The 288,358-nt window shown below is 42.9% G+C and overlaps 1 long non-coding RNA gene across 1 annotated transcript; it reads left to right on the top strand.

The window, feature by feature from the left end:
* The first annotated feature begins 52,342 nt into the window (after positions 1 to 52,342).
* Positions 52,343 to 200,382, top strand: LOC140710593 (uncharacterized). The gene is made up of 5 exons (XR_012091664.1): positions 52,343 to 52,421; positions 83,212 to 83,390; positions 142,802 to 142,939; positions 194,102 to 194,228; positions 199,899 to 200,382. It is a non-coding gene; the product is annotated as an uncharacterized lncRNA (long non-coding RNA).
* The last annotated feature ends 87,976 nt before the right edge of the window (positions 200,383 to 288,358 follow it).

Below are 288,358 nucleotides of genomic sequence, written 5' to 3' on the forward strand. Positions count from 1 at the left end.
GCCTCCTGAAATGCTGGGATTATAGGCATGAGCCACCACACCCAGACTTCTTTTTCACTCTTCTTAGGAGGAATAATTTAGCAATTCAAATCTGATGTGCCCATGCCACTATCTTCTGATGCTCTGTGTTATGGATCGAATGTTTGTGTGCCCTCAACATTCATATGTTGAAGTTCCAACCCTCAGTATGGCTGTAATTGAAGGTGGGGCCTCTAAGGAAGTAGTTGAGGTTGAGTGAAATCACAAGGGTAGGGCCCTGATTCTATAGAATTAGTGATCTTATAAGAAGACACACCATCTTTGCTTCCCGATCTTCAAAGAAAGAAGGGGAAAAAAAGGAAAGAAGGAAGGAAGGAAGGAGGGAAGGAAGGAAGGAAAAGAAAGAAGATGGAAGGAGAGAAAGAAGAGAGAGAGAAGGAGACAGAGAGAGAGGGAGGGTGGAAGGAAGTAAGGAAGAAAGAAAAAGAAGGAAAAGAAAGAAAGGGAGAAAGAAAGAGAAAGAAAGAAGGAAGAAAAGAAAGAAAGAAAGAAAGAAAGAAAGAAAGAAAGAAAGAAAGAAAGAAAGAAAGAAAGAAAGAAAGAAAGAAAGAAAAAGAAAGAAAGAAAGAAAGAAAGAGAAAGAAAGAAAGAAAGAAAGAAAGAGAAAGAAAGAAAGAAGAAAGAGAAAGAAGAGAGAGAAAGAAGGAGACAGAGAGAGGGAGGGTGGAAGGAAGTAAGGAAGAAAGAAAAAGGAAAAGAAAGAAAGACAGAGAGGAAAGAAAGAAAGAGGAAGGAAGGAGAGAGAGAAGGAGACAGAGAGAGAGGGAAGGTGGAAGGAAGTAAGGAAGAAAAAAAGAAGGAAAAGAAAGAAAGAGAAAGAGAGAAAGAAGGAAGGAAGAAGGAAGGAAAAGGAAGAAAGAAAGGAAGAAAGACCAGAGAGATGTCTTTATCCCAGAAACTATGTGAGTAGGCGGTGAGATGTGGTTACCCGGGAACCAAGACAAGAGGTCCTAGAATAAAACCTACATTTTTGGCACCGTGATCATGGACCTCCCAGCCTCCAGAACTGTGAGAAATAAATTTGTTTCTTATACATTACCCAGTCTGTGGTATTTTGTTATGGCACTCCAAGGAGATGAATACACTACAGTACCTTAAATCCATTCCATACTGGACAATATCAAGCTATATGTTAGAATATGAGGATTTTATTTTTAGTTAAATTATTGTCTTACTATTTAACCTTAAATTCACTTTTCCACCTCATTCACCTCAGTGATTTGCAAGATATCTGAATTTGAAAATTACCTTAATGGGCTTTATTTCTTCCTAGAATATAAATTATTCAGGGTTGGAAGAGAACTTAATGATTATCCAGTAAACCATCTTGCTTTATAAATGAGAAAAAAATGCAAATAAAATGAGTTAGTTGCTCATAGAACCAAGATCAGACCCCAGATCGCTGAAAGAATCCTGGATTTTTTTCTCATTCCCAACATGTGGTACCAGTTCCAAGTTGTTGATTTTCTACAAGTCAACTGGTTAGAATGTAAACTAGCACCACCACTGTGGAAAACAGTGTGGAGATTCCTTAAAGAACTAAAAGTACAACTACTATTTGATCCAGCAATCCTACTACTGGTTATCTACCCAGAAGAAAATGAGTCATTATATGAAAAAGATACTTGCATACGCATGTGTATAGCAGCACAATTCGCAATGGCAAAAATGTGGAACCAGCCCAAATGCCCATCAATCAACGAGTGGATAGAGAAACTGTGGCATGCATATATATATCAGAATACTATTCAGCCGTAAAAAAGAATGAATTAATGACATTCACCGCAACCTGGATGGGATCGGAGACTACTATTCCAAATGAAGTAACTCAGGAATGGAAAACCAAATATTGTATATTCTCATTCATAAGTGGGAGCTAAGCTATGAGGATGCAGATGCGAAGGCATAAGAATGATAAAATGGACTTTGGGGATGCGGGGGGAAAGGGTGGGAAGGGGATGAGGGATAAGACGACAAATTGGTATATACTGCTCGGGTGATGGGTGCACCAAAATGTCACAAATCACCCCTAAAGAACGTATCCATGTAACAAAACAGAACCTGTTCCCCAAAAACCTATGGAAACAAAAAATTTAAATAAAAATACAGCAATATTCTACTCCATTTTGTTATTCAATGTCAGTTACCTTATGTTAAAGGCTAGCCACAAAGGAATTGCTCTGTGGGTTTATGTTTTTAAAAGACACAGGAAGTTAGACAAGACTTCAAATTTGGACCTAGAGGCTGGGCGTGGTGGTTCTCTCCTGTAATCCCAGCACTTTGAGGGGCTGAGGCAGGAGGACTGCGTGAGTCCAGGAACTCCAGATGAGCCTGGGCAACTTAGTGAGACCCTGTCTTTTTAAAAGGAAAAACTGGATCTAGCAAATTTAGCAGTTCCATAACAGCAGCGTGACCAGAGTAGGCGCCTAATTTTTATAAAGTTTGATTTCTTGTCTATAATAGGAAGGAAGTAATACCTGCACCACCAGCTACATTTCTTAGCTGTTTCTCTTTCTTTGCCATCAGTGAGGTTTTGAAGGCTGCTACCTGACTGGCCTTGGCAGAAATTAAAGAAAGAGAATCAGAGATGGTCTTGCCGATGACTGCAGCAGGCACGGGTGGGCAGTGGGGAATAATTGCAGGAAGCAGGGAGGGAAGGGAATTAAAATCAGACGGGAAGCCTCTGTATGAGATGAACTTATATGATATCTGAAGGTCAGGATCTTACATGGGAAAGGAACAGGAGCAGAAAAATGAATTTCTCTTACGTGATGGGGCTTTGGGTGTGATTTATGAGGGAAGCCAGATGGAAGGTTATTTGATAAGCTGACTGCATGGTGCTTTGGACCAGGGATGAGAAGATTCTGCAAAAGCGTGTGACCGATGCAGTGAGACCGAGGTCAAAAGTAAAGTGCGAGAGTCACTGGTGCCTTTTTATTAATTTACGAAAATCCAAGTCGTGTGCAAAATTTAAGATTCTCAAATTTGGTCTAAAGCAGATGAATCTGTTATCTTGAGCTAAGTCACAGTTTCCCAGGAGAGAATGTAATGCTCACGTTGTTATTTTCTTTTCTATTTTGTTGCTAGAATGATCTTTTATTGTTTGAAATCTAAATTTTAATGAAAGAAAATCAAAAGTACCTCTAGAAACATCAGAGAGTTCAAAAGGTCTTTAACAGCAAAGAAACAGGCTTCTCCTTGGATAGAAATGACAACTTTTTAACTCCTGTTTTTGTTTCTCTTGCAAATAATATACTCATGCCAATATTTTATGATTTATCCATCGTAAAGATTATATACAGACTCTCTGATATAGAAGAGGAAAATGTTGGTTCCTTAACTCCAGGGTCCCTGCCTTTGCTTTCTATAGAATACAACAGCAAAATAACATTCCCTGGAGTAGATCCATGCAGTGCCCCCGAAACTCTTTCAGTCCTACTTTTTTTTTTTAAGCTGAAGTTTCATTCTGTTGCCCAGGCTGGAGTGCAGTGGCACGATCTCGGTTCAATGCAACCTCCACCTCCTGGGTTCAAGCGATTCTCCTGCCTCAGCCTCCCGAGTAGCTGGGACTACAGGTGCCCACCACCATGCCTGGCTAATTTCTGTATTTCTAGTAGAGACAGGGTTTCACCATGTTGACCAGGCTGGTCTTGAACTGCTGACCTCAGGTGATCTGCCTGCCTCAGCCTCCCAAAGTGCTGGGATTACAGGCGTGAGCCACCACGCTCGGCCCTACTTTTTGATATTTATATTTTGTACTTATTTTCAAGACTACCTCTTACAATTTTAAATAACATATTTGAACTTTCGTTTCTTCTTGTCTCAATTTTAATGGAGTGCTGACTCCAGACCATCAAAGTTGAGGCTTTTAGCAATCACATCCCTTTCTCTCCTTTATTCCATCCTTCTCTCTGTTCTCCAACTTCTTTTAAGAAATAAAATCATCTTTTTTTACACTACCAAGATGGAAAGCACAAATGTAATGTGCCTGATAGCCAAAAGGAGAACTTCTTTACTTTTCACATAGGTTAATTCTAAATCTTGAAAACCAAACCTATCCAAAACAAAACAATAACAACAAAAAACAACAACAAAAGGAAAAACAAAAAACAAAAACATTCACTTATCATGACTATGTCAATTTCTCAGATTGCAGAGCCATATAGTAAGCTAGGATTACATTTCCTTTTGAAGGGGTAGTGCCTCTCAAGAATAAATGTTCTTAGCATGCATATCAAATTGATTTCTCTCTTTTTTTAAAACACTATTCATGGCTCAGAAACAGTCCTGTTTTATTTTGCTTTGTATTTAGTCCTGAGTTTCGTATTCTGATTTTCCCCCCAACTTGAAATTCCTTCCTGCCTTCCTTTTCTCCTTCCTTTACTTCTTCCCTTTTCTTGTTAGTAACATTCTATGATATCTTTGCCATATCTCCAAAATTATCCAGTCTGTCTATAATTCCAGCTGTTGGGGAGCATCCAGTTTCTTTCTTTCGGTTTTTTTCTTTTTTTTTTTTTTAAGATAAGAGTCTCGCTCTGTAGCCCAGGCTAGAGTGCAATGGCGCAATCTCGGCTTACTGCAACCTCTGCCTCCCGGGTTCAAGCGATTCTCCTGCCTCAGCCTCCCAAGTGCCCGCCACCACACTTGGCTAATTTTTCTATTTTTAGTAGAGACGGGGTTTCACCATATTGGCCAAGCTTGTGATCCACCCACCTCAGCCTCCCAAAGTGCTGGGATTACAGGTGTGAGCCACCACACCTGGCCCCAATTTCTTTACTGGAAAAATACCTTCCTGGAACCTCCCAAGATTTTTTCTCCATCTCAGTCCACCTGCTTCCTGGCTTCCATCCTGGAACCTCACTAGTTTCTGCTCTACAAGAATCAAGCATAGAGTGAAGCCCTAAGTGGCGTATCTGTTTGGAGAACAGATACAGGCTCAATTCAGTTCTTTGCTCAAGCTCCCCCTGTCACTCTCAACCTCTATTCTCCCAGACCTCTAGTCCAGGGTATGTCCTGAGCTCTTCCCAGGAGACAAGTTCCCACACCATGACATCCCTTCTTTAGCATATTCTGGGCTGGGGATTTTTCTGTTGTATCCATCCATGTACTTTCATCTGATGTTTGTCTTCTTGCAATGCATTGAGACTCCCTCAACCACTAACAACAGCCCCCCACATCCATGCCCCTTCTTTCTCTTTTGTGTGTACATTCTTTTCTTTCTTTCTTTTTCTTTTTCCTCCTTTTTGTGCAAAACAGGATTTTGCTATGTTACCCAGGCAGCTCTCAGACTCCTGGGCTCATGTGATCTTACCACTTCCGCTTCCCTAAGAGCTGGGTGTGTACATTCTTTTAGTTTTATTTTGATTCCTCGGGGATCTCGGTAGCAGTGTTGGTGACGATCAGTTCACTTCTACAATAGGAAGAAAGTAGAAGCTGTGACAGGTGTTGCATGACTTTATGAAGACTTCATCACATAAGTTTGATAGTTATTGGTAACTTACTCTCCTGCTCCTCTCCCCTCCCTGGAGGGTAGGAATGGAGCTGAAAATTCCAAGCTTCTAACCATGGCTTAGTCTTTCTAGTGACCAGTCCTGATCCTAAAGCTCTCCATAAGTTGACCAAGAGTTGCCTCATTAGAACCAAAGATGCTCTTAGCATCCAAAAAATTTGAAGAGATTTAGGAACTCTGGGTAAGATGTTTCTATCACCCTCATCACTCAGGATATTACAAACATTTCTGGAGTTCTGTTTCAGGAACCAGGGACAGAGATCATGTCTATGTTTCTCATTGTGCCACGGTGCTCACCATAGAATACTAGGCATAGGAGAAGCAGGGGGTTAGTGAGCTTGACTGACAGGTGAGGAGCTGGTTGGGTCCCACTGGTTTCACTGAGTGGGACTTCTCTTGTTATTGGCGTCTTATCCCCAGCTCTCTGGCCAATTTCTTAGTCACTTTGGTAGTGGAGCAGATGGAATATGAAGTGAGCAAAGATTAGGGAATTCTTCCTGTCATGATTGTTATTATTTGCTCCGTCTTCAAAGTTACCACTCCATGGACAATGGGAAACGGGTGAATAATAAAAATCATGCCTGCTTCTTGGAAATACAGTTAAATATTTGTATTAATTAAGCGTCACTCAGATACACTTGAAGAAGTGGGCGGCTTGGTGACTTTGCAAAACAATGATTAGAGCGTGAGTTTACAAATTTTTTCTCAACGATCACAAATGTAAATGTGGATGAAAAGTGTCCTTTTTGTAGGGTGGGTGTATTAGTTTGTTTTCACACTGCTATACCGAACTACCTAAGGCTGGGTAATTTATAAAGATAAAAGGCTTAATTGACTCACGGTTTTGCATGGCTGGGGAGGCCTCAGGAAACTTACAATCATAGTGGAAGGTGAAGGAGAAGCAAGTACCTTCTTTGTAAGGTGGCAGGAGATGGGTGGGAGGGAATTGCCAAACACTTTAAACCATCAGATCTTGTGAGAACTCACTCAGGATCACAAGAAGAGCATGGGGGAAACCGCCCCCATCATCCAATCACCTCCCATCAAGTCCCTCCCTGGACACATAGGGATTACAATTGGAGATGAGATTTGGGTGGTGACACAGAGCCAAACCATATCAGTGGGGAAGGAAGAGAGTAGGTGGGCTTGCCAGGGCTACTTTGAGTTCAGAATTCTAAAAATAAGAGTGGAGATTTATCTGTGGTGAAGGGACCAACAGAACCATGAAGATGTCCATGGTGAGAAATGCAGGCATGTCAAGTGGTGATTTGTATAGTTCTCATACATGGCCATGTTAGGAGCATATAAACATGTTAACAGAGAGTAGTAAGTTCAAATTCCTTGAGTCATTAATTGGGTCTTCTTCTTTTTACTTCCCTGCTTCTCCTGTACCTAGTATTCTATGGTGAACATGATAGCACAATAAGAAACATAGACATGGTCTCTGTCCCTGGTTCCTAACACAGAACTCCTAAAACTCTTGTAGTTACCTGAGTGATGGGAAATCCCTTCAAATTTCCTGGGTGATAACAGCATCTTTGATTCTAATGAGGCAACTCTTGGTGGGCCCTTGGTGAGCTTCAAGATGGTGGCTGGCCACTAGGGAAAGACTAGCCCATGATTAGAAGCCTGGAACATTCATTTCTCTTTTCTAGGGAAGGGAGGGAAGCTAGAAATTAAGTTAATAATAATTGATCAAACCTATTTTACGAAGCCCCCATAAAGTCCCTTAACTATGAGATCCAGAGAACTTCTGAGTTGATGAAGGGTTCTATGTGCTTGGAGAGTAGTGCATCCCAACCACATGGGGATAGAAGCTCCTGTTTCCAGAACCCTTCGGGACTTTGCCCTAGGTACCTCTTCATCTGCGTCTTCATTTTTATCTTTTACACTGCTGGTGGGAATGTAAACTAGTACAACCACTATGGAAAACAGTATGGAGATTCCTTGAAGAATTAAAAGCATAACTACCATTTGTTCCAGCAGTCTCACTACTGAGTGTCTATCCAAAGGAAAAGAAGTCATTATATGAAAAAGACACTTGCACACATATGTTTATAGCAGCACAATTCACAATTGCAAGAATATGGAACCAACCTAAATGCCCATCAATCAATGAATGGATAAAGGAAATGTGGTATATATACTTGATGGAATACTACTCAGTCATGAAAAGGAATGAAATAATGACATTCACAGCAACCTGGATGGAGTTGGAGATCATTATTCACTAAGTGAAGTAATTTAAGAGGGCAAAACCAAATAACCAAATATGTTCTGACTTGTAAGTGAGAGATAAGCTATGATGACACAAAGGCATGAGAATGATATAATGGACTTTGGGAATTCAGGGGGAAGAGTGGGAGAAAGGTGAGGGCTAAAAGACTACATATCGGGTACAGTGTACACATTGGCTCACTACTCAGGTGATGGGTGCACCAAAATCTCAGAAATCACCACTAAAGAATTTATCCATTGCAGCCTAAAAAAGAATGAGTTCATGTTCATGACCTTTGCAGGGACATTGATGAAGCTGGAAGCCATCATTCTCAGCAAACTAACACAGGACCAGAAAACCAAACACTGCATATTCTCACTCATAAGTGGGAGTTGAACAATGAGAGCACATGGACACAGGGAGGGGAACATCACACACTGGGACCTGTTGTGGGGTGGGGGGCTAGGAGAGAGAGAGCATTAGGACAAATACCTAATGCATGCAGGGCTGAAAACCTAGATGATGGGTTAATAGGTGCAGCAAACCACCGTGGCACATGTATACCTATGTAACAAACCTACGGGTTCTGCACATGTATCCCAGAACCTCAAGTAAAAGAAAAAGAATTTATCCATGTAACCAAAAGCCACCTGCTCTCCAATAAGTACTGAAATAGAATAATACAATAATTCTCTTATAATAAATCAACAAATACAGTAAATCCATGTGAGCAACCCAAATGGTATCCACAGAGAACTGGAGAATTGTTGGGTGTGGAAAACCCACACATGTTTGGTGTCAGAAGTGTGGAATGCAGGTTCAGCATGGATTCACTGTGACAACTTGCAGCAAGGTACTTAACTCTTCTGTGCCTCAGTTGCCTCATATGTAAGGTGAGGACATGAGTATCTGCATCTCAAAGGGCTGTGATGAGGTTTACACAAATTAATACATGTGAAGCTCTTAGATATCAATAGTGCTATAAACCAACAGGGAGGGGCTCCAAAGACTTCACTCAACTTGAGCAATCAGCCTGTTTCACAGCCTCCTGCCCTGTAGCCTGTTTCTTTCTAAACTAGGAATGCAGTGACCTAGTTGGTTAAAACCAGCTCCTGGGCCCAGCCCGGTGGCTCACACCTGTAATCTCAGCACTTTGGGAGGCTGAGGTGGGTGGATCACTCAAGGTCAGGAGTTCAAGACCAGCCTGGCCAACATGGTGAAACCCTGTTTCTACTAAAAATACAAAAAAATTAGCCGGGTGTGGTGGTGCATACCTGTAATCCCAGCTATGTGGGAGGCTGAGGCAGGAGAATCACTTGAACTCAGGAGGTGGAGGTTGCAGGGGGCCGAGATCACACCACTGCAAGACACTGTCTCAAAAAAAAAAAAAAAAAAAAAAAAAAAAAATCCGCTTTTGCAGATTTCTACTATCCAAGATGAATGTCCTGTCTCCCCATAGGACTCTGGCAAGGCTTCCAGCCTGAGTGAAAATCAGATGTTTGTGTGCACAACTCTGTGTGTGTGTGTGTGTGTGTGTGTGAGTGAGAGAGAGAGAGAGAGAGAGAGAGAGAGAGAGGTGAAATATTAAAGAAGTGGTTCAGCTAAATAAAGGATCTCATTATGTATGCTATTTTTAATTCCTCAAATGTCTGCCTTCTTCTCCCCCCCTTGAGGTTCTTACTGAAATCTGACAATCAGGGTTGAACTTCACTGTCAGCTTCCATTAAGCAAATCAAGCAGGAAAAAAAAGAGTGTGAGTCTCATCTTGGCAGGAAGCTGATTCAGCAGTGCTAATCTGCTTGTGCTGGAGGGGGCCAGATACCAAAGGGTTTAATTAGTCAGCCTAGGTGCTGTCTCTGGCCACAGTGCTCCCCTCCCCTTCCCTCCATCCTCTAGCCTCCCGGATTAGTGTTTTTCTCTCCATCCCTAGCCTCTGAGATCAGTTTCTTTCCCTGTGTCCCCTGCTTCTGATTCATGGGAATGCCTTGGGAATGACAAGTAGCCAAGGCCATGCCTGCCAGGCACCAGGTTGACCCTGTCAAGGGCATTTCCTCTGATGTGGACTGATCTACAAGCACTGGCTCTCTCCCTCCCTCCATCTCTTGGCTCTCCCAATAGGAGCGAAACTTGACGCCCTCCTGGGAAAATAAGGCTGCAGTGAAGTCAAAGCTACAGTGATTTCTTCCCTGGAGAACAACGAGAACACTCCATTCTCTTCCCTAATCTGGTCCCTATCTGACTTCCTTCATTAGGCATTCATTCATTCATTCAAAAACAGTATTATGGCTTGTCATGGTAGTTCACACCTGGAATCTCAGTATTTGGAAGGCTGAAGTGAGAAGATCACTTGAGGTCAGGAGTTCAACACCAGTCTGGGCAGCATAGTGAGACCCCATCTCTACAAAAAATAGAATAAGATAAATCAGCTGGGCATAGCGTTGTGTGCCTGTAGTCCCAGCTACTTGAGAGGCTGAGGTGGGAGGATCACTTGAGCCCAGGAGGTCAAGGCTACTGTGAGCTATGATCACATCACTGTAGTCCCAGCTACTTGAGAGGCTGAGGTGGGAGGATCGCTTGAGCCCAGGAGGTCAAGGCTACTGTGAGCTATGATCACATCACTGCACTCCAGCCTGGGGATCAAAGCAAGACTCTGTCTCTTAAAAATAAAAATAAAAAAAAAAAAAGAGGAAGAGAAAGAGAAACAAGAGGAAGAAGGGGAAGAAGAAGGAGAAGAAAAAGAAGGAGGAGGAGGAGGAGGAGGAAGGGGGAGGGGAAGGGGGAGGAGGGAGAGGGGGAGAGGGAGGGGGAAGAGGAGAAGAAAAGAATTACCATGTCATTAAGATGTGAAGCATTCTGGCCGGGTTGTGACCAAGATTATGAAACGGAGTCTCTTCTCTTAAGAAGTGTAGGATTTAGGAGATACTGAATGTAAAAAGGAGAAAGGAACCTAACACAGGGATTTATGGTCTAGAAAAATTAACTGGGGAAATAAGACCAAAGACAACTAAAGTACAAGATGGAAGATAATATTGCAATAAGGTTAAGAGCTCTGGGAGCTTGGGGAGTTCGAAAGAAGATGACCTAGTTCTGAAAAAAAAAAAAAAAAGAAAGAAATAATAACACTTTGAGAAGTGTCCTTGGAACTGGATTTCAAAGGTTGAGTAAGATATAATCAGGTAGGGAGAGGAAACTTCTAATCTCTCAGTCCCTCCTCTGACTTGCACCTTCAGGTATCTCAGAGCAGCTTACGCTCCTGAATTTCAGGAGGTCACTGAAATTCTCCAGCTGTCACTGATCCTACCCAGCTCTTCCCTACCTCCTAGCTTGAGCCGCTCCTGCCTCTTCAACTGCTCCAAGGTCACAGCTGGACACTCCCGCTGTGCCTTTTCCTCTCTTCCTGTCCTTGCCAACGCATGGTCTCATGGGACCTGTCACCACAGTAGGCTGAGGTGATGTTACTTCCATGTGCTTTTTGCAGCTTCTCCATGCAACTGTTCACACTGGGGTGGGCAATGGCCCTCTGTCTAGCTGTGGTGCGTATCTCCTTGGAGGCCACTGCAATGGAAAGCTCTCCTCACCCAGTTGTTTCTTGTGCACCCTTCCTAAGTTTCCTAGGGTCTTACAATCACTCTCTTTAGGATCTTGAATCAATTCTCTTAAGAAGAGATTCTAAGAAGACAAATACCTGAAAATGTGTCTCCTCCTTGCTAACAACCAACGATCATCTCAGGTCTGAGTCCCATGACTAGCATTTTTATTATATTGTCCAGGGGAGCAATGTAGGGGAGGCGCTCTGCTCTCCAACTGGTTTGAGAATCTTAGTCTTGGATGACCATTGTCCCGAGAGCTCTCTACCCACAAAACTTGTGCAATCTTCAGGGGAATAGTACCTCTGATAAATGGTTGCTTTGTCAAGTCCTCCCAGTTCTTGCAATACACTTGCACGCAAAAAATAAAATCTTAAGTGTTCCAACCAATGGGATGGACCCCCTACTTGGCCAAGGAGGGACCCCAGAGAAACCTGAAGAACAGAATTCCAGGCCATGATGGGAAGGGGGGTTGGGCAAACCGCCTTGTACTTCCTCTCTTTTTGGATGTAGGCACAACTGACCAGCAGTAACATTAAAATAGAGATCCTAGGACTGACCCAAAAGACACTTTACTGCAATAAGATACCAAATTCTCACCTGACTCTGGTATAGCATTACATGACAGATAGCAGACCCTGAAGAAAATCCAAATATTTTGTCCCCAAATTTATGTCTTTGTCATATTTCCAGATGGCCCCATAAAGCCCTCTTTCATGGGGGATATTTGTATCTGCAGAGAATCTCCATTAATGCAGCCAGGCCTTTCCTGAATGTAGAGGTGATTAACTCAAAGTCTGACATCTTTTATGGTCCAAAAAGGAACACGTACCGTCTATTCTGTCTGAAGGCTACAACCCTGGCTTCCAGGTTCTTCCTTATCCTAACTCTAGCATTTCTTTCCACTAACTTCAAGTCTTTAGACAAAACTTAACTCTTTTCAGCCAATTGCCAATCAGAAAATCTTAGAATCTACATATGATTGGCATGTGCCTGCCTTAAGATGTCCCGTCTTTCTGGGCCAAACCAATGTATACCTTACATATATTGACTTATGTCTTTGCCTATAACGTCTATCTCCACAAAATGTATAAAACCAAACTGTATAGGGCCAGGTGCAGTGGCTCGTGCCTGTAATCACAGCACTTTGGGAGGCCGAGGCAGGTGGACTGCCCGTGAGGAGATTCAGACTAGCCTGCCCAACATGGTGAAACCCCATCTCTACTAAAAATACAAGCATTAGCTGGGTGTGGTGATGCACACCTGTAATCCCAGCTACTTGGGAGGCTGAGTCAGGAGAATCACTTGAACCTGGGAGGTGGATGTTGCAGTGAGCTGAGATCACGCCACTGCACTCCAACCTGCATGACAGAGTGAGACTCTGTCTCCAAAAAAAAAAAAAAGACAAAAAAAAAACCCAAACACCGTAATTCGACAGCCTTGGGCGCGCGTTCTTAAGACCCCTTGAGACTGTTCTCTGGGTCATGGTCACTCATATTGGCTCAGAATAAATCTCTAAAAATTTTACTTTTAAAAAAATTTTTTTGTCAGCTGGGTGCAGTGGCTCATACCTGTAATCCTAGCACTTCGGGAGGCTGAGGCGGGTAGATTACCTGAGCTCAGGAGTCTGAGACCAGCCTGGGCAACATGGTGAAATCCCGTCTCTACTAAAAATACAAGAGAAATTAGCTGAGCATGGCATGGTGCGCCTGTAGTCCTAGTTACTAGGGAGGCTGAGGCAGGAGAATTGCTTGAACCCAGGAGGCGGAGGTTGCAGTAAGCCGAGATCATGCCATTGCACTCCAGCCTGGGCAACAGAGTAAGACTCCATCTCTTCAAAAAAAAAAAAAAAAAAAAGAAAGAAAGAAAATTGTCAACACACTCCACTCAGGGCTTTTATGTCTGAATTTAATCAACTCTATTTGAGCTGGGAGGTGACTGGCATTCATTGGGAACCTAGTCAGTGGCTGAACTCTCTTACTTGTCATATGCCTTCTAGAACACACACACACGTGCACACACACATGTACACACACAATTGTTTCTTCCTTAGGGCAATTTTCAGCTTTTCAAAGTCATCAATTATATTTTTCCAGTTCAATTTCTGGTTAATTCTAGGTTACACATTTCAATTTCTAGCGAGTGAGGTCATGTGTGAACGCACACAGGTAGGGAGGTGAGGTGCCTGATGCCTCCTGAGTCCTTCAGCCAACCTCTTCTCTTCACATCACATCTTCTAATGCTTCTAATGCCCTCCTGGATTCTCAATCCCTTTCTCCAAACAACTAGGAATACTAACCGAGCTCTGTAGGCCTTATGATACAATCTTGATTATCAAATGAGACAAGATGTGATACATGATTCAAAAAGTGCAAAGTCGCCAGGCTTGGTGACTCACGCCTGTAATCCCAGCGCTTTGGGAGGCTGAGGCAGATCATGAGGTCAAGAAATCAAGACCATCATGGCCAACATGGTGAAACCTCATCTCTACTAAAAATACAAAAATTGACCGGGCGTGGTGGCACGTGCCTGTAGCCTGTAGTCCCAGCTACTGGAGACAGGAGAGAATCGCTTGAACCCAGGAGGTGGAGGTTGCAGTGAACTGAGATCACGCCACTGCACTCCAGCCTGGCGACACAGAGGAAAGGAAAAAAAATGCAAAGCTCTGACAAACATGAGGTATCAGTGTTATTATAAGAAACTTGACACCCTTTTGGATTGTATGAGTCAAGGACCATATGTAGAGATACATCACATGTACAAGCTGGAGATCCAGGAAAGCTGTTGGTGTCATTTGAAGGCCTGAGAGCCAGAGAGTCAAAGGTATAGATTGCAGTCTGAGTCTAAAAGCCTGAGAACCAGGAGCACATGGGGCAGGAGAAGATCAATGTCCTACTCAAAGTCACACAGAGTTAATTCAACCTTCCTCTTCCTTTTTCTTCTATTCAGGGCCTCCATGGCTTGGATGATGTCCACTCACATCGAAGAGGGCCATCTGCTTTACTTAGTCCACCAATTCCAATGCTAATTTCTTCTGGAAACGCCCCCCACAAACACACCCAGAAATAATGTTTAACCGGCTCTCTGGGCATCTCGTATTTCAGTCAAGTTGACACATAAAATTAACATCACAGGGTGAAGATTGGTAGTCGGGAGAATATTATTTTAGGAAACCTGGATGGTGTCTGCTAAAGGATTTTGACTATAAATTAACATAGTAACTAATCATACAGAGAAAAGAGCAAAGTCTAGATAGAATTCGACTAGGCTACTAGTTAGTTGCCAGCCTTGATTTCCCTGTCTGTAAAACAGGAACAAGAAAACCATCTTACAATGTGTGTATGAGGACAAGAGAAGCTCACGAGAAGTTTGTTTGTTTGTTTGTTTTTTGAGACAGAGTCTCACTCTATCACCCAGGCTACAATGCAGTGGTGTAATCTCGGCTCACTGCAACCTCCTCCTCCCAGGTTCAAGCAATTCTCCTACCTCAGCCTCCCGAGAAGCTGGGATTACAGGCACACACCACCATGCCCGGCTAATTTTTGTATTTTTAGTAAAGACGGGGTTTCACCATGTTGGCCAGGCTGGTCTCGAACTCCTGACCTCAAGTGATCTGCCTACCTCAGCCTCCCAAGGTGCTGAGATTACAGGCGTGAGCCACTGTGCCTAGTCATCATGAGAAGTTTTAAGGAAAAAAAAAATATGTGAACGTGCCTGATACAGAGCAGAGGACTGACTGCCAGACACCAGGCTTCACTGGAGGATGAGCTTAGCTCTCAGTAACCCAATCATGTAGGGGAGGGAAAGAACAAAATCCCCCAATAAATCCCTGCCTGTATTCTGTGAATAATCGCAGAACTTCAGGCACTAATCAGACAAACCAGGCTCTGTTTGGTCTTTCATCTCAAATAAAAGTCTTCGACACAGGGATATCATTATCATGTGTCACTCCTCAGAAGTAAATTCAGCATTTGTGGGTAAATAGAATAGATCACAATGAGTGTCGCTCGGAGCAGGAGGAACCAGCAGCACAGACAATACAGATTAGGTGGTGGAAGTGGGTCACTTGTCTGCACCAGCTGCCTGAGCAGCCTGAGCATGTGCAAAACAGGCCATTTCCATTTTCTTTCCCTGCACGAACCCAGATTTTTGGCTGCCCTGGGCGTGTAGGCAGAGGGAGACAGAGGGGTGGGGCCGGCCTCAACACAGCAGTGTGCAAGCAAGAACTGGGAACATTTTTACCCTGCCATCCCATCATCCGCTCTGGCTACACAAAATGAGTGTGAATTATGGGGGCCCGCTGAGCCTTTGATTTCCCTCAGCTGCCATCCCAGCAGCCACTTTCCTGGAAATTAAGTGCATGTTTCATCTGCTTGCAGCGGGAATAAGAGTTACAAGTTTGCCTGTCACTCTGCCACCAGCCATTTCATTTCGGCTTCCCCTCCCTCCCAGTTCCAGGGTAGCCCTTTCAAAGGGCAACCACACAGCCCTCTCCTGGAAGCTGGCTAACATCCAGAAGTCTTTCCTCTTCCTCTTCCCCTTCCCCTTCCCCTTCCCCTTCCCCTTCCCCTTCCCCTTCCCCTTCCCCTTCCCCTTCCCCTTCTTCTTCTTCTTCTTCTTCTTCTTCTTCTTCTTCTTCTTCTTCTTCTTCTTCTTCTTCTTCTTCTTCTTCTTCTTCTTCTTCTTCGTCGTCGTCTTCGTCATCGTCGTCGTCGTCTTCTTCTTCTTCTTCTTCTTCCTCTTTTTTGAGACGGAGTTTCACTCTTGTTGCCCAGGCTGGAGTACAGTGGCAGGATCTCACCTCACTGCAACCTCTGCCTCCCGGGTTCAAGCGATTCTCCTACCTCAGCCTGCCAAGTAGCTGGGATTACAGGCTCCCGCCATCACGCCTGACTAATTTTTTGTATTTTTAGTGGAGATGGGGTTTCATCATGTTGGCCAGGCTGATCTCGAACTCCTGACCTCAGGTGATCCACCAATCTCAGCCTCCCAAAGTGTTGGGATTAGAGGCGTGAGTCACCACGACAGGCCAGAAGTCTTCTAATTAGAGACACTGCTGCTGCTTCCAGGAGACAAGTGAAAGAAAAGCAGTTAGAGCACTGTTGTTTGTCCATGCTGTTTATGTAAGTTACTATTTTTTTTTTTCTTTCTCCTTTCTTGGTCTCCCTTCTCTTTCCCCACTCTTTTTTCTCTCTCTCTTCGTCCCATTATTTCTTTTCTTTTTTTTTTTTTTTTTTTTGGCACTTTTTTTTTTAATTTAAAAAAAGCTACTTTTTAAAAAAATCTACCAACAAAATGATATTTCTAAAACTCACCCTCCTGGAACTTGCCCATGCATACGAATGACCTGGGAATCTTGATAAAGTGTAGATTCTAATGCAGTTAACTCTTGGGTCTAACCTGGAGTTCTCTGTTTCCTATAAGCACTCCCGTGATGCTGCTGCTGTTGCTATGACTGAACCATAAACCACACCTTCAGTAGCTGGAGACTAACCATCAGTACGTCATGTTATTCCCCACCTTGAAAACCTCAGACGGTTCCCTGTTGACTGTAGAATAAAGTCTAGACTCCTTGCAAATCACACAGGGCTTTTCAGCTTCTAGTTATTTATTTATTCAGTCAATCAGTCAAGCAGCAAATATTCATTAAATTCCTCCTAGAAGCTGGAGTCCTAATGCTGTTTTCTAGTTTCAACTTCTACCACTCCCAACCATAAGCACTATGTTCTTCTCCAATGCTATCTCTCAAACATGACTCTTTGTTCCTATATCTGTCTCCAGCCTTGTTCTCACATCTGTTCTCCTCTTGTTCCACTTTTCTTTCTTTCTTTTTTTTTTTTTTGAGATGGAGTCTCACTCTGTCGCCCAGGCTGGAGTGCAGTGGCGCCATCTTGGCTCACTGCAACCTCCACCTCCCGGTTCAAGCGATTCTCCTGCCTCAGCCTCCTCAGTAGCTGGGACTATAGGCATGCGTCACCACACCTGGCTAATTTTTGTATTATTAGTAGAGACGGGGTTTCACCATGTTGGCCAGGCTGGTCTCAAACTCCTGACCTCCTGATACTCCTGCCTCAGCCTCCGAAGTGCTGGGATTACAGGTTTGAGCCACCGTGCCTGGCCCCCACTTTTTAAATTATTCCTTACCCTTCAAGGTGCTCTTTGAATGTTGGCTCTGAAGAGAAGCTTTCCTGGAGTCCTCCTGACATTTCTTTGAATATCTTATGGCATCACGTGCAAAATCCTGGCACAGCGCTTGTCACCTTGCAAGGCAGTTTGGGGATCTGGGGGTAAATCTCCTCCATTAAACTGGAATTTTGTTTTTACACTTCTTTTTCTTTTTCTTTTTTTTTAAGATGGAGTTTCACTCTGTCGCCTAGGCTGGAGTGCAGTGGCACAATATCGGCTCACTGCAAGCTCTGTCTCACAGGTTCAAGTGATCCTCCTGCCTCAGCCTCCCAAGTAGCTAGGATTACAGGTGCCCACCACCACACCTGGCTGATTTTTGCATTTTTAGTAGAGACAGGGTTTCACCATGTTGCTCAGGCTGGTCTCGAACTCCTGACCTCAGGTGATCCACGAACTCTGCCTCCCAAAGTGCTGGAATTATAGGTGTGAGCTACCCACTGCGCCTGGCCAGGAATTTTCTTAATAGCAAACCTAGGATTTTTGTTTCATTTTATACCCCCCTACCTGGCACAGGTCAGATGCTCAATCAGCATGTAATACATGACATGAATAAATATTAGAAAGAAGTAGTATCTGTTCCCTTCTTTTTGTTCTTCCCATGAAGGCACGCAGATCTAATGTAAATACAGCTTAAAGGAGATAACTAAAATGTATAGATTGTTCTCAAAGTTAATTTTGAAAAAGAAGCTTTAGTTTTTTAACAGTTTTAGATTTACAGAAAAGTTGCAAAGATAATGCAGAGTCCCATATACTCCACACCCAGTTTCCCCTACTCTTTGGTTTGTTTGTTTTGAGACAGAATCTCACTTTGTCACCCAGACTGGAGTGCAATGGTGTGATCTCAGCTCACTGCAACCTCCATCTCCTGGGTTCAAGCAATTCTCCTGCCTCAGCCTCCTGAGAAGCTGGGATTACAGGCATCTGCCACCACGTCTGGCTAATATTTGTATTGTTAGTAGAGACAGGGTTTCACCATGTTGACCAGGCTAGTCTCGAGCTCCTGACCTCAAATGATCCACCCGCCTCAGCCTCCCAAAGTGCTGGGATTACAGGTGTGAGCCACTGCGCTGGCCCCAGTGTTCCCTACTCTTAACACGTAGTCATGTGCCAATTAAGGACAGAGATATGATCTGAGAAATGTATTAGTAGGGGATTTCATCAATATGTGGACATCATAGAGTGAACTTACAGAAACCTAGACGGTAGAGCCCACTACTCCCAGGCTACAAACCTGTACAGCATGCAACTGTACTGAATATTGAAGAACTGCATCACAATGACAAACTTATTTGTGTACCTAAACTTATCTAATCGTAGAAAAGAAATAGCAAAAATACTGCATACATGATTTTTTTTTTGAGACAGAGTCTCACTGTGTAGCCCAGGCTGGAGTGCAGTAGCGCGAGCTCGGCTCACTGCAAACTCTGCCCTCCGAGTTCATGCCATTCTCCTGCCTCAGCCTCCCCAGTAGCTGGGACTATAGGAGCCCACCACAACACCCGGCTAATTTTTTTGTATTTTTAGTAGAGACAGAATTTCGCCGTGTTAGCCAGGATGGTCTCGATCTCCTGACCTCGTGATCCGCCCACCTTGGCCTCCCAAAGTGCTGGGATTATAGGCATGAGCCACTACGACCAGCCACATGATTTTTTTTTAAATGGTATACCTGGCCTGGCACAGTGGCTCACACCTGTCACCCTCTCACTTTGGGAGGCTGAGGTGGGTGGATCACTTGAGGTCAGGAGTTCAAGAGCAGCCTGGGCAACAGAGTGAGACCCCCATCTCTACTAAAAATACAAAAATTAGCTGGGCATGGTGTCAGGCACCTGTAATCCCAGCTACTCAGGAGGCCGGGGTAGAAGAATCGCTTGAACCTAGGAGACAGAGGTTGCAGTGAGCCGAGATCGCGCCACTGCACTGCAGCCTGGAGACAGAGCAAGACTGTCTAAAAATAAATAAATAACAAGAAAGTATACCTGTATAAGACACTTACCATGAATGGAGTATGCAGGACTGAAGGTCGTTCTGGGTGAGGCAGTGAGTGAGTATCGGTTGAATGTGAAGTCTAGGACATTACCGTACTCTACTGTAGATGTTATAAACACTGTAGGCTGAGGTTACATTAAGTTTATAAAAGAATAAAGTAATGGCACTACTACAACAGCTACAATTTCACTAAGAAATAGGAATTTTTCAGCTTCATTATACCTTTTTTTTTTTTTTTTTTTTTTTTAAGATGGAGTCTCACTCTGTTGCCCAGGCTGGAGTGCAGTGGCATGATCTTGGCTCACTGTAACTTCCCACTCCTGGGTTCAAGTGATTCTCGTGCCTCAGCCTCCTGAGAAGCTGGGATTACAGGTGCATGTCACCACACCCGGCTGATTTTTGTATTTTTAGTAGAGATGGAGTTTCACCATGTTGGCCAGGCTGGTCTCAAACTCCTGACCTCAGGTGATCTACTTGCCTCAGCCTCCCAAAGTGCTGGGATTACAGGCGTGACCTATGGCACCCGGCCTCATTATACTCTTTCAATCTTATGGATGGACCACTATTGTATATGCAGTCCACCATTGACCTAAACATCATAATGCAGTATGTGACTGTATTACATTAATATGGTGTATTGTTATAATTGATGAATCAGTATTGACACATTATCATTAACTGAATTTCATTCTTTATCTACCTCTTCCTAGTTTTTACCTAATGTTTTTCTGTTTCAGAATCATGTAATAATTATTTTTCATATCCTATAGTTGATTATTTGGCATCTTGAGGCCATAGACCAAACTAACAGTCAAAGTTGTTCACATTTCCACCATCTCTGTGTATTGCAGATGCACAGAAATCGTATAGCAAATCCTTCATCCACGAACCCCCAACATCTGTGTTTTGCTTTCTGCGCCATAGAGGATGGACGTGCTGACCTAATGACTTTCCGTCATTAGAGAAATAAAGGTTCTCACCCAAGCTTTTCCCTAATTTCTCCAGCCTCTTGACTGCCCCTGCCGCTCCTCATGTGGCCCTGGTGTGCCGTACCCCCTCCTCTCTGGACTGTGAGTAACAAAATTCTTTCAAGGCAAGTGTCTCCATATTTGTTATCTCACTCTACTTGATTAAAACAAATCTCAAATACAGTTCAAAACAATTGGCGCAGAGAACAGGGTGGTTGAGTTGACAGCCTGTGAGAACAGGTCTCTATGCCGCCCTCGGCTTACTAATTAAATGCATAAAATGACATGCTGTCTAGAAAGGGCACCGCAGTCTAGTGACCTACCTGTACTTTGGCCGCCACTGCCTGAGGGTGCGTCTGCTGAATTTGACCTTGGTTTCCCGCCCTAAACTAGTGCAGGACCCAAAGGGAGCTATTCCAGGATCTTGGCACAGCTTCCAGTAGCTGTAGTCTGGGCAAACATTCTGAACTGGTACGTACGATGTGGCCAGCGTGCAGGCAAAGGATCTTGGAGGCACCTGGGGGAACTGGCTAACTTACAAGGCAAAGGCTCCTCTTGAGGGTGTGGGGAGAGGCTTTTCTCAGGGTGCCGGGGGTGGGTCTGATCACCTGATCCAGCAGCCCTGGGAAGGTAAGAGCTGTAGGCGAGGCATTGTGTCTGCTTCCTTCCAGAATTTTAGAGTCAGCAGTTTTTTCCTTTCAACCTTCTTTACTGAGGTTGTTTAACACATTTGCAATTCACTTAGATTTTTTTTTTCATGATATTCTGTATTCCATCCTGGGATCCCCTGACCTTCTAAATGATTGTTTCTGTTTGCATACATTAAGGTTCACTCTTTGTGTTGTAAAATTCTATGGGTTTTAATAAATGTGTCGTGTCAAGGATGTACCATTACAGTATCAAACAGAATAGTTTCTGCCCCAAAGTACATCGCATGCGTTTTACTCATTCAGCTCTCCTTCCTCCCCGTAAGTCTCTGGCAACCAGTGATCTGTGTACAATCTCCATAGTTTTGCCTTTTCCAGAACATCATATAAATGGAAAAAATATAGTATCTCTAAGTCTTTTCAGTGCTGGCTTCTTTCACTTAGCAACGTGCATTTCAGAATCATCCATATCTTCTCATGGCTTGATAACATATTTCTTTTTATTGCTTAATAGTTTTGTTTATCTTGTTTTGCTTTGTTTTATTGAGACAGAGTTTCCCTCTTGTTGTCCACGCTGGAGTGCAGTGGTGCGATCTCGGCTCACTACAACCTCCACCTCCTAGGTTCAAGCGATTCTCCTGCCTCAGCCTCCCGAGTACCTGGGATTACAGGTGCCCGCCACCATGCCTGGCAAATTTTTGTATTTTTAGTAGAGACAGGGTTTTGCTCTATTGGCCAGGTTGATCTCAAACTCCTGACCTCAGGTGATCCACCCGCCTCAGCCTCCCACAGTGCTGGGATTACAGGTATGAGCCGCCATGCCTGGCCTGAATAATGTTTTTATTGACTAGTATTCCACAATTTGTTATCCATTCCCTTAGGGAAGGACGTCTTAGTTGCATCTAGTTTTTGGCAACTATGAATTAAGCCTCCATAAACACATGCACATTTTTACATCAGTGTGTTTTCAAATTAGTTGGATATCAAATTTATTTTTAACCAATAGTTAAACATTTAGTGGGGGTAAATACTCAAGCATGTCACTAGAAGCCTGAATGACCTAGGATTCTGAATATGTGAAGAGAATTCCAAATCACCTTTATACTGTATTCTCCCAAGGGTAGAAAAATGGATCTTATAGTTGTGCCAGAAGGGGAAATAAGTTATTTGGGGGAGCTTGGTCTTGAATGTCCAAGAGAGCACAATAGAATACCTGGTTATTTATTTACTTTCATTAATTTTTTTAAAGGAATGGAGGCCTGGTGCAGTGGCTCACGCCTGTAATCCCAGCACTTTAGGAGGCTGAGGCAGATGAATCATCTGAGATCAGGGGTTCAAGACCAGCCTGGGCAACATGGCAAAATCCATCTCTACTGAAAATACAAAAATTAACCGGGCATGATGGTGGGCACCTGTAATCCCAGCTATTCAGGAGACTGAGGCAGAAGAATTGCTGAAACCTGGGAGGAGGAGGTTGCAGTGAGCCGAGATCACACCATTGCACTCCAGCCTGGGTGACAAGAGCAAAACTCTATCAAAGAAAAGAAGGGAAGAGAAGGGAAGGGAAGGGAAGGGAAGGGAAGGGAAGGAGGGAGGGAGGGAGGGAGGGAAGGAAGGGAGGAAGGAAGGAGAGAAGGAAGGAGAGAAGGAAGGAAGGAGAGAGAGAGAGAAAGAGAAAGAAAGAAAGAAAGAAAGAAAGAAAGAAAGAAAGAAAGAAAGAAAGAAAGAAAGAAAGAAAGAAAGAAAGAAAACAAGAAAGAAAGAAGAAGAAAGGAAGAAAGAAAGAAAGAAAGAAAAGAAAGAAAGAAAGAAAGAAAGAAAGAAAGAAAGAAAGAAAGAAAGAAAGAAAGAAAGAAAGAAAGAAAAGAAAGAAAGGAAAGAAGCAAGAAAGAAGGAAAGAAAGGAAAGAAGAAAGAAAGAAGGAAAGAAAGCGAGAGAAAGAAAGAGAGAGAGAGGAAGGAAGGAAGGAAGGAAGGAAGGAAGGAAGGAAGGAAGGAAGGAAGGAAGGAAGGAAGGAAGGATTGGGGTCTTTCTATCTTGCCCAGACTGGTCTTGACTCCTGGGCTCAGACAATCCTCCTGCCTCAGCCTCCCAAGTAGCTGGGATTACAGGTATGAGCCAACCCCTGGCTCATAATAAGCAGCTTTAAATAAGCATTTTTTAGATAAGATTTTTAAATAAGATTTGTTTTATAAACTGAAATCTAGCATTAAAAAAATTAAATAGTTTCTATGTGTACAAATTGGTTTGGAAATTGGCAGCTGACATGATTCATTGTTGAGTAATCTGTCTCTTCTCTCCCTGCCTCACTTCCTCTATAGCCAGGCTGGTCTCTTCTCTGTTTTCTGGATGTTCTGAGCTCATTCCACCCTTCCAGCCATTTGTCAACATGCTTCAGGGCCTTCTCTCCTTCTGCTGATCCGAATGTAACTAAATTCTTCAAGATTTGGTTCTATTCCACCTTCATTCATGAAATCATCTTTGACTGTTTTTTGTTTTGTCTTGTATTTTGTTTTTGTGTGGTTTTTTTTTTGTTCGTGTTTTTTTTTTTTTTTTTTTTTTTTTTTTGAGATAGGGTTTTGCTTTTACTGCCCAGGCCAGAGTGCAATGGCGTCATCTTGGCTCACTGCAACCTCCGCCTCCTGGGTTCAAGCAATTCTCCTGTCTCAGCCTCCTAAGTAGCTAGGATTACAGGCATGCACCACCACGCCCAGCTAATTTTGTATTTTTAGTAGAGATGGGATTTCTCCTTGTTAGTCAGGCTGGTCTCGAACTCCTGACCTCAGGTGATCCACCTGCCTCGGCCTCCCAAAGTGCTGGGATTACAGGCGTGAGCCAATGCGCCTGGCCGACCGTCTTATTTTCAAAATGTCCTTTACTTTAATTAAATACAACACAGTTTAGCCCTTATACTAAATAATTGATGGATTAATTTAAAATGTATTAAGAATTTACCATATTCTGGACTTTCTGCTTGGTTTTGGGAAGGCCATAAAATGTTTTCATAAGTGGCCCATAATCACGTTCTCTTCTCACTTCTGTATTTTGCATTTCAGGGGTTTTGTTTTGCTTTGTTTTGTTTTGTTTTTTTTGCAATGAAGTTCTAAGATATCCATGAGGATAGATATCTTTATTCCTGCATCTCCAAAAATAGCCATCTGGGGATCTCTGCATTACAATAATGGCTACCGTTTATTTGGTCGCCACGAAATGTTGATTATGTCCTAAATGCCTTACATATATTCATGTGCTCCTAACACGCTTCTCATTTCCTTGTTCCCGTTTTTACAGGCTAAGAGTCCAATGCAGAGAAAGTTAAGCAGCTTGTCTAAAATCGCATAGCAATTATGTTTTAGAACCAAGATTTGAGCCCAGGCAGCTTGATACAGAGCTGACAGTGGCTCCCATTTCCATCCCAGCTACATATGACCACTATGCACTACAGTCTTTATAGCGAAAACAAAACAAAACAAAACACACACACACAAAGAGGACTTCATGATTTTCTTAATTTGTCATTCTTCAGAGGAATTAACCGTGCACAAATGCCACTGTGACTGGTAGTCATGAATTCATAAAACATAGCCTGCTAAGGCCGGGCACGGTGGCTCACGTCTGTAATCTCAGCACTTTGGGAGGCCGAGGTGGACGGATCACCTGAGATTGGGAGTTCGAGACCAGCCTGGCCAACATGGAGAAACCCCATCTCTACTAAAAATAGAAAATTAGCTGGGCGTGCTGGTGTGTGCCTGTCATCCCAGCTACTCAGGAGGCTGAGGCAGGAGAATCGCTTGAACCCGGGAGGTGGAGGTTGCGGTGAGCAGAGATCGTGCCATTGCACTCCAGCCGGGGCAACAAGAGCAAAACTCTGTCTCAAAAAAAGAAAAAAAATTAACCTGTTCATTGTATTCCAATGTCATCCCAGCACGACATCCTGTCCTGTATCTGTTTGCTTGTTTTGTTTTGAGACAGGGTCTCACTCTATTGCCCAGGCTAGAGTGCAATGGTGCAATTTTGGCTCACTGCAACCTCTGTCTCCCAGGTTCAAGGAATTCTTCTGCCTCAGCCTCCCGAGTAGCTGGGATTATAGACGTACACCACCATGCCCAGCTACTTTTTGTTTTTAGTAGAGACAGGGTTTTACTGTGTTAGCCAGGCTGGCCTTGAACTCCTGGCCTCAAGCGATCCACCCACCTTGCCCTCCCAAAGTGCTGGGATTACAGGTATGAGCCACCATCCACGCCTGACTCTGTCCAGTATCTTTGATATAAGCTTGACTCATCATCTCACAGTAGCTCCTGTGTACCACTTTACATTTTCTCTAGAAGTATATTTTCTGCTGCTTGGTGGTAATTCTGAAGCCTTTCTTACGACTTTTCCCAGGGTATATTCCACGCACATGATGCTTGAGTGGGTGGAGACACATGCATTTATTTATCGATTCAAACATACCCAATTTATTTAAGTTGTACTGATTGCGCCGTGGCCTTTGGGAATGTGTATGAATCTCAGCGGCAATGTTTAAACTAAATCAAACTGAAAAATTTATCTTTAAGTAACAACTTACAGATCTAGTAACGAAGGAAGCCTGCACTGAACAGAGATGTTGTAAATCCATTATCCTAAGTATCCTCTGTCCTGACACAATTTTCCCTAAAGCTTCTGAAATGTTAAATTTCTTGCCAGACAAGCACACATGAATTCCAACAACTGGTTTGATGAATTTCTCACAGATTTTCCATGAGTTGTATCGCAGGCTAGAAGTATCCTGTAAGGAGGAGGCTAAGAATGGAGTGAGGCTATTAAACCGGACAGTGGGAGTGCAAAATCTTGGGGATATAATGAGATTTAGCCTGATGTAGGATGGCCAAATTTGGGGAGTGGGGTGGACAAATCTAATTTGAGTGTATAAATAAGATATTAGGTGGAATTATCCACGTCTTCTGCTCTAGAAGTGCCTACCTGTGGTGCAGAAATATCTTTCAGTGTTTATTTAGAAAACAATCAATAATAGCTAGATATGGCCAGGTGCAGTGGCTCACGTCTGCAATCCCAGCACTTTGGGAGGCCCAGGCGGGTGGATCACCTGAGGTCAGGAAATCAAGACCAGCCTAGCCAACGTGGTGAAACCCCATCTCTATCAAAAATACTAAAATTAGCCAGGCATGGTGGCGGGTGCCTGTAATCCCAGCTACTCGGGAGGTTGAGGCAGGAGAATCACTTAAACCCAGGAGGCAGAGGTTGTAGTGAACCGAGACCACGTCACTCTACTCCAGCCTGGGCAACAAGAGTGAAACTTCACCTAAAAATAAAATAATAATAATAATAATAATAGGTAGATATAACAGAAACAGTGTCCAATTCTGGGGCTATGAAATGTGCTAGAAGAAACTAAGCAAGATTGTTAGGAATTTTGCTCAGCATGCCAGAATTTAGAGGTGAGCTTCTATTTTAGCAGGTGAAAAGAAAAAAACAGGAATCAGGGCCAAAGACCTCACGGTGGGTATTAAGTATGGAAGTCATTACCTTACTTATCCTCATCTAGGACTGATACGAGGTAGGAAGGGCTGTTCCAATTTCAGAAGGTAGCCTAGTAAAGAGAGCCTGACAGTTTCCTCATTCATTTTTCCAGAACTGAGCCTACAGGTAGAATGGAGGAAAAGGACCCTGGCATTTAAAAGCAACTAGAACTGGCTACAATAAGCCACTGTTTCAATGTCAAGTAAATTCAGCCTCATGCTCTCAAGGAAAGTAGGGTGAGGTAGGCAGATTGCTTGAGGCCTGGGGCAACATAGTGAGATCCTGTCCCTACAAAAAATTAAAAATAAAAAAAGTTGCCAGGTATAGTGGCTCACACCTATAATCCTAGTGCTTTTGGAGGCCAAGGCAGTAAGACTGATTGAGGCCAGGAGTTTGAGATGAACCTCGACAACATAACAAGACCCTCATCTCTACAAACCCAAAATAAATTAGCCAGTTGTGATGGCTCACACCTATAATCCCAGTGCTTTCAGAGGGCAAAGCAGGAGGATTGCTTGAGGCCAGGAATTTGAGACCAGCTTGGGCAACATAGCAAGACCCCTTCTCTACCAAGAAAAAAATATAACCAGTTGTGGTGGCTCACACCTGCAATCCCAGCTCTTTGGGAGGCCGAGAGAGGAGGATCACTTGAGTCCAGGAGTTCAAGGCTGCAGTGAACTATTATCATTCCACTACACTTACAGAGATCTCTTGAAAAACCCTGTGTGATGTAATCCCAGCACTTTGCGAGGTCAAGGCGAGTGGATCACCTGAAGTCAGGAGTTTGAGGCCAGCCAGGTCAACATGGTGAAACCCCATTTATACTAAAAATACAAAAACTAGCTGGGCGTAGTGGTGTGTGCCAATAATCCTATCTACTCAGGAGGCTGAGGCAGGAGAATGGCTTGAACCTGGGAGGCGGAGGTTGCAGTGAGCTGAGATCATGCTTGTTGCACTCCAGCCTGGGCAACAGAGCAAGATTCCATCTCAAAAAAAAAAAAAAAAGCAGAAGAAAGAAAAAAGAAAAATGTTATTCCCAGGAAATCAGGTGTTTCTTAGGAAGATTAATTACTGGGATTTATCAAACCCCAAGTTGAGCAGGGGAGAAAGATTGAGTGGGCTGTTTTTCCTTCTCCCAGTACTTGGTATATGAGGGGGTAGTCTCTTGGCTCTTAATACTGAGTAGCAGGACCAGATCGAGTCTCCTTGCCATCTCCACTGTCACTCCTTGCCCTCCCTCTTCCTCATACCTAGTGGGACATTTTCCAATGTGGTTGTATCAAACAATGCTCTCCTCGGCAGACTGAGAATTCCAGTTGCTCCACATTCTCACCCATGCGTAGCATTGCCAGTTTTTACCCCTTAATTTTAACCATGTGAGTAGGTATCTCATAGTTCTAATACACATTTCTCTGTTAACCAGTGATGTTGAGCAATTTTCACTTAATTACTGGACATTGGAATACCATCTTTTGTGATATGATATCGCAAGAATTTTGCTGCAGCACATTCATCCCAGATCAGGTGGCCAGTATGCCTGGGTTTGTTTTGTTGTATTCCATTGGTCTATTTTTGGCCTAGCCTTGTAATCATATCAATGGCCCTAATAAGCACAGTTTTATAATAATACAATTTTTTTTTTTTTTTTTGAGACAGAGTCTTGCTCTATTACCCAGGCTGGAGCGCAGTGGCACGAGCGGCAACCTCCACCTCCTGGGTTCAAGTGATTCTCCTGCCTCAACCTCCCGAATAGCTGGGATTACAGGTCTCCATCATCATGCCTGGCTAATTTTTGTGTATTTTAGGAGAGATGAGATTTCGCCATGTTGTCCAGGTTGGTCTCTAACTCCTGGCCTCAAGTGATTCATCCGCCTCATCCTCCGGAAGTGCTGGAATTACAAGCACAAGCCACCATATCCAGCCTAGAAATATGTTTTAAAAAGCACATTTCCTTGTGTTTTTGATCCATAATTTCTACTGAAAGAACAGCTCTTAGGTTTTTTTTTTTTTTTTGGTACCTTTAACGGTAACATGTCTTTTTTCTCTGACTACTTTTGAGTTTTTCTTTAGCTTTCAGGAGTTTTATTATGATATGCCTACATGTGGCATCCTTTGTTTTGTCCTGATAGGAACCCAGACAGCTTTTTGAATGTGTGTGTGGCTTGATGTCTTTTACTAGTTTGAGAAATTTTTCAGCCATTATTTCTTCCAACACTACTTGTCCCACTCTCTTTTCTCTCCTTCCGGGAATCTAAGCATAAGTATGTTCAACCACTTACCAAGTTTCATATGCCCCACAGCCTCATTTCTGTAATTTGCAGCATTTTTTCTTTGTGTTTAAGTCTGTATGTTTTTCTACTAAGCTCTCTTCCAATATGTGGCTCCTTTCCTCTGCTATGTTAATATACTGTTAAACCATCTATTGAGTTTTAATTTTGACCATTCCTATTATTTTTGTCCTAGAATTTCTCTTTGGTTTTTTTAATAGATTCCAAAATTCTGTTGAAATTCTCTATCTTGTCATTTATTTTCTTAAACACGTAATCACAGTTATTTAAAAGTTTTTGCCTTCATAGCTGCGTCACCTTTAGGTCTGTTTCTGTCTTCGGTTTTAGTTTTCCTCCCGGGATTTTGACCATTTACTTTCTCAGGTCTCCTGGAGTGCATGATAATTTTTCCATTGTCAGACATTTCACATAAAAATGTGTAAGGTGCTGCATTATGCTCTATTCTTCTATAGAGGATTTAAACTTACTCTGGTTAATAGATATAAATGCCTTTATTCAATCAGGAAGTGAAATGATTTCAGGCTAGGTTTAAGCTTCTACATGAGCTTGTTTGTTTTGGGTCTATACTTACTCCTGCTTGGGTCTGAATTGGTATGCGGCTATGAGTGCTTCATCAACTTCTTGGTTCTTTCTGAAATATAATTTTGTTTTTCTAGCATCATGAGCCTGCTAAAAATGCTGCATATATGTATGTTTTTTCCCTTAGTCACAATTTTATGCTGTGTTTGTCAGTTTTTTGTCCATGAGGGGGAGAGTGGAATAGAATGTCTCTTTAGTTCCTTTTCTCCAGGATCTCACCCCTCAGTCGTGAAAATCTCAGAAACCCCAAACTCTCATTTTCATCAGTTCCCATGATAGTTCTGAAAGTTCTAGGCTGTCACTTCCTGTTAGTCCTGTAGACTTCAGGTTGGGATTCAGAAAATGCCCTAAGGAAGAGAAAATACTGCTCACTTGGCTTTTCAATACTTGGTTGCATTAGTTGTCTGATGCTACCAAAGTTGTTTTGTTTTGTTTTGAGACGGAGTCTCACTCGATCCCCCAGGCTGAAGTGCAGTGGTGCGATCTCAGCTCACTACAACCTCCGCCTCCCAGGTTCAAGCGATTCTCCTGCCTCAGCCTCCCGAGTAGCTGAGATTACAGGTGCCCACCAACACACCTGGCTAATTTTTGTATTATTAGTAGAGATGGGATTTCACCATATTGGCCAGGCTGGTCTGGAACTGCTGACCTCAGGTGATCCGCCCGCCTCAGCGTTCCAAAGTGCAGGGATTACAGGCATGAGCCACCATGCCCAACCCAAAGTTTTTAAAAAAATTTGTTTGGTTTTGGATTTAGTCAAGAATTTATAGTAGTTCTTGTTAGTTGATACCTCTCGTGGAAGACAGCTATTATAACTGAAAGCAGATACCCTCAATAATTTAGACTGCAGTCACCAAAATTGTTCAATTAGGCTAAGGATTAGGAATGATGCTGCAACGTATATAGAAGCTGAAACTATAAGCAGTGATGTGCTGGTAAATGTTTAACAACCAGTTCTCTGGCAGAGTTGGGGCGGAGTCGGGAGTCTCACTTGTATTTTCCAATTTCTAGGGTGCAAGTACTTTACCATAGCAACCTCTAAGCGCTTAACATTATGTCAGTGAACACAAAGTTGTGAAGAGATGTGCACAAGGAACTACTGGGAGCTGGTGCAAGCTGGCTCTAGTATACTTCTACCTATATGGTGCTATGCTTCAATGAGATCAACTGACTGTTGTTATTAAGTCAACTATGTTGGATCCCTTCCATCCTCAAAAGGTCAAGAGTATTCTCACTGTAATATACATCTAGTCAAGTATTGTTTGCTTTCTTTTGCCCAGAAAGCCCCAGTCAGTCACCTATCTGGAGGCTTATAAACGCCAGATCCACAGGTTTGGAAACCCACACCACATAGCATCCGGCCAGGGCCCCAAATCATAGTGAAGATGTAGGCACGGGTGGATCGCCCACTATTATAATATGATGTGCTACATCATCCAGAAGGAAACAGCCTCATAGAGTGCGGGAACACACTTCTAAAGGCACAAGGGAAGTACCTTTTTGGAACCAATACTCTTCAAGGATATGGGGACATTTTTCAGGATACAGTATACACATCAAATTAGAGTGCTTTATATGGCACCGTGCCCCAAACAGGAAGAAAACATGGGCCTGGAAACAAAGGGGTAGAGATAGACTTATCCCCGCTTCTCTTCACTCCCACTGACCCACTGGGGACTTTGTATTTTCTTTTCCTGGAATCCTGGGCTCTGGCGGCTGGTCCCTAAAGGGAACATATGTAACAGAGAACAAGTAAGAGTCTGGCTGAACTGCAGTCTACAAGTGTGACCAAAGTACTTGGGACTCCTCGTGTCCAGCAATCAGCAGATGCGAAGAAGAATCACCAACTTGGCAAGTGTGATTGTCATCAGCAGGAGGTTGTAGGACCACTTTATCCGATGAGGACAAGGACAAATGCAAGGGGATCCAGGTGATATTTCTGGGTGTTTCCTGGGACTCCCTGCACCATTGTAACTGTGAATGAACACATGCAGCAATGCCAGCCTCGGAAAGGTATGATTGCCAAGTGTCTCATTCCCTGAGAAACCAAGTTTGAATCAAACCACCAGAGAAGCCACCATGACTTGCCAATGAAGCCACCATCATCCGCCAGTCAAGCCACTATGACCTGCCAAACTGAAAGCTGAGGGTGGGGTGGGGGTATAGAGAATGAATGATGGAGGAAGGAGAGATGCATACCAGCTATAACCGCAAGACCCACTGTAGCAATGGGGCAGTGCCTTGTCCCACAAACCAAATTTCTTTTAGAAAGAGAGGCCATGGTATAGCTGTTCCCTATACATATGTGGACAGGTAGACTGTGGTCACCACGAAAATTCCCTGGTTAGATCCCTGCTGCCAGAAGCATAGTTGACTGATAGTACCGGCTTCTGGGTCCATCATCATGTTCATTCTGAGGTCACTTTTCACCCAGGCTGCTCCCATCCAGTTAATGGGGATAGTAAGGGAAGCAGAACAGGCTCCTTCCTATACAACGTAGGACACTTTTTAGTTTTTGTCTGTTTGTTTGTTTGTTTTTGTTTTTTGAGAGGAGTCTCATTCTGTGGCCAGACTGGAGTGCAGAGGCGCGATCTCAGCTCACTACAACCTCTGACTCCCTGGTTCAAGTGATTCTCCTGCCTCAGCCTCTCTAGTAGCTGACATTACAGGCACGTGCCACCATGCCCAGCTAATTTTTGTATTTTTAGTAGAGATGAGGTTTCACCATGTTGGCCAGGATGGTCTCGATCTCCTGACCTTGTGACCCGCCTGCTTCTGCCTCCCAAAGTGCTGGGATAGGCGTGAGTAACTGCATCTGGCCAATGTGGGACTCTTTTAATGAGCGAGTTTGGCTCTTCATTGACCTGGCCAAAACTTTCTTGCCATCTGAGCCCCTTTCTATCCAATCCCTCTTCCTTCCCCCTACTTCAGCACAGATGTCAGACCAGCAGCATGACCTGAAAGTTTTTTCTGACAATGCCTGCTTTCCCCGCTTTGTCCTTCACAGCTGTTACCCCAATTCATCTCTTGCATGGCTAATCCCATCTTGGTTTCTCCTTGTTTGACAAAATTAAGCACAGCCTGGATCCTGGGGTCCTCAGTGGTCTGAGGAAGTATGTCAGTAGGAAAATATTCAAAGCAAATTCTCAAAAATGTAGAAAGAGAAAGAAGTAGTAATAGCTTAGAAAACACTGTTTGAAGGAGCTTCAAGATTGTGTGGTTGACGACTACAAATACTGCAGAGAGCAAAATAGGGTGAAAGCTAAAATGAATGCAGTGGGTCAAAAAATTGAGTTACAGTGGCAGATAAATCATACAGTCTGGTTTGCCCTGAAGAGTCCTAAGCAACGTCTGTTGTCCTCCTATAGTCACAACTTCTCTTTCAAAGTGTCTTGGCTTCAACAATACATTATATGATGTTGGTTCCAGTTAGCTACTGCTGCCTAGTAAATGACTCTATAACTTAGTGAAATAAAGCAACCATCATTTTATTATGCTTAAAGTTTCTGTGGATCAGGTGTTTAGACAGGGCCCAGAATGAATGGCTTGTCTCTGTTCCATAATATAGAGAGCACCAGATGGGAAAATTCAAATGGCTGGGGCTTGAACTACTGGAGATTGAGGTTAGCTGAGACTATTAACCAGAACACATGTGCATGGCCTCTGGGTGTCTTGGCCTTCCTCACAACATGGCCACCTCAAGGTGGTCAGGATTCTTACCTAGTGGCCCATGGCTGCAAGAGTAAATATTCCACTGAAAACAGAGAAAGCTACCTAGTGTTGGAAGTCCTATAGCATCATCACCATCACTCCTGGTATAACCCATTCCAGGGTTGGCAAACTTTTTCTTAAAAGGCCAGGTGGTAAAAATATTAAGTTTTGTGAGACAAGAGGCAAAAAGAAGGGTATTAGGCAGGTTCTTACATGACTGATTAAAACAGAACCGTTTTAAAATATAAAAACCATTTTCAGGTCACATCATAAAATACCAGGGAGCTGACCAGATTTCACCCCCAAGCCATAGTTTGAGGACCCTTGATCTATTGGTCAAAGATTCAGGGCGAGGGAGCTTAGAGCCCACCTCTTGACTAGATGGATACCTAAGAATTTTCAGCCATGTTTTAAAACTGACCAACCATCCTCTTCAGTAGTAACTTTTCTTGGTGCACTTTTAGTAGAAGGATGGCTTTGTTGTTGTTGTTCTTGTTATTGTCTTGTTTTGTTTGAGACAGGGTCTTACTTTGTCATCCAGGCTGGATGGTGCATTCATGGCTCACTACAGCCTTGACCTCCCTTGCTCAAGAGATTCTCCTGCCTCAGTCTCCCAAGTAGCTAGGACTACAGACACATTCCACCACGCCTGGCTAACTTTTTTCTTTCTTTCTTTTTTTTTTTTTTTTTAATCAGAAAGGGAGTCTCACTATGTTGCCCAGGCTTGTCTCAAATTCCTGGATCAAGTGATCCTCCCACTTCAACCTCCCAAAGTGCTGGGATTGCAGACATGAGCCACAATGCCTGACCAGAATAATGTTGATAAAGGACAATTGCAGTGATTGAAGACTTTGGGAGAGGGAGTGAGAAAGTGGGAACTTCTGAAGATTCTAGAAAAGATGAAGAATATATTTAAAAGGTGATAAAGATCACAAGAACATATTTCTTCTTCTTGTTCTCCTCTTTCTCTTTCCCTACTCTGCCTTTATTTCTCCTTCCTCTTACTACTGGGGCAGGTACATAGATATGTAACATGAAGAAAATGTGCTGAAGGTCTACTGACTTAAGGCGCCAGAAGAGATGTTGAAACTCAACTCCCCAAAGGATCTGCACAGGTAATGTCAATGTATGAAGTCCGCTGCTATTATGGAATGAAGTATCTTTTACTTCTGCAGATAAATATCTTCTCCTGTGTTTTTCTAAAAACACACCACACACCACTCCATCCTCCCTCAACCTCACTTTTATAAATAAAAGTAAATAAATAAATAATTTGATATAAATTAAATAAATAAATAATTTATTATAAATAAAATAAATACATAATTTATTATAAATAAAATAAATACATAATTTATTATAAATAAAATAAATAAATTTATTTTAGATTCAGGGACTTGTGCTTGTTTGTTACATGGGTATTGCATGTGTAATGGTGGGGACTGGGTTTTTAGTGTATCCATCATCCAAATCTTAAACATTGTACCCAATAGGTAATTTTTCAACCATTAACCCTCTTCTTCTTCCCCCCTTTTGGAATCCACAGAGTCTATCATTTCCACCTTTATGTTCATGTGCACCCATTATTTAGTCCTCACTTATAAGCGAGAACATACAGTATTTAATTTTCTGTTTCTGAGTGAGTTTACTTAGGATAATAGCCTCCAGATACAGCTATATTGTTGCAAAGGGTATGATTTCATTCTTTTTTATGGTGGCACAGTATCCCATGGTAAGTGTGAGTGTGTGTGTGTGTGTGTAATAACACATTTTCTTCATGCAATCAACCTCAACCTCACTTTTAATAAAGATAAAAAATGTTTTATTTTCCTCTGAGTTTACCAAAATAAAACATATTCTTCAAATACAATGAAAAGTAGCTGTCAGCACTGACCTTTGCATTGGGGAGCTTTGCACTACACCGTCTCTAGGATAGAGAGGACTGTGGTAAGTTTAGAAGGAGGGATCCATCCTGTCTCAGGCAATAGAAGATACTCAGTCTCAGCTGATTGTTGGGTTTGTCTCAGTTTGGGGAAATCTTTCAGTTTTCCCAAAGAATCTGCAAAATCTGTAGTGTGGATTTGTGTAATATTTTAAATTAATATATTATTGATTATATAAATAATATATTATCTTTTAAATCTGTAGTTTGGATTTAATCCATACATCTGTAGGTTGATTATGCTATCTCCTGTTTTTCAAAGGTTTAGTACTGAACTCAGGTCTGGGGTCCACACTGTATGGCTGAATGAAAGGCATTTAAACTTCCTTTCCTAGAGGAAACACTTTCTGTTATGGTGCTGGTGGGGCTCCCTGGGAAGAAAACACTGAGATGGAGATAAACATGTAAGAAGTTGACTAGGAAATGCTCTTGTTGATATAGGAGCTAAGAAGAAATTATTTAGGCAGATAGTGAGGGTAAGGAAGTTCTTGGTAAGATTTCCCTTTTCATGAAAAGCACCCTCAAAATCATTTTCTTTTTTAAAAAGAGCAGCCTGTAAAATTGAGCTGCAGACATAGAAAGGCAAGCTAGAAGCTAGCAAGGGTGAATCCCAGCAGTTATGCCAATAGGAAAGGGGCTACCCGGGAACTAGGTATATTCAAAATGGCGGCACTGTCTTCCCTTTTCTTTGCCAACTGTGTGTACAACAAGGAGCAGGCAACATGGCCAGCCAGGTAGAGAAGTCATTTGCATAATATAAGATTAGGGTGGGGTGGCCAGCTTCTTTGCTCACTATGTAAACGTCACACCTGGTCCAACCAATCTTTGGGCCCTATGTGAATCAGACACCACCTCCTCAAGTCTATCTGTAAAATCCTACAAACTTCGCCATAAAACCGGAAGTCCAACCCAGGTGCTCCTCTCTCTCACAGGAGAGAGAGCTATTCTTTTTTCTTTTTCTTTTGCCTATTAAACCTCTGCTTTTAAACTCACTTCTTGTGTGTCTGCATCCCCAATTTCCTTGGTGTGAGGCGACGAACCTCAGGTATTTACCCCACACAACACCACCACTTCAGTGTGACCAAGACCAGTGGAAAGGAGGAGAAAGAAGCAATGTTGAGCAGAGGAAGAAGTTGAGCCATGTTGAAGTCTCAACAGAAGCTTCGGCCAACCCTTTGGGGAATTCTTGAGATGGAATTACCCTCTACTGCTAGCCCAAATTAGCGTGAGAGGACCTAGCCTTTACATTCTGACATCCATCAGTCATGGGATATAGGCTGTTCCAGGAATTGGGTGAGGCCTGGGGTGAGGTGTCTCTCCGCTGCTAAGGTAGTTCCCAAAGAGAGTGTCTGTTGGTAGCATCCCAGCAACTGGGATAACACATCTTTTATTCCTGGACCACCACATTCACCATATATCAAGAGCTCAGAGAAGACCTGTTAAGGAGTAGTGTCCTCTTCTTTTCTGGGGTCCAGTGTTACATTTGGTTAGAAACACTGATTGCTTAGGAAGATTTCAAGGTGATATATATGAGATTCTTATGATCTTTCTAGTCTCGTTGAAATAGAATGTACAGTACATCCTTTATTGAGAGTGGAACTTGGAATTGTACATAGAAACTTAAATAGAAGTTTGATATTATCTCCCTGAGGAGTACAGGCAGAGCTATCACACACACCTAGAAACTTGATGGTCCCTAAACCAACTCACTCATTTAATAAATGAGGACTCCCAGGCTCAGAGAAGTTGGATGAGTTGCCTACATTCAGATTTGGTGAATCCCTTATGGGCTGAAAACTGGAACCAGAATTCCTCACTCCATCTCGGGCTCTCCCTCTGCCATCCTGTGTTGCCTCAACCCTGCCCCATCCACCATGTTCGCCTTGCAATCTGGATTTTTAACACAAATCGCAACTGTGACTTCCACAGATACTAACGAGTTATACATTGTACATTCCCTAATGAGTATGAAGCAATTAAAGGATTATGCTGACATAATGTATGGGCTGTGTCAAGACAAAAATGAGAAATTCGATTTGCATAGAGCACTATTGATTAGCATACTGTATCATCGCTCTGAAAACCATTCAAGAAGGCATTCAAGGAACTCTGAGATGAGAAGGAGACAGTGAGCCGTACAGTACGCAGAACATCTCTATTTGTGAGCCAACAAAAGCGTATCAGCAGCCCCAGCTGCCTCCGCCACCCCTCCCTGTTCCCTGAGCACTACACTGACAGATCTAAATATGAAGAAGAAAAATGTCTCCGACAGGCTGTTATTTTGCTGCCTGAATTGTGTCAGGGAAGTGTAAATATAATCACATTTTATCCGCCAATCTGAAATGGATTTCAGAGGAAGGGATCACAATGTTAGGAGAAATCTTTTTCGTTGTAGCTTGCCTTGATTGAAAATAACTCCCTTGTTACCATCAGTAATGTGTTCAAGGGAGAAAAAAAACAGTGCAGTTCACGACAGAATTACTAGGCAATTCAATCAAAACCCCGTGCTTCGCTCTTCAGGTTATAAGGGAGACAGGTAAGTCCAAGATTTGCCTCTAGAGTGTGCGGATGGTTCTGAAAAATCTTCATTTGCACATCTGCATCTCCAGTGGTTACACTGATAACCATGGCAGAAACAAGAGTTTCGGCTAGGCACGGTGGCTCACATCTGTAATCCCAGTACTTTGGGAGGCTGAGGCAGGAGAATCACTTGAAACCAGGAGTTCCAACCCAGCCAGGGCAATATAATGTGACCTTGTCTCTACAAAAACTAAACAAAATTAGCTGACCATGGTGGTGTGTGCCTATGGTCCCAGCTACTCAGGAGGCTGAGGTGGGAGGATCACTTGAGCCTGGGAGGTTGAGGCTACAGTGAGCCATGACCACACCACTGCACTCCAGCCTGGGCAACAGAGTGAGATCCTGTCTCAAAAAGAAAGAAAGAAGGAAAGAAACACTAACCTCTCCTAAAGCAGCCATTTAATTCCTTGGCTTGGCCATTTCTTTGCCGTTTTAGGAGAGCTTTTAATTCCAGAGCAGGATAAACAGACTCTTTCATCTTCCCCCTGAGTCCTAAACACACTGAATTTATAGCCTAATCATTACTTTTGTCTTACTTTTCTGTTAATGAATATATATAGAATTGCCAGTTGGACTTTTCTTTCTTTCTTCCTTCCTTCCTTCCTTTCCTTCTTTCTCTCTCTCTCCCCCTCCTTCCCTCCCTCCCTCCCTCCTTCCCTCCCTCTATCCTTCTCCTTCTCCCTCTCTCTCACTTGCTTTCTTCTTTATTTTTATGTATTTATTTATTTATTTTGAGACAGGGTCTCACTCTGTCACCCAGGCTGGAGTGCAGTGGCACAATCCTAGCTCACCACAACCTGAAACTCCTGGATTCAAGTGATCCTCCCACCTCAGCCTCCCAGGTAGATAAGACTATAGGCTTGCACCACCATGCCAGGACTAACTCTTTTTTTCACTTTTGGGGAGATGGAGGTCTTACTAAGTTGCCCAGGCTAGCCTCAAACTCCTGGCTCAAGTGATCCTCCCACCTTGGCCTCCCAAAATGCTGGGATGACAGACATGTGCCATTGCCCTCAGCCAAGAACTTCTTTTCCATATCAGATAGTCAGGATGAGTTGAGAAAATTTGATTACAAAGCAGAGACACCAGATATTTAATTGGACATGCATCCTTAGTGTGTGTATGTGCCCATGAAATATTCATATATTAATTCAATTTAAAATCAGTCATAAGCAGATTCTCAACCTTGCACCCTATCTCCACTGCCATAGCCTTTAGAGTATATAAACTGACCCCCAAAGAACAAGCTCCCCTTTAAGGAGGAGAAAACACAGGAAGAAGCATTGAGGCTGTCCCCAGAGCAGCCAGCTCCCGGAGATCACACAGTCTGTTCCAGACTGTTCTCTGTTGTCATAGCACATGTAATGTTGCTTGAATTAAGAGCAGAGGAAAGTCACAAAGATCACCTTAGGTGTCTGCCAATAATGTGACTTGACATTTTAAGCTGGTCTCCTATTACTTTTGCTCTTTTCACTGAGAAATATCCACGTGACACCTCCTCAAAATTGTCAAGACATCAATGTAGACCTTATCCTCCCTGCTCGGGCATTCAAACAGGAGGAAAAGCAGAAATAGTCACTACACGGTTACATTCTTGGGTAAAATTACTTATCTAAATTTAGAACTAGGCCAGGCTTTGAGGCTTGCCCTTCATTCGAGGTCTAACGCATGAAAGACCTTGTGTTGGGCAATTTCGCAGGCTTGCTTAGAAGGGGGCATTTAATCCAATTTGATCTCCAGTGAATGCATCAGGGGCTGAATCTCTGCCGCTGGGGGAACCACGCTGCCCGCCCTCTGGTTTCCAGGCACTTTGAGAAAGATTCTTTTTGATGTCAGTGGGAGCTCTGTTTCCAAAAAGAAGCGATGACACAAGAAACTGCATAAAGAAATGGAGAGCCGGGGTCTGTTTTTGAGAACATTTCTCCCCTGGTTTGTCAGCCAATCATCCCCACTGCGCTGAGGGCAGGAGCGAACACATTCCATGGGAAGCACTGGGTCGGGATGAGTGGGGGGCATTTTCTTATGGTGAGAGAATTGGGATATTTAGCCTGTATATTTTAAGGCCAAATCCCTTCCAGCGGGAAACAATTAGTAAAGTCATCACTTGAGGCCATGCTGATTTTTGAATCATCTCAGCTACTGCTCTAATGAAAAAAAAAAAAAAAAAAGGAGCAAGTTATAGAAGTCACAAAGTCATTAGTGTCCATCAGTAAAAGAAAGTGAATCTGAGGCCGAGCGCAGCGGCTCACGCCTGTAATCCCAGCACTTTGGGAGGCTGAGGCAGGCGGATCACCTGAGGTCAGGAGTTCAAGACCAGACTGGCCAACATGGTGAAACCCCGTATCTACCAAAAATACAAAAATTAGCAGGAAGTGGTGGCGCAAGTCTGTAATCCCAGCTACTCGGGAGGCTGAGGCAGGAGAATCCCTTGAACCTGGGAGGCAGAAGTTGTGTGAGCGGAGATCGTGTCGCTGCCCTCCAGCCTGGGCAATAAGAGTGAAACTCCATCTCAAAAAAAAAAAAAAAAAAAATGCTAATTTGAATTTCAAAGCCTCTTCTTTTTTATCCTGAGCCACACTCTTTTTCCCCCTGCTACAGACATTCATAATCAAGTCTCTAGGTAAGACTTCAATCAATAAATGATTATTCTTCACAACGTCATCGTAAGTGGAACCTCAGTGTTTTCAAGATTCTCTCTTTCATCATTTGCTCAAGGTGTATCAGTTAGCTTTTGCTGCCTAATAACTAGCCCCATTTTGTAGATTAAAAACTCTGCCATTCATCGCTTATATAGGTGGGCAGTTGGGGTTGGGATGAGCTGGATGCTTCCTCTGTTGTTGTGGTCTCATTCAAATGGTTATGGTCAGCAGATGATCACGGCTTTGCTGAAATAACTAGGCATTGGCTAAGAGAACAGAATAACTGGGCCATACATCCTCACCATCCAGAAGGCTAGCCCAGGCTGGTTCACAAGTTGGTGATTGCAGGGTTTGTAAGCTGCAAGTGCTCTTCAGGCCTAGGAATGAAACATAAACAGGGGTTGCCAGGCACTATGGCTCATGCCTGTAATCCCAGCACTTTGGGAGGCTGAGACAGGAGAATTGGTTAAAGCCAGGAGTTCAAGGCAGGCCTGGGCAACATAGTGATATAGTGATACCCATCTCTTCAAAAAAAAGAAATTTAAGTAGCTAGGCATGGTGGTGCACACCTGTAGTCCTAGCTACTTAGGAGGCTGAAGTGGGAAGGTTGCTTGAGCCCAAGAGGTGGAGGCTGCAGTGAGCTGTGATTGCACTACTGCACTGCAACCTAGCTGACAGAGCAAGACCCTGTCTCCATTAAAAAACAAACAAACAAAAAACAGCGTCATTTCCACCACATTCTAAGTAAATCAAAGGCCAGGCGTGGTGGCTCATGTCTGTAATCCCAGCACATTGGGAGGCCAAGGAGGGTGGATCACCTGAGGTCAGAAATTCAAGACCAGCTTGGCCGACATGGTGAAACGCCGTCTCTACTAAAAATACAAAAAAGTTAGCCAGATGTGATGGCTCACATCTGTAATCCCAGCTACTTAGGAGGCTGAGGCTGGAGAATCACTTGAAACTGAGAGGTGGAGGTTGCAGTGAGCCAAGATGGCATCACTGCACTCCAGCCTGGGAGACAGTGAGACTGTCTCAAAAACAAAGAAACAACAAACAAAAACAAGCAAACAAACAAAAAAACTAAGTAAATCAAAAGGCTAACCTGGATTCAAAGACTGGAGAAGTAGACCCAGTTCCTTGATGGCAGAAGCTGTACTATATTGTAGTAAATTTTGTTATCTACCATACAAGGTTTGCTGGGGCTAACGTTTTAATACTGTGTAGGTGTAGCCAAGAGTTGCTAATGAGCAGGAACCAGATCCAACCTGAGCTTCTGTTTCTGATACTTACCTAGACCAGGAGAGAAAGGGATTAGGCAACTCAGTGTTGTTGAATAAAAGCAAGTGGAGAGTTTAAAAGTATACATATTTTAATAGACATTTGGTGCTAGAAATATGAACACAGAAAATGTCACGAATCTGAGTAATTTTGCACACTCATGTTAAAGTAGAGAGGGCCACTAAATCTCCTATCAGGGTGCTCTGCTGCGTCCCTTTCTGCCTCCACATGGTGGGGACCCTTTTAGGACTTCACCATCTATAATCACAGTGCTTTGGGAAGCAGAGGCAGGAGAATTACATGAGGCCAGCAGCTTGAGACCAGCCTGAGCAAGATAGTAAGACCCCATCTCTACAAAAATAAACATACAAAAACTAACCATGTGTGGTGTTGGTCACTTGTAGTCTCAGCTACTTGGGAGGCTGAGGTGGGAGGATCGCTTGAGCCCGGAGTTCAAGGCGGCAGTGAGTTATGATAGTGCCATTGCATGCCAGCCTGGGGGACAGAGCAAGATCCTGTCTCTTAAAAAAAAAAAAAAAAAAAGTAAAGAAAACCTTTTTTTTGGAACCTCCCCTTAGACTATGGGTCTGAAGCGGTGTTTCCTCTTTGATGTCTAAAAGGAAAATGTTCTTCCTACTTGAGACCACACACACTTACCCTCCCTGCAGGCTTTTATGGGATAACCATGTAGGAAACCAAAGCATTAACACCTAGAAAAGAATGACTCACATATAACAAAAGGGATTATTTACTCCTTGCAAACATTTTCCAGAGAAGTGCTTCCCCGATTTCCCCTCTGGAGAAGTGTTTATGACCTGGTTGAAGAAATCCAACAGGGAAGTCAGTAAATTTTGCCTTTAATACCCCCAGTTTTCTCTTTCTGCATCCTATTTTTTGTTTATTCTCCTCAGGTCAACACTACCTGATTTTGAGAAACCCTGTGTGTCTGCTTTTGCCTGAGTTTTCAGCCCTTGGCAAGAACAACATACCAGGTATTTATGCCTTCATGGGCTTACCTAACTGTGCTACCTTTTCAGAAGTATTTGCAGTACTTGTATGTTAAACCTGATCTCTAATATAAAGTATAAGCATTTTTTGTTTTTATTTTTTGCTTTTTGTTTTGAGACAGTGTTGATCTGTCACGCAGGCTGGAGGGCAGTGGTGTGATCATAGCTCACTGCAGCCTTTTCCCCTTGAGCTAAAACAATCCTCCCACCTCAGTTTCCTGAGTAGCTTGGACTACAGGTGCATCCCACCACACTAGGCTATTTTTTAAATTGTTATTAATTTAGAAATGGGATCTTGCTATGTTGTCCAGGCTGGTCTCAAACTCCTGGGCTCAAGCAATCCTCCCACCTCAGCCTCCCAAAGTGCTGGGATTACAGGCATGAGCCACTGTGCTAGACCAAAATATAAGGTTTTATTATCTGTGAAACAAAAGTACAGAATCACTTTAAATATTGTAAAGTACCTATGAAAGATATAAATTAGTTTTGGATTGAAAATATATTGCACTTAAGCAGAAAAATGTGTAACCGCAGAGACTATTTCTCAATAATTCATTAAATTGAACCTTCTTATAATTTGGTTATTTGCCTCTGAGTGAGGTCACACCAAAGTCTCATAACCTTCCAAGCTGCCTTCTCTTCAACCCTAATTTCCTCCCTTCCTTAGATTCCTCTATCCAGAACCTGTGCAGGTGTCTTACAATATGATTCCATTGTGTATTTGTCAGTGGTTCTGAGGTTGTTACAGGACTGCCAGATGGGTATGCCTACTGCACAGCAACATGCCAACACACCAAGACAGCAGGGTTTGCAGCAGAGAAAGAGTTTAATAATTACAAGCCTGCCAAACGAGGAAACGTGAGGAATTCTTGAGCCTCAGATCCATTTCATTGGGCTTCGGTGTTTAAGGAAATCATGGAAGGTAAGGAGCTGGGAAATTGGGATTGTTGATTGGTTGAGATAAGGGGGATGAAATGATCAGGATGTGGAAAACGAATTCTTCCATGAGTCAGTTTCTTGTGGGGCCTGCAGACAAGCTGGTATCAGTAGTATAGGGTAGATTTGTTAGTATGCAGAACCTAAAGGAGAAACTCAAACAGAGAGTTTATCATCTTTGATTTTATCTATAGAAAAAATAAAGAGTCTTGGGATAAATAGCATTCAGCTAAAGGAAGTGTAACAAAGGGCAAGTTGTCTTAACAAGGACTACTGATTGTACTGCACGCCTAGCTGAATTTTATTTTTCTCTTCTTAATCAGCTTTATAAAATTTTAGTTCAAGGGAAGAACCTCAGACTCTTTTCTGAACAAGTGCATCCTCAAGGGTTCTCATGGTTCTTCTGGCTGTAGTTGGAGCATTTTCTGAAGACAAAACTGCTGGTCAAGGTGGAGGAGGAGACAGCCTTGACAGCCTGGCCCATGGCAGCATGACATGATCATCTTTGTTCTTGAAAAATGTCCCTGAAACGTCACTGCTGAGGAGCACAGAAAGGGAAACAGACCGTGAATATGGCTGACAACCAAAATAAGTGAGTGAGGCATAAGTCGCCATCATCAAGGTTTTTTTGGGGGGTGTTTTTTGTTTGTTTGTTTTATTTATTTAATTGTTTATTTAAGACAGAGTCCCATTCTGTCGTCCAGGCTGGAGGGCAGTGGTGCAGTCTTGGCTCACTACAACCTCCTCCTCCTAGGTTCAAGTGATGCTCATGCCTTAGCTTCCTGAGTGACTGGAATTACAGGTGCACACCTGTAATTTACCTGGCTAATTTTTGTATTTTTAGTATAGACAAGGTTTCACCATGTTGACCAGGCTGGTCTCAAACTCCTGAACTCAAGTGATCCATCTGCCTAGGCTTCCCAAAGTGCTGGGATTATAGGCATGAGCCACCACACCCTACCTTGATCATTAAGGTTTATCAAGCCACTTCAGGGCACGTCCGGGAAAAACATGAGCCACAGATCCATCTGTGGCTGTTCTTCAGAAAAGGTTTTCAGTAGGGAGCTTAGTAATTTTTTTTTTCTTCTCAAGACTGAGTCTCACTCTATTGCCCAAGCTGGAGTGTGGTGGCGATCTCAGCTCACTGCAACCTCCTTCTCCCGGGTTCAAGCAAGTCTTGTGCCTCAGCCTCCTGAGTAGCTGGGATTATGGGTGCCTGCCACCATGCCCAGCTAATTTTTATATTTTTAGTATAGACAGGGTTTTACCATGTTGGCCAGGCTGGTCTTGAACTCCTGACCTCAAGTGATCCACCCGCCTCAGCCTCCCAAAGTGCTGGGATAACGAGTATGAACCAGCGTGCCCAGACAGGAGGTTGGTATTTATAGATTTCCTTAAAGAACAGGGAATAGAAGAGAGGCAGGCAGGCAGCGGATAGCTACATTCCTGAGAGAATTTAGTTACTGTCTAGTAAATCTACATTTTACATAAGATAATGTGAATGTCCAGAGAGAAAAAGGGGAATAAAGGAAGAGTCAGTTATGCAGACTTCTCTGGGTAGATGGAAGGAAGGAATCGACTTTGTTCTGCACCTGGGAAGATGAGCTTGTAATCAACATTATCAGTGTGGAGTTTTAGGAGCTCGAATTAGGTTGCAGATCTAAAGTTACAGTTGGTATGTCCTTGTTTATGGGAGGCCAGCAAAGAATTTGCTTACGGGCTGGGCACGGTCGCTCACGCCTGTAATCCCAGCACTTTGGGAGGCCTAGGCGTGTAGATCATGAGGTCAGGAGATCGAGACCGTCCTGGCTAACATGGTGAAACTGTCTCTACTAAAAATACAAAAAATTAGCCAGGCGTGGTGGCACATGCCTGTAATCCCAGCTACTTGGGAGGCTGAGGCAGGAGAGTCAGTTGAACCTGGGAGGTGGAGCTTGCAGTGAGCTGAGATGGTGCCACTGCACTCCAGCCTGGGTGACAGAGCAAGACTCCAAAAAGAAAGAAAGAAAGAAGGAAAGACGGAAGGAAGGAAGGAAGGAAGGAAGGAAGGAAGGAAGGAAGGAAGGAAGGAAGGAAGGAAGGAAGGGAGGGAGGGAGGGAGGGAGGGAGGGAGGGAGGGAGGGAGGAAGGAAGGAAGGGAAAGAAAGAAAGAAAGAAAGAAAGAAAGAAAGAAAGAAAGAAAGAAAGAAAGAAAGAAAGAAAGAAAGAAAGAAAGAAAGAAAGAAAGAAAGAAAGAAAGAAAGAAAGAAAGAATTTGCTTATGAATGACATGGAGGCTGTCCTTCCCAGATGCCTTAGGTCTTTTACCTCTCCATGGGCAACCTGGCTGATGCATAATGTTAGTGGCAGGTATTCATCTGGAAGAGGGTGTTGCAATGACCTTCCCTTTTGCTTAAGTAGTTTGCGGGACCCTGAGATTTTTATTTCCCTTTACTTGACTAAGATAGAACAGTAAACAAACAAAATCGACAAACACACCCAGCATTGTTGCTTTAGTTAATGTTAGGCTGGTCTCTTCACTGTTCACTGTATTCCATACTTTCCCTGCTGCCAACCTTCCCCTATATTAATTAAAGAAAGGAAGACAGAAAGATGGAAGAATACACACAGCATATTGAACTATGATTGACTCATCATTGCTCACTGGAGCCTTGTGGGAAGAGGATGGATGATCTGCCAGTGAGCAAGCAGGCTCAGATGGAGTTGAGGGTCCCCAGGTCATCCAAGGTCAGCTCGACTCCACCATCCCGTCATTACCCCATTTGCTTCCTAGAGAGTTTAGAAAACTAAAGATTTTTTCTAAAGACAGGAAATTAGAACTGAAACAATCGTTGGAGCTATCCAGCTCAACTCCCTTGGTTTTAAAGATTTTTTTAAAAAAATAATCCTGACTGGTACATCGGTGTATTAGTTTTCCATTGCTGCTGTAACAAATTAAAGCCATAAGAAAATCTTAATGGCTTAAAGCAATGCAGAATTGTCTTACAGTTCTGGAGGTCAAAAGTCCAAGAGACTAAAACTGAGGTGTCAGCAGGGGTTGTCATCTCCGAGGGTTCTCAGGGAAAGTACGTTTTCTTGCCTTTTGCAATTTCTGGAGGTCTCCATATTCCTTGGCTGATGCTCCCCATGGAGGCCACAGGCTCTCATCTCCCTAAATGTTTGCTGAAATTTCACTGGCGTGAAACAGGCTAGTTAATAGGAGAAAGGAATACAAGTTTATTCAATGTGTATATACAGAGCCTTCAAAATGAACACCCAATCCAACCGTAAGACACAGAAGCTTATATTTGAAAGAATGCAGAACCAGTGAAGCCAGAAGCAGGTTATGTTGATAAATCAGGTTTAGTGGCAAGACAGGTATGAGAAAGAGAAAAAGGAAGAGGCCTGGCTAGCAAAGGTGGTTTTGTTACATAGATGAAGTCTCCCTCAGAGAGAATAGATAGTTAAGGTTTCTTTCCAGATATTTTTTTCCACTTTTATTTTAGATTCAAGGGTACATGTGCAGCTTTATTACAAGAGTATATTGCATGATGCTGAAGTTTGGAGTACAGTTAAACCCATCACCCAGGTAGTGAGCATAGCACCCAATAGGTACTTTTTATTTATTTTATTTTATTTCATTTTTGAGACACAGTTTCACTCTGTTGCCCAGGCTGGAGTACGGTGGCACCGTCTCGGCTCACTGTAACCTCCGGCTCCTGGGTTCAAGCGATTCTCGTGCCTGAGCCTCTTGAGTAGATGGGATTACAGGTGCGCACCACCACACCCAGCTGATTTTTGTATTACTGGCAGAGATGGGGTTTTGCCATGTTGGCCAGGCTGGTCTCCAACTCCTGACCTCAAGTGATCTACCTGCCTCAGCTTCCCAAAGTGCTGAGATTACAGGCATGAGCCACCATGCCTGGCCCCAATAGGTACTTTTTATTTTATTTTTTTGAGATGGGGTGTCACTCTGTCACCCAGGCTGGAGTACAATGGCGTGATCTCAGCTCACTGCAACCTCCACCTCCCAGATTCATGCCATTCTCCTGCCTCAGCCTCCCAAGTAGCTGGGACTGCAGGCACCCACCACCACTCCTGGCTAATTTTTTGTATTTTTAGTAGAGATGGAGTTTCACCGTGCTAGCCAGGATGGTCTCAATCTCCTGACCTCGTGACCCGCCCGCCTTGGCCTCCCAAAGTGCTGGGATTACAGGTGTGAGTCACATGCACAGCCCCAATAGATACTTTTTAAAACTTTACCCCCCTCCCTCCCTCTCCCTTCTTGTAGTCCCCAGTGTCTATCATTCCCATTTTTATGTCTGTGTGTACCCAATGCTTATTTTCCATTTATAAGTGAGAACCTGCAGTATTTGGTTTTCTGTTTCTGAGTTAATTTGCTTAAGATAATGGTTCCCTGGGTCAGGTGCGGTAGCTCATACCTATAATCCCAGCACTTTGGGAGGCTGAGGTGAGCAGATCACAAGGTCAGGAGTTTGAGACCAGTTTGGCCAAGATGGTGAAACCCCATCTCTACTAAAAATACAAAAATTAGCCGGGTGTGGTGGCGCACACCTGCAGTCTCAGCTACTCGGGAGGCTGAGGCAGGATAATCGCTTGAACCAGGGAGGTGGAGGTTGCAGTGAGCCAAGACCACACCACTGCACTCTAGCCTGGGTGACAGAGCAAGACTTTGTCTCAAAAAAAAAAAAGAAAAAAAAAAAAAGATAATGGTCTCCAGCTGCATCTGTGTTGCTGCCAAGGATATCATTCTTTTTACGCCTGCGATAGTATTCCAAGGGTATATGTACCACATTTTTTAAAATCTAATCCACTGCTGATGGACGCCGAGGTTTATTTTGTGTCTTTTATTCTGACAATGGTTCTTCTGCCTCCCTCTGCCCCATGGGGGGAAAAAAAAACACCCTTATCTTTTTTTTTTTTTTTTTTTTTTTTGAGACAGAGTTGCTCTGTAACCAGGCTGGAGTGCAATGGCATGGTCTCGGCTCACTGCAACCTCCACCTTCTGGGTTCAAGCAATTCTCCGTTGGGACAGGCACATGCCACCACGCCTGGCTAATTTTTTGTATTTTTAGTACAGACGAGGTTTCACCATGTTAGCCTTGATCTCCTGACCTTGTGATCCACCCACCTCAGCCTCCCAAAGTGCTGGGATTACAGGCGTGAGCCACCACACCTGGTCAAAAACCTTTACCTTTTTAACAGTTGAGTCCATCCAGATAATCCAGTAGGACCTCCTTATCTCAAGGTCAACACATTAGAAGCTTTAATTCCGTTTTTGCCATGCAATCCAACATATTCACAGGTTCTGAGGTCTAGGGTGTGGACATCATTGGGGAACCATTATTCTGTTGATCACAGCTAGTCAGTTTAAGTTGATAAGCAAGAGGGTAATAGTAGCTTACAACAATAGCCAGGCAAGTTTCAGGACTTTAGAGTCATGAGATGTTCCCTATAGAAACTAAATATAACATCTTCACACACATCCCTGAATTGTTTTTCAGAAATCCAGCGCCCGACCAAATGAGTCCACTGGCACATAGACCTCAGATAAGGGGAAACTGAGGACTGAAATCTGGCCCCTGCTCTTGGTTCTACATTTCTTCCTGTGAGACCTGGAAGAAGTCACACCCATGAGCCAGAGCTAACATTCTTCTCTGCCCATCCCAAATCCATAGACAAAGCTTGGCCTCCAGAACCAATGGCAGATCAGAAAATCTTTGACTCCCGCTGTGATCTATGGGCCTCTGCTTTAAGACATCCTGCCCCTTTAACCCAAAACTGATGTGTAAACTCCATGGATTGAGTTATGATTTTGCCTGTAACTTCTGTTTTCCTGAAATTTACCCCTGCCTTTAAAATCCCTTATCTGCAAGCTCTCAGTGGAGAGGTCAGGATTTAAGCATTAGCCGCCTGGTCCTGTTTGCTGGGTACTCTGCAAATATCTACATTTTTTTCTATGGCTGCAAAGCCTCAGTGTGGATATGTGGTCTTACTGCGCCAGGTAAACAGTCCCCAGTATGGATCTATAATAGTCTTCTTGTTGAAACTGAAGGTGCTCTTATACACAGAGATGGAGATATGATAAGAAAGGGGTTCCTTTAAATGACCCGATACTTGTCCATTCAATGTGTGTGTCTGAACTCCTGAAATCTCTTAAATACCTCCGAGAAGCCAGTTTTAAGAATTCAACAGCAATGGGCAGCCCACTCAGTGGACCGAAGGCAACAAAGCGGTCTTCACAAAAGAGTGCAGAGATAGCTGAAGGTCATTCCAAAGGGAGATGTCAAACCATCTTCTGCGGCCTTGACTCCTCCCTGGAGAGGAAATGGTAATGAGTAGCCACAGCTGCTAGAAGGGAAAATAATCACCTGATTTCTCTGTTGCCCTCTAGATAGCCTTCTTCTCCAGGTGCTCTGCCACCCAGGCATGATGAATAGCCTTGCCGTTTTCATGATTCACTCCTCTCCTAGCCTCAACCTTCCGCACGTGATTTTTCAGTTCCCTCCCGCTCCAATTCGAATAGAGTATCTGTCCTGCCCCATTGATAGAGGGCATGACCATGTAAATTGCTTTGGTCTATGTGCTATTAGCAGACATATGCAAACAAGAGCTGGAAACATACATGTGTAGTTGAACTTTCCCTCTTGCATTTCCACCATGGCCATGGAAACATGTTCAGAATAGCTTGCAGCTGATCCAAGGAGGATGATAGCTAAGTAAGGCAACAGAAGCAAATCTACAACTTGGAGCCAAGATCAGCCAGGCTGAGTCCAGATCAGCTGACCCCAAGCCAAGTCCAGGCATGTGAAAAAGAATAAGTGATTGTTGCTGAAAGTCACTGAATTATGAGATATTTTCTTACACGGCATTATTGTTGCAATTTGCTGATTGATGCATAAGGGTAAACAGAACATCCCCTGGTACAAATCTTGAGAGCAGTAATACATATTCAAAAAAGAGCTTTGAAGTATCAGAGGAAGATTTTTTTCAGAACATAGGGGCAAGTCTGTCCTGTAACATCAGCACAGAAAACTGGGCTGAAAAAGTCTTATTAACTAGAAAACGTCAGTGCTGACTTAACTCGGTGACTTCAAAGACCTAGAGTCATGCTTTCTTTAAAGCCAGCAAGCTCTGCTCTGCATTTGACCCCTGCTGGACTGAGTTATTTTGGATCTGTTCTTGTGACTCTGGGGCTTAAAATAGTCACTGCTGAGCCATCTGTCTTGGGATCCATCTCACTTCTGAAAGGTATAGCAGCTGTGGCTGAATTGAAAGCAGCTCCTGTTAAGAAAGTGAACAATCTCTCAGCTTTTCTCCATCCTATGAGTGTGCCCAAGGGAGAAAATAAAATAGAGGGCATTTGGCTGTCAAAGAAGGATAAGAGCTTAAGAAATGAACCTGGGAGATGCTGGGCAGATAGCAAACGAGAACTGGGACAGCTGCCAGAGGGCCTGGAAAGGAGCCAGGTTAAATAAAGTTCAGACAAAGATGCTGCCAGCTGGAGGTGGTGAGGGAGAATGGTCCAGGGCATGGCTGTGTAATAGCAGAGCAGCAAGTTGTGGTAGGAAAGGGTGTGGGGGTCAGGAGACAGAGGTCTCCAGTCAACGACTCAACTTAAGCACCGACATGGTCACTGTGTGACCTTCTGCAACTCTGTGCAACTCTCAGCCTCAGCTTTTCCACCCTTAATGTGGAGTTAATAATATTGATCTCAGGTGGCAAGAGTCCATCAGAATAATTCAAACAGGAACCAGATAAACTGTAGAAACCTAAGTGAAAATGTCATCAATCACACACAGGTGAAGATGATCATTTCAACAAGGCTAATACCAGATCTCTCATTTTACTGTTTCATGGTATATTTCCAGTACTTAGTGCACTATATAATATAATATATATATTATATACAATATAGTATATATTATACATACAAGACTGTCTTCTATATACAGCATATACAGCTGTATATACAGTCTTGTATATAGTACAAGACTGTATATATTAGTCTTGTACTATATACAAGACTAATTTATAGTAATATATATTCGTGTATATAATATATTATAATAATATGTAATATATTATGTAATAGATAATAATCTATAATTATATTATGTATATTATATATAATAATTATATTACCTTATATAATATATAATATACTATAATTATATTATTTTATATAATATACAATAATGATTACATTATTTATATACTATATAATAATTAAATTATTTAATACATTATATAATAGCTATATTATGTTATATAATATATAATAATTATATCATTTTATATAATATATAATAATTATATTATTTCATATAATATAAATATTATATTATATAAGTATAATTACATAATATATAATATTATATTTATATATCATATGTAATATTATATAATTATATATTATATAATTATATAATATATATTTATTATATATAATATATATTATATTATTATAATTATATAGTATTATCATATATTATATAATTGTAATTATATAATATATAATAATGTGTTATACGTATTTGGCATATACACACATGCTGGAGAAACCCACACTCGCTCAATAATTTCATTATTCAATCAGTAATGCCATTAACACATGTACCAATCAATCTTATTTATGTTCCTGGAAAAGTAAGAGATAGCTGTTGTCTTTATCTGGAGAGCTCCTGAAGTTGCATTCTAGTACAGAATAGAGAACAATAGCCAACCTGCCTGCCTCACAATCACATCAGAGCACTACAAGCAACTGCTGCCATGAGCAGGATCCCAGCCCACAAGGGAAGGTGAGTTGCTGGTGCAGAACTCAAGGGGAAGTCTGTGGTCATAAGGAAGGGGCAGGCTGCTGGAGAAGGTGTCTGTCCTCCATCTCTCTGTTTCCTAAGGCTCATGTCTTTTTCGTTTGCAACCGCTAGGACATAATGTTTACATAGGACCTGGCGTTGCACGGACCCTGGGTTGCCGCTTACAACCTGTCCAATCTTTGCAAAGATGCTTAATCTCTTCTCAATGCTTCATTTACTCATCTGTGAAATGGGTATTAACAACCTGCTTACTTCCATGGGTGTTTACAGCAGGGATCAGCCAACTGTCACCTGTGTGCAAGCTCACCCCTACTGCCTGTTTTTCTGTGTAAAGTTTTATGGGAACACAGCCAACCTCATTTATTTACAAGTTGTCTATGGCTATTTTTATGCTTCAGTGGCAGAGCTGAGTGACTATGACAGGGGCCAGATGGCCTGCAAAGCCTCAAAGAGTTACTATCAGGCCCTTTGTGGAAAGCATTTGCTAATTCCTGGTTTGAGGATTCAACAAGGTAATAACATGTGAAACCTTTAACACAGTATCTGGAATGTGGTGGGCAGTCTTAAAATGGTATTGTTGTAATGGTGATACAAATAAATATCTGCTTTTAAGTGTTTCAGGAGAAGGGATGTTCACATAAATAAGTTGGGATGGGAACATGGGCCACAGTCTTAACAAGACTCATGCGGGTGCCATAGGAGCCTATGGGAACCATAGCCCCATTGACACAGCGTGGTGCTCCCATCAAAGGAAGAGAAAGAGGAACATGGAGAAGCTCAGCAGGCTACAGGAGAGAGGGACCAGGGTGGCAAGGACTCGAAATCATGACACTGAGTCTGGAGATGGTATTTGGCAGGCAGTTCAGTGAACATTTGCTCCTCCTGAGTGAGAATTCTTGGCAGAGAAGGGATTAACCCATTCCACGAAGAACATTTTGGGGACTTCCAGGGACAACATGCTGTAGCTATTGGAAGGCTTACGTGGCATGTGAAAAACTCGAGATCCCTTAAAGAGCTGCTGGCTCCATGCAATGCCTCACATACTTTTCATTGGCCACACTCTCTCTCTCTCTTTTTTTTTTTTTAATTTTATTTTAAGTTCCAGGGTACATGTGCAGGACTTGCATGTTTGTTACATAGGTAAATGTATGCCATGGTGATTGGTTGCACCTGTCAACCAATCCCCTAGGTATTAATCCCTGCATGCATTAGCTATTTGTCCTTGTCCTGGTGCTGTCCCTCCCCCCACCACTCCCTCTCCCTGACAGGCCCTGGTGTGTGTCATTCCCCTCCTGAGTCCATGTGTTCTGATTGTTCAGCTCCCACTTATGAGTGAGAACATGCAGTGTTTGGTTTTCTGTTTCTGTGTTAGTTTCCTGAGGATAACGGCTTCCAACTCCATCCATGTCCCTGCAAAGGATGTAATCTTGTTTCTTATGGTTGCATTTCCATGGTATATATGTACCACATTTTTTTTTTTTTTTTTTTTTTTGAGATGGAGTCACAATCTGTCACCCAGGCTGGAGTGCCATGGCACGATCTTGGCTCACTGCAACCTCCGCTTCCCAGGTTCGAGCAATTCTCCTGCCTCAGCCTCCCGAGCAGCTGGGATCACAGGCACCCACCTCCACACCTGGCTAATTTTTTTGTATTTTTAGTAGAGATGGGGTTTCACTATGTTGGCCAGGCTGGTCTTGAACTCCTGACCTTGTGATCCCCCTGCCTCAGCCTCCCGAAGTGCTGGGATTACAGGCGTGAGCCACTGCGCATGGCCACGTACCACATTTTTATCTCTTTCAATCCACAGTTTATCTCTTTAATATCCTCTGTTTGTAAAGCTGTGCTTTGCTTACTTAGGTATTTCCAACATGGCTTTAAAAATTTCAGTGGCTTACTCAACAAATTTTTTCACTGGAACAAACCAATGAGAAGTAGAAGAATGTTTAAGTAGGCTGGCAGCCAGGCAAAAGGGAGTGGAAAGGCAGAGACAGAATGTCCAAAGGTCTTTCCTCAGTTTTAGTGTTTAGAAACACATGACCATGTAAGCATTCTGGAATGCGGTGAATATTAAGTTTTCTTCTTGCAACGGCACTCAGCGCTACCTGGACTTCAAGTAAGCTGGGCACTGATTGTCCATTAGCTTGCAGCCATTGGTTGAGTCCCATTCAAGAATCATTTATTGAGTGTGAGACTGAGGCATGAGAATCACTTGAACCCGGGAGGTGAAGGTTGCAGTGAGCCAAGACTATGCCACTGCACTCCAGCCTGGGCAACAGAGCAAGACTCTGTCTCAAAATAACAATAATAATTATTATTATTATTTATTGACTTTATGAGCTAGAATATCTTAGTAGTGAACTCCCAGGGTTATTGTGTTATTATCAAAATAGACTCATAACACTCACCTATCATTTATCAAGGACTGGCTATGTGTCAAGCATTGTGCAAAAGATTTTTACATACAATTGGCTCTTTGTATTTGTGGGTTCTACACCCATGGATTCAACCAACCAAGGATTAAAAATATGTTGGAGACTTGTGCTTGTGATCTCAGCAACTCAGGAAGCTGAGGCAGGAAGTATCACTTGAGCCGAGGCGTTTGAGGTGGCAGTGAGCTATGGTGGCACCATTGCACTCCAGTGGGAGACAGACAGAGACTCAGTCTCTATCTAAAAAACAAAAAAAAAAAAAAAGAAAAAGAAAAAAATTGAACACAAGTCAATAAAAAATGCAAATTAAAAAACCTCTATAGTATAACAATCATTTACATAGCATTTATATCGTGTAAGGTATTAGAAGCAATCTAAAGATAAGATTGAAAGTGTACGGGAGGATATGCATAGGTTATACACAACTACTACACCATTCTGTAGCATAAGGGACTTGAGCATCCTTGGATTTTGGTATCTGAGGTGGGTGGGGACTAGAAGGTGGAAGACAGGGGTCCTGAAACCAATCCGCTATGTATATCAAGGGAGAACTCTACATGAGTTTATTGAATCCTCAGAACAACCCTTCATGGTTTTAGAGTTGATCATGCAGACACCTAGCACCATTAGGTGACATGCTCAGGTCATACAGCTAGCAACAGAGTCAAAATTTGAACCAAGTTTGCAGATTGCTATCTCAGCATCCTCTCAACTTCTCAATGCCACTTTATAAAAGAAGGCATCCAAAGAGTTGCCCAGAACATAGCTGGTGCAACTTGAAATACATGTCTCCCGTGATAAAGTGGAAATTTTCAAGAAGATGCACAAATCTGGGGGGCATTGGGCCTTGCCGGACTCACTTGCCCACCCGGAAGGCAGGGAATGAGATGGTAGGGCTGACTGCACCCTGCTGGCAAGCAAACCTGGGCATTGTCCCTACATCTTCAACCAATACTATGGACCTGTTTTCCAACTTAAGTCAAATCATCTTTTCAATGACACTGCCAGAGGTATTTGAACCACTGCAACTCCATCTTGAATAGAGGCTGGGTAGAATAAGGCTGGGACCTGCTGGGCTGCGTTCCCAGGAAGTTAGTCATTCTTAGTCACAGGAAGAGATAGGAGGTGGCACAAGATACAGGTCACAAAGACCTTGCTGATAAAACAGGTTGCGGTAAAGAAGCCGGCCAAGATCCACCAAAACCAAGAGGGCAACGAAAGTGACCGCTGGTCATCCTCACTGCTCATTATACATTAATTATAGTGCATCAGCATGCTAAAAGACACTCCCACCAGCAACAAGACAGTATACAAATGCCATGGCAATGTCCAGGAGTTACCCTATGTGGTCTAAAAAGGAGAGGAAGCCTCAGTTCCAGGAATTGCCCACCCCTTTCCCAGAACTCTCATAAGTAATTCACCCCTTATTTAGCATATAATCGAGAAATAACTATAAGGGTCCTTAGTCAAGCAGTCCATACCACTGCTCTGCGAATGGAGTAGGCATTTTGTATTCCTTTACTTTTTGAATAAACTTGCTTTCACTTTACTCTATGGACTCGTCCCAAATTCCTTCTTGCCTGAGATCCAAGAACCCCCATCTTGGGGTCTGGATCAGGACTCCTTTCTAGTAACAAGACTATATAGGTTGACACTAGTTTGTAGGGTAGCAATGAGGGAGAAGTAGACACGGTCCCCTTTTAAAGAAAACAAAACCCCCCAAATAAGCACATTTAAATTCTCGTTTATTTAGCAGAGACCCTTGAAGCCACTCTACTCTTGTTTTGTTCTTCTTGTTTGTTTCTTGTTTTTGTTTTTGAAACAGAGTTTTGCTCTTGTTGCCCAGGCTGTAGTGCGATGGCATCATCTCGGCTCACCACAACCTCTGCCTCCCTGGTTCAAGCGATTCTCCTGTCTCAGCCACCCGAGTACCTGGGATCACAGGCATGTGCCACCACGCCCGGCTAATTTTGTATTTTTAGTAGAGATAAGTTTTCTCCATGTTGGTCAGGCTGGTCTCGAACTCTCGACCTCAAGTGATCTGCCTGCCTCCGGCTCCCAAAGTGCTAGGATTACAAGCAGTGAGCCACCACACTCGGCCAGCTTTGTAACTTTACTTCATCCTCTTCATTTACATAGGGTGTACCCCAAGTAACCAATGGAAACCTCAAGAGGGTATTTAAACCCCAGAAAATTCTGGATAACGGGGCTCTTGAGCCCCTGTGGTTGGACCCGCTCCCACCTTGTGGAACATATTTTCATTTTTAATAAATCTCTGCTTTTACTGCTTCATTCTTTCCTTGTTTTGTTTGTGCATTTTGTCCAATTCTTTGTTCAAGAGGTCAAGAACCTGGACACCCTCCACCAGTAACACTATCATTGGTACAAAATGGAAACTGAGGCAGGAAGCACCTTGTCTATCTTCATGCTCCACTGTTCTTTCTTTTCTTGAGAAGTCTGTCATCCTGGCTAGCACAAAAGTTATCCAGACACTGGAAAGAGCCAAAAAGGAAGATTCTAATATAACTTCCCATCTCAATCCTTCCTCGCTCCTCATTCCCCATCAGCCTGCTTTCTGCTCTGAGCTGCAAATCTATGCCCTGTGGATCTGGAAGTTGACTCTATGGAAGTCTTTCTTCTACAATGGAGATCCTGCCTGACTGTCTCCAGTAAAGGCAAACCATATAATGGGAAGAAAATACAAAATGCAGATTTAAGGCCAGGCATGGTGGCTCATGCCTGTAGTCCCTGCATTTCAGGAGGCTGACATGGGAAGATCACTTGAGGCCAGGAGTTAGGATCCAGCCTGGGTAACATAGCGAGACGCCCGTATTTACAAAAATAAAAATGAAAAAATTAGCTGGGTATGGTAGTACACACCTATAGTCCCAGCTACTTGGGAGGCTATGGTGAGAGGATTACTCAAGCCCAGGAGTTTGAGCCTGCAGTGAGCTATGATCATACCACTGCACTTCAGCCTGGGTGAAAGAGAAGAGGAGGGGAGGTTCTAAACAATCTACATTACAGGTGGGAAGGCAACAGAAAGTTGGGGAAAGAAGGAAGATCCTGAGAGATAAAATGCCATGCACGAAGGAGTATGACATGATAGTTCAAAAACAAGGGGAATTAGGGCTCCGACAGCACCTACTCTGAATCATCCATAAGCCAAATAGCATCAGGATTATTTCTTGACGTCCACCCTGTTCCTGGCTCTTGGATGCGGGCATTCGAAGCACTTTGGGGGATGAAGGTGGGGTGGGAGAGCAATGACGACCTTATTGAATTATCCCAGAACTTTAGAGATTCACCTTCCCATCGTGGCCTTACACAGCCAGTCTCATTAAAACTGTGTCTCTGATGGTCAGAGTGACTCAGCTATGGGTGCCAAGTACCACCCCATTTTACCCCTGACACTAACATAAATAATAAGTAAGGGGGATCATTTTCCTGCATGCCAATGAGAAAGGTAAATGTCAGAGACCTGGAGACAGGTGGATGTGGGAGGACAGGCATGTTGTCAATGTCAGAAAATTCAGAGTTTAAGGGCAGGTTAGCGCCCTCTTGTAGATGACTCGCGTAAGCATAGTGTGAGCAGTCAGTAGAGATACAGGAGCTAAAAAAATATATTTAGGCAGTTAGTGAGGGTACGTAAGTCCTTGGTAAGGTTTCCATTTTAATAAAAATGCAGCCCTCATTCTTTCTTTCTTTCTTTCTTTTTTTTTTTTTTTTGAGAGGAATCTCGCTCTGTCATCCAGGCTGGACTGCAGTGGCGGGATCTCAGCTCATTGCAACCTCTGCCTCCGGGGTTCAAGCAATTGTCCTGCCTCAGCCTCCCGAGTAGCTGGGATTACAGGTGCCCGCCACCACGCCCAGCTAATTTTTGTATTTTTAGTAGAGACGGGGGTTTCACATGTTGGCCAGGATGCTCTCGATCTGCCTGCTTTGGCCTCTCAAAGTGCTGGGATTACAGGCGTGAGCCACTGCGCCCGGCCAAATCATTTCTTCTCTGACAAAAAAACAGCCTGTAAAATCGAGCTGCAGACATAGATAAGCAAGCTGGAAGTTTGCACGGGTGAAATGCTGGCAGCTGGCCGGTGGCGGTGGCTCACGCCTGTAATCCCACCACTTTGGGAGGCTGAGGCAGGTGGATCACCCGAGGCCAGAAGTTCAAGACCAGGTGAAACCCCATCTCTACTAAATATACAAAAATTAGCTGGGCGTGGTGGTGGTCACCTGTAATCCCAGCTACTTTGGGAGGCCGAGGCGGATGGGTCACTTGAGGTCAGGAGTTCGAGACCATCCTGGCCAAGATGGTGAAACCCAGTCTCCATTAAAATACAAAAAAAAAAAAAAAAAAAAATTGGAGGCCAGGCGCAGTGGCTCCTGCCTGTAATTCCAGCACTTTGGGAGGCCGAGGCAGGCCGAGCCAATCTCCTCACGAGGTCAGGAGATTGAGACCAGCCTGGCTAACACGGTGAAACCCCATCTCTAGTAAAGACACAAAAAAATTAGCCAGGCGTGGTAGCATGTGCCTGTAGTCCCAGTTGCTCAGGAGGCTGAGGCAGGAGAGTGGCGTGAACCCGGGAGGTGGAGGTTGCAGTGAGCCGAGATTGCGCCACTGCACTCCAGCCCGGGCGACAGAGCGAGATAAAAGAAAAAAAAAGAACAACAACAACAAAAAGAAATGCTGGCAGCTGTGCCAATCAGAAAAAGCTACCTGGGGGCCAGACATGTTCAACATGGCTGCACCATCTTCCCTTCAACCAGGTGTACAGTAAAGGAACAGGCAACATGGCGCCGGCCAGGTAGAGACCCCATATTCATAATGAAGGATGAGGTTGGGATGGCCAGCTTCTTCACGTGCTGTGTAAATGGCACTAGTCCAACCAATCTTTTGGGCCCTATGTAAATCAGACACCACCTCCTCAAGCTAGTCTATAAAAACCCTGTGCCTTTCACCGTGGAACTGGAAGACCCACTCGGGAACCCCTCCATGTCTGCAGGAGAGAGAGTTTTTCTCTTTCTCTCGCCTAATAAACTTCCAGTTTTGTTTTTTTTTTGTTTTGTTTTTTTGTTTTTGTTTTTTTGTTTTTTTTTTTTAATGCAACGGAGTTTCACTCTTGTTGCCCAGGCTGGAGTGCAATGGCGCAGTGTCGGCTCAGCACAACCTCCGTCTCCTGGGTTTAAGCGATTCTCCTGCCTCAGCTTCCCGAGTAGGTGGGATTACAGGCATGCGACATTACACCCGACTACTTTTGTATTTTTAGTAGAGACGGGGTTTCTCCATGTTGGTCAGGCTGGTCGCGAACTCCTGACCTCAGGTGATCCACCTGCCTCGGCCTCCCAAAGTGCTGGGATTACAGGTGTGAGTCACCGCGCCCGGCCTGATACTCTGATATATAAGCCATGGCTGGGCAACATAAAAGGCTAAAAATACCAGCCGATACTCATTCTTATAAGCGGTTTGAATAAGGTTTCAGTAGCTGAAGATGCTGAAACCAACAATTCATGACCTGTGAATTGTGAGTTTCCAGAGCCTGCTTAAAAAACACAACTGAGACTCACCCTGTAAGTGAAGGAGAGTGATTGAAGAAATGAAAAAAGATTTGACTTCAAGCCACCATGCTATTTCCAAATGTCAGCTGGTGAGTAATGAGTTACTAAGTGATTGTTTTAGAAAGAAAAGCTTTTTTTAGCAGAAAGCTGAGCCAGCCAGCCATTTTGGAAATGGAGGCTTGGGATAGGATTACGTGGTCTTGTGGTCATGCGAAAACTTTCGTTCTGTCACCACTGTCCCTTCAAACTTACTTTCAGTGGGTATTTTGGCCTGGTGTGAGTATTTTTATCTCTGGCAAGTTCCCTTCCTCTCTTAGATAATAGAGATTATCTCCCGGGATTACAAGGACAGCTTCTCCACAACGAATCCCGATATCATTTGGCACTTGTATTTCGACAGCTTGGATATCTGGGCCACATCCGAGTGACAAAGGCCAGCTTCTTGGTGTTAACTGGGGCCTTGCCAACTAGCAATTCCTGTGGTTCTGGAGACAGCCCTCTTGCCTAGGAGACAATTCCCTGGAATTTGATATTTATAGGAAATGGCAACTTGGTTTTGTTTACTCAGACTATTCAGGTCTAGGAAAAAGCAGATCTCCTACAAAGACCAGCCTTCTCAGGCACCATGAAGACATGAGAAGCAAGCTGGCCCAAAAGACAAATTGTACCCAGGTGCCTTGGAGCAGATCAGTAGTCAATTCCTGAACACCTGGCTGAGTGGCTTAACCGAGAGACTCAGTTTGCCTTGTGAGGAAACAAGGACTCTTCACAAAAATTCTGTTTCTTATTCCAGGAGCTTCATAGAATGGCACTCCCCTTATCCCATCCCCTTTGATATTAGGCATGACCACATGACATGCTAGGCCAATGAAATGGGGGCAAAACAGACCCATGTCACTTCTGGCTGTGAGCTGAGAGACAGCTTGTGATTCACCTGCTTGTTCTCTGGCTCTCTCTCTCTCTCTCTGCATCCCTGAAACTAGCAAGACTGGCTGCTCCATTTCCTGTGTCTTGGAGTCAGAAAACCTGGGAGCTGAGCTATTAGCTGATCACAATTAGAAATGTGGTGTAAGAATCTGTTGTTTTAAGTTGCTAAGACTGGAGGGTTATTGTTACCATAGCACATGTTAGCCTGTCCTGACTGATACAAGAATCAGTTAGTTTTCAAGGAGATAGAGGAAAATTGAAAGACATGAAGGAGTGAACGATATACTATCTCAAAACATACCAGATTGGGATCTTCATTATGGCAAGTCGAAAACACTGGAGAAATTGTAGTTTCAGAAAGGGCTGGCTGACTTGACTTTTCCTGCATGTAGCAAGTATGAAAGATTTCTCATACCAGGGTGAGAAAATAGCTCTATCACCAGAGACTTGGGATAGAAGGCTGCAAAGGATCTGAATAAACGTACTTAATTATGTAACCCATGTTGCTCTCATTTCTACTAAAAACACACAAAACAATTAGCTGGTTGTGGTGGCACGTGCCTGTACTCCCAGCTTCTCTAGAGGCTGAGGCATGAGAATCACTTGAACCTGGGAGGCAGAGGTTGCAGTGAGCCGAGATCATGCCACTGCACTCCAACCTGGACGACAGAGTGAGATTCAGTCTTTAAAACAAAAAAAAAAAAAAAAAAAAAAAAAGATGTATCCCTTATCTACAACCTCTTTCTCACTCCCTTATACATCTCCTAGTAACTCCTCTAGAAAATATACTGCCACGGCCGGGCGCGGTGGCTCACGCCTGTAATCCCAGCACTTTGGGAGGCTGAGGCGGGCGGATCCCAGGGTCAGGAGATTGAGGCAATCCTGGCTAACACGGTGAAACCCCGTCTCTACTAAAAATACAAAAATGAGCTGGGCATGGTAGCGTGAGCCCGTAGTCCCAGCTGCTGGGGAGGCTGAGGCAGGAGAATGGTGTTAACCCGGGAGGCGGAGCTTGCAGTGAGCCAAGATCGCGCCACTGCACTCCAGCCTGGGCGACAGAGCGAGACTCCATCTCAAAAAAAAAAAAAAAAAAAAAGAAAGAAAGAAAATATACTGCCCCCAGCCAGATTTTCTTTGTCTTGCCATTTCTTCTCAATTTTATCATCCTTTGTCTAAATAGTACAAAAGCATCTTGCTTTCACCTCTTTTTTGAGTTTGCCTTTCTTGTGAAGATCCCCATGTACACATAAAACTAAGAAAATTTATGTAGTTTGCTCTTGCTAATCTGCCTGGTGTCAGTTTGGTTTCTAGATCCAACTATAGAGTCCACCCGCTAAGAGCTAAAGATGTGTTGGAGGGGATCTCTGACTCCTCTACAGAAGCAGAACGGCAAAGCCTCTTGCATGGTGTTTGGCTTATAGAAGGTGATTTATTTATTCAGTCTTTAGGATGCTACTATGTACCGGATGCTTGGGACACAGAGGGACATAAAACAAAAAGTGATCTCTGCTCTCTGTCTTTTTTTTTTTACTGTCTAGAGTTGATTCCTACTTGATAGACATTGCTATTGTTGTATGTTGATAACAGATTCTACTTGCATACATGCTGAAGTAGGGAGTTCTGTGCAGTCTTGTAGAGGAAGACCTAAGAAGGCCTTGAAATGCATCGTGGCAGCCACATTCACTCTTAAACATGAAAACCACACTGGAATTGTGTACAAGGCAATGTCCTCATGAAAGAGCATCATATGGACCAGGCACGGTGACTCACGCCTGTAATCCCAGCACTTTGGGAGGCCAAAGCAGGAGGATCACAAGGTCAGGAGATCGAGACCATCCTGACTAACACGGTGAAACCCCATCTCTAATGAAAAATACAAAAAATTAGCCAGACGTGGTGGCGGGCGCCTGTAGTCCCAGCTACTCAGGAGGCTGAGGCAGGAGAATGGCATGAACCTGGGAGGTGGAGCTTGCAGTGAGCCGAGATCACTCCACTGCACTCCAGCCCGGACGACAGAGTAAGACTCTGTCTGGAAAAAAAAAAAAAAAAAAAAAAAAAAAAAAAGAAAAGAGCATCATATGTACACAATTGGAGTAAATTGTGTCAATCTTGTCTTTTGCAAAAGAATATTGATAATAGCTGCTATTTATTTTGCACTTGCAATGCTCCAAGATTTGTGCTAATGTTTTCTGTGCATTAACTCATTTAATAGGATCCTCACAAGAGTGTGATGAAATTGATATTGTTGTAACGATTTTATACATGAGGCAATTAAGGTTTGGAAACTAACTTACTTCCCCAAGGGAACAGAACTGAAAAGTGGCAGAGTCTGAGTTTGAATCCCTGTCTGATACAAAAATAAAAGTATATAGGTTATAGGCAAACAATACGATCTCAACTAGAAATAAAAATAGTACACTACTATTGTTTTCCATATAGATACGCTTAAAAAAATAGGCTTGAAGTTCAACAACTGACTCTTGGGCAATAAGTGTATCATACACAGGTTGCATTAGTTTGGCTGGATGTATTTTTGTTGTGGTGGTGGTTTTTGGAACCTTCATAATCAGTCTTGGCAAAATGATCTGTGTGCAAAAACAGAGAATTATTCCAGATGCTGTGTTTGTCAACCTTAAGGAAAAAACTCAGTCCTGGTAAAAATCCCATAAGGCTAGCTGTTTAGGGCCACAACAGGGAAGGTGAATCTCTAAGGTTCGGGGATAATTCAATAAGGCTGTCATTGCTCTCCCATTCCACTTCCATCCCCGAGGGTGCCGGGAATGCCCCCATCCAAGAGCTGGGAGCAGGGTGGATGCCAAGAAATGACTCTGATGCTATTTGGCTCATGGATGACTCAGAGGAGGTGCTGTCAGAGCCTCATTGCCAGTGTCATCCTCACTAGGTGATTTCATTCTGGGAGAAAGACAGCCACCAGCAGGGGTCTAGAAACATGATTTTCTTTCCTCATTTGACTGACAGGAATGAGGTGACAGAAACAGTGGGCTTTCACATGAAATGATGCCTCTCCCTTCGTGTTATTCCAGCAGCAGAGCTGCAAGCGTGACATTCACAGTAACTCATCCTGTCCAAAACAGAGCTCATTATCTCTCCCTCCTCAGTCTTCCCTCTCTTGGTTAATAGCATCACCATATACTGAGTCACCCCAGCTGGAGAGCTAATAAGTAGGCAAGAAGGAGTAGAAAGGCCTGAGGATGTGGAATTCGAAAAGCAGGATGTAATTGGCCTCTTTACAACGAAGAGAGAGTCTTGGGGAAATTAACCAAACCTCTCCGAGCTCCGGCTTCCTCTCACATGGGAATTATTGATGTTAGGATAATAATCCGGATGTATGAGACGTTCCCTGTCCAGCATCACGTCGGGATTTCTTTCTTCTTCTTTTTTTTTTTTTTTTTTTTTTTTTTTTTGCCTTAGTCCAGTGATCTCTTTAACTGCAATGGTTCATCTTGCATTACCAGGTCTGAGCTCTATGACTCCGATTTTCCCATCACCGGCTGTGAGGGCTGGGTGCTTCAGACGTACGGGCTCGTACCTCCGGCTTTCCCACTCACCCGAGTCTGTCCCTCATTCCACTGCAGCTGTGCAAACTTCCACTTTTGGAGGGGACAGGGGAGGATCATCAGCTTTATTTATGTTTATGTCTTTTTTGATTTTTTATTTTTGTGAGAACATAGTAGCTGTATATATGCATGGAGTACGTGAGCTATACTGATACAGGCATGCAATGTGAAATAAGAGCATCATGGAGAACGCGGTATCCATCCCTCAAGCATGTATCCTTTGAGTTGCAATCAAACTACCATCTTTAAGTTATTTTAAAATGTAAAATTAAGGGACTGTAAACTAGTTCAGCCATTGTGGAAGACAGTGTGGCAATTCCTCAAAGACCTAAAGACAGAAATACCGTTTGACCCAACAATTTCATCACTGGGTATATACCCAAAGGAATATAAATCATTATATTATAGAGGCACAGGCATGCATATGTTCATTGCAGCACTATGCACAATAGCAAAGACATGGAATCAATATAAATGTCCAATAATGATAGACTGGATGGAAAAAAAAATGTGGCACGTGCACACCATGGAATACTAGGCAGCCATAAAAAAGAACAAGCTCATGTCCTTTGTAGGGACATGGATGGAGCTGGAGGCTATTATTCTTAGCAAACTAACGCAGGAACAGAAAACTAAATACTGCATGTTCTCACTTAGAAGTGGGAGCTAGATGATAAGAATGCATGGACATATAGGGGGAAACTACACATCCTGGGGCCTTTCATAGGGTGGAGGGTGGGAGGAGGGAGAGGATCAGGAAAAATAAGTAACGGGTACTAGGCTTAATACCTGGGTGATGAAATGATCTGTATAACAGACCCCCATTACACAGGTTTGCCTATGTCACAAACCTGCACTTGTACCCCTGAACTTAAAAGTTGAAATGAATAAATAAATTAACTAATGAAAATAAAAATAAAATGTAAAATTAAGTTATTGTTGACTATACTCACCCTGTCGTGCTCTCAAATAACAATTCTTAGTCTTTTTATTTATTTATTTATTTTTTTTATTTTTTTGAGACAGAGTCTCGCTCTGTCGCCCAGGCTGTGGTGCAGTGGCACGATCTCGGCTCACTGCAAGCTCCGCCTCCCAGGTTCATGCCATTCTCCTGCCTCAACCTTCCGAATAGCTGGGACTACAGGCGCCCGCCACCTCGCCCAGCTAATTTGTTTGTATTTTTAGTGGAGATAGGGTTTCACCGTGTTAGCCAGGATGGTCTCGATCTCCTGACCTTGTGATCCGCCTGCCCAGGCCTCCCAAAGTGCTGGGATTACAGGCGTGAGCCACTGCGCCTGGCCTTGTCTTTCTATTTTTGTACCAATCAAACTTCCATTTTTAATAAAATGTATTGATTTTATGATTATAGAAGGAATATACATTTTTGTTAAAAATGAAAATATAGGCTGGGCGCAATGGCTATAATCCCTTTAATCCTTATATATAATATAATCTATATATATCACCTATAATCCCTTTGGGAGGCCGAGGTGGGCGGATCACAAGGTCAGGAGTTCAAGATCATCCTGGCCAACACGGTGAAAACCCGTCTCTACTGAAAATACAAAAATTAGCTGGGCATGGTGGTGCGTTCCTGCAATCCCAGCTACTCAGGAGGCTGAGGCAGGCGAATCGCTTGAACTCGGGAGTTGGAGGTTGTAGTGAGCTGAGATCGCACCACTGCACTCCAGCCTGGCTGACAGAGTGAGACTCTGTCTCAAAAAAAAAAAAAAGGAAAATATAGAAAAGTCCAACAAACCAACTAAAAAGAATAAAAGCATCATGTAACATGCTTCAGAGACAGCCACAGATGTCATATTGTTAGACTCATTTTCTGTGTATGCTTAAGAACACTAAAAAAATGAACATCCCTGTGACAAGTGCATCCTCATTACAGGAAGAAGTCCATCCCCGAGGCAGGGTGAGTCACAGGGACTGGAACGTGAGGGCTCCTGCTGCCTCGGAGGAGTCAGGGTCTGCTCACATGGGCATCAAGAGTCCTAAGTAGGAGGAATAACTTCTGCCCTGAATCACAGCCCCCGGCCCTCCCACCACAGGAGGATGCTTCCATAAATTGTACTCAGAAAAAACAAAGCTCATTTCAGTCGAAGACAAACTGTAATATAAAAGAGACCAAGATAGAAGCTATATAAGAAAATGGGAGGAAAGGGACAGAGGGAAATGGCAAATGAGAAATGCATGGAGGAAAATAGGGTCTTTGGCAAGAGGACCAGTGTCACCAGCCTTTCATTCAGTAAAGAAAAGCTTAATGAGGCATTTATGAAACTAGAGCTCAAGCAGAAATAGCAGCGTGCAGAGAAGACATGGCAAGACAACAGAGATGAAATGTTAGCTGGAAGAAATAAGTGAACAAGCAGGAAGAAGAAAGATAAAGCTACTGAGAAACACAAACTGTGGTAAAGGAAGGACAAAGAAGAATTAGCATAGCTGAGAGCACAGGAATTATTATGAAGAAAAGAGTTGAGAGAAGCAAGCAAAATAGCTGGGTGCAGCGGCTCACACCTGTAATCCTGGCACTTTAGGAGGCCAAGGTAGGCGGATCACTTCAAGGCCAGCCTGGGCAATATGGCAAGATCCTGTCTCTACAAAAAAATTAGCCAGGCATGGTGGTGCGTGCCTGTAGCCCCAGCTACTCAGGAGGCTGAGGTGGGAGGATCACCTAAGCCTGGGGAGGTTGAGAACCTGGGCAACAGAGAAAGACCCTGTCTCAAACAAACAAACACCTATACACCTATTTCATATATGTATATATAGAGTATCTATATAATCTGTATCTATTTATCATGTATCTATCTATGGGGAGAATAAAGTAAAAAAAAAAAAAAGTTCCAACATGTCGTAATTGTTGTCCCCAAGAAAAAGATTAAAATAACAAAACAAAAAATATATATTTTGAGATTTACTATGAGAAAATTTTCTATAAAAAAGTTTAAATCTATGTAATAAAAACAGCAAACCATGGCTCTCAGGAAAGCTGGCATGCAACTATCTGCACCAAAATATTTCCTAAGAAATAGTAAACATGGCCAGGCATGGTGGCTCATGCCTATAATCCTAGTACTTTGGGAGGCTGAGATGGGAGGATCGCCTGAGGCCAGGAGTTTGAGAGCAGCCTGGACAACATAGTGAGACCTTGTCTCTACAAAAGCAAAAATTAAAAAAAATATATTAGCCAGGTGTGGTGGTGCATATCTGTAGTCCCAGCTACTCAGGAGGCTGAGGCAGAAGGATCGCCTGAGCCCAGAAGCTCAAGGCTGCAGTGAGCTATGATTGTGTCACTGTACTCCAGCCTGGGTGACAGAGCAAGATCCTGTCTCAGAAACAAAAGAAAACAAACATACAAACAACAACAAAAAAATGGTTCTCAAAAGGGACTATCAAAGGATATAACTGTTCGCAATTCCAGGTTCTGATACCCACATCCCAATCACCCAATTAAAAAAAAAAAAAAAAAAAAAAACAGAAATAGTAAACATTGTGGATAAAAAAAATAATTCCTTGGTCATTGAATCAAAATATCAAGTAGGTCCTCTGCATAAAAATCACAGGATGGGCCTCAGGCTTGCTTCTCTGTGTTCACTGCTAGAGACAGTGAGGCTATACCAAATATCTTCAAGATAAGAAATAGTGACCCAATCATTTTAAACCCAGCACAACTTTCGCTAAAGCATAAAGGCAAAAGAAAACCATTTTAGCACTGTCATAAGAACAGACATTTAGATTAATGTAATAGAATTGAAAGTCCAGAAACAAACCTTCAAGTTTACAGTTAATTGATTTTTGACAAGTGTGCCAGAACTATTTTTTAAACAAATTTTCTGAAGAAATAGAATATCCGCACATTAAAAATGAAGTTGGACCCCTACCTCACAGCGTGTACAAAAAAATTGATTCAAAATGCATCAAAAGATTAAATGTTAAGAGCTAAAATTACAAAACTCCTAGAAGAAAACATAGGCATAAGTCTTCATAACTTGGATCAGGCAATAATTTTGTATATATGACACCAAAAACCCAAGAAACAAAAGGAAAAACAGGTAAATGGACTTCACCCAAATTAAATACGTTTGTGCTTCAAACGACACGATCAAGAAGGTTAAAAGACAACCCACAAATTGGAAAAAATATTTGCAGATCATATATCTAACACAAGAATTGTATCTAGAATATGTAAAGAACTCTTACAACAGAATAGTAAGAGGGAATAACCCAATTTAAAAATGGGCAAAAGAAATAGACCATTCTCCAGAGAAAATATACAAGGTTGACCATGGTGGCACATGCCTGTGGCCCCAGCTACTTGGGAGTCTGAGGTGGGAGGATTGCTTGAGCCCAGGAGATTGAGACTGCAGTGAGCCGTGTTCATGCCACTACACTCCAGCCTAGGTGACAGAGCAGGACTCAGTCTCAATAAATAAATAGAGAAAAAGAAAATATACAAATAGGCAGTAGAAAAATAAAAAGATACTTAACTTCAGTGGCCACCAGGCCACCCAATCAAAACCACAATGAAATGGCATTTTATATCCACTAGAATGCCTATAATAAAAAATAGAGAGAGAGGTAATACTAAATATTGGTAAGGATGGGGAGAGAATGGAATCTTGTGCATTGCTGGTAAGAATGTAAACTGGTGCAACCACTCTGGAAAACAGTTTGGTTGATACTCAAAATGTTAATCACAGAACTGCCATATGACCCAGCACTTCCACTTCAGGGTATGTATCCAGGACAAATGAAAGTGTGTGTCCACACAACAACAAATGTTTCTACCACCTTACTTACCATAGTCAAAAAGGTAGAAATAACCCAAATGTTTATACACATTTTGGACAAATAAACTGTGGTGTATCCGTCAAATGGAATATTATTTAACATACAAATAAATGAAGTACTGATACATGCTACCACATTTGTGAAACTTGAAAACGTGCTACGTGAAAGAAGTCAGTCAAAAAGACCACATATTGTATGATTCCATTTACATGAAATGTTCAGTATAGGCAAACCTATAGAAACAGAAAATACATATGGTACATTAGTTGTTACCATACATTAGTTGTTATCTAGATTTGGATGGGGGGAGATGAAGGCTGGGGCAAATGAGGAGTGACTGCTTATGGGTAAGGGGTTCTTTTTAGAAGTGATAAAAAAAAGTCCTAAAAATGTGTTGATAGTTGGACAACTCTGTGGATATACTAAAAAGCACTGAATTGTACAATTTAAATGGATGGGTTGCATGGTATGTGAATTATAACTCAATAAAGCTGTTACAGGAAATATAAGAAGACCATTTTAAGGTGGCTAAGAATTTAGAGAATGTAAATCCCATAGGGTCTTGTTAAAGAAATACTAGATGATAAACTTCAGCCAACCAAGAAATGAACACTAACATTATGGTAAACAGACTGGCTGCAAACATTCAATCAATTTAACTTTAGGACTAAACTAAAAAAGAAAAAAAAGTGATTTTAAAACAGGAAGTGTTCTAGATTATAATCCATTCAATAAAATAAGACTCTCTGGGTTCATTTTGACATGAATAAATAGAGACATGAAAGCTCTTCCTTATAGTAAAAGTTCAGCTAATAAATGTAACGGAACTCATGAAAATAGAAAATAGGCTGGGTGCAGTGGCTCCTGCATGTAATCCCAGCACTTTGGGAGGCTGAGGCAGGCAGATCACCTGAGGTCAGGAGTTCGAGACCAGGCTGGCTGAAATGGCGAAACCCCATCTCCACTAAAAATACAAAAATTAGTTGGGTGTGGTCGTGGGCGCCTGTAATCCCAGCTACTTGGGAGGCTGAGGCAGAAGAATCTCTTGAACCTGGGAGGCGGAGGTTGCAGTAAGCTTAGATCACACCACTGCACTCAAGCCTAGGTGATAGAGTGAGACTCCGTGTCTCAAAAAAAAAAAAAAAGAAAGAAAGAAAGAAAAGGGAAAATCACCTTGGTAACCATTGTAGTGGCCTTTGGCCATAGTGGACCTGTGGTCACGGATTCAGGCATGCTAAGGCAGGTGGATGGTAGGTTGATGTTGTACAGGATGCTGGCATGATCTCAGAATATGCCCCCACAAAACAGTAACCAATTACAAGAGAAAAACTAATGTCTTTCTGGTGAAGAAAACAAGGAGATTCCAGCATGTCCAGGTAACTGGACATTAGTGTCACCAGCGGTGGGTGGTACAGATTGACATCGTGCACCTTTTTTGTTGTTGTTGTTGTTGTTGTTGTTGTTGTTGTTGTGAGACAGATTCTTGCTCTGTCAGCCAGGCTGGAGTACAGTGGCATGATCTTGGCTCACTGCAACCTCCACCTCCCGGGCTCAAGCAATTCTCCTGCCTAAGCCTCCCTAGTAGCTGGAATTACAGGAGTGCGCCACCACGCCTGGCTAATTTTTGTATTTTTAGTAGAGATGGGGTTTCACCATGTTGGCCAGGCTGGTCTCGAACTCCTGACCTCAGGTGATCCACCCGCTTCGGCCTCCCAAAGTGCTGGGATTACAGGCATGAGCCACCACGCCCGGCTGATGTCGTGCACTCCTGATGCAGAGAAAAACACAGTATTATGTCAGTGACATCCTAGCAGGAATCCATGATCTGAGTCTAGTCACAGAGAGACATCAGATGGACCCGCACTCAGCGTCATCCCACAGCATAGGAGGCTTGTATTCTTTAAAATTGTTGGGGACATAAGTGACAAAAAAGATTAAGGAATTCGTCCAGGTTGGGGGACACTAGGAGACATGACAAATAGAATAGATGCAATACATTTTCCTGGATGGCATCTTGGACCCCAAGGGAAAAAGAGACATCACTGAGAGAGTTGGTAAAATTTGAATGGGCTCTAAATGGTTTGGATGGGAGCGTTGTGAAAATGTCGACTACTTGACTTGGAAGCTTGCATAATGAGAGATCTTTGTTTCAGGGAATGCACACGAGAGTATTTACAAGTGAAGGTATACTGTTCCCACAGCTAGCTCTCAAGTGGTGAAGGAAAAGATATGTGTGTGTGTGTGTGTGTGTGTGTGTGTGTGCGCGCGCGCGCGCGAAAAGAGAGAAAATAATAGCAAGGGAGGGAGAGTGGGGACAACAGAGGGAGGAAGATATGTAAAAATGCAATAAGATGGTAATGACTGGGAAATAGGGATGAAACAGATATGGAAATAACTTGAACTGTACTTATAACTCTTCTATACATTTGTAATAACTTCAAAATACAGCATATTTAAATAGCAGAATATAAATGTTAAAAATGTGAAAAATGGGCTGGGCGCAGTGGCTCACACCTGTAATCCCAGCATTTTGGGAGGCCAAGGCGGGTGGATTACCTGAGGTCAGGAGTTCGAGACCAGCCTGGCCAACATGGTGAAACCCTATCTCTACTAGAACTACAAAAATTAGCTGGGAGTGGTGGTGCATGCCTATAATCACAGCTACTCGGGAGGCTGAGGCAGGGGAATCACTTGAACCCAGGAAGTGGAGGTTGCAGTGAGCCAAGATCATGCCACTGCACTCCAGCCTAGGCAACAGAGTAAGACTATCTCACACACATTAAAAAAAAAAGTGGAAAATGTAAAGAAAAAGAAAATGGTATAATTATCAACAGAGAAGAAGTTGTTGGCTCAGAGTTTCTGAACACGCTATTCCACCTTCCTGAATTAACTCACCCCACATGTTTTTAATACAGAGTCTTGCTCTGTCACCCAATCTAAAGTGTACTGGGGCAATCATGACTCACTGCCGCCTCAACCTCCCTGGGTCCGGTGATCCTCACACCTCAGCCCCTCAAGTAGCTGGAACTATAGGCATTTACCACACATCTGGATAAATTTTTTATTTATTTATTTTTTTGTAGAGATGGGGTCTCCCTGTGTTACCCCAGGCTGGTCTCAAACCCCTGGCCTCAAGCGATCCTCCTGCCTTGGCCTCCCAAAGTGCTAGGATTACAAGTGTGAGCCGCCACACCCAACCTCTCACCCCACATTTTAAAAGGGCGTATTGTCTTGTGCCATTCATGTCTTAGCCTAAACATCCTTAGGAAAGGATACCACTGGCTATCTGTTTTCTTTGAGACACTCATAAGCAGCTGACATCATACTAGGTAATTACCTATCAGCAGCACAGGGGTAGGCACTTGATATGCTTGGTTTATTGCTCCATGATGCCTCTTTTCCTTGAGGATCCAAAATGCCATCCAGGAGCATGCATTGCATTTAGTTGTCAGGTTGCCTTCACCTTCTCCAATCCTTGGTACCCAAAAAAAAATGCCTGGCACATAGTAGGTGCTCATTAAACATCTCTTATTGTTGAAATGCTGAGATGGAGAAGAAGCACAGAAATTGGAAGGTGACGCATTCTGATTCCTCTTTGATAGCCCTCAGGGTCAACGGATATAATTTAAAAGGCAAACTGCTAAACAACATGTGTCCTTTGTAACCATTTGTGTGACAAAAAGGTTGAAAAGGCTAAGCACCTTTCATCTCAATTAAATGAAATTAATTAAAGGCTCACGCCTGTAATGCCAGCACTTTGAGAGGCCGAGATGGGAGAATCACTTGAGCCCAGGAGTTCGAGACCAGCCTGAGCCACACAACGAGACTCCATCTCTATTTTCAAAATATAAATAATATAAATTTTAAAAATAAAGAGATGGAAAAGTAGGAGAACGGGCTCCTCCTACATGTGGGCTGTAAAAATATAGCATATCTCAGTGCTTGCGGATGGGACACTCACATCTTCACACATATATTTTAGCCTCCAAGAAAATGCCTTGGCTAACTACATCCCATTTTAGGGCAGAACATCCCAGTTGTGAATAGGCACAATTGCCATATTCATAGATCCTAGGCAAGCAGACCGACTGCGTTCAAATCTTAGCTCTGCCATTTATTAGCTGTTTGATGTTGAGAAAGTTACCTATTTCTCTCTTTCTTGGTTTGCTCATCTGTAAAATGGGAACAATAGTAGTACCTATCTCACAGAACTGTTGGGACGTGAATAATATTTAAGTGCCTAGAAAACAGTGCAGGGGCTGGGCATGGTAGCTCATGCCTGTAATTCCAGCACTTTGGGAGGCCAAGGCGGGTGGATCACCTGAGGTCAGGAGTTCAAGACCAGCCTGGCCAACATGGTGAAACCCTATCTCTACTAAAACTACAAAAATTAGCCGGGGGGAGGGGGTGGTGCGTGCCTGTAATCACAGTTACTTGGGAGGCTGGGGCAGGAGAATCACTTGAACCCAGGAAGTGGAGGTTGCAGTGAGCCGAGAAGGCACCACTGCACCCCAGCCTGGGCAACAGAGCAAGACTCCTTCTTGAAAAACAAAACAAAAACAAGCACAAACAAGCAAAGAAAACGGTGCATGATACAGCATAAATAATGCTATGAATATCATCAAAAGACTTGAATCTTTTGGTTAATCTCTGCTAATAAACCCACTACAACTGTGAAGTAACTGACTTTCCAATATTAAGTGCACCTCATTCTTTCCTGTAGCCTAGTCCCTCTAACCACACAATAATCCCAGGATTTGCAAAAAAAAAAGAAAAGCGTATAAAGTATTGTTCAATGTAGCCTGTGAATTTGATTGTGGCAAAGACTGCTCCGTGTTCAATTTCTTTTCCTCCGGGGCACAGAGCAAGACAATCCTCCCAGCTTCCCTTGTAACGGAAGGTGCCTGTGGCTGAGCTCTGAACAATGGGATCTGAACAGTATGATGCACACTCCATACCTCTCTAACCCTCAGATCTCTAGCCAACTGCAGAATATCCAGGAGGGAACTCTGGGGTGCTAGGGGATAGAAGAGTGTGGGTCGTTGAATGACCCTGTAAATGAAAACACACACACACACACACACACACACACAAAATTCTAAGGTCTTCCCCGAACCACCTGAATGGACCCCTCCTCTCCAACAAGGGCATTCCAAAGTTAACCTGAAAAAACTAGTTCAGGGCATGATGGGAAGGGGGAGCCAGCTGTACCCCATTATACCCTCCTCCCTTTTAGAATTACTGATAAAACAGGCCCTTTCAGTCTGATAAACATTTGCAACCTATTCTCTCTGAAACCTGCTACCTGGAGGCTTCCTCTACATCTTAAAACTTCAGCCTCCACAACCCCTTACTGTAACCTTAACCCAGACATTTCTTTCTGTTGACAATAACTCTTTCAACCAACCGCCAATCCAAAAATCTTTGAATCCACTTGCAACTCAGAAGCCCCCACCTCCATTTGTTCAGCCTTTCTGGACTGAATCAATGTATGTCTTCTGTGTATTGATTGATGCCTTATCTCCCCAAAATACAAAAAAAAAAAACCTAGTTGTGGCCCAGTCACCTTGGGGACATGTTCTGAGAATCTCCTGAGGACTATGTCAAGAGGCCAATGGTCCGTCATAATTGGCTCAGAAGAGATCTCTTCAAATATTTCAGAGTTTGACTCTTTCCATCGACAACACCATGAACACTTATGGGCTGTGATCTGGATTTGAGCCACTGAGTCTTGGGGCTTGTGTGCTATATAGCACTTAGTCTGACCTGGCTGAGAAATGCACAGTATTGGCAAAGGAAGGAGTTAAGGGAAGAGAATTCAGAGGAGGGGTTGGAGAGCAGGGAGGGTCAGCCTTGGACAAAGGAAGTTCAGACTGATTGAAACAGCACAGAGATCCTGAAGACACAGAATAAAATCTTTGCAACAGCCAAGTTCAGATAACTGTGCTTGGAGAATTGAAGAGGAGCAGGGGAGGTGTGAAAGGGAAAATAAAAAGGCTCTAGGGTTGGAAAACGTGTGTGAGCATTTGAGCTGATGGAGACAGGCTGGAAGTCAGTTACACAAACCACTTCAGTTCAACAATAGGTATTGAGCAGACCTAGCTGGAGGGCAACATCTTCTTCTATCAGTGAATGCCTGGGCTGGGAAGATATAATAATGCAGGCAGCTCCAACAAGACTGAAACTGAAAGCCATGGAATCCTCTAATATAGGGGTCCCCAGTCCCTGGGCCGTAGACTGCAACCAGTCCTCCATGGCCTGTTAGGAACCAGGCTGTACAGCAGGAAGTGAATGGCAGGCAAGGGAAGCTTCATCTATATTTTCAGCTGCTCCACACCACTCTCATTACTGCCTGAGCCCTGCCTCCTGTCAGATTAGCGGTGACATCAGATTCTCACAGGAGCGTGAACCCTATTGTGAACTGTGCACAGGAGGGATCTAGGTTGCGAGCTCCTTATGAGAATCTAATGCCTGATGATCTGTCACTGTCTCCCATCACCCCCAGATGGGAGGAAAATGAACTTACGGCTCCCACTGATTCCACATGATGGCGAGTTGTATAATTATTTTGTTACAAATTACAATGTTTTAATACTAGAAATAAAGTGCACAGTAACCATAATGCACTTGAATTATTCCCAAACCATCCTTACCCCTCGTGGAAATATTGTCTTTGACAAAACCAGTCCATAGTGCCAAAACGATGGGGGACCACTGCTCTAGAATTTTGGGGTGACTGCTTAGAGGGGTTCCACTTAAGGCAGAGCAGAGATCCTCTCTTAGGGGGCCATTGGGCACCCCTCACTCCCAACCATAAAAATAAAGGAAAACCTTGAGTTCCCCAAGGGAAATTCCAGGCACCTAGCTAACCTTAAAAATTAAGTGAGCAACTTGATAAGCAAGAAGATAGTAGCTTAAAACAATAGCCAAGGAAGTTAGAGTTTAGTTGCCTATAGAAACTAAAGAAACATCTTAACATGTGTCCCTGAGTTGTTTTTCAAAAACCTACACCCCCATCAAATAGATGTCAGATAAGGAGAAACTGAGGACTGAACTTTAACCACCATCCTTTGCCCCTGAATTTCTTTTTGAGGGATCTGGAGGGGTCACACTGTGGACCAGAGCTAGCATTCTTTGCTGCAGACCACAGAATTTTAGACAAGACTTTACCTCCTTAACCAATCGCAAATCAGATAATCTTTGAATTATCCTTGCCTTTAAAATTTCTTACCTGCAAGCCAGGCAGGAGTTCAGGTCTTAAGTATGAGCTGCCCTAGTCTCCTTGCTCGGCACCCTGCGAATAAATGCTTCACTTTCTCTTGCTGCAATTCTGATGCCCAGTCCTGATGGCTTTGCTGCACTGGGTGGGTGGACCCAAGTAGAGTTTAGGATAACACTTTATCATAAAATTATGTGTGTCCCGTTCTTCTGTTTAGTGCCAAGCTCCAAAAAGATACAAAGATAATTAATGAATCTGAAAGTGAATATTGGCCAGGCCCGGTGACTCACGCCTGTAATCCCAGCACTTTGGGAGGCCAAGGCGGGTGGGTCACTTGAGGTCAGGAGTTGGAGACCAACCTGACCAACATGGCAAAATCCTGCCCTACTAAAAGTACAAAATTAGCTAGGCATGGTGGCGCACGCCTGTAATCCCAGCTACTAGGGAGGCTGAGGCAGGAGAATCACTTGAACTCAGGAGGCGGAGATTGCCGTGAGCTGAGATCATGCCACTGCACTCCAGCCTGGGTGGCACAGCAAGACTCTGCCATAAGATAAGATAAGATAAGATAAGATAAGATAAGATAAGATAAGATAAGATAAGGTAGAATATCTATTTCCAATGACAGATATTTATCAATCACTCCCCACGTAAGAGGCACTGCTCTAGGTTATTTGAAAATGCAGTATGTTAAGAAACATTTTCCGTCTTTGAGGATCTCATATTCCTGTCAGAAAGACAGCCCTCAGAGATGAGGGAGAACAAAGTACAAAAATGAAGGATCAATGCTTGTATGTGTCACACAACAAGGGCAATATTTCATATTTGATATTAGTGATGGATGGATCATGTCACCCTGTAACTATGGAAAGTTAGAGAAAGTTGTTTTGTTTTAAACAGGATCTATTAAACATTCTAAGTGCCAGTGAGGGCTTTGGAAATGGTGGCTGAAGCTGTACCAACCCAAGGGGAGGAGAAAATTGAAGTCTTGGCTCATGTCAATAGCAGAAAACAATAACTAGGGGTTCGTCATAGAATGGTTGTTCAGCCTAGTCTTGGAAACTTGTCTTAATTTCTTTAGTATAGGTAACTATTTATTCATAGAAAAAATGTGGGTGCCCTTATATCAGTTATTCATAGGCTGAGAATGTAGTTCATAGAATATCCCTTCTTGTTTTGGCCAAATTAAGGTGGTTACGGAGGAAGAAGAAAAATTACAAGACAGAAATCATACAATCAAGTCATAAAGCTGGTGACAGATGAATGGCACTATCACCAATACCAGAAACACTTTAATAGCTGCCACAGGGCCTACCCAACCATGCTGGACCCAGGCAGAGAAAGGAGAGAACTGGGAAGTTCGGATTCCCAGGGACTCCGTGAGTGCAGGTCAATGCGGGTAGGGTTGTGAATACTGCACACACATCAAGCTTCCTTCTCAGAGGATTCCTGGGTTTAAAAAGGCAGGAGTTTTACAGGCAGCACTCAAGAGTAAGCATGGTCGAATGGATAATTTCTCTCCTAAGTTCTTCATAGAGAATACAGCATCAAGCAAAGGAAATCAAGTCAACAAGCTGAAAGGATGCAAAGTCCAAAGAAGAGCTATGGTGAAAGTAAAAAAAAAAAAAAAAAAAAGGACAAAATTAAAATAAAGGTGGAGGAAACTAGATGAACTGTAATGGGAGAAAAAGACAGGAGGATCCTGAGCAACTGCAACTAGTAAAGCTGTAATGACCATCATTCTACGGCCACAGATATCAAGCATGTGTGTAGGTTACAATGGTTTAATAATGGATGGATGGTTTTCTTTTCTTTTCTTTTTTCCAAGACGGAGTTTTGCTCTGTCTCCCAGGCTGGAGTGCAGTGGCGCGATCTTGGCTCACTGCAAACTCCGCTTCCCGGGTTCACGCCATTCTCCTGCCTCAGCATCCCGAGTAGCTGGGACTACAGGCGCCCACCACCACGCCAGGCTAATTTTTTGCATTTTTAGTAGAGATGGGGTTTCACCATGTTAGCCAGGTTGGTCTCGATCTCCTGACCTCGTGATCCACCAGCCTCGGCCTCCCAAAGTGCTGGGATTACAAGTTTGAGTCACCACACCTGACCTTTTTTTTTTCTTTTTTTGAGATGGAGTCTTGCTCTGTCGCCCAGACTGGAGTGCAGTGGCACAATCTCAGCTCACTGCAACCTCCGCCTCCCGGGTCCAAGCGATTTTCCTGCCTCAGCCTCCTCAGTAGCTGGGACTACAGGCACACACCACCACACCCAGCTAATTTTTGTATCTTTAGTAGAGACAGAGTTTCACCATGTTGGCCAGGATGGTCATGATCTCTTGACCTCAGGTGATCTGCCCACCTCAGCCTCCCAAAGTGCTGGGATTACAGGCATGAGCCACTGCGCGTGGATGGTTTTCTAATCTCCCAAGGAGGAATATTGGAAAGGATTATGATTGCTCAAATACTACCCACCTCTTGACTTTCCTTTCTTACCTCTAAGGCTTATGAAAGTGAGGTGTATGGTTGTCTCCACTTTGCATACTTTTAATGGGAAATCTTTTTAAAAAAATTTTTTTTTGGTTCGGGAGTACATGTGAAAGTTTGCTACATGGGTAAACTCGTGTATTGAGGGTTTGTTGTGCAGATTATTACATCACTTGGATATTAAGCTCAGTACCCAATAGCTATCTTTTCTACTCTTCTCCCTCCTTTCACCTGCTACCCTCAGGGAGACCCCAGTGTCGGTTGTTTTCCTCTTTGTGTTCATGATTTCTCAACATTAAGCTCCTACCTACAAGTGAGAACATGCAGTGCTTGGTTTTCTGTTCCTGGATAATGGCCTCCAGCTTCATCCATGTTCCTGCAAATAACATGATATTATTCTTTTTTATGGCTGCATAGTATTCCCTGGTGTATATATACCACATTTTCTTTATCCAATTTGTCATTGATGGGCATTTAGGTTGATTCCATGTCTTTGCCATTGTGAATAGCACTGCAATGAACATTCACGTGCATGTGTCTTTATGGTAGAAAGATCTATATTCCTCTGGGTATATACCCAGTAATGGGATGGCTGAATTGAATGGTGGTTCTGCTTTAGCTCTTTGAGGAATCGCCACACTGCTTTCCACAATTGTTGAACTAATTTACACTTCCACCAACAGTGTATAAGTGTTCCCTTTTCTCCACAACCTTGCCAGCATCTGTTATTTTTTTTACATTTTAATAATCTGATTGGTGTCAGATAGTATCTCATTGTGGTTTTGATTTGCATTTCTCAAATGATCAGTGATATTGAGCTTTTTTTAAATGCTTGTTGGCTGCATGTATGTCTTCTTTTGAAAAATGTCTATTCATGTCCTTTGCCCACTTTTCAATGGGATGGTTTGTTTTTCTCTTGTAAGTTTGTTTAAATTCCTTATAGATGCTGGATATTAGATCTTTGTCAGATACGTAGTTTGCAAATATTGTCTCCTATTCTGTAGGTTGTCTGTTTACTATGTTAATAGTTTCTTTTGCTGTACAGAAGCTCTTTAGTTTAATTAGATCCCACTTGTCAATTTTTGTTTTCATTGTGATTGCTTTTGATGTCTTCGTCATGAAATATTTGCCCATTCCTAGGTCGAGGATGATATTGCCTAGGTTTTCTTCCAGGATTTTTATAGTTTAGGGTTTTACATTTAAGTTGGGAGATAGATAACAAACTGATTTGCAAATAAATAATATGCCAGGTGGTCATAATTACTAAGGAAATAATAAACTGGGATAAAAGGAATAACAATTCATACAAATAATAAAGGAAAATTTAAATAGTGATAAAAGAAGACATATAACAGGGTGGGCGTATGTGAGAGTTAATTTTATATGTCAACTTGACTAGGTTAAGGGATACCCAGACAACTAGCAAAATGTTATCTCTGGGGGTGTCTGTGAGGGTGTTTCTGGAGGAGATTAGCATTTGAATCAGTAGACTGAGTGAAGAAGAGCTGCTCTTAGTAATGTGGGTGAAGGCCGAGTGCGGTGGCTCACACCTATAATCCCAGCACTTTGAGAGGTCAAGACGGGTGGATCACCTGACATCAGGAGTTCAAGACCAGCCTGGCCAGCATGGTGAAACCCCGTCTCTACTAAAAATACAAAGATTTGCTGGGCGTGGTGGCATGCACCTGTAATCCCAGCTACTCAGGAGGTTGAGGCAGGGAAATTGCTTGAACCCGGGAAGTGGAGGTTGCAGTGAGCTGAGATCGTGCCATTGCACTCCAGCCTGGCCAACAAGAGCAAAACTCTATCTCAAAAAGAAGAGTAATGTGGGTGAATACCATCCAATCCACTGGGGGTCCAGATAGAACAAAAAGGCTAAGGGAGGGCTAATAATTTTTCTTTTCTGGAGCTGGGACATCCATCTTTTCCTGCCCTTGGATGTTGGAGCTACTGATTCTTGGGTCTTTGGACTCCAGGACTTACACCAGCCTGTCCCCTAACCCCTGCCCTGGTTCTCAGACCTTTGGCCTTGGACTGAAAGTTATACCATCAGCTTTCCTGGTGCTCCAGCTTATAGATAACAGATTATTGGATGTCCTGGCCTCCATAAACACATAAATCAATTTTCATAATTATATAATTATTTGCATAAAAATGCATAGTGCTCCAAATATACATGGAGAGTTTAGGTCTTAGAATAAATTCTTTGCAACAGCCAGGTTCAGATAACCGTGGTAACTCTTAAAATAAAACCTTTGCAACAGCGAAGTTCGGATAACTGTGGCAGAGATTATATACAACCTGTTTCTCTGAGGAACCCTAATACAGCATATAATTTTATGAGGAAATTGGGCAATGCAGCACTTCGCACTTGAGTAGGAAATTGGGCACTGAGCTTTCTGACAAGCAATGAGCAAAACATATTGAATTTGGTAATTTAACTTATGCGATTAAAAAAATAGACATAGGTATGTCATCGAAAAGAGTTAAGCTCTGTAAAATATTTGAAGAGATTTAATCTGAGCCAAATATGAGTGACTATGACTCACGACACAGCCCTCAGGAGGTCCTGAGAACCTGTGTCCAACGTGGTCAGAGTGCAGCTTGGTTTTATACATTTTTAGGAGGCATAAGACATCAATCAAATACGTTTAAGGAATACATTCAGGAAGCAGGGACAACTCAAAGCAGGGGCTTCCAGGCTTTAGGAAAATTTAAACATTTTCTGGTTGACAATTGGTTGAGTTTGTCTAAAGATCTGTTACCCATAGAAAAGAAACGTTCAGGTTAAGGTAAAAGATTGTGGAGACCAAGGTTCTTTTGAAGTCTTATAGTGGCTGCCCTTAGAGACAATTGATGACAGGTGTTTCCTATTCAGATCGTTAAAAGGTGCTAGACTCTTAGTTAATGTCTTTAGGATGGTGAGGGCCTGGAAGAAAACGATCTAGCTATGTTAGTAGATTCTTTACAGATGCAAGTTTTTGCCCACAAAGGACAGCTTTGCAGGGCCATTTCAAGATATGGCAAAGAAACATAGTTTGAGGTAAAATATTTTGACTTTCTTCTTTGTCACGTAATGTTATGCCAGGGTCAGATTGGAAAGTAAGTCGCAAAATATAGGGTTAAATAAAACCCATCTGATGAGAATTTATGGTTTGTAGGGCCTGACTCCCCAGACCCCTTAGATAGGAATTTGGGCAAGAAAAAAATCAGAGCTCCGTCCTCATGTATATATATATTTTTCAGATAAGACTTTTTCCAGCATCAAACTCCAAAGAGTATGTGTCTCAATAACCCTTTTAAATACTGTAACTTCAGAGAATGGAAAAAGCATTAACATTCAGAGTCATAGGCAGATAATTGATGGCTGAGGAGGGACAGAACGTGGATTGGGGAGTGGGATGTGGAGATTTCCCTGGACCAGAGGTGGGGACTCTCCGAGAGGTTCTACCGGTTTTGACCAGCTGCTCTTTATGCCTCGGCGGCCTCCTGAGTCTTCTGCATTAGAGCTTCCCTAACACAGGCTGTTAAGCTCTCTTGTGCTGATTTGACATCTGGAACAAATTCTTTTGTCATACACCATCAGACTTTAAACAAATAAAAGCTAATGAGTTATACAGATGCCATGATTTTGCCTCAACCAATAATTACTTTGTTCACTCAAGGGTAGTACGGAGGTCCAGAGACAGGAGGATCTCTCCTGTTTCACCTCACATTAGCATTTGTTTGCTTTGACAAATATCTGACTTGTCTGATGTTTACAATGTAACATATTTATTTTGCCAGGTCTGCCCTGTAGATCATCTTGTCCCAGAGATCTACAGCATAAGGGCCTGGAAACAGACTTTGTTTTGGAGCCAAGCCCAGCAAAGTCTTAATTCCTTCTCCCTCAATCACTATCTGGATGAACAAGGGCAAGTCCTTGAACCTCTCTGGGCCTCAGTTTCCTCACCCATAAACTGGAGGTAAAAACACACAGCCCATGGGATGGGATTACATAAGAGCCTAACACAATGTCTGGCACAGAGTGGGAAATCAGTAAATATTTGCTTCCATCCTTTGCTCAAATCACTTTTAACTCATGGTCCCTTTGAGAAAATGAGGAAGTCAGTCTTCATTTGACTGAGAAAAGAAGTAAATCTTTTTCTGTTGTTGTTAAGATAAGAATTATCTATGTAAGTTCACTTTAAGGATAGTGATTTGTTGTTTTTCATTTAAAGCCAATTAATCAATGTAGTATGGATGTCTTCCTTCTCCCTGGAGTCTCTTCGAAGTGGTTTGCTCCCAGGGCATCTAAAGAGAAGATGTCAAGAGGACTGGAATAAGAGAAAGTTGATAGAATGGAGAAAGGGCTATCTGGGATAGAAGGGTGTACACGCTACCTCTCCAGTTGGTTCCCAGTGGGGGATATTAGGGCAATGGATTGTAGCTCAGTGTCCAGCTTCTGGAACCTCTGGAGGAAGTCAGATCCTGCCTCCAGGGATGCCTATGGATATTTCCTTCTCTGCCCAGGCAAGCCCACCTCCAGGTGCAGCAGCCACAGCTGCTAGAAACAACCAACACCGGCCGGGCGCGGTGGCTCAAGCTGTAATCCCAGCACTTTGGGAGGCTGAGACAGGTGGATCACCAGGTCAGGAGATCGAGACCATCCTGGCTAACACGGTGAAACCCCATCTCTACTAAAAATACAAAAAACTAGCCGGGCGAGGTGGCAGGCCCCTGTAGTCCCAGCTACTCCGGAGGCTGAGGCAGGAGAATGGCGTGAACCCGGGAGGCGGAGCTTGCAGTGAGCCGAGATCCGGCCACTGCACTCCAGCCTGGGCCACAGAGCGAGACTCCGTCTCAAAAAAAAAAAAAAAAAAAAAGAAACAACCAACACCAGCAGGAGAGGAGATAATCCAGGCATAAGGCACCAGGAGAAATAAGTCAGGGATGGGGTCGGTGGTCAAATCATTCTCCTTTTTTGTAATAAGTTTTATTTTGTTTTTCATTGTCATATAATAATTATATATATTTATGAGATGTAATGTGATGCTTGGTGTGCATTATGTAATGATCAAATCAGAATGGTTAGCATATTGATCATCTCAAATGCCTGCCATTTCTTTGTAGTAAGAATACTTAACTGAGGCAGGGGTATCATGAGGTCAAGAGAACGAGACCATCCTGGCCAACATGGTGTAACTCCGTCTCTACTAAAAATACAAAAATTAGCTGGGTGTGGTGGTGCACGCATATAGTCCCAGCTACTCGGGAGGTTGAGGCAGGAGAATCCCTTGAACCCAGGAGGCAGAGGTTGCAGTGAGTCGAGATTGCAGCACTGCACTCCAGCCTGGAGACAAAGCAAGACTCCGTCTCAAAAAAAAAAAAAAAAAAAAAAGAATATTTAAAATCCTCTCTTCAAGTTACTTTGAAGTGTACCATACAATATTGTCCACTATCATCACTGTTGTGCAATAGCACACCAGAATTTATTTCTCCTGTCTAACTGTAACTTTGTACTCATTGACCAACTTCTCTTTCTTTCCCTCTCCTCACCTATACCTCACCAGTCTCGGGTAACAACTGTTCTTTTGTATGTTTCTATGAGATCAATATTTTTTTAGATTCTACACATGAGTGAGATCATATAAGATGTGTCCTTCTGTGCTTGGCTTATTATTTGGCTTAGTATTTATGTATTTATTTATTTATGGTTGAATAGTATTCCACTATGTACATATACAACATTTTCTTTATCCAGTCAGCCACTGATGGACACTTATGTTGATTCCATAGCTTGGTTAGTGTGAATAATGCTGCAATGAACATGGGACTGCAGATATCTCTTCAACATACAGATTTCATTTTCTTTGGATATATACACACTAGTAGGATTGTTGGATAATATGATAGTTCTATTTTTAATTTATTGGGAAACCTCCGTACTGTTGCCCGGAAGTGTACTCTTTTGTATTCCCATCAATAGTATATAAGAGTTCCCCTTTCTCTGCATCCTTGCCAGCACTTCTTATTTTGTTTATTTTTTTATGATAGACATTTTAACCAGGCTGAGGTGGTATCTCACTTTGGTTTTGATTTGCCTTTCCCTAATGGTTAGTGATGTTGAGCATGTTCTCATGCACTTATTGGCCATTTGTGTGTCTTCATTTGAGAAATCTCTATTTAGATCTTTTACTGATTTTTAAATCGGCTAGATTATTTGTGGGTTTTTGTTTTTTTGTTTTGTTTTTTGCTGTCGTGGTGTTTGAGTTCCTTATATATTCTGGATATTAATCCATGGTCAGATTCATAGTTTGCAAATATTTTTGCCCATTTTGTAGATTCACTTCGTTGATTGTTTCCTTAGTCATCGCCTTTTTCATAAAATTTGCCCAGAATAATGTCCTGAAGTGTCTCCCCTATGTTTTCTTCTAGTATTTTTATAGTTTTGAGTCTTACTTTCATTAATTATTATTATTATTATTTGTAGAGTTGAGTTCTCATTATTTGCCCAGGCTGGTATCAAACTCCTGGCTTCAAGTGATCTTCCTACCTTGGCCTCCCAAAGTGTTGAGATTACAGTCCTGAGACACTGTGTCCAGTGTCTCACTTTTAAGTCATTAATCTATCTTGAGTTGATTTTTGTATATGGTGAAAGACAGGAGTCCAGTTTCCTTCTTCTGCCTATGGATATCCAATTTTCCCAGCACCATTTATTGAAGACCATGTTCTTTCCCTAGTGTATGTTTTCACTGACTTTGTCAAAAATCAATTGGCTGTAAATACATAGGTTTATTTCTGGGTTCTTTATTCTGTTCCATTGATGTATACCATGCTGTTTTGGTTACTATAGTCTTGAAATATATTTCAAAGTCAGGTAGTGTGATGCCTTTATTCATTTGGCTCAGAAATACCTTGGCTACTTAGGCTCTTTTTTGATTCTACATGAATTTTAGAATTGCTTTTCTATTTCTGAGAAAAATGGCATTGATATTTTGATAGGGATTGTTTTGAATCTGTAGATTGCTTTGGGCAGTATAGTCATTTTAATGATATTAATTATTCCAATCTATAAACATGAGATGTCTTTCCATTTGTTTGCATCCTCTTCAATTTTTTTCATCTGCAGTTTGTATTACAGTTTTACTTGTAGAACTCTTTCATCTCATTGGTTAAATATATTACTAGGAAGGGTTATGTTTTTTTGGTAGGTTTGTAAATGGAATTGCCTTCTTGGTTTCTTTCTCAGCTATATGAACTTTCTCAGTTCATTATTGGTGTATAGAAATGCTACTCATTTTTGTATGTTGGTTTTATATCCTGCAACATTAGAGAATTTAATTATCAGATCTAAAAGTTTGTTGTTGGAGTTTTTAAGTTTTTCTAGATGTAACATCATGTCATCTGTGAAGGACAATTTAATTCCTTTGTTTCCAATTTGCATGCTTTTTATTGCTTTCTCTTGCCTGATTGCTATGTCCAGGAATTCCAGTAGTATGCTGGATAAGAGTAGTGAAAGTGTGTATCCTTGTCTAGTTTCTGTTTTTAGAGGAAAGATTTTTAACTTTTCCCCATTCAGTGTAATATGATCTATGGGTTTGTCATATACAGCTTTTATTAGGTTAGATATTTCCTTCTGTGCCTTGTTTATTAAGAGTTTTCATCATGAAGAAATGTTGAATTTCATCAAATTCTTTTTCTGCATCTGTGGAGATGATCAGGTGGTTTTTGTCCTTTGTTCTACTGATGTGACGTATTACATTTTGTGATTTGTGTATGTCAAAACATCTTTGCATCCCTGGGATAAATCCTGTTTGATCATGGTGTACTATCTTTTCGATATACTGTTGCATTCAGTTTGCTAGTATTTTGTTGAAGATTTTTGTGTCTGTGTCCAACAGAGATGTTGGCTTGTATTTTTCTTTTTTTCATTGCATCCTTGTCTGGTTTTGATACCAGGGTAATAGTAGTCTCATAGAATGAATAGGGAGAATTCTCTCCTCTCCAATTTTTTTTTTTTTTTTTTTGAATAGGGAGAATTGGTGTTAATTCTTTGTAAGATTGATAGAATTCTTCAGTGAACCTATCAGTCCTGGACTTTTCTTTGTTGGGAGTCTTTTTATTGCTGATTCAAATCTGATTACTCTGATTATTGGTTTGTTCAGGTTTCTGTATCTTCCCAATTCAATATTGATATGTTGGAGTGTATGCATTTCCTGTACATCTTCTAGTTTGTTAATGTATACTTGTTCATAAGTCTCTGATGATATTTTGTATTTCTATGGTACCAGTTGCAATGCGTCCTGATTTTGTTTTTCTGATTTTTAAAAATTTGAGTCTTTGCTCTTATTTTCTTTGTTAGTCTGCTAGCAGTTTATTGATTTTATCTTCTCAAAAACACAACTTTTTGTTTCACTGACCCTTTGTAACTTTTTTAGTCTCCATTTTATTTAATTCTGCTCTGATCTTCATCATTTTTTCTCTTCTACTAATTTTGAATTTGGTTTAATATTGCTTTCCTAGTTCGTCGAGGTACCTCATTAGATTGTCTATTTGAAATCTTTCTACTTTTTTGATGTAGATGCTAATTGGTATAAAATTCCCTCTTAGAATTGCATTTATTGTATCCCATAGATTTTGGTGTGTTGTGTTTTGATTTTCACGTTGTTTAATTTTCATGTATTTTTTTTTCAGTTTTCAAAGTTCATCGTGTTATTGATTTTGATTTATTCCACTGTCTGAACAGATACTTGATATGATTTCAACTTTTTGTTATTTTTTGAGATTGTTTCGAGTTTCAACATGTAATCTGTCCTAGAGAATGTTTCATGTACTGACGAGAAGATTGTGTATTCTGTACCTGTTGGATAAACTGTTCTGTAAATGTCTTTGAGGTCCATTTGTTCTAAAGCACAGTTTAAATCCGATATATCTTTGTTAATTTCCTGTCTAGGTGACCTGATTACTACTGAAAGTGGGATGTTAGAGTATCCAACCATTATAGTATTGGAGTCTATCCTTTTCAACTTAATAATATTTGCTTTAAATAGCTGGGTATTTTAGTGTTGGGTTGATATACGTTTAGAATTTTTATATCCTCTTACTGAATTAATCCTTTTATCATTATATAATGACTTTTTTGTCTCTTATTACTGTTTTTGACTTAAAGTATGTTTTAAAGTATACTTAATGTATAGCTACTTCTGCTCAATTTTGGTTTCCATTTCCATTTCCATAGAATATCGTTTTCCATTCCTTTACTTTCAGTCTATATGTACCTTTACAGATAAGATGAGTTTCCTGTAGCCAGTATATAGTTGGGTCATTTTAAAAAATCTTTTTTATATCTTTTAAGTGGAAAGTTCAATTTGTTTGTATTCAAGGTGATTATTGATATGTGAGGGCTTATTTCTGTCATTTTGTTAACTGAATTGTGGTTGTTTTGTATATCCTTTGTCCTTTTCTTTCTCTCTTATTATTTATCATTGTGGTTTGGTGGTTTTCTGTAGTGGTAACATTTGAGTTTTTTCTTTTCCCTATTTGTAGGTTTGCCTTATCAGTGGATTGCATATTTTCATGTGTTTTCATGAAGGTAGATATCATCCTTTCACTTGTATGTGTAGGATTCCCTTAACCATTTTTTGTTGAACAAGTCTAATGGTGATGAATTTTCTTAGGATTTTGCTTGCCTGAGAAAGATATTACTTCATTTTCATTTATGAAGGGTATCTTTGCTATATTCACAGAGTATAGTAAGTATCCTTGACTGGTAAAATTATTTTTTCTTTCAGCGCTTTCGATATATCATCCCAGTCTCTCCTGGTTTATAAGGTTTCTGCTAAGAAATTCACTGTTAGTCTGATGGGGGTTCCCTTATGAGTGGCTAGATACTTTTCTCTTGCTGTTTTTAGGATTATCTTGTTTTTCTTGACTTTTGACAGTGTCATTATAATGTGCCATAAAGAAGGTATTTTTGAGTTGTGTGTATTTGGGGATTCTTGAGCTTCTTATGTCTGGATGTCTCAATGTCTTGCTAGGCTTGGGAATTTTCAGTTATTATTTGGTTAATTAAGTTTTCTATCCATTTTGGTCACTCTTCAACTTCTGGGATACCAAAATTTCAAATATTTGGTCACTTTATGGTGTCCAATATGTCACAGAGACTTTATTCATTCTCTTTTATTCTTCTTTACTTTTGTCTGACTGTGCTATTTCAGAAAACCTGTGTTTGAGTTCTGAAATTCTTTCTTCTGCTTGGTATAGACTATTGCCAAAGTTTTCAAATATATGTTGCATTTCCTTCCATAAATTATTCAGTTTCAGTATTTCTCTTTGGTTCTTTTTTATTATAACTATATTTTTAGTAAATATTTCATTTATATTCTGAATTGTTTTTCTAGTTTTTTTGTGTTATCTACATCCTTTTGTATCTCATGAACTTCTTTAATATCATTATTTTAAATTATTTCTCCAGGATGTTATACATTTCTTTTTCACTGGAATCCATTACTGCAGAACTATTGTGTTCCTTTGAAGGTATCATATTTCCTTGCTTTTTCATGGTTTTTTTTTTTGTGCACTTATGTTGATATCTGTACATCTGGTGTAATAGTTGCTTCTTCCAATTTTTAAGTTTGCTTTCATAGGTAAAGCATTTTTCCTGAAGGTGTATCTATGATGTTGGTTGGTTAGTACACTTTGGCTTTAATTTTTTTCTTTCTTTCTTTCTTTCTTTTTTTTTTTTTTTTTGAGATAGTCTCATTCTGTCACCTAGGCTGAAGTACAGTGGCGCAATCTCAGCTCAGCTCACCTCCACCTCCTAGATGCAAGCGATTCTCCTGCCTCAGCCTCCCAAGTAGCTGGGATTACAGGTGTGCACCACCACACCCAGATACTTTTTGTATTTTTAGTAGAGATGGGGTTTCTCTAGGTTGGCCAGGCTGGTCTCAAACTCGCAACCTCAGGTGATCCACCCACTTTGGTCTCCCAAAGTGCTGGGATTGCAGGTGTGAGCCACCGCGCCTGGCCCACTTTGGCTTTAATTCTAAGTGTATGCAGTATGTAGTTGCTCTATGATTTCTTCAGCTGTGAACAGCATCAGTGGCATCTGTGGTTTTCTCAGTGCCTTCATGTATGTTTATCAGTGGAGGCTGTGGTAAAGTTTTTCTGGTGACAGGAATGCAAGTTGAGTCAGTCCTCAGGCTCCAGTGGTGGCAGCAGTACACTGAACGTGCCGGTTCTTGGGTCCTAATGTGACACACACTGGCACTGGTGTTAGTGAGTCCAGGGAGGCTCATTTCGGGACCTCCAGGAAGCTTTCTTGGGAGCTGGTACTGACAGCAGTGAGCCAAGCAGTCAGGCGGGTCCTCAGGCCCCTCGGGAGCAAGCATGGCATGAATGATGGCAGTAGCAATGGTAGAACAATCCTCTGTTCCCATTGGTCCACACTGGTGTTGGCAATGGCTGCTATGGATTGCATGAGCCAGCTCCCAGGCTTGCAGGTGGCACATATGGGTGGATGCCAGCAACAGTGGCAGTGCCACTGTTGGATGGGCCCAACTTTAGGTCACTGAAAGGAATGCTCAGGTGCCAGTAGTGAGGTGGACAAAGTTGGGTGATCCCTGGGCCCCCAGACAGCATGTTTGAGCACAGGAGGGTCTGGAGCTGGACTATACGGACCTGTCCTCAGGTCCTCAGTGGTGTGTGCAGGCTGTGATAGGCAAGGGCAGGGTAATCATCAGGCTCCTGGTAAAATGCTTGAGTGGAGGCACAGTGGCTGTGCTGTAGCCCTGCTACTAGGCATGACAGCATAGCTTTCAATGGTAGCAGCCATAGGCAGGCAGCTGGAACACGTGCTTTGGCCCTAGATAGCAGCTGTGGGTAGATTATCTTCTCCTTGGGGTGCTTATAAATGTGTGTCAGCTCCAACGCTGAGACAGTGGGGTCACTGCCTGTTGTTCACACTTTGGCCCTGCCCATGGCAGCAGCTCCGGGTGGGGGATTCTGTCCTTGAAACGTGTGAAAATGCATGGAGGCTGTGATGTTGGGAGCAGTAAGGTTGCTGCCAATGACTTGTGCTTTGGCCCTGGTGGCAGCAGCCAGCTGTGAAGGTGATGTCATGAGGCTCCATGGATGTGGGCATGCAGGGGCTGTTGGGCTCCAAGGCAGAATGCAGTCTGGTGGGGATTTGGCTCCCAAAATGGCAACGTGTTGTAGCTGCCTAGGGTTCGGGGATGCGTGGGGGACTCAGGGTGAGCTCCCTCTCCGGAGCAAAGCTGTCCTGCCATCTCCGGGCAGCTCTCTATGTTTTCTCAGGGCCTGCAAGGCTGGAGGGGCTCTCCTGTGGGGAGGACCCAGGAGCCTGCGGTAGGAACATGGAGCAATGGGGATTGGGAGGGTGGAGTGTCTCCCATTTATCCTTGCCAGGCTCCTGTCAATCTGAGACAAATATGCTGCCTCACTTCCCTCTCTTTCCTTGCTTTAGGTGTTTTTCTTTTTTTGACAGAGTTTCACTTTGTTGCCCAGGCTGGAGCGCAGTGGCACAGTCTCGGCTCACTGCAACCTCTGCCTCCTGGATTCAAGCAATTCTCGTGCCTCAACCTCCCACATAGCTGGGATTACAGGTGCCCACCAACACACCCAGCTACCTTTTTTCTTTTTTTTTTTTTTTTTTTTTTTTTTGTATTTTAGTGGAGACAGGGTTTCACCCTGTTGCCCAGGCTGGTCTCAAACTCCTGAATTCAGGCAATCCACCCATCTTGACCTCCCAGAGTGCTAGGGTTACAGGCGTGAGCCACCACACCCAGCCTAGGTGTTTTTTTTTTTTTTTTTTTTTTTTGAGATGGAGTCTCGCTCTGTCGCCCAGGCTGGAGTGCAGTGGCGCGATCTCCACTCACTGCAAGCTCCACCTCCCGGGTTCACGCCATTCTCCTGCCTCAGCCTCCCGTGTAGCTGGGACTACAGGCGCCCGCCACCGCGCCCAGCTAATTTTTGTATTTTTAGTAGAGACGGCGTTTCACCGTGTTAGTCACGATGGTCTCGATCTCCTGACCTCGTGATCCACCCGCCTCGGCTTCCCAAAGCGCTGGGATTACAGGCGTGAGCCACCACGCCCGGCCCAGCCTAGGTGTTTCTTATCACTTCTCTGTTGAATTTCACTGAACTCTCATCAATGATCTGTTCGAAGTGTGATTATTTACTCACTACGTTGGGTTCTTCTCTGTCGAAGAGGTGAGTGTCAGATACATGTAGTCAGATACCTTGAAACCTCTCCTCAAATTCTGTAAGATTTGAGGACAGCCGGGCGCAGTGGTTCACATCTGTAATCTCAGCACTTTGGGAGGCCAAGGCGGGCAGATCACCTGAGGTCAGGAGTTTGAGACCAGCCTGACCAACATGGAGAAACCCTGTCTCTACTGAAAATACAAAATTAGATGGGCATGGTGGTGCATGCCTGTAATCCCAGCTACTGTGGAGGTTGAGGCAGGAGAATCGCTTGAACCTGGGAGGCAGAGGTTGCAGTGGGCTGAGATCGCGCCACTGCATTCCATCCTGGGCAACAAGAGCAAAATTCTCTCTCTCAAAAAAAAAAAAAAAAAAAAGATTTGAGGATAAAAGTTGTGAGGACAAGAGGGAAATCTTTGCCACTAAATAGATTTATTTCATAAAGTGGAGAAAACTAGAAATAAATACTTTTTCTCTTAAATTGAGACCCAATGACAATAGATAAACTGATCTGATGTTAAAGCATTAAAATTAATTTTAAATAGGAAATAAAATGAAAATAACATCTTGGAAATATAGCAGCTGCCAATATTTAAGTTATGGACATCTTCTTAAGAGAAATGAGCATTTTAAAATAAATATAATATTTTATATTCTATTTCAGGAGATTCTGAAACTCTCATACATGGCAACTTAGAATGTAAAATAGTAGAACCACCTTGGAAAACAGTTTTGCAATTTCTTCAAAAACTAAAAGTATACATGCGCTATGATTCATAGATGTTTACCAAAAGAAATAGTCACATGTCCATACAATGATTTGCATGCAAATGTTCATAACAGCTTTATTCGTGATAGCCAACAGCTCAAACCAACCTGAATGTCTCACAAAAAGTGAATGGGTGAGTAAACTGTGACATATCTGTATAACAAAATATTACTCAGCGGTGAAACCCTGTCTCTATCTAAAAATACAAAAAAAATTAACGAGGCGTAGGTGGTGCATGCTTGTTGTTCCAGCTACTCGGGAGGCTGAGGCAGGAGAATGGCATAAAACCCGGGAGGTGGAGCTTGCAATGAGCCGAGATCGTGCCACTGCACTCCAGCCTGGGTGACAGAGCGAGGCTGCGTCTCAAATAAATAAATAAATAAATAAATAAATAAATAAATAAATGTTACTCAGCAATAAAAATAGATGATCTATTGAGATCTGAGACCTGTACAAAAATGTGAAAATTTCAAAACAAGTGTTCTGATTGAAGGATAATGTATGTCTTCATTTATTTAAAATTTGGCAAATGTCAGCTAATCGATAGTGACAGAAAGATCAGCGCTTGCCTGGAAAGGGGTCAGGGGCTTGGAGAAAGGGGAATGACAAAGGGGAATAGAAATCTTTGACAGGTGATAGGTATCATCTTCATCTTGATTGTGGTGATGGATTCATGTGTGTATAGACATGTCAAAATGTATCAAATCGTGCAGTTCATATATTTTCACTTATTGTATGTTAATTATTTCTCAACACAGCTGGGAAAGGTAATACTACACAATACTCAATACTGACCAGTGTGGAGTGAAATCTGTACAACCACACACTTTTTTTTCTATTTTTTCTTTTTTTTTTTTTTTTTTGAGATGGAGTCTCGCTCTGTCGCCCAGACTGGAGGGCAGTAGCGTGATCTTGACTCACTTGCAACCTCCCCCTCCTGGATTCAAGTGACTTCTCCTGCCTCAGCTTCCAGAGTAGCTGGGACTACAGGCACATGCCACCACGCCCGGCTAATTTTTGTATTTTCAGTAGAGACAAGGTTTTGCCATGTTGGCCAGGCTGGTCTCAAACTCCTGACCTCAGGTGATCCTCCCACCTCGGCCCCCCAAAGTGCTGGGATTACAGGTGTGAGCCACTGTGCCCGGCCAACGACACACTTTTAATAACAGTGCACATATTTGTCACCTGTAAGGAAAGCAATTTTGCGAGGTATATCATAAATTGTTACTACTATTGTTATTAAAATATGGGTCAAAATATAAAAGAACCAGCCAAAGTAGGCAATGATCAAAGCAGTTTATGTCAGGTGGTGTTAACCTCTGATATGTCCTTTTAGAGAAACGCATGCTTAGCTATGTTACAGACTCATCTATGGGGAAGCCTCAGGCTCTAGAAGTACAGCACCAGAGTCAACCGTTTGGCTTACATTCACCAGCAACCACCAAATTTACATGTCGTGTATGACTGACCCTTTGCTACTTCTGTTTGAAACAGAATAGCTGTGTTCTTTAATTGCTTCTTTAGGGACTCGTAATGCATTCTAAGTGTTTACTAAGCCTTGGAAAATGATTGATTGCCTCTGGTTAATACTTTTATATTCAAGGTTAATTATTGTTTTCTGATAACATTTTTTATTCATTAGCATCCTTTAATAAGGTTGGCAATCATTGGCTAGTTAAGTGGACAAACCATTAATATAAGAGCTAAAGTTTCAACTAAGGGTCAATCTACTAATTTCTTAGTCATAGACCAGATGGGAAGACCTTATTAAAAAAAAAAAAATGCTTATGTTCAGTATCTTCTCTTTAACTAAATGATACTATAAATATACTGTGAGCGGCCTGGAGCTTTCTATTTCGCTGGGCAGAATAATCACGAAGAAGTCAGGGCAAAGGAAGTCGCGTACAAAGCAGATGGAGAATGGATGGGGAAGGAGGATCGTATAACTGATTTCTCATTGAATGTAACGAATTAGGCACAGAAATCTATAGTAAAGGAAAGAAGACAGAGAACATGAAGGTTTATGGTGATTTATAAACCTTCTCTGAACCTTACATTTTAATGTTATCCTTAAAAGATACTGAGTCCCTTATTATGAAAGGAAGAGGAGAATATACAAACTTCATATCAGGCTCAGGCTGGCTTCCTGCTGATAGGTTCCTACAGAAATCAATAAAGAGATATGCATTGCACAGTTGGCAGCTATTTCAGTGAGTCCTTCCGAAGATGAGCAGAGACCTAGTGCATTCCTTGAAGAGGGTTAAAAGAGACCAAAGCAAAGCTACAGACATTTAACTAAATTCAAGTAAGAAATTCTGACACTGTAACTCAAAGTAATGGGTGTAATTAATAAAGAATGAAAATCATGTAACTGCTAAGCACAGCAGAATTATGAAGATACTGATGACACCATGCCAAATGGCTCCTTCCTGCCTTGCTTTAAATAGCTATTTACTAAACACTGACGGTGATCACAGCATGATGTCAGGGAGCAAATTGTGGGAAGAGAGAGAATAAAAAAGCATTTGGCAGTCATAGTTCATCTTGATACTCTTGTGCTTGAAAATGGCTATTGGTGGCCGGGCGCGGTGGCTCAAGCCTGTAATCCCAGCACTTCGGGAGGCCGAGGCCGGTGGATCACCAGAGGGCAGGAGTTCAAGACCAGCCTGGCCAACATGGTGAAACCTCGTCTCTACTAAAAATACAAAAATTAGCCAGGCGTGGTGTCACACTCCTGTAGTCCCAGCTACTAGGGAGGCTGAGACAGGAGAATCGCTTGAACCCAGGAGGCAGAGGTTGCAGTGAACCAAGATTACACCACTGCACTGAAGCCTGGGCAATACAGTGAGACTCTGTCTCAAAACAAACAAACAAACAAACAAAAAGGGCTATTTGCTCTTTGTTTTTAGAACACAATGAATAAATGCCTTAGCAGGCATCCAAGTTTGTTTTTACTCTGTCTTCAATTCACCCCATTTCTCATATATGTTCTTCTCCATCATCTAGCCCATGAGTTGATATCAAAATTATCATACTGTATATCAGTTTACTTAATTCCAAGTATTATGTGGCATACAAAGTATTAAGTACATCAACATTACTTCTTGTGACAAACAACTCCAGTATCTCAATGACTATATTAGTCAGAGTTCTCCAGGGAAACAATTAGAATAGAATAGAATAGAATAGAAGAGAATAGAATAGAATAGAATAGATAGAAGATAGATGATAGATAGATAAATAGATAGAAGTATAGATAGATAGATAGATTAGATTAGATAGGTAGATTATATAAATAGATACAAATATATAGAAATATATTTATTATAAGGGATTAGATGATGCAATTATGAAAGCTGGGGAGTTCCACAATCTACCATCTGAAATCTGAAGATCAAGAAAGTCAGTGGCATAATTCTAGTCTAAACACAAAGGCCAAAGAACCGGGAGGACAAATGTCTGAGGCCGGAGAAGATGGATGTCCCAGCTCAGGCAGCGGGAGCAAATTCACCCCTCATCTGCTTTTTTGGTTCTTGTCAGAGCCTCAGTGAAGTGTGTGATGGCCACCCACACTGGTGAGGATGACCTTTACTCAGTATACTGATTCAAATGCTCATCTCTTCCAAGAGCACCATCACAGGCACACCCAGAAATTTACCAGGTATCTGGGCATCCCTGAGCCCAGTCAAGTCGACACATAAAATTAACCATCAGAAGTCACCTCCTTGTCAATGGGCACCCAGGTGAATCTTGTTAAACCATAGTAGTCTCCAAATAAAGACATTAACAAGATCATGCTTCCACTTAACAAGATACGACTATCCTTCGTCCAATCAAAAATGCATGAATGTCTTCATCAGAAGAGAAAATAAAGTTGTGAGTGAGGCTTCCTTTTTTCCTGATATACCTTAACTTAAATACTAGGATGTAAAATTAGCAATACTTAAATACTAACAAAATATTAATACATCTGCTGTTACCTGATAAGGGACTAAGAGAGAAAAGAAAACAAGCTATTTGCTTAATATATACGTGTGTGTGTGTGTGTATGTGTGTGTGTATAATATATATAGATATGTGTATATATGTAGTATTTGTATTCATACAAAATAAAAAGGAAATACTCATAATTACAGCCCTCATTTCTGTAACTGGTCACGTGGTTATAGCTGATATTTATACTTACATACTTATTATACTTATATATTCCTACTACCTATTCCGTATTCCCTTTGCTTTCAGCTGCACCTCAGCTGGTTGTGGTTCATTATCTGATGGGGTGAACCAAACCTTCATTAATAGTTGTGCCTAAATTGGGTTGTTGTCGTTTTTTTTTTTAATTGCCTGAAATCAATCATAGGGTATGGTAACAATAAGAGTTGCCTTAAGGGGTCCTCTGTATTCCAGACATACTCTTCTTTACTGCCATCATGGACTAGCCGTCCAATTTCTCCCAACCAACATCATAACCCTTTTATTGACCTATTGACTCAGAGGCATAAAGTGCCACAAAGTGGCCAGGTGGCAGGCTTAATTTTCAATTCAATGGAATCTTGTCGTGTATCCTGGTGGAAGCATTTCTTCCTCTGGAATTAAGACCTCTAGGCCAGACTGGGCACGGTGGCTCACGCCTGTAATCCCAGCACTTTGGGAGGCTGAGGCGGGTGGATCACGAGGTCAGGAGTTCAAGACCAGCCTGGCTAAGATGGTGAAACCCCGTCTCTATTAAAAATACAAAAATTAGCTGGGCATGGTGGTGGGTGCCTGTAATTCCAACTACGGGGGAGGTTGAGGCAGGAGAATCACTTGAACCCAGGAGTTGGAGGTTGCAGTGAGCCGAGATCGTGCCATTGCACTTCAGCCTGGGTGACAAGAGTGACTCCATCTCAAAAATAAATAAATAAATAAATAAATAAATAAATAAATAGAAGTAGCCCAAATACCCATGGTTCTTTCTCCTCCTCCAATGCCTTCTCTTTCCCAGTCTGCAACTATGACCTTCTGGAGAGTTCTTTGTGGTCAGCTGACAAAGGAAGAGAAGACTCATGCCTGGTTTACAGATGGTTCTGCATAATTTGTAGGCACCACTTGAAAGTGGACGGCCCCTACACCACAGCCCCTCTCCGGAACATCACTGAAGGACAATGGTGAAGCGAAATCGTCCAACGGGTAGAACTTCACACAATGCACCAGGTTGAGCATTTTGCTTGTAAGGGGCAATGTTCAAATATGTGATTATGCACCAATTCATGGGCTATAGCTAATGGTTTGGCTGGATTGTCAGGGTCTTAGAAGAAGCATGATTGTAAAATTGGTGACAGAGGAATATGGGGAAGAGGTGAATAGATAGATGTCTCTGAACAGGCAAAAAATCAACAAAAAAGATATTTGTGTCCCATGTTGTTGCTCACCAAAGGGTGACCTCAACAAAGGAGCATTTTAATAATTAAGTGGATAGAACAACCCATTCTGTGGATACTGGTGTGCCTCTTTCTCCAGACAACCCTGTTATCATCACACCGTGGTCTCATGAACAAAGTGGCCATGATGGCAGGGATAGAGGTTCTCAGTGGGCTCAGAAACATGGACTTCCACTCACAGAGGCTGACTTGCATACAGTCACTGCTGAGTGTCCAATCTGCCGGCAGCACAAACCTTTACTGAGCTGCTGTTATGACGTCATTCCCTAGAAGGATCAGCCAGCTACCTGGTGGCAGGTTGATTACATTGCGCTCTTCCGTCATGAAAGGGGCAGCTATTTGTCCGTACTGGAATAGACACTTACTCTGGATATGGATTTTTCCTTCCCTGCGTAGAAAACTTCTGCCAGAACTATCATCTGTGAACTTACAAAATGCCTCATTCCCCATCATGGTATTCTACACAGCATTGCTTCTCATCAAGGAATTCCTGTCATAGCAAAAGCAGTGCAGCAATGCTCATGGGATTCAATGGTCTTATCAGGTTCCCTAGTACTCATAAGAAGCTGGTTTGGTAAAACAGTGGAATAGCACTTTGAAGACTCAGTTACACAACCAACTAGGTGAGAAAACCTTACAAGACTGGTACAAGGTTCTCCAGAAATCTGCATGTGCTCTCAATCAGCATCCAATATCTGGTAGTGCTTCTCCCATAGCCAAGATTCACAGCTCCAGGAATTAAGGGGGTAGGAACGGGAGTGGCACCACTCACTATTACTCCTAGTGAGGCACTAGCAAAATTTTTTGCTTCCTGTGTCTTCAAGTTTATACTCCACTGGCCTAGAGGTTTTTTTTTTTTTTTTTTTTAAAGACAAAGTCTCACTCTGTTGCCCGGGCTGAAGTGCAGTGGCGCAGTCTCGACTCACTGCAACCTCCCACCTCTCAGGTTTAGCCAGTTCTCTGCCTCAGCCTCCCGAGTAGCTGAGATTACAGGCACCTGACACCATGCACAGGCCAGGGCAACTTCTTTATGTAACTTACTTATGCCTACACGGCCCACTTGGGATCAATCGCTTATACACCACTTCCATTTGATGATGGAGTATTGCTGTGCACACCAACTTTATGGCTCAGTGGTCTTTCACCAAGTAATAGCATTTACGGAATTCTATCTTAAGAGACTAGTTCTAAATAAGGGGCAACGTGTAATTTATAATGGCAAAAGCTGAAGACCACATGGATGCTCCATTATGATGCCAAAGTTACAAAGCCCAGAGTGTAGTCACTTGAGGCAACATTATACAGTTATTAAAATTGAGACAATATTGTAAAATTGATGGAATACATTAATGTCATAACATCAGAATATCCATGATTTAATAGAAAAGTAAAAAGCATGATAGTATATAACCACAACAGTATGTTTTTGTTTTTGTTTTTTGAGACAGAGTATTGCCCTGTCGTCCAGGCTGGAGTGCAGTGATGCAATCCCAGTTCACTACAACCTCCACCTCCTGAGCTCAAGCAATTCTCCTGCTTCAGCCTCCCGAGTAGCTGGGATTACAGGCATGCACCACCACGCCAGGCTAATTTTTGTATTTTTAATAGAGGCGGGGTTTTGCCATGTTGCCCAGGCTGGTCTCAAACTCCTGACCTCAGGTGACCTCCTGCCTCAGCCTCCCAAAGTGCTGGGATTACAGGCGTGAACCACCATGCCTGGCCCTACAGATGTTTTTAAAAGTCCAATAATATAGAATTTCATTAAAAAGCTTAGCACCTAACAAAAACAAATATTAATAGTGCCTACGTGTGGTGGGTGCAGCAATAGTCACTTATTTTTAATTTCATTTTTACTTTTCCTATTTTCTAAATTTTATTTAATGAGCAGACATTGTTTTATCAAGAAAAATAAACATCAACAAAGTAAAGGCACTACATGTAGTGGCTTTTTTCTTGTTTTGTTTTTTTTTGTGATGGAGTCTCACTCTGTTGCCCAGGCTGGAGTGCAGTGGCATGATCTCCGTTCACTGCAACCTCTACCTCCTGGGTTCAAGAGATTATCCTGCCTCAGCCTCCCGAACAGCTGGAATTATAGGCACCCACCACCATGTGTGGCTAAATTTTGTATTTTTATTTATTTATTTTAGTAGAGGCGGGATTTCGCCATGTTGGCCAGGCTGAACTCAAACTGCTGACCTCAAGTCATCTGCCCACCTCGGCCTCCCAAAGTGCTGGGACTATTGGTGTGATCCACCATGCCCGGCCAATGTAGTGTTTGTTACAGCAAGAATGGTGACCAGGGAGCTGAGGGTTTGGGGTGGGGTAGAAGGAGGATGGACTTGGTCCTCACCCCTGCCTGACTGAGGAGCTGTGTGTGTGGCCACTGCTGTCCCTCTTGCTTCCTGTGTAATGATGCTCTCTCTGCTGGCCACACCTTCCATGCTTAGAGATGGTGTCCATCTGAAATGAGGCCACCAGGCTGAGTAAGACGCCACGTGCATCTTTGTGCTAATTAGAAAAAGGAACCCTTGGGGGAAGACCCAGCCTAGAGCCAGGGGGTGAATGTGGTGAGCAGAAATCAGGCTGGATGTCAGCACCTTCTCCTCCTGCTGGCTACTTCCTTCCCACATGCTTGCAGGGTGTAACCCCTCTCTAGCACCCATTGTTTTTTTGGAGTTGGGGTCTTGCTCTGTGACTCAGGCTGGAGTGCAGTGGCATAATCAGAGCTCACTGCAGCTTCAAACTCCTTGGCTCAAGGAATCCTTCTGCCTCAGCCTCCCGAGTAACCAGGACTCTAGGTGTGAACCGCTACACCCAGTTGGCTACCTCCCTTTCCTTTGGGTGAAAGCTACTTACGTTTGAGACCAATGAGCTCAGTTGGGATTTAACAAGGTAACATGTTCATTTTCACACTATCAGTCTAATTTATCTGATGATTAAAAAGACTGAAGATTTCAGGAGAATAATAATAATACTAACATTAAAAAGATGATAAATAATAATAGCAACAGTAACCCAATAATAAAACAAAAGAGACTAAAAGATGAAAGGAGACTAAATAGACTTGACAACCAAATGGAATGTGCAGTCTTGGATTGGATCTTGGATCAGAAAAAGAATATCTGTGAAACAACTGGAAAATAATTTGCATAAGGTCTATAGGTTAGATAATAGTGTGGTACCGATGTTCACATCCTGAATTTTGGTAATTATTCTGTGGTTATGAAAGCCGAAGCAACTGGAGCATCTAAACCAAGGGGATACAGGAATTCTTTTTCCCATATTTGCAACTTTATTGATATGGTTTGGCTGTGTCCCCACCTCAATCTCATCTTGAATTGTAGTTTCCATAGTTCCCACGTGTTGTGGGAGAGACCTGGTGGCAGGTAACTGAATTATGGGGTGGGTCCTTCCCATGCTGTTCTCATGATAGTGAATAAGTCTCATGAGATCTGATGGTTATATAAGAGGGAGTTCCCGTGCACACGCCTCCTTGCCTGTCTCGATGTAAGACGTGGCTTTGCTTCTCCCTGCCTTCCGCCATGATTGTGAGGCCTCCCCAGACATGTGGAACTGTGAGTCAATTAAACTTCTTTCCTTTATAGTTACCCAGTCTTGGGTATGTCTTTATTAGCAGCATGAGAAGAAACTAATACACTTATTTTTTAAGCCAGGAAAAAGCCCCTAGCAACACACACACACACACACACACACACACAAGCCTAGTCCCTCCACCTCATTTCATACATGAGAACACTGGGTAAACATTTAAGTCACGAGCTCAGAGTCAGACAGCAAGTGGGCAGTGGTGGAGGGAGAATTTGCTTCTGTGAGTTCCTGGCCAGGGTCCACAATCTGCCTCAAATGCATGAGTCAGACCAACACAGACTCATGGATGAGAGGAGGCTCTTGGAAAATAACCCCGAGCTGCTCTTTTGCAGCAACCTCGGTCTGCTTAGTATGGTCAGACTTGGTTTAAAGACTTTATTTGCTTAGGGTGAGGGGTGAGCCAATACCATGCCTTAGCCAGGACTAGGTGAAAGGAAGTGTTACATTCATCCCTGAGGGAAGTGATTCCCTCCTGGGTTTGGTGTTTTAGAAAGTCTTTTGGGAAGCCAAGATGAGAGGATCACTTGAGGTCAGGAATTTGAGACCAGCCTGGACAACATAGCAAGACCCCATCTCTACAAAACATAAAAATTTAGCCAAGCATGGTGGCATGTGCCTGTAGTTTCATCTATTCAGGAGACCAAGGCAGGAAGATCTGTTGAGTGCAGAAGTTTGAGGATTCAATGAGTCATGATTGCAGCACTGCACACCAGCCTGAGCAACAGAATGAGATCCTATTTCTCAAAAGAGAAAGAAAGAAAGAGAGAAAGAAGGAAGGAAGGAAGGAAGGAAGGAAGGAAGGAAGGAAGGAAGGAAGGAAGGAAGGGAGAGAAAGAAAGGCAGAAAGAAAGAAAAAGAAAGAAAGAAAGAAAGAAAGAAAGAAAGAAAGAAAGAAAGAAAGAAAGAAAGAAAGAAAGAAAGAGAAAGGAAGGAAGGAAGGAAAAGAAAGAGAGAGAAAGAAAGGAAGGAAGGAAGGAGGGAGGGAGGGAGGTGAGGGAGAGAGAGAAAGAAAGAGAAAGAAAGAAAGAAAAAAGAGAGAGAAAGAAAGAGAAAGAAAGAAAGAAAGAAAGAAAGAAAGAAAGAAAGAAAGAAAGAAAGAAAGAGAGAGAAAGGAAGGAAGGAGAGAGAGAGGGAGATAGAAAGAAAGAAAAAGAAAAAGAAAGGAAAGAAAAGGAAAGAAAAGAAAGTCTATAGTCTACCGGCATTCTTGCTGCCTGAGAGAAGACCTCAGAGGGGCTGTCGGGAAAAGGTCACTGCAAGGTCACCTCACAGTGATCATGATAGTGCTGACCAGAATGTCTAGGGGTTCCCGGAGCTGGAGGCAGAACTGACTGGGTTCTGCCAGGCTCTTTTTTGTACTTTGCTCCCAGATAGAAAGAATTCAATTCAGTGTACCTAAGATAGCTCTTTCTCTCTATCTAGAAATGAAAGCTATGCCAGATAAACAGCAAATGAAAGGTCCTGAGTTGGGTGATGAGATTTCACCATCTTTCTGATCAATAAATGAGCTGAGGCATGAAGGATGGAGCAGGCTTCACCCGGAAAACAGAGACCTCACCCCGAGGGCTGTCTGTCGGTGCATGAGGCTGCAGAGGGCTTAGTGGTGCTTTGTCTAGCTCAGACCCTGAGGCTCATATCCTCATGTAGTCTTTGGTTGGGAGAGGGACAGTCACGTGCAACGCAATGGTTGGGTCATGTACTCACAATCACCTGTACTCCTGAACCTAGAGGCAACAAGGTGAGACCTATTCTCAAGCTAGTTTGTTCATAAGTGTTTACAGGCCAAATGCGAGGGCTCACGCCTGTAATTTCAGTACTTTGGGAGGCCGAGGCAGGTGGGTCACCTTGGTCCAGGAGTTTGAGACCAGCCTGGCCAACATGGTGAAACCCTGTCTCTACTAAAAATACAAAAATTAGCCAGGCATGGTGGTGGGCATCTGTAATCCCAGTTACTCAGGAGACTGAGGCAGGAGAATTGCTTGAACCATAGAGGCAGAGGTTGCAGTAAGCAGAAATGGTGCCACAGCACTCCAGCCTGAGTGACAGAGCAAAACCCTGTCTCAAAAAAAAAAAAAAAAAAATAGTGACCTTGGATACTTTATTGCAACATCATTGGATTCAGTCTCTTTATCTATTAAATAGGAGTGGAGCTGTGGATAATACTCCACTTACTTCTGCTCCTAAAATGTCCTTGTGATTCTGTGAGTTCCCTACCCCGTCCTCCACCTACTCACCCAACCCTGACTGTATTCCACCAGCTGCCTGGAGCTTTCAGCAAGAGGATCTCCCTTGAGAATCAGGAACAGTGATTCTGGGCATTCAGCATCTGTAATGGAGTTTTCACTACTCAGGGGAAAATGAAAAAAAATATGGATATTACAATGTACCCAGTGGTGAAACATTGCCAAATATTTTTTCTTTATGATTACTGTTCTTTATTTTGAGATAAGGGGTTTTTCTCTCTTTTATTGATGTGGCACTGTTCTTCATTTCTTTTAAAAAATAATAAGAAGAAGAATGAAATGAGAAAGCATCAGCTTTAGTTTGCTATTGGAGGGGAGTTGCCCAGGAACATTATTGAGCATTTCTGCAAGGTGCTATCAGTAGAGGGAGGTAATGAAAATGCCAGGGCCACAGATGTGGGTGGGAGTTGATGACTGTGGTCAGGAATGACCCCCTGATGCCTGCAAAGACCATCCAGACATCAGACTGCTCCTCCCAGGCCCGGAGCTGATGAAATGCTAGCCAAGGAGAAGACTAGATTTCAACCCAAAACAAAATGGGACTTATCAGTGTCTAATAGTCCAAAGAAGACAAAAGGATTCAGAGACTTAGGCACAGTGTCAGCAATGGGTGGCTGTTTTCCTAAGACACTCCCTGCCCCGTGCACAGGGAAGGAGCCAACTCTTTGTCCAGATTGTTCAGTACAGGTGAACACAGTCTCGCTTGTGATGAAGGCAATGATCAGATGTGGCAGAAACATCAGATGAAGAGTCACCAAAACCAAATGAATTCAGCTAAAGCAGATGCCTAAAGGCCAGCAAAGCTTGATGCTACACTAATTCCTACCCTAATTACCATCACCCACTGAGGTAACCACCAGAATGCCTCAATGGAAATTCATATTTCTTATTTTATACACTAGTAGGGTCCCTTCCTCTACTTGTTGCACTTGTTTATACTCAAAATACCTCAGGTTCACTAAATGTGCTAGTAATAATACTTACCACTCAAGAGCTATTAGCCTCCTGATCCAATAATCTTGTATGACTATCATGTATTATGGCTTTTAGAGTAAAAATACCCCTATACAGACTTCACCTATGACTCAGGTTCACTAAATGTGCTAGTAATAATGCTTACCATCCAAGAGCTATTAGCCTCCTGATCCAGTAACCTTATATGATTAGCATGTATTATGACGTTGAGTAAAAATACTCCTATACGGACTTTACCTATGACTCCCCAAAGCCCACATAGAAGCCCCTATCGATGGATCAATAGTACTTGCAGTGGTACTCCTAAAGTTAGGTGACTACGGTATAATACGGCTTACCCTTATCCTCAACTCCCTAACAGAACATATCATGACTTCATTAGAAATGCTTGTTCCTTGGTGCCACAAAGAAATAGCACTCAAATGTAAATTTAATTTTCTCAGCAAGGCAATTTTTACTTTCTGCAGAAAGGGTGCTCCTCACAGATGGAACAATGGTGAGAGCACACCTGAACAGGGGAGGGGAAGGAGTTCTTATTCCTGATGCAGATCTACTGCTGTGTCATTCCCCTATTGGCTAGGGTTGGACAACACAGTCTAAGCTAATTCCAACTGGCTATTTTAAAGAGAGGAGGAGTATGAGCCAGAGTGGTAGGGTAAGTAGTTTGGCAGGGAGGACAGTTAGGAACAGCTGACTTAGGTCAGAGCAGGTGACCACAGGTGACTCAGGTCAAAGAAGGTGACCAAGATGAGTCAGGATGGAGCAGGTGACCCTGGAACAGATGTGAACTACTGATTATAACTGGTGGAAAAGGTTGTTCAATGAAACTAGAAGTAAGGGGGCAAAGACAACCGGGAAGTTACACTTTAAAATGGAGAATCAAAGAATAAGAGAGATGAACATACTGACATACTGATTCTTTGAAGAGAAACTTGAGGTTCACTATATTTAATAGTTTCAAGGTCCAGTGCTGTTTGGGGTAAATGCAGAAATGCAAACATTGCCATGGGCCCCTTCAGTGATCCCATGGTGTGGATTGGTTTCTTTTCTGAAGGCCAAGAGGAGGTGAGAGTGAAGATAGCATGGAGCTATTATGAGAGACCTCCTGGTAACATAAAAGGGTGATACTGGTGGACATTTCCTGAGGATAGGTACTCAGGGGATGACCCCAAATCCATTCCCTTAAGGCTTCAAACGTGGATGTTATTCAATGAGTAGAAACTGACAAATTTAGTGCAGGGAATTGGGATCAATAATAGTTTACAGGGCATGTTGTCAGGTCCATAATTATTGACTATCTTTCCTGGAACCTGGAGTAATGCCCAGATCCTAGTCCACCAGCCTACCCCTCATTCGTCAATCTCAAAGCCCCTGAGTCCAGGAACGTCTCCTGAGCTTCTTTACTGCCTTGGAAAGATCTCCCTGGATAGTCTGCCACTCTGATAACAATTACAGCCATAGCTTGTATCTGATAACAATTATGGCCATGGCATGTATTTATTGAGTGTTTGCTTAGCATCTGACCATTAACTCTCATACTACTACCCTAGGAGAAGGATATCATCTCCACTCTATTCCTCTAATCCCATCAATTTAATTAAAGATAATCATTGAGTGTATATTCTGTGTCAGGTTTTGCTGATTTTTTTCCCTCCAAAATATCTATTTAACCTGTTTGCCTGTTTTCCATATATTTTCCACTGCCTTGGTCCAGCCATCACCTCCTTTCTATCACCTGGGCAACAGCAAAAAACCTTGGGCAGAATCTCTCTGACTCCATTCTGTCTTTTTCAAATCACCCTCCAGCCCCAAGCCCCAAGGGATGTTCCAAAGTAGCAGCACTTGGCAAGGTATCCCCTTGTCAAAAACTCTCTGATGACTCCCATCACCAATAGGACACAGTTCTGCTCATTATCTGGACTCACAAATAGCCCATGACGGGAGCCCTACTTGGCTTCCAGCCTCTCACAGCACCACCCAGCACTCTGAACTTATGCCAAGCATCACATAGCAGCATGCATCATCCAGTTTCTCTTTCAGTTGAAACTATCTTTCTCTTTTTCCTCCTGGCTAACTCCTTCCCACCTTACTCCAACATTTTTAGCTTCTGAGTGGCCAAATGTTACCCCATGCACACACCTTTCTTCTTGAACTTACTGCTGTGGATTGTAAAGATCGGTTGGTGTGTCTTTACTAGGCTATAAACTGCAAAAGGAAGGTCGCTATCTTAATTATCCTTGGATTACAATTTTTCAGAAGTAGCTAAACACACATTACATGCTTTATAAAAACCTCTGATAACCCTTGTTATGTGCCTGACACTGTTAAACTCCTTACAAACATTTCTATAATCTCCACCAACAATACACACCTGACATATGGCTTGAGCTGTTTTATATGCCTCACTTTACTACCTAAAGGCATCTTCTTTTTTTTTTTTTTGAGATGGAGTTTCACTCTTGTTGCCCAGGCTGGAGTGCAAGGGCACGATCTTGGCTCACTGCAACCTCTGCCTCCTGGGTTCAAGTGATTCTCCTGCCTCAGCCTCCTAAGTAGTTGGGGTTACAAGTGTGCACAACCACGCCTGGCTAATTTTTGCATTTTTAGTAGACAGGGTTTCACCATGTTGGTCAGGCTGGTCTGGAACTCCTAACCTCAGGTGATCCGCCCACCTTGGCCTCCCAAAGTACTGGGATTACAAGAGTAAGCCACCACGCCTGGCCCTAAAGACATCTTTTAAAGACATAAACCAGATCATGCTCACCCTCCCGGGGATCCTCTAGTGACTCTTGTCATCTGGCCTGCTCTCCTGCTCACCCCATTCACATCTTCTCTTCCTTCCATCCCTGAGTCTGGAGTTACTACACACCAGCTCTTTTTATTTTCATCATAGCATGTATCTTAACCTAAAGTTATCTTGTTCTGTTGAGTGTTTAAGTGCTGCCTTTCACTGCAACGTACATTCCACAAGAGCAGAGACTTATTCGTCTTACTCTCTATCCCCTGAGCTCAGAATACTTCCTGGCATGGAGTCTCAGTGAATTTTTTTTTTTTTTTTTTTTTTTTGGAGACAGGGTCTCACTCTCGTCACCCAGGTTGGAGTGCAGTGGTACAATCATGGCTCACTGCATCCTCCAACTGCTGGGCTCAAGCAATCATCCTGCCTCAGCCTCTCCAGTAGCTGTGACTACAGATGTGTGCCACTCTATATGGCTTATTTTTTATTATTTTCTCTAGAGATGGTGTCGCACTATGTTGTCCAGGCTGGTCTTGAACTCCCAACCTCAAGCAATCCTCCTGTTTTGACCTCCCAAAGTGCTGGGATTATAGACCTGAGCCACCATGCTCAGCCCTCAGTAAAAATGTTAAGTATCTAATTTATTCCTCTCTATAATCCCAGCAGCTGCAGACTATCATTATGCCCATTTTATGGAAGAGGTAATCCCTGTAATCCCAGCACTTTGGGAGGCCAAGGCCAGCAAATTTCTTGAGCCCAGGAGTTTGATACTCCATCTCTACGGCAACAACAACAAATATATATATACAAAATATATATTTAAAACATATATTTATATATTTATAAATATATATATTTATGTATTATATATAAAATATATAAATATATATTATACACATGTGTATAGATATATATTTTTTATATGTGATATATAATATGTATTTTATATGATATATAATGTATCATATAATAAATATATTATATATGATATATATAATTTTATATATTATATATAAATTAATATATTATGTATTAATATTATATATTACTATGTTAATATATAATAATATATTATAAAATATATTATTTTATACATTATATCATATATTATATTTTATATATAATATATAATATAATATGTATTTTATATGATATATAAATATATAATATATAATGTATAATGTATATAAAATATATATTTATATGAAAACTAACCAGGCATGGTGGCACAGGCCTGTAATCCCAGCTACTTGGGAGGCTGAGGTGGGAGGATCCCTTAAGCCCGAGAGGCAGAGGTTGCAGTAAGTCAAGATCACTCCACTGCACTCCATCCTAGGTAACAGAGTGAGATCTTATCTCAAAAATAAAAAAAGAGGCCGGGCATGGTGGCTCACGCCTGTAATCCCAGCACTTTGGAAGCCTGAGGAGGGTGGATCATCTGAGGCCAGGAGTCTGAGACCAGCCTGGCCAACATGGTGAAACCCCATCTCTACTGAAAATACAAGAGTTAGCCAGATGTGGTGGTGGGCACCTGTAATCCCAGCTACTCACAAGGCTGAGGCAGGACAATCGCTTGAACCCAGGAGGCATAGGTTGCAGTGAGCCGAGATTGCACCGTCGCATTCCAGCCTGGGCGACAGAGTGAGACTGCGTCTCAAATAAATGAATGAATAAATAAATAAATAAATAAGAATGATTCCAGAAGATTCAACGAGTAGATTGCGTATCTGTTCAGCTGAGAAAACAGACCTGTTTTATTCAATAGCTCACGTTCTTTGTGTGACTACCACACTCGTCTGTGCCTTCAACATCTGAACTCACACCCCGTCTGGTGCAAAGATGTACAATTACTTGCTCCTCTTCTGGCCTCTACCCAAGCAGAAGAGATTGCTGCTCCTCTTACCTGTCCCCCTTGGTTTTTTCTCTCTCCTCTTTTGCTTCACGAGTCTGCACACTCAGCACTGGCTCAGGCCACTCCATCATTGGGTCAAACACCTTGTTGGAGTCAGTTAGGATGCCTGACATGGAACCTCCTACCTACCAATGGGCTGATCACTCTGTCTCCTTCCAGTGTTAGCTTTTCACAATGGCATATGTTTTTGAAATCCTGTTTGTCTCTTTGTAAAATGGGATGTACATTTGAAAGGGCAAGGGACATTCAGAAAGGCTAAGCTTTGGCCTGTGTTTAGGATAATCAAGATGAAATTTCTTTGACAGTCAACTTCCTTCTTGCACAGAATGGCTTAAGGTTACAACGCCCTCTCTATATCAGGGTGTTTAATTTTCTTTTCCTCTAGAGATTAATATCTCAATTGTGACGGTTGTCTATCTCCAGCTTGCTTTGTTTGTTTGTTTGTTTGTTTGTTTGTTTGTTTGAGATGGAGTGTCGTTCTTGTTGCCCAGGCTGGAGTGCAGTGGAGTGATCTCGGCTCACCGCAACCTCCATCTCCCAGGTTCTAGCAATTCTCCTGCCTCAGCTTCCCAAGTAGCTGGTGTTATAGGCATTTGCCACCACACCTGGCTAATTTTGTAATTTTAGTAGAGATGGAGTTTCTCCATATTGGTCAAGCTGGTCTCGAACTCCTGACTTCAGGTGATCTGCCCACCTCAGCCTCCCAAAGTGCTGAGATTGCAAGAGGGAGCCAACACGCCTGGCCTCTAGCTTTCTTACTCTAAGAAGACAGCCCAGAATTCACTCATCTGTTGATTCACTCCACACACATTTCCAGCCCCAACAGTGTACTAAGTGCTATGCTAAGTGTTGGGGCGATGCAAATGGGTAAGATATGGCTTGTCTCTCCTCATCACCATGGTCACCAGGGCTGGAGAATGTATGATGGTTTCCCCAAGCAGGTAATAATTTTTATTTTTACCCTTGTACTAGATCCCTCTCTCATGCCACTATCTTGATCTTTCTTCCTCTCTCTCCCTCTCTCTCTTTTTCTTCTTAGAGTTAGAGTCTTGCCTTGTCACCCAGGCTGGAGTACAGGGGCACGATCATAGTTCACTGCAGCCTCAAACTCCAGGGCCCAAGCAATCCTCCCACGTTAGCCTCCTGAGTACCTAGGACTACAGACATTTGCCACCATGCCCAGCTAATTTATTATTTTTTTAATTTTTATAGAGATGGGGGTCTCACTTTTTTGCTCAGGCTGGTCTCAAACTCATGGCCTGCAGTGATCCTCCCACCTCAGCCTCCCAAAGGGCTGGGATTGTAGGCACGAACTACTGTGCCTGACCCATCTTGATCTCTTACGTTTAAGAGAGCTACTCTTTGACCATAAAAAAAAGCAATCAAGGTTACATAAGAAACACTAGCTCATGCACAAGGCCGTCAAACTCCTGAGAAGAACTGGCCAAACCAGGCACTCCACAAGAAAATGATTAGGGAGCTGATAGGAGATTAAAGAAAGCATTTTTCACCTTCACATAGAAAAGAAAGTCCAGTAATAGGGCCAGTAAAAGATCCAAGGAGTTCAATAGAGGTGATCTAATATCCAAGTGAAGGGAAAGAAGAAGGAGGATGGAGAGTAAGGGAAGAAGAAAAAAAATAGATCAAACCCCTCCAACTTTCATTCCCCAAAGTGGTGACTGCATTTAACCTGGGGGCTATGACCTGCACAAGGGGGATGACCCATTTGTTCCCCTACAACTTTGGGCTTATATAGGGAGATGGGCACAACCAGGTAACAGGGAGGTTGGTGTGCTCCCTCATTTAGGGGCTACTTTCTGTTCCTACAGCCTACACCTTGTAAACCAAAGAGTGACTGAGTCAAATCTCAATCGATTTAGAGGTTTATTTTGCTAAGGTTTAGGATGTCCTTGGGAAAAAAAGAAATACAAGTTACAGTAGGGTCTGTAGCCTGTGATATCTCCAAAAAAGGGTTTTGGGATCTTCAATATTTAAAGGAGAAAGAGTAAGCAGGAAGGAAAAAGACAAAAGAGAAGGAGGAAAGGAGGATAGGCAATGAAGCAAGTGGTCACATTCTTGTTTTGATTAACACTCAGTGAATCTACATTTTACATGTGAAAAGAAGGGAGTGGGGTGAAAGTCAGTTGTGCATTTGTCTCCCACTTATTAAATCTGTATTTTACAAGAGGTAAAGTCAGCATGTAAAATTGCAGGTATCTACTTGGGAACAAAAAGAAGGTAGTTTTTTTTTTTTTTTTTTTTTTTTTTGCATGATTTAATTTCCAAGCTTAACTTTCTCTTTGGCATAAGGAGCTTAAAGTCCCAAGATTTTAGTTTTCTTTCACAGCCTTAACTTGCTTAGACCTTGTCTTAGACTCTGATTAGACAACTGGCTTGCAGTGGAACAGAGATCATAAAAATTGTCAGTGCTGACTGATCTAGCTCCCTGGTTTTAAAGACTTTTCTGTCTCTAGGTTTTGTAAACTTCAACTGAGATTTGCGCCCTATGAAAGAAAGAAAGAGGAGAAATAAACAAAGAAGAGGAGTGGGGGCAAAAGAGGAATCTCACAGACTCACACCCTCTTTTTCATGGGGCTGAACAAGAATTCTAAGACTATGTTTTGTTTAATTAATCAATTTATTTCTTTTCTTAAGGCAAGCCTTGCTCTGTCACCCAGGCTAGAGAGTGATCATAGCTCACTGCAGCCTTGAACTCCTGGGTTCAAGCAAGTCTCCCACCACAGACTTCTGTGTAGCTGGGACTACAGGTGTGTGCCACTATGCCCAGCTAATTTTTTTTCAATTTTTAGAGACAAGGGTCTTGCTATGTTGCGCAGACTGGTCTTGAATTCCAAGCTTCAAGTGCTCCTCCCTCCTTGACCTCCTAAAGTGCTGAGATTACAGGCATGAGCAGGTCCCAAGACTGTAGTTTAAATGCTCACTGGCTTTCCATAGTGACTATTTGCCTTAGACTCCTATCTGATTAAGAAAATAATCTGCCTTCCCTCGTGAGTCATTATTCTAGGGTCCAGGATTTTTTGCTTGCTTGTCTGTTTGTTGAGATTAAGATAATCTGACGTACATCCAAGTTTATAAATGGATCCTATTTTGAGGACGCCATTTTTACATTTGAAAGGCCCACTCTCACTTCTGGCTGTTGGTTTGAAGACAGAGTCACAGCGCAAAAGAAGATAAAGGAAAGGCAAATGCTTCTTCAGTTCCCTTCTTCTGGCCCCTGTCTCCTGAATGGCATTGTCAATCAGGGAGAGGACCTCAAGAACTGTACTTTTCTCCTTAAAGGAGTCATTAGCAAGTGGCATCAGCTGAGGGCTGTGATTGGCCCTTCTCTTATGGGTGTCCTGTCTGTAATTGTCACTAATGCAAATTCATTAGATATTTCATTAGCTAAGCCAAAATCCTATATCCTGATCTTTAGCTGAAAACATCTCTGAATTAGATTTGGAAAATTAGAATCGTACTCATTTGCCGGTGGCAATTAATGAGTCATGACTAACGAAGGCAGGGAGAGGAGGGCAGGAGAGAGTGGCTCTCCTTCCGTGCTGCTGATAGTTAAATGGAAGAGGAAATTACACTGCATTTTGTGAGTTCACTGGAGCATGAAGCTGTCACTGCCTGGAGCCACCAGACTTCCTGACCCAGCCCCTCGGCTTTGCGGTAAGTCCTTCTTTTCAGAACCCTAGGGGTAGAACACAGAGTCTGAGTAGTAGGGGGTCAGTTCTTAAGTCAGGGACTCCTGGCCCTCAGTTGGTGATATCATTGGTAATGTACCAAATATCACCAGATCTTTTCATTTTCTATTAAGTATAGAAGAGATGACCTTGGAAGCTATTGCCTTCAAACTTCATTTCTTACACAAAAGGAAACTGAGGCTCAGAAAAATCTATCAACTTGTCCCTGGACACATTAAGCAATGTCTCAAAAGATGGGGACCCCACTCCAGTCTCCTGACTCTGTATTTAATGCTCTTTTCTCTGAACCGTCATTTCTACCAACTATTTGGCAACAATCCATGATCACTCAATACCCAATATATGGGAGATGGTTAGAAAGATGTTACAGATCCTAGAAAGGCTAAAACATGTTCAGGTTTGTTACATGGGTATATTGAGTGATGCTGAGGATTAGATTTGTCATGATCCCATCACCCAAGTAGTGACCATAGTAACCAGTAGGTAGCTTTTTCACCCTTTTTCCCTCTCTCCCCACCCAGTAATCCACAGTCTCTATTGTTCCCATCTTTATATTTGTGTGTACCCCATGTGTAGCTTCTGCTTATAAGTGAGAACATGTGGTATTTGGTTTTCTGTTTCTGCATTAATTCATTTAGGATAATGGCTTCCAGGTGCACCCATGTTGCTGCAAAAACAAAACAAAACATGATTTCATTCTTATTTTTATTTATTTTTTTTTTTTTGAGATAGAGTCTCTCTCTGTCACCCAGGCTGGAGTGCAATCTCGGCTCACTGCAACCTCCACCTCCTGGGTTCAAGCAATTCCTTACCTCAGCCTCCCGAATAGCTGAGACTATAGGCACCTGCCACTACGCCCAGTTAATTTTTGTACTTTTAGCAGAGACAGAGTTTCACCATCTTGGCCAGGTTGATCTGGAACTCCTGACCTCGTGATCCACTGGTCTTGGCCTCCCAAAGTGCAGGGATTACAGGCATGAGCCACCATGCCCAGCCAATTTCATTCTTTGTTATAGCTGTGTAGTATTCCATGGTGTATATCTACCACATTTTCTTTATCCAACCCACACTGATGGGCACCTGGGTTGATTCCACGTCTTTGCTATTGTGAACAGTGCTGTGATAAACATATGAGTGGAGGTGTCCTCAACGTTCTAATTTTCCCTTGGGCCTAAGTTTTGTATCCTATCAAATAAAGTAATTATACTAAGTCTGTAAGAACCCTCCAAGGGCTGGCATTTACGTGCTTTCCTCTCTTCAGACATATCAAAAGGGGTAATGCAATGAAGACACAGAAGAAGGAATGAGCCCATCTCCTTTTGGGTATTGGGAAGGGTTTTATGGGAGCTGGGGCATTGTAGACAGGAGCTAATGAAGGATTATAGCAGAAAGCCAAGAGAAAGGTAGATGTTGCTGTATGAAGAGAGGTGACATGATATCTAGATTCTTATCCAGATATGCAAATCCATGATTCTGGGTTTCCAGGGATATTTTGGAAGCAAGTAAGCCAAAATCCTTAAACAAACGTTCCCAGAACTGACTGTGAGTGACAATTACATCATTTCCATCACTCCATATCTCCAGCCTCAGTCACACCTGAGTCCTGCTCTCAACACTGAAAGGCAAAGGAAGGTTGCTTCTTAAGCAACAATGAGTTTAAACTCACTGCGGTACAGGGGCTTGGAATCAGAAAAGCCTCCTTATGGAATTTAGTTCACTTGACATTTGGTAAGTGTTTAATAAATTATTATGATACAATAATTACTTGCCTGTAGAATTTCATTTTCTGGAAACTTACAAAAATGAGAGAGGTGTTCACCTGTGTAAAATGGGGCAGGAGGAGGAGTGCTGTTTGCAGACTGGGCAGTGGATCTTTTATACTCCAGAGCAGGGTTTTTAAAGTGTGATCCCTGAGGCAGCAGTCTTGTCACCTGGGAAATGATTAGCAATGTAAATTCTCAGCTCCACCCTAGACCTACTGAGTCAGGTTCTCTGAAGCTGGGGCCCAGCCATCTCTCTTACCAAGCCTTCCAAGTGACTCTGATGCTTGCTCAGGTTTGGTCATCGCTGCTCTAGAGTTCCCTTTACTATGTACATCGGTGAATTATACTTGATGCAGTCAGAAAAGAAAGGGAGAGAGGGAGGCAGAGAGAGTGAAAGAAAGAGAGGAGGAGAAGGAGAACTGAAACCATCTTTGCAAAACTATGACTGAGACAGTGAAAGAGATCTAACTTAACCGACTCCATCTTGCTTCTAACCTCCAAGGTGTCCTTGTTCGTTTCTGGGCATAGGCTGAACTAACTTTAGGAGAAACAGCTTATAATTTAAAACAAAGATGATAACAACCCTTTACTAAAGCAGACCTCCTTCTTGCCTGGGGACTAGATTGCCTTTGTAGGACTATCATTAGCCAGAAGATTAGAAATTATGGTTTAGGAGTCATGCAGCTAGAGGCTACAAGATTCTGACCCTCCCTAAACTGCTCCTAAGACCAGCGCTTGAGATATATTTTGCAGACCTTACACTTGATGGATCAGCTGGCATTACCCAGATCAATTAACTGGCTCATCTGATCTTGTGGTTCCCACCCAGGAGCTAACTCAGCCCAAGAAGACAGCTTCAATTCCCTATGATTTCATCCCTGACCAATCAGTGCTCCTGGTTTCCTGGCTCCCCACCACCCACCAAGTTGTCCTTAAAAACTCTACTCACCCAAATGCTTGGGGAGACTGATTTGAGTAGTAATAAAATTCGGGTCTCCTGTACAGCTGGCTCTGCATGAATTACTCTTTCTCTATTGCAATTCCCCTGTCTTAAGAAATAGGCTCTGTCTAGGCGGCAGGCAAGGTGAACACATTGGATGGTAACAGAAAGAGAAGAAGGAGGAGAAGAAGGAGGAGGGGGAGGAGCAGAAAGAAAAGGAGAAAGAGGAGCAGGAGGTGGAGGTGGAGGTGGAGGTGGAGGAGGAGGAGGAGAAGGGGAAGGGGAAGAAGAATGGGGAGGAAGAAGAAGAGGAAGAAGAAGGAAAAGAAGGAGAAGAGAAGGAGAAGGAGGAGGAGAAGAAGAAGAAGAAGAAGAAGAAGAAGAAGAAGAAGAAGAAGAAGAAGAAGAAGAAGAAGAAGAAGAAGAAGAAGAAGAAGAAGAAGAAGAAGAAGAAGAAGAAGGAGGAGGAGGAGGAGGAGGAGGAGGAGGAGGAGGAGGAGGAGGAGAAGAAGAAGAGGAAGAAGAAGAAGAAGAAGAAGAAGAAGAAGAAGAAGAAGAAGAAGAAGAAGAAGAAGAAGAAGAAGAAGAAGAAGAAGAAGAAGGAGGAGGAGGAGGAGGAGGAGGAGGAGGAGGAGAAGAAGAAGGAGGAGGAGGAAGAGGAGGACGAGGAGGAGGAGGAGAGGAGGAAAAGGAGGAGGAAAGAATAAAAGGAGGAGGAAAGTAGGAAAAGGAGGAGAAGAGGAGGAGAAGGGGAAGGAGAAGGGGAAGAAGAAGGTGAAGATGAAGACGAAGATGAAGAAGAAAAAGGAGGAGGAGGAGGAGAGGAGGAGGAAAAAGAGGATAAAAGGAGGAGGAGAGGAAGAGAGGAGGAGAAAGACAAAAGAGGAGAAGGAGGAGGAGAAGGAGAAGGACAAGAAACAGGAGGAGGAGGAGGAAGAGGAGAAGAAAAAGGAGAAGGAGGAGAAAGGAGAAGAATAGAAGGAGGAGGAAGGGGAGGAGAGAAGAAGGAGGAAAGATGGAAGAAGGAGAAAAGTAGAAGAGGAAGAGGAAGAAGAAGGAGAAGAGGAAGCGGAAGGAGAAGAAGATGAAGAAGAAGAAGAGGAAGAGGAAGAAGGAGAAGGAGAAGAAAAGGAAGAAAAGGAGGGGGAAGAGAAAGAGAAATTCTGCTTAAAGAGAGACATAGCCAAACCTGGTGTTTGCCAGGGTTTGAGTCCATGGTCATTGCATTTTTCATTTGAGAAGGGTGAAGTAAGGGAGCAAACAATAAATCTGGAGACAGCTGATCTGGCTTCTAGCATTTGATCTATTAGCAATAAGTTTTGTCACCTTGGCCAAGTCACTCAGCCTCTCTGCAGCCCTATGAGATGAAGGTGCCTGCACATGCTCTCCGAGCACACACCCAACTTGTCTACCACTGCCCAGAGTGTAAGTGAAAGATTTGCCACACTTCCCCATAAACAGAGCCAGCCCATTCCATCAATTCCTGGGTGGCTGTCCACACTATTCCATAACTACATGCCAATCAAGGTCAAAACCACTGCCTAAACTGGTGCTGTGTTCTATGCGGAGGTAGTAGATACTGGCACTCTCTTGCTACTATGCCTTGTGGTGTACATGAAGGAATGGTCTGTTCTGTTTCCTTGTGGTGTCACTCCCAGAGTAGCTTACCTTGTCTGAGAGATGGATGGGAAATCGTTTCAGCCAGTTTTGCTGCTGAGTCCCTGAGCCAGGAGCCTCCCTGGCACAAGGTGATTGAGCTGGGGAGTTCGGACACCCAGGCTCTCCCCGGGGACTCCCTTTTTCATTTACATTTCCAATTTCCAGACTTGTCAACAGTTTCTGCCTCTATTCTCCGAGAGAAAATGGAAACTCAAAAACAAAAGTAAATTCCCTTTAAAATTTCATGGAGGAATGAGCATCCCAGGCCATAGGACTTCTATTTGCCAGAAATGATGGTTTTGCTGTTCTCTCAGTCACCTCAGTCACAGGGGTCATTGTGGAGAGATAGAAGGCCTCAGAGCAAAGTTGCAGGGAAAGGGGATGGAGCCCTCACTCCAGCCCAGCTCCTATGATGCCCTGGTCTGACCACTTTCTCCTTCATCCCATCACCTAAAGCACCCTAGATCTATGCTACTAATTTTTTTTAATTGAAATATAATTTTCATTGCATAAACTTTACTTTTCAAAAATGTACAATTCAGTGTCTTTTAGTATATTTGTTTGAACGGTTACACACCTATCTTTGCTAATTCCAGAATATTTTCATTGCCCCAAAGGAAACTGCATGCCCATTAGTGTTCAGTTCCCATTCTCTCCTCCTCCCATCCCCAGGCAACCACTAATCTACTTCTGACTCTATGGATTCTCTTATTCTGAACACTTTATGTAAATGGGATTGTATTAAATGTGGCCTTTATGTCTGGCTTCTTTCACTGAGCAGAATGTTTTCAAGGTTCATTTGTAAACCTTGAAAACATCAGTACTTCTTTTCTTTTTATGACTAAATAATATTTTACTGTATACAATATTTTATTTGTCTATGCATCAGTTGGCAGACATTTGAGTTATTTACACCTTTTGTCTGTATCCTTCATGTTGATGTGTGCATTTGTGTACAAGTTTGTGTGAAAATATTTCAATACTCTTGAATAAATACCAAAAAGTGGAATTGCTAAGTTGTATGTTAACTTTAGGCTTAACATTTGAGAAACTGCCAAACTGTTTTCCAAAGTGGCTCCACCGTCTTTGCATTTTTTTCAGCAATGTACAAGGATTCTAATTTCTCTGTAGCCTTGCCAACTCTTGTTATTTCTGTCTTTTTGATGATAGCTATCTTAGTGAGTATGAAGTGATATCTTATTGTGGTTTTGATTTGCATTTTCTTAATGACTAGTGATGTTGAGTATCTTTTCATGTGTTTATGGGCCATTTATAGATCTACTTTGGAGAAATGTTTGTTCAAATTATCTGTCCATTTTTAAAATTGCATTATTGTCTTTTTATTGTTGAGTTGTAAGAGTTCTTTATTATAGATATTAGACTCGTTGGATATGAGATTTTCATATTCTATGGCCATCCTCTGAACCACAAAATGTTTTCATCTTGATCAAGTCCAATTTACCTAATTATTTTTTTCATTTGGTTGCTTCTGCTTTAGGTGTCATATCTAAGCCACTATGTCCTAATCCTACATCATGAAGATTTACTCCTATCCTTTCTTCGAAGAATTTCATAGTTTTAACTGTTACATTAATGTCTTTACTCTGTTTTAAGCTAATTTTTGTATATGATGTGAGGCAGGGGTTCAGCTTCCCTCTTTTGCAAGTGTATATCCAGTTGTCTCAGCACCATTTGTTAAAGAGACTACTGTTTCCCTCATTGAGTTGTTGTGCTACTCTTATAACTCCTAGTAAAATCCTTTCTCCTATGGTTCACCCTTTTATGAGGGTTTCTCCTCTCTCAGGCTAGATTGTCAGCCCACTAAGACAGAGGATGAATCTTTGGCTCCTCCCAAGAGACCAGGCAAAGGTTTATTCAAAGACTGAGTGCACATGTTAATTGAATATTTTGGAAATTGCTGCTGAGCTACTACCGCCTTGTGAGTATTTTTTCACCTAGAGGTCCTAAGTTTCTTGGATAGCCCTCAATAATGTTAATTTCGATTATGAAACCATATGCAGGAGCCAGAGGAATAATGGATTCAGATGACTTTGTGCTCCAGACCTGCTGAGACAGCTTTGAGAGCTTCCCAGGGGAGTCCTGGAAGGCTGGTGCCTTCACCATCATCCTTGATTCCTCAGAATGATCCAGGAACACGGAGTGGGTAGGACCTCTAACCCAGTGGGTGAGATAAGGATGGAAAGGAGTTTTAAAGGCTGCGAAAGGGTGATTCAGGCAAGGAAGAAGGAGAAAATGTGTTTAGAGGCAGAAAGGCCTGCCTGCAGATATGCCTTGAGGAACAGAACCATGGAGAAGAAAGATGGGGGTAAGGGAGCTGGAGACAGAGAGATGATCATCAATAAGCTCATGGGGCTGGGTCTCCAGATCCTTTATCTAGACCAGAAATTGTCCTTGGAAGGCCAGGTCACCAAAAGAAATAGAAAAGCCGCCTTTGCCTACTCCTGGCAACAAATTGTTAAAATAAAGGGTTTATGTTTCAAAGGTTTCATTCTCTGTGTTTGATCAATAAAATGTTCTTTAGATCAATACAAATGTAATTTCACTGCTGGCAGCCATTTATAGCATGCAGTGGAGAAGTCACTGCCCAGCAAGCCCAGCTCGTGAGTATCATACAAGCATATTGCTCTGCTAGGCATGGGTCATGCTCGAAAGCAGCAAGGAGAAACAAATGAGATTACCAGCCAATAAGCTCGATGTTGGCAGCAATGTCTTGGTGCCTGCATTCATCTCTTCAATGCAGAGGTTTTCAGTAGAAAGAATCTGGCTCTCCTAAAGTCATTTTTAAAACTAGAAAGTAAAAAGAGCAGAATTGCTGATGTTTATTCAGCACTTAGCACATGGCAGAGACTGTCCTAAATGCTTTCTGTGAATTAGTTCATTTGAGTCGGATGTAAACCCAATGAAAATTGCTCCATTATGAGCCTTGTCTTATTGATATTGATACTGAACCACAGAGAGGTTGAGTAACCTGCACCCAGGCTCATAGCTGCTAAGGAGCAGAGCTGGGATTTGTACCCAGGCAGTCTTGCTCTAAGCACCCTACTAAATCATCTCTTGCTCTAAGCACCCTACTAAATAATCACCTGCCTCAGTGTTTGCCACACATCATACACTGTGCTTAGTATGTTCACATGTCTCATTTTGTTTATGCCCCTAAACAGATCACCATGGGTGTTATTACAGATGGGGAAACTGAGTCCTAGAGAAGATCAGTAACTCGCCCAAGTTTTCCTTGCAAGGAAGCGGCAGCGCCAACCTTTGAATCCAGGTGTTCCGAAGTCAGTGCTGCTGGGCTAACCTCTTGCCTTCAGGGAGGTAGCCAAGTGGTACACCTATTTATTTCTGCAGCACCTGCCTCTGTGGATGATGAAGGCTGTGAGCCCTGGGAGTTCAAGAGGAGACAAACCCAGAGGGAAAAACAAGTGAATCCAAGGTTCCCAGGCACCCCCGGCAGTGTGAGCAGTCTGCCCTGAGGGCTTTCCTAGCTCAAGCTCCAACTCTTGATATGGTCTTGCTCTATGCATACCGCAGGGCCTGGGTCCCTCTGGCCAAGAAACAGAACAGACGGAGTTCATTCTCAGACACCCTGTGAGCATGCACTTTCACTGCTCTGCCACAAGCACAGCCCTGAGCAAATGTGAGACTGGATGTCCAATGCACTTTCTATAGAGTGTAAGCTTCATGAAGGCAGGGCAGGTGGTGAGTAGAGAGCCCTGGACTGAAAGCCAGAATCCCCACTCCGGTTCCAGCCCAGCCATGTGTTCTTGGGCAATACCTTTCCCTTCACTGAGGCACACTTTCCTGAGGCCTGATTCTTCTCTAAAGTCTCCCTCAGCTTCAGTGCTATAGAAATCAGAGGAGAATGTGAAGGTCAATGTTGCTAAGACCCATGTTTTCTCCATTCAGCAATATTTATTGAAGGTCGATCAGGTACCAGGCATGGAATTCAGCAATGAATAAGAAGACATTCCTTGACCTTGTGAAGCTTAAATTCTAGTGATTTAGGGGATGCCAGATTCATTCATCATTCACTTATTCACTCACTCCATTCACTTACTCATTCACTCATTCATTCAACTTCATTTTTTCACTCTCATTCATTCATTCACTCTCATTCACTCACTTTATTCACTCCCTAATTCATTTGCTCACTTCACTCATTCACTCACTCATTCATTCACTCATTTAGTCATCCACTCACTCATTCATTCACTCACGTATTCATTCACTCATTAGTCATCCACACACTCACTCATCCACTCATTCATTTATTTGCTCATTCATTCACTCATCAGTCATCCACCCATTTATCCACCCACTAATTCATTCAGTCATTTATTGCCTCACTCATTTACTCACATTTATTCATTTAGTCTCTCATTTATTCATTCACTCTCCATTCATTCACTCAGCATCATTAATTCATTCACCCAGCATCATTCATTAACTCACTCATTCATCCACTAGTTCATTTATTCAGTCACCATCATTCATTCATTAACTCACTAATTCATTAACTCATGCATTTATTCACTCACTCATTCATTCATTCACTCATTCAAGAAGCACCCACCATGGTTCAGGTGTAGCAGCAGGTCTGGGGGATTCAAAGGTGAGAAAGACAAAACCTGACCCTGGAGGTACTCACATTTCAGCAAGAAAGTAAGGTAGGTAAAAAACATAACTGCATTTTGAGACTGGGACAAAAGCCATGCTTGTTCTAAATCTATCCCCAGCATTATGTAAGAACTCACTAGAGAGTGGGAGTTAAAATCTAGCACTAAAGTGGGACAGGAGACCAGGGAAGCTAGAGAGGAAGGTGGCAGTAGCCTAGCAGAATTCCTCAGGTCAAGGGCAGGCCCCCACAGTGGCCTCTGTGCCTTCCATGAGCAAACCTCCAAGAATGTTTCTGGCGAATGGAAAGGGCTTGAACAGGGCAAGCTCAGCAGGAGCCTTTGCCCCATCTTGATCTCAATGCTGCTGTTTCAAAGCATGCAGCAAAATGCAGGTAGAATCTGCTGCCTTCTCTGGGGCTTATCAGCCAATTCAGGGTTCTCAAGCTAAGTTAGGCAGTGACTTCGTTGAACCTGCCCCCAGTTCTAGTTGGACCTTTGAGTTTTCAGGGTTCCCCCAGAGCAATAATCTCTTGGGAAGGGAAAGCCTATGCTATTCCCCAACTACCCTACCTACATTTCATCCATGGTAGTGAAAGGATGTATCTCTTGTCGTGGGAGCTGGAATTTGCTCCTGTTCCCCTTCATCTCATCAAGAGATGGCTGAGAACGGTACCTATTGTCCAGCTTCTTCAAAGCTGTGGCTTCCTTGCCTCTTCTCAGCATCCATTCAGGCTTTCCTCCAACTTCCCCTTCCCTGAAGCTCAATATTTCTTTTGGACCCTGCTGTGACAAACTCTGACATTATCATTTTAGTTTTGGGCACAACTCCTCTGCCAATCTTGATGTTCCCATCTGTAAGCTGAGAATAACTTTGCCTGTCTTGATTGTGTGACAGAGCTGTATTGAAAATTCAATGAGATAGGCCAGGCGCAGTGGCTCACATCTGTACTCCCAGCACTTTTGGAGGCCAAGGTGGGCAGATCACCTGAGGACAAGAGTTCGAGATCAGCCTGGCCAAAATGGTGAAACTCTGTCTTAACTAAAAATACAAAAATTAGCCGGGCATGGTAGAGGCTGAGGCATGAGAATCTCTTGAACCCGGAAGGCAGAGGTTGCAGTGAGTTGAGATCACACCATTGCACTCCAGCTTGGGCAACAGAGTGAGACTCTGTCTCAAAAAACAGAAAGAAAATTCAATGAGATAATATACAAAATAATACACACACACACACTATATTTTATAGAGACAGAGTCTTACTCTGTTACTCAGGCTGATATGCAGTGGCATAATCATAGCTCACTGTAACCTCAAAATCCTGGGCTCAAGTGATCCTCCTGCCTCAGCTTCCCAAGTAGCTGGGACTACAGGCACATGCTTCTACATCTGGCTAATTTTAAAATTTTTTTCTAGAGACAAGTTCTTGCCATGTTGCCTAGGCTGGTCTTGAATTCCTGGTCTCAAGTGATCCTCCAGCCTTGGTCACCCAAAGTGCTGGGATTACAGGCATGAGCCACCATACCTGGCCAGCGATGAGAGTGTTTACAACACACACCAGAGCCACAAGAGGTAGAGTTGAAAAAACATTTTCGTTTATTGAACAAGAAAGATTCAGGTCCAATTAGCAATCCCTGAGCACCTCGCATGTGTTAGACACTGGAACAGTTGCTTTTGTGTTCCTTATTTAAATATCACAGCCCTCCTTTTCTACCTATAAATAAAGAAACATAGGCTCTGAGAAGTGATGCATTCTGCCCAAGAGCACAGAGCTTTACAAGCAGGACCTGGGTTGCATGGAGAACCCATCTGGCTCTTCAAGCCACAGTTACACAGAGCGCTAAACTCCATGCAGTCTCTGAAAAAAACACAAAGTGTTCTGTACTCTTACCTTTAAATACAAACTCACTGCTTTCAGACCCAATTAGGAGCAGGGAATTACCTGTGGGAAGTGGGGAGTTGGGCTGTCTGCTGGATCGACACGGAGAGTCTGTGAGCTAGAGTCCGTGAGCTAGTCTTTTCTTGTTATCAATAAAACGCTACAACAAAATCATTATTTGGCAAAGTGTTCATTTAATGGTCCATTCCATGGGTCCAGGATGGAAAGCAGCCACATTCAACTCTCCACGATACCACGTTGCATTGGCGATGTTGCCATTGCTGCCCGTTTGGGGCAGAGATATGTCCTGTTAGAGGATGACCCAATTTTTCTAGACTTCTGAACAATCTTATAGCCCTGAGCCCTTCTTACATGGAGTCCCCGGTCCCTTCTTTATAGTCTCAATCTTGATTTGGCCCTGAAATGATCCTAAGCAAGGTATGTGGATGTCCTCTGTCTGAGCGAGGGACAAGGGGCATTCGTGGAGTTACTGGCACTACGTGTCAGATATACTGGCATGAACCCTCTGTCATCCCAGTGCTCATTAGTTTTCATCAGTTCAGTATACCTGGGCTTCCAGCTCAGCTTTCCTGCCCAGCCCTACAAGTGCCTTCCAGGAATATATGCTCAGCCTGGATTGCAGCCTGCTTAATGATGAGGTCTACTATATACACACTTTGACTCTTTCCCAGGGACCTGGAGTCTGCTTTCAGCCCACCTGCAACAATCATGATTCTGAGTATTGTCTGTCTCCTGGTCACAGACACCTGCCAGCACCATACCTGAGCTTGCTGAACCTGTTGATCTCCATGCACCAGCTGCTTGGCTGAACACGTAAGTGCCAAGCCATAAATGAGTCACTTAGTCCTGCCTTCCTCCCACAACACCAGCCTGAGCTGCAGGGTTCCAGTATGCTTAATTGCAAGAACCAGAGCGTCCTCCCTGCATCTTCCCCCTCCTTAGCTAGAGTGGTATGACTGCCTGCTTGAAGTACATTTGAAAGTCACTGAGTGAGCAAGGAATGCTTCGATGCTGCCTGCTCCTTTCTCCCCTGGGGCTCTTTCAGTCTGGGCAACTTCCTACCATTTAACTTGTTCCTTGTAACAGATACATAATTGCAGTGCCCAGGTGGGCTGACACAACGGCAGGGTCCGTGGTATCACATGAGTCAGCTGGCTCTAGTTTCGGGACTTTACTTGAAGGGCAAGAGGAACTGGTTCTTATTCATGTGGAATATGAGGATGTTCCCACTTTACTCTGGGTGGAGAAAGAGCCAGAATGAGTTTTGCATTTGGCGAACCACCATAATTAGCTGCAAGAAACGATGGGCTAGGAAAAGTGGCTGCCAACCCCAGGCTATCACACATTTCTCAGGCTTCATTTCTCATTTCAAGTGGAAGCATGAATCACACTTACTCCATAGCAGGCTACATGTGAGGGATGAGATAATGAGATTGACAAGGTCCCCGCACTGCCAGCTCAGGGAGTGCCCTTGCTACTCCAGCCTTCTTGTCTTGACTTCAACCAACTACAGCCACCAATTCTTCTTTTGTCTTCAGTCTAGACCAGTACTAGCAAAGCCAGAGCTCTCTAAATTCAACATGAAGGTATGTCAAAGCAAAGGAATGGATTCCACAGATGCTCCAATGAGTCACATGCTCCAAGAACTCAAGGGGACTTCTTAGAAAACCAGTGAAGTGTGTGGAACATTTGCTAATTCTATCAGATCATCCCTTTTATTATGGATGACTCTGGATCCACACTATTTCCAGCAAGAGAAATTTTTCTGCATAATGCCCCAATGAGTAATCCGATTTGGTGTGGTGCCTTGTAATTAGTCCATTCTAACACTGTTACAAAGAAATACCCAAGACTGGGTAATTTACCAAAGAAAGGGGTTTAACTGACTCACAGTTCTGATTGGCTGTGGAGGCCTCAGGAGACTTACAAACATGGCGGAAGGCAAAAGAGAGGCAAGTACCTTCCTCTCAAGGTGGCAGGAAAGAGAACAAGAGCAAAGCGGGAAAAGCCCCTTATAAAACCATCAGATTTCTTAATAACTTACTCACTATAACAAGAACAGCATGGGGGAAACTGCGCCCATGAGACAATCACCTCCCACCAGGTCTCTCCTTCAACACGTGGGGATTACAATTTGAGATGAGATTTGTGTGGAGATGAGATTTGGGTGGAGACACAGAGCCAAACCATGTCAAGCCTCAAGCTCTGAAGTTCTACTGCAGAAACTGGATATCTTGATTCTTTGCCCAATAATTGATTTGGAAACACAAGGTCGAATTTCTTCTTTTCCATGGTCTAACTGAAATCTTGGTATGACCCAAACTACAGAACTAGTGTTTTTTTGAGAATCATACTATTAGAACACCCTTATCGGCTATCTAATTTTACTTTACACAAAGCGTAGGAACCTGAGAATGATACATCTATCTAGTTTGAATACCTCCTGTAATAGGAAGCTCACTCTGTAATGTCAGCTCTTTACACTGTGGAGTTCTTCCACATGCCAGAAAGTTCTTCTTCATCATGGGCTTAAATCTGCTTCCCGGGAACATTTATGCCATTGATTCCGCACCACGCACCACATGAAGTGAGTTCTGATTCCTCTTCCTTACGAAAGCTCTTAAACTGCCCAACGATGGCCATTCTGTCCCATTGAGTCACTTCATCTGATACAGAATCTCCAGTTTCTCTATCTGTTCATGCCCAGGCAAAGTCTCCAGCACTCAGCACTTCACTGGCTAGGCTTTCATGTTTGCAAGGACGCGAACGCATCTCATCTTTCTATGTCAGTGAAAGAAAATAGACGGTTCAGAGCTGGCCTGCAGTGACAAAGAGGAACGAGGCCTGTTTGTGGTGGATTAGATTGGATGGCCAGGACAGGAAGCCAGGACCTGGAAGAAGAGCAAACAAAATGATCTTTTCAAAAAGCTGGATGACAGTGGAACCATGCAGAGATAAAAAACGGTGCAACAGGAAACTAGGAAAGCAGAAAACAGAAATAGTGTAATTTTGTAACATTGACAGGGGTAACATGACACTGGTGACATTTCACAGGGGATATTGGTCACCTGCAGCAAAATGTTTGAATGCCTTTTAATTGCAAAATGAATGCTTGCATAAGTCTGCTTTGTTAAAAAATGTTAACATTTCGTCATAAATGAAAACAATACAGATAAGTCTAAAATGTCCCTGGTTCCCACTGTCCTTTCTTCCCTACCCAGTTCCAGAAGTGCATATGTGCAGGTGCATGGATGATCATTTGTGTGTGTATATATGTATGTGTGTGTGTATATAGGTGTGTGCATATATATACACATATATGTATATATACATGACATACACATGCATATATACACATACATATGTATATACAAGTATATATATGTATATGTACACATATATGTGTACAAACGCCTGCATATATGTGTGCATAAATCTATGTATGTATACATAGATATATGCATATGAATATCTATGTAGATATATCTCTGCATATGCATAGATGTGTACACATACACATCTATGTACACATATCTATGTATGCATGCATAGATTTATGTATATATACATACATTTATATATCTATATATACATGTATATCTATACATATTTATATGTGTATGTGTATATATATAGAGAGAGAGAAAGAGACAGAACAGAGAGAGATTTGTTGTAAGGAATTGGTATGGAATATGTATGTATACATAGATTTATGTATATATACATACATGTATATATCTATATATGTTCGTGTGCGTGTGTGCGTATATATATACACATACACACAGAGACAGAGAGAGAGGGATAGAGAGAAAGAGAGAGAAGAGAAAGAGATTTATTGTAAGTAATTGGGTCACACAATTGTGGAAGCTAGTAAGCCCAAAATATGCAGACAGGGTAGCTCCAACCATCAGTGTGGAGACCAGGGAAGAAGTGATGTTACACCTTGGGTCCAAAGAAAGCCTGCAGGCATAATTCCTTCTTTCCTGGGGGAGGTCAGCCTTATTTCTTTTCAGGCCTTCAACTGATTAAGTGAGGCCCACCCCACTATGGCGAGTAATCTCTTTACTTAAAGTACACTGATGTAAATGTTAATCTCACCTAAATAATACCTTTACAGAAACATCTAAGATAGTATTCAGCCATGGCCTAGCCATGTGATATTTAAAATTAACTGTTGCAGTATGAAATGTATATAAACATGCCTATATACTTAAAATACACTATATTTTGTGTGCATTATTTAAATGTTATTATAGCATACAACTTGCTTTTATCACTCAACGTTATGCCTAGAGTTTTTTCTTTAATAGGAAATAAAGGAATACCTCATTCTTTCTCAATGTTATGCTTAGAGTTATTTCCTTAAGAAGAAATAAAGGAATACTTCGTTCTTTCTCACTTTCTACATAGTATTCTGTTCTATGACTATGTCCTGATTTACTTAACCATTACTAAAAAAATTCACATTATATTATTCCCCGCTGGTGAACTGCTTGATCATGAATTCAAGCAAACTTCTCGAATTCTTTAAAATGATAGTCAATATTCTGTGCCTGGGCAGGTGTGGTGGCTCATGTTTGTAATCTGAGCACTCTGGGAGGCCAAGGTGTAAGGATCACTTCAGGCCAGGAGTTTGAGACCTGACTAGGCAACATGGTGAAATCCTGTCTCTACAAAAAATACAAAAATTAGCTGGGCATGGTGGCATGCACCTGTAGTCCCAGTTACTGGGAGGCTGAGGTGGGAGGATTGCTTGAGCTCAGGAGGTCAAGGCTGCAGTGAGCCATATTCACTGCACTGCACTCCAACCTGGGCACTACAGTGAGATCCTGTTTCAAAAAAAAAAAAAAAAAAAAGGGCAAGCAAGCAAGACAGAAAATTTTATCCCAAGAAGAGGGCCAGCCTGATGTGGATCCAGCAAACTGACACAGGCCAAAGGGTGCATGTTACAGAGAAGAAGATCAGGAGGGTGTCGGGACTTCCAAAAGCACTGGAGCAGATTCTGGAGACCCACCTGTCACCAGTGATGTGGTAGATCCCAGCATATCAGGAGCACAGGAGAGATGAGCTCCTTCTGGCTCTGAGAGTCCATAACGCTTTGAGGAAGATTTAGCATCAGGCACATTCTCACATTTATTTAATCTTTAACACCCCTACTGGCACAGTATTGTTAACTGAATATCACAAAGGAAGGACTCAACGCCAGAGAACTAAAGGCTATGCCTGGCCTAATACCTTTTCCACTACAGTGCTCCCTGATGGTGGACTTTCATATCAAAAAAGCACAAGTAATACAAGCAGTAGCAGTAACAGAAGTAAAAATGATGGGAATAATGCCATGCAATAGAATGCTTATTACATGCCCAGCTGAGTTCTCAGTGTTTTGCATGTAGCAACTCAATGAATTTCTGCAACAGCCTCATAAAGTAAGTACTAATTCCATTTTGCAGATTAAGAAACTGAGTGTGGCTGAGACTATAGATGGCAGGCATTTCCTTCAGATCTTACAACTTAGAAGGTCTCTGGATAATTTGTAATTGCTAGTACTTGTGTCTCTTCTTCTGGGGCCTTTTGCTGATGCCAGGAAGATCCTCTCTACTTGCTTTCAAGGCAAAGAGAAGTATTACCGTTCCCTGTGAATAACATCAGGCAATGTCCAATGAGAGTTAGATAAATTTCCAACACCCTGGCCTCTTGGGAGAGAAAGCTTTGAAGTGAACTTGCATTAGTCCATTCTCACACCACTATAAAAACATAACTGAGACTGGGTAATTTATAAAGAAAAGAATTTTAATTGGCTTACTGTTTCCAGCCAATGACATTAAGGCTATACAAGCTTCTGCTTCAGGGGAGGCCTCAGAAAACTTACAATCACGGCAGAAGGTGAAGGGAAAGCAGGCACATATTCACATGGCCGGCAGAAGAGAAAGAAAGTGAAGGGGGAAGTGCTATACACTTTTAAACAACCAGATCTCGTGAGAACTCTATCATGAGAACAGCAAAAAGAAAAGTCTGCTCAATGATTCAATCACCTCCCACAAGATCCCTCCTTCAACACTGGAAATTACAGGTAGACATGAGATTTGGGTGGGGACACAGAGCCAAACTATATCAGAACTTATCTACCATTTCCCAGCATTCCCTGGTAGGATCCACAGTGGTAATTGGCTTTATTAGTATACTTCCCTTCTCTGCCCCGTCCTCTACTGGTGTTTCCTGTATTTTTCTGTCCAGAAATACTTGTCTCCAGATCTACTTCTGGGGGAACCCAACAGAAGACATTAAGGCATAGAGAAGTTAAATAAATTGTGCAGGTCACCCTGATGTAAACGGAGACACCTCATAACTTTGAGTTACATTGTAACTTTCCTTACAGTACTGCCTTCTCAACCCCCGCACCTGAGACTACCCTCAGTGTACTTTGTCTAAGGTGGGCATTTATCCTCTGGTTGAACATGAAGTAGTGGGACAATGCTAGGCCTTGCTGTCTGTTTCTATGCTCACATCAGGCTGGGCCTGCCGGAATTCTTGACCGGAGGATGTTTGCAAAGCTGCTTCCGTTTAGTCCTGAACAGCAGTGCAGAGGCAGGGAGGGGAATATGGGAAAACACAAAGTTCTGCACGACAGGAAATCACGTTAGAAAGCTGTGAAAATCATGTATCCTTTTGAGACGTGATGGTTTTAATTTTCTCAGGCCCTGATCTCCCTGGCAACAATTTAGAAGTGCATAAGCATTCATGAATCAGAGTGGGGCCCGTCTGCATGCTTAATTACGTGTCATTGGATGGAAAATTTTGATCTTAGCATTTAAGGGGATTTACACTTTAACAATTACATTTTTTCTTTCTCCTCCCAAAGTCAATGTGGATTATTGAATAGCGTCAGCATAGTTGGGGGTAGTGGGAGGATGCTGAGAAAACCAAGGAGATTTTGCTTCTGTCTAGGCTGTAGTATTGCACTGTCTACATGCTCCTATTCTTGAGAAATGGGGAATCTATGAGGGTATCACCAAGCAGACCCTTTACCCACTCTAGAGGAGGCTGTGCCAGTAAAGACCAGGGCTTAGAAAGAAGACAGGCTATAGTTTCCTTACCTTGTTCAACAATGAGCCCTGATGATGCTCCAAGCCTTTGCAAAGACAGATTAATTCTACATTCCGAATGGAGATCAGTGGTTGCCAGAGACAAATGGAAGACTCTCTACCCTCAATAGAATTTGAATTGCTTTGTCTTCCTTTTCTAAACCTTCTCTTTCCTCCTTTCCTTCACTGCCAATTCTTCCATCTTCTCCCCCTGTTATCGGAAAGGAGTCCCAATCTAGACTCCAAGAGAAGATTCTTGGATCTCACACAAGAAAGAATTTAGGGTGAATCCACAGAGTAAAGGGAAAGCAAGTTTATTAAGAAAGTAAAGGAATAGCCAGGGTGTGGTGGCTCACTCCTGTAATCTCAGCACTTTGGGAGGCTGAGGTGGGTGGATCACAAAGTCAAGAGATAGAGACCATCCTGGCCAACATGGTGAGACCCCATCTCTACTAAAAATACAAAAATTAGCTGGGCGTGGTGGCATGCACCTGTAGTCCCAGCTACTCGGGAGGCTGAGGCAGGAGAATTGTTTGAGCCCAGGAGGTGGAGGTTGCAGTGAGCCGAGATAGAGCCACTGCACTCCAGTCTGGCGACAGAGCAAGACTGTCTCAAAAATACAAACGAACAAAAAAAAAGAAAGTAAAGGAATAAAAGAATGGCTGCTCCACAGACAGAGCAAGACATCCCCTAAAGCAAAAGGAAGAATGCACCCACCTTAGTTACAATGTTTGTTCATATATAAGATAAAAAAGGCAAAAACTCACGGGGGTGGTGTGCTCTACTACAAGGTGCTGGGCCAAAGATTTTTCATCTTTCTGTAACTACTGTTTTCTGCAAGAATCTATATTACTATATTAAAAGCAAAACTCATTCTGTTCATATTTTTATTTTTTATTTTTTTTGAGACAGAGTCTTGCTCTGTCACCCAGGCTGGGCATGGTGGTATGATCACAGCTCACCGCAGCCTCAACCTCTTGGGCTCCAGTAATTCTCCCACCTCAGCCTCCCAAGTAGTTAGGACTACAAGGGCGCACCACCATGCTTGATTAATTTTAGCATTTTTCATAGAGACAGGGTTTCCTAGGCTGGTCTCAAACTACTGGGCTCCAGCAATCCGCCCACCTCTGCCTCTCAAAGTGCTGGGATTGCAGGCCAGGCTGCAAAACTTATTCTTAAACAAATCATGCTTTTGTTCTTAAGATATCAAGACAGCAGGCCATTTCCCGAGTCTGTTAAATCCTAGGTCAGGTCTGTTGGCAAACATTGTTAACCTGTTCCCTTCACCGTAAACATCTTGTGACTAAGAATGCCTAGCCTCCGGATCACAAGGTCAGGAGATCAAGACCATCCTGGCTAACACGGTGAAACCCTGTCTCTACTAAAAAATACAAAAAACTAGCTAGGCGAGGTGGCGGGTGCCTGTAGTCTCAGCTACACAGGAGGCTGAGGCAGGAGAATGGCGTAAACCCAGGAGGCGGAGCTTGCAGTGAGCTGAGATCCGCCCACTGCACTCCAGCCTGGGCAACAGAGCGAGACTCCGTCTCAAAAAAAAAAAAAAAAAAAAAAAAAAAAGAATGCCTAGCCTCCTGGGAAAGCAGCCTAGGAAGTCTCAGCCTCATTCCTGTTCAACATGGAGTCACTCTGGTTCGACTGCCCCTGACACCCCCACCCCGCTTACTTATTTTCTTCCTTCCTCCCTCCCACACATAACATATTTCAGTGATTTTTTCAAGCCGTCCATTAGGGATACATATGTAAAAAACTTGTCAGGAACCCTTAAGGTCCAGAGGGCAGAAATGTCTAAACTTTTCCTTGAGGAATTCATTTGTGTCCAGAAGTATATACCACTGACTCAAGGACTGTTACTGTCCATGTTCCTTCCTTATAAGAACTGACCTGACCTGAATGATTATTCACCTCTATATTCACTCAGACAGACACCCATCTATTTAACATTATTTAATGCAGCATTAATGCCAGTGTCATAAGCCTGTAAGGCTAGGCTATTTGGATTTTCTCCTGAGCCCACTGTGTACAAATTTTTCTCCTTCACTATGCCTCAGTTTTCTATCTGAAAAATGGGCATGATCAGCCCTCAATGGGTTAAACTGATGAGTAAAACAGATAATGGAGTAGGTGTGGTGGCTCACGCCTATAATCCCAGCACTTTGGGAGGCAGAGGCCGGTGGATCACCTGAGGTCAGGAGTACGAGACCAGCCTGGCCAACATGGCAAACCCCATCTCTACTAAATATACAAAAATTAGCCAGACATGGGGGCATGTGCCTGTAATTCCAGCTACTCAGGAGGCAGAGGAAGGACAATTGCTTGAACCTGGGAGGTGGAGATTGCAATGAGCCAAGATCGCGCCATTACGCTCCAGCCTGGATGGCAGAGCGAGCTCCGTCTCAAAATAATAATAATAATAAAACAGATAATAATGTAAAGTTCATGGCTTAGTTCCTGGGTATATCAAGCCACTCCCACACTTAGTGACTAAAGCCAGGTTTGCAAGTTTTTTTCTGTGAAGAGACAGAGAGTCAATATTTTAAGCTTTGCAGGCCATACAGCGTTCATTGCAACTATTCAACTCTGTTATCATATAAAAGCAGCTATAGATAATACATAAAGGAAGGAGTGAGGCTGTGTTCCAACCAAATAATATTGACAAAAACAGGAGACAGGCCAGATTTGGTCCACAGGCCATAGTTTGCCAACTTCTGTCTTAAAACAACAACTATTTATTTGCCTTTTGTTGGTTTATAATTTGGACAAGGCTTAGCTAGGCTGGCTCACGTGTCTGAAGTCAGCTGCTGGGTCAGCTGGGCTGGTTGATCTGGGATGGCCTCAACTGGGAGGATGTGACTCTTCTCCAGGTGGGGTTTCATCCTCCAGCAGGCTAGTTTGGGCTTGCTCAAATGGAGACCGGACTGGGATCCAGGAAACCATGTAGAAATATGCAAGGTTTCAGGGCTGGGCGTGGTGGCTCACGCCTGTAATCCCAGCCCTTTGGAAGGCCAAGGCGGCTGGATGGCCTGAGGTCAGAAGTTCGAGACCAGCCTGCCTAACATAGGGAAACCCTATCTCTACTAAAAATAAAAAAAATTAGCTGGGCGTGGTGGCAGGCACCTGTAATCTCAGTTACTGGGGAGGCTGAGGCAGGAGAATTGCTTGAACCCGGGAGGCAGAGGTTGCAGTGAGCCGAGATAGAGCCACTGCACTCCAGCCTGGGCAACAAGAGCGAAACTCCATCTCAAAAAAAAAAAAGAGAAACCACTAAAAAAGAAAAGCAATATGGAAGACTTCTTGAGGTTTAGGCACAATGTCTGTCACATGCTCTTGGTCAGACTAAGCCACAATGCCAGCCTAGATGCCATGGTTGGGGAAACTGACTCCATTACTTGAGGAAAACGCTGCAGATTCATACAGTAAAGGGAAATGCATACAGGGAGGGAAATTAGCACAACCATGTTTGCAAGCCACTTACACATGAGCACAAAAGAAGTGCTCCCTAAATGTTAACTATTAGCGTGGACCTACTCTGTAGCATGTTCTATGGTAGAAATAGAAGAGATGATAAAGCTATAAAACCTAAGCTTTGAGATGCTTACAGTCCAAAATGTGAAATGAGCTTTGTCCACAAATAACTATAATAAAGAATAAAAATAAGATGTGATTCTTCAGCTTGGAATTCAGAGCTCAAGAAACATCAGCAACTAGAATGCCGGAGATAAAAAGTTCTGATAAGTTTGCTGAGAAGAATGATGGCTTCCAGCTTCTTCCATGTCCCTGCAAAGGACATGAACTCAGAAAACCAAACACCACATGTTTTCACTCGTAAGTGGGAGTTGAACAATGAGAACACATGGACACAGGGAGAGGGACATCACACACCGAGTCCTATTGGGGGGTGGGGAGGAAGGCGAGGGAGAGCATTAGGACAAACACCTAATGCATGCAGGGCTTAAAACCTAGATGGCAGGTTGATAGGTGCAGCAAATCACCATGGCGCAGGTATACCTGTGTAACAAACCTGCATGTTCCACACATGTATTCCAGAACTTAAAGTAAAATAAATTTTTAAAAAGTTCTGGTACGTTTATGGGCCATATAGGGACTATATCTCAAAGCCCTTCATGACAAAGTAGTCTTATATGGTATTCTAGGCCCCAGATGCCTCAATGGATAGTGATATAGCCTTCAATCTCATGGTGGCAGGCTCCCCACCAGGGTTGCCTTCCACAGTCACCCCTGTTTTATTCCATTTGGCTGTTATAGCAAAGTACCATAGACAGAGCGGCTTACAAACGAGGGAAATTGATTTCTTACAGTGTCAGAAGCTTGAAGTCCAAGATGAAGGTGATCAAGGTGCCTGGTGAGATCTGGTGTGTGGTGAGAGCCCATTCCTGATTTATATTAACAGACAGCTGTATTTTTGCTATGTACTCACATGACAGAAGGAATAAGGGGGATAATTTGCATTGTTTTTAAAATTTCTTTTTATTTTTAATTTTTGTGTGTACATAGTAAGTATATATATATTTATGGGGTACATGAGATCTTTTGATACAGGCATGCAATGTATTATAATAATTACATCATGGAGAACGGGGTATTCATCCCCTCAAGCATTTTTTCATTTTTATTGTTTTTTTGAGATAGAGTCTCACTGTTGTCGCCCAGGCTGGAGCACAATGGTGCTATCTCAGCTCACATAACCTCTGCCTCCCAGGTTCAAGTGATTCTCCTGCCTTAGCCTCCTGAGTAGCTGGGACTACAGGTGAGCACCACCACACTCGCCTAATTTTTGTATTTTTAGCAGAGAAGGGGTTTCACCATGTTGGCCAGGCTGGCCTCGAACTCTTGACTTCAAGTGATCTGCCCACTTCGGCCTCTCAAAGTGCTGGGATTACAGCATGAACCACTGCGCCTGCTCCCTTAAGCATTTTTTATAAGGGCACTTATCCCACTCACAACAACTCCACCTTCATGACCTAATCAGTTCCCAAAGACCCTGCCTCCAAATACTATCCCCTTGGGGATTTGGTTTCTACCTACGAATTTTGGGGAGACATAAACATCATTCTTTGACACCTCCCTATATCTAGAGGAGAGCCCCAGCATTCTCTCTGCCATTAATTTTCTTAGCTCAACTACACCAGCAGAAGGAAGCAAGGGTGTCCAAGGAAGAGAACACAGTAATGGGTTCTTAGCTTCTGTTTCTGGTGGGGCCACTAAAGCCCCTTCCTCATCCCTCTTTTCCGCTTCACTAGAGACAGAAACTAAAAACCATGGCTTCAGGCTGCCAAAAGCCTAAAACAAAATGAAACAGAACAACAACAACAACAACAAAATAAGGTGGGTTGGACAAGCTTGGGAAGGAAGCCATAAGGTAAGAACCATGAAAGTGATCACCTGAAACTTGACAGCATTTCAGATAGAGAGGACAGCAAGTGCAAACACCTCAAGGTGAATGCATGCTTGACTTGTCCCAGGAACACTTAAGACATGCGTGCAGCTAGATCGGAGTGAGAGAGTAGGACAGCAGTGACAGATGCAGTTAGAGAATAAATGGGACCAGATTATGCAATGAGGGGATAGACTATGTGAAGACAGGAGTAAAAGCAGGAAGACCAATTAAAAGAGGTGCTAGACAGGGTGCAGTGGCTCACGCCTGTAATCTCAACACTTTGGGAGGCCAAGGTGGTCGGATCACGAAGTCAAGAGACTGAGACCATCCTGGCCAACATGGTGAAACCCCATCTCTACTAAAAATACAAAAATTAGCTGGACGTGGTGGTGTGCACCTGCAGTCCCAGCTACTGGGGAGGCTGAAGAGGAGAATCACTTGAACCTGGGAGGCAGAGGTTGCAGAGAGCCAAGATCTCACCACTGCACTCCAGCCTGGCAACAGAGTGAGACTCCATCTCAAAAAAAAAAAAAAGGGGGGGGGTGCTGATAGCTTGGTCTAGGATGGTTGAGGAGACTAGATACATTTTGCATGTAATATAGGCAGGATTTGCTCATGTATTTGTTCTACAGAGTGAGACAGAAGAATTCAGAACATCTCCAAGGTTAATCTGAGCAACTTTGAGGCTGGAAGTGCCACTAGAGATAGGATAGACTAGGGTAGGAGTTAAGTTTGGGGAAAGAAATCAAGAATTTATTTTTGGCCTAAGATATCTGTTAATGTAAGTGGTAACATTAAGTACTTGGAGTTTAGGGGAGAGATTGGGCTTAAATCATTAATTTAGAATCCATCAATGCACATATAACATTGAAAGCCTTAGAGTGTATGAGATCTCCTGGAAAGGAAGTGAATATAAAAGGGAGAAGGCAGCTGGGGACTGAGCCCTGGGCACAATGGTGTTGAAAAATCAGAAGAGGCCAGGCAAGGTGGCTCATGCCTGTAATCCCAACACTTTGAGAGGCTGAGGTGGGTAGATCACTTGGGTTTAGGGGTTTGAGACCAGCCTGGACAACATGGCAAAACCCCATCTCTACAAAAAATACAGAAATTAGCCTGGTGCAGTGGTGCATGTCTGTAGTCCCAGCTACTTGGGAGGCTGAGGCAGGAGGTTGGACGGTCTGCCTCCCAGGAAATGAGCTCTCACGTTGCCAAAAAGTACAAAATTAGCCTGGTGTGCTGGTGCACATCTGTAGTCCCAGCTACTTGGGAGGCTTGAGCCTAGGAGGTCGAGGCTGCAGTAAGCTGAGATTGTGCCACTGCACTCTAGCCTGGACAACAGAGCAAGACCCTATCTCAAAAAAAAAAAAAAAACAAAAAAAAAAAAAACAGGAAGACTACAGGAATGTAACATAAAAGTCTAAAAAGGAGTAGCATCCAAGTTAGGTAGGAGGAGGAGAACGGAGAAAGCGGTACTCTGGAATCCAAGTGAAGGAAGTTAAGAAGGAGAGAGGGATCAGCTGCATCAAACATTGTTAAGTAAGGTGAGAACTGAGAATTCTGTATACATAGCAATATGGAAGCCACTGCTGACTTTGACAATAGTAGTTGCGGTCCAGTTGAGGAGAAGAAAGTCCGCATGGTGGGTCTAAGAGAGACTAATAGGGAGACTAATTGGAGGTACACAGAGAGTTATTGAGGATTTTGCTTTAAAGGAAAAGCAGAGAAATTGGTTGGCAGCTAAATAAATATGTGAGATCAAGTGAGGAGTTTCCCCAAAGAGGAGATATTGCAGCATGTTTGCATGTTTAGGAGGAAAAAAAACGAAAGGGCAATTGCAAAAGCACAGTTCTCATCTTGTAGGCAAGAAGGGATAAGACAAATGCACAGGAAGATTGGCCGTGGGTTGGAGCAGAGATCTGCTACTATTGTAATAAGAGAGAAGGTGGGTGGACATAAAGATAATGAGTATACTTGGTAGTAGGAAGACGAAGCCGTTCTTTTCAGTTTGTTTCTAATTTCCCAATGAAATGTGAGGTGAGGTTAGTGCTCTGGTTCTCAAAGTGTGGTCCCCAGACCAGCAGCATCAGCATCACCTGAGAATTGGTTAGAAATACAAATTCCTGGGCCCCACCCCAGGTCTACCCAACCACAACCTGGAGATGGGGTCCAGCAATCGGCATTTGAATGAGCCTTCCAAGGCCAGGTGCGTTGATTCATGCCTGTAATCCCAGCAGTTTGGGAGACCCAAGCAGGTGGATCACCTGAGGTCAGGAGTTCAAGACCAGGCTGGCCAACATGGTGAAACCCCTGGTCTACTAAAAATACAAAATTAGCCGGGCATGGTGGCATGCGCCTATAGTCCCAGCTACTCAGGAGGCTGAGACAGGAGAATCGTTTGAAACTGGGAGGCAGAGGTTGCAGTGAGCCGAGATTGCACCACTGCACTCCAACCTGGGCGAGATAGAGCGAAACTCAGTCTCAAAAAAAAAAAAAAAAGAATGAGCCTTCCAGGTGATGACGATGTGTGCTCAAGCTAGAGAACCACTGGATTAGTGTGAAGAAGAGGGAGAAAGCAGGGAATCAGAGGTTTGAGAAAATACAAGATAAACTCATTTCTCTAGATCATGGTGGCATGAGTTGATTAGGGAATTGTTATGGGGTTGCTAAGCAGGGTGGAGGACTCACTTTTGTGGTCATTAATTCGAAAAATGAGACCAGTTAGCAACTGGTTGTGTTCACTCTTTCTATATTCAGCTCCTCAGGGGCAAGAGTGGAGTATGCAGAGCTGGATTTTCATCAGGCTTGGTGTTTTGCTGGACAATTGTGACAAAGGAAAAGGAGAACAAAAAGCTGGGAAACGTGGGCCTAAAAGTTGAGGGTACCTGCAAGAGAATATCTCTGAAGATGAGCCAGAGAACACAAGGAGGGTGGCCCGTGTGTGAGGATCAGTGGATTGGATGTCTGGGTGCAGTAGAAGGACTCTTGGAGGGCTGGTTTTAGAAGGAACGGGGCAGAAAGGTGGGATGTGGTGGCTGGACCAAGATTTTGGAAAATTACAGTGAGTGACAATGGCATCTTGGATGTGCCTGAGGCTGTGAGTTGCATAGGTGGGTCAAAAGCAACCATCGGAGATGAGAAAATCAAGGAACTGTAAGGTCAAATTATTAGAAGGATCACTTGCATAGTTGTAGAAACAACCAAAAAAATGCAATGGGAATATTGGTGGAGAGGAAGGTATCGATTCAGACACTAAAATCTTCCAAGAATGAAGAAGAAGAGAAGCCTGCACATCTGTAGATTGTCACAACAAGGGTATGGTCTTATAGAATAAGCTCCCCCAAAAGATGGAGACTTCATGGAGAGGCTAAAAGGAGTAGCCTAGAAGCAGTGATCATGATTGGGTAGGGCCGGGCACGGTGGCTCATGCCTGTAACCCCAGCACTTTGAGAGGCCGAAGCAGGCAGATCACTTAAGGTCAGGAGTTTGAGACGAGCCTGGCCAACATGGTGAAACCCCGTCTCTACCAAAAATACAAAAATTAGCCAGGCATGGTGGCAGCCACCTATAATCCCAGCTACCCAGGAGGCTGAGGCAAGAGAATCGCTGGAACCCGGGAGGCAGAGGCTGCAGTGAGCCGAGACTGGGCCACTGCACTCCAGCCTGGACAAAAGAGCAAGACTTCATCTCAAAAAAAAAAAAAAAAAAAAAAAAACAAATAAATAAAAATAATTGGGTAGAATGTTGGGTGGGGAGAAAGTATTGTTGTTTGATAGGGTTGCACAGGCATTTCTCAGGCAATGGCTTAAATTTAGTGAGAGCAAGAAGTTAAGAGAAACATTGAAGGAACTGTTTAACACTAGGGGGTTTTGGCTAATGCCATGCTGTTTCAGATAAAACAGTGGAAGGATTTGGAAGGTCAGGGGAATGTAGGGGTTCGCATCACATAAAGAGATGAGAGTCCACTGCTGGTACTGACATGGATGTCTTGCCTTCTTCTAGTGGCAAAGTAAACTGAGAAGAAAGACATGATGACATGGATTCTGATGATATTGGTATCTTAGGAATAAAGAATTGATTCTAATATAGCCTCCTTCTTGGGATTACTTGTTTAGGTACATTGTGGGGTTAAGACTATAGTAGAGGACACAGGGGGCTGGGCATGGTTGCTCATGCCTGTAACCCCAGCATTTTGAGAGACCAAGGCAGAAAATTAGCCAGCTGTGGTGGTACACACTTGTAATCCCAGCTACTCGGGAGGCTGAGGCATGAGAATTGCTTGAACTCAGGAGGTAGAGGTTGCAGTAAGCCGAGATCCGAGATCACGGCACTGCACTGCAGCACCTGGGCAACAGAGCAAGACTCTGCTTCAAAAACAAACAAACAACAACAACAACAACAACAAACTGTGGTAGGGGATTTGGAAGGGAAGGGAGGGGTAGATAGTGCTTTTTGGAACATCCCAGCTTCAGTTTTGCCAAATGAATGAATGAATGAGTGACTGAATGAGTTAGTAAAATGACATTTCTAAACTCATTCAGAAAATCCTGAGGACCACGGCATATAAGAGTTAGCATCATGAGCAAAGACAATGCAGAGAGAGTGGTCAGAGAGAGCGAGCTGGGGTCAGGGCATCTGAAGTTTACCCCTTTCTCTTGTTAAGCGTCATCAGTTTGGGTGTGTGTGTATGTGCACAGGGAGCACAGGCTGAGGGAGCAGTATGGCCCTGGTGATCTCCGAAGACTGTTCCAACTTGGATGATCCATTCGGCTGTTCAATTTTGGGGTGCTTTTTTTCAGAATACCTAAGCATCTGCAAGCTGATGCCTGGCTGACACTGTCTTTCTTATTTTACCTTGTTGAGAGTTGAACAGTCATTGAATTAATTAATGTGTGGTCCTGACACTTTTCTATCTACACTTTTTTTTTTTTTTTTTTTTTGAGACGGGGTCTCACTCTGTCACCCAGGCTGGAATGCAATGGCGTGATCTTGGCTCACTGCAACCTCCGCCTCCTGGGTTCAAGCGATTCTCCTGCCTTAGCCTCCTGAGTAGCTGGGATTACAGGCGTTCACCACCACGCCTGGCTAATTTTTGTATTTTAGTAGAGATGGGATTTCACCATGTTGGCCAGGCTGGTCTCGAACTCCCAGTCTCATGATCCGCCCACCTCAGCCTCCCAAAGTGCTGGGATTATAGGCTGTGAGCCACCACGCCCAGCTTCTATCTATATTATTAGTAGACTCTGTAGCACTGAAAACCAGCAGCCCTCCTCTCTCCTGCATCTCAGGGCAGATTCAGGGGTGCCCTGGTCAAAACAGCTTCCCCTGTGCATTTCCTCTGTAGCACTTTCCATAGTGTGTCCTTATATCTTCAGCTAATTATTTCCTCTTCTGTCTCTTCCAAAGCAAAGTCATCTCCAAGACAGCAGGAACCACGTTTACTCTTTAATCATTGTATGTTCGCTAAATATTTGCTGAACAAGTGAACAAAAAACCCGGTGGTGTGGAAGTTAGACTCATTCTTGGTGTCACCAGGAGGTCCAGGTAAGTTGAAGGAATAGAATGGACCTAAGAATAATTTGCTAATCATTACAGTGGTACAGTCACAGGACTGTCTGCCTCCCAGGGAGTGAGCTCTCACTTTGCCACAGCTTTTAAACTAGAGCTGCATGTTCAGGCTGCTGGTCATGTGATTTCCTGCATCGAGCCAAAAGTTAGGTAACATGAGTCATCAAAGGCCTTGCACTGTCTAGAATTCAATGGAATTAACGCATTCACATAGCACTTGTGAATGGTGTCATATCTTTGTTCTTCGTGAAAAAAAGTCCAATGAAATACTTATTCCGTTGTGTTACTAACAAGAGCTTGAATTCAGTCATTCATCCACCACGCATCCATTCATCCTTCCTCCTTCATCCATCCATTTATTCATCCATCCTCTTTCATTCATCCATACTCCTTTATCCATCTATGTCTCCATTCATCTGTCCATCTACCCATCCATTCAACCATCCATCCATTCATCTGTTCATCCATCCACCCACTCATCCATCTACCATCCATCCATTCATCCATCCTCTTTCATTCATCCATACTCCTTTATCCGTCTATCTCCGCATTCATCTGTCCATCTATCCATCCATCCAACCATCCATCCATTCATTCATCTATTCATCCATCCATCCACCCATCCATCCAACCATCATCAAACAACATTGAAACATCACTCCACAAAGCCATGCGAGGTCCAACGGATCCACAGATAAAACATGTGTTCTCTGAAGAACCCATGCATTAATGGGGGAGAAATACATCCTAATAGTAATAATAATAATAATATCCAATACCTATATAGTACTTTCTATATGACAGGCACTGTTCTACAAATATTAATTCATCTGTCTCCAGAAGAACCCTAAGAGGTAGATACTATTATTGTCATTTCATATGTGAGAAAAGTATACTTACAATTTTCACTCAATTTAGAATTTGAGATGCTATAAAAACAGCCCTGGTTTTACCTACAGCAATGTGGATCTGAAACAAATACTTTTTTTGGGGGGGGGGGGATAGAGTTTTGCTCTTGTCACCTAGGCTGGAGTGCAGTGGTTTGATCTCAGCTTACTACAACCTCCGCCTTCCCGGATTCAAGCGATTCTCCTGCCTCAGTCTCCTGAGTAGCTGGGATTACAGGCATCCACCATCACACCCGGCTAATTTTTGTAGTTTTGGTAGAAATGGGGTTTCAACACGTTGGCCAGGTTGGTGTTGGACTCCTGACCTCAGGTGATCTGCCTGCCTCGGCCTCCCAAAGTGCCGGGATTACAGGCATGAGCCACCACGCCTGGCCTGAAACAGATGCTTTTAAGAATGAAACTTGTTGCTATGGTGGAGGTGGCTGTTTTGAGTGACAATATCCTTTCCAGTCCTCATTGTAGAGAGGAAAGAATATTGTTCTAAAATTCAAGAATCTGGATTTTAGTCTGACTCTGTGGTTAGTTGTGTGACTTTGAACAACTTGCTTTCCTCCTCTGGGCCTCACTTGCCTCCTCTGTAAAAGGATTCTAAATCTGTGTGTGAGGAAGGGCAAGGGTGGTAATGACTGGATACAGCAGAATCCCTGCATACAGTTGTGTAAGTTGCACACTGCACAATCCCAGGGGCCACCATGTACATAGGCTAAATGTGAATGGAGCCACTTGGAATTGTTCTACATGGTGACCTGTGTCTCGGGTGCCTTCTGCCTCTAATGATTTTGCAATTCACTGATGGTTTTCTTTTATCTGGATATGAAACACTATTCTTTGTATAAAGGATGGAACCACATTTGCCTCCTCAGTATTTTCTAGCCTATCTGGTTTTGAGTACAACTTAACTGCACCCAGAACTCTCCATGTGAAAAAATATTCTCCAAACTCCTCTAGCATCTCCACTTGCTTTCAACATTTCCCAAGAGAATCCTCCAGCTATGGCGATGTTTGTGCATAGGTGGGCAATTTGAAATTCTGTGTCTTCACAGTTGGATAATTTCAAGACAAGCCCAAAGTACATTAGTAGAGGAATGGGGAAGAAATCCACAAGGCAGCCATGTAAGCAGCCTTAAGCAAGAGAAAAGTGGGTGATTCTGATAATGCGATAAGTTCCAGGGACCCAGAAAGGATGAGAATGAATAAAAGTATTCATTGTATTCATAAATATTGTAATCAAATTAATTTTTTTCCTATTACAATAGTCCCATATGCTCATTATAAAAAATTTGAAAAACAAAAGTTTTAACATAGTATGCTTTACCTCCTTTTGACTTTTCCTTTCTTTCTTTTTTTTTTTTTTTTTTTTTTTTAGACAGAGTCTCACTCTGTTGCCCAGGCTGGAGTACGGTGGTGCAATCTTTGCTCACTGTAACCTCCGCCCACTGGATTCAAGTGATTCTCTTGCCTCAGCTTCCCGAGTAGCTGGGATTACAGGCGCCTGTCGTGCCCAGCTAACTTTCGTATTTTTAGTAGAGACAGCGTTTCACCATCTTGGCCAGGCTGGTCTTGAACTCCTGACCTCGTGATCCACCCACCTCAGCCTCCCAAAGTGCTGGGATGACAGGCGTGAGCCATCATGCCCAACCCAATTTTACATTTTATATCCTTTTTATTTTACTTTCTTTGAATCTGTTTAATATAACCATATTCACAGTGTAGGCAAATTTCATGAATATTTTAACGTTTCAAGCCTATGACTATTTTACAATTTATCTCATACTATCACAACCACTTTATAAAGATAATGTTTAGTTCAAAGTTTTATTGACTCACACCTGTAACCTAGCACTTTGGGAGGCTGAGGCAGGCGGATCACCTGAGGTCAGGAGCTCGAGACCAGTCTGGTCAACATGATAAAACCCTGTCTCTACTAGAAATACCAAAATTAGCTGGGCGTGATGATGCGTGCCTGTAATCCCAGCTACCCGGGAGGCTAAGGTAAGAGCATCACTGGAATCCGGGAGGCAGAGGCTGCAGTGAGCTGAGATTGTGCCACTGAACTCCATTCTAGGTGAGAGAGTGAGACTGTCTCCAAAAAAAAAAAAAAAAAAAAAAAGTTTTATTGATATAATTATAGATTCACATGCAGTTCTAAGAAAAATTACAGAGCACTCTATATCCAGCTTTCCCAATGGTAACATCTTGAAAAACTATAGTACAATATTACAACCAGGATTTCACTGATATAATCAATTGATCTTTTTCAGATTTCCCCAATTTTATGTATAACTCATTTGTGTCTGAGTGCATGCACATTTAATTTTATACAAAGATGTCATATCTGAAGCTTTCTTTATCCGCCACCATCAAGATATTGAGCACCACCATTACTGGGAGGACACCTCATGTCACTCTATCTTTTCTTTTTCTTCTTCTTTTGTTTTTGAGACGGAGTCTCATTCTGTTGTCTGGGCTAGAGTGCAGTGGAGTGATCTCAGCTCACTGCAACTGCTGCCTCGCAGGTTCAAGTGATTGCCCTACCTCAGTCTCCCGAGTAGCTGGGATTACAGACGCCCGCCACTACGCCCAGCTAATTTTTTGTATTTTTCAGTAGAGATAGGGTTTCACCGTGTTGGCCAGCTGGTCTCGATCTTCTGACCTCATGATTCACCCGCCTGGGCCTCCCAAAGTGCTAGGATTACAGGCATGAGCCACCGCACCAGGCCGTGTCACTCTGCCATAACTACACCCACCTTCCTTTCCTCTCCCACCCCTAACCTTTGGTAATCTCGTTTTGTCTAAAATTTTGTCATTTCAAAAATTTTCTATAAAATCATATAGTAATATGTAACAGTTCGGGGTTGGTTTTTTTCACTTAGCGTAAATTCCCTGGAGATTCATCCAAGCTTTTTCATTTAAAAAATCAATAATTGATTCCCTTTTTATTGCTGCATAGTACCCACGGTATCCATATACCACAGTTTGTTTAATCATTCACCAGGTGAAATACACTAGGCTATTTCCAATTTTAGACTGTTACTAATAAAGCTACTATTTTCAGGATTTTGTGTGAATGTAAGTTTCCATTTCTCTGAGATAAACGACCAAGCACACAATTTCTGGACTGCGTAACATTTGTGCGTTTAACTTTATAAGAAACTGCCAAACTGTTTGACAGAGTGACTGTGCCATTTTACATTGCTACCAACGGTGACTGAGTGATTCAGTTTCTCCATATCCTCACCAGCATTTAGCGTTCTTACTATTTTTTGTTTTGGTCATTTTGCTAGGTGTGTAGAAACATCTCATTGTAGTTTAATTTGAGGAGGCTTTTAAATTACAAATTCAATTTTTGAATCATTATGGAGCTGATCAGGCGATCCACTTCATTTTGGTTGAGTTTTGGCAGTATGTGGCTTTCAGGAATTGGCCCATTTCTCCTAAGTTGTGATTTTTGGTGTTCTCTGAATGTTTTAATGGCTACAGACTCTACAACGATATCCCAGAATATGATATTAATATACTCTATATGTATGGTGTTATATTTTTGATATTGATGATTTGTGTCTTCTATTTTTGTCAGTTTTTCCTAAAGGTTTATCAAATGAACTCTTTTGAAGAACCATCTTCTTGTTTCATTGACTTTTCTCTATTGTTTTTCTTTTCTTAATTTAATTAATTCCTGATGTAATTTTTATTATTTCCTTCCTTATGCTTGCTTTAGATTTTGATATTTTTGATTTCCTGAGGCATAGGAATTTAGATTACTTATTGAGATCTTTCCTTTTTCCTTATGTAAGCATTTGGTGTTATAAATTTTCCTCTCAAAATCTCTTTAGCTACATCCCAATATTTTGTTATGTTTTATTTTTGGTGTGTGCATTTTTATTTTTTGAATAAAATAAAATTTTATTGAAGCTTCCTACTTGGCCAATGGATTATTTAGGAGTGTATTGTTTAATTTTTCCTGTTTAGTTTTCGTTGTTTTTGTCTTATTGAGTTCTAGTTTGAATCCATGACCAGAGATCACACTGTATATAATTTCAATGTTGTTTTTTGGTTGTTCTTCTTGGTGGTGGTTTTGTTTTTTGTTTTTTGTTTTTTGTTTTAGATGGAGTCTTGCTCTGTTGGCAGGCTTGAGTGCGGTGGCATGATCTTGGTTCACTGCAACCTCAGCCTCCCAGGTTCAAGCAATTTTTCTGCCCCAGTCCCCCAAGTAGCTGGAAGTACAGGCATGTGCCACCACACCTGGCTAATTTTTGTAATTTTTAGTAGAGATAGGATTTCACCATATTGGCCAGGCTGATCTCAAACTCCTGACCTCGTGATCTGCTGACCTCAGCCTCCCAAAGTGCTTGGATTACAGGTGTGAGCCACCATGCCCGGTATAATTTCAATTTTAAAAAATTTGTTGAAGTGTATTTTGTGGTCCAGGATATGGTCTGTCTTAGAATATGTCCCATGGGCACTGGGGAAAAAAATAGTGTATTATTTTATTGCTTTTTGCTGTGTTCTTCATATGTCAATTAGAACCTGTTGATTGATTGTATTATTCCAATCTTCTATCTTTGCCAGTTTCTACCTAGTGGTTCCATTAGTGGTTGGGAGAGAAGTGTTAAATTCTTGAACTCTAATTGTAGATTTGTCTAGTTCTCCTGTCAGCTCTATTAATTCTTGCTTCATGGATCTTGACGCTTTATTCTTTGGTCCATACACATCCAGGTCTTCCTGGAGAACTGATCTGCTCATCATATATAATAATGATATGTCTCTCTTTGTAGTAATTTCCTTTGCTATGAGTCTACTTTAACAGATATTATTATGGCCACCCTTGATTTTCTTTTATTATAGTATTCCTGGTGTATATTTTCTATCCTTTCACTTTTTACCTGCCTATGTCTCGATTTGATGTGAGTTTCTTGTAAACACCATATGGTTGTGTCACAATGTTTTTATCTACCCTACCAATGTCTACATTTTGTTGATGATAAGGCCACATTCAGTGAAAGTAATTATTGATTTATTAGTGCTTAAATATTAGTGCTTTTTTTTTCCTGATTTTTCCATTTGTTTTTCTTGTCTCGCCTTCCTGAGGATCACTTGAATATTTTTTAAATATTCCATCTCAGTTAATTTATAATGTTTTTGACTGTATTTCTTTGTATAGTGTTCTTAGAGGTTGCTGTGGAAATTAAAATATACATAATGTGACTTATCATGGTCTAAGAGTACCAGAATTTCCAGTACTTTGAGTGAAGCATGAAAATCTTACTTCCAGTTGGGTCTGTTTGCCTTCTCTACCTTTTTACATGTCAGTCCTGAGTATCAGATAGTTTCGTAATTTTTGTTGCAGTCATCAAATATGATTTATAAAGCACATGAGGAAAACAGTAGTCTGTTGTATGTACCCAGATTTGCTCTTTCCATTGTTTTTTCTTCCATCCTGATGCTCCAAGATTTCTTCTTTTATCATTTTCTTTTGTATGAAGAACTTCTTTTAGCCAGTTCTTTAAGCCAGGGACTTTTTAAAGAGTTTTCTTTACTAGGAGAATGTCATTTCTCCTTCCTTGCAGAAGGATAGTTTTGCTAGATATAGAATTTTTGGCTGTTGTTTCTTTTCTTTCAGCACTCAAAAAATATTCTGCCACCTTTTTCTGGCCTCCAGGGGTTCTGATGTGAAATTCAGTTATTATAATTGGTATTCCCTTATAGGTAATGTGTTGTTTCTACCAGGCTTTTTTCAAGATATTCTGTTTGACTTTAGTTTGCAGAAGATTAACTATGATGTGTCTTGGCATGATGTGTGTGTGTGTGTGTGTATGCGTATTTACGCTGTTTGGGGTTTTTTCAGTTCCACGAATCTATAAGTTTTTTTTTTTTTTTTTTCCCCAGAATTTGAACGTTTTTACTCCTTATTTTTGGAAATGCTTCTTTAGTCTTGCTGTGTTTTCCCTCTCTTTCTAAGACTCTCATGGTATGAATAACAAATCTTGTGTTAGTGTTCCATAGGTCTCTGAGACCCTGGCTATTTTCATTTTATTCAGTCTATTTTTGGTACATTATTCAAATTGAACAAATGTCATTAACTTAGCCTTAAATCCATTGATTCTACGCTTTATCCAACCTTTTATGGTTTACCAACTCCACTACTGAGCCCACTGAGAAAATTATTTTCTGTTGTATTTTTAAATTCTGTAATTTCCATTTGATTCTGATATGGTTTGGCTGTGTCTCCACTTAAATTTCATCGTGAATTGTAGCTCCCATAATCCCCATGTGTCATGGGAGGGACCCAGTGGGAAGAAATTGAATCATGGAGGCCAGTTTTTTCCATGCTGTTCTTGTGATAGTTACTAAGTCTCACAAGATCTGATGGTTTTATAAAGGGCAGTTACCCTGCACACTCTCTCTTGCCTGCTGCCATGTAAGACATGACTTTCTCCTCCTTGCCTTCCACCATGACTGTGAGGTCCACCTGCCATGTGGAACCGGGAATCTATTAAACCTCTTTCCTTTATAAATTACTTTCAGGTATTTCTCCATAGCAGTATGAAAATGAACTAATACAGATTCCTTCTCATAACTTCTATTTCTTTGCTGAGATTTTATATTTCTTTATTTGTTTCAAAAAAATTTGTCACTGGTAACTGAAGCATTTTTATGACAACAGCTTTAAAATCCTTATCAGATAATTCTGACATTGGATTCACATCACTATTGTTATCAGTTGTTTGTATTGTCTCATTCAAGTTGCATTTTTTAATAGTTCTTAATGTCATGAGTGATTTTCTATAATATCCTAGCCAGTTTGTCTACTATACTGGAAGACTCTGGGGTCTGGTTTTAATCTTTCATTTTAGCAGGATATCACCTTATTTAGGTTTAGACATGGATCCTGGCCTACTTTTGTGGACTGTGGTTCCAATGACAGTTTGAGTTTTAGAGCTTTTGTGGTATTATTTTATTATCTTTGCTTTATCTGGTGCTGCTTGGGATCGCTCTGGTTCTTGCTAGTGTTGCCTGAGGGGATGAAAAGGGCTTCCTCAGGATGGACTACTCAGTGTCTCTTGATAGAGGAGTCTCAGACCTTGGGCATGAAGCAGCTTCTCTGACTGAGTACTGCATTAGTGGCATGTCCCCTTCTCGTGAGGGTCTAAGAATGCTTCCTGGACCAGAGGCACAACTTGTGGTTAGATTCCTCCTTCTGGTTCCCCACAGTCCCCCAATGTCTCTAGGTGGTGAAGGACAGTCTCATGTCCATGAGGCAAACAGGCTTCCTGAACTGGGCTGTTTATTATGAAGGGTTCCTTCTTCCAGTGCCGCCTCTCTGTCCCAATACCTCTCAACGGGGAAGGGGAGTCTCCAGCCCAAGGGAAAAGTAGGTTCTTTCCTTGGCCATTTACTAGCAGGTTACTTGATCAGCCGCACTGCAGTTATGCCATCCTCACTTGGGGTAGCCCATAGGACTTCAGTTCAATCCCAGGGAAGACTCAATCTATGTGGGCTGCCATCTGTTGTTTGGTTGGGGGTTGAGAAATATAGCTCTAACTTGCCTTCTGTTGGGTTTGGGGACATAAGACAACCTGCTACTGTGCTTTACCTTCAGTGCTGGGATCCTAAATCAGTTTGCCTTCCTCTTACAACCTTTCAGAGTTTTTCTTTGGTTGCCTCTTACGTTATTTTCAGAGTTTACAGTTGTATTTAATGGGGAGGAACAGAAAACTATGAATATGTCATTTGTCCAGACCAGAAATCCAAGAGCATATACATATATTTTAATGGCATCATCATATTTCATTATATGACTTTGGATTGGGCTTATAGTCCAAATATAAAGAAACTTTTTTTCCAATGCTTTACTATTGAAAAATCTCTATAAAACAGTTTTTTTCCCAAATTTTGGGTTCTATATCATAGGGTGTATGATGAGAACAGAAACAGTGTTCAAAGAGTGCAAACATGCTTAAAGTATCTTTAATAGTGCATCTTGATAGTGTGATGATTTCCTACAACTGTGTCACAAACCACCATACACTTTGTGGCATAAAACATCGGTGATTATGTTTCATAATCTCTCCTGTTGCTGGGCTCAGCTGGGTGGTTTTCACTCAAGGTCTCTCATGGAGTTGTAGTCAAACCATAGCTGAGGTTTCCTTACTCACATGTCTGGTGGGTGATGCTAGTTGTGAGTTGGGGTGTGAGCCATGCCGTTGGCTGGATCACTGACATGAGTTTGTTCTATAAGGCCTGGGATCCAGCATGGTGGTTGATTTCCAAGAGCAAGGGTTCCAGATGATTTCAGGCTGATGCTGTATTGTCTTTTATGATCTAGTTCTGAATGTGACGCAACATCACTTCTACTATTTTCTATTTTTGAGAAGTGAATCCTTAAGACCAGCTCATGTTCTAGGGGAGGAGAACTAGACTTGATGGGTAGAAATGTCAACAAATTTAAATACATGTCTTAAGACCAGTACATATAAAAAGGAAAAGAGGAATGAATGTCTGGCCAGATATGAGAAACCCATGTCAGCTGGAGCTATTATAAGTTGTCAGTGGTCAACTCTGTATGCAAGATAAGAAAAGGAATAATACATCTCATCTACTGCAAGAGGGGGCTTGGCAGGGTAGCTGTGGGAATAACTCTCTGTCATTTGTACATAACACTCAGGAATTATAAAATCTCTTATGAAAATGTGGCTTCTTTCAACCACATGCAGAATTCTGCATTTCTTACTAAATGGGCAGACTGTGTTTTTCCAGAAATGTGAGGGTATGAGAAAGAAAATATATGGCTACGGTATGTTTTTCTGCACACCAATGCTTTCATAAGCTATAAAACTGTATTCTATTTCTTAAAGAAATCAATGACAGGGTATTGAATATAACACTCTGAACAGAACATTTCCAGTGGTATGTAGCATTATAAGAGTACAACAGGGACATTGTGAGATTGAGACTAACATGGCCTAAGTGTTAGAATATTTTATCCATTCAATGACTCATGAGAATATTTTTAGGTAGCAGGAAGGAGGCATGATCTCGTACTAACAGTTTTTCTCATATGTAAAAACTCAGACCGGGTGCAGTGGCTCAAGCCTGTAATCCTGGCACTTTCGGTGGCCAAGGTGGATGATGACCTGAGGTCAGAAGTTTGAGACCAGCCTGGCCAACATGGTGAAACCCAGTCTCTGCTAAAAATGCAAAAAATTAGCCGGGTGAGATGGAAGGTGCCTGTCATCACACCTACTTGGGAGGCTGAGGCAGGAGAATCACTTGAACTTGGGAGGCAGAGGTTGCAATGAGCCAAGATCGCACCATTGCACTCCAGCCTGGGCAACAAAAGTGAAACTCCATCTCAAAACAAACAAACAAAAAAACAAAAACAACCCCCCCAAAAAATGTATATTATATGTCCCAATCGTATGATTACTGTAGTTTTTGATTGATAATGCACGTATTTTTATTTTGTTGTTTTGGTTCCGGAGTCTTCTGTCTTTTAGGAAGACTCTATACAACAGGTTTAATAATTAAACTAGACTTGGGTGTAGACAAACAGTAACATGATTCTATCTGTCACTGTACTTTAACTTTTGACCACTCCCCTGGTTTTTTCATCTCCACTAATGGTACGTGAAGTTTCAGTTAGGTTCCTTCAGCTTTTAAGGTCATTCTTGGGCAATAAAATGTTCCCCCTTCAGTCTCCTTGCTCAGCCTTTTTGTGTCTGGGAAACCTGCAGTAGGGAGTGGGCAGTGGACGATAGTGGCCTCCTTCCCATTGTTTCTCCTTCCCTCCGTCACTCTCTGACTGTAATTTGGGTCCCTGCAGAGTTGGAAAGGATGAGGGAGGACAGGAAAGGTACACTTGACTGATGCCATTGGATTTACCACTGGACCTTCTGGGTGTGTGTTAATTCTCTTCCTTATGGGGGACTCTTGAGGGTTCTTTGGGCATCCCCTCCCGGTCATCAGGAATCCCTCATCTGAGCTTCCCTTGAAGTGGGCAATGTCTCTTCCCCTCGTGCTTTTAGCGCTCTGCTCAGCTCCTATCCTGAAGTTCACCCTCTGTTGGGGTCATCCTGTCCCTGATGGAAGAACCCCTTTAGCAGGTCCACATCTGGCACGTAGAGACCTCACTAGACTTTGCCCTGCCCACTCTGGACATACAGGCCATTCTGGTACAGTTCCTTCTCTGCGGGACGGACAGTTGTGGGAGTACAAGCCCCTTTCTGCAGCTCAGTCACAAGTGAGTCAGATGCCTCGTTCCCTATGATGTTCTAACCCCAGAGCCACACAGAATACCCCCAGATGGCTTTTTTGTTTGTTTGTTTGTTTGTTTGTTTTGAGACAGAGTCTCACTCTGTGGCCCAGGCTGCAGTGCAGTGGCGCGATCTCGGCTCACTGCAAGCTCCGCCTCCCGGGTTCACGCCATTCTCCTGCCTCAGCCTCCCGAGTAGCTGGGACTACAGGTGCCCGCCACCATGCCCGGCTAATTTTTTGTACTTTTAGTAGAGACGGGGTTTCACCGTGTTAGCCAGGATGGTCTCAATCTCCTGACCTCATGATCTGCCCGCCTCAGCCTCCCAAAGTGCTGGGATTACAGGCGTGAGCCACCGTGCCAGTACCAGATGGTTTTCTTCTAGCCCCCTCTCTGGCCCTGAGGCCCCCACCAGGGAGTGGAGATGTGGGATATTAACAAGTCTCTCCAGAGAAATTCTCCATACTCTTCTTAATCCATTCCTATATAAGCAGCCTGTCATAGGACCAATGCTGGCTGAAGAAGTTTGGCATGTCTTAGCACGTCCTGAGCATGGTATAGGACCTTAATGAAGGATGTTTGTGTCCTTGACATGTTTCATGCTTGTCTTGGCCTTTGTGATCTCTGCCAAAACTCTGAGCAACAGGATATAGCATCTTTTTTTTTTTTTTTTTTTTTAGATGGAGTCTCATTCTTGTTGCCCAGGCCGGAGTGCAGTGGCAAGACTGCAACCACCGTCTCCCGGGTTCAAGTGAATCTTGTGCCTCAGTCTCCTGAGTAGCTGGGACTACAGGCGTGCACCACCACACCTGGCTAATTTTCGTATTTTTAATAGAGACAGGATTTTGCCATATCGGCCAGACTGATCTCAAACTCCTGACCTCAAGTGATCCAACCACCATGACCTCTCAAAATGTTGGGATTACAGGTATGAGCCACCATGCTCAGCCTATGCAATGATCTTAAACATCCAAGGAAGCGTAGGCTCATTGCAGAACTCATCAGCCTCCTGAGATCCAGCACTGTAAACGCCCAAGAACTGATAGATTCTGCAGCTTTCGTTTGTAACTAGGACACAAGTAAGGTCTCTGCCACCCGCGTCAGAGCTGAATCACAATTGCAGTTCCTTTAATTATAAATATGTAAACATGGATGTAGACGTGTAGAATGATACAAAATCGAGACTGGGAAGGGTGACAGGGTTATAGGGAGGGCAGATAATGGGAAATTACCTATATGTCTGTTATTTGAGTGATGGATACCCAAAAAGCTCTGACCTTACTACGCAACCTATGCATGTAACTAAATCACACTTGTACCCCATAAATCTGTACAAATAAAAAAAGATTTAATAAAAAGGAAAATCAAAACAAAAAAAAAAACGAAAAAACACACCACAAATATTAAATTACTTTTACAAGTGTGTATCAAGGACTCTGTCTTCCAGCCAAATGAATTTTAACTGGGGAAAACTTACATTGACTGTCCCATGGGAATAACTGGAGTTTCAAATAACTCTTGGCAGCTCTCCACTAGGATATTATTTTGTAAATGCCTTTAATAAGGAGACTTTCAGAGGCTGCAACCTAGAAACTCAGCCTAGGGTTGGCAACAGGCAGGCACTTAATCAAGTTGTAAAACGTCTTCTAATGTAAAAGGAGAAGAATCAGCGGACAGCTGGCAGGGACGCTGTGCCCTGGCCAGGCTCTGGAAGGCCCTGCTGGGCACTTTTAACAGGTTGCAGCCAAGAAACAAGAAATGGGCCAGCGGTTGCTAGGAGAAGTGCTTGGGTAAACAGAATTCTGGTCCTCCCCGCCTCTTCGTGACATCTTTTCAGCAGATGCAATTTCAAATGGAATGATTGATTCTACCTTTTCTCCCCCCTCCCCACTCTTCAGGCAGAGCCAGCCAACTAGTTTAGACATTTCTATTAGATTAGGAGCCAGGAAATGAGAAAAATCCTGTCTCACAAGGGAGCTCTTCTCAGGTCACATGCATGCCTGGCAGAAATGCAGAGAAATAAACAGGAATGTTTTGTTTGCGGGGCAGGGGACCGAATGAATGACCACTTCTGTAATTTCTCTGTTCCTTCTTCCACCTCATGCTCCCTGTCCCCCTTTGCAACCTTTCTATTCCTGCACAGCCATTCTGTGCAGTCTCTGAACACTGCAATGTTAGAATTATTCATAGGGGCTGGGCATGGTGACTCATGCCTATAATCTCAGCACTTTGGGAGGCTGAGGCGAGCAGATCACTTGAGGTCAGGCAGATCACCTGAGGTCAGGAGTTCGAGACCACCCTGGCCAACATGGCGAAACCTCACCTCTACCAAAAAACACAAAAATTAGCTGGGGGTGGTGGCACATGCCTGTAATCTCGGATACCTGGGAGGCTGAGACAGGAGAATCATTTGAACCTGGGAGGCAGAGGTTGTATTGAGACGAGATAGCACCACTGCACCATAGCCTGGGTTACAGAGCAAAACTCCATCTCAAAAAAAAAAAAAAAAAAAAAAAAAAAGAATCATTCATAGGACCATTAAAGCAATGAATCTTAGAATCACAGAATGTGATATGCTTGATGTTGTGGAATTGAATTAAGCAGAAAGAAGGTAAGCTGTTCATTGGCTGGGTGAGTAGGAAAACTGCCCAGCCTCTCAAAGCCCTGGTTTCCTCATCTGTGAAATGGGAACAATGACCAGAATGATCAAACTGGAGAACAGAGTCACTGCATCATATACCATAGTGGTTAGAATATGGTAAGAATTCAACAACCCCAAGCCCCTTTATTTTTTATTTTATTTATTTATTTTTTAGAGACAGGGTCTTGCTCCATTGCCCAGGCTGGGGTGCAATGGCATAATCATAACTAACTGCAGCCCCCAACTCCTGGGGTCAAGTGATCCTCCTGCTTCAGTCTCCTGAGTAGCTGGGATTACAGGTACATACCATCAATCCTAGCTAATTTAACAAAAAAAGTTTATAGTGATGAGGTCTTGCTATGTTGCCCAGGCTGGTCTTGAACTCAGGGGCCCAAGTGTTCTTCCCACCTCAGCCCTGCAAAACACTGAGATTACAGCTATGAGCCGCTTTGCCAGGGTCCACATCCTTATAAGCTATATTTTCACAAGCTTGAAATCCTGGAATATTAAAGATTAAGTAAACTAGACCTTTGCTAATTCAATTTCCTATACCATTTATTAATGTCTTCTAAACAATATACAGGCTGCCTGTGTTATTCCTCTTAAATATAACATTTAAATTTGAACTTGTCCAGCCCATGCACAATAAGGCAGATCTCTACACAACTAAACATCAGAATAAAAAGCCTTTGTTGAGCCAGTCAAAACCAGTGAGTCAAAGCCAAGTTCCCTGTTTGATATTCATGCAATTGTTTTTAGAACTAAAGTGAAGAAGTTTGCATTTATATCTACTACATTCCATCTCATCAGGCTTGGCCCACGAGCTCAGCCTGGAGGGATACTATTTCATACCCCTCTATACCCTTCCACATCCAGAATAGGGAAAAGAATCTCAGGGAATTGCATTGTAAGCCATTGACTGGCGGCATTTGCTGAAGACCATTGAAAGTTCCTTCATGTGACCCACTTCTTGTTTTTTGGCTGCAACCTGCTAAAGGTGCCTAGCAGGGCACAGCATCCCTGCTAGCTGTCTGCCTATTCTCCTCCTTTTGCATTAGAATGCATTTTCCAACTTGATTAAGTGTCTGCCTGTTGCCAACCCTAGGCTGAGTTTCTAGGTTGCAGCCTCTGAAAGTCTCCTTATTATTTTTATTTTTTTGAGATGGAGTCTTACTCTGTGGCCCAGGCTGAAGTGCAGTGGTGCATCTCAGCTCACTGCAACCTCCACCTCCCAGGTTCAAGCGATTCTCTTGCTTCAGTCTTCCAAGTAGCTAGAATTACAGACAAGTACCACCACACCTAGCTAATTTTTGTATTTTTAGTAGAGATGTGGTTTCACCATGTTGGTCAGGCTGGTCTCGAACTCCTGACCTCAGGTGATCCTCCCAAGTGCTGGGATTACAGGCATGAGTCACTGCACCCAGCCTGAAAGCCTCCTAATTAAAGCCGTTTACAAAATAATGTCCTAGTGGAGACCTGCCAGAAGTTATCTGACTTTCTGTGACACCTCCCTTTATCAGTACTCTTCTGTCTCTGCTCTGGAAACCTGAAGGCTAGAAAGCAGTGTCCACCTCTCTTGCTTCCGTGACAAAGGGTGCAGGTGACAGCCAGCCCAGGGGGGCCTCTGTGCCCCATTTTTCTTCCATTTGTCAGTAGTGTCTTGGTTCATTTGTGCTGCTGTAGCAAAATACCACAGATTGGGTAATGTATGAAGAATAGAGATTGATATCTCCTGGTTCTGGAGGCTGCGAAGTTCAAGATCAAAGTGCCAGCAGGAGGCTTTGTGTCTGGTGAAGGCTATTCTCTGTTTCCAAGATGATGCCTTGTTGCTATATCCTCTGGATGGAAGAGATATAGCAGTAGAGAAGAGGAATGAGAGAGAGCCCTCCCTTCAAACCCCCAGCCCTTTATTTGTTTATTATCATTTATTAATTTCTGTGAGACAGGGTCTTGTTCTATGGCCCAGGCTGGAAAGCAGTGGCATGATCATAGCTCACTACAGCCTCAAACTACTGGCTCAAGCCGACTCCCAAGTAGCTGGGGCTACAAGCACATGTCATCATGCCCAGTGAATATTTGAAATTTTTTAGAGATGTGACCTTTCTCTGTCACTCAGACTGAGTACAGTGATACAATCATAGCTCACTGAAACCTCAAACTCCTGAGCTCAGACAATCCTCCTGCCTCAGCCTCCTGCATACCTAGGAGGACTACAAGTGTATGCCACCACACCAGGCTAATTTAAAAAATTTTTTCAGATATGGTCTCACTCTGTAGCCAGGCTGGAGTGCAATGGCGCAATCTCGGCTCACTGCAACCTCTGCTTCCTGGGTTCAAGCAATTCTGCCTCAGCACTGCAAGTAGCTGGGATTACAGGCGTCCGCCACCACACCCGGCTAATTTTTGTATTTTTAGTAGAGACAGGGTTTCACTAGGTTGGCCAAGCTGGTCTAGAATTCCTGACCTCAGGTAGTCCACCCACCTCGGTCTTCTAAAGTGCTGGGATTACAGGTGTGAGCCACCACACCTGGCCAGCACTGACAATCTTAATGAATATGTCCTCTGATTCTCCAGTGGAACTGGCAGGTATAGGAAACTGGACTCTAATGTGAAGAAGCTAATACCTAAGAATTTAAGATAAATGTTTTAACATGTAGTCTAGTAGAGCTTACCTGAGCTCTGAATTGGGGTCTAGGATCCAGGCCCAGCTATCCTTAGTCATGTTGGTTTTCTTCTTCTTCTTCTTATTTCTTTTCTCTTGGCTTTGCCCCTAAAGTGAGGACATTTCCTTCTGAAACTCATCATTGAGTTGGCATCGTTGTCTGGAGCAAATACCTGGGGTTCGTCATTTTGCACCAAGAACTTCAGGACACGGACACATGCAAGGAGTTTAGGAGCAGAGGGTTAATAGGCAGAGGAAAGAGAAAGGAGAAAAGCTCTCTCTCTAGTGAGAGAGAAGGACTTCTGAAAAGAAAAAAGACCAGCCGGGCGGGGTGCCCCAGAATTACGGGCAGGCTCGAGGAGGGAGTATCTGATTTACATAGGGCTCATGGATTGGTCTGATCAGGTGTTAGGTACACACAGTAGCTAGAAAGGTTGACCATCTCACCCTAATCTTACTATGCAAATGGACTGTCCCCTTGACAGGCACCATCTTGTCTGCTTCTTACTCTACACATGGCTGGCAAAGGGAAGGGAAGATGGTTATTTTGAACATGTCTAGTTCCGGGTACCTTTTTCCTACCATCACTCACCTGTGCAAGCTTCCAGCTTGCTTGTCTCTGTCTGCAGCTTGATTTTACAGGCTGGCTTTGTTAGAAAATGATTCTGAGGCTGCTTTTTAAACAGGGAAACCTTACCAAGGACACCTGCACCCTCACTATCTGCCTGAGTAATTTCTTCTTAACTCCTATATCACCATGATGAGTGATTAGGGCATTGGACAAAATTAGATCATTCTTAGGCCCTGAACACCATATTATCACTATCAAATTCTCCTGGTGTTGGCCAGGTGCAGTGGCTCATCTGAGTAATCCCAGCACCTTGGGAGGCCAAGGTGGGTAGATCACTTGAGGTCAGGAGTTCAAGACCAGCCTGGCCAATGAGGTGAAACCTATCTCTACCAAAAAATACAAAAATTAGCCAGACGTGGTGGCACATGCCTCTAATCCCAGCTACTCAGGAGGCTGAGTCACAAGAATTACTTGAACCCAGGAGTGGGAGGTTGCAGTGAGCCAACTTCATGCCATTGCACTCCAGCCTGGGCGATAGAGTGAGACTCCGTCTCCAAAAAAAAAAAAAAAAAAAATTATCCTGGTATTTCAACTCATTAGTGAATGGTCAAAGTCCTTACCAATGGTTGAACAAGGTAGTGTAAGTTTAGTTCCTATAGAATGTAGCCAAAGAATGACCCTTTGCCCTTTATAATTATGGAAACTTTGTTTTGGAGGAGGCTTTTTCAGAAACGGACCTTTACCTCCCTTGAGTAATATTCTGTTTAGGTGATCATTCTCCATCTACTTGGAAATGGCTAATTATAGAAAGTTCACTATTGGTAGAAATCCCCATAACATCTCACTGATCCCTAAATTCAACTTTAAATAGAAAAAGGGCTTGTATTCCTATAATTAGGAGTGTTAGATAATGCCTTCGCTGCATGGAGCCACTTTGCATTTCAACTACTCCCTGCTGTGTAGTAGATGACTTTATTGCACATAATACATGCTCAATAAATGTGTGTTTAATCTATAAATTCAATGGTGTTGCTTATTGCCCCAAAGTCATGGTGAGTAATATTTATATAATTGGCCAATCATGTCAGGAGTTTTGAAAGATGTATTATGTCAGCATAAGCAAACTATTTTTTCCTTCAGTTTTCTCAACATTAAAAAAAATAATAATAAACCCTTCCTCCTAGGCATTATAAAAGATGCTGGAAAAAAATAAGATTAATAAATGTCCCTTGATGTTGAAGATCCTAAGTTCTCAAGGAAAAGAGAAGGGATATGCACACAGCTGGTTATTTTGGCAACATGACTGAGTCATACAAAGCAATGTACCAAGTGTATACACCACAGGAGAGTGGGAAGCAGAGAAAATGACAATACATAGACACAGAACCAACCCAACACACAGAGGTCAAGGATGATACCACCCCAATGTTGCAATTCCTATAACCACGTGTGCTCACTTTACTATCACTCCATTTCTGTCCTCAACCATTGGCATAAGTGGCTCAATGGTTAAAGCCATGAAGCACCCTGATTCCCAGCTCCTTGTTTTCCTTGGTGTGGGTAGATACAGAGCCCAGGGCTATGGTCATTGTCAGGCCTGTCAGGTCTCCCAGCCCAAGCCTGCACATATACATCCAGATGGCCTAAGGCAACTGAAGAACCACAAAAAAATTGAAAATGGCTGGTTCCTGCCTTAACTGATAACATTCCATCACTGTGATTTGTTCCTGCCCCACCTTGACTGAAATTCCTTCTCCTGGACAATGAATCTCAGAAGCTTCCCCACCGAGCACCTTGTGACCCCGCCCCTGCCCACCAGAGAACAACCCTCTTTGGCTGTAATTTTCCACTACCTACTCAAATCCTATAAAACTGCCCCACCCCTATCTCCCTTTGCTGACTCCTTTTTCAGACTCAGCCCGCCTGCACCCAGGTGATTAAAAAGTTTTATTGTTCACACAAAGTCTGTTTGGTGGTCTCTTCACACGGACACGTGTGACATTTGATGCCAAAACCCGGGACAGGAGGACTTCTTCGGGAGACTGGTTCCCTGTCCTTGACCTCACTCCATGAGGAGATCCACCTACGACCTCAGGTCCTCAGACCAGTCCAAGGAACATCTCACCAATTTCAAATCAGGGAAGTGGTCTTTTCACTCTCTTCTCCAGCCTCTCTCGCTACCCTTCAATCTCCCTGTCCTTCCAATTCCAGTTCTTTTTTGTTTGGTGGTCTCTTCACACAGACGCGCCTGACAGTCAGCAAACCTGAACCTTGTACATTCTGGCCATTAGCAAACAAGGAACACCTCCTGTGTTTCAAACATGGAGCCACAGGGAGAGGTTGGGGGCAAAGGGTTGTCACCAACAAAATCCTCGTCCTCAGAGGATGGAGTCTGGTCCTGAAGACCCACATAGAATTAAACATGTCAGACACAGAGTAATAAAACCAAAGCAGAGATATAATGCCTTAATTTATTTTTTCCCAACAGTCAGTTTATTTATATGAAAACTATACAGTAGACACTATTTATTACCTCACCTACAGCCAATTCTCACTTTTTTCCCTAATGAAATCTCCATGTTGAATGCAGGTAGTAGTATCTCATGCTTTGATCTCAAGAAGGAATGTCTGCCACCCACAATGGGGTGTGAATCACAATTGGTCTGTGCCAGTCATGGTGTAGTAGAGACGCAAGCTGCAACTGTAATCAGAGCTACACATCTATTGCTATTGTTGTAGCAGACCTGAGTCCAACTTGGGACTACATTTTCTGGCCCTGTTTGACGAGGGTGGCCGTATGACTACACTCCTGCTGGTGGAACTGGAAATGAAATAATATGTGCAATTTCTGCCTCATTTACTGAAAAGGAAATTTGGGGGTTTAAACTTCCACTCTTTCCATCTTCACACTGTCAGAAAAGGTGATACTCAGAGTGACTTTTGAAGCCGTCAGCTTGAATTCCTGAGCTACTACCTGGAGTAAAGCTTCCTGTCACCCTGTAATGCACACCTGGAAACTTCTACTACTTATTTATTTATTTTTGAGATAGAGTTTTGCTCTTGTTGCCCAGGCTGGAGTGCAATGGCACGATCTCAGCTCACTGCAATCTTCACTTCCCAGATTTAAGCAATTGTCCTGTCTCAGCCTCCCAAGTAGCTGGGATTACAGGTGTCCATCACCACACCTGGCTAACTTTTTGTATTTTTAGTAGACACAGGATTTTACCATGTTAACCAGGCTGGTCTCGATCTCTTGACCTGGTGATCTGCCCACCTTGGCCTCCAAAAGTGCTAGGATTACAGTGCCCGGCCAACGAAATCTCTTTAATACCCATCTCCTTAAATATCCCAAAGACACATAAAGGGATTTTTAGGATCAAAAAGTGATATGGGCTGGGCACAGTGGCACACGCCTGTAATCCCAGCACTTTGGAAGGCCAAGGTGGGCAGATCACTTGAGGTCAGGAGTTCGAGACCAGCCTAGCCAATATGGCAAAATCCCATCACTAGAAAAAATTCAAAAATTAGCCAGGCATGGTGGTGTGCACCTGTAATCCCAGCTACTTGGGAGGCTAAGGCAGGAGGATTGTTTGAGCTCAGGAGTTGGAGGCTGCATTGAGCTATGATCATACCACTGCACTTCAGCCTGAATGACAGAGGAGGACCCTGTTTCAAAATGAAGAGTATCTTATATTTGTGACATTGTATTCTGTGTGTCTTTGTTTCACCATGATTTGAAAGTATTCATGAGTCCTGTAAGAGCTAGTTTTTCCTAGTGCTATTTAATAGTATGGATTTTTTCATTTACTGGAGTGCAGAAGAGGGATTTACTTTTTTTTTTTCCCTGAAATAAAAAATGCCTCTCTCCATGAATCAAGTGCATTCTTGATATGTGAAAACAGTTTTCAGGCGCAATCCTTCTGCCAAGGATTCACAAGTTAATAAGTTTTGTGGCAAGCATAATCATCCCCCTTGCCAGGAAAGTCCTGAGTAATGGAGGAAGCAGTCACTGACTTCGGAAATGCTGCCCTTCTGTGGGGTCAGGTGGAGAGAGGTGCCTGCATCAGGCTGCCTGTCACTGGCTGCCTTTAACTTCTGGCTGGCAGAAGTTGAAATTCTCAGTAAGTGACATCTTGATGTGCTGGAAAGCAGGTTAGACACGAGAACACAGGGACGAACAGTGAGGGATTCAGGAGGGCATTAGAAGACAGCCTTCAGGGCCGGGCGAGGTGGCTCACACTTGTAATCCTAGCACTGTGGGAGGCCGAGGTAGGTGGATCACCTGAGGTCGAGAGTTCGAGACCAGCCTGGTCAACATGATGAAATCCTGTCTTTACTAAAAATGCAAAAAAATTAGCCAGGTTTGGTGTCAGGCACCTGTAATCCCAGCTACTCAGGAGGCTGAGGTAGGAGAATTGCTTGAACCCAAGAAGCGGAGGTTGCAATGAGCTGAGATCGTGCCATTGCACTCCAGCCTGGGCAACAGAGCAAAATCTTCATCTCAAAAAAATAAAAGAAGAAGACAACCTTCCAGTGGCAGAAGGGAGTGCAATGTTGAGAGGAAACGATTAAAGACAGCAAAGGCTGGGTTCCAGCCCCAAGGTTCAGCTGTGATGCCAATTTCTTGATGCAAAGTTTGCTGAGGCACTTGATGGGGTGGAGTAAGAAGGTAAAACCCAGGACCAGAACGAGAAGGTGGTGAGCCAGGTCAGATTTAGGGGATCGACAGGAAACAGCAAAAGATGGTGCACGTGGGTGAATATTTAATATTTTCATTTTATTTTATATTATATTTTATTTTTTTGAGACAGGGTCTCACTCTGTTGCCCAGGCTGGTGGACAGTGGCACAAGTGCTACTTGGGAGGCTGAAGCTGGAGGATGACTTGAGCCCAGGAGTTCCAGGCTACACGGCTCACTGCTGGCTCACTGCAGCCTCCAATTCCTGGGCTCAAACCATCCTCCAGCCTCAGCCTTTCAAGTAGCTGGGAATACAGGCATGCACCACCACACTCAGCTAGTATTTTTATTTTTTGTAGACCTGGGGATCTTACTATGTTGCCCCAGCTGGTCTCAAACTCCTGGTCTCAAGCAATCCTCCTGCCGCAGCCTCCCAAAATGTTGGGATTATAGGTGTGAGCCACTGTGCCCAGCCGAATATTTAATTAAAAACCCAAGTCTGAATATACATTGCTAAGGCAGGAATGGGTGGACATTAAACGGCCCAGTTAGAGGCAGGAACATAATCCAATGTGGGACTTACCTGAGGCCTAACTCAAAGTGTGAACGCAGGCATAGGATGACACTCTACTAAACAATTAGGTCAACAGGAGTAGGTTGTGGAAAGACAGTTTGGTCTGGGAACGGTTGCTCAGCGCAGGACCCAGGCAGGGCTCCTCAGCATGTGCTGGGTTGGTCATATCTTCTCTTCATACCTGAGCCAGCCTGCAGAACCGTGAGATCTTTTTTTTTTTCACTGAGTCTCCCTCTGTCTCCCAGACTGGAGTGCAGTGGTACACTCTCAACTCACTGCAAACTTCTGCCTCCTGGATTCAAGGATTCTCCTGCCTCAGCTGCTAGTTTATTCCTCTGTTCCTGGTTCCTCTAAGTCTTCCTCTGGTATTGTGTCCCTAGCCTTTGCTACCTAACAGGTCACCCCAAACATTAAGGCCTTAAAACAATTATAACGGCTGGGCTCAGTGGCTCACACCGATAATCCCAACACTTTGGGAGACTGAAGCAGGCAGATCACGAGGTCAAGAGATCGAGATCATCCTGGCCAACATGATGAAACCCCGTCTCTACTAAAAATACAAAAATTAGCTGGGCGTGGTGGTGGTGTGTGCCTGTAGTCTCAGCTACTCGGGAGGCAGAGGCAGGAGAATTGCTTGAATCTGGGCGGTGGAGGTTGCCGTGAGCCCAGATCACACCACTACACTCCAGCCTGACCACACAGTGAGACTCTGTCTCAAAAACAAAAAGGAAAACAAAATTACACTTCTGTGCATTGGGTACAGGTTTATTTTGGTGATTTTCCTGGGCTCTTTCATCTGGCTATAATATTTTTTTCTTTTTTTAAATTGTGCTAAAATACACACAGCTTAAAATTTACCATCTGATAGGGTTTGGATGTGTGCATCCTCCAAATCTCATGGTGAAATGTGATCCCCAATGTTGGGGGAGGGGTGAGATCTGGCAGGAGGTATTTTGGTCATGGGGGCGGATCTCTCGTAAATGGCTTGGTGCCCTCCCCATGGTGATGAAAGAGCTCTCATTCTGTTAGTTCACCCAAGAGTTGGTTGTTTTGCAGAGCTGGCACCTCCTTCTCTTTCTTTCTTGCTCCCTCTCTCTCCCTCTCTTGCTCTCTTCCTCTCTCTCTCTCCATGTGATGTTCCTGTCTGTTCTCTTTTCACCTTCTATCATGAGTAAGTTTCCTGAGGCCTCACAAGAAGCTTAGCAGATGCTAGTGTCATGCATGTACAGCCTGCAGAACCATGAGCCAAATAAACCTCTTTTTTTTTTTTTTTTTTGAGACAAGGCCTGGCTCTATCACCCAGGGTGGAGTGCTGCAGTGATGGAATCATAGCCCACTGCAGCCTCAAACTCCCAGGCTCAAGCCATCCTCCCACCTCAGCTTCCCAAGTAGCTGAGACTACAAGTGTGCACCACACCTAGCTAATTGTTGTATGTTTTGTAAAGACAGGGTTTCACCATGTTGCCCAGGCTGGTCTCAAACTCATGAACTCAAGCAATCCACCAGCTTCAGTCTCCCGAAGCACTGGGATTGCAGGTGTAAGCCTCTTTTCTTTATAAGTTAGACAGTCTCAGGTATTCCTTTACAGCATGGCAAAACAGACTACCTCACCAGTTCTTTAGTGTACATTTTGGTAGTATTAAATACATTTATAATGTACAATCTTTATCACTATCCATTTCCATAATTCTTTTCATTTTAAAAACTTAAACTTTAGGCCTGGCATGGTGGGTCACACCTGTAATCTCAGCACTTTGAGAAGCCGAGGCAGGCAGATCATGAGGTCAGGAGTTCGAGACCAGCCTGGCCAACATGATGAACCTGCGTCTCTACTAAAAATACAAAAATTAGCCAGGCATGCTGGTGGGTGCCTGTAATCCCAGCCACTCAGGAGGCTGAGGTAGGAGAATCGCTTGAAACTGGAAAGTAGAGGTTGCAGTGAGCCAAGATTGTGCCACTGCACTCCAGCCTGGGCAACAAGAGTGAAACTCCATCTAAAAAATAATAAATTAATAAAATGAAATACATTAAACTTTATATACATTGAACAATAACTCCTCATTTTCCTGTCTGCCCTGTCCCTGGAAACTGCCAATCAACTTTCTGTCTGTATGACTGTGACTACTCTAAGTACCTCATGTAAATGGAATTATACAGTACTTGCCTTTTTGGGACTGGCTTATTTCACTTAGCATGATGTCCTTAAGTTTCATCCATGTTGTATCATGTGTTGGAATTTCCATTATTTTTAAAGCTGAATGATATTCCATTGTATGTATATACTATATTCTATTTATTCATTCATGTGCAATGGACAGTAGGGCCATTGTAAATAATTCTGCTATGAACATGGCTGCAGAAGGATCTCTGTGAGTCCCTGCTTCCAGTTCTTTTGGGTATATAACCAGAAGTAGAATTGCTGCATCATATAGTAATTCTGTTATTTATTTATTTATTTTTTTTTTGAGGTGGAGTCTCTCTCTGTTGCCCAGGCTGGAGTGCAGTGGTGCGATCTCAGCTCACTGCAACTTCCGTCTCCCAGGTTCAAGCAATTCTCCTGCCTCAGCCTCCCGAGTAGCTGGGGTTACAGGCATCCACCACCATGCCCGGCTAATTTTTGTATTTTTTAGTAGAGGTGGGGTTTCACCACGTTGGCCAGGCTGGTCTTGAACTCCTGACCTCGGGTGATCCACCCACCTCTGCCTCCCAAAGTGCTGGGATTACAGGCGTGAGCCACCATGCCCGGCCAATATTATTTTTAATGTTTCCAGGAACCAGCACATTGCTTTTCAAAATGGCTGTAGCATGTTACATTCCTACCAATAGTTCACAAGGATTTCAATATCGCACACGGCTGTAATTTATGGGGGTATCAATTGCACAAGAAGGTCCAAGCTGGCCTCGCTCACAGGTCCAACAGTTAGTACTGGCTGTTAGCCGGGCACCTTAAATTCCTCAATGGTGCCTGTGTCAGTCTTGGTATTCCAAGCAGATGCCAAGTCTGGATTTATTAGAGAAAACTCTAATAGGAGTGTATGAGATTTATTAGAAGAAACTCCTGCAAGGGAAAATGGGAAGGAAGCCAGAGGAGTCCAGGAGAGTCAGCAGACCACAGTGCAAGTCTAGCACCAGGGGAGAAGGGAAAGATGGGAACACAGGCAGGGCAAGACTTCGCACGAGGTTCTGCAAAAGTTTCTGCAAAGCTGATGGGGAGCCCATGACAGGAGTGGTGCATTTCCCAGGAGCGGGCTTGCCTGAGAATCCTGCCACGCTCAATCACTGTCTGGGAGCAGTGAGGAAAGAGTGGCCTCGGTGGAAACACGGTGATTGGTAGATTTCTGAGAGCAGCAGCTGGGTCACCGGTCAACTCATTCCCCTGTGCTCCAACATCTGAGGAAGAAAAGTAGGAAAGGGATGGGTGTAAAGAACTGTGCTTGCTTGGTCACTTCATCCCATTCACAAGAAGGCAGTACAGCTTCTCTTTACACATAAATTATCACTGTGTATTGCAGTAGGCCCCTGCCAGGGATCCTTCTTCCCTGGCTATCAGCTGCACCCTCCAGTACCACTCAAGGCCACTATTCAAATGCCATCCTCTGCATAAGTCCTTCCCTGATGCCTCATTTAAAATTTGAAACACCTCTTCCCCAGCCACACTTCTTGCCCTACTTCCCTGACTTGTTTATTTCTATGACGGGTGTTGCATTCTATATATTATGATTCATGTTTCGCTCCTTCACTAGAATATCAGTTCTACAACTGCAGAGGTTTGTCAGTTTTATTCAGTGTTATATCCCTAGCATTTACAAGTGGGATGACCAAAGAATGTGCTCAATGAAACTGATTGTTATTGAATAAAGAATAGTAGCTCATGTCTGTAATCCAACACTTTGAGAAACCAAGATGAGAGGATCGCTGGAGGCCAGAAGTTTGAGACCAGCCTGGCCAGCATAGCAAGACCCTGTCTCTTAAAATAAATTTTTTTTTTAAATCTGCTAAGCATGATGACAAATACTTGCTTTAGCCCAAGAGTTTCAGGCTGCAATGAGCTATAATCACACCAGGGCACTTCAGCTTGGGTGACAGATGAGACTTCATCACTAAAAAAGAATAAACAAAAAAAGAATGAAAAGAGTCTATGATCGATTATGCACTGTCCTGTAGACTCTATTCATGAATCTATCATCTATCTACCTACCTATCTATCTATCCATCCATCCATCCATCCATCCATCTACCCATTCATCCATCTATCCATTTATCCATCTACGTATCTATCATCTATCCATTCATCCACCCATTTATCCATTCATCCATCCAACTATCCATCTAGCTATCTATCCATTCATCCATGCATCCATCCATCCACCATCTATCCATCCACTTATCCATCGATCCATCCATCCATCCATCCTGTCATCCATCCATCCACCCACCCACCCATTCATCTATCTATCTATCTATCTATCTATCTATCTATCTATCTATCTATCTATCTGTCTGTCTGTCTGTCTATCTATCCATCCATCCATTTATCCATCCATCCATCCATCTGTCCATCTATTTATCTCTTTATATATAGTCTTATGCAATTTATATATAATCTTATCCATTTATATATAATCTTATACAATTTTTTCTCTATTGTTATCCTTCAATGACTAAGAGTCAGAACAGTCACATAACGTGCATGGGATCACTCAATTGTGAGTGATGATGGACCTTGGATGGGAACCCAAGCCTGTCTCCAAATTGACTGTATTTCCCAGAAACATGCATGGCCTCATTACAAAGATAAAGATAGAAAAAATGAGGAAGGGAGTGAGGAAGGAGGAAGGAAGCAACACAAACACATATACCTAATCCCTGCTAAATTCAAGTGGAGTATTAAGAGTCTCATAACTAGAAAACCATCTTGACTGTTTTTATTGTTTTGTTTACCCACTGAAATGTCCAACACTTTCGCATAGTTTCAACAAAGCGCATTTAACGATGTGCCTACATTATAAATGCACAGGGAGAATCTTCATGCATTTGAGTGATTTCTCCTTAGGAATCGCACATCACTGTCATCTCCATCTGGGTGGCTTCTCTGAGCTGTAAATAGATGAAAGAACTGAAAGACTCCGCACTTGCTAGTCTGCCTGAGGGGAGAAGGCGAGTGCTCCCCAGCAAATCGGAGCTCCTTACAATCCTTCCTAAGGAAATGCATGATTAATGAGCCATTTAGAACACATGCCGGAATCCACATGCTTTCTAAGTGCGTTCTGCGTAGAAGCAGGGATTGTTGGTAGCCAAGATATAAGGGCCTCTCTACACAGGATTCCTCTTCTTTTTCCAAAAAAAAAGGGAGGAGGTGAGGAATGCGTCTTAGGGCTAAAGAGGCCTGGGAAACAGAGGTTGCTTTGAGAGAAGTATGAGTAACTGTGGAAGGTAAATAAATCTTGGGGTCCCTAAATCGCTAAGCTAAAAGGAAAAGCCAAACTTGGAACTGCTTAGGGCAAACCTGCCTCCCATTCTATTCACATTGAGATCAGTGCATATCTGATCACCTCCTATGGAAAGGCTAATCAGAAACAAAAAAAAAATTCAACCATTTGTCTCTTATTGACCTATGACCGGAAAGCCCCCTCCCCACTTGCAGTTGCCTGGTCTTTGCCTCGAGTTGTCCCACCTTTCTGGACTGAACCAATGCCCATCTTACACCTATTGATTGGTGTCTCATGTCTCCCTAAAATGTATAAAACCAAGCTGTGTCCCGGCCACCTTCAGCATATGTCATCAGGACTGTTTGAGGCTGTGTTACAGGTGTGCGCCCTCAACCCTGGCAAAGTAAACTTTCTAAATTAACTGAGACCTGTCTCAGATTTTCAGGTTCACATAATCTTCCTGCAAAAGTATTTGAATGCCTCTAATTCAACAGTTTTGATGTTTAGCAACATAACCAACACTTCTCTTAGCACTATAAACAAGGAACTCCTTATCGAAAATAGAAAGTTAACTGAGATTCCGAAGTGCTTGTTTAGTTTGCAGACAAAAGCAAATAACCTATCAACATAACATTGACAGCACCTGAAGGCCCACTGTGTGCTGCTTTGGAATCTGCCTCATCTCTGAGTGATAAAGCATGCTCTGAAGAGACTCTACAAGAGCGGCTTTTCTGTAAGTGGACTGTGGCTTATTTATAGTCATTCTGCACGTGTGCTAATGAGCCATGCCCGCCTGGCAGACATAATTTAACTTTCTATGGCTCTTGGTTTTCTCATCTGTAAAATTACAAGGTTGGACAAGTTAAATTCTAGGAACTGTTAGCCTAAAACATTCTCTGCTCTCATGACACTCTGGTTAAAATAGTATGTTATTTTGACTTCTCAGTAATCCTGACTGTCCTTCTTCCCCACTGATTCTGGATGAGGATTTTATGTCTGCTCTAACTTACCCAAAGCATTAGCACAGCTGATGATCTGACACGCTGAACAATGATTAAACTGTGACTGAGATAAGGCCACTCGCTGAATGTATGTAGGTAAGTGTTCTAACCTCCCTAGGCCTCAATGCTAGTGTATGGAAGACATATTTGAGAGCAATAACTTAAGCACACTCGAGAATAACACTATGGTCTAAGGAAAGGTGTGTTCAAAGTTCCGGCCAGGCGCGGTGGTTCATGCCTGTAATCCCAGCACTTTGGGAGGCCGAGGTGGGCGGATCATGAGGTCAAGAGATCGAGACTATCCTGGCTAACATGGGGAAACTCCGTTTCTACTAAAAATACGTAAATTATCCAGGCATGGTGGCGGGTGCCTGTAGTCCAAGCTACTTGGAGGCTGAAAGCAGGAGAATCACTTGAACCCAGGAAGCAGAGGTTGCAGTGAGCCAAGATTGTGCCACTGCACTCCAGCCTGGCAACAAAGTGAGATTTCATCTCAAAAAAAAAAAAAAAAGTTCCAAGCTAAGGAATCCAGAAGTGGCCAACCTGAAGATCCACCATTTATCTGTGAAGGACATCAGAATCCCCGGACCATCCCTTGAAATGCAGGCTCTACGGGGGCTAGGGGCCCTTTGTTTTGGGATACATGGAGGTTGCTAGGTGGAGGCTGCTAAGTAACAAAGTATTATAACCTGCGTGCATTTTTTTTTTTTTTTGAGATGGAGTTTCACTCTTGTCACCCAGGCTGGAGTGCAATGGTGCAATCTAGGCTCACCGCAACCTCCAGCCCCCGGATTCAAGTGATTCTCCTGCCTCAGCCTCCCAAGTAGCTGGGATTATAGGCATGCACCACCACACCCAGCTAATTTTGTATTTTTAGTAGAGACAGGGTTTCACCATGTTGGTCACGCTGGTCTTGAACCCCCGACCTCAGGTGATCCACCTGCCTCGGCCTCCCAAAGTGTTGGGATTACAGGCATAAGCCACTGCACCTGGCCCCTGTGTGCATTTTTTTTAAAGTAGGGAGTCTCCTGTCCAGCCTGCCACTCCTGGACTGCCCCATTTGTAAGTCCTCAATAAACCCTATTGACACAAGATTATTTGGATGCTGCTTTGCCAGCTGGAAATCTCTGTGGTTGGCAGCACCTCTGCCCAAGTTTCGCCCATGACTGCTGGGCTGGCTTTGCCCACTCAGCCCAGCAGGCTGTGCTGGGCTGGCTGTGCTGGGCTCTTGCTACCGACCCAGATCCCACACCCGCTGTGAGTGAGCCAAGTGCGGAGTGGTGAGGGGTGTGTGAGTGAGCAAGCATGGGGCACAGCCAAGTGTGCCAGCTGCCATAGCAGGGCAGGCAGCTCCAGGTGCCAGCACAGGCGTGAGCTTTGTACAAGGCTGTAGCTGGACCAGATGTGCCTCAAGTGGCTTCTGCCTTGGGTTCCCCTCGTCTGGATGAGGGGAACATGTTGGTGCCCCAAAATTCAGAGACACCATAGAGGCAACCATAGAGGCCTAAGTGGGTGTTACAGCATATCACAGCTCTGGCTCAGGGAGTCCCAAGACCTGGGCCCCCAGAAGGGTTACTGCTCTTCCCTTGAAGTCCAGCAAATGAGAGCGTGTCACCACCCACAGCTTGGTGAGCCAGCCAGGAACATGTTACAGCCCTTTTCACTCCTGCTGTTCAGCAAGCTCTGGGTTCTTGTCCCGTGACATAAGGTTATGTGGACAACCGGAGCATGAGCAAGATGGAGAAGTTTTATTGAGCAACATAACAACTCTCAACATGTGAGGGCAACTCGAAGTAAGCAGCCCCTTCCCCAAGTCAGGTAGTTCCAGTGTGTGGCTGAGTCTGGGGTTTTTATGGGCTCAGAATGGAGGAGTGTGTGCTGATTGGTCCATGGGTGGGCCTGGAAAAAGCATCATTTGATTGGATAAAAAGCCATTGAGGACGTTCTCACTCCAGTCCTGGGCTGTAGTAGCTAGGTTTTCAGGCTTTGGGCTATCTCTGGCTTGAAGGTCGGATTTCACCAGGGACCTGGCCCTGTCTGCCTAGGAATTTGTCTGCCTCCTGCCGCTGACATTATGTCACCTTCACTGGCTCTGGGTCTCCTCTTTGGCTTCTGGGGCACGGTGCCATCTCTATAGGAGTCCACAAGGCTCCAGCACAAAGCTGGAAATTTGCAGAAGAAAAGAAACGTTGCTCAAGGAAGGGTGATGAAACAAATAATGAGGATGAAGCTAACAACGAGCATTCTATTTCTCAAGATTTAAATATATCAAAAATAGCAGCCCCAAATTATTGAAAGCAAACCATATTTGGTACGGAGCTGTCTCTCTGGGCTAGTTTGCCAGCGGGTCTGCGTGGTGGACCACATTGTCATCTGTCTTCCGTGTCCTTCTTCGGCATGATGAACTCTGCTGTGTGTGTCCTGGTGCTGGAACTGCTATTACCAACGAGCTAATTGAGTTTGCTGGCCTTGAAAATGCATCCCTGTAGGTAATGTGATGATGTAATGCTGTGTTCCTGCCGTCTGGATTTCCTCCCTGCCATTACGGAGGCCTTATTTATGAGACTGGAAACAAAAACAAGAAAAAAAACAGGATGGCCTTTTGATGTGACTTAAACAAGGCTGGAACAGAGCCCCAGGCTTAACTTTCCTTTGTCTTCACATGCCCCTGAGATGCCAGGACTCAAGTGAAACAAGGAAATCCCAGAAAGCAGGTGGGGGTCCATGAGAGTCTGCTGGACACAGGTCTAAGGAAAATAGGAGCATATGTGTAGGGAGGACGCCTGGAAGAAGGGTGAGCAAATGACAAATGCCGGATACACAAGTTCCACTTATGAACAGAATGAGGACAGGGATAGGCAAGGTCAACCTAATCCAGCAGACACTGAGATGAGTTTGGAGAGAGGGAAGGCAGGACCCCTCTGACGTCTAAGGAAGAAGAGCATGACAGACTGCCCTGGACAGGTGGTATGCCCAACACAGGACAAGCTGGAGGCAGGCAGGGGAGTCCATCTGGGCCATGCAAGGGAAAGCTAGAAACTATCACAGCCTGATTCCACAAGGTGATACCACACCCCCGATCTGTGTCAGGGGTGGGGTTGTGGAAAGCCAGGCAGGGCACCTGCCCTCATGGAACTAACCTTCTAGTGCTGAAAATAAACTGATAAGGCATGAAGACAGACCCCACAGATCAATGGAATAGAATCAAGTCCAGAAATAAACCCTTTTATATGTGGTCAAATGACTTAGAACCGAAACCATTCAATGCTGAAAGGATTTGTTTTTTCTTTTCTTTTCTTTTCTTTTTTTTTTTTTTTTTTTTTTTTGAGATGGAGTCTTGTTCTGTCTGCCATGCTGAAGTGCAACGGCATGATCTCTGCTCACTGCAACCTCTGCCTCCTGGGTTCAAGTGATTCTCCTGCCTCAGTCTCTCAAGTATCTGGGATTACAGGCACCAACCACAATGCCCAGCTAACTTTTGTATTTTTTTTTTTTTGGTTGGGGGGACGGAATCTTGCTCTGTCGCCCAGACTGGAGTGCAGTGGCCGGATCCTGGATCTCACTCACTGCAAGTTCCGCCTGGGTTTACACCATTCTCCTGTCTCAGCCTCCCGAGTAGCTGGGACTACAGGCGCCCACCACCTTGCCTGGCTAGTTTTTTGTATTTTTTAGTAGAGACAGGGTTTCACCATGTTAGCCAGGATGGTCTCGATCTCCTGACCTCGTGATCCGCCCGCCTCGGCCTCCCAAAGTGCTGGGATTACAGGCTTGAGCCATCGCGCCCGGCCAACTTTTGTATTTTTAGTAGAGACGGGATTTCACAATGTTGGCCAGGCTGGTCTCCAACTCCTGACCTCAGGTGATCAGCCCGACTCGGCCCCCCAAAGTGCTGGAATTACAAGCATGAGCCACCGTACCCGTCCTTGAGCTATAGAGTTTTCTGTTGCTCAGTTGCTGTAAATCTAGGTGCTCAATTGCTGTAAACTTAGGTTCCTTAATCAGTCTGCTGCTTTTTTTATTTTATTTTATTTTTTTTGAGACAGGGTCTCACTCTGTCACACAGGCTGAAGTATAGTAGTGCAATCATGGCTTACTGCAGCCTGAAACTCCTGGGCTCCAGGGATCCTCCTGCCTTAGCCTCCTGAGTAGCTGAGACTACAAGCGTGCACCACCACACCTGGCTAATGTTTTTTTACAAATCTTTTGTAGAGATGGGATCTTGCTATGTTGCCCAGGCTGGTCTCAAACTGCTGGCCTCAAGCGATCCTCCCAACTCAGCCTCCCAAAGTGCTGGGATTACTGGTATGAGCCACTGCACGTCGCTACTAAGGCTGCTTGAAGCTGAATGGAGACAATGAAATAAAGTGGTTAATACCTGGCAGACACGGGCCTCCAAGAAGATATTCGTGTTACTTCAGTCTCTGTCTTTTGTCAAAAAGCCTTCTGATACAAGTCAAAATGAATTATGAATTTTCATTATGAATCCTCTCCTTCCTTCTCCTGATGCAGTGAACAGAGCCTCAAAGTTGCCCTTGGGGTATCTCTTATCATGCCATTTTGCTCTTCAACATCTGCAACGTAATTAACTACTTTTTGTGTTGCCTTTCATTTAGAGCTATGCCTGGTGCAGTTACTGCCCCCTAGCAAATACTGCAGCGCAACGAAGTTAGAAAAAAACGCAAAAATACTTCCTGACTGAATAAACGATAATGATATTTGTAATGCGATGCACACACAGACACACACCATTTCCAAGGAACGGGATCATTAAAATATTTTGTAACCCATTTCACATCAATATTATCCATGTTATGTGAATCACTGCTTGGAAAAATGAAAAATATATATATATCGTTCAATTGGACTGTGAGAGCTGAGCATAAACAGGTTGCAGATGAAAGTCCTGGTTTGTGAAGACGGGTGAAAGGAAAAAGTGCCTGCCTCCTAATGGAAAAGAAATTTCCCAGGAAGGGAAAAAATAAAAGGTGACCGGAAACAAAAGCAAGATGAATCACTTTCATTCTGAAAGGAACACAGTGAAACAATGTTGCTAAATGAGACAAGACCTTCTCTGTTCTCCAAGGACTTTTATTGTGCAGTGTGTACCAAGAGTTATGCGTTATCTTCCCAAAAAGAGTCAGTGTACTTTATTTTATGCGTGGTATCTCTCTTTGCCTCTTCTCCCCACTTGCTGCGATTTGAGCTTCTATTGTAGTGCCCTATCTCTGATCAGCACTAAAGATCTGAAAAGCCCTGAGTTTGCAAGAATAAAAAAAAAAAAAAAAAAAAAGCCTCAGGTTTGACAGTGACAGATCCTACAGTCCCCCAGGGATGACATTCCTGCACTATGAAGACCGCAGATCCTCTGATAACAAGCAGTAGCTCCTGTTTGCCTCATGCCTTTGTGTAGAGGTCAGGATACCTGCAAGGGAAAGGGCATTACTGGGAGAGCCTGGGCTACTTTTGCCAAGCACAGCAGGAGCGACTTCATATTAGAGGCAACAAGTTTGGGTGAAAAGGAAGGTAGGCATACAGTCCTTGAACTCAAGGATGAGTTCCTTGAGTTCAAGGACTGTATAATGGGAAGCAAGGTTAAAGATGCAAAAAATGACCCGTTAGGCTGGGCACGGTAGTTCATGCCTGTAATCCCAGCACTTTGGGAGGCTGAGGCAGGTGGATCACGAGGTCAGGAGATCGAGACCACGGTGAAACCCCGTCTCTACTAAAAATACAAAAAATTAGCAGGGCGTAGTGGGGGGCACCTGTAGTCCCAGCTACTTGGGAGGCTGAGGCAGGAGAATGGCATGAACCCCGGAGGCAGAGCTTGCAGTGAGCCGAGATCACACCACTGCACTCCAGCCTGGGGCGACAGAGTAAGACTCCGTCTCAAAAAAAAAAAAAAAAAAAAAAAAAAAAAAAAAAAAATTGACCCTTTAAACTTAAACCAAAATCCCTATAAGCTACTTTCTTGATTTTATTTTATTTTTGGAGACAGGATCTCACTCTGCTGCCCAGGCTGAAGTGTATGCAGTGGCATGATCATAGCTCACTGCAGCCTCAAACTCCCGGGCTCAAGCGATCCTCCTGCCTCAGCCTTCTGCGTAACTGGTACAAAACATAGGCACGCGCCACCAGGCCCAGCTAATTCTGTAAATATTTATTTTTTGTAGAGATGTTTCCCAGGCTATTCTGGAACTCCTGGTCTCAATTGATCCTCCCTCCTCAGCCTCTCGAAGTGCTGGGATTACAGGCACGAGCCACCGTGCCCACCTGGTATTCAGCTATTCTCAAGCACTGTGTCCTTGCCTCCCTAAACCTCAGTTTCCTCCTCTCTAAAATGGGATAACAGTAGCATCTGCTGCAAACAATTGCTGTCGGGAATAAATCATATCGTACACGCAAGGCTAGTATCACTGTAGTGAGAGCTGGAGAAATACCACCTCTTCTTGTTGTTATTATTTGTATAGTGATGTATACCTTAGCATTCCTTGGTGTAGTGAGTGATTAACACCTTCTTACAGTTAATGAATGAACAATTAGAACACAATTAAGCAAAGAGAATTGCATTACTCTTCTGATTAAAAGCCTGGTACCCAAAGGATGAAATTTAAACTATTTTGTGTGGCTTGCCATCTGGCCCCAGGCTCACCTACTGGCCTCCTCCCTGTCAGTACAAGCTGTGCTGAGCCCCCCGAAATTATATACGCTCACTGAACATTCACCACATTTGAGCTTAACTTGTGTACCTATAAGTCTGAACATAGCATGTGCTCAGGTCCTTTCCTCTATGACCAACAAATGTAGACGGGAGAGTGAGTTAGAATTCCTGTGTGAGCTTCAGTGCCCAACCTAGATGCCCCTTTCCCTGCGAAGCCATCCTTTGGCCTCCCTGAAGCATTGGTCATTTATCTCTCCTCTGGGCTCACACCATATTTTATGCCACTGCTTCTCAAAGTGTGGTCCCTGGACCAGAAGCAATAGCATCATCTGGGCACATATTAGGCCACTATCACTTTAGTAAGGGCTGGAGAAATACCACTTGTTGTTGTTAATATTATTATAGTGAGCTTTTTGTCCCTTAGCATTTGTTAGAAATGCAAATTACTTGGCTCTGTCGTGGATCCACTGAACCAGAAACTCTGGGGCTGGGACTCAGCAACCTGTGCTTGAAGGAGCCTTTTGCGTGATTCTGATGCACACTCACATTAGAGAACCATAGCTCGATGCAAACTTTCACTTTACCCTGCCTCCTACACTTTGAAAACCACTTGCTTAAACATAGGATTCTGTCCTATAACAGTTAGCTTTTAGCCAACTTCTTTTACCTTCCTGTGTCCTAATTTTCCTCATCTGTTAAAAATAGAAATGATTAGCTGGGTGCAGTGGCTCACATCTGTAATCTCAGCACTTTGGGAGGCCGAGGCAGGTGGATCGTCTGAGGTTGGGAGTTCGAGACCAGCCTGACCAACGTGGAGAAACCCTGTCTCTACTAAAAATGCAAAGTTGGCCGGGCATGGTGGCACATGCCTGTCATGCCTGTAGTCCCAGCTACTCGGGAGTCTGAGGCAGGAGAATTGCTTGAACCTGGCAGGTAGAGGTTGTGGTGAGCCGAGATCGCACCACTGCACTTCAGCCTGGGCAGCAAGAGCGAAAATCCATCTCAAAAAAAAAAAAAAAAAAGGAATTATCATATTACCTTACAGAAATGCTTAAAATTAGAATTAATAAATAGAAAATGTGATCTATGGTATCTCAAACACTAGTGTCCTCCAGACCCCTCCAACCTCATCTCCCAACTGTTTATTCATGATTGCCTAGTGTAATGGTCTTCATATAAAACTGCCCATTGCCTTGCCAAAGAGACCCATCCACGAGGTGTAATTCCAGCAGGACAGTCTGTTGGGCTTTTGGGAACTGAGCTATCTATCCCAAGCATCAACAAGGAATGACTGAGCTATTACAAATGAGTTAATCACGAGTAAACTCCAGCATGAGGTGGAGATGGTGGGAAAGGGAAGAAAGATTATTTATGGCTACCTCCAAGGGAGGATGAGTCAAGCTAGGGTCAAGAAAGGGTAAGTTAGAGGGATGGATATAGAACTTTGCAATCAACTTGCTGCGATCGTGCCTTTGGGGTGGCTGCATTGGGTGGGACTTTTCTCTCTGTCGCTAAATGAGTATGCAAAATGATCCCAGAAATTGCACTGCTTTGTCCATGAACCTGGTTCTATTCACAAGGAAGGGCCTGCATGATGGCTGACTGAAGGGGGTCCTGGTGGCCATAGTGATCACCTCTGTAGCTGATGTACCAGATAAGCGTGTGTCACAGGCTCCATGCAGCTTTCCTGGTTGGAAGAGTGATGCCTATTTGGTGGTGCACACAATAAACGTTTTAGGAGTCAGACAGGGTTTGCAGTAATCAGGGAAGACTTCCCAGAATTCAGCCATGGGTTTAAGTAGAGATCTGGGGTTCAGATAGGCAGAGAAAGGTCAATGAACATTCCATCCAGGGGAATAGCTGAGCGCCCCACTCTAAGCTCTCTCATAAAACACCATTTGTTTCTCTCATAGAGCTTTTCACAATTTGTAATTATTGTTCATTTATTTAGGGTTGGTATCTTCCTTCTCCTGTACATGCTAGTAGGGCAAGAGTCACATCCAATCTTTCTTTTCCATTATTTTATCCTGAGCATCTTAGAACCAGGCCTAGCGTGGGTTAGGTTCTGAATATATGTCTTTAGTATTCATCTCAATGAACATTGTTTAAATGAATGAATGAGTCAGGCCAGCTGACCAGGTAAGACAGTGCCTCGTTCCAGAAGGCTCTGACATCTTCGCTGGAAAATTCACTCTTAATATAACAGTCAGTAGACAATTGTGAGCTCCTAGAAACCAAAAAGTATTGGCCGGCCGCAGTGGCTCATGCCTGTAATCCCAGCACTTTGGGAGGCTGAGGCAGGTGGATCACTTGAGGTCAGGGGTTCAAGACCAGCCTGGCCAACATAGAGAAACGCCATCTCTACTAAAATTACAAAAATTAGCCACTCATGGTGGTGGGCACCTGGAATCCCAGCTACTCGGGAGGCTGAGGCAGGAGAATTGCTTGAACCCAGGAGGCAGAGGTTGCAGTGAGCCGAGATCGTGTCACTGTACTCCAGCCTGGGCAACAGAGTGAGACTGTCTCAAGAAAAAAAAAAAGAAAAGAAAAGAAAAAAGGAAAACAAGAATTATTTCCCATTAAGTCAGTGAATTTATTCAGTAGTAGACTGTGACACCATACAAAGTTAAATCAGAGAGCACCCCTACATTAAAGGAGATCAGACTCTGAACGTGGGCAGGGACTGGCTGTGTATATAAGCAGGAATAACACAGAATAGGAAGGAATCGTGCTGCATGGGAGAGGCAGGAGTTCAGTGTGGAGCGATGGAAGGACAGAGACCTTGCAAGTCTGTCTAGAGACAACTTGTTGGTGAGGAGTTGGGGAGATCGGTAGAGAGCAGGTGGTTCAGTTTGGCTAAATTCTCTTTGCCTTCCCCACAACGTTTAGCATAGTGCATTGCACACTGCTGGCATTTCATAACCATAATGACTGTTGCATTATTATTTACCTCCATGATCAAGGAAGTGACAGGAGGCAACTGGAAATATTTTAAATACAACTTCATCCGAACTGGAACTTTTTTCTTTCACCAACCCAAAGTAACATTCAATTTAAAGCAGTTTGTAAAGGTTGGACCATCAAAGGGGAATAGAAAGGATGGTTTGTGTGTGTGTGTGTGGAATATTATGAGTAATCTATCATTGCCTGAGAATTTGTAAAAGAGTTATACAAAGGGCGGGCATGGAGGCTCATGCCTATAATCTGAGCGTATTGGGAGGCCAAGGTGGGCAAATCACCTGAGGTCGAAAGTTCCAGACCAGCCTGACCAACATGGAGAAACCCTGTCTCTACCAAAAATACAAAATTAGCCAGGCGTGGTGGTGCATGCCTGTAATCCTAGCTACTCGGGAGGCTGAGGCAGGAGAATCATTTGAATCTGGGAAGCAGAGGTTGTGGTGAGCCGAGATCATGCCATTGCACTCCTCCCAGCCTGGGCAACAAGAATGAAACTCTGTCTAAAAAAAAAAAAAAAGAAAGAAAAAAAGAGATATACAAGTAGGCAAAGATGGCCCATGCATGGGCTTACATTGTGTCAAGGGGCTCATCCTAAAAGCAGCCTTCAGAAAGTTTAAAGACTGGGGCATTTGGTGGGACCTGCGTTTTAGGAAGGTCACATGCATGGTTTTTGAGAGATGGTTGGGTGGTGAGATTGGCTAGTCTTCCTCCCTGATCGTGTAGTTACTATGCTTCTCCCCTCCCTCATTGCAAGCCTCTCCTGGGATGGGATTGTAATTATCTGCTCACGTGTCCTTCCCTCCCACCAGAGAGAAGGGCAAGTGTTTTGAGGTCATGGAGTGGGCCTTGTTCTTCGAAATCTGCCAGTATTATATTAGCTCGCAAGATGGTAGGGAGGGAAAACAAAGGACAAACAATTTCAGTAGTTCAGGCAAGAAATGAGAGTGGCCTGAGCTAGGGTCACATTTGTGAAGTATGGAGGCCGGGCGCGGTGACTCATGCCTGTAATCCCAGCACTTTGGGAGGCTGAGGCGGACAGATCATGAGGTCAGGAGATCAAGACCATCCTGGTCAACATGGTGAAACCCCGTCTCTACTAAAAATACAAAAATTAGCTGGGCATAGTGGTGTGTGCCTGTAATCCCAGCTACTCGGGAGGCTGAGGCAGGAGAATCTCTTGAACCAGGGAGTCGGAGGTGGCAGTGAGCCGAGATCACACCACAGCACTCCAGTCGGGCAACAGAGCGAGACTCCATCTCAAAAAAACAGAATGGAACATAGGAACAGATATCTGCTACACTTTAGCTATAAAATATACACGACTTTGTCACAGATGGTGGGGGTGAAGGAGAAGGAGGAGCCAGAGATTTGAATGACTTAGGTAGAGTAGAGAATGGTGGGTGGCTCTTTGGGACAGGACACAGAGGAGGAGAAACACATTTAGAGAAGCATAGCAAAGGTTCAGTATGGGACATGTTGTATTTAACAAACCAATGGAACTTTGAAGCAGAGGTATCTAAAATGGATTGGATTTGCATGTGTAGGGTTCAGAGACAAAGCTGAGCTAAGGAATTCAATAAAATCGACAGAGTGATAGGTAAAGACAGAGAAAGACATGAAGTCAGCCACCTCCTGTACAATATTTGGTATTACCTGTCTTTCTAATTCTTGCCATCTGAGCCATTATAAGACAGCATCTCAGTGCTGTTCTACTTTTCATTTATTGAAGTATTTATCTATATTCTTTTTGCCTACCAGAGCTCGTTCTTCTGTGAATTGCCTTGAAATATATTAGGCAATAGAAATATTTTTCTTTTTTTTTCCTTTTGTCCTTTTGTTGTTGTTGTTGTTGTTGGTTTGCAGGATTTCTTTGTATATTCTAGAAATTATTCCCTTGACTGTTTTAGGCATTGGGAATACCTTCTCACATTCTGCCATCTATTTAATTTGTATTTGCAATTTCTAGCTTATGCCAGGAGACGGAATACATTAACTGAGCCCCAGAAATACAGTGAAAGAAGCACATGTCAGAGTAAGCTAAGGTTGGAGAGTGGACATATTGACTGAAGAGTGTAGGATTTTGACAGGCAAAGCCAGAAGAAGATGTGCCAGCTGATGGGAGTGGTATGTTTTTAGGGGCCATAATATGATTTGGAGGTGTGCCAACACCCAAATCTCATTTTCAATTGTAATTTCCAAAGTTGGAGGTGGGGCACAGTGGGAGGTGATTGAGTGGTGGGGGTGGATGTCTCATGAATGGTTTAACACCATCCACTTGGGGCTGTTCTCATGATAGTGAGTGAGTTATCGCGAGATCTAGTGGTTTGAAAGTGCGTAGCACCGTCCCTGCCCCCCTCCCAGCTCTTGCTCCTTCTCCAGCCGTGTGAGGGGTCTGCGTCCCCCTTTGCCTCCTGCCATTATTGAAAGCTCCCTCAGACCTTCCCAAAAGCAGATCCCGCCATGCTTCCTATACCGCCTGCAGAACCAGGAGCCAATTAAACCTCTCTTCTTATAAATTACCCAGTCTCAGGTATTTCTTTATAGCAAAGCGAGTATGGCCTAATACAGGGTGCAGTAACAGAAAAACCCAGGCATGGGGGTGCTATGGGATGGACAGCAGCAGGGAGCAAGAGGGAGCATGGATGAGATGTTCATGCTGAGAGAAAGCCAGGGAAGAGGGGTAAGGGGAGCTTGGACCACAGTCAAAAGAGCAGCAGGTGCCAATCTTGGTCTTCATCTAGGGGTGGTGGAAGTTAAGCAAAGGAGAGATCTGGCCAGAGATTTCCTTTAGTAAGCTGAGCCTGGAAATAGCATGGAAGGCGCTCAGAACCGGGGCAGACTAGAGTTGGGATGCCAATTTAGGGAACCTGGCAATAGGGTAGGGTGACGGTGAGTTTTATGTGTCAACCTGCTTAGGCTGTGGTACCCACTTATGGAGTCAAACACTGATGTAGGTGTTTCTGTGAAGGTGTCTTGTGGATGTGATTAACAACTGCAATCGTCGACTTTACTTTTTATTTATTTCATTTTTTTTTTTTTTTTTTTTTTTAGATAGTCTTGCTCTGTTGCCCAGACTGGAGTGCAGTGGTGCAATCTCAGCTCACTGCAACCTCCGCCTCCCGGGTTCAAGCGATTCTCCTGCCGCAGCCTCCTGAGTAGCTGAGATTGTAGGCACATGCCACTGTGCTGTCTAATTTTTGCATTTCTAGTAGAGGCAGAGTCTCAACATGTTGACCAGGCTGTTCTCGAACTCCTGGCCTCGGGTGATCCGCCCACCTCAGTCTCCCAAAGTGCTGGGATTACAGGCATGAGCCACCACGCCTGACTAATCCGTCAACTTTAAAGTAGACTTAAGCGAAGTGGACTTAAATAAAGTCTGTGATATGGGGGAGCCTTTTTCAATCAGTTGAAGGCGTTAAGAATAAAACTGGCCGGGCGCGGTGGCTCAAGCCTGTAATCCCAGCAGTTTGGGAGGCCGAGACGGGCGGATCACGAGGTCAGGAGATAGAGACCATCCTGGCTAACACGGTGAAACCCCATCTCTACTAAAAGATACAAAAAACTAGCCGGGCGTGGTGGTGGGGACCTGTAGTCCCAGCTACTGGGGAGGCTGAGGCAGGAGAATGGTGTGAACCCTGGAGGCGGAGCTTGCAGTGAGCTGAGATCCGGCCACTGCACTCCAGCCTGGGCGACAGAGTGAGACAACGTCTCAAAAAAAAAAAAAAAAAAAAAAAGAATAAAACTGAGGGCCGTGCATGGTGGCTCATGCTTCTGATCCCAGAACTTTGCGAGGCTGAGGCAGGCAGATGACCTGAGGTCAGGAGTTCGAGACCAGCCTGGCCAACATGGCAAAATCCCTGTCTCTACTAAAAATACAGAAATTAGCTGGGTGTGGCGGTGGGCACCTGTAATCCCAGCTACTTGGGAGGCTGAGGCAGGAGAATTGCTTGAACCTAGGAGGCGGAGGTTGCAGTGAGCCGAGATGGTGCCACTGCACTCCAGTGTGGGCAACAAGAGGAGAACTCCAACAACAACAACAACAAAAATAAATAAAAAATAAAACTAAGGTTTTCTGGAGAAGAAAAGACTCTGCCTCAAGACTGTAACAGAGAAATTCTGCCCAGTTAGTTTCTAGCCTGCCCTTATAGATTTTGGGCTTGCCAGTCCCCATAATCATATAAGCCAATTTCTTATTTTTTTTTTTTGAGACGGAGTCTTGCTCTTATTCCCCAGGCTGGAGTGCAGTGGTGCCATCTCAGCTCACTGTAACCTCCACCTCCTGGGTTCAAGCAGTTCTCCAGCCTCAGCCTCTCCAGTAGCTGGAATTACAGGTGCCCGCCAGCATGCCCAGCTAATTTTTGTGTTTTTAGTAGAGACAGGGTTTCACCATGTTGGCCAGGCTGGTCTTGAACTCTTGACCTCAGGTAATCCACCCACCTTGGTCTCCCAAAGTGCTGAGATTACAGGCATGAGCCACTGTGCCCGGCCCATATAAGCCAGTTTCTTAAACTGCCTCTCTTTCTCTCTCTCTCATAACACTCATCCCTAGGAGAGAGAAAGAGATAAATAAATCCTATCAGTTCTCTTTCTCTGGAGAACTGAATGACACAGGAAGTAGGTTATTGGCCTTTGAAGCTTCTTGTTGTTGCATGTCATAAATTAAAAATGAAATAAAATTTTAAAGGATACATTACACTTCAATATATGTATATTTTTATTTGGAAATTATTTATATGTACCCAAGTACTAATATGTTGTATACATTACAAAACACAAAAATAGAAGAATTATAAAGGATGAACTATGGGCCCGACATGGTGGCTCACGCCTGTAATCCCAGCACTTTGGGAGACCGAGGCAGGCAGATCACCTGCAGTCAGGAGTTCGAGACCAGCCTGGCCAAGATGTTGAAACCCATCTCTACTAAAAATACAAAAATTAGCCAGGTGTGGTGGCAGGCACCTGTAATCCCAGCTACTGAGGAGGCTGAGGCAGAAGAATTGCTTGAACCCAGGAGGTGGAGGTTGCAGTGAGCTGAGATTGAGCCACTGCACTCCAGCCTCACGACAGAGTGAGACTCCATCTAAATAAATAAATAAATAAGTAACTGGAACTCAAAGTTGAAGCATTTCCTTCCTGCTTTCACCAAGGCATCCTCACAGTTTTTGGAAATCAGCTGACCAAGGTGAGAGGTGACAAAGGTCAAACTTCAATGATTACAATATAATAAGAACTGAACCAGGATAAACAAAGATGAAAGTCTAAGTCAATTTTCTTTCTTTTCTTTTTTTTGAGACAGAATCTTGCTCTATCCCCCAGGCTGGAGTGCAGTGGGCAACTGTGGCTCACTGCAGCTTCTGCCTCCCGGTTCTAGCAATTGTCACACCTCAGCCTCCCTAGTAGCTGGGTCTACAGGAAGGTGCCACCATGCCCGGCTAATTTTTGTGTTTTTAGTAGAGATGGGGTTTCACCATGTTGGCCAGGCTGGTCTCAAACTCCTGGCCTCAAGTGATCTGCCCACTTCGGCCTCTCAAACTGCTGCAGTGCAGTGGCAAGATCTTGGCTCACTGCAACCTCTGCCTCTCAGGTTTGAGTGATTCTCCTGCCTCAGTTTCCTGAGTAGCTGGGACTACAGGCCCCCGCCACCACCCCTGGATAAATTTGGTATTTTTAGCAGAGACATGGTTTCGCCATGTTGGCCAGCCTGGTCTTGATCTCCTCACCTCAGGCGATCTGCCCGCCTCTGCCTCCCAAAGTGCTTGGATTATAGGCATGAGCCACTGTGCCCGGCCCCAGCCAGAATAATTTTCAACTTAACGTTTGCTTATCTATGTTTGAAATGAGAGGTTTCCCTGAAACAGAACCTTTCAATCTATTTTTCCAGTTTTCCTCAAAATTGTGAGCGTACAAACACAATCAGAAATTCTGCACATCCCCAAATAACCAGACTGTTATGACTTTTTAAGCCTGATGCCAGATTTACATCAAGATCCTCCTTACCTATCTTGGTGAGACAGGCTCATGTTTTAAATAACTCCTGGCACTTGAAGAGTGATTTTGCTTCCAGAGCAATTTCATTAAGCTTGACTCAGCATTGCCTCACCACAAAGTCTGGAGGCAGGAAAGTTTGGAATGGCGTCTCTTGTTTTGTAGATGGGTCTTATTAACAGCGACAAGAAAAAGTCCAGCTTTTTGGAAATGAAAAGTAGAATGACGGTTGCCAGGGGTAGAGAGGAGGAGAGAGAAAAAGTTGTTCAATGGGTTTAGCGTTTCAGTGTTGCAGAACAAAAAAAATTCCAGGGATTTTTACATAATACCATGCTTATAGTTAATGCTACTGTACACTTAAAAATGGTTAAGATGCTCAGGAGGCTGAGGCAGGAGAATCGCTTGAACCCCGGAAGTGGAGGTTGCAGTGAGCCAAGATCGCACCATTGCACTCCAGCCTGGGCAACAGAGTGAGACTCCATCTCAAAAAAAAAAAAAAAAAAAAGAAAAGAAAAAAGGTTTAGATAAGTTTTATGTTATGTGTTTTTTTCTTTTTATTATTTTATTTAACATTCTGGGATACATGTGCAGAACGTGCAGATTTGTTACACAGGTATACATGTGCCATGGTGGTTTGCTGCACCTATCAACCCGTCATCTAGGTTTTAAGACCTGCATGCATTAGCTATTTGTCCTAAGGCTCTCCCTCCCCTTTCCTCCTACCCCTGACAGGCCCCAGTGTGTGATGTTCCCCTCCCTGTGTCCATGTGTTCTCATTGTTCAACTCCCACTTGTAAGTGAGAACATGCAGTGTTTGGTTTTCTGTTCCTGTGTTAGTTTGCTAAGGATGATGGTTTCCAACTTCATCCATGTCCCTGCAAAGGACATAAACTCATTCTTTTTTATGGCTGTATATTATTCCGTGTTGTGTATGTGCCCATTTTCTTAATCCAGTCTATCACTGATGGGCATTTGGGTTGGTTCCAAGCCTTTGCTATTATGAATAGTGCTGCATTAAACATACTTGTGCATGTGTCTTTAGAGTAGAATGATTTATAATCCTTTGGGTCTGTACCCAGTAATGCGGATTTCTGGGTCAAATGGTATTTCTGGTTCTAGATCCTTGAGGAATTGTGAAGCCATATGCATTTCTTTAGTATAACAAAAAATAACTAAACTGGGATTTGGGGAGGTTAAACAAATTGATCAAGGTCACACCATTGACCAACAGATAGAAACAGGGTAGGATTAATGTCATTTGGTGGCCAGTTCATGTTCTTTCTGTTATATAGAGTATGCAATGTATAAAAAGAAATTTTCCTTCCCTTCCTGTCTGTGGCATGTAAATTTGGAGCAGTCTAGACTATCTTTGCGATAACAGACACTTAAGTAGATTCCAAATATTTCTTTTTTTAATCCTTCGTGTACAACATTGACTTTTCTAATCAATAGTTAAAATAAACCTCGAGGATTTGCCGGATTATTTGTGAAATGTAGCAGGGAGCACTGCAACTTATCAGTAAATACACAGGTGCGTAAAATGAAAGGAGGAAGAGGGGAGAGCCAGCCCCAACTCCTGGCCACCATCCAGGTCTGTGATTTAACTTTCAAACGACAAATCAATGACACGCGGTCATTCTGTAGCTCCCAAATCATTCCATCACAGCAGAAGACACAAACGCCGCAACCCACCGGCACGTAGAACACTCACCCAGCAGATCCAGACACGCAGGTGAGATCTCCGGGTTAGAAGACCCCAGGGAGCTGTGCAGCTACTAGGGAGGAAAGAATTTAGAGGAGGCTGCTTTTGAGCTGTTCAGCTGGTCCTGATCATTCTTGGAAATATGTCTCTTAGGGGGATCCTTGATTGATTGATCGACTGATTGATTGAGACAGAGCCTTGCTCTGTTGCCCAGGCTGGAGTGCAATGGCACACCACCACATCTCACTGCCTCCTGGGTTCAAGCGATCCTCCCACGTCAGCCTCCTGAGTAACTGGCGGGCTACAGGCACCTGCCAGCCATCACACCTGGCTAATTTGATTATATTTTTGTAGAGACGGGGTCTCACTATGTTGTCCAGGCTTGTCTCAAACTCCCAGCTGGGCTCAAGCAATCCTCCCGCCTCAGACTTCCAAAGTGCTGGGTTTACAGATGTCAGCCACCTCGAGGCCCTTATTTTTATTTTTATTTAACTATTTCAGTGAATTTCTCTCAGCATCATATAAGATGTGTACTGAATACATACTACCACAGAGAGAGATTACAAATCTTAAAATACTCATTGTGTTACTCTGCTAGGACAGCTGTAACAAAATACCACAGACTGGGTAGCTTAAACAACAGAAATGTATTTCTCCCAGTTTTGAAGTCTGGAGGTCTTAAATCAAGGTGAAAGTAGGGTTGCTTTTTCCCAAGGCCTATGTCTTCTGCTTGCAGACTGTCCTCAGATGGACTTTGCTCTGTGTGCATACCCCTGGTGTCTCTTCTTCTTCTTTGTTTTTTTGTTTTTTTGTTTTTTTGTTTTGATGAAGAGTTTCGCTCTTGTCGCCCAGGCTAGAGTGCCATGGCACCATCTCGGCTCACTGCAACCTCTACCTATGGGATTCAAGTGATTCTCCTGCCTCAGCCTCCCGAGTAGCTGGGATTACAGTCGGGAGCCACCACACCTGCCTAATTTTTATATTTTTAGTAGAGATGGGGTTTCACCATGTTGATCAGGCTGGTCTTGAACTCCTGACCTCAGGCGATCCAACTGCCTCGGCCTCCCAAAGTGCTGGGATTACAGACGTAAGCCACCTCACCTGGCCTATATTTTTATTTTTTTAATGGAAAAATAATAATTGTACCTATTCATGGGGCACATGGTAATTTTTAAAAATGTTTATATATTTAAGGGTCATAAGCGTAGGCTTCTTACATGCATATATTACATAGCGATGAAGTCTGGACTTTTAGTTCAGCCATTGCTGAGTGATTTGGGTACTGTTAGTAATAGTACCCAGGCCAATCTCAGTGGCTCATGCCTGTAATCCCAGCACTTTGGGAGGACAAGATGGGTGGATCATGAGGTCAGGAGATCAAGACCATCCTGACCAACAGGTGAAACCCCGTCTCTACTAAAAATACAAAAATTAGCTGGGCGTGGCGGTGCATGACTGTAATCCCAGCTACTTGGAAGGCTGAGGGAGGAGAATCACTTGAACCCGGGAGGCGGAGGTTGCGGCGAGCTGAGATTGTGCCATTGCACTCCAGCTTGGCGACAGAGCAAGACTCTATCTCAGAAAAAAAAGGTACCCAAATAGTAATAGTAATAAGTAATTTTTGAATGCTTACTCCCCCCACATACCCACTCACCTTTTTTAAGTCTTCAGTGTCTATTATTCCACATTTATAAAACAAACCTCTTAATTTGTGTGTTGGGAAGGGAGAGGCTGAAGACATATTTATGTCCATGTGTATAAGGGCACAAATATGTCCTTATACACATGGACACACATACATCTTACTGAGATTATTGAGAACAAAAAAGACACCTAAAAGTAAAAGGAAAAGACTTCCCACACTTTCAAGCACCTTTCTCAAGACTTCTCTATATGACCAAGGCGGGCAGATCGCTTGAGTCCAGGAGTTCGAGACCAGCCTGCGCAACATAGCAAGATCCCATCTCTAAAAAACAGAAGAGAGAGACAGAGACAGAGACAGAGAGAGAATTCCCCTATATGATGTTGTTTCGCTAAAATGAGGGAGTGCATTAAGAAAGTGGGAGGTTCTGGGATTCCCAAAACAAAGAATCTAACATCAGAGAAAGAGGAATGCTTTCACCAGGGTGATGAGGAAAGAGGAGCTCAGGAGACAGCCGTGCCATAGGCCCCGCGATCTGCTGATGCAGATGGGAGCAGCTCAGGAGGGAGACTAGCCTCAGGCACACAGACGTAAGAAGGAGGAAAGTCCCCGAGGAGGAGCGAAGTCACTTGTGCAGACATCCTGAGCTATCGAGTTAAGCATATGGAAGAGCACACGGAGGCTCATGTTGGGAAATATTTCACCAGAATGCTTTGGCAGAAAACAAAGAACCCCATAGAGCCCCATAGCCGCACCTGAGACAGTTTCCCAAATGCTCCCAAAATGTGAGAAGAACACTACAAAGCCAAACATTAATATGCGTGTCTAATTAAATGCTTACAGATCTTTTTTTTGTTGTTGTTGTTGAGATGGAATTTCACTCTTGTGGCCCAGTCTGGAGGCTGGACTGCAGTGGCTCTATCTTGGCTCATCGCAACCTCCACCTCCACCGATTGATTCTCCTGCCTCAGCCTCCCAAGTAGCTGGGAGTAGCCTCCCAAGTGTGACACCACGCCTGGGTAATTTTGCATTTTTAGTAGAGACGGGGTTTCTCCATGTTGGTCAGGCTGGTCTCGAACTCCCAACCTCAGCTGATCCACCCGCCTTGGCCTCCCAAAGTGCTGGGATTACAGGTATGAGCCACCGCACTGGCCCTTGTTTACAGATCTTAAGGTGACAACCCGACTGCAACCCACTGACCTACATACATACACGTGTGTGTGTGTGTGTGTGTGTGTGTATGAGTGTTTATTGCAAGATATGGTACATTTTTATGTATTGTAGGACGAAGCTTCCAAAAATAAGTTTGGTTGGGGGCAAGAGGAAATAGTTAATGGTTACAAATAAAGTATAGAACAAACAAGACCTAGTATTTCATAGCACAAGAGGGTGACTATAGTCAATAATAACTTAAGTGTATATTTTATAATAGCTTAAAAAATGTGGCCCGGTGCAGGGGCTCATTCCTGTAATCCCAGCACTTTGGGAGGCTGAGGTGGGTGGTTCACCTGAGGTCAGGAGTTCAAAACCAGCCTGGTCAACATGGCAAAACCCCATCTCTACTAAAAACACAAAAAATTTAGCTGTGCATGGTGGCACATGCCTGTAATCCCAGCTACTCGAAAGGCTGAGGCACGAGAATCACTTGAACCCAAGAGGCAGAGGTTGCAGTGAGCTGTGATCGCACCACTGCACTCCAGCCTGGGCAACAGAGCGAGACTCCGCCTCAAAAAAAAAAAAAGTGGGGGCGGGGGAGAAAAAAATAGCCTGATGTGGTGGTGCATGCCTATAGTCTTAGCTATTTGGGAGGCTGAGGCAGGAGGAGTACCTGAGCCAGGAAAGGTCAAGGCTGCAGTGAGCCGTGATCATATGCCATTGCACCCGGTCTGGGTCACAGAGTGAGACCCTGTCTCAAAAAAAAAAAAAGAAAAAAGAAAAAAGAAAGAAAGAAAGAAAAGAAAAGAAAACAAAAAAAAAAGTCCATTTGGTTAGGAAAGGAGTAGTAGCAGGGGTGGATTTTATGTCTAGGAATCAGCACACGGTGTTAGGGGAACCTGCGTCTGAGTCCAGGCCAGGATGTAGTCATTGGCTCTATGGGATCTTCCCCAGCAAGTGCTCTTTGTGTTTCCTGGTTTCTTCTTCTGAGCATTCCCGCAGTTTCCATCTCCTGAGGGTGTGAGGGAGGTCCAGTGAGATAATGGCAGTAGAAGTGCTTTGAAAAAGACAGCGTGCTGTCCAAGGGCATGGCCAGCATCTCCATACTCAATCACCTCACACCGGTTGCTGGAAGGGTTGCGCGGGGTAATGGACGTGGAAGGCCCTTGTAAATTACAAAACGCGAAAGAGATGGAGAATGATTAGTAGCAAGGCGTGATTATCTATGTGGTTCCGATAACAACACCATTTTGCCACCTGCTGCCCAGACATTTCTATAACGGCACGACTTTTCAAAGACACGAACTGTGCATGCTGGGGTTTGCCCAGCTGTAAAATGAGATATCTCCAGGGATGGCAAACACAGCCAGCTCTCATGGATCCATGGAAATGTTTATCCCCGGAAATGAGATGTGGAGGGGCAGGATCTCAGGCTTTAGAGAGGATATGAAGCCCTGCCAAGTAGAAGAGGGTTGGCTGGGAGGATGGAAACAGCAGCCGGATTCAGTGGATGTTTTATAGAGGCAGATCAGGCTCAGGACATAGTCTTAATTACTTAATCACTTAAAACACCTCATTAGTTCCCTAAACCCCTTCTGCCTTTAAACATGTTTCCTAGACCGGGTGCGGTGACTCACGCCTGTAATCCCAGTAGTTTAAGGAGGCTGATGGGGCGGGGGGTGGATCACCTGGGGTCAGGAGTTTGAGACCAACCTGACCAACATGGTGAAACCCCGCCTCTACTAAAAATACAAAAATTAGCCGGGTGTGGTGGCAGGCGCTTGTAGTCCCAGCTGCTTGGGAGGCTGAGGCATGAGAAAGGCATGAACCTGGGAGGCGGAGGTTGCAGTGAGCCGAGATTGGGCTATTACACTCCAGCCTGGGCGATAGAGAGAGACTACGTCTCAAAAACGAAAACAAAAACAAAAAAAAATGTGTTTCCTCTTTTTTTTTTTTTTTTTTTTTTTGAGACACAGCCTCGCTCTGTCGCCCAGGCTGGAGTGCAATAGCCCACTCTCGCCTCACTGCAAGCTCCGCCTCCCAGGTTCACGCCATTCTCCTGCCTCAGCCTCCCCAGCAGCTAGGACTCTAGGCGCCTGCCACAACGCCCGGCTACTTTTTTGTATTTTTTAGTAGAGACTGGGTTTCACCATGTTAGCCAGGGTGGTCTCGATCTCCTGACCTCCTGATCTGCCCGCCTTGGCCTCCCAAAGTGCTGGGATTACAGGCATGAGCCACCGCACCCGGCCGTGTTTCCTCTTTTAACCCTCTTAGTTGCTCTGGGGGATCATGTCTTTTTTAATCATTCCCATTTTACAGTTAAAGATACCGAGACTTGAGGAATTACGTCGAAGTTTCCAGCATTGAACGTGAAGCAAGCAGGATCTGTTGGCACCTCATGAAAACTGCAAAGCCCACGCTTCTACTGCAGTGTTGCGTTTGTATGGTAAGCACCACAGTTGTGCAGGCGTTGTTTTCTGTGTGGTTTTATGAATGGGTGTTTTCCATCATGCCAAGTGTGTAAGTCCAGGTAATATGGTTTGGATCTGTGTCCCTACCCAAATCTCACGTGGAATTGTAGTCCCCAGTGTTGGAGGGGGGCCTGGTGGTAGGTGATTGGATCATAGAAGTGGATCCTTCATGAATGCTTTAACACCATCCCTTTGGTGCGGTTCTTATGACAGAGTTCTCAAGAGATCTGGTTGTTTAAAAAGTGTATAACATCTCTGCCCTCTCTCTCTTGCTCCTACTTCAGTCATGTGAAGTATCTACTTATCCTTTGCCTTCCACCATGATTGTAAGTTTCCTGAGGCTCTCCCAGAAGCTAAGCAGATGCCAGCACCATGCCTCCTGTACAGCCTGCAGAACCATATGTCAGTGAAACCTCTTTTATTGCAGAAGTGTGAGGGGGAGGCCACACTGAAAATACTAGTGGATCCCAGCACTTTGAGAGGCCAAGGCAGGAGAATGGCTTCAGGCTACAAGCTCAAGGCCAGCCTGGGCAACATAGCAAGATCCTGTCTCTATAATTTTTTTTTTTTTTTTTTGAAAATTAGACAGTCGTGGTGTACACTGTAATCCTAGCTACTGGGGATGCCAAGGCAGGAGGATTGCTTGAGGCCAGAAGTTCAAGACCATCCTGGGAAACATAAGAAAACCTTGTCTCTAGAAAAATATACAAAAGTTAGCCAGGCATGGTGGTGTGCACCTGTAGTTCCTGCTACTCAGGAGGCTGAGGTGGGAGGATTGCTTGAGGCCAGAAGTTCAAGACCACCCTGGGAAACATAAGAAGACTTCGTCTCTAGAAAAATACACAAAAATTAGCCAGGCATGGCGGTGTGCACCTGTAGTTCCTGCTACTCGGGAGGCTGAGGTGGGAGGATTGCATGGGCCCCGGACGTTGAGGTTGCAGTGAGCTACTGCACCACTGCACTCCAGCCTGGGTGACAGAGTGAGATCCTGTCTCAAAAAAAGAAAACAGGTTCCCAGATCCCAGCTCAGACCTGCTGCATGAGAATTCCAGAAGCAGGAGCCCAGGAATGTATTTTTAAAAAGTTCCCTGGGTGATACTGCTGAATAATCATAACAAGAAACTGCTGCCCTCCAGCAGCTATTTAGCAAAATGCAGAACACCTGGACCGTTCTTAGACTATTTGTTTCTTAATGATTGATGTATCAATCTAGCAGCAACTCACATTTCCCCAGGCCAGTCACACCTGCCTTGAAGCTGGAATGGTGGCGATACCAGCTCAGGCTCTGGGAACCCGAGAGAGCCCTCCCATCCTGCCACCTCCCCCAAGCGGTGCGATCAGTGCACAAGTGGCTGTCTCACACGAGCTGGTGGGTGACCATCCTCTGGGTGACCATCCTCTTGGTGGGCAAGTGTTCTTTCCCAGACTATTTTCAGCACTAGCTGGGTTGCAGCCTGTTCACCATGGGGTTCCCACCGCCACTCCAGAATCAGCTGCGTGACTCAGCACCAGGCTTGCCATTGGACGAACATGCCACTCACTCTCAGAAGCCATTACAGCAAAGGGCTGCTTCGGCTTTTTCTGCCTGGCATGCGAAGTCAAGGGTATCTGCTCCATATGGCACTGCATAATTTACAGCACAATTTAACTCCTGCTTATATAGCCTAGTCTATGCAAAGCTGCCATTTGCATATTTATTAATTTGCAAAATTAATGCCATTTTCTTAGTCCCTTACAGGATGTGTTGCCCGTCCCTGTCTCTGAATTAATTTTCATCTAAGGTGGAAACATTTGTTAAGGGAGTTGGCTCAGGCCAAAGTAATCAAATGCTTGGTGATCAAACGCAGGTAGTGGGTGGGGAAGAGGGAGCTAACGTTTATTGAGGGCCTAACTGTGGCAGGCTCCAAGAAAATTAATGGTGCACAATGCATGTCTCCAGAAACATCCTCGTAATGTGATATTATTGCTGTTTTATCAATAAGAGTACTGAGACTCAGAGAGAATAAGTAACTAGCCCGTTGTCACATGACTAGTAAGAGGCAGAGCCTTTGATGGCCACAGAAGTCAAGAAGCAGAGTTTGGGCCAAATGTAGTGGCTTACATCTGTAGTCTCAGCACTTGGAGAGGCAGAGGCAAGAGGATTATTTGAGCCCAGGATTTCTAGACCAGCCTGAGCAACAAAGCAAGACCTCGTCGCTACGAAAAATCAAATAAAATGAGTTCGGCATCATGGCGTGTGTTTGTAGTTCTAGCTACTCAGGAGGCTCAGGCAGGAGGATCGCTTAGCCCAGGGGTTCAAGGCTGCAGTGAACTGTGATCATGTCACGGTGCCGTAGCCTAAAAATAAAAAAAGGAGAAGCAGGGTTTTCACCTGCACTGATTTTCTTAATTGAGAAAGACCATTTCTCTGCATAATTAATTTTTTTCAGAGAGTACTCAACACTCCAGGTATTCCAGTGCTCACAGATGTTACCCATAATATCACATAACACAAGACTTTAGGCAGACAGGAATGGGAGATGTATATTGAGAAGCTTACTCCACTTATTACCAGCATTTGAGCAGATTTACCCAAGAAAAACAATGATTTTGTCAAAATTCCCACCTGATGGCACTGGGAACGTTTCAACAGTAAGGCCAGTCACTTTTTTTGTTTTTTTCTTGAGACAGGGTCTCACTCTGTTGCCTGGGCTGGAGTGTAGTGGCACAATTTCGGCTCACTGCAACCTCCATCTCCCAAGCTCAAGTGATCCTCCTACCTCAGCCTCCTGGGTAGCTGGGACCACAGGTGTGTGCCACCATGCCCAGCTAATTTTTGTATGTTTTATAGAGACAGAGTTTCATCATGTTGCCCAGGCTGGTCTAAAACTCCTGGGCTCAAACGATCCATCCGCCTTGGCCTCCTCTGGTGTTAGGATTACAGGCGTGAGCCACCGCACCCAGCTACTTTTCGTTTTTAAAAATTCCTATTCTCAATCCTTCCTATCTTTCAAGCCATTAGCCTAAAGGTTAGTTATCACCATTAGCTAGCTTCTTAATATCATTTTCTGAATTACTGTTATCTATCCCTCAGTCTGTGACCATGGTCTTTATCCCAACAGTGACATGGCCTGCCTTAGCCACCAATATCCTTTCTCACTGTCTGTAGATTAGATCTCTCCAAGGATTTTATTACCTTTCACTACTCCTTTTTTTTCTTCCTTCCTTCCTTCCTTCCTTCCTTCCTTCCTTCCTTCCTTCCTGCCTCCCTCCCTGCCTCCCTCCCTTCTTTCCTTCCCTTTCCTTTCCCGTTTTCTTTCTTTCTTTCCCTTCCTTCCTTCCCTCCTTCCCTTTCTTCCCTCCCTCCGTCCTTCCTTCCTTCCTTCCCTCCTTCCTTCCTTCCTTCCCTCCTTCCTTCCTTCCTTCCCTCCTTCCTTCCTCCCTCCCTCCCTTTCTTCCCTCCCTCCCTCCTTCTTTCCTTCCCTCCTTCCCTTTCTTCCTTCCCTCCCTCCCTCCCTTTCTTCCCTCCTTCCTTCCTTCCTTCCCTTTCTTCCTTCCCTCCCTCCCTCCCTCCTTCCTTCCTTCCTCCCTCCCTCCCTCCCTTTTTTCCCCTCCCTCCCTCCTTCCTTCCCTCTTTCCCTTCCTTCCTTCCCTCCCTCCCTCCCTCCTTCCTTCCTCTCTCCCTCCCTCCTTCCTTCCTTCCTCCCTCCCTCCCTTCTTTCCTTTCCTTTCCCTTTTCTTTCTTTCTCTTCCTTCCTTCTTCCCTCCCTCCCTCCTTCTTTCCTTTCCCTTCCATTTCTTTCCTTCCTTCCTTCCCTCCTTCCTTCCTCCCTCCCTTCCTCTCTCTCACCCTCCCTCCCTCCTTCTTTGCCTTCCCTTCCCTTTTCTTCCTTCCCTTTCCTTCCTTCCTTCCTTCCTTCCTTCCTTCCTTCCTTCCTTCCTTCCTTCCTTCCTTCCTTCCTTCCTTCCTTCTTTCCCTCCTTCCTTATTTTTCTTTTGAGGCAGGATCTTGCTGTGTCACCAAGGCTGGAGTGCAGTGATACACTCATAGTTCACTACAGCCTCGAACTCGTGGACTCAAGTGATTCTCCCAACATAGCCTCCCGGGTAGCTGGAACTACAGGTGCACATCGCCACACCAGATACTTTTTTGTGTTTTTTGTAGAGACGGGATCTTGCTATGTTGCCCAGACTGGTCTCAAACTTAGTAGCTCTAGTGATCCTCCCACCTCAGCCTTCCTAAGTGCTCGGATTATAGGTGAGAGCAACTGTGCCCGGCCTCACCAGTTTCTCAATCACGTTTGTCTACTCCCTTTTTTCCCCACCACACACTCTCCGTCTTGTTCCTTCCTTTCTGAGTGCTGTTTACTATATTGTCATTTCAAGCTCCTCCTCCTCACCCTGCTTGGAGAAATTCCCCTGTGACTTATAAATCTGTACCTTGAACCCTGCCTGAGAGGATCTTGAACATCTGAAAACATCCAGCTGTCTACCAGACATATTTCTGTAAGAACGCCAGGCAGAGCTAATTCAACATTTCCAAACCCTCCTTCTTCTTTCTGCTGAAAACTTATTTTCCCTTCTGTATCACCTATCTTGGTATATTGTGTCATATATCTCTTCCTTACAACTCAAGACCTTTCTCACTTTAACAACCCCTTTATCCCTAACCTCCAGTGACCAACTGATTATAAAATATTACCAAGTTCTTCCCAATGTACTTCTGAAATCTAGCTCTGAACAACTTCCAATCCTATCACCTGGTTTTGTTCCTCCCAATCTGCCTCAAGTATTAGTAGTATTATTGAGATGGAGGCTCGCACTGTCACCCAGGCTAGAGTGCAGTGACATGATCTCGGCTCACTGCAACCTCTGCCTCCTGGGTTCAAGCGATTCTCCCGCCTCAGCCTCCCAAGTAGCTGGGATTACAGGCGTGGACCACCATGCCTGGTTAATTTTTTGTATTTTTAGTAGAGAGGTATTTTTAGTCTTGAACTCCCGACCTCAAGTGATCTGCCCGCCTTGGTCTCCCAAAGTGCTGGGATTACAGGCATGAGCCACCATGCCCAGTCAAATATTCTCTTCATTGTGTCATTGCAATGGGCTTTCCAATTCTAGGGTGTCCTGCCTCTAGTCCATCCTCCACACCAGCATCACTGACATTTCTAAAACACAGCTCTGGGCCGGGAGGGGTGGCTCATGCCTGTAATCCCAGCACTTTGGGAGGCCGAGGTGGGCCTCACTTGAGGTCAGGAGTTCAAGACCAGCCTGGCCAACATGGTGAAACCCTGTCTCTACTGAAAATACAAAAATTATCTGGGTGTGGCAGCAGGCACCTGTAATCCCAGCTACTCGGGAGGCTGAGGCAGGAGAATCACTTGAACCCGGGGGAGAAGGTTGCAGTGAGCCAAGATCACGCCACTGCACTCCAGCCTCGGTGATGGAACAAGACTCTGTCTCAAAAACAAAAACAAACAAAAAACCAACATCAACAACAACAACAAAAAGCACAGCAGTGATCGTGTGACCATTTTGCAGGACATTTTCTCTATTAACTCTCTGATACCATTGGAGGGATGCGAGCCCCTCTGGGTTTTGTGGGAGGAATTTACACTCCTTGAAGCAAAAACAACAAAAAACGAGTCTTCTTATGTACACACCCACAGCCCTTGGGACAGAAGACAGAATAGAGGCTGAAAAAATCGCTTGTTGGAAGAATGAATCGTGGGTCTGCTATTACAAGAAACTTCTTGACTTCTAGCCTTCTCTCTCACCACTCCTTCCTTAGATCCTAAGATTCAACCATCCCTGACATCAACACACTGTGTTCTGTGCTTTGTACCACCTGTTTAGCTTTGTACATGGCATTTCCACGTGGTGGGACCTTGCTCCCATACAATCTATTATACTTGGAACACCCTTCCTTTATTCTCAAAACTTAATTCCCTTTGAGAAAGTTTCTCTGATGCTTTCGTGACAATGAGCCGATCCTTCCTCCCTGCAACCATTCTTTTGTCTCCAGGTTAGAGAGAAAAAAAAAATATATATATATATATATATGTATGTATCTATATGAGTAAACTAAGATTCAGTTTCCAGAATCCTCGACCAAGCACACACAAGACTTAAGTCATTTTCATGAAACAGAGAAAAAGTCCAGGCTAAGTAACATTGTATTGCTCTTTGACACTTTTGTTCTCAAGCAGAAGCATAGCCACCAAATAAGTTGAGTCAGAGATTTTATGTGTCGCCAGGATGTGAACAAAGAACCAAGGCTTGGCCGGGCGTGGTGGCTCACGCCTGTAATCCCAGCACTTTGGGAAGCTGAGGCGGGTGGATCACGAAGTCGGGCATTTGAGACCAGCCTGACCAACATAGTGAAAACTCGTCTCTATTAAAAATGCAAAAATTAGCCAGGGATGGTGGTGTGCACCTGTAATCCCAACTACTCAGGAGGCTGAGGCAGGAGAATCGCTTAAACCCAGGAGGTGGAGCTTGCAGTGAGCCGAGATCATGCCACTGCATTCCAGCCTGGGTGACACAGCAAGACTCTGTCTCACAAAGAAGAACCAAGGCTCGGTAGCCACTGTTGCCTCTTTCCCAGAGGACTCCAATTCTAGAGTCAGAAGACCTCATCACTCTGGGATGAGCCAAGCCAATGACCGATGAATCAGCTGGGCGTGGTGGCTCAAGCCTATAATCCCAGAACTAAGGGATGCCGAGGCTGGAGGTTCACTTGAGGCCAGGAGTTTGAGGCCAGGAGTTCAAGTCCAGCCTGGGTGACACAGCGAGACCCCATGTCTTAAAAAAAAAAAAAAATTTCTTTTTCTTGACACGGGGAAAAGGTTTTTTTTTGAGACAGGGTCTCACTGTGTCACCCAGGCTGGAGTGCAGTGGTAGGATCTCGGCACTTCAGTCTCCACCTCCTGGGCTCAAGCGATTCTCCTGCCTCAGTCTCCTGAGTAGCTGGGATTACAGACACACACCACTATACCCAGCTAATTTTTTTGTATTTTTAGAAGAGACAGGGTTTCACCATATTGGCCAGGCTGGTCTCGAACTCCTGACCTCAAGTGATCTACCTGCCTTGGCCTCTCAGAGTGCTAGTATTATAGGCATAAGCCACTATGCCTGGACATCTACAATAAATTTAAAAATTAGCTCCATGTGGTGGCCTGCACCTATAGTTCCAGCTACTTGAGAGGCTAATGGGAAGGATCCCTTGAGCCCAGGAGTTCAAGGCTGCAGTGAGCTATGATTGCACCGCTGCACAAGCCTGGGCAACAAAGCCTGTCTAAAAAAATTAAAATATAATTTTTAAAGACATAAACGGGTGAAAATATTTCTCTAGAAGACCTGGAATAGCTGGCCTAAGTGCCCACACCAAGCTGTTCTTTGCCCCTGGGCCTCACTTTACTGGGCAACTGGCCTTAGTTTTTTTTTTGTTTGTTTGTTTGTTTTTTTTTTTTTGAGATGGAGTCTCACTCTGTCGCCTAGGCTGGAGTACAGTGGCACAATCTTGGCTCACTGCAACCTCCATCTCTCGGGTTCAAGCGATTCTCCTGTCTCAGCCTCCCGAGCAGCTGGGACTACAGGTGCACGCCCCTACGCCCGGATAATTTTTTTGTACTTTTTAGTAGACACGGGGTTTTGCCATATTGGTCAGGCTGGCCTCGAACTCCTGACCTCAGGCGATCTGCCCGCCTTGGCCTCCCAAAGTGTTGGGATTACAGGCATAAGCCACCGTGCACGGCTGTGCACCTGGCTTTCTAAAGAGAAATGGTGGGGGTGATGACAAGTCTGTTTCGGCCCAAATAGAAGATGGCCTTCGTGCCCCAGAACCAAACACGAAGCAAACAGGAGAGAATCCAAAAGCATAAAGTGTTAATGGAGAAAAAGCTTCGGAAGCCAAGGTTTATCCTGATTCTTGACATCCATCCCTTCAGTCATCTGTCCCTTCATTCCACAAATATTTACTGAGTATCTGTGAGTTGACTCCTGCCTTGGACCTGGGCCTACAAGATGATGAGGTCTTGAGCTCCCCCTAGAGGCCAATAGTAATTCCGAGGAGGGGAAAGCGGAGAGGAGGCAGCAGGCCAAAATAGAAGACAGTCATTGCTAGATCATTGCCCTGGAGAGGGAGGGCGAGGCTGCGCGAGGACCCGGAGAAAGGAGAGGGGGCTTTCTCAGGCGCATCAGTCCAGGAGGCCCCTTCACGATGATCTTGTAGGAAGAAGGGTGTTGTAAAGCCACTAGAGCAAAGCAAACATGAGGGCTGTGAATTGCATATTTCATCATTAGAATATAGACTGGAGGAAAGGAGAGAGGAAACTGCCCTTTCCTGAGTGTCTGTTTTCTGCTGCTGTGTGTAGCATGTTTTGAACCCATAAATCATCATTAAAATGCTTACTGCTGGCCCAGCACAGTGGCTCTTCCCTATAATCCCAGTACTTTGGGAGGCCGAGGTTGGCAGATCACTTGAGGTCAGGAGTTCAAGACCAGCCTGGCAAACATGGCAGAACCCCATCTCTACTAAAAATACAAAAGTTAGCGGGGCGTGGTGGCGGGCGTCTGTAATCCCAGCTACTCGGGAGGCTGAGGCAGGAGAATTGCTTGATCCCCGGAGGTGGAGGTTGCAGTGAGCTGAGATTGCACCACCGCACTGCAGCCTGGGCGACAGAGCAAGACTCTGTCTCAAAAAATAAAATAAAATAAAATAAATAAAATAATAAAATAAAATAAAATAAAATAAGCCGGGCGCGGTGGCTCATGCCTATAATCCCAGCACTTTGGGAGGCCGAGGCGGGCGGATCACGAGGTCAGGAGGTAGAGACCATCCTGGCTAACACGGTGAAACTCCGTCTCTGTTAAAAATACAAAAAAAAAAATTTAGCTGGGCGTGATGGCTGGCGCCTGTAGTCCAAGCTACTCAGGAGGCTGAGGCAGGAGAATGGCGTGAACCCGGGAGGCGGATAAGCCGAGATCGCCCCACTGCACTCCAGCCTGGGCGACAGAGCAAGACTGTCTCAAAACAAACAAACAAACAAACAAACAAATAAATAGATAAATAAAATAAAATAAAATAAAATAATGACCTAGACTTTGGCCTGTAATCTCAGCACCTGGGGAGACTTAAGCAAGAGGACTGCTTGAGACCAGAAGTTCAAGACCAGCTTGAGAAACAGGGAGATCCCATCACTACAAAAAATAATAATAAAAGAAATCAACTGGGCATGGTGATGCACATCTGTAGTCCCAGTTGCTTGGGAGGCTGAGGCTGGAGAATCGCTTGAGTCTAAAAGTCTGAGGCTGCAGAGAGCTATTATTGTGTCACTTCACTCCAGCCTCTGTGGCAGAGCCAAACTCCATCCCCTTCAAAGAAGTTAAAGAAAAGATCACCTAGAGAAAGGTAGATCCAGAAAGGCCACACACACAGTGAACTCAGACTTTCCAGGCACAGAAACCAGCAGAGTACAGGCTTGAAGGTGCAGGTGTATTTGGAAGTGCTGAGTGTTGGATGCAGGTAGCAGAGCCTGGAATAGATGAACCACATGACTGAAGCAGAGGTAGAATTGCACCACGAAGTATTCGATCGGTGCAAAAGTAATTTCGATTTTTGCCATTACTTTTTCTGGGGGGGTCGGGGTGGGGAAAGCAGAGTCTCCCTCCGTCAACCAGGCTGGAGTGCACTGGTGTGATCTCAACTCACTGCAACCTCCGCCTTCCAGGTTCAAGAGATTCTCCTGCCTCAGCCTCCCAAGTAGTTGGGATTACAGACATGCGCCACCACGCCCAGCTAATTTTTGTATCTTTAGTAATTTTTGTATATTTTATTGTGGACCAGGCTGGTCTTGAACTCCTGACCTAGTGATCCACCTGCCTCAGCCTCCCGAAGTGCTGGGATTACATACGTGAGCCACTGTGCCTGGCCCATGCATCAAAATATTCAACCTTAAGAGGGAAGGGAATCTTCTGGGCATGGTGCCTCATGCATGTAATCCCAGCACTTTGGGAGGTCAAGACGGGATAATTGCTTGAGTCCAGGAGTTCTAGATCAGTCTCTACAGATTTTTTTTTTTTTTTTTAAATTAACTAGGTGTGGTGATGCACGCCTGTAGTCCCAACCACTCAAAAGGCTGAGATGGGAGGATTGCTTGAGCTTGGGAGGTTGAGGCAGCAGTGAGCCATGTACCCCTGCACTCCAGTCTGGGCACAGAGCAAGACTGTCTCGGGGGAAAAAAAATGAGTAGCTGGGTGTGGTGGCATGCACCTGTGGTCCCAGCTGCTTGGGAGGCTGAGGATGGAGGATTGCTTGAGCCCAGGAGTTCAAGGCTACAGTGAGCTATGATCGTGCCACTGTACTCCAGCCTGGGCAAAACTGTGAGACCCTGATGTTAAAAAACAACAACAACAAAAACAAACAAACAAATAAAAAAAGCAGGGGAGGGAATTTTGTCACATGCCACAACATAGGTGAACCTCTTGGACATTATACTAAATGAAATAAGCTCATCACAAAAAGACATAGACTGTAGATTCCACCTAGATGAGGTACTTAGAGTACTCAAATGTAGAGAGCCAGAAAGTAGAATGATACTTGCCAAGGGCTGGGGCAAGGAGAAAAAAAGAGAATTTGCTGTTTAATGGGTAGAGCTTTAGAGTTGCAAGATGAAAAATTCCTGGAGATCTGTTTCACAACAATGCGAATATATTTAACACTAGAAATGGTCTTTTATGTTATGTGGGTTTTTTTTTTTTTTCCCACAATTGAAAATAAAGAGTTCACTTTGTGAGACAGAGGCGGGCGGATCACCTGAGGTCAGGAGTTCGAGACCAGCCTGGCCAACATGACGAAAGCCCATCTCTACTAAAAATACAAAAATTAGCCGGGCATGATAGTGCATGCCTGTAGTCCCAGCTACTCGAGAGAATGAAACAGGAGAATCACTTGAACCTGGGAAGCGGAGGTTACAGTAAGCTGAGATCGCACCAATGCACTCCAGCCTGGGTGACAAAGTGAGACTCCGTCTCAAAATTTAAAAAAAAAAAAAAAAGAGTTAATGGGCTTGGAAACTAAGGCAGCAGCAGTGGGGAAGGTGATGGGGGGCATACTGGGGGAGGCTGAAGAAGCAGAAAGCTAGGATCTTTTGTGGCACACAGGCATGCACACTCATTCAGACGTGGCACTTGGCCTCTTGCTGGCCTGACTTGCTCCCCATTGCTTCTGTTCCTGCCATGTTGCTGCCATGCAGCATCACGAGGCTCCGATCACCCGTCCCCGCGAATAGTGTCGTAAACGCTCAGTCCTGGGCTGTCAGCCGGGGGCTGGAGTCCTCTCACCCGAGTCCACTCAGTGTGGCGTCTGTTGCCATATGTCGGGCCACCCTGTTCATTAATCACACCTCCTGAAAAGTCTCTTAATTACATTATGTTCACAATCCATAAAACATAATTAAAATATGTAAATCCATTATATTCTTTAATGAGCACATGGAGACCTCAAAATTTTAAATTAGATATAAAATTGATGTGGACCTACTACTATTGATTACTCAGGGTAATAAATCACCTTCAATTTGGATCGAGACAGCATCCCTCCTCCCCGCTGGCTAAAGGTGTTTTATGCATGCTTTTTTTGTTTTTGTTTTTGTTTTGTTTTGCATTTCCTACAATGGTTTGAAATTACATCCCATCTTTCAAGGATAGCATTCTCTAGCTTGCCGTCACTTGACAACATGGGCAGCAGCTGCAATAACTGATGTTTGCCTGGTGCTCTAAAGCCGGCACAGGTTTTGCAGGAAACATTTCCTCATTTACGCTCCAGCAGTATTTTCGTTTTCATTTCAATATAAATATACCGATTTTTCATTCTCATGGAAAATGTCGGAAGCATCACTGCAACCTGTCTCTTTCTATCTCATTCCTTAGTCACATTTCACCCTTCCACTCTCACAAGTCAATTACAATTAGCCACACACACACCATGTTGTTACCTGCCTCCGCGTCTCTGTGTAGGGTTGTCCCTCTCTTTGCTTTGGGTGTCTTTCTCTTACCTGTCCTCAGAATTTCCAGGAATTTATCTTGACCAGTTCAAGGATCTCCCTACTTAACCCACCCTGGCCATGTTAGATACTTCATCTTAAGGCCTGCAGCGCCACTCTGCCTTTTTTTTTTTTTTTTTTTTTTTTTTTTTTTGTGATGGAGTCTCACTCTGTCACCCAAGCTGGCGTGCAGTGGCGGGGTATCGACTCACTGCAACCTCTGCCTTCCCGGGTTCAAGCAATTCTCCCGCCTCAGCCTCCCGAGTAGCTGGGATTACAGGCACCCGCCACCGTGCCTGGCTTATTTTTGTATTTTTAGTAGAGACGGGGTTTCACCGTGTTGGTCAGGCTTGTCTCAGACTCTTGACCTCAGGTGATCCACCTACCTCAGTCTCCCAAAGTGCTGGGATACAGGTGTGAGCTAAAGTGCCGGACTACTCGGCTTTCTAAGAACGGCTTCTGTGGGTACCATTTTTATGCGAGCTATAATTTTTTTCATGGGACTCTTAAAATGGCCATGTAAGACAGACATTAAAGGTATCACCCTCATTTTACAGGCCATATGCTCGTAAAGCTCATAAAGGTTAATTGATTTGTCCAAGGCCCTGCAGCCTGTAGGTGGGGACTCTGCTAGGACCCAGGGCCACAAAGGCTTGAGCCTTCATCTCTCTGTTCTAGAGGCTTCCTTCCTTTTGTGTGTTTCTCCCAAAGAGCCTCTCTCACTGCCCTCGTACATCTGCTATCAATATGCAACAGAAGCTTTCATCAAGAGCTTTCTTCCTCTTCTGATTCACTTCCACCCCACTGCGGCATAAGGGTTTTCTTCTATTTTCATAAGCTTAAGGTTGGTTCCATAGTTGAAGCTACAGGTTACACACACTGGCTTTAGAGCCACACACAGCCTGAGCTTGAATCCCAATTTGCCCAATTACTACATACGTGGCTTTGGCCAGTTTTCTGAATCTCTGTCTTGATACCTTCATCTCTGATGTACAAGAAACGAAAGTGACTTCCCTCCAAAGACTGTGAAGATTCTGTAAAATAGCACAAGTCAAGTGCCTGGCACTCAGCCTGTGATCACTAATTGTTCACTTTATTATTACCATTATCATCTTTTTCTTTTCTATTTACTGATTTATTTTTGAGACGGAGTCTAGCTGTGTTGCCCAGGCTGGAACGTAGTGCCACAACCTCAGCTCACTGCAAACTCTGCCTCCCAGATTCAAGCGATTCTCCTATCTCTGCCTCCCAAGTAGCTGGAATTACAGGCCTGTGCTACCATGCCCAGCTAATTTTTGTATTTTTAGTAGAGATGGGGTTTCACCATGTTGGGCAGGCTGCTCTCAAACTCTGGGCCTCAAGTGATCCACTTGAGGATTTTATATGGATATATTGGGTAGTGGTGAAGTCTGAGCTTTTATTGTAACCATCATCACCAGTAGAGTGTACCTTGTACCCATTAGATAATATGTAATACCTCACCTCCCTCCCTCCCTCCCACTAGACCAGCATCTGGATTACTGATGCATTTCCAGTGCCTGCTACAGGGCCTGGCACACAGCAGGCACTCGGTAAGTGCTTATCGAATAACAGTATAATTATTCTAATTTCTCAAAACAAAATTAGGTCTTTGGAACAAATTCCAACTCGAGTCACTGAAATGCCACCTTCCTCTTAGAAAGGTGGTTCTAAATTGTCATGTTTATCAGAATTGCCTGAAGGGCTTGTTCAAACATAGGCACACCCCACGGAGTTTCTGATTCAGTAGGTCTGCAGTGGGGCCCAGGAATTTGCTTTGTTTTTGTTTTTTTACTATTTGGTTTTTCAGAAACAGAGTCTCCCTCTCTCCCTTGCCCAAGCTGGAGTGCTGTGGTACAATCATAGCTCACTGCAGCCCACAGCTCCTGGGTTCAAGTGATCCTCCTGCCACCTCACCCTCCCCAGTAGCTGAGACCACAGGCATGCATCACCACACCGGGCTAATTTTTAAAATCTGTAGAAATGGGATCTTGCTCTGTTGTCCAGGCTAATCTCGAGCTCCTGGCCTCAAGTGATCCTCCAGTCTCAACCTCCCAAAGAGTTGAGATTAGAGGTGTGAGCCACCACGCCCAGAGGGATTTGCATTTCTTCCAAATTCCCAAGTGGTCTCGATGCAACTGGACTCAGGACCACAATTAGAGAAACTCTGCTCTCAAGGGTGGTAGAGAAGTAGATTCAAGTAGCTTCAGTTCTTGAATCACCACACAAGAAAGGCTAATCAGCAAACACCAACCTTGGGCTCTGAGTGAGAGACCAGCCAGCATGTGTTTAACCTCTGAGATTTGGGAATTAACTATCACAGAGGCTCGAATTACCCAACTAAGGCAGAAGAAACGATAGTTGTCTCAGTTCAGAAGAGGAAGACGTAGAGGAAGAACTTACTGAGGCCTCTGATTATTATTCCTTGGCTTAAAATACAAGACTCTTTAGGGCCGGTTGTGGTGGCTCACGCCTGCAATCCCAGCTACTCAGGAGGATGAGGCAGGAGAATTGCTTGAACCCGGGAGGTGGAGGTTGCAGTGAGCCAAGATCGCGCCACTGCACTTCAGCCTGGGCAACAAGAGTGAAACTCTGTCTCAAAAAACAAAACAAAACAAAATACAAAAAAACAAGACTCTTAGACCCTAACCTTCTCCCCCAAGTCTCCCACCAGCCCGCACACTCTCTAAATTCTAATTTCACAAGACTGCTGCGGGAACACTGAGAAAAGGGAGCAGAATTGAAGTCACCTGAGTCAGCCAAAGACAGCCTTCTGAAAGCTAGCTATAAAATCCGAGTACTGCAAACCCAATAATTTATGTATTCTTTAATTTTTGAGATACCTGTAGATTTGTATGCAGTTATAGAGAATAAATCAGAGATTCCATGTAACTTTTACCCAGTTATTCCAATAGAAATTTCTTGCAAAACTACCGTACAATAACAAAATCAGAATATTGATATTGATACAACCAAGATACAAAACATTTCCATCACCACAAGGATCCTTCATGTTCCTTTTTTTATAGCCACGCCCACTTCCCTCCAACCCTCTTTTCTATTGGCTTGTTTTCACAAACTACCAAACTGGTTTTCCAACTTACATTCTTACCAGCAGTGTGTAAATGATCTGGTTTCCTCACATTATCGATAGCATTTGTTATTACTTTATTTTTTTTTAATTTTAATCATCCTTATAGGTGTGGGATTATATTTCATTGCCATTCTAATTTACATCTCCCTAATGGCTAATGATGTCAAATATCTTTTCCTGTGCTTATATGCCCTCTGTATATCTTCCTCAGTTAAATGTCTCATTCATTTTTTTCTCTCTCTGTCTTTTTATTTATTTATTTATTTATTTATTTATTTATTTTATTTATTTTTATGAGACAGGGTCTTGCTCTGTTGCCCAGGCTGGAACACAGTGGCATGATCGTGGCTCACTGCAGCCTCTAACTCCTGGGCTCAAGCAATCCTCTCACCTCAGCCTCCTGAGTAGTTGGGACTACAGGCATGAGCCACCATGCCTGGCTCATTCTTTAAGCATTTTTTTGTATGGTGTGTGCCTGTAATCCTGGCTACTCAGGAGGCTGAGACAGGGCAATTGTTTGAACACACGAGGCGGAGGTTGCAGTGAGCCAAGATCATGCCAATGCACTCCAGCCTGGGTGACAGAGCAAGACTCTGTCTCAAAAAATTTTTTTTTTTTTTTTTTTTTTTTTTTTGTAGAGACAGGGTCTCATTACATTGCCCAGAATGGTCTCAAACTCCTGGGCTTAAACGATTCTCCCACCTCAGCCTCCCGGAATGCCAGATTACAGTGGTGAGCCACTCATTCATTCTTTAAGCGATATTTGCTGTGTGCTAACGGTGGAGAGACGCTATTCTAGGAAGTATAGATGCAGTGAGAGGCAAGTTACCTAAAGGATCAGAGCAAAAAGACACAGGGTTATTGCTGGGGTACTGACTGCCTCCCAGACAGGAGCAAGACTAACCATGATCCAAGCGAATGAATTAACAATCTCAAAAATAACAATTTTCTTTTTAACTAGATGGGGCAGTTGTTGGTCAGTGTGACAAAGATTCAGAGAGGCATCTTTTGTCTTGGTGACATCCCTCACCAAAAGAGAGAGAGAGAGCACCACAGCCCTTTCACTCTTCTTATTAGGCAAAAATGTACCTCAAGCTGTCTGATCTGAGAAGCCATCTTCCGTGCACCTATGTAGAGAGGGAAAACGTGCTGATATGCTACTGTAAACACCCGATATTTATAGGGATCTCAATGGGAGGTAACATAGGCTTTCTGGTTATACATCAGTCTACTGAGAGTTGGGTTAGTGTTAGTCTTTCTGAAGATCAATTCCTCTGAGAGTGCATTGACAATATCAAGTTTCTAGGCTTGCCCAACAGAGGGACATTTCACTGACCATGACCCCATGCGAAGCCTTATGGCAGCAAATGTGTCAAACTTCCTTGGTGACCTTCCACCTTTACCACAGGGCTTTCTTAAAGTATTAACCCAAATTGTTGGCAGTTTCATTCTTCTCAGGCTTTGTGTATGTTCATCTGTCTGCCTGGAATTAGCTCTCTGATTTGTTTACCTGTAGAACTCCTACATTTCCCCCGAAACCCAAATATCCCCTCTATTGTGATGACTCTTTTTTAAGTGTTTTTGGTTTTAATTTTTTTTTCGCAGTTACCATTGTACTTTGGATGTGCCTTTGTTTTTAATCACCTATTAAATACCTGCTGCATATAGGCTCTGAGTTTGCTATTTCATGTATTTGATTCTCACACAAATGCCTTACAGAGTTTTTTGTTTTTGTTTTTGTTTTTTGTTTTTTTAAATACAGGGTCTTACTCTATTGCCCAGGCTGGAGTGCAGTGGCATGACCATAGCTCAATGCAGCCTCAAACTCCTGGACTCAAGCAATCCTCCTGCCTTGACCTCCTGAGTAGCTGGGACTACAGGCATGTACCACCATGCCTGGTTAATTTTTTTAAAAACTTTTTGTAGCGATGGGGTCTCCCTACGTCACCCAGGCTGGTATTGAACTCCCAGTCTCGAGAGATCCTCCTGCCTCAGCCTCCAAACTGAGGAAAAAGAAACTACCCAAACTAGGAGGGCATCCAAAGTTCACACCTGAGATTACAGGTGTGAACCACCACACCTGGCCAGAGACAGATGTTTGCATGCATATATTATAAGTGATAGATTTAAGCCTCAGAAAGTTTAAGTCCAAAGCCATACAGTCAGTAAGTTTCCTAGGCTCAAATTCTGATTGAGATGTGTCAGCTGCAAAGGGCGGCCCTTTTAAGAACCTCATTCTGATCATAGCACTTGGTTATTTATTTGCTTGTCTACACCTCCATTAGCCTGTGATGTTTACAGGAGCCATGACGGTACCACACTCACACACAGTCACCGCCTTGCCCTGAGCGTACCATGCACGTGTGTTGAGTGAATAAGTGGATGAGTGAATGAATGACCAATGAATGAATGATTGAATGAATTTTTCACATGACAGAGATATGGTCACGTGTAACAGATTTTGAACAAATATTTTATTTCGCTGTCTTTAGCTTTCTGCCTTGATTAACTGCTATTATCTTCTCTTGCTCTCCTATATATATATATATTTTTTTTTTTTTTTGAGACGGAGTCCAGCTCTGTTGCCAGGCTGGAGTGCGGTGGCATGATCTCGGCTCACTGCAACCTCCGCCTCCCAGGTTCAAGTAATTCTCCTGCTTCAACCTCCCAAGTAGCTGGGATTACAGGCACGCGCCGCCATGCCCAGCTAATTTTTGTATTTTTAGTAGAGATGGGGTTTCACCATATTGGCCAGGCTGGTCTCGAACTCCTGACCTCGTGGTTCACCCACCTCAGCCTCCCAAAGTGCTGGGATTACAGGCGTGAGCCACTGCGCCCGGCCCTCCATCCTATATTTAAAAAAATTCCACTGAGATATTCATGGGATGATGTTTCCCCCAGTCCCTTCTGGGGAATTGTCCAACCACACAGTACTAATTTCATGCAACTTAAACGGCCCAGACATTGAGCTTACCTCTCTCATTTATATTACAGTACAAATATGGGATGTGCTTGTTTAAGTGACAGAAGGAGACAGCCTCTAATCTACACATGATTTCTTCTCAACTGCTCTCTCTGTGTAATGGCAGATGGTTCGCAGGCCCATCCTGTGAATGTTATGGTACTTAATGCATAAGTAGAGTCTGGGAGGGGAGGAGAGAGAGATGGAGATGAAAGACAATTACCATTTGTTCATATTTCAAATCCCACTTAGAGGAGGAGTTGCAGCTCAAAAATGGAAGGCGGAGATGGGGTGGGGAGGAAGCCAGTCACATACAAGGTAAAATCCGAGGGATTAGGTGGATATAGTTAACTGACAGCAGAGATGTTTATTTCATGCAAGCACAGCCTTGATTTCTTCTAATCTGCTTGCTTAAATATCAGGTCTTCGGGAAGGCAACCTCCCTATGTTACATGAAAAAAAATTTGCAGTTAAAATAATGATTAGCATTTTACAACAAATATAACAAATGATTAGTGTATTTAATATTTAATTATCTTCTACAGAGCAAATGAATAATTTAAATAAACACGTAGAGATCCACTCATAAAACAAAAAACACAAAGAAATTTCTAACAAACTTTTAAAACAATATGTAGCCACAGCAGAAGTGGGAAAAAAATACAGTAAAGTAAGAGGTCCTTTTCTGTCTGTGAAATTAGCAAAGATACAAAAACGATGATCCGGGCCGGGCGCGGTGGCTCAAGCCTGTAATCCCAGCACTTTGGGAGGCCGAGACAGGCAGATCACGAGGTCAGGAGATCGAGACCATCCTGGCTAACACGGTGAAACCCCGTCTCTACTAAAAAAATACAAAAAATTAGCCGGGCATGGTGGCGGGCGTCTGTAGTCCCAGCTACTCGGGAGGCTGAGGCAGGAGAATGGCGTGAACCCGGGAGGCGGAGCTTGCAGTGAGCCGAGATCGCGCTACTGCACTCCAGCCTGGGCGACAGAGTGAGACTCTGACTCAAAAAAAAAAAAAAAAAAAAAAAAGATGATCCGAATTATGACAAATACATAATGCAATGTGCAGCCTCATATACTTTTGGCCAGAATATGAATTAGTTCCCTCTTTTCAGAATTATCTGTGAAGAATACTAAAAGTACACAGAAACATTATTTCTAAATTCTGGTTCTGAAAACTTAGCTTGAAGCAATAATTCAAGATTGGTGAGGGAAGGAAAGTCTTATACAAAAAGACATTCGTTACACTCTTGTTATTCCTGGGGTAAAGTGGGTAAAAAATTAACTAACTTAATCTAGAAATCTGGTTTGGTCACAGCATAGTCCTACAACAAAATATGTTGCTTCTTTCACCCATTGGTTTTGCTTACATCTGTAGATAAGCGAAATAGTCAGTTGTATTTTTTTCTAGATTTTTATTTTTATTATTTTTTAAGATAAGAGTCTTACATTGTCACCCAGGCTGGAGTGCAGTGGTGCAATCTTGGTTCACTGCAATCTCCCCCTCCCAGGTTCAAGTGATTCTCTTGCCTCAGCCTCCCAGGTAGCTGGGATTACAGGCATGTGCCACTACACTCGGCTAATATTTTGTATTTTTAGTAGAGATGGAATTTCGCCATGTTGGCCAGGCTGGTCTCAAATTCCTGGCCTCAAGTGATCCGCCTGTCTTGACCTCCAAAGTGGTGAGATTACAGGCATGAGCCACCACGCCTGGCCTGATGTTCTTTTTTCTTTTCTTTTTATTTTAAGAATCAAAGTCTCAGTCTGTCACTCAGGCTAGAGGGCAATGGTGCAATCATAGCTCACTACAGCTTCCAACTCCTGAGCTCAAGCAATTCTCCTGCCTCAGTCCCCCAAGTAGCTGGGCTACAGATGTACACCACTACGCCTGACTAATTTTGCGGTTTTTGTTTTGTTTTGTTTTTGTTGCTGTTGTTGTTTTTTAGGGTTGGTGTCTTGCTATGTTGCCCAGGTTGATCTCAAACTCCTGGCCTCAAGCAAATCTCCTGCCTCAGCCTCCAAAAGTGCTGGGTTTACAGGCATGAACCACTGTGCCTGGCCCTCATTTCTTCCTTCTAACCCTTTGTTCTATATAGATGTTATTTTAACATCTGATATGAAGACTCAGAGGATATGGATCCACATCCTGACTTTGCCATCAGCTATGTTACTTTTGATTCTTAGAAGCAAAAATGACCTCACCTACCATACAGATTGCTTGTGACTCTGCTGTGAGTTGCTGCACACAGAATTAGTGAGATTTGTTTTAATTGGCTTCCTAGCGCAGGGACAAGCGGCTGCTGCATGTCACCCCATCTATCAGGAGACCGATAGAGAGTAAGAACTGGGGCCGGGTGCGGTGGCTCACACCTGTAATTCCACACTTTGGGAGGCAAAGGAAGGCAGATCTCTTGAGGCCAGGAGTTCGAGACCAGCCTGGCCAACATGGCAAAACCCCATCTCTACCAAAAATGCAAAAATTAGCCGGGCATGGTGGCGGGTGCCTGTAATCCCAGCTACTTGAGAGGCTGAGGCATGAGAATCCCTTGAACCTGGGAGGCAGAGGTTGCAGTGAGCTGAGATTGTGCCATTGTACTTCAGTCTGGGCAACAGAGTGAGACCCTGTCCCCGCCCAAAAGAGAGAGAGAGAGAATAAGAACTGGAATAGCTGGAGAAATCTATGTGGAAAAGGCAATCCTGAATCACGCATTAAAAACAAGGAGAGGTCAGGTGCAGTGGCTCACACCTGTAATCTCAGCACTTTGGGAGGCCAAGGCAGGCAGATCACAAGGTCAGGAGTATGAGACTAGCCTGGCTAACATGGTGAAATCCCGTCTCTACTAAAAATACAAAAATTAGCCAGGCATGGCAGCGTGTGCCTTTAATCCCAGCTACTCGGGAGGCTGAGGCAGGAGAATGGCTTGAACCCTGGAAGCAGAGGTTACAGTGAGCTGAGACAGTGCCACTACTTCAGCCTGGGTGACAGAGCAAGACCCTGTCCCCCCAAATAAAGAGAGAGAGAGAGAGAATAAGAACTGAAATAGTTGGAGAAATCTATGTGGAAAAGGCAATCCTGAATCACATATTTAAAATAAGGGCCAGGCTCAGTGGCTCACGCCTGTAATCCCAACACTATGGGAGGCCGAAGTGGGCAGATCACAAGGTCAAGAGATCGAGAGCATCCTGACCAACATGGTGAAACCCCATCTCTACTAAAAATACAAGTGGCATGCACCTGTAGTCCCAGCTACTCAGGAGGCTGAGGCAGGAGAATGGCTTGAACCCAGGAGGCGGAGGTTGCAGTGAGCCAAGATCATGCCACTGCACTCCAGCCTGGGTGACAGAGTGAGACCTCATCTCAAAAACAAAAAACAAACAAACAAAAAAAAAATATTAAATAAATAAAGTGAAAGATTTCCACTTCTAGCCAGGAAAGAAAAACAAGGATCAGAGGTCACTCCAGCCTTAAATGACTAGAACATCAGATAAAAGGAAATTGTTCAGAGATTGAACAATAGACAACACAGGACATTGATCCCTGCAAGAAGACCAGCAAGTGAGGTGAGCTGTAGGAGTGCCCCAACTCACCACCTGCAGAGAGGTACCATGGCTAATCCCGACGGCCAGGGAGCACAGCAAAGCCTTGCAGAATCGAGGGGACAGAGTGTGGTTCTAGGGCAGGAGGGCAGGAGGCTGGAGTTCGCATGGATGTGTCCTGGAGATAGGGAAGCCGAGCCACAGAGAGATCCAGAGATTCGTAGACCAGCCTCGTGACATGGCAAAACCCCATCTCTACTAAAAATACAATGATTATCCAGGCATGGTGGTGCACACCTGTAATTCTTGCTACTGGGGAGGCCAAGGCAGGAGAATTGCTTGAACCCTGGTGGGTTCAAGGTTCAAGGGGTGGAGGTTGCCGTGAGCTGAGATCGCGCCACTGTACTTCAACCTGGGCGACAGGAGTGAGTCTCTGTCTGAATCTTTGAATACTGCTCTGTGCGTGTGTATGAAGAAACTACCCAAACTGGGAGGCGGGGGGCGGGGGGGCATCTCTTTGCTTCCCAAGCTGGGTCACTATTCTAATGGTAGGGGTGGAGGATAATTCTAGGTAACATTGAAGTGGTGATCAAAGTCCTCCGTAAAGTGTCCCCCTTTAGTGATATGCATCTACTCCCCTACTCACCAGCAAACTTTTATTTACTTGAAACACCAACCACAGATCTTTTTATTTTTTTCTTTTCAAACTGGGTCTCCCTCTGTCACCCAGGCTGGAGTACAGTGGCATGATCAGAACTCACTGCAGCCTGGACCTCCCGGACTCAAGCGATCCTCCTGCCTCAGCCTCCTGAATAGCTGGGACCATAGGCATGCCTTGCCACGTCCAGCTCATTTTTTAAAATTAGTTTTTGTAGAGATGGAGTCTCCCTGTATTGAGAAAGCAACTCAAGGTCTTGCTCTCTCACCCAAGCTGGAGTGCAATTGTGCAATCATAGCTCACTGCAGCCTCCAGCTCCTGAGCTCAAGCAGTTCTCCTGCCTCAGCCTTTCAAGTAGCTAGGATGACAGGTGTGCACACTATGCCTGGCTAATTTTGTTTTTTGTATTTGTGTGTGTAGAGATGGGGTCTTGCTGTGTTGTCCAGGTTGATCTCAAATTCCTGACCTCAAGCAATCCTCTCACCTAGGCCTCCCAAACTGCTGAGATTACAGGTGTGAGCCACCACACCTGGTCTGAGCCCAAATCTTCCTGTATCTATACTGCTTTCCCTACAAATGCAAGAACCTGAAAATACTTTAAACCCAAGGCTACATCCCAGTCACAAATACATAAAAACCACCTCAAACACAACTATGGCCTTCTTCATTCACTACCGGGGATTGAAATATTTGTCATTGTTGTACATATATATTTTATTTGTTCCTGATAACGCTGTGAATGAAGGACGGTAAATGTGCTTTGCCTGCTTTAAGAAACCCAATACCCAGAGAGGTTTATTAACTTTTCCAAAACCACACAGAAAGATAATGGGAGAAGTGGAACCAGGGTTGAGGTTATCTAGTACTTAAGTTGATTCTTCTCATGAAATCAGAAATAAACGTGTAGGCCAGGCACAGTGGCTCACACCTGTAACCCCAGCCCTTTGGGAGGCCGAGGCAGGTGGATTACCTGAGGTCAGGAGTTTGAGACTAGCCTGGCCAACATGGTGAAGCCCTCATCCCTACTAAAAATACAAAAATTAGCCAGGTATAGTTGCACGCTCCCAGCTACTCGGGAGGCTGAAGGCATGAGAATTGCTTAAACCTGGGAAGCAGAGGGTGCAGTGAGCCAAGGTTCTACCACTGACCTCCAGTTTGGGCAACAGAGCAAGACTCCATCACAAAAACAAATAAATAAATAAAATAAATAAGTACATCCATTAAGATCCTTCTTAGTGTTCATCATCATTTCCTAGATACCTGGAAAGTAAGGAACTTTACCTTTTCTGTGCATGAAACCAAGCTCTGCCATAAGAACCTCCCTTCTTGAGTCTAAATTTATTAGAAAATCTGCATTTATAACACTCTGGTTGTCTGGAGGATGTAACTTTGAGTTCAGATAAAAATATGGTTTGACAGCAAAATCATGCTATGAAAGCAAGATCGTATTTCAGACTGCATATAACACAACCAAATATTGAAAAAAAATGGTTAAGAACAAAACGGTATGCTAGATTTGAGGACTGAATCTGCTACTCTCTTGTTCAGAGACTTGAGAGAGTTATTAAATCTCTTAAAGTTTCTATTTACTCGTCTGTAAAATGCGGCCAATAACACTCAACTCAATGGGGTTACTGTGAGGGTTAAATGAAGTAATTCAAGTAAATGTGTTTTGCCTTGAATACAGTAAGAGCTCAAAACAGCATTCAATGCACACTTATACCTGTCTGGTGATTCAGTACCTTTGGCCTCCAATGTATTCTCAACGACCTCTCTGTAACTTGTTGGAGTTCTGAGTTATCATTTCTCAAATGACACGATCTACTTATGTGACTTAATTGCATAGGAGGAATTTGCTCCAACAGTCCTAAATAGTCTTCCTCATCACTTAGTTCATAAAACTCAAGATATGTGAATTCAGTCAAGAAAAATTGCCATGTCTTCTCTCCAAAGGGAATTCATAAAGGAAATTCACCATTTGAAGGTAAAGGTAGAATTCCTTTAGAATTTTCTGTAGAATTTCTAGTACTTAAGTCAATTCTTTTCAGGAAATCAAAGATAAACTTGTAGGAAATACCGAAGTTCAATCATTTTTACAACTTAGACATAGAGCAAAGAAATTTTGCTCCCCCTCACCCCAATCTGACCTTTAAGAATCAAGCTCCAACACCTTTATTCCTGGCAGTTTATTCCTTTCGATGCTTTAGCTCAAGTAGACATTTAACAGATGTGAAGGGGTGTTTCTGAAGACAAGAGTTTGATTCATCAGATGGTCTGTTTCCTGATGACTTGTACCTGGAGATGATTGGATTATCTGTATCATGCCCTAAAAGTTACCACTTAGGCTGGGCGTGGTGGCTCATGCCTGTAATCTTGGTGCATAGGATGAAGTTATAGGAATAGAGAAATTCTTTTTTTTCTTTTTTTACTGTTGCCTGGGCTGGAGTGCAGTGGCATAATCTTGGCTCACTGCAACCTCCACCTTCTGGGTTCAAGTGAGTCTCCTGTCTCAGTCTCCCAAGTAGCTGGGATTACAGGTGCCCGCCACCACGCCCAGCTAATTTTTTGTATTTTTAGTAGAGAGGGGGTTTCACTATGTTGGCCAGACTGGTCTCAAACTCCTGACCTCGTGATCTGCCCACCTCAGCCTCCCGAAGTGTTGGAATAACAGGCATGAACCACTGCACCCGGCCAGAGTAGATACATTCTAAATGAAATTCTAGAGGAATTCTACCTCTACCTTTATATGGTGGCATGTAACTGCCTGTTCTTTCTCTGTTTTTTCACATAGATATTTTCCCCTAATGGATTTGTATGGTTTGGCTCTGTGTCCCCACTCAAATCTCATCTCAAATTGTAATTCCCATAATCTCCATGTGTCCAGAGAGGCAGCTGGTGGGAGGTGACGGATCAAGGGGGTGGTTTTCCCCATGCTGTTCTTGTGATAGAGAGGGAGTTCTCACAAGAGCTGGTGCTTCCCCTTCACACGCTCTCTCTCTCCTGCCGCCGTGTAAGACATGCCTGCTTCCCCTTTAGTCATGATTGCAAGTTTCCTGAGCCCCCACCCCGAGCCATGCAGAACTGTGAGTCAATTAAATCTCTTTTGTTTGTAAATTACCCAGTCTCAGCAGTTCTTTACAGCAGTGTGAGCATGGACTACATGGATCTCCTCATAAAAATACATGGTTCTTCTGAAAAAAAAAAATACCTTTTGATTCTCTTGGTCCCTAACAATGAAGGAAACCTTAATTGTACACACAGACTCAATATGGCAGTGAAAGTCATCATATTCTAGGTGACCTAGCCCATACCTTCTCTAGAAAACTCCCGGAATAAGCGGGAACCAACAACTAAAATTATAGAAAAATCAAGAGGAATGACAAAGTGCATTTTCTGTGGGAAATATGTATTATTTTTATAATAAGAAAATTACAATAATCGTCAGCCTGTGCGAGGAATCTCATCTCAGCCGTGGCTAAACACAGAGCTAGTTTTCATCTCACAGCTGCACTGTGTTCTGAAACTTGAACCACTAGAATAAACATCATTTTTTTTTTGCTCCTTTCCCACTTAAATCTTAGTCCAGTCCAATGATTTCTGCAATTCAATCTGGTTATAAAAATCTGAGGTTCTCTCAGAAAAACATTCAGTGAAATTCAAGTTCTGTTCATTACCTCAGTCATTTATTTCATTCTAAATTCTCTGTCTGGACCTTCTTCCACTACTATGCCTACCTTATTGTACAAATTCTGAACCATCCATACTGCTGCTGCTTAGAGGCTGGTGTAGGGGCAAAGGGGAATTTTCCTTCACCCTCAAAAGGTTCACTGAAAAATCAGCTTGCAGAGGCAGATTAATTGGAAAAAAGGCAAACAAATTTATTTAATGTGTTTACATGGGAGCCTTCAGAATGAAGATTCAATCCCCCAATGGGGTGCAGAAACTTATAGACAATCTTGAGGTTACAGAAAGAATGGGGCTTGGATCTTGGCAAAACAGGGTATAGGAGGGGAAAAAGAGGAGTTTTGTTGAGGGGAAATAGATGATTATTAGAGAGATTTCAATGGGCTTGAAGAACATACAATGGTCTGTGACAAAGTCTGCTGGGTCTGCAGAACAGACAATGGTTTGTGACAAAAATCTGTCCAGGTTTGTTGACCTTAGCCATTCTTCCTGCCATATAAGTTTAGTTAATGAAAATCAGGGAAGGAACCATACTGGAGGTTAATTGTTTTCTTCTTTGGTAGGGCTGAACTTCAAGCAGATAAAGGAATTTTAGAAAATAACTTCGCCCTGTGCTTTGGGAGACAGGGTGGTGGGGTGTGGAAGGTGGACAGAATGTCAGAGACACCTTAAGCGTCCTTTTTCAGTTCAGGATGTACAAAGTGACATTTTTTGGAATATCGATTTCTAAGCCCCGCATTGGTATGCTGGCATAAGGAGAGAAACACAAAACAGCTCCTAGACAATCAGAACACTCTGAATGTGTCTCTTTCCAAGTCATCTTCTCATGGCTCCCAAAGAGGCAGACAATCAAATAACTTTGCTCCTGAGTCTGGAAGCAGACTGACATCTCACACTACGAACCGGGGCCGTGTCGAATGTGGCATTTGGGAATATAGCAAGACATTCTCAAAATCATGCTATCTCCACTGGTTCTTTCAATATCCCAAGATTGAGGGACACACAAAAAAGTTATGATACCTTCATGGGGTTAGTATTTAAATTTTTTTTTTTTTTTTTGAGATGGAGTCTTGCTGTGTTGCCCAGGCTGGAGTGCAGTGGCGTGATCTCGGCTCCCTGCAACCTCTGCCTCCCGGGTTGAATCGATTCTCCTGCCTCAGCCACCCGAGTAGCTGGGATTACAGGAGCCCACCACCATGCCTCCCTTATTTTTGTATTTTTAGTAGAGACAGGGTTTCACCATGTTGGCCAGGCTGGTCTCAAACTCCTGACCTTGTGATCCACTCACCTCTGCCTCCCAAAGTGCTGGGATTACAGGCACAAGCCATCACGCCGAACCCATATTTTAATATTTTTATGAGCTTTAACCTATTAGTTGCAGGGTATCTTCTCATTCTCTAAAAGCATTCTATATCTAACTTTTTATAGTCAAAGGTAGCTGCCTATTCATTCTCTGCTTCCTACATGTTTTTTCCTAAGACATCTCATCAAGGTCTACAAAGGCTAAGGATCCAGTTTTCAAGGGATCTGTCATTGAAGAAGTTCTTTAAAGGACTTTACATACATAAGTCCATGTACATACAAAGAATAAATTCTTTAGTCATCCATCTATTCTGGTAACATACGACCCTCATATTCTAACCACCCACTTAGAGGATAACTCTTTTCCATTGATCTAGTAACATAAAGTCATTTTCTAAATCACTATTACATTTATCACTGCAGTTAACATTGATCTAAACCTCACCAACTTTTATTTATTATCATGTCTTATTAATTTCATAGTAAGCTATAATAAACACCATCATGGACAACTTTAGACTTGGTGTCTTCAAACAAGCCGGAATCTAAACAAAACCAGAAAATAATTTCTCCTTCTCAAGATTGGTTCAAATTGTTTATGTGCTGAGTGCACAGAATATTAAGGCAAAGGCTTGCTTAATAAACTTACTCCTGAGGCAGACTGAGCACATACATGCAGCACCAGCAAAAGGACACCAGCCAACACCAGACATTAACAACAGCTCATGGCCAGGCGCGGTGGACCACACCTATGATCCCAGCACTTTGGGCAGCTGAGGCAGGCGGATCACTTGAGGTCAGGAGTTCAAGACCAGCCTGGACAACATGGTGAAACCCTGTCTCCATCAAAGATACAAAAAATGGCCAGGCATGGTGGCAACTGCCTGTAATACCTGCTACTCGGGAGGCTGAGGCAGGAGAATCCCTTGAATCTGGGAGGTGGAGGTGGCAGTGAGCTGAGATCACACCACCATACTCCAGTCTGGATGACAGAGTGCGACTCCATCTCAAAAAAAAAAAGTTCATTCATTATTCTCTTTTAGAGAGGGGGTCTCTCTCGGTCACCCAGACTGGAGCGCAGTGGTGCAATCATAGCTTGATGCAACCTCAAACTCCTGGGCTTAAGTGATCCTCCCAATTCATCCTCCCGAGTATTTGGGACAATGGGTGTGCACCACCATTTCCAGCTAGTTTTTTTTCCTTTTAGATATGGAGTCTTGCTATGTTTCATGTTTTCCTGGCTGCTCTCTAACACCTGGGCCTTCTAAAGTGTTGGGTTTATAGGCATGAGACACCATACCTGGCCAACAGTTCATTTTTGATGAATTTCATGCAAAGCATTTACTCAAAATATCTAAAATGAAAAGTCTGGCAACATCAAGAGTAAGCATATGTATACAACAAGAAGAACTGCTATACACTGCTAATGGGAGTGTAATTGATGTAACCCCTTTAGAAAACAAATTGGTATTTTAGACATATAAGGAGTAAGGAAAGGATCCAGTTTCAGCTTTCTACTTATGGCTAGCCAATTTTCCCAGCACCATTTATTAAATAGGGAATCCTTTCCCCATTTCTTGTTTTTCTCAGAGAAATGCAAATCAAAACCACAATGAGATACCATCTCACACCAGTTAGAATGACAATCATTAAAAAGTCAGGAAACAACAGGTGCTGGAGAGGATGTGGAGAAATAAGAACACTTTTACACTGTTGGTGGGATTGTAAACTAGTTCAACCATTATGGAAAACAGTATGGTGATTCCTCAAGGATCTAGAACTAGAAGTACCATATGACCCAGCCATCCCATTACTGGGTATATACCCAAAGGATTATAAATCATGCTGCTATAAAGACACATGCACACATATGTTTATTGCAGCACTATTCACAATAGCAAAGACTTGGAATCAACCCAAATGTCCATCAGTGACAGACTGGATTAAGAAAATGTGGCACATATACACCATGGAATACTATGCAGCCATAAAAAAGGATGAGTTTGTGTCCTTTGTAGGGACGTGGATGCAGCTGGAAACCATCATTCTCAGCAAACTATCACAAGAACAGAAAAACAAACACCGCATGTTCTCACTCATAGGTGGGAACTGAACAATGAGATCACTTGGACTCGGGAAGGGGAACATCACACACCGGGGCCTATCACGGGGAGGGGGAAGGGGGGAGGGATGGCATTGGGAGTTATACCTGATGTAAATGACGAGTTGATGGGTGCTGACGAGTTGATGGGTGCAGCACGCCAACATGGCACAAGTATACATATGTAACAAACCTGCACGTTATCCACATGTACCCTAGAACTTAAAGTATAATTTAAAAAAAACAAAAAAACAAAACAAAACAAAACAAAAAACAAAGAAAGGGTAAAAAAAAAAAAGGAAACAAATTGGTAATAGTTAGGAAATGTGAAGATGCACATATCCTATAACCCAGTGATTTTTCTCTTAGGAATTTACCCTACAGAGTTCTTGCACAGACGCACAGTTTTACATGTATACAAGAAGGAATGCTCATACCAACATTGCTCATAATAGCAAACATTTGGAAATAAACTCCATCCCTCAGTAAGAGAATGGATAAATCAGTTGTGGTATATTAACGTAAGTGAGCACCATACAGAATTAGCCAAGTGACCTCAGAGGTCATCGATGTGAGTCACTCTCAAATCTGCCTCTACATCAGAATAACCTGGGGAGCTGAGATAAAACTGATTCTGAGTCAGTATCTCTGAATATGGAGCCTGATGCACCTGCTGCTACATGAGTCAATATTTGGAAAACACTGATGTAGCTTATTTAAAAATTGTTAAAATTATGGCCTGGGGGGTGGGGGTGGATTAACATGTCTGTGGTAACCCAGCTGGTAAAAGGGTGAGTGGGGAACTGAAACAGCTTCTGCTGTCTCCTGGTTTAGAGATCTCTCCGGTATATCACATTACCTTTCTACAGGCCAACAAAAAGAACAGATACTTAAACTAACCAGTTAGTCCATCAAGATTATTAAACTGTGTATATTGGTTATACTAAGAGCCCAGACTTCACCACGAGGCCATATATTCATGTAGCAAAACTGTACTTGTACCACCTAAATTTATACAAATAAAATAATAATAATAAAGAGCTTGATTTCACAGAGCATATCATCCTTCTGGTCTGTTCTTTGGGACCTCTTGATCCTGCTAAATACTCTGAATTTGTGGTTTCTCTCTTAAATAGAAAGCTTGAATGTGAGGGGATCTAGAGAGAGAGAGACAGACACAGACCTACACATAGCAACAGAGATAAACATAGAAATAATAGATCTAGATATAGGAAACATGGAGAGTAATGTTTTCTTTCTCCCCAGCCAACGGGAAAGAATGCTGCATGGGAGTCAGAACACTTGTGTTAAAGACCTGACTTTACTGGGAAACACAGCGAGACCTCATCTCTACAAAAAATAAAACTAACCATGCTCAGTGGTGCGCACCTGTAGTACCAGCTACTTGGGAGGCTGAGGTAGGAGGATCACCTGAGCCCTGGAAGTCAAGTGTTATTCTTTCCTTCAGCATGACAAGTCACCAATTACACAGGACCAAGGAAAATAAAGTTATGTATGTAGGGTAATATATTATTTTTCTGAATTTTAGCCAAATGGAACATTTTTGTTTTGGGATGGGAAACACATCTTTTGCCTTAGAGCATAGATACAAGGTCTTCGGGTTATGGTAGATAAGGCCTGGGCTAACGCAGCTGCTTCAAGTAAAAAAATAAGGGTGTGCTTCAACATAAATGGATTTCCACTTTCCCCACTGAGGGCTTGAGATAGAAAGCCTTTGGGCCCATTTTGCTCAGAGAAGGAAGGAGATGAGAAAGTTTGAAAGAGAGGACTAGCCCGGCTACTGGGCAGGAGATCAGGAGCCTTAGGACAGACAGTTTTGTACGGAAAAGATGACACAATGGTAGAAATGACTGTAGAATTTTAAGAACAGTGATGCATTAAATACAATTTTGAGTATTTCTTGCTTGGTGCCATTGACCTCCAACACCACTGTCAAAGCCTCAAAAAAGATGTCATTGACAATAGCATTTATCCATTCATTCACGTAACATCACTCTAAGCCCCATGGATACCATGATGTATGGAACAGACAAAATCCCTAGTTTCATAAGATTTATATTTTAGTACCATCTTTGTGGTTACTTAAGGAATGGATATGGTGGGTTATATTCATATTTGGGGGTGAAGGGGTCCAGTGACCCCCCCAAAAAAAACAAGGACAGGTAGACCCTGGTCATGCTTTGGGTTTGTGGGATGAGCCTCCGGCTACTGTGTTTGGATACTAAAGGAAAGTATGCTGGAGGATTTGGGGGTACCCATGTTACATCTGCAACAATCTGTATTTCATTACTGCTCAGTATCTTTAATCATCCGTATAATAACTCTCTACCTCAATGATCATTTTCTGTTCTTTAAAAATTGTCATCTCTGCGCCGTGCAAAACACTTTCCCGTTTTTACTATTATTATATTTTTTGAAAAGGCACATTGAACAGCAGATAGCCAGAGACCCTGAAGAGGTGAATATCTATATGGGCCTTGACAAGTGCTATACAACTAGATGTTTAAATATTAATAGTGCCAGAAAGAAAATCTGAAGCCGATCTGGTTTTAACTCCTCTGAAAGTAAATGCTTGCTTGTTTGAAGCTTACAGGATTGTATTTCTATCCGTTAAATTTCAAATCTTTGCAAGAGATTTGTCTGGTTTATTTGAACTAATTTTGTCCACCTAATTTCTCATCTTTGGATTTTTTTTTATAAGTTCTGGATTTTTTTTTCTTCCATATCAGTTTTAAAGATAAAATTTTAAACTAGTTATTTTATTTCAGGGGGAAAAGAAATCTTTTCTTATTAACAGATTGGATCTTTTTATTCTAACTTCTATATCCACCATCTTCCTTTTCAAAGTAAAAATAAAAGGATTGAATTCTTACAACATATCCATTTAACTTTCTGCACATTCTTTTCAATTATTTGTAAAGTTGTCTTCTACAGTCTGGAGATATTTCTTCGATATAAATCTAAGCATGTTTTGTAGCTTATTCTGCATACTATTTACTTTTTCTTTATCTGCTTCATTTCTTTATCTTTTAAAGCCTAGGCTCCTCTTATTTAAGAGATAGTGGTGCCTTTTTTTCCAAACCGAATAGAAAACTTCCACTTTCAAATTTTGTTCTGTTTCATGGAATAAGTTTTTATTTTTTGAGGAAAATGTTATATTTGTGGTATGTGTGTGTCTCTCTGTGTGTGTGTGTGTATAGATTTTTCTAGTTATCCCAGTCTGCCATTTCCCATGGTTGACTCAAACGATGCAACTGAAAAATTTTATGAATATTAAACTTTGTTTAATCTGTTTTCCTGTTACAATAAAGCAGGTGGTAGTCATATACCAGGAATAGATATTGCAAGTATTACTGGCACAGAATTATATTGTTTCATTAGCAAACACAAAATTTAAGATTATTTCAGTAGCTATGGAGGGAAGGGGAAAAACTTATTCTCCTCTCCATCACCACGTCCTTGGCCTTGCTCATTGATGCCACACTTGAGATAGTTTACTGCAATGGAAGCCCTTTCCTTTTGGCTTATAAACTACTCTTCCAGACTCTCTTGTGCTTCTGGAGTGATTTGCTCTATGCCTACATCTAATTAGCCATTTCAATAAATGCCTATGTACCCTCAAAACCCTATATACCCTCATACCCTATATACCATGCCTATGTACCCTCAAAACCCCACAGATCCCACATTCAGAATTCTGTTTAACTTCATAAGGGAGTGAAGTATTAATTTTAGGAAGGATGGTACATTGTCTTCTTCCCTCTATTGTCATCAAATATTTCTTGTCTTCTTGTCATCATCTTTCTTTTTTGTTCCTACTGTATTAGTTACCTGTGGCTGCTATAATAAATTACAAATTGTTGGCTTAAAACAACAGATATTTATTCTCTCTAGAGACCAAAAATCCCAAATCAGCATTGCTACACCAAAATCAAGGTGTTGGCAGGGCTGCTCTTCCTGCAAAAGCTCTTGAGGGGGATCCATTCCTTGCTACTTCCTGTCCCCTGTGGCTGCTAGCATTCATTGGCTTGTGATCACATCACTTCAATCTCCAAGGCCAGCATCTTCAAGTCTCTCTCTGCTCTGTCTTTACATTGCCTTCTCTCTTTATGTGTTAATTTCTCTCTGCTCCTCTCTTAAAAGAATGCTCATGAGAATTTATGACCCAAAGAATTATCCAGAATAATCTCCCCATTTCAAGATCCTCAACTTAGTCACATCTGCAAAATCCCTTTCTCCAAATCACATAACATTTAGAGGTTCCAAGGATTAAAACCTGATACCCTATATCTGTAGGTGACCACCGTTCAGCTTAAAACACCCTTCAGAAACGACTCCACCGAGACCCACGACCCAGAGAAATGATTTCTCTGAAGACCTCTTTCTGAAACATCTGCATCTGTTGTTGTGTTAGCTTTGTTTGAAAAGCAATGATCTGTGAGTTGTGTGGAGGAAATCGGCGTTGAGCTGAGGCTGGAGAGCATCCCGAGTGTAGGTGCAGGTCTCTGAGCCCATGAGCAGAGCATAGTTACACATAAAGAGAAACACCCACGTCTAGAGCCATGCGACGGGGCGGTGCATCTATCCTCTGTGGCTTGTCCTATTTGAGCCCTGGCTGGAGAACAAGTCACAGAGAGGCACCTTATTTCTTATTTTTTGGAGTCTGCATCTGTTTTTGTTTTTGTTTTTGTTTTAACTTTGGGTTCAGAGGTCCAAATATGCGGGCTTGTTATATAGGTTAACTGCATATCATGGAGATTTGGTGTTCAGATTATTTTGTCACCCAGGTAATAAGCATGGTATCCAATAGGTAGCTTTTCTTTTTGCTTTTTTTTCTTTCTTTCTTTCTTTTCTTTTTTTTTTTTTTTTTTTTTTTGAGACGGAGTCTCCCTCTGTCGCCCAGGCTGGGGTGCAGTGGAGCGATCTCGGCTCACTGCAAGCTCCGCCTCCCGGGTTTATGCCATTCTTCTGCCTCAGCCTCCCGAATAGCTGGGACTACAGGCACCCGCCACCATGCCTGGATAATTTTTTGTATTTTTTTTTAGTAGAGATGGGGTTTCACCGTGTTAGCCAGGATGGTCTCGATCTCCTGACCTCGTGATCTGCCCGCCTCGGCCTCCCAAAGTGCTGGGATTACAGGCGTGAGTCACTGCACCCGGCCGCCAATAGATAGTTTTTCAATTCTCTCCCGCCTCTCATTCTCCACCCTCAAGGAGGCCCCAGTGTCTGTTATTCCCTTCTTTGTGTCCATGTATACTCAATGTTTAACTCCCACTTTTAAGTGAGAACATGAGGTATTTGGTTTTCTGTTCCTGCGATAGTTTGCTTGGGATAATGGCCTCCGGCTCCATCCAGGTTGCTGCAGAGGACACGATCTCATTCTTTTTTATGAGAGCCTGTAACTTGTTATTGGCACCTCCTGGTGGAAATCACCAACTGGTTTTAGAAATACTATTTATTCAAGAGAACTACTGCAACCAAGATCTGAAGCCTAATGAATAGGCTTCCACCTTTTTTTTTTTTTTTTTTTTTTTTTGAGACAGAATCTTGCTCTGTCACCCAGGCTGGGGTGCAGTGGCGCCATCTCGGCTCACTGCAGTCTCTGCCTCCCAGGTTCAAGTGATCCTCGTGCCTCAGCCTCTGGAGTAGTTGGGGTTACAGCACACACCACCACGCCCAGCTAATTTTTGCATTTTTGGCAGAGACGGGGGTTTCATCATGTTGGCCAGGATGGTCTCAATCTCTTGACCTTGTGATCCACCAGCCTTGGCCCCCCAGAGTGCTGGGATTACAGGCATGAGCCACCATGCCCAGCTGGAACTTTGAACACACATTTCCTTAGACCTTAGTGTTATTCTCAGGGTGTGCTTAAGTTATTGCTATCAAGTGTGTCTTCCACTATGACACTATTTCAGGGACAGCCCCGGTTCTGCATTTATTGTGGCCATTGCTAATAAGAGTGGACTCTGACTCTGTCTCATCTAGAAGAATGAGACTGAGTCGAAGACGTTTGTGGGATTGCTCCTCATGCCGCTGTCTTCCCTGAGATCTACTAGGTGCATTTTTAAATTAGTAAACTGAGAAAAAAAATATGTGCCTGGACATTTTATGCATCTGTGAAAACAATAATATTTAGGCTAGGCGTGCTGGCTCACGCCTATAATCACGACACTTTGGGAGGCTGAGGCAGGAGGACCAATTGAGGCCAAGAGTTCCAGGCCAGCCTGGGCAACATGGCAAGATCTTGTCTCAGCAAAAAATTAAAAATTAAAAAATTAGCATGGCATGGTGGTGCACATCTGTCGTCCCAGCTACTGAGGAGGCTGAGGTGGGAGGATTGCTTAAGGCTGGGAGGTTGAGGCTGCAGTGAGCTGTGACCACATCACTGCACTCCAGCCTGGGCAACAGAGTGAGACCCTGTCTCAAACGAAACAAAACAAACAAAACTAAAACAATGGTGTTTAAAAATGTTTTAAAGGCAAGCAATTACTATTTGTTTGCCAGGCTTTTTCATTTGTATTGTTCTGTGATTCTAAGGCTAGAGGCCATTGTGAGTTGTACATTTTCGTGAAAATCAAGGCTGCCCTGGGGTATAAATTCTCTTATCTCTATAGTACTTCAGCTGCTTCTCATATCTCTAGTAATTGCAGGGCTTAATATATTTTTAGTCCTTATACTTTCAGTAGCCACTTAAGTGCTAAATCAACAAGATAAAAAAATCTTGGTAACATTAAAAGACTAAAACGCACCCACACTCATTACTATTATAGTAACTGTTGCTCTCCCTTTTTGTCCACTTGTGAGTTTCACCGTGGAAAAATCCTGGGTCTGAAAGAAACATCTAAAAATCTTGATTATTCCCAAACAAAAGAAGGCATCATGTTTAAGGTTCCTAAAGTGCATTTGGCATCTCCAAATAAGCCTCCTTCATCTCAATAAGCAACAATTACTCCAAGTTCTTATTTTAATTCTAAAGTACTGAACGACTGCCTCTAAGCCTGAAAGCAAGCTTGCAATATGGAAGTCTCTATGAAATATTTCCTCCGTAGTTTCAATAACCTATTTTCTGAGACAGAGACTGAGTGACAGTTTAAAAGAGTACAGATTACAAACCCATTTAAGAGTGTTGCATTTTTTGAATTTGTCACAAATGGGAAGGAAAAGCCAGGGTGACACGGGCAAGGCTCAAGTGCCAACGTGTGTCTTTCTGCTTATTCATTATTCAGGGCTCAGACCCTCAACCAGGGCCAGAAAGAAATGACAAAAATAAATACATATCAGTGCAACAATCTGCAATTTAAAATAATGAAAAGCAAGATTCCTATTCATTTTTATGGCACAAACCTGACATCATTTCACTCTAATTTTCTATAATGGAACCAGCTGGGTTCTGGGAGGAAACTAGTAATAGGTTTTAATGGACAAAACCTGCCATTGAAACTGGCCATTTTCTCACGCGATCTCAGGGCTTGGCACCCAGCCCATCACGAGGTATCATGCTCTCTGCAGTGCTTCATGAGTGCAGGAAACCAGAGGGATGTGTGAGTGGGAGGACCGCTGAGCCCTCGGGAGAGCGGGATGGGAAGTGACAGTCCCTCCTCCCTCCACCAGCAAAGAGTTCTAAGAACCAGATCAGGGTTCCATAACCCCAACTGGACACATCCCTGGAGATGACCCAGGGGAATGTCAATATCGTTACTGAAAGTTTGCAAAAGTCATGGAAGCCCAGGTTGAACAGAGAGGCAGAGAGGGTCGAGATGAATGAAGAAAATACCATCATTTCGGTGCAAGCCCGTGAAACCATTTCCAGTTACATTTGGTTGCAATAGACACAACCAGGTTTTACCAGGTCTGGATTAATAGTCAACAAAAGTTTCTCTCTCTCTCCCTCTCTTTCCCCTCTCTCTCTTCCCCTCTCATTTCATTAAACTATTCTTCCTCCCTTCCTATTCAGCTCTCAAACTGCTGTTAACATATGAAAATAGCATGCAAAGAATGGAATGGGCTGACTGCCATGGAGATAAAAATGGGATGTTCATTCTAATTTATTTCATGGCACCATGCCCTCTTGCTGCCTCTGTTGTCTTTGCTAGGCGGCTTGATTGCCTCTTTGAGAATATGACTGGTCTGGCCCCAGCCTTGTTTTGAGCCGCAGTTGAGGTTCAACAGGCAGCCAGCCTTCGGAGGTTGAACACAGATCTGATCAAAGTCACCCTGCCCAGGTTTATCTGGGCACAGAACAATGAGGCCTTTTTGTTTTTTGTTTTTTGTTTGTTTTTTTTTTTTGTCTTGCAGCAGATTTTTCAGCTAAACGATCCCTAATGTTCATTTTGGTGAAATGCTGCAGGTTCTAAAAATGAATGATGTTTTCAAATAATGTATACTCACTTTACTTAAAGCATGTTCTACAACTTCTGTTCCAACTGTCTCATGGCAGTAGTCCTGAGGCAGGGATAAATGATTTAAAAGGAAATTCTAAATGCTTTTTTTGGGGGGTGGGGTGGGGGTGGGGGGAGCAGGGAGGTAAAAGGCATGACCCAAATGGAAAATGTAGGTGCATTCAGCACAGTCTCTTTCTTAGCACTCATGTGTCTTTGCTAAGACTAGCTCATATTATGACCATGTGTGTTTCTGCCAGTTGCCTACCTCAAATATCTCTGGCCACGGTTCCCGTGATGAGGTTGTATTATCATAGGGAACATCAATGACCAAACAAACAAACAAAAAAAGACAAAAGAAGCCGGCTGCGGGGGTTCACGCCTGTAATCCCAGGACTTTGGGAGGCTGAGATGGGTGGATCACCTGAGGTCAGGAGTTCAAGCCTGACCATCATGGTGAAATCCTGTCTCTACTAAAAATACAAAAATTAGCCCGGCATGCTGGTGCGTGCCTGTAGTCGCAGCCACTCGGCTGTTGAGGCAGGAGAATCACTTGAACCTGGGAGGCAGAAGTTGCAGTGAGCTGAGATCGCACCATTGCACTCCAGCCTGGGGTACAGGGCAAGACTCCATCTAAAAAAAAAAAAAAAAAAAAAAAGGAAACTTGGTTGAGTAGACATTATGTTGCCCAATAAATTAGAAATTCTAAATTCTAATCCAGGGTGAAAGAAACTCTAATTTGAGATTGGCACAGAAACTGCTATGTTGCCTTCTTTCCACTCCTGCTTATGAAGCTACTGACTCTGCAGCTTCCCCGTCCAACTCAAAGTGCTGCTTGATGTTTCCAACCTCCCCAGCATCTCCCTTCCCACCCTTGCCCACCATTCACACTCCATTCTAATCGCGTCCAACTGCAGGCAGCCTGTTCTCCCAGGTCTGCCTGTAGACACTGACCCCTGTTGAATTTCTGCTCCTTCTTCTGCAAGACATTGTTCAGCGGCTCCAGGTAAAGTTGCTTGCTCTCTTCTCACTATATGTTTATATTTCCAGCTATCAACTGCCTGCACCCCTTTAAGAGTCTATCAAAGGCCCAATATCCCATGTGAAGAATATAGTCTGATGCATAGTAGGTGTTTAAAAGTGTGTGTGATATGAACGGATGAAGAATGAATGAAAAGTAGCATCCTTATAGCCCAGTGAATGACATTTTCTTTTTCCTCCACACGCACTAAAAATACAAGAATCGGGACGTTGGTTTCCCACTTCGTGTTGCTTGCTGTTCTCTGGTTTTATATCTTTCTGATACAGTCAACTCTATTCTGCATATTAAAGGATGGCAATGTTATGAATTTTTTAAAAAGATACATCAAAGATAGTTGATCTTTGATATGCCTAATAACGAGTTTTAAAGCAGTTTTGCTTTTCAACTAAGCATGAAGGGAAATGTGGTAGACAGCACTCCAAACCTACATACAAAACAAGATTTATCTTTCTTGCTTTGTTACTGTAGCCAACTCCTTTCTTCTCTTTAAGCCTTGAGTTTTTAATCTCTAAAATGGGCTCAGGCCGGGTGCGGTGGCCCATGCTGTAATCCCAGCACTGTGGGAGGCTGAGGGAGGTGGATCACTTGAGGCCAGCAGTTCAAGACCAGCTTGGCCAACATGGCGAAACCTCATCTCTACTAAAAATGCAAAAATTGGCCAGGTGTGGTGGTGCACACCTGTAATCCCAGCTCCGGAGGCTGAGACACAAGAATCATTTGAACCCAAGAAGTGGAGGTTGCAGTGAACCACTGCACTCCAGCCTGGGTGACAGAGCAGCAGTCGATCTCAATAAATAAATAAATAAATAAATAAATAAATAAATAAAATGGGCTAATTTTGGTCCAAAATGAGTACAATCATGAATTTTAAGATCCCTTTCAGCTCTGTGGTGCATTGTTCCCAAACATAGCCGCCAGTAATGCCTCTCACCCATGAGCATCATAGCACCTGTATTAGCCAGCGTTCTTCAGAGGGACAGAACTAATAGGCTATATGTATAAATGAAAGGGAGTTTATTAAGGAGAATTCACTCACCCAATCACAAGGTAAAGCCCTGCAATAGGCTGTCTGGAAGCTGAGAAGGTAGGAAGGCAGTAGAGGCTCAGTCCGAGTCCAAAAGCCTCAAAAGTAGGGAAGCCGACAGTGCAGCCTTCAGTCTGTGGCCGAAGGCCCAAGAGCCCCTGGCAATCCACTTACCAAGAGTCCAAGAGTCCAAAGACTGAAGAACCTGGAGGCTGATGTCCAAGGGCAGGAATCTTCCAGCATGAGAGAAAGATGGAAGTCAGAAGACTCAGCAACCCAGATTATCCCACCTTCTTCTACCTTTTTGTTCTAGCCACGCTGGCAGCCGATTGGATGGCGCCCACCCACATTGAGGATGGGTCTTCCTCTCCAAGTCCACTGACTCAAATGTTAATCTCCTTTTGCAACACCTTCACAGACATGCCCAGGAACAATCCTGTACCACCTATCTAGGCATCCTTCAGTCTAATCAAGTTGACACCCAATATTAACCATCACAATACCCACCCCCCACAAGTGTCAGTATGTTCCTCTTGAATCTGGGTTGCAAGATCTCTTTTTAAGATCTTCGAAAGATTTAAGTGGTGGTGGTAGACTCTCAAAGCTAGACGATAGACTGTCCAAGAATCTTAAAGATGTGTCCCACATCAGCCTGACAGATCTCAAGTAGAGAGAAGCATGTTTTAGAGGGAATTATGGATGTGGCTTTGGGGTAAGGATTGAACTCCTTAAGATTCATAGGAAACATACAAAGTTTTAAAACAATTGTACCAGCAAAACAACCCCTGCTTGTGAAACCACCTTTGCAAAGATTATGACAGACAGAGAAGTCTAGCATGGCTGATTCCATCTCACAGCTAGCCTCATGGGCTAGCTGTCCTCACTCATTTCTGGATGTAGGCCAAGCTAACCATGGAGGGAATTTAGTTTATAGTTTAACTTTGAAGCAAGGATGATAGTAGTCCCTGCCTAAAACTAACCTCTTTTTTTGCTTGGGACCAAAACTGACTCTGTACAACTAATAAAAGCCCACAAAGGTAGGATTATGGAAGGGGCCTGAATTCTGAAAATGTAGGCAAAGCTTGCCTTTCTGAATCATTTACTGTGCCAGAAGTCACAAGATTTGTAACTTTCTCATTGTTGCTATAGATAGCATCACTATCATAGAACCCAAGATTGGTCTTTTGAGATGTTTTTCAAACTTCTGCATTGTAGTGACCGACTAACTCCACCCAGATCTGTGACTCATGACTCAGTGGGTTCTGTGGGCCCCACTCAGAAGGTGACTCAGTACATAAGGACTGTTTTCCACAACCTTATGATATCATCCCCAACCAATCAGTAGCACCCATTCCTTAGCCCTTGCCTGCCAAATTATCTACAAAAACTCTAGCCTCTGAGTTCTTGGGGAGGTTTATTTGAGCAATAATCTCCCATCCTTTAGCTTGGCTAGCTCTGCATTTATGAAACTCTTTCTCTACTGCAATACCACTGTTTCAATAAATTGGCTCTATCTGTGCAGCAGGCAGGAAGAACCAGTTGGGCAATTACATTTGAACTGAAATGAGAGATTCAAAATAACAACATATTGGCAGGAAGCAGGCTGAGAAAGCTGCTCAGCTGTAAGCACGGGCTCTTTCTTGTGCAAGAAGAAGAATGATTCCTAGGGCAGAGCGAAGGGCTCTGAGAGCAAAACCCACAGCAGAGAATCATGGATTAGGGAACCACTCCCATAGTGCAGAACTAAGCCCTAATAAAGAAACATTTCCTGCCCCACAGTTAGGGAAACTGATGACAGACACTTTTTCAACAGGGGTATCTTATTTCACCATGTATGTTGAGTGGATTTGTAGGTTAGGGGGAGTTGATAGCTTGGATAGTGGTTATTGTTTTGGTTTCCAAGTGTCCAGTTCAAGAGGAACCATATCTGAGTAGCTCCATCCATATCCAGCCACATCCAAACTTAGTTTAAATCCTGGCTTTTGGGCCTGAGCTTGAGGCACCGTTTGGTTGAAACTGAGTGACTTTGGGGTGGATGGGTAAAACTTGCATATGGGGTCACTTAAATTGTTGTGGCTATAGGGAAGACCAGTAGGTTATCTCCAAAGATGACCACAAATAACTCTCTCCATGTCTGATTCTTACATCCCTGCATGCATATGCAGCTCTTTCCATTAAGAGGTAGACTCTCCCTCTCTTTCCCTTGAATCTTCCCTGGACTTTAACTCTCTTTGATCAACAGAACGCAGTACAGGCTGAGTGTGGTGGCTCATGCCTGTGATCCAACACTTTGGGAGACCAAGGCGGGAGGATAACTTGAGCCTAGGCATTTGAGACAAGCCTGGGCAACATAGGGTGACCCTGTCTCTACAAAAAATCAAAATGTTAGCTGGGTATGGTAGCATGCACCTAGAGTCCCAGCTACTCAGGAAGCTGAGGGAGGAGGATCACTTGAGCCTGGGAATTTAAGACTGCAGTGAGCCATGATTGCACCACTGCACTCCAGCCTGGGTGACAGAGCCAGACCCTGTCTCAAAAAATAATAAAATAAAAGAATTCAATGGAAATAACATTGTACCAATTCTAGGCCTAGTCCTTAAAAGTTCTAGCATCTTCAGCTTTTATTCTCTTGAAACCCCATTTAAGAATCTAGGTATCTTGGTGGAGAGAGGGGACCCACCAACCACCAGCCATTTAGGCTACAACGTATGTGCTCCCAGGCATGTGAGTGACATACATCAGCGTGAATGTTCTAACCCCAGTCAAACTTCCTGATGAAAGCAGCTGAATACATGACTCTAGCCAGTAGGGCATGGAGTGGAGGAAATGTCCAGGCTGAACACAAAACCATGAGAAATTATAAATTTTAGGCAATTAGACTTGGGGTATTTGTTACACAGCAATAAATAACTGATACAAGCTCTCACGTTTTTTTTTTTTGTTTTTTTTTTTTTTTTGTTTTGTTTTTTTTTTTTTGTAATTGAAATTATATCATTTGCTTAGACTCACAACAACTCATGGTTTAAGTGAGCAATTCAGAAGCAGAAAAAAGAGAGGTTACCTGCTTGGTAATAAACACAAGTTGTAGATAACTCTCCCATGAATGACTAAGAGTTTGTTCTATTTTATATTTTACCCTTACTTATTGTATTAGTCCATTTTCATACTGCTATGAGGAAATACTTGAGACTGGTAATTTATAAAGAAAAAGAGGTTTAATGGAATCACAGTTCCACATGGCTGGGGAGGCATCACAATCATGGCAGAAGATGAAGGAGGAGCAAAGACATGTCTTACATGGCAGCAGGCAGAAGAGCATGTGCAGGGGAACTGCTCTTTACAAAACCATCAGATATCATGAGACTTATCCACTATCATGAGAACAACATAGGCAAAACCTAACCCCATGATTCAATGATCTCACACTGGGTACCTCGCACCACACATGGGGATTATGGAAGCTACAGTTCAAGATGAGATTTGGGTGGGGACACAGCCAAACCATATCACTTATCTCTGTGTTATTCCATATTTACATTCTGCCAAGGCATCTAAATTCAAGTGGAAACATTTAGCCAATGGTCTACTACTTATTTTGTGTGACATGAAATACAAATTAAGAGAGTCTTTGATCTTCAGGACAGTCTATAGTAGGCCCCTCCTAAGGAACATGAGGTCCCCAGAGATGTAGTGGGAAGTTCATATTTGTAGGGCAAGTTATTGGTATTTGGGGAAGGACTGAATACGTGATTGATCAGATGTTTCCCTTTTCATTCCAGGTCCTTAGTGGAAAATAGAGATACCTTAATTTTCTTGCTTATGAAATGCATCTGGCAAAAAAAAAAGTACAGTACTTTATTGGAGTGTTTTGTAAGACTCACTGATCCATTGATGTAAAACACCAGAGAACCTTATATGAACACTTGAGACAAAGTCACATTTATTATTAAGTAGGCCCCATTTGGACTCCATACAAGGTTTGGTTAAAGAATGTTTGTAATATCCTCATGATAACATGCCTTCACCTTTAGGGTATTACCAAAATCCTAAATTCAGGAGACAATGAAGTAGAGGTATTATTGTATCAAATTGGATTAAAAGGATATACAATATGATGTATACACACACACACACATCAGTGACCCAAAGACAAATTTTAGAACTATACCTTTTGATTATTTGGACTCCTTTTCCCCTATTCAGAGGTATGACTCCAGTCTGATTCTACCTTTACCACATTCAAACTCTTCACGAAGTTTGTAATTGAGCTCTTGCTGCTGGAAAGTATTTGAGAAATAACTCTGCCTCTGGGTTTCCATGGAGACCACTTCCCACCTAGTGGCTGAAGGTAACCTCTGTCAACCATGGCTGGGGGTACTTATCAAGCTGTCACTGGCAATTTTCCCCCTCATTTACTAGAAGCAACATTCCAGAAAGAAGATAACGGGATGGCATGGTGAGAACACACTTTTACTTTGAGACTGCAATTTTGGGAAGACTTGGACGGTTGGCTGCAAGATCCCGGTCCCAGAGGGGATATGGCCAACCCATAATCTGAGCAGCGGAGTGAGTAGGGAAAATAGCTCTGGCCCGGCTGAAGAAGATTTCTATCCCTGCCGTAATGTCTGTAAGAACTTGGACATGTCAGATCAGTCACAGAGCCATCAGTTCCTTCATTCCTTTGTTCCTTCGTTCGTTCATTCTTTCCTTCCTTCCTTCCTCCCTCCCTTTCTTCCTCCCTCCCTCCTTCCCTCCCTCTCTCTTTCTCTCTCTCTCTTTCTTTTCTTTCTTTCTTCCTTTCTTCTCTCTTTCTTCTTTCTTTCTTTTCTTTCTTTCTTTCTCTCCTTTCTTTCTTTCTCTCCTTCCTTCCTTCCTTCCTTTCTTTCTTTCTTTCTCTTTCTTTCTTTCTTTCTTTCTTTCTTTCTTTCTTTCTTTCTTTCTTTCTTTCTTTCTTTCTTTCTCTTTCTTTCTTTCTTTCTTTCTTTCTTTCTTTCTTTCTTTCTTTCTTTCTTTCTTTCTTTCTTTCTTTCTTTCTTTCTTTCTTTCTTTCTTTCTTTCTTTCTTTCTTTCTTCCCCTCCCTTCCTTCCTTCCTTCCTTCCTTCCTTCCTTCCTTCCTTCCTTCCTTCCTTCCTTCCTTTCTTGCTTTCTTTCTTGCTTTTCTTGCTTTCTTGCTCTCTCTCTTATTAATGCAGATAGTGAGTTTTGCTCTGTTTATTTCAAAAGTTTCTTGTAACAATCCAATGAGATAATAGGGTTAAATGTGCTTGGCAAATTGCGAAATGCTGTACAGATGTGAGGCTTCAGTCTCATGTTGGACTTTTGAGTTCTGCCTTTCAGAGTCCGTTAGATCCTTTGGATATGAGAACCCAATATTATTTTAGTTCCCTATAAATAAAGCCTAGGTGTGCATCTAAACTCTGCTAGCTAGTATTATGTGTTAGATTTAAGAGCAGCCGGGGAAAAATGAGAGAGCAATTCATGGTGTTTTCCAGGTCAGATTCATAGATATCCACATGGAGTCTATTAATTGTGTGGACATCTGTGAAAGGAATGAACTCAGTAAAAGAAAAATTGATTCCCTCCACCCAGAGAAATAACTGTAATATTTTAAACCGTGCAAAGGACAGATCTAATTTATATATGTTTCCTGAAAACACTGGCACTTTATATATTTTAAATGCAACCAAAATTTGCAAGAGGTTGTAGGAGAAACAATTTTACAATAAAAAAATATTTTTTGAAAAGAGACTTTGTACTTTTAATGTGTTTTGATTCTCAAACTGTCTGGGCTGAATGAACAGGTGAAAACGGATATTTGACATTTGCAGCTTATTTTCTACTCAGTAATCTCATTCTACCCCCAACTCTTTTTCTATTGCTAAGGAAATGAGATTTCTTGGTGCTTTACTTAAAACTGAATCTAAAGGATATTCACTGAACTAGAAAAAAAAATCAGTTAAATAATAATTTTTTCTTCTGTTTCAGGTCAAGGAAATAATTCAGTGACATCTAATTGAACATACATTTATTAAGTGACCACTCTATCCTGGGTAATGTGGCAGATGCTAGAAAAACAAACAACTGAAGTCATGAATTTGTTCTTAAGAAAATGACAGTTTGGTAAGTAATTATAATTTAATGTTTTCAGTGCAATAGTAAAACCACCTACAGAGGAAAAAATAATCAAACTAAGAAAGAAATTGATTTTCTGAGTTAAATAAGAAAGATTCTCTGGAGGGATAAGTCTCAGATCTATTTTATTTATTTGTTTATTTGTTTGTTTGTTTTTTAATCTATATATTTAGGAGGTACAAGTGCAGGGTTCTTCCATGCAAATATCATGTAGTGGTAAAGTCTGGGCATTTAGTGTGCCTGTCATCCAAATATTGAACATTATACCCAATAGGTAATTTTTCGACACTCACCCTCCTCCCAGCCTCCCACCTCCATTGTTCACCTCTCATTTATAAATGGGAATATGTTGGATTTGACTTTCCATTTCTGAGGTATTTCACTTAAAATAATGGCCTCCAGTTCCATCCATGTTGCTCCAAAAGACATAATTTCATTCTTTTTTATGGCTAAGTAGTATTCCATAGTAGATATATACCACATTTTCTTTATCCAGTCCTCCTTTGATGGACATGTAGGTTGATTCCTTATCTTTGCTATTTTGAATAGTGCCATGATAAATATAGAAGTGTAGATCTTTTCGATAGAGTGATTTCTTTCCCACATCTATTTTAAAGGATCCTACAGGATATGTCAGTTTTACAAAGTCGGGAGAGGCGGATATTCAAGGCCAAAGGAATGGCTTGTACAAAGACATCATAGCATTGCCCGGAAAAGTATGTTGGAAGAGCTACATGGTATTTGTATTGCTGTCAGAAAAACAAGGCAGAGAAGAGTGGTAACTGGGACTACAAAGGCAGTCAGCAGCTAAATCTTGGAGGCTCTCCATCATTTGCCATTAGCATGGCATCCCCAGACTGTACTTAACTTGGTCTTTATTCCACAGATCTGCAGAATCCAGTATGGACCACTTTAGCCACATATGGCTATTTACATTAAAATTAATTTAAAAATTTTTAAATTCCATTTCTAATTCTAGCCAACCAGTCTTGACATCCTCAGTAGCCACGTGTGGCTGGTGGCTACCATATTGAATAACTCGGATACAGAACATTCCCATCATCATTGTCTATTGGCAGCACTACCATGGATGTTTGGGAGCCTTAGAATTCGCATACGTGGGAAAATGCTATGTGACTATTTGCACTTTAGAAAAATAGCTTTGGCGGGAGGATAATTTGGGGGAAAATGAGAAAAAATAGCATGCAAAACTACACAAGATTTCACAAAACTACAAGAGCAGTGAGGATGGGATGGAAGAGCCAGATGTGAGAGAGTTGGAGGTGGAGGAAACCGAGCTTTATCACCGTGTAGACCAGTTAGTTGTATGACTAAGCTGATTGAGGGTGACAATCCAGATGGTCATCGAATAAATAAATGTGTGTGTGTAAAGAAGGGTTCAGCTATTTTGTTTGTATATGGGAAGTGAAGTAGGGAACTTATGGAAATAATAGGATGGCAAGAATTAACCAGTTTCTATGACTCCATGTAGACCATGAAGTTGGTAGCCTGAAAGTTTCATTTTCCAGCAATATTTTTGACATTTTTGAAGCCACAGGTATATTCAGCTTCACATCAAAGGATTAAATCAGCTGTATAAATCTTTGGGATATGGAGAGGCAGGTTTAGAAAATGAAGTTCTCACAAAAATCTTACCAGGAGGTAAGGTTCAACTTTTCCAATCTCTGACCTCTTAGTAATGTCTTTGCCCATTGTAACGACTCTGAGTCTGACGTCTTCTGACTCAATAGATAAGCTAAAGCCCAGTTGATGAGTGGCCTAATTAGTCAAGGGAATATTCGAAGTTTCTGTCCATTGCACCATTTGTTCAAAAATGGAAGCCACATCATTTGGTTGTCAATTATAATCAGAAGAAGGAGGACATGGCTAAGAGCCTAAATGACTAAAACTGGAGATGGGGGGATTTTGCTTCCTGGAAAATTTGTAAAGTTGGGACATTATTTCTCCTAAGGAACTACTCTCTCTTCCCTTTCCTCTCAACATTTCTCTTCTCTGACTATTTCTTCCAATATACCCCTAACATAAATCTCCTAAATCTGATAATAATAATGATCATAGCTAGAATTGGTTGAGCACATATTATGTGCCAGCCCTGTGCTAAATTCTTCTGAACACTATCTCCTTACATTACCCCAGTTATGAGTGGTTGAGTCAGGATTCAAACCGAGGGCTGGCTGGTTCCAAAACTATGGTCATAACTGCTCTATGCTGCCTCTTCTCTGGAGAATGCTGTGAGTCTCATTGGCTCCTTCATGAAAGAAATGCTAGTAGAACCTGGCACTTGGGTGTAATTTCCAAAGCCAGAGGAATGGCTTTCTTCTTGTTCTCCTCCTCCTCCTCTTTCTTTTTCTTCTCCTCCTCCCATCCTCCTCCTCCCTGATCCTCCTCCTCCCTCCTCCTCCTTCTTGTCCTCCTCCTCCCATCTTCCTCCTCCTCCTTCCTCCTCCTCCCTGATCCTCCTCCTCCCTCCTCCTCCTTCTTGTCCTCCTCCTCCCATCTTCCTCCTCCTCCTTCCTCCTCCTCCTCCTTCTTCTCCTTCTCCTCCCTTCCTCCTCCTCCTTCTTCTTCCCATTCCTTCTTCTCCTTCTCCTCCTCCTCTTCAACTTCTCTTCTTTCTCTTCTCCTCCTCCTTCTCTTCTTCTTCCCTCTTCCTTCTCTTCTTCTTCCCTCCTCCTTTTTCTTCTTCTTCCCTTCCTCTTCTTCATCTCTTTCTCCTCCTCCTGTCTTCTCCTCCTCCTCCTCTTCTCTTTCTCCTTCTCCTCCTCCTCTACTTCTTTTTCTCTTCCTTCTCCTTCTTTTCTTCTTTTAGTGAGTCACACAAGAAAGGAACAGCAACAACAACCAACAGCCTACAGAGATGGAGGAAAAATGGAGTTTGGTTCCTGTGTCCCCAAGAAAGACTTTTTCTTTTCTTCCTTCAGGATCAAATACATCCACTATGACAAGACCAAACTGGGAAAATGGTAATGAATGAACTCAATGTGGATCTAGAATGAGGCATGGGTGTTTTGTCAGGGACATTTGGAGTCAGCAAGGAAGCTGGAAGCATCCAGAGTCAACAGGACCAGACGAGGGAGATGCCACAGCTCTCAACCATTCCACTCCTCAGGATGATCAAATGATCACTCAAGACGATTGTCCTAAGGGAGAACTATATTCTAGGGAGGGATTATAAATATCTACTAAAATATGTGACAAACTTGCAAAGTCACTAAACATTAACAATATAACATGCTGTACCTTCCAAAGTGGCTAAGATGTTTGGGTGGTTTTCCTTTCTCAAGAAAACAAATGTTTAATAGGAGGGTGCTGACATGGGCAATCATGTACCTTGCTGGTAGGTGAGGAAATATGAATAATCTCCTAAAAAAGCAACTTGGCAATGTTCATAAAAGGTTAAAAGTGTTTTCCTTCCACCCTTAAGAAATAGATCCCCATCAAGAAATAGATCCCCAGCCTGACCAAGATGATGAAACCCCATCTCTACTAAAAATACAAAAATTAGCTGGACACGGTGGCAGGCACCTGTAATTCCAGCTACTTGGGAGGCTGAGACAGGAGAATTGCTTAAACCTGGGGGCAGAGGTTGCAATGAGCTGAGATTGCGCCCCTGCACTCCAGCCTGGGTGACAGAGTGAGACTCCATCTCAAAAAAAAAAAAAGAAAAGAGAAAAGAAATAAAAGAAATAGATCCTAAAGATATAATAGAAAGATCTCTAGTTTTTGTAGTTAAATGTCCTAGGTCTAAATACCATTTCCACCCTTCTTAAATACGTGACTTCCAGCAATTTGCGTAACCTCTCTGTGTCTCAGTTTTCTTACCTATAAAATGCGGAGGTGATAAGACCTATCTCATGGAGAGAAAATGAATATATTACTTGAAACAGTACCTAGAACACAGTGGGATTATCATTGTTATTAATATTAACACTGAGATTGAGGAAGAATGATAGACGTGTCAATCAAAGTTGGGTTACATGTCAGCTGCGTGACATTTAACAAGCTAACAATCCTTGCTGAAATTCAATTTTTTAATTTACAAAAATGAATACGATAATGCATATTTTGTGGTTCTTGTGAAGACTAAGGATTACAAACAATACATATATAAAAAATATACATGGTATACATATATGATCTCATATATACTTGGGAATTTTCAAATATATAATTGGGTGTTATATACGGCTTATTATACATAATATAATAATATAATAATTAAAATACTATAATATAAGCCGTATATAATATACATATATAGTGTCTCTATGTTTGTCTATAAATAACATATATATTATAAACAAAATATATAACTTATAGATGCATAGTGTAAGCAAAATACATACATTATATATTTACATAGCATAAGCTAAATAAACAGTATCTGTTATTAAATTTAAAATCAGAAGAAAGCATCATAAACCTGCGAAGGTCACACAGAGAGAACATTTGGGGGTTACTAGGCTGTTGTGACATCTCATTTGTGTTCTATAGTGTTTTCCAACGAACAGACTTTTTGTTTTTTGTTTTTGTTTTTTGTTTTTTTGAGACGGAATCTTAATCTGTCGCCCAGGCTGGAGTACAGTGTTGTGAACACGGCTCATTGCAACCTCCACCTCCCGGCTTCAAGCGATTCTCCTGCCTCAGTGTCCCGAGTAGCTGGGATTACAGGCGCCTCGCACCATTGCCCAGGTAATTTTTGTATTTTTCGTAGAGATGGGGTTTCACCATGTTAGCCAGCGTGGTCTCGAACTCCTGACCTCAGGTGATCTGCCTGCCTCGTTAACATAATTCTGGGCTAAGAATGCTTACTTACAACACTGTGAGAAAAGCAAACACTGTTGGTTTCAACATCATATTCCATATCCCCAAATGTCCAATATACAAATCACATGCACTTGTCACAAAAGTCGCAATTTGGCCCTTTGAGGCAGCAAGAGTCAAGTGGAGATTATGCCTTTTAAGATGTTACCTTATAATAAACAAACAGCTAAAGGATCACTTCTCTAAGGATATTTTCAGGTTAAAGAAGGCTATTTCAAAGGTGATTCAGGGTGTGTGTGTGTGTGTGTATGTGTGTGTGTGTGTGTGTTGTGGAAAGTTTCCCTTTGCTGAAATTAATTAATTTATATATTATTATACATCTTTTTAAAGACAGGGTCTTGGTCTGTTGCTCAGGCTGGAGTGCAGTGGTGCAATCATAGCTCATTGCAGCCTCACACTCCTGGGCTCAAGGGATCCTCCCACCTCAGCCTCCCAAGTAGCTGGGATGACAGGCATGCACCACTATATCTGGCTAATTTTTTTTGTAGAGATGGGGTCTCTCTATGTTGCCCAGGCTGGTCTCAAACTCCTGGCCTTAAGGATCTTCCTGCCTCCACCTCCCAAAGTGCTGTGATTACAGGCGTGAGCCTTGAGAGCTTTCCTTAATACCCTTTCCTTCCAGGTCACATGGACCATGTTCTGTTTTTCTCTCAGAGAACACAGCTTTTCAGATCATGACCTGATTTCTCATGGTGAATGCGGTTGCCTTGTGAGAAAACAGCTGACAGAAAAGATGGAAGAAGTGTTTTTAGCTGTCTCCAGGACAGCAGCTTAATTTCACCTTTTCAGGCAAACTGCCAGGAACTGTCCCAGTCAGTAGAATTGGTGCCCACCCAGTCTCCTCTGACGCAAATGGTAATGAAACGTTGCTGTCATTTATCAACATCGGGTATCAGCGCCCTGCATGTTCAGTGCTAAGTCACTGGCACGGATTAGATACAAATTGTCCCCTCGAATAAAAGCACTCTATACTCAGATGAAAACTATTGATTTTCAATCTACTCCCCAGAGGACTCTATCATCAGGCCACACTGGGTAAGTTGCTTCAGTTTTGACTTTTGGATTTGGGCCTGAGATTTCATTATCAGGCCATAACACTCAGTGTTGTTTAATTAGTATAGAAGAAAAAGAAAGAATTGCTGTACATCAGGGCATTCCAGATCGGGATATGACCTTGACGCTGCTGTTCCTACCCTATTTCAGCTGTGATCAAGGATGCCCTCAGGGCCTCAACATCTGATTCTTCGTGGTAAATCAAGAACATCATTAACACTCAATCGTGATTTCATTTCCAGTTTGGAAAAGCCACCTCTGCTCCTAGTGAGAATTAAGATTTTGTCACACTTATCGCAGTTATTTATTTATATTGTAAAGACGGGGGCCGGGCACGGTGGCTCACGCCTGTAATCCCAGCGCTTTGCGAGGCCGAGGCGGGGGGATCACGAGGTCAGGAGATCGAGGCCATCCTGGCTAACATGGTGAAACCCCGTCTCTACTAAAAATACAAAAAAAAAAAAAAAAAAAAAAAAAAAAAAAAAAAAACTAGCCGGGCGAGGTGGCGGGTGCCTGTAGTCCCAGCTACAGGCTCCTCTTTAGCTCAGGAGACTGAGGCAGGGGAATGGCATGAACCCAGGAGGCGGAGCTTGCAGTGAGCTGAGATGGTGCCACCGCACTCCAGCCTGGGTGACAGAGCGAGACTCCGTCAAAAAAAAAGTGTGTGTGGGGGGGTTGTACTGTATCTGTAAGATGTACCGTATCTGTCTCTGCCTTTCCTCCCCCTCCACAAATTGTAGCACATCATAGACAAAGGATGAACTTCCGAAATTGACAGTGCTCCTTTACAAAACGATAAGCAAAAATGTCAGTACCCAAGCTCAGACCGGCCAGACCAGAAATCTTGTCTATTTGGTTAGTGCCCAGAAACCATGCGGGCATATAACAGGTGCTGAAAACAGGCGCTCTTAAAAAAAAAAAAAAAAAAAATCTAAAAAATATTAAGTTTGGCCAGGCGTAGTGGCCCATGCCTATAATCCCAGCACTTTGGGAGGCTGAGGTCCAAGGACTGTTTGAGCCCAGGAGTTCCAGGCAGGTGGATCACTTGAGATCAGGAGTTAGAGGCCAGCCTGGACAATATGGTGAAACCCTACCTCTATTAGACATACAAAATTAGCCGGATGTGGTGACGCACGCCTGTAATCCCAGCTACTCGGAGGCTGAGGCAGGAGAATCGCTTGAACCCCAGAGGCAGAGGTTTCAGTGAGCTGAGATTGTGTAACTGCACTCCAGCCTGGGCAACAGAGCGAGACTTGGTCTCAAAATAATAGTAATAATAAATCAGTTTAAGAAATGAATATTAAATTTTTAAAAAATGGATAAAAACATGAATAAGTCAGAAGACATATAAGCGTGCTTAATCTCACTAAGAAATAAATGTAAGTTATAATGAAATAAAGAAAATACAACTTTTCCGCTTTTATACTGATGAAAATGGAAAACAGTTGGTAATATCCTGAATTGAGAGCAGGTGAGGTGGCTCATGCCTGCAATCCCGGTACTTTGCGGGGCCAAAGCAGGAAGATTGCTTGAGACCAGGAGTTTGGGACCAGCCTGGGCAACATAGAGAAACCCTTGTCTTTACAAAATAATAATAATAATAATAATAATAATAATAATTAGCCAGGCACACTAGTGCACACCTGTATCCCCAGCTACTCAGGAAGCTGAGGCGGGAGGATCACCTGAGCTCACAATTATAGTAGTGAGCTATAATTGTGCCACTGCACTCCAGTCTGGGTGACAGAGTAAGACCCCTAGTCTAAAACAACAGGAACAACAACAAAAAAAATTGGTGGAGTTGTGATGAAAACATTGTGAGGGATTTAGAGTAGTCAATTCTTAAAGGCAAATCGTGTGATCGCTATTGAAATTTACAACATCCATATGGCGGACCCAGCAATCCCACTTCTTAGATTTCAATCTGCAGAAAAATCAATCTCATGCAAAAATATGTGTGCAAGAATGTTCATTTTAGGAATATCTGCAATAGTGAATGAAATATGGGAGAACACCCAAGTTAGTAAATATTTTAATAACTACAGACAATATTTGTTGAGTACTTACCTGGTGCTTGTCTCCTTAGTCTGTATTTCACAGACAATAAACTCAGGAAATTGATTCTATTAATATCATTCACTCTCAGATAAAGACAGGTTCAAAGGCAGATGCTGAAATAGGAAAAATTTGGGGCTTTTTTTTTTTTTTGGTTTCTCTTCCTTTTTTTTATAGTAGTGCAACATACTCTTCTAGGTACTTAAAAATTTTGACACATTTAATTTAATTTAATTTAATTTAATTTAATTTAATTTAATTTAGTTTAATTTAACAAGATGGGCCTGTTATCATCATCCCCATTTTACATTTGAGGAAACTGATACTTAAAAGAGTATAAACAACTTGCTCAGTCTCTCACAGACAGCAAGTGACAAAAACAGGTACACTATGCTATGTGCTTGCCTACTTAAAGATAGAATACTTAGGTTTTTATCCTTTTTTTTTGAGATCGAGTCTCACTCTGTCACCCAGGCTGGAGTGGAGTGGCACGATCTCCGCTTGCTGCAACCTCCGCCTCCTGGGTTCATGCCATTTTCCTGCCTCAGCCTCCAGAGTAGTTGGGACTACAGGTGCCCGCCACCACGCCCGGCTAACTTTTTTGTATTTTTTAGTAGAGACGGGGTTTCACCATGTTAGCCAGGATGGTCTCAATCTCCTGACCTCATGATCTGCCCGCCTCGGCCTCCCAAAGTGCTGGGATTACAGGCGTGAGCCACCGCGCCTGGCCTATCCTTTTTCTGACTTAATTAAATGTCTTTTTTTTTTTTGAGATAGAGTCTTACTCTGATAGACTAGAGTGCAGTGACGCAATCTCGGCTCACTGCAACCTCCACCTCCCCGGTTCAAGTGGTTCTCCTGCCTCAGCCTCCTGAGTAGCTAGGATTACAAGCACCTGCCACCATGCCCGGCTAATTTTTGTATTTTTAGTAGAGATGGGGTTTCACCATGTTTGCCAGGCTGGTCTTGAACTCCTGACCTCACGTGATCATTCTGCCTCGGCCTCCCAAAGTGCTGGAATTACAGGTATGAGCCACCACGCCCAACCAATTAAATGTCTTAAACTTCAAGTTCTTTATCTGTAAAATGGGAACAATGCCATTATCTTACAGAATTTTGTAAGTTAATGTATCTGTATCAAGTTGCATCAACCGACATTTACTGGAAGTTCTAGTTAGTGCCATCAGACAAGAACAGATTAGAAAGAAGGAATTAGAGCTACCTTTCTCCACAGATTATATGATTGTTTATGTAGAAAATATAAAAGAATCCACGTAAATCTCCTGGAACTAGTAACTGAGTATAGAAAGATTGCAATATCCAAAGTTAATACATAAATGTCAATTTCTTCTTTGTTTTCCAGCATGAACAACTGAAATTTGTAATTTAAAAAATGCCATTTACAGCTGAACCCCAAAAGTGAAATATTTACGTAAAATAATAGATATAAATCCTACAAAATATTTATAAGATAGATGGACATGTCCTTCAATAAGTAAATGGATAAACAAACTGAAGTTCATCCATAGAATGCAATATTTTTCACTGATTAAAGAAATGAGCTATCAAGCCATGAAGAGACATGAATGAATATTAAATTCATATTGCCACGTAAAAGAAACTAGCCTGTTCAAACGACATAATGTATGATTCCAGTTACCTGACATCCGAAAGAAGACAAACTATAGAGACGTTACACAGATCATTGGTCCCCAGGGGCAAGAATTCTGGGGCAGAGAGGAGGGTTGAATCAGTAATGCACAGAGGTTTTCTATTTTTTTTTTTTTGAGATGGAGTCTCGCTCTATCGCCAGGCTGGCGTGCAGTGGCGTGACCTCAGCTCACCGCAACCTCCAATTCCCTGGCTCAAATGATCCTCCTGCCTCAGCCTCCCGAGTAGCTGGGATTACAGGCACGTGCCACCAAGCCCAGCTAATTTTTGTATTTTTAGTACAGACGGGGTTTCACCATGTTGGCCAGGATGGTCTCAATCTCCTGACCTTGTGATCCGCCCACCTCAGCCTCCCAAAGTGCTGGGATTACAGGTGTGAACCACAGTGCCCGGCCTTGATGAGGATTTTTGAAAAGAAACTAGAATCCAACTGTAAGAGCTCCCAATGGCTGAAGCTGGAACAATTTGAACAAAAATATAATAATTCAATCATGATTCAAAGTATAAAATACTTTGTATATGTGTATAAAGATTTTATATATAATACTTCTTTTATATAGTTATTTATATATTAAAGTATTTTATATATACAATACTTATATATACTTATTTCCATAAAAATATATACTTATATATAAATATACATACACTTATATATAAAACTATATATTTATATAAATATACATACACTTATTTATATATAAATATGTCATAAATATTTTATAATACATAAATTTTAATATATATGTTAATACATATATAAATAGGTGGCGGGCACCTGTAGTCCCAGCTACTCGGGAGGCTGAGGCAGGAGAATGGCGTAAACCCGGGAGGCGGAGCTTGCAGTGAGCTGAGATCCGCCCACTGCACTCCAGCCTGGGCGACAGAGCAAGACTCCGTCTCCAAAAAAAAAAAAAAAATACATATCTATAAATAACAAATAAACGGGGAAAGTCGTCAACTCTCTGATACAGCATTCCAAGTGATTCTATGTAGCTACTCCAGCCTCAAGGAGGTAAAACGTAAAAGAATAAAGCTTTTCTTAAGCGTGGGCTGCCCATAGTGACTTCCTTCCGAAGGCTACAGTGTGTAAAGCAGGTAAAAAAGTAACTTTCCAGAGGAGAAACCTGGGAAACTCTACACAGCCACATGATGTTGATCAAGGTCACCATCAACAGTCATAAATTATGTTGAAAGTATAGGCTGGGCACCGTGGCTCACGCCTGTTATCCCAGCACTTTGGGAGACTGAGGTGGGCAGATCATGAGGTCAGGAGTTCAAGACAAGCCTGGCCAACATGGTGAAACCCTGTCTCTACTAAGAATACAAAAATTAGCTGCGCATGGTGGCACATGCCTGTAATCCCAGCTACTCGGGAGGCTGAGGCAGGAGAATTGCTTGAACCAGGACCGGGAGGCGGAGGTTGTGGTGAGCCGAGATTGTGTCACTATACTCCAGCCTGGGTACAGAATGAGATTCTGTAAAAAAAAAAAAAAAAAAAAAAGGAAGTGTGAACCCTTGATATCATGTAATAACAATAGCACTTTACCTCTGTAATCTTCCTCTCAAAAACCCATAACCTCAGTCTAATCATGAAAAGAATATCAGATGAATTCCAAGAGAGAGGCATTCTACTATATATGTGACCAGTACTCAAAATGGTCAAGGTCATCAAAGACAGGGAAAGTCTAAGAAGTCACCACAGCCAAAAGGAGTCTAAAAAGACATGTCAACTAAATGTGGCGTCGTGGATGGCATCTTGGACATTAGGTAAAGATGAAGAAAATCTAGACAAATATGGACATTAGTTAATAATATGTCAATATTGGTTCATTAATTATAATAAACTCACTACGTCTTGGACATTGGGTAAAAATTATGGAAATCAGCCAGGCGCAGTGGCTCACACCTGTAATCCCAGCACTTTGGGAGGCCGAGGAGGGTGGATCACCTGCAGTTGAAGTTCGAGAGCAGCCTGGGCAACATGGTGAAACACCGTCTCTACTAAAAATATAAAAATTACCTGGGCATGGTGGTGTGTGCCTGTAATTCCAGGTACTTGGGAGGCTAAGGCAGGAGAATCGCTTGAACCTTGGAGAAGGTGGTTGCAGTGAGGGAAGACTGTGCCATTGCACTCCAGCCTGGGTGACAAGAGCAAAATTCCATCTGAAAAAAAATTATGGAACTCTAAACAAAGTATGGACTTTAGTTAATAATGAATCAGTGTTAGTTCATTAATTATAATAAATTAACCAGTAATGTAAATTATTAATATTAGGGAAAAATGGGAATGAGCTATATGGGAAATTTCACTATCTTCTCATTTTTTGTGTGAATACAAAACTCTTATAAAATAATTTTCTAAAGACAGCATTCTTACAAAAAGTATTGTTCTGGATCAACTCCCATATGATCTGTAAGAATGTAGCCCCCTAGAGCAGCCCACAAAATGTCCTGGGAATTTCCAAGAGGCACTTGTAATGTCCCTCTTTCCCTTCTCTTCTCAAAGCTTCCTCCCAGAGTTGCCTATAGCAATATTTTTCTGCTGAAATATTCTTCTCAAATAGCAACACTTCCGTCAACATTTGCAAAGGCACGGCCACTGCAGCCCACCAGAGGAGCCACGTCTGCGGTGGTACCCACTGATCTTCCCACCAAAGCTACTACAGCAGGTATTGATACAGTTCTTTGCTGCAACCCCTTGCCCTCTGTCTTGAGTAGGAATCATGGAGGCTGCGCTGGGCTCCAGGAGCAGACTTTTCTGTGCTCGATCCCCAGCCTTCCTCTCCAGCATAGACAACTTGCCCTTGAACCCAAACTGCAGTTTCTTATGCCTACACCGGAAACATCTTGATTTATCTGTGGACGTATCCACTGCTAGTTTTATTCAAATAATTCTGCAAGAAATTGAGTCAGATTCACATTAGATCTCCTCTTCCTCCTTCTCCTCTTGTTCATGCTTCTGTGAAATCGGGATATTTTCACTACAGTTAATCCTATGGGAACAAATTCCAAACTCCAAACCACTCTATATGAGGTGACCTTAGAATGAGTCAAGTTGATGGATTCCTTGGGTTGAACTCAGTGTAGGATGTCGACTCGTGGTTTAGGAGCTTTGAAGGCAATGTGCGAATTGACTGATGTGAAAATTCTTAGCACAATTCCTAGGGCATTATAAATCCTGAGCATGATGAATGCTCAGAAGTCCCTGTGAATTTTGCCAGTAGTTATGCCTATAATATGTCAATATTGGTTCATTAATTATAATAAACTCACAACGTTTGGGACATTGGGTAAAAATTATGGAAATCAGCCAGGCGTGGTGACACACACCTGTAATCCCAGCTTACTGTAAGTTCTTTAAATAAAGTATAGATGAAAACAGTTAATGTCTAAAGACAAGAGTCAGAAGAGCATAGCTCGCTGCAGCCTTGAATTCTTAGACTCAAGAAGTCTTCCCGCCTCAGCCTCCCAAAGTGCTGGGAATACAAGATCGCACCACTATACCCAACCTAGAAGTCTCTTTAGAGAGGAGGGATCTCTGCTTAGGGGAACTACATTGATGAGCCCCTCAGTGTAGAATGCAAGTCGAAGTTGGAAGGAGACGGTGCTAAAAAGAAATGAGGAAGCTATTCTACAACAGAATGAATACAAATTCAGAGGAGAATAGAGAAGAGAAGAGAAAGAGGATCTGGCTCAATAATGAGCTTGGAGAAGAAGGAAGCTAAATATCCCATTTTAAATTGTTTTTTTTTGTTGTTGTTTTTTTTTTGTTTTTTTTTTGTTTTTTTTTTTTGAGACGGAGTCTGGCTCTGTCGCCCAGGCTGGGGTGCAGTGGCCGGATCTCAGCTCACTGCAAGCTCCGCCTCCCGGGTTCACGCCATTCTCCTGCCTCAGCCTCCCGAGTAGCTGGGACTACAGGCGCCCGCCACCTCGCCCAGCTAGTTTTTTGTATTTTTTTTTTTTTAGTAGAGACGGGGTTTCACCGTCTTAGCCAGGATTGTCTCGATCTCCTGACCTCGTGATCCTCCCGTCTCGGCCTCCCAAAGTGCTGGGATTACAGGCTTGAGCCATCGCGCCCGGCCAATTGTTTGTATTTGAATATCCAGAAGTCTGCTACAAATACAAAGGTCTTGTGTAAGTGGGTTTGAGGGAAATCAAGGGGAAGAGATGGTTTCCGTGTCTGGATAATGGGAAGCAACACCGTTTTGTAGTGATAATATATCACGGCAAGAGGAAGTGCCAAAGCTTTAAGCCAAAGGTGGCAAGGAAATGGAAGCCCGCCCAGAATCTTCAGAAGTCTTTGGGAGAGACAATGGGCTACCCACAATTTAGGGAATGAGATTGGAAAACAATGTTAAAATCTAGGGCTTAAGGGGAAGGATCATTGGTGTCCCTGATGTCTGAGTTACAACAGCATCCCTTTGAGATTGAGCGAAGTTCGGAAAATTGAAGTGAGTTGCGTATGCTGACCTGGCTGGATCGTGTTAAAAGTGGGACTAGAATTTGTTCCTCTGACTCACCTCCACATAGGGAAGTAAAAACCTCCTCTCCTCTTGGCCTTGCAGTGAACCGATCTACTGCTTTTTCTGCTTGATCTAACTAAGGTTAGCTCTGGTCAAGCTCATTCTCAGAGAGAGCCATTTGCAAAGTTCAACTTAAAGTGCTCACATATGAGTCCCAGGAGACAAGAACAGGCATAGTCATAATCAATAGCCAATGGCTGGTGTTATTTTACGTGTGGTGAGGTGATGATACCTGCAGAGCTCTAACGTGACCAGATAAGGCTATTTTGTGGGAGGAACTTGCTCTTCATTTTTCAATAAGCAAAGAGTCTATGAAAGTAGCCTCCTCGGCTGGACACAGTGGCTCACGCCTGTAATCCCAGCACACTGGGAGGCTGAGGTAGGTGGATCACCCGAGGTCAGGAGTTCAAGACCAGCCTGGCCAACATGGTGAGACCCCATCTCTACTAAAAATATAAAAATTAGCCAGGTGTGGCGGCTCTGTAATTCTAGCTACTTGGGAGGCTGAGGCAGGAGAATCGCTTGAACTCGGGAGGTGGAAGTTGCAGTGAGCTGAGATTGCACCATTGCACTCCAGCCTGTGCAATAGAGTGAGACTCCATCTCAACAGCAACAACAACAACAAAAAAGAAAGAAAGAAAGAAAGAAAGAAAGAAAGAAAGAAAGAAAGAAAGAAAGAAAGAAAGAAAGAAAGAAAGAAGAAAGAAAGAAAGAAAGAAAGAAAGAAAGAAAGAAAGAAAGAAAGAAAGAAAGAAAGAAAGAAAGAAAGAAAGAAAGAAAAAAGAAAAAAAGAAAATGCCCTCTTGGAAACCTCCAAGATGTGCTTTTGTCTTGACTAAATGTCCAATAAGCCTGCTCCAACTTGTGCCCTTTTAATGAATCCTTTCTGCCTGTCACGTGCCAGATGTTCTTTTAGGATATCAGGAAATAGGAGCTGACATGGAGAACTTCTTGAAAGCAGTCCAGACCAAAGCAGGTGTCTTAGCTGTTATCTCCATGTCACCCCCACTTTCCTGCTTCTACCACCTTCCCTGGGTTTCTTTGTTCCTGCCCTGTAGTTCACTTTCAGGACTATTTCTTCCAGAACTTGCCCTTGCTTGGACAACTATATTGTGGTTTCTGTTGTTCTCGACATGCTTGCAGATTTTTTGTTTTGACCTCTAATCAACACCTTGCGATGTTTGCAGGCTTTTAATATTTGGGATGTGGTTTTTTGCCTGACTGTGCCTCTGGAGTGATGACTACACCTCCCTTCCACTAAATGATTTTTGGGACAAATATCTAAAATGTTTGATTTTTATCTGGTTTCCAGCCTTATATCATACCAGTACTCAAACAAGAATACTTACAATATCAAACATTTGTTGGCATATGATACAGTTTGGCTGTGTCCCCAGCCAAATCTCATCTTGAATTGTAGCTCCCATAATTCCCACATGTTGTGGGAGGGACCCAGTGGGAAGTAACTGAATCATGGGGTAGTTTCCTCCATACTGTTCTTGTGTTAGTAAGTCTCACGAGATCTGATGGTTTTATAAGGGTTTTCTCCCTTCCCTTGGTTCTCATTCTATCTTGTCTGTCACCATGTAAGATGTGCCTTTCACCTTCCACCATGATTGTGAGGCCTCCCAGCCACATGGAACTGTGACTCCAATAAACCTCTTTTTCTTTTTTTTCTTTTTTGAGACAGGGTCTTGTCCTGTTGCCAAGCTGGAGTGCAGTGGCATGATCTCAGGTCACTGCAACCTCCACCTCCCGGGTTCAAGTGATTCCCCTGCCTCAGCCTCCCGAATAGCTGGGACTACAGGTGCATGCCACCACACCAGGCTAATTTTATTGGATTTTAGTTGAGACAGGGTTTCACCAGGTTGGCCAGGATGGTCTTGATTTCCTGAACTCATGATCCGCCCACCTTGGCCTCCCAAAGTGCTGAGATTACAGGCATGAACCACCTTGCCTGGCCAATAAACCTTTTTCTTTATGAATTACCCAGTCTCGGGTATGTCTTTATAAACAGTGTGAAAACAGACTAATACACTGTGCACTCTATACCGTCAGAAGCACAAAATTCAACTGTCTGATCAATTCCATGAGAGGAACTTGGATACGTTTAAAATATAGAGTTGGTTGGAATTAGGAATGTATTTCCAGAGGATTAACTATAGTAAAACCCCCTGATTTCATACAAGAAAGAAGAGGAGGGAGAGGGAGAGAGAGGGGGGAGAGAGAGAGAGAGAGAGAGAGAGAGAGAGAGAGAGAGAGAGAGAGAGGAAGATAAGGAGATCTAGTGTGAATCTGACCCAATTTCTCATAGAGCTGTTTGAGTAAAGTCAGGGATATGAAACAGTAAAGACTAATTTAGGTTTAAGGGACAGGAAGAGAAGTATCCACAGGAGAAGATGCCAAGCATGAGGCGTGAGAACAGGAACATGTTAGGCATAAGAGGGTAAGAGGATCTGTTAGGAAGAAGCCTGTGGAAACTTGGCTCACTTTTATTGGTAACTGGCTGGTAAAAGAGTCTCAAGGCCATAGAATAAGAGGTGGCTGGAACTCTATCTCTTTGTGCATGTAACCTCACAATTGATGCAATCTAGTGACTTTTAAAGAGATGTTTCCCAATGGGCTACCTACACATTGAAATAGACCCTGAGATTGCACTGTGGCTCTCGTCAGTGAAATGATTTTTCCCTCCTGTAGAGGGGAAAAGGTCTTAAAAACTTCTCATGTGTTTGGCTGTCAGAATGCAGATAATCTTTCCAGACTGAGAATAATGGGATGGCCTCTCTTTCCATTTCTGTCCTCAGCCCTCTTAAGAGCTGACTCTTACTTCCTTCAGCTATTGCTTTGTTAGAAATAAAACATGACTGTCTTCCCCTGGGTTTTCCCATTTACCTGTTCTATGATGGTTAACTTTAAGTGTCAACTTATCTAGGTTATCATGCCCAGCTTCAACGCTAGCCTAGATGTTGCTGTGAAGGTATTTGAGGTATTTGGTAGATGTGATAAATGTTTGCAACCAGTTGACTTTAAGCAAAGAAGACAGTCTGGAAAGGGCTCCTCTAATTAATTGAAGGCCTTAAGAACAAAAACTGAGGTTTCTAGAGAAGAAAGAATTCTACCTCAAGACTATAACTGTCTGAATTTCCAGTCTGCCCTACAGATTTACTTATGAATTTGACAGTTCTGTAAGTCATCATGTGAGCGGATTCCTTAAAATAAATCCTAATCTCTCTCTCTTTCTGTCTCTCTCTCCCTCTCTCTCTGTCTCTCTCTCTCTCTCTCTCTATATATATATATATATATATGTATATATACACACACACACACATTGTATATATGTGTGTATATATATATGGAGTAGATCTAGTTTGAGCCTGTGAATTCTAGTGTGACTCTAGTGTGAACGTGTATATACATCCTACGGATCCTGTTTCTCTGCAAAACTCTGAATGATACATGTTCCCTGGGAACATCTATTTACTTGGAGAGGAGAAAACCTAGAGTACCAGAGCGGGGTCTTTAAATACTTGAAGATCTGTCACGTGGAGAAAAGGTACAAGATATTTTTTCTTTTGCCTCAGAGGGTAGTACCACTGACTGAAAGTGACAGGACAGATTCTTCTAATAATTTTAGTTGGCTAACACATTGCCAGACTGCCTTCTCTCCATCCTTGGGAGCGTTGGAGCATCTGGAAAGATCAGGTGGTTGGTGCTGTAATGTAGCACACACATGCAAATGTGAGTTTAAGGGAAAGATTGGTGTTAACATCCTGACTCCATCACTCAGCTTCTGTGCAGCTGTGGGCAAGTTGCATCACTTTTCTTCCTCAGTTTTTTTACCTGTGAAACTCAAATAACACTATTTACCCTGCAGGCATGAGGATGAGAGATGAATGGAAGTATTTGACACTGTCTGATATGGTTTGACTGTGTCCCCACCCAAATCTCACCTCGAATTGTAGCTCCCATAATTCCCATGTGTCGTGGGAAGGACCTGGTGGGATGTAATGGAATCATGAGAGTGGGTTTTTCCCATGCTGTTCTCATCGTAGTGAATAAGTCTCACGAGATCTGGTGGTTTTATAAGAGGGAGTTTCCCTGCACAAATTCTCTCTTGCCTGCTGCCAAGTAAGACGTGCTTTTGCTCCTCCCTTGCCTTCTACCATGATTGTGAGGCCTCCCCAGCCACGTGGAACTGTAAGTCCATTAAACCTCTTTCCTTTGTAAATTACCCAGTCTCAGGTATGTCTTTATTAGCTGCGTGAGAACAGACTAATACACTGTCCAACAGAGGTTTTTGTGATTGCAATTATTATTTTATTGCTTAGTAGTTTAGAAGACATGGGGGCCTCCACGTTTTCTTACAGATGTAACTGTAACCTATACATTTCTGAATATGTGCTGTGACTGGAGAAGGCATAGATTTGGAGGCTGAGAATGAAGTTCCCTTAAACATAAATGGACTTGATCTGTGGCACTAATTGCGCATGAGTGGGTTCCTTTGATGTCTGCATTATGTGTAGTCCATCATAAAAGAAATCCCTGTTTTATCATAAACGTGGTTGAATGCTTGGCTTTTTCTCCTGGAGATTTGGGCAGATGTCCTGGGTTTGGGGGAAAAGATCACAGATTAGAAAATTTTACAAGATTTCTTTTCAATTGCTGAGTGCCCAACAGATAATCCATCTTTTTATTTACTTATTTATTTATTCATGTTGAATTCGCATGAAAGTAAATTCTGCAGCTTCTCAAATTAACTGGCCCTCTGTGATGAAAACTGATCAACTCTCTATGAAAGAATTAAATAAATCTTAAAGAATGGGCCTTGTGGTTTACATTTACTTTAGAGACTGTCTTTCCATGTAGAGATGATTCTCTAAAATAATTTTAAAAGAAATAAAGAGAATATATTTTTGGTTACATAATAATCACTTCAGAAAACTTTTTTTTCACTTTAGATTTCAATTGATTCAACTATTTCATTTGCTGTTATTTTCACTTGTTTTGAATTCCAAAATTTTATTTTGTTTTATTATTTTTACATAAACGTATTCTCTGTTCAACTTAGTGGTAAGCAAATTGTTTATATTTAAATGTGGTTTTCTATATTTCATTATCAGTTCAGTTCAGACCTGTACTTTTTTTTTTTTTTTTTTTTTTTTTTTGAGACAGAGTCTCGCGCTGTCGCCCAGGCTGGAATGGAGTGCAGTGGCGGGATCTCAGCTCACTGCAAGCTCCACCTCCCGGGTTTGCGCCATTCTCCTGCCTCAGCCTCCCGAGTCGCAGGGACTACAGGCGCCCGCCACTTCGCCCGGCTATTTTTTGTATTTTTTAGTAGAGACGGGGTTTCACCATGTTAGCCAGGATGGTCTCGATGTCCTGACCTCGTGATCCGCCCGTCTCGGCCTCCCAAAGTGCAGGGATTACAGGCTTGAGCCACCGCGCCCGGCCCAGACCTGTACTTTTAAAAAGTCGAAACTTTACAATCAAGTAGTGAGATAATCGTTTACATGTTTTTTACATTTATATTTTGTCATGCCTTCTGATATAATTTCCTTTGATTAAAGTCTGACAGATGTGCCATTTAAGAACCTTTAAGCAGTATTTATCATTTGTTTAATATTTTTGAGTATCTGCTATTAAAATGCATGTGTACATTTAAAAGGTTCATTTCAGTTATTAATCCAAAAAGAGGGCTTCTGAAGTTTTAATGCAAGCCATGCCACCCTGGTCATGTAGAAATCACTGTAAAGAACAGAAACGTCAAAGCATTTATATTTTTGTCCAAGGCTGATCCATTTATAGTTTCGACTACTAGAAGGACGTTATTCTTTCTGCCAAAAGGGATTTGAAATGTCTATTCCTTGTTTTCACATAAAAGGGAAAAAATGTAGAATCTGTCCAAGATACAGATCCAGCGATGAAGTTAAAAAGACACCTGCAAAACCATGCAGCTCTTTTTGCTAAGATGCAAAATTCTGCCAGTACTTTTCAGAGCACATTGAAGAAGAGAAAGTTTTCACAGGATCCAAGCGTAATGGGTTCACGAATGCTGATTGCATTATTAAGATACACTAATTGACAAATAAATAAATGACAAAAGACCATGCACGGACCAAGAATGAGTGCGCCATGAACCAAGGCTTACAATGAATCCATGCTGTGCACCTGAGCTCTCTTTGACACAAAACAAAACAAGGCAAAAGCCTCAGTGTTTAGAGACTGCAAGCTAAGCTTCAACTAACACCAGATCCTTTCTGAGATGTGTAATGCAGGCTCTGAAGCCGACGCATAGTCTGGATGAGTAAACTGCTGGACACATGAGATCTTCCTGAACCAGAAAGAGCAAAAGTGTACTCTGAAGAAGAATTAGAGCTTCAACCCTATAGCTGAAGTTTTATTGTTACTTCCCATTGAGCACAAACTGGAATAAATATTTCTTGTGATTCATTGAACGTACATATTCAGAGAAAAGTACATAGGGTTCCTCCCATGAAGTATGTGTTTGGTAATTCTCAAAACATTGTTTTGCTGCCATTTTCTTATAGGCCTGCATCAATATCCCCTCCACATTTTGCTCTTTGTTTAAATATGCACTGGATGAAAACTCCACCTCATGATTATAGTCTTGCAATCAAGATTCCATCAACAAACAGAAGCCACCCTAGGGATTCCAAGTAGAAAAGACTTTAACAGAGGGCCTGAAGGGCTTACATAATCATTGGAAGGGCTGCAAGAATGACTGTTTGGGAAGCTTTGAGAATGAAGTAGTTAACAAGAGCTCACCTGGAACCCACAGCAAATCTCAGGAAGCTCAAAGAATGCCAACATCAGCAATGTCAGCTGCCCACAATTGCAAGCCAGGTAAATTCCAGGAGCTTTCTCAAAAGGCACTACAAACTTCATATTGGCTGTCTGTCCATGTGACTATGTGCACCTGCCATCAGCACTACTACTAGTACTACTACTACTACTACTACTACTACTACTACTACTACTAAAAGTTCCTCTTTCTTGTTTGCCTTTTGTTAGCTTGTTTTAATTTTTTTTTTTTTTTTTCTGCTTGCCCTGTCTTTGGAGAGTTCTAACTTGCAACCACATGGAAATGGAGATTCCAAGAAATATATCTCCTGACTTCTCTCCTGCAGTGTAGGAAATACTCTAGAAGGGTTTGTGATGATGCAAAGTTATTTCTAAAAATCCAGCACAATGAGGAATCAAATGGAAAATACAGGGAAAGCAAGAGGCATTACCATCGTCTGGTTTGTAACATGGTGAAAGGTTGAATTCTTGGCCAGAAAATCTTCATTCTCCGTTTCCTCCAGCCCTGTGAAAGAAGTTTACTTTTTCTTTTTTTAGGTCTTGGGCAGATGTGCTGGATTTGGGGGAAAGACCACAGGTTAGAAAAATTTACAAGATTTCTTTCCAATTGCTCAGCACTCAACAGAGAATCCATCTTTTTATTTATTTATGTATGCATATTGAATTGATGTGAAGGTAAATTCTGCAGCTTCTTACATTCACTGGCCCTCTGTGATGGAAAATGGTCAACTCTCTACACAATGATTAAATAAAACTTAAAGAATGAGCTTTGCACTGTGGGGAAGACACAGAAAGAAGTGAGAATGATGCCAAATACCAAGAGACAAAAACCTGGCACAGACAACGCTCTGACTTCTCCTTATCTGTGCATATATTCTTCATATTTAACTTCAACATATGAAGAAAGCAGCAATATCATGCTTCCTCTCAACATAATACAGCTCTACATTGTATAAACAAAGATACACTTACTCTCTGCCCAAAAAGAAAAAGATTCTAATCCTATCAGATACTGTATCCATCTCTGACTGATGCTGGTTCTTCTACTCAATTCCAATCTCTCTTAAATATTCTTGTATTAGTCCATTTTCATGCTGCTGATAAAGACATACAAGAGACTTGGCAATTTACAAAAGAAAGAGGTTTAATTGGACTCACAGTTCCCCATGGCTGGGGAGGCCTCACAATCATAGTGGAAGGCAAGGAGGAGCAAGTCACGTCTCACATAAATGGCAGCAGGCAAAGAGAGAGAGAGGTTGTGCAGGGACACTCCCATTTTTAAAACCATCAGATCTCGTGAGATTTATTCACTATCACAAGAACAGCATGGAAAAACCCCATGATTCAATTATCTCCTACCGGGTCCCGCCCACAACAGGTGGGAATTATGGGAGTTACAAGATGAGTTTTGGGTGGGAAACACAGAACCAAACCATATCAATTCTTTAACCTAAAAAATAAACACATGGTTTAACCACCACCAATATTCCTTATGTATAATTGTAAGAGAAGAGGAGAAGAATCTTAAAAGGTAATTGATTATTGTAAGCAAGTATTTACATAAAGCAAAGAAGAAGAGGCACATATATTTTACAGTGCTCCATTTTGCTTGTTTGCTTGTAATTGTTTATGAGACCACAAGTGTTGTTTAAAACTCCCTTTTTCCACTATCCACGCCATGTTCCCTTTGTACTCAGCCTGCATCTCAGCTATGGTTTCTTTCTGGTTGGGTAACAAACTTTACATCATGAAATATCAGATCCCTCATGAAATGTGGCCGTGCCTATATTTGCTACACTCTTCAATTAACTTAAACTATATAGAATGTAATTACTAGGAGCCTCTCCCCAAAGAAAAATATTCCCAGATTTCAGATCTGCACCTCTTGGAATTTATTCCCATCCGTATTCCTTGAGATTCTGCCAACACTAATTACAAATGATTGTTATTATTTTGATAACAATAGGTCAGACCTTGCACACATCTCTCTAGGAAAAGCTGAGGTTTCACCTAGAGACAATGAGAGGTGGCAGTGGTGGCTCTTGAGCGATTTCTTGAGGCTGGTTCTTTACCAGATGACTCTCTCAGGTAACATCATTGCAGACTTTAAGCAAAGAGAGATGGGATTCCTCAGGGGTGGGAGAGCTACTTCTGCCTTTAAGGTGTCTCAGTAGAACTGGGCAGATGATTGGAGGGGAAGACAAGCCACTCATATTTATTAGAATTGCTATCTATCTATCTATCTATCTATCTGTCTATCTATCTATCTGTCTGTCTGTCTATCTATCTATCTATCTATCTATCTATCTATCTATCTATCTATCTATCTACCTGCCTATCTAAGAGCCCCAGTCTTATCCAAGCAATGCTATCAAGAGCAGAGCAGCAAAAGTCAGGAAATGCTTCCTATCTCTAAGGTACAGCACTACCCTTCAAGGATACAAGAAACCACCAGTGTCGCTCAGGCCAGGAACCCGCAGGGAAGATCATAGCTGCCCGCAGCACCACCAACAGGTGTTGCAGTGCCGAACTATACATCTGCTCAAACGCTTGATTCTCCCTGTCACGGGCAGAGGAGTAAAAATGGCTCCTGCTTCTCTTCCTCCTTCCAAATCTTGCATGTGTGACTCTCAGAGCAGAATGTAAACTAGAATCCTGATGGCAAGGAAATGAGGGAAACAAGCCCCAGGTCCTGTTCTACACCTGAAATCCCAACAGGGCCATATAAGGAGTTGGAAATGGGGCTGTGTGCTGCAGACACATGTCTGGTCCATCAGGGTTATGTATTCCTCCTACTCACTGATGGACTGATGGTTCTCAGTACTTTCCACACCACTGCATAGCTTTCTCCAAGTTCCCTACCCATTGCTGTAACCTCAGCACTTACCCCATGGTTTAGCACACAGTAGGGGCTCAGTAAACATTGAACATTAGAAGGTTGTTACTTGGGTTCATGACTATGAAAGCCAGACTCTCCACTCTACCCTTCTTTTTTTTATTTTTTTTATTTTTTATTTTTTTGAGACAGAGTCTCATTCTGTCGCCCAAGCTGGAGTACAGTGGCACCATCTCAGCTCACTACAACCTCCGCCTCCCGGATTCAAGCAATTCTCCTGCAACAGCCTCCTGAGTAGTTGGGATTACAGGTGCCAGCCACCATGCCCAGCTAATTTTTATATTTTTAGTAGAGATGGGGTTTCACCATTTTGGCCAGGCTGGTCTTGAACCTCACCTCAGATGATCCACCTGCCTCGGCCTCTGAAAGTGCTGAGATTACAGGCATGAGCCGCTGGCCTCTACTCTTCTCTTTACTAGAGCAAAGGAATATTTCCATTTCTGTTACCCACTAGGTCACTGAAGACAGAAACTGCTTTTAATATTCGTTTGCTGCTTGAAGAATTAACTCAATCATATGCCCTGACCAATTCACATGGAATTAAACTCCTTGGTCTATCAAATGGTATTTACTTCACTAGGGGGAGGAGAAATCTTTATAAAGTAGATCTACAGTGGAGCCAACCTTATCTGCTGCTATAATTTTCCCCCAGTTTTTAAAGGCCTCATTAAAGAGATCGAGGCCATGATTCCATGGGGATTTATAAACTCGTCAGGGAAATGTCAGGGAATGAGATAATGAAGACAACACACTATTTGCTGAGTTATCACTGGAACCACACTGTATTTGGCTGTGAGCGCTGTATATTGTGGCTTAATTAGAAACACCGGTTAACCCAGAGCCAGACTGACATTTTTATCTTGTGGCCACACTTCTAAATTATTCCTCAAATGGAATATGTCATAGCAGCCAAGATATCCACCCCTGACATTACATGCATGGGCCCAATCAGCAATAGGCCTGGAAGAAAATCAGACCATAGCATTCTGAGACATTCTCTTATTTATTAAACTGGTGTGTTCATTCTTTTAAAAAGCAAGCATGGTGCTAGATGCTCTGGAGAATATATTTATAAGAGATCGGGTCCCAAAGTTTCAACGGGATAAACTCAGAGGAAAAATGGACAAGTTGCTTCATCACTCTGCATCTCAGTTTCTGCTTCTGAAAATGAGGATGACACTAGTTTATACCCCAGAGTGTTGCTGGAAGCAATAAAAGATAAATGATACAAAGTCATGCTGTGAAGAATAAATTAGATAGATACATACATAGATAGATAGATAGACAGATAGATAATAGGTAGATAGATAGATAGATAGATGGTAGATAGATAATAGATAGATAGATGATAGATAGATAGTAGATAGATGGATAATAGATAGATGATAGATAGATATATGTGTATAGGTGGAGAGAGAAATAGGATAGGAACAGATAGATAGATAGAGAACAGATAGATAGATATGTATAGATAGAGAGAAACAGATGAATAGGAATAGATAGATAGATAGATAGATAGATAGATAGATAGATAGATAGATAGAGATGGATACAGAGGTAGATAAATAGATATAGATGGATACAGAGGTAGACAGATAAGCAGACAGATATAGACAGATGTGATAAATACATATGTATGTATTGGTGTAGTTATAAATATGTATATATGTAGTTATAAATATGTATATATGTATTTATACGTGTGTGTGTGTGTGTGTGATCTCTCCATGCATCCTAGGTTGTCAGAGACAAGAGGGAGCCCAGCAGAAAGAACCTGCTGAGGCAGACATAAAAACTATCTGAATTTCGAATGTGTTCCCCACATTCCATAGCACAGCATAAAACATCTGTCATTTGGAAGCATTTTGTGCTTTTCTGTTTGTTTTAGGTTAAATTTTTTTGTAGTTCCATGTATTTAGGGAGTGCTAGTGCAGGTTTCTTAGGGAATATATTGTGGAGTGGTGAAGTCTGGGCTTTCCATGTACCCATTGCCCGAATAGTGAACATTGTACCCAGTAGGTACTTTTCAGCCCTCAGCCCCTCCCAGCCTCCCACCTCTCGTAATTTCCACTGTCTGTTATTCCTTCTCTATGTCCATGTGTACCCATTGTTTAACTCCCACTTACAAGTGAGACCTTGTGGTATTTAGCTTTCTGTTCCTGAGTCATTTCACCTAGGATTATGACCTCCAGTTCCATCCATGTTGCTACAAAATACATGACTTCATTTCATTCTTTTTAATGGCTGAGTAGTATTGCATGGTGTATATATAGCACATTTTTTAAATCCAATCTTCCCTTGATGGGCACTTAGGTGGATTCCACATCTTTGCCATTGTGAATAATGTTGTGATAAACATACAAGTGCAGGTATCTTTTTGATATCTTTATTTTCAGAGGCATTCTGAAGCATGAGTGAACTGTGGGAAGGCAGAGATCCATCGGTGAGAAGGACATCTCTGGCAAAAGAAATGGCTTGGACAAAGGGGTGGTAGTGTAGAAATACATGCTGTGGAAGAGGATAAAAATGCAACAAGCCCCGTTTGGTTTGAGCAAAAACTACGGAAGGAGAGAGAACTGGATGCGGTTAGGGCTTGAATCGGAAATAATTTTAACTTCCTAAAGGGAAGCAATGAAACTTGATTTCCATCATATCTGGGAAGTGAACAAAGCCCAGAAAGTTTAAGGTATCAGTTTGAAGAACTTGAGTGTCGTAGTTATGCCACCGGGCCTCTGAGGACTGTGTTGAATAAATATTTAGAAATAGTGCTTTATGAGTGTTGCTGTTAATTAAGTATTACGGAGTAATCGTGTAATTGCCTGATGGATTCTTCTACCCCACTGCACAGATAGAGTCAATTTAGTGAGACAGCAGTATTGCAATAGAGAAAGAGTTTAATAAACACAGAGCCAGCTGAGCAGGAGATAGAAGTTTATTACTCAGAGAAGTCTCCCTGAAAGCTTGGAAGCTAAAGTTTCCATGGATAATTTGGCAGAGAGGGGCTAAGCAATGGGTGCTGCTTATTGGTTGGAGATAAAATCATAGGGGTGTGGAAAACAGTCCTCATGTGCTGAGTCAGCCTTTGGGTGGGGACCGCAGGATGGGTTGAGTCATGAGTCATGGATCCAAATGGAGTTAGTTGTCACAATGCAAAAGTCTGGAAAACATCTCAAAAGGCCCCGCTTAGGTTCTACAATAGTGATGTTATCTATATAAGCCATTGAGGAAGTCACAAATCTTGTGACCTCTGGCTTCATGAATCCTGAGGGATTAGGGATTATAAGAAAGCAAGCCATGGTACAACGGTGGGTTATTATTTAACTATGCCTGCATCTTAGCAGAATTCAGACCCCTCCTATAATCCCAATCTCACAGCCTTTCATGGGTCTTACAAAGGTGGTTTCAGTACCAGGACAAGGAGGGGGTCAGTTTTAGAAAGGGACACTCATCCTTGATTCAAAGTTGAACTATAAATTACATTTCTCCTGTGTTAGGTAGGTCTATGCCCAGGATTGAACAAAGGCATCTTGGAGGTTAGAAGCAAGATGGAATCAGTTAGGTCAGATTTCTTTCCCTGTCGTAATTTTTCTATGTCATATTTTTCTCACTGTCATATTTTTTTGCAAAGATGGTTCCAATCATAATGAAGATACCTGAGCTACGACATTTCCAAGTTTTATCAGCATCTCTATAGAAATAGATTAAACAGGTGCTGCAGAGAGTTGACCTTCAAACCCATAGGTGGAATGAACAGAAGCTTGTGCCTGGCCCACGAAATGAGCCCATGCAAAAAGGTGGCACTTCCTGTGGGCTTCCATTACTACTTCTAGCAGTCACGGTGGCAGCATTCCAGCAGGGTTTGGCTGAGGGTTGCAGGATAGAAAATTCCCAAGGCAATGGTTTCTTCCTATGGTGCAGTGGAAGCCTTCTCCCGCAAGAAAGAAACCAAAGCAAAGATCAGACTACAAGCAGCAAGGTCAGAGTCCACGGGAAGTTTTACAGGCACCTTCCCACAGAAAGCCAAACATCAGGAACTGGAAAAGAAAGCTTCCTAAAGAAATTCCTGCCAGAAAAGTCAAGACCAGCCCCACCTGGCTGGAATTTCCAGAGACAAATGTTAAACCACAGCCTGCAAATGCAGTTGCATGTTTCAGCCTGGTCTTATCCTCTAGGTGAGGCTAGACCCTGCCTGCCTGGTCCCATGCTTATTACTCTCCACAAAGTAGGTGGACAAGAAATACCCCTGGAATGATCTGGGAGGGGAAAACAGTGCCATGTTCATTTTCGATTTTCAAAGAGGAGTTCGCAAGGAAAGTACGCTTGTCCAGGAATCAGGAGATCTGAGTGCCATAGCCCAGTACACAGGTTATGGAACCAGGAAATTTGAGTTCCGATCCAAAACTCTGTCTCCGAACCAGATTAAGAGACAGGGTCCCAGGACAGGTCAACCTGTCATACTAAATCAGAAATGTGGTCTCTGCTCTGGACTTCTGCTTTGGTGGTTTGCCCTTGACATGGTAGGTCATATGCTGATCCTGACTTCATTGAATAAATAGTGAACAAATGTTTAAAAGTGGTACAAGGCTGGGTACGGTGGCTCACACCTGTAATCCCAACACTTTGGGAGGCTGAGGCAGGAGAATTGCTTCAACCCAGTTCGAGACCAGCCAGGCAACATATCGAGACCACCATCTCTGCAAAAATTTTTTTAAAAAAAAATTAGTCAAGTATGGTGGTGCGCACCTGTAGTCCCAGTTTCTCATAAGTCTGAGGTGGGAGGATTGCTTGAGCAGGGGAGGTCGAGGCTGCAGTGAGCTATGATTGTGCCACTGTACTCCAGCCTGGGTGACAGAGTAAGAGTCTGTCTCAGAAAAAAAAGGAGGGAGAGAGAGAGATAAACATTGTAACATTATTTTATGAAGTGTTATAAAAAACAAAAATTACAAACTCATCCTGGGTACTCTGTCTGCTCTGCTCTGCTTCTTTTTACTGTGTGATCTTAGGACAGTTGTTGAATGCCTCCCAGTCTCACTCTTCTCACCTGCAAGAATATAGTAGGGCCTGTAACCCCAGCACTTTGGGAGGCCGAGGGGGATTGGATCACTTGAGGTCAGGAGTTCAAGACCAGCCTGACCAACACGGTGAAACTCCATCTCTACTAAAAATACAAAAATCAGCCAGGCGTGGTGGTGGGCGCCTGTTATCCCAGTTACTCGGGAGGCTGAGGCAGGAGAATTGCTTGAAACCAGGAACTGGAGGTTGCAGTGAGCCAAGATCATGCAACTGCACACTCCAGCCTGGATGACAGAGTGAGACTCCATCTCAAAAAAGAATGTAACAGGAAGTGCATTTTTTTCCCTAAGGCTGTTCGAGGAGTGAGTGGCAGGTGTTGTGTAAATGGTGATTATTCATCCTTAGCTCTGCCAGTAGGTGTTTGCTCTTACATAACTCACTTTTCCTTTCTGAAGGTCCATGTTCGCGTGTGCAAAATCGGGAGTTCAGACCAGATCACCCCTAAGAAATCACGGTGAGCTTTCTGCTTTTCATTGTGCTGTGTTTCCAAAGCAGCATCTGGTGGGAAAGTAAGCAGTGCCCCACCTGGCAGCAGGAAGAGCTAGTGCCTCGAGGTTACTGTATTGGTCCATTTTGCATGGCTATAAAGGAATACCCGAGACTGGGTAATTTAGAGAGAAAAGAGGTTTATTTGGCTCATGATTCTGTAGGCTGTACAAGAAGCATGGTGCCAGTGTCTGCTTCTGGTCAGAACATCAGGAAGCTTCCAATCATGGCAGAAGGTGAATGGGGAGCCAGTGTATCACATGGAGAGAGAGGAAACAAGAGAGAGAGGAGGAGGTGCCAGACTCCTTTAAACAACCAGCTCTTGAGTGAACTAACAGAGCAAGAACTCACTCATTACCTTGGGACAGGCACCAAGCCCTTCATGAGGGATCCACCCCCATCACCCACACACCTCTAACGTTGGGGATCATATTTTGACATGAGATTTGGAGGGGACAAACTTTCAAATTATATCGGATACTTAGAGTTCTTTCAGATAAAAGCTGAGACTCTAACCTCCTTGATAGCCAAGATACACAGAACTGATTCTCACAATTTTCAAAAGTGAATTAACTAAAAATACAGGCAAGGCATTTTTCTTAGGTACTTCGTTTGAAGAGAAATCCTTAGAGGGCTTACATCTTCTTGGAGCATAATGTCAATTATTATTAATAGTTTAGATTATATTCTTGATAATATTAAGGAAGTGTTCTCTTATTCTTATGTGTCTTTATAAGACTTTAAAATAATAATGGATTGAGTTGATAAAACACCCTTTAATATCTACTCATTTATTGATTTATAGACTCATTTTTCAGAGATGGTAATATAAGCTATAGTAATATATTAACGTTTTTCTTAATATTGATCACTTCTATACTTAAACCCTTTGTGCTTTTATCTTATAATTTTAATGTATCATTACATTTTACTTATTGACATTGTTATTAATCACATAGTTTTGTAGTCACAAGTGAGATTATTCTAAAATACTTTTGGTTATCTTGGTCAGGTATTGGGAACAGGAATATTTACCTTATAGGATAATTTTTTTTAATGGAGTTTTGATCTTGTTGCCTAGGCTGGAGTGCAATGGCACGATCTCGGCTCACTGCAACCTCCACCTCCTGGGTTCAAGGGATTCTCGTGCCTCAGCCTCCTGAGTAGCTGGGATTACAGGCACCTGCCACCACACCCAGATAATTTTTTGCATTTTTAATAGAGATGGGGTTTCACTATGTTGGCCAGGCTGGTCTTGAACTCCTGACCTCAGGTGATCTGCCTGCCTCGGCCTTCCACAGTGTATGCGCCACTGTGCCCAGCCCAAAGGTTAAATTTTATAGCTTTCTGTCTTTTTGTAAAGACAGGGAGCAGAAAACACCTACATTAAATATTTCTCAATTGTTTCATCCCTTAGTATAATTTCAAATTCTTATTTGATCTAAGATCAATTTGCCATTGTCAATTTATGTTATGTAAAAATAATATATCTCATTAAGATGCTTCATTATTAACAGAATGTAATTATGTATACCTCATAATTGCATTTATAATCATGCGTAAGTGCATTATTATTTTCTATTGTTACACCTCCTTTTTTCTAATTTCAAGTATTTATAGTTTCTCTCATTTTTTGAAACTTGCTAGTGTTTTATTCTTTTTTTTTTTTTTTTTTTTTTGTGAGATGGAGTCTCACTCTTTTGCCCAGGTTCATAGACACAATTCATCATTGATTCAAATTCATGTGGCACATGACTGAATATATGTTTCTACAGTGGTTTTGGTGGTGGAGTTTGTTTTATTTGTGTGTGAGGGAACGGGGTGTGTGTGTGTGTGTGTGTCTCGGTGTATGTGTTTTCTGAGACAGAGTCATACTCCATTGTCCAGGCTGGAGTGCAGTGGTACGATCTTGGCTCACTGCAACCTCCACCTCCTGGCTTCAAGCAATTCTCCTGCCTCAGCCTCCCAAGTAGCTGGGACTACAGACACGTGCCACCATGCCCAGCTAATTTTCGTATTTTTAGTAGAGATGGGGTTTTGCCATGTTGGCCAGGTTGGTCTCAAACTCCTGACCTCAGAGGATCCACCTGCCTCGACCTCCCAAAGTGCTGGGATTACAGGTATGAGCCACTACACCTGGCCTGTTTCTATAGTGTTTCAAAATAAAAACAAGTTTTCTTATTTTCTGAATAGTCTGTGGTTTTAATCTTGAGTTTTGAGACAATTGTTATTTAATAAAATATTTGTTGAAATTCTATATTTATTGAATGCTTTTTTTTGAATCTCTGTGCTTTTTAGTGTGTATGATATAATCAATTTGTATAAACAATCATAAACATAAGAAAAGAAGGTATATTTTCAGTAAAGTAAAAAAACTTGTTCTATTCATTCCATCTAATTTATTTTCATTGTTTATATCATTTATATCCATATTTAATTTTTGGATCCTTAATTTGTCATTAACATATAACAATCAAAATTATTCTCCAGGCTGAGTGAGGTGGCTCTCGCCTGTAATCTCAGCACTTTGGAGTCTGGGGTGGGTGGGTAACTTGAGGTCAGGAGTTCAAGACCAGCTTGGCCAAAATGTTGAAGCCCCATTTCTACCAAAAATACAAAAATTAACCAGGTGTGGAGGCGGGTGCCTGTAATCCCAGCTATTCAGGAGCTGAGGCAGGAGAATCATTTGAACCAGGGAGGCAGAGGTTGCAGTGAGCCAAGTTCATGTCACCGTACTCCAGCCTGGGCAACAGAGCAAGACTCCGTCTCAAAACAAAACAAAACAAAACAAAAAACCTAGAAAAAAATTATTCTCTAGTTATGATTTGTCTTTCCCATGGGTTGTATTTTATTTATTATATTGATTCAAAGAATAAAACTTTGATAATCTCAAAATTGTATTATTGATCATAGATTTTTATCATAAGTAGTTTTCCTGCTTGTCTTGTTCAATAGTTTTGCCTTAGATGTTACGTTACTATTGTCTACACTAGAAGTCACCTTTTCTGTTTTAATTAATATTGCCTTCTCAGCTTTGCTTTTAGACTGTTGAAGTCATTCAGCTTTAGCAAGATGTTTCACAAGCAGCAATTTGTTAAACAAATACAGTCCTGTAGTGTGAGAGTCTTTGTTTCTTGGCAGTGGAATTTACACCGTTAGGTACAGATCGTTAGTGTAAGTGCCTCCTGGATCCAGCCTCTGTCAGTCTATTTCATGCTGTATTTTAAAATTCTATTGTTGAATCTTCTATTTGGCCTTCTGATGTCTGGGCAATGCTCTGCCTGTTTTCATCTTTGTCGCTCATTTGGAGGACAAATGTGCAGTTTTTGATTCTGCTAGGAATTCCCTTAAAACATTAATACCAAAATTATCTCTCCATAACTAAGCTCTCCAATAAAAAATAGATGTTTTTGCTATTTTTATTGGAGAACTTAGTTATCTTAGCTTTCTGGTCTGGTTTTTTGTTTGTTTGTTTGTTTGTTTGTTTGTTTAGATGGAGTTTCACTCTTGTTGCCCAGGCTGGAGTGCAAGGGCGCTATCTTGGCTCACTGCAGCCTCCGCCTCCCGCATTCATGCGATTCTCCTACTTCAGCCTCCTGAGTTGCTAGGATTACAGGTTCCCATCACCACACCTGGCTAATTTTTTTTTTTTTTTTTTTGTATTTTTAGTAAAGATGGGGTTTCACCATGTTGGCCAGGCTGGTCTTGAACTCCTGACCTCAGGTGATCCACCTGCCTCGGTCTCTCAAAGTGCTGGGATTACAGGCGTGAACCACTATGCCTGGCCTATCTTAGCTTTATTTTATGAATAGACAAGGAAATGTATACTTTTCAGCTTTTTTCTTCTCTTCACCCATTCATTTTCACATTTCACAGTACACCTGGGAGCCTCAACTCCTCCCACCCTCACACTGCCCCCTTCAGCCCTCGCACACACCACTCCCTCCACCTCTACCTTCCCCACTCTGCAGTTCATCTGAGTCTGGAAACTGCTTCCCTCAACCCCTTTGATCCTCTTATTCTTTTTCCAGGTTCTTTTTTGATTTTTTGCAAATAACTCTATTCTAAGTGCAACTCAAATGTTGGCAGACTTCATCAATGTTTGAATTAAACATGAGGTCACATGGACACCAACATCATTGGCAAATTCCCTTCTTTTCTACCCTGCCCAGGAAGAACTACATCTTTCTCCTTCGGCATCATTTCACCCCAAAATATTTCAGCTCATTTCTTTGGTGGGCAGAATAATGGCCCCCTAAAGATGTTCCTAATCCCTAGAATGTGTGAATATGTTATCTTACATGGACAAAATGACTTTGCAGATGTGATTAAGGTTAAGGACTTTGAGATGAGGGTATCAGCTCAGATTACCCAGGTGGGCTCAACCTAATCACATGAGTCCTTAAAAGAAACTTTTCCAGCTGAGGTCAGAGTCAGAGAGGGAGGCTGAGCACAGTGGCCCATGCTTGTAATTCCGGAACTTTGGGAAGCTGAGGCAGGAGGATCGCTTCAGCCTAAGAGTTTGAAAGCAGCCTGGGCAATATAGCAAGACTCCGTCTCTACAAAAGAAAAATTTAAAAACCAGCCAGGCATCATGGTGCATGCCTGTAGTTCCCAGCTACTTGGGAGGCTGAAAAAGAAAAGGAGGATCCCTTGAGCACAGGGGGTTGAGGCTGTAGGGAGCTATGATTGCATCACTGCACTCCAGCTTGGGCAACAGCGCAAGACCCCATCTGAAAAAAAACAACAACAATAACAAAAAAAACAAAACAAGAGTCACAGAGGGAGCTGTGATTATGGGAGAATGATCAGAGAGATGCAATATTCCTGGATTTGAAAACAGAGAAAGGGGCTGTGAACTGAGAAAAGTGATGTGAGCAGCCTCTAGAAGCTGAAAAGGGCAAGGAAATAGATGATCCCCTAGGGCAGGGGTCCTCAATCCCAAGGGCATGGCCTGTTAGGAACTGGACGGCACAGCAGGAAGTGAGTGGAGGGCGAGCAAGTGAAGCTTCATCTGTATTTACATCTGCATCCCATCACTCACATTCCTTCCGGAGCTCCACCTTCTGTCAGATCAGCAGTGGCATTAGATCCTCACAGGAACGTGAGCCTTATTTTGAACTGTGCATGTGAGGGATCTAGGTTGCACACTCCTTATGAGAATCTAATGCCTGACGATCTGTCGCTGTCTCCTATCAGCCCCAGATGGGACCATCTAGTTGCAGGAAAACAAGCCCAGGACTCCCCCTCTGACTCTACATGATGATGAGTTGTGTAATTATTTCACTGTATATTACAATGTAATAATAGAAATAAAGTGTAATAATAGAATAAGAGAAATAAAGTGCACAATAATGTGCTTGAATCATCCAGAAACTACCACCCCCACTAATTGCTGGTGGTCCATGAAAAAATTGTCTCCCACAAATTCAGTCCATGGTGCCAAAGCAGTTGGGGACCGCTACCCTACTGCCTCTGGAAAGAGGAATATGGTCCCCTTGACACCTTGATTCTAGTACAGAGGAACCAGTTTCAGTTTTCTGACCTACAGAATTGTCAATAATGCATTTGCATTGATTTAAGCCACTAAATCGGTGATATATCCGTGGGCAGCACTATGAAACTAATATAGTCCCCAGTGTATGCCTTTAGATGGCTTACCAACCATCTGCAGGACCACTCTCCCACCATTTTCTTCTGCTGCTCTGGTTGGTCAATGTTGGCTGCTCTGGAACCCACTGGAACAATGTTAACACTGCTAGGATACAGCAGAGAGAGGAAAATGGCCAGGACTGCATACAAAGGCAAATCGGACCTGGACAGGCTTGGGAATGTTGTCAGGATCAAATGAGTTACTATATGCAAAGTGCTTTCAACAGTGCCTGGCTCGTGGTGTTGTGTTTTAGCTAATATTTTCTCACTTGGAACTCCAGGGGAAGATGATTGAGTTGGCCATACTCCTCACTTCATGATATGCCCTCTGGACTTGGGCGTGGCCCATCTTGTTTTTATTCATTCATTAATTCATTTATTCATTCACTCACTCCATTTATTTGCCGTTACTCACTCCAGTTCTTTTTCCTTCCCTAAGTAATCATTTTAACATATCGTTTGCACATCTCAACCTTTTGAATGTGTTCTTACAAAATGCATATTTTAGCTTTGTGTGCATGCAATTTTTAATTTCTGTAAATGGCATCGATATAGAACAATTTACTTGCATAAGAACTAGTTTTTTAAGATATAAGCTTGTATCTACAGCCATTGCTTCTAACGACTGCCTAGTAGTCCATGGTATAAATTTATACCATGTGGCTGACCCCTTCACACAGTTAATGTACAAAATATTTAACCCTTGAGCAACACAGGCATGTCCTAATGAGGAGGTTGCCTCAATGCTGGGCTGGAGCTGGGTCCCAGAGGATCCTGAAATTCAGAATTTAGTCTTAAATTGCTGCATCAGGCAAGGTTAGGGTAGGTTTGCAGGGGAGATGAAGAGGCTGGGAAGCAGCTAGTTATCAACCCACATGAGGACACTGTTTCACTATTTCAACAACTGGTGTGGCTCTATCATGCCTATCAGCTGAATATTATCCCTTGTGTTAGTCTGTTCTTGCGTTGTCATGAAGAAATACCTGGAGCTGGATAATTTTTAAAGAAAAGAGGTTTATTTGGCTCATGGTTCTGCGGGCCATACAAGAACCGTGGCACCAGCATCTGCTCCTGGTGAGGCATCAAGAAGCTTCCAAACATGGCAGGAGATATAGAGGGAGCTGGCATAACACATGGCAAGAGAGATAGCAAGAGAGGGAGAAGAGGGAGGTTCCAGACTCTCTTAAACAACCAGATCTCACATGAACTAACTGACCAAGAACTCACTTATCACCAAAGGATGGTGCTAAGCCATTCATAAGGGATCCACACTCAGGATCTGATATGGGTAGGTTTTGTGTCCCCACCCAAATCTCATCTTGGATTGTAATCTGCAGGTGTTGAGGAAGATACCTGGTGGGAGGTGATAGGATCGTGGGGGTGGTTTTCCCCATGCTGCTCTCATGATAGTGAGTTCTCACAAGATCTGATAGTTTTACAAGTGTCTGGCAAGTTTCTCCTATGCTCCCACTGTTTCCTGCCACCTTGTGAAGGAGGAGCCTAATTCACCTTCTGCCATGATTGTAAGTTTCCTGAGGCCTCCTCAGCCATGCTGAACTGAGTCAATTAAGCCTCTTTTATTTATAAATTACCCAATTTCGGGTAGTATCTTTATAGCAGTGTGAGAATGGACTAACACATGATCCCATCACCTCCCACCAGGCTCCGCCTCTAACACTGGGGATCATATTTAAGCAGGAGATTTGGAGGGGACAAGCATCCAAACTATATGACCCCTGCCTATCCCTACCTCTCCACTTCTAGTAATGAGTTCCCAGGTTGCCTCCAACTTCCCCACCACAAACCATAATGCAAAAAACTTCCTTGTACAAGTCACGTTATAGACCCTGTGATAGATACCAGGCAAGGAATTGCTGAGTCACTTGTATGCATATATGTAATTTGCATGAGTAATATCACAATGGTGGTACCAGTCCACCCTCCCACCAGCGAAGCATGTGGTCTCCCATAGCCCCACGTCCCCACCAGCTCTCAAACTGTCACCTAGTTCACAGTAGGCATGAAGAAGTAGCTCACTGTGGTTTGATTTTGCATTTGTCTTATTTATTTATTTATTTTTTGAGATGGAGTCTCTCTGTGTTGCTGTGTCACTGTGTTGCCCAGGCTGGAGTGCAGTGGCATGATCTCAGCTCACTCCAACCTCCGCCTCCCAGGTTCAAGCGATTCTCCTGTCTCAGCCTCCCGAGTCGGTGGGACTACAGGCGCACACCACCACACCTGGCTCATTTTTGTATTTTTAGTAGAGATGGGGTTTCACCATGTTGGTCAGGCTGGTCTTGAACTCCTGACCTCATGATCTACCCACCTCGGCCTCCCAAACTTCTGGGATTATAGGCGTGGGCATTTGTCTTATTTCTGATTACCAATAACCATGGGCTCTCCTCTTATGGTCAAAACCTTGGTGGCTTCCCATTCTACAAATATCCTTTTCACAGCAACTCTCCATTTAAAAAAAAATGGGTTCACTCTCTTTTTATTACTGATAGGCTAGAGTTTATCATACAAAAATGTCAATGTATTCGTCAGAGGTGCTATCTCCTAATGCTTCCAAAACTACAAATTCTCAGAGAGCATAGCTCTGCACTAAAGACTGTGTCAAGATGAGGAGATTGACTCTCTTAGTGACTCTGCCTCACACACTTCGGGGTCACCTGAACCCCAAAGTAGCAGTGTTTGTACTTAGAGTCTCTAAAAATCTCTCTCTTTTCTGAGACAGGGTCTTGCTATGTTGCCCAGGCTAGAGTGCAGTGACATGATGATGGCTCACTGCAGCCTCAACCTCCCAGACTCAAGCCACCCTCCCACCTCAGCCTCCTGAGTAGCAGGGACTACAGGCACCCACTACTTTAATTTTTGCTTTCTTTTTTTTTTTTAAGAGACAGGGTTTCACCCTGTTGCCCAATCTGGTCTCGAACTTCTGAGATCAAGCAATCCACCTACCTTGGCCTCCCAAAGTGCTGGGATTACACTGCACCAAGCCTGAAATCTCTTAATGAAAGCCTTTATATGACTGCTGTCCTTTGTCCACTGGCTGAAAAATAGGACTGAAACAAATACCACTGAAACAGCCACACTGAAAGAAGGGGACAGGATTTTGTGGTCTAAAGTACACCATGGCTCACCCAACCAAAACGCCTTTATGTTGTATCAGTCCTACAGAGTTATCAACCCAAACAATTCCCTTGTTAGTGGTTATAGTATTTTCGTACTTCCACCATGTCCGTGATTTCTCACTTCTTTCTTTTAAAAAAAAACTTCAAATTCGCCACCCATGACAACTTTCTTAGATTCAGCTCTCTGTGGTCTCATAATAGCAATCTGGTGAAGAAAGAGCTTCATATGCAAATAAGATGGGGAGATCTAGATTCAGTAAACTTTTTTTTTAATGAGGACTTTCTCTCTGTGCACATTATGTGGATTTTAGGAATATAATTGAGGAAGCGTTAGTGTGGGAAAATGAGCGCTATTCTTAGAGGAAGGAGTTCTCTCATCTCTTCTCTAGCACCTATCATGCTGCAGTTTGGGGTCATCATTAATGATTCCGCAGCCTCAGTTGCTGAATTTGCAGAATGGGGGCAATAATATAGCTGTCCATAAAGGCAGGGGATTTAACAGGATGTTTGACTGAGCTTCTGCTCAAGCTTAAGATGCATTCATCTCTAAACCTTTCTTCCTCTGATCCTTCAGCTTCCCACTCAGCCCTTGTGGGAAATATTCAATAGGAAAAACTGAGATTCCACAGCAGCTGTGGCCGGCGACGCTTGAAACAAAGCCTTTGTTGATTTAGCTGCGCTTCTGTAAACCCCGGATGGGATGCTACTGGAAGCCCAGTAATAATTGTACATCTGGACTTCCCACCTCCTGCTCCAACAGGCTGTCGCTGGCAGAACCATGTGGTCCATTGGCAGAGACCGTGTTTCCCATCACAGCTTATCTGAGCAGTGTTGAAAGGTTCAAAGTTGTTATTTACAGCTCAGTGAGGAGAGGGCAGAGAATCAGAAGCTGTGGATGAGATCCACGCTGCAAATGCTACTCATGGAGAATGAGAGCGTCTGAGATGCCTAAGGGGCAGAGAAAGGGATTCTTAGCAACTCCTCATGTCTCAAAGAGCCGCACAAGCTATGTTTCCCACCTTCCAGAAGCCTCCTCTGCTGAATGCAGCCAACATTGATTCCTTCCCTTCCTCACCGACCCTATTCCATATTAGGGTGACCAACTCATCCCAGATTGCCTGGGACTTTCTCGGTTTTTATACTAAAAGTCCCATGTCCCAAGAAACTCGTCAGTACATGGCAAGCAGAGCTAGTGGTTCACCTGGCCCATACTGTCTAGATGAAGCATTTTTGTCAATGACTATATTTGGTTACAAGTCTAACCACACGAACACCAAACACTTGCTCGGTGTCTAGTGAGTACGCTGTGCTAAACTTAGAGGACACACTCCCCTCATCTGATTTTTTTTCTCTATTTTTCCAAGTGTTACAAAATGCTTTTTCTATACCTAGCATTCAGATCTCGTTTTCTATGTACCATTGTCAAACAAACAAACAAAAACAAACAAACAAAAAGAACCAGAACTTCCTGGGAAAATGGCTGATTACAGGACTGGGGCAAGAAAAGTAATAATATGAGCTCGGAACATTTTATGATGCCAGAAAGTAAGGAGATGTTCAAGAAAATGTAGAATAAGAGAGCACATCAAAGAAACAGAGAAGGCTGGGCACAGTGGCTCGTGCCTGTAATCCCAGCACTTCAGGAGGCAGAGGCAGGAGTATCGCTTGAAGCCAGGAGTTTAAGAGCAGCCTGGGAAACATAGGGAGACTCTGTCTCTTTGAAAATTTTTAAAAATTGGCCAAGCATGGTGGCACGCATCTGTAGCTCCAGCTACTCCGGAGGGTGAGGTGGGAGGATCTCTTGAGCCTGGGAGTTAGAGGTTGCATGAGCTATGATTGTGCCACTGCACTCAAGCCTGGGCAATAGAATGAGACCCTGTCTCTTAAAAAAAATTAATGTAAAATAAATAAAATTAAAATTGCTGATTAAGCCTGGGCACGGTGGTTCACATCTGTAATCTCAGCACTTTGGGAGGCTGCGGCAGGTGGATCACTTGAGGTCAGGAGTTCAAGACCAGGCTGGCCAACATGGTGAAACCCTGTCTCTACTAAAAAATACAAAAAATTTTCTCCCGTCACCACGGGGTTAAAAAAAAAAAAGCACAGAAGACAACTTGAAGAAGCTTCTAATGAGCAAATTTGGGGCAATTTGAGCAACAAAACGATAACATCAATAATAATGATGATGCATTCTAATGTATAGAATAAAGCAAATATCTGTGGATACATACTGACATAAATAGATAGATGGGTAGATAAAAGATAAATTATTACAATAAAATTCTAATTCATGAATAATTTAAGTTGAGCCAAACTCTTCTGGAGCAATCCCCAGACAAAAACCCGAGCATAGCAGAGGTGCTTTGACCTGGCCATTGCTGCCCTGTGCGGATTCCTCTATGGGCAGTGTTGGCTGTGGGGTCCTCCTTGCATTTCTCAAGGCTGCATCCTTGGTGTCCTGAGGCTTTTCTCCCTCAATCCTGCCTGATGCTCTCCCGGAGGACGCCTGCTGCCCAGATTGAAGAGAAGAGACAAGCAAGACCAGAGCTTCAATTCTTAGTTTCAGAACACTCTGCACCGGCTTCTATAGGAGCCCTCATTCCTTCCCCTTCTCACACACACAGGTGATTTCGGCTGAAAACAGCCTCTGCTTTCCAGCAATTTCTCATGGCTTTTTTCCCCATCCTGACATTTCCCCACCATAGACTCTCTAGATTGTTCTTGGGAGACGGAGCTAGGCAGGCTGTGCTGAATTAGACAGAAGACCACTTAGAAACCCTTATTTAGATATTCAGTTAAAGGGCTGGGTGTGTTGGCTCATCCCTGTAATCCCAGCACTTTGGGAGACCAAGGCAGGTGGATCACTTGAAGTCAGGAGTTCAAGACCAGCCTGTCCAATATAGTGAAACCCCGTCTCTACTAAAAATACAAAAATTAGCTGGGCATGGTGGTGGGCACCTGTAATCCCAGCTACTCAGGAGGCTGAGGCAGAAGAATCGCTTGAACCCGGGAGGTGGAGGTTGCAGTGAGCCGAGATTGTGCCACTGCAATCCAGCTTGGGCGACAGAGCGAGACTCAGTCTTGGGGAAAAAAAAAAAAAAGGTTATTTTTAATCTTCTTTTCTTTCACAGGCCATCTTTTCCTCCTTTGTATTTCTCTTCTTAAACTTGCTGCTTATTTGTTTTTCATTTGTTTTTTCATTAAACACATTCCTTCCAGCATTCTTTCAAAACTATAGTCTCTGCCCAATCGGCAGGATCATCTCCCCATGGCAACAGCTACAAAGACTGCAGCAGGCAGCTGAGTCAGGTCTATTTCATGTCACAAAATAAGATCAATGCAGATTGCCCGGCACAGAATTTATAGTGAGAGACTAGATAGATACATTATCGAACAGAATCCTTTCAAATGGGTGGATCTCTTTCCCACGATGTGGTTGAATCCATGCCATTTTATGCCAAGGATAGATAAACTCAGCTGACATTGACTCATTCCTCACCATCTTCCAAAGAATGGATTATCTTGGCAGAGCATGGTGGCTCACACTTGTAATCCCAGCACTTTGGAGGGCCAAGGCGGGAGGATCACTTGAGCCTGGGAGTTCCAGACCAGCCTGGGCAATATAGTGAGACCCTGTGCCTATGAATTTTTTTTTTTTTTTTTAATTAGCTGGGTATGGTGGTGTGCAACTGTAGTCCCAGCTACTCGGGAGGCTGAAGTGGGAGGATCAATTGAACACGAGAGTTTGAGGCTGCAGTGAGCTATAATTGTACCACTGCACGTCAGCCTGGGCAACAGAGCAAGACCCTGCCTCAAAAAAAAAAAAAAATGGATTATCTGAAGCATAGAAATATGAAGTACCTGATCCAAAGTATTATAAAAAAATCACATAGTCCAAGTGCAGAGCCCAAGCGTATGTATAACTACTTTGCAACCTGGGGATCTCAGTTGTAGGATGTTACCTTAAGCCTTGCTCTTTTTCTGCATTAATTAAACCCGTGGTAGGCCTTCCTCATCTTTCAAGGGAAATGAAATCATCCTCCTCCACCCCGCAGAGGGAAAAAGGTAATGCTCTGTGTCCAATTTTCTTTTCATTGCTATTTTTATTATGGAAACACAAATGTTCAGTGATTCTAAAATGAAAACAGGGAAAGTTAATTTTGTCATTCTTATCTAATAAAATTCTTAATGGGTTTCTCTCCCATTATCATAAATACTTTTATTGTCTCTAAATTTTTTTTTCCTCCATTGCGCAGTAGTATATCTTACTTTCGGAAAAATAAAAATTTAAAAAGAGACACGTTCCTTTAGTGTTTAGATCTCTTCAGTATCATTTCTCCTTGGAATTTAGTTCTATCTTCTCTATGGCAATCAGAAACGAACGTTCTAAATGTAGATTTGGCACATTTTGTGCCAATTTTGTATAGTGAAAATTTGACAGACTATCTTATCTGTTGGCCATGAGCTGTGGACCTTGAACATGTCTCTTGACTTCCCTGGGCTCTATTACCCCATCTCCAAAATTATGTCCTGGACTCTTTTCTCTTCCTTCCTCTCCCCATCATGCAAGAATAACATGCGATTAATTTAATTGAACTGATAGTAGTGATCTTCATTTTCAAATTGCAATAGGTAGTTAGTTCTAGATAAGCTCACTCTGGATGTGGTACTGGGATTATAGGGGTGAGGGTAGAAACCCATTTATACGAAAGGGCAACCCTTTCTTTTTTTTTTTTTTTTTAAAGAGCAGAGGTTCTCAAAGTGCAGCCCCAGAACCAGAAATATCAGCACCAGCATCACTTGGGAACCTGTTAAAATGTAAATTCTATTTATTTATTTTTTGAGACAAAGTCTTACTCTGTCACTCAGGTTTGAATGCAGTGGTGTGATCTTGGCTCATCGCAACCTCCGCCTTGCAAGTTCAAGTAATTCTCGTGCCTCAGCCTCCTGAGTAGCTGGGATTACAGGCACGTGCTACCACACCCAGCTACTTTTTTTATTTTATTGTATTGTATTTTATTGTATTTTAAGTAGAGACAGGGTTTTGCCATGTTGGCTAGGCTGGTCTGAAACTCCTGAACTCAAGTAATCCTCCTGCCTCAGCCTCCCACAGTGCTGGGATTACAGGCATAAGCCACCGTGCCCAGCCCTAGAATGTAAATTTTTATGCCCTGCTCATTCCCTTCTAGATCAGGAATGCTGAGAATAAAATCCTGCAACCTGTGGTTTAACAAGCCTTACAGGTGATAAAGTTTGAGAACTACTGCTACAGGATACTTTATTAAACTCTTTGATGTCTGCTTCCTAGCCATATTGGCCCTGAGACGGTTTTCTCTCTCATTCTTTTTTTTTTTTTTTTTTTCCTTTTTGAGACGGAGTCTCACTCTGTCTCCCAGGCTGGAGTGCAGTGGTGTGATCTCGGCTCACTGCAACCTCTGCCTCTGGGATTCAAGTGATTCTCCTGCCTCAGTTTCCTGAGTAGCTGGGATTATAGGCACCTACTGTCACGTCCGGCTAATTTTTGTACTTTTAGTAGAGACTGGGTTTAGCCATATTGGCCAGGCTGGTCTCGAACTCCTAACCTCAGGTGATCCACCCACCTCGGCCTCCCATAGTGCTGGGATTACAGGCGTGAGTCACTGTGCCTGGCCTTTCTCTCATTTGTAAATAACAGAGTAATTCATCCCTTCCACAAATAATCATTAAGTGCTTGGTGTGTATCAGACACAGTTCTAGGGATACAGGGTACAATATTGAAAACACCAGGCAAAAATCTCTGCCATATAGAGCCAGGATTCTAACAGGGGGAGAGAGAGAATAAACAAGGAAATATACACAGCGTATCAGACAGTGATGAATACAATGAAAAAATAATCACTTAGAGAGCTGGGATAGTGGGTTCTCAGAAAATATCCATTTAACTCCTTAACCTAATTTGGACACACTGAGAAGAAAAAGCTACCGTAAAAATTAAATATGACATGAATTCTCAGCTAAATGTAATAACTCTGTATTTCTTCTCTCAATGATTTGAGGTTTGTGGTTGTTTATTTTTATTTTTGGTATCAGCACCTACTTTTCATATGACACATCACTGGGAATTATATAGAAACTTATAAAACAGGTTCTTATACCTCTGCTATCACGGCAACAAAGAACGTCACCTGACATAAAGGTGAACGTTCTTATATCCAGAGCATCTTGGGCTGGAGTCAAAGACTTTGAGTTACAAGATATTTAAAGATTACATAGTTCAACTCTGTTTTTTACTTAATTGTTTCTACATTGTATATGTAATGATTTTACTAATACCTTATCGAGAAGGTGATAGAGGTTACGGGATTGGCTTGAAATCAATTTGTGGAGGTTCGATTCTTTCCTTTTTCATTTGGGTTTTCATATCGGTCGGCTCTTTGAATGTGTGGTAAGGTGGTGGACAGCCGTAAAGTCAGTCTGAATTAGTAGATGTTTGTTCAATTGTTAGAACTTTTCATTTTGAAGCAAAGGCTTCTCAGATTATAGAAATTATTACTCACTTTGGGAGGCCGAGGTGGGCGGATCATGAGGTCAGGAGATCGAGACCATCCTGGCTAACACGGTGAAGCCCTGTCTCTACTAAAAATACAAAAACAAAATTAGCCAGGCGTGGTGGCGGGCGCCTGTAGTCCCAGCTACTTGGGAGGCTGAGGCGGGAAAATGGCGTGAACCCGGGAGGCGGAGTTTGCAGTGAACTGAGATCGCGCCACTGCACTCCAGCCTGGGCAACAGCTTGAGACTCCATCTCAAAAAAAAAACCCAAAAATTATTAGTATAACTGTTGTTAGTGAGATGGAGCCTACAGACGAGATATTTCATGTGGCATATGCATCAGGATAATTGGAGTAAAGTCGAGGCATACTGGATAGGCCGATAAAGTGTTGTGGGGAAAAAATAAATTCTGAGTTCATAATGGGATTGTCTATATTTTCATATCCCTATAACAATGATTTGAAATTCAAGGGCAGATACTTCCTTATATAACCTTTGCCTCTCTTAGCACAAGGGTGACACCCGCATCATGTGCTTGACAAATGCTATTGATGGTGATTCGGAGGATACTGTTTACTGGAATATAGGAAAGTGTACTCTAGCTCTCTCTTTTTTTAAATTATACTTTAAGTTCTAGGGTACATGTGCACAACGTGCAGGTTTGTTACATATGTATACATGTGCCATATTGGTGTGCTGCACCCATTAACTCGTCATTTACGTTAGGTATATCTCCTAATGCTATCCCTCCCCCCTTCCCCCCATCCCACAACAGGCCCCAGTGTGTGATGTTCCCCTTCTTGTATCCAAGTGATCTCACTGTTCAATTCCCACCTATGAGTGAGAACATGCGGTGTTTGGTTTTCTGTCCTTGTGATAGTTTGCTGAGAATGATGGTTTCCAGCTGCATCCATGTCCCTACAAAGGACATGAACTCATCCTTCTGTATGGCTGCATAGTATTCCATGGTGTATATGTGCCACATTTTCTTAATCCAGTCTATCACTGATGGACATTTGGGTTGGTTCCAAATCTTTGCTATTGTGAATAGTGCTGCAATAGACATACGTGTGCATGTGTCTTTATAGCAGCATGATTTATAATCCTTTGGATATACACCCAGTAATGGGATGGCTGGGTCAAATGGTATTTCTAGTTCTAGATCCTTGAGGAATTGCCACACTGTCTTCCACAATGGTTGAACTGGTTTACAGTCCCACCAACAGTGTAAAAGTGTTCCTATTTCTCCACATCCTCTCCAGCACCTGTTGTTTCCTGATTTTTTTAATGATCGCCATTCTAACTGGTGTGAGATGGTATCTCATTGTGGTTCTGATTTGCATTTCTCTGATAAGCAGTGATGATGAGCATTTTTTTCATGTGTCTATGGCTGCATAAATGTCTTCTTTTGAGAATTGTCTGTTCATATCTTTTGCCCACTTTTTGATGGGGTTGTTTTTTGTTTTTGTAAATTTGTTTGAGTTCTTTGTAGATTCTGGGTATTAGCCCTTTGTCAGATGAGTAGATTGCAAAAATTTTCTCCCATTCTGTAGGTTGCCTGTTCACTCTGATGGTAGTTTCTTTTGCTGTGCAGAAGCTCTTTAGTTTAATTAGGTCCCGTTTGTCAATTTTGGCTTTTGTTGCCATTGCTTTTGGTGTTTTAGACATGAAGTCCTTGTCCATACCTATGTCCTGAATGGTATTGCCTAGGTTTTCTTCTAGGCTTTTTATGGTTTTAGGTCTAACATTTAAGTCTTTAATCCATCTTGAATTAATTTTTGTATAAGGTGTAAGGAAGGGATCCAGTTTCAGCTTTCTACATATGGCTAGGCAGTTTTCCCAGCATCATTTATTAAATAGGGAACCCTTTCCCCACTTCTTGTTTTTGCCAGATTGATCAAAGGTCAGATGGTTGTAGATGTGTGGTATTATTTCTGAAGGCTTTGTTCTGTTCCATTGGTCTATATCTCTGTTTTGGTACCAGAACCATGCTGTTTTGGTTACTGTAGCCTTGTAGTATAGTTTGAAGTCAGGTAGTGTGATGCTTCCAGCTTTGTTCTTTTGGCTTAGGATTGTCTTGGCAATGTGGGCTCTTTTTTAGTTCCATGTGAACTTTAAAGTAGTTTTTTCCAATTCTGTGAAGAAAGTCATTGGTAGCTTGATGGGGATGGCATTGAATCTATAAATTACCTTGGGCAATATGGCCATTTTCACGATATTGATTCTTCTTACCCATGAGAATGGAATGTTCTTCCATTCGTTTGTGTCCTCTTTTATTTCGTTGAGCAGTAGTTTGTAGTTCTCCCTGAAGAGGTCCTTCACATCCCTTGTAAGTTGGATTCCTAGGTATTTTATTCTCTTTAAATCAATTGTGAATGGGAGTTCACTCATGATTTGGCTCTCTGCTTGTCTGTTATTGGTGTATAGGAATGCTTGTGATTTTTGCACATTGATTTTGTATCCTGAGACTTTGCTGAAGTTGCTTATCAGCTTAAGGAGATTTGGGGCTGAGACAATGGGGTTTTCTAAATATACAATCATGTCATCTGCACACAGGGACAATTTGACTTCCTTTTTTCTTAATTGAATACCCTTTATTTCTTTCTCCTGCCTGATTGCCCTGGCCGGAACTTCCAAGACAATGTTGAATAAGAGTGGTGAGAGAGGACATCCCTGTCTTGTGCCAGTTTTCAAAGGGAATGCTTCCAGTTTTTGCCCATTCAGTATGATATTGGCTGTGGGTTTGTCATAAATAGCTCTTACTATTTTGTGATACGTTCCATCAATACCGAATTTATTGAGAGTTTTTAGCATGAAGGGCTGTTGAATTTTGTCGAAGGCCTTTTCTGCATCTATCGAAATAATCATGTGGTTTTCGTCTTTGGTTCTGTTTATATGCTGGAGAGAGAAGAATCAAATAGATGTAATAAAAATTATAAAGGGGATATCACCATCAATCCCACAGAAGTACAAACTACCATCAGAGAATACTATAACACCTCTACGCAAATAAACTAGAAAATCTAGAAGAAATGGATAAATTCCTGGACACATACACTCTCCCAAGACTAAACCAGGAAGAAGTTGAATCCCTGAATAGACCAATAACAGGCTCTGAAATTGAGGCAATAATCAATGGCCTACCAACGAAAAAAAGTCCAGGACCAGACAGATTCACAGCCAAATTCTACCAGAGGTACAAGGAGGAGCTGGTACCATTCCTTCTGGAACTATTCCAATCAATAGAAAATGAGGGAATCCTCCTTAACTCATTTTATGAGGCCAACATCATCCTAATACCAAAACCTGGCAGAGACACAACAAAAAAAGAGAATTTTAGACCAATATCGCTGATGAACATCGATGCAAAAATCCTCAATAAAATAC

This window comes from Chlorocebus sabaeus, chromosome 28 (genome assembly GCF_047675955.1).
Source record: "Chlorocebus sabaeus isolate Y175 chromosome 28, mChlSab1.0.hap1, whole genome shotgun sequence".
Classification (NCBI taxonomy): Eukaryota; Metazoa; Chordata; class Mammalia; order Primates; family Cercopithecidae; genus Chlorocebus; species Chlorocebus sabaeus.